The following is a 288,358-nucleotide window of genomic DNA, read 5'->3' as shown; positions in this document are numbered from 1 at the left end:
CTTTAAAATTATTGAATATTACTTAGCACTTGTTCTTGAAATACCATTAAGATCTGGTGGAGCTCAATGATTGATACCCTTGCCTACAAAACCGTTTGAAAAATCTTTTATGATCAACGGAGTAGGTATCTGAGAGCTCCACAAATTGAATTGACACATTTTGCAGTACCAATCTATATCTGTAGTCTGGTTTCAGGAATTTTTAGATTGGAAAGCCATTATATCATTAAGAGAGAATCCGCTCCCAACCACACCTACGTTCTGATAGGTGCCTCGGAGTAGACGTCTGTCTTGAAGTGGTAGACACCTACTGAGTTAGGCATACAACAAAGCGGTTCAAATAATCAATGAAATGTACAAAAACTATCTACATCACAAAAAATAAAAGAAAACAAGTTAAAGAACATAAGAACATAAGCAATGCCTCCACTGGATCAGACCTGAGGTCCATCATGCCCAGCAGTCCGCTCACGTGGCGGCCCAACAGGTCCAGGACCTGTGCAGCAATACTCTATCTGTACCCCTCTATCCCCTTTTCCAGAAGGAAATTATGTTCTTATGTTTGGATTTCAAAGCGGGGATAAATCAAAGACCTGAGGATGTGAACAGAAAAAAAAAGAGGAAAATTTACCCAATGGTCAAACTCTCTCTTTCATAGAGAGCTACTTAGCCCCTCATGCTTAAAACATGTGGCAATGTCGTTACTTGGTGGAATAAGAACATAATAGTCTTACTGTGTCAGACCAATGGTTCATCAAGCTCAGTAGCCCATTGTCACAGTGGCCAATCCAGGTCACTAGTACCTGGCTAAAACCCAAGGAGTAGCCACATTCCATGTTACCGATCCAGGGCAAGCAGTGGCTTCCCCCATGTCTTTCTCAATAACAGACTATGGACTTTTCCTCCAGAAACTTGTCCAAGCATTTCTTAAAACTAGCTACGCTATCCGCTCTTGCCACATCCTCTGGCAACGCATTCCAGAGCTTAACTATTCTCTGAGTGAAAATTATTGATTTTAAAAGTATTTCCCTGTAACTTCATCGAGTGTCCCCTAGTCTTTGTCATTTTTGATGGAGTGAAAAATCGATCCACTTGTACCCGTTCTACTCCACTCAGGGTTTTGTAGATTTCAATCATATCTCCCCCAGCCGTCTCTTTTCCAAGCTGAAGAGCCCTAACCTTTTTAGTCTTTCCTCATACAAGAGGAGTTCCATCCCCTTTACCATCTTGGTTGCTCTTCTTTGAACCTTTTCTAGTACCACTATATCTTTCTTGATCCCATATTAAAAGAATATATAGGGGTCTATACACCAAATCTTAGGTTGCAAGTGAAGTAGGTGTGCATGGAAAAAATGTGTGTGTTGCATTTTTTTTTGTTGTTGTTTGTCATTTCCTGAGTGTTACAAAGTTAAATAATTTGGTCACATAAGACAAAAGGCAAATGAAATAAAACTTTGCTGTTTTCTGTGCCGTTTTGTTTTGGGAAAACAACTTTAAAATGCAGTAACAAATGTTGTTGATATTTCCATGTAGTGTTTGCACAACATTCACCAAACAAATAAATAAATGCTTAAAATGAGTGAGAAGAATTTGGCATCCATAATATGAGGATAAAAAAAATCCAGATTCACAGCACCGATCTATGAGGGTGGTTAAAAAAGCAAGTTAAACAATTAATGCAGGGGTAGGGAACTCCGGTCCTCGAGAGCCGTATTCCAGTTGGGTTTTCAGGATTTCCCCAATGACTATGCATTGAAAGCAGTGCATACAAATAGATCTCATGCATAGTCATTGGGGAAATCCTGAAAACCTGACTGGAATACGGCTCTCGAGGACCGGAGTTCCCTACCCCTGAATTAAGGGGTCCTTTTACGAAGGTGCGTTAGGGCCTTAACACGTGGAATAGCGCGCGCTAAAATGCCGCATACGCTAGCCGCTACCTTCTTCTCTTGAGCAAGCGGTACGTGCGCTAAAAATACTAGTGTACCTTCGTAAAAGGAGCCCTAAGTCTCCCCTGAGGGCTATATGAGGGGATGCTGAAAAGTCCTCAGCCCAACCAACCAACTTCCAAAATTCTGAGCGTTATTTTGTCACCGTAGCTGAAAAGAGTTTTCTTATTTCACCAAGTGCCAATTTGCAAAAACGAAATTCTGTTTTTGACATTGTTTCAGATCATTGATTGAACCATATCCACGTCATTCTCTTCTTGGTTGGGCTGAGAACTTTTCAGCACTCCCTCATCGTGTGAAGACTTTCAGTCTCTGGTAACCAGAGCTGAGATTGTGATGTCATAATGCCTTATTCCACCAATAAGAGCCAATCTTATCAGTGATGTCACAATGGCTTGATTGTCCTATACTTGGCTCACCTTTATTACATACAAGGGGGTGGTGAAATGTTCTCAGTCCAATCAACCAACTTGCTAAATTCTGAGCGTTATTTTGACACTGTAGCTGAAAAGAGTGTTATCTTAGTTCGTTAAATGCCGATTTGCAGAAACAAAATTCTATGTTTTGCCATTGTTTCAGATCATTGGTTGAACCTTGCTTACGTCATTCTCTTCTTGGTTGGGCCGAGAACTTTTCAGAACTTTCAGTCTCTGGTAACCAGAGCTGAGACTGTGATGTCATAATGCCTCATTCCACCAATAAGAGCCAACCTCATCAGTGATGTCACAATGGCTTGATTGTCCTATACTTGGCTCACTTTTATTCCATAAGAGGTGGGTGTCAAAAAGTTCTCGGCCCAACCAACCAACTTCCTAAATTCTGAGCGTTATTTTGCCACCGTAGCTGAAAAGAGTTTTCTTATTTCACCAAGTGCCAATTTGCAAAAACGAAATTCTGTGTTTTGACATTGTTTCAGATCATTTATTGGACCATGTCCATGTCATTCTCTTCTTCTTGACACCTTTTCAGTATCCCTTGGTACACTTAAAATCTAGTGAGTTTCCATTTTTTTCCTAAGCTATTTTTCCTACGATATGAAAAAAACTGGAAACTCACTGGCCTTTTCAGCCCTGTATTGTTTAACTTGCCTTTCCACCAAACTTTTCAAACCATCCTCATATTTTCATGAGTTGCCGAGACCCACATTTTGTGTCAATCCAAAACATTTTGAAAACCTCACGCACAAACTTTCACAAATATTATACCTTCTCACCCACCTACCTCGATTTCAGAAAACTACTCAAAACTCATTTATTCCACGGACAGAATCCCCAATCCCCCCTTCTTCCACTTCTCTCATCCCTCCCACCAACGATCTGAACTCTCCCTTTACTCCTTCTTATTGTTCTCTCCCAACCTGCTAACTCCAATGACTTGTTCAACCTCCTTCATGTTTACCTCAACAACTTTGTTGCTTGTAAATCTGATTAACTGTAATTCTTGTAAATCTGTTTAATTAATGTGAACCGCCTAGAACTCCCTGGGTATGGCGGTATACAAAAATAAAGTTATTATTATTATAAATGTAGCAATTTAAAGGTTTACTATCCTGTATGTTCTTCTTCAGCTATATTGGCTTTGGCTTCAATATAGCCTCACTTTAGCTGAATATCAGATACCAATCAAGGCAGCTTTTGACAAGTTGAAAACCATGACTCCAGCAACCTGACACCAGCTTCAGCCTGCCTTGAGGGTCTTTATTCTAGATATCACACAATCCCTCAGTTGCAGATAATTCACATAGAGTAGTTTGTTTAGGTGAGAATGAAGACCTCCATCACACCCCCCAACCCAAGGCAGAAATATTACCAGTGTCAGGTTGCTGCAGACTACAGAGTCATATGGAGCCTACTGTTTAGTGACGCCAGCTCAGAACCAGGAAAGATTGGCTCTTTCCAGGTAGGCAGAGGAGAGCTTTTCGGAGTTTTTAGCTGGTTGGACTTAGGGATCCCCCACCATCTACCTCAGGGCTGCCCAAGTCCGGTCCTCAAGATCTACTGGCAAGCCAGGTTTTCAGGATATCCACAATGAATATGCATGAGAGAGATTTGCCTGCACTGCCTTCTTGGTATGCAAATCTCTCTCATGCATATTCATTGTGGGTATCCTGAAAACCTGGCCTGCCAGTAGATCTCGAGGACCGGACTTGGGCAGCCCTGATCTACCTCATAGATGCTGCCACTGGGTGGGCTTGGGCCCACCCGTAGCTACACCACTAAGGTGGTTAAGGGTTGGATATTGGTACTTAACCACATAAGTGCCAACTCCACCCCTGTAATGGCCACAAGTTAATCCGTTTTGGCTTAGGCACTAACCATAAATATTCAGCGGCACCAGTTAAGTGCCAATGAGTATTCACAGTTAGCCACGGATAAGCAATTTAAATGGCCAGGAGCTTCTCTAGATTGTTTAAATTGCTTTGAATATCGAGTGGACTGATTTTTTTTTTTTTTTTGCTACCAAATTAAAGTAACCCTCTACTATGATTGCTTTCCTCGCAAAATGATGCATTTCTGGTTGGATGTTTACTTGCGTTCATATGTGGGACTTGTTCTTTCTGTGGCCACATTTTAAAACCCTTTCACTTGCAACAGTGGGCAAGGCGGCACTTTCAAATAACTTGGTTTTGATCCCTGCCCCTTAATAACACATCGAGGTCTCAATCAATCTTTCATGTGTTCTTATAAAAATAATCTTTGGGTAATTGCAGATTTTAGAGCCAATGCGACAGCCTGAATTCTTTATATGCTTCTAAAGCATTAAACGCGCTCACTAAAGTATGTCAATAATTTTGAAGCCAAGAATCTAGGTATTAACATAGCTGCAGGCTGGATCAGATGTGAAAAGACATGCTGCTGACAGCTTCCAAAAATAATCATAGTGAAAAAGACCAATGATTGTCACTGAAGAGCAATTAGCTTGATTGCATTAGTTCATGTCTTTTAATGATGTCCACAGACAGGAAAGAAGCTGAGCAAACCTTTTGGAACATTTGGAAATGCAAGGTGTGTGCTTCACATTTCAGGTTCAGTGCTCGGGATGCAGTTTCAGTTGGGGGTGCGCACACACCGACGGGGACAACAGCTTGTGGAAATCTGCAGTGCTGGTGACAAAACACTCATTAATACTGTGGGGATTGGAGGGGATGGATTCAAAGTGAATGGGGACAGGAGGGGAGGGAAGGAGAGGGGAACGGATTGGAAGTGAATGCGGATGGGATTATGTCCTCAGGTACACCTAAGCTCGGAAATCTGAAACACCAGTGCCTCAGTTAAAAATAAATAACTTGCAAAAAAATGGAGCAAAGCAATGCCCGGAGATGACCAAACAGTGCGAGGAGGCGGTGGCAGTAGCCAGAGGAATGCTAGGCTGTATAGAGAGAGGCATAACCAGTAGAAGAAAGGAGGTGTTGATAGGGTTACCAGATTTTCCTGAAGGAAAATCCGGACCCATGACCACGCCCCCAGGTCCACCCCGTTCCATTCGCATCCCACCCCGCCTCCATCCCCACCCCTTAACCTGTTCGTGCGTCGGGACAGCATCCGCGCATGCCCGGATGCGTCGCGCGCATGCACGATACATCACCGTTCGACAAGGTTCCGCATGAACGTCTTCTTCCAAAAATTGTGAGCCACGGAATCGAGGGTGATATACTCACGTGGATTAAAAAACCGGTTGGCGGATAGGAAACAGAGAGTGGGGGGGGTGAATGGACAATACTCGGACTGGAAAAGCGTCACGAGTGGAGTGCCGCAGGGTTCGGTGCTCGGGCCTGCGCTCTTCAATATATTTATAAACGACCTAGAAATTGGCACGACGAGCGAGGTGATTAAATTTGCGGACGATACAAAGTTATTCAGATTTGTAAGGACACAGAAGGATTGTGAAGACCTACAAAGAGACAAAAATACGCTCAAGGAATGGGCCGTGAAATGACAAATGAGGTTCAACGTGGATAAGTGCAAGGTGATGCATGTCGGTAACAAAAATCATATGCACAAATACAGGATGTCTGGTGCTATACTCGGAGAGAGCCCCCAGGAAAGAGACTTATAGACAAGTCAATGAAACCATCTACGTAATGTGTGGTGGCGGCGAAAAGGGCAAACAGAATGCTTGGAATGATTAAGAAGGGGATCTTAAACAGATCTGAGAAGGTTATCATGCTGCAGTACCAGGCCATGGTATGCCCCCCTCCCCGCCCCTCCCCCCCAAAGTACTGCGTCCAACACTGAGCGCCGTACATGAAAAAGGACATAGTACTACTCGAAAAGGTCCAGAAAAGAGCAACAAAAATGGTTAAGGGGCTGGGGGAGTTGCCGTACAGTGAGAGATTGGAGAAACTGGGCCTCTTCTCATTTGAAAAGAGAAGACTGAGAGGGGACATGATCGAAACATTCAAGATATTGAAGGGAATTGACTTAGTAGAGAAAGAGAGATTGTTCACCCTCTCCAAGGTGAAGAGAACGAGAGGGCAGTCGCTAAAGTTAGAAGGGAAAAGATTCCGTTCAAACGTAAGGAAGTTCTTCTTCACCCAGAGAGTGGTAGAAATCTGGAACGCTCTTCCAGAGGCTGTTATAGGAGAAAGCACCCTTCAGGGATTCAAGACAAGGTTGGATAAATTCCTACTAATCTAATCTAATCCTTAGGTTTGTATACCGCATCATCTCCACGTTCGTAGAGCTCAGCGCGGTTTACAGTGGAAGAAATAGGAAGGAACTACAACAGAGGGTTAGAGGTAGAAGTGTGAAGAAAATTTAGAGGACTTGGGATGCCAAGATATAAGAGTTTCCTTGATTCTGGAACAGAACATATGCAGGTAAGGCTAGACTCAAATAAGCCACTGGTCTTTGACCTAAGGGCCGCCGCGTGAGCGGACTGCTGGGCACGATGGACCACTGGTCTGATCCAGCAGCGGCAAATCTTATGTTCTTATGTTCGCGGATGCTGTTCAGACGTCGGAAGTTTCAAGTTTATTAAAAAATTTGCTATACCGCTTATTCAAATTTCTAGGCGGTGTACAGCAAATAATAAAAGAAGGAGTGTTTAAGAGTAACAAAACATTTGGAATTAAAATATTAAAAACAAGACAGTGTTAATTTAGAAGACGTTGACAAAGAACAAATAAGTTAACTACACACAAATGGGAAAGAGGGAGGAACGACAGTATTGAAATAAAGCACACTTAAAGGTAAAAACAATAGGTAGGGAGAGATACTGGCATTAGTTTAGTCCTGAAAAGGACAGTTCTATCCGAAAGCATCCTCGAATAAAAAAGTTTTGAGGTTTGCTTTAAATGGCTTTATTGATGTTTCCATCCGCAAGTGGTGAGGCAATGAGTTCCATAGGGTAGGCGCGGTGACAGCAAAATTATGAAATCTCAAAGTGTTGATTAGTTTAAGAGATGGTACAACTAAAAGGTTTTGTGGGTGTCAGGTCAAAAGTGCGCCGGGACAAAGGCGCGCCCAGACAATTGAGCGCAGCGCGGAGGCTCACGCCGCTCTAAATTACAGTTTTTAGGGCTCTGATGGGGGGGCGTGGGGGGGAACCCCCCCACTTTACTTAATAGACAATGGCACGAAAGACAAAGGTGCACCCGGACAATTGAGCGCAGCGCGGAGGCGTGCGCCGCTGTAAATTACTTTTTTTAGGGCTCCGACGGGGGGGCGTGGGGGGGAACCCCCCCACTTTACTTAATAGACATTGTGCCGCATTGTGGGGGCGTTGTGGGGGGTTTGGGGGGTTGTAACCCCCCACATTTTACTGAAAACTTAACTTTTTCCCTGTTTTTAGGGAAAAAGTTAAGTTTACAGTAAAATGTGGAGGGTTACAACCCCCCAAGCCCCCCATAATGCCGGCGCGATGACTATTAAGTAAAGTGGGGGGGTTCCCCCCCAATGCCCCTCCGTCGGAGCCCTAAAAAAAGTAATTTACAGCGGCGCGTGCCTCCGCACTGCGCTCAATTGTCCGGGCGCGCCTTTGTCTTTCGCGCCGTTGTCTATGAACCGGTTTTGTGATGTGGAGCGAAGAGATTTAACAGGGAGGAAGGAGTCAGTCAATAAATTCTGGTTGACTGAATAAACGAGTGGTAAAGGTTAATAATAAAATTTTATAGCTAATTCTGTGTTCGACTGGTAACCAATGAGCATTGATTAAAAGGGGGGGGAGACATGATCATATTTCCTAGCACCATAAATGATTTTGATAGCAGTGTTCTGTACTATCTGGACAAAGTGCCAGGTTTTGAAAAGCTGTCCGGACCCCCCAGACATCTCCTCAAAAGAAGGACTTGTGCAGAGAAATCGGGACATTTAGTAACCCTAGGTGTTGATTCCCCTGTGCAAGTTGTTGGTGAGGCCACCCTTGGAGTATTGTATTCCGTTTTGGAGGCCTTATCTGGCTAAAGATGCAAAAAGATTTGAAGCAGTCCTAAGGAAGGTAATAGCATGTGGCTTGCATCAAAAGGTGTACGAGAAGAGACTGGAAAACCCGAATATGTATACTCTAGAGCAGTGTTCTTCAACCACCAGTCCATGGACCGGTGCCGGTCCACAGAAATTTCCTGCCACTCCACAGGGCCGGCATGCGCATCAGGCCCAAAACTGTGTTCTTTAACTGCTGGTCCGCAGTGCGATCGATGCATTGTTAATAAGATTATATTGTGTGTATATATGAATGGAAAAAATAGTGTTACAATTAGGACTATGGGGGCAGGGGCTGGAGTGGAGATTGGGTCGAGATGGGCAGGGCCTATCCCATGACTTAGCCCAGTATTCTTCAATCGCTGGTCTGCGGACCGATGTCGGTCCACAAAATAATTCTTTTATTTCTGCCGGTCCGTAGGTGTAAAAAGGTTGAAGAACACTGCTCTAGAGGAGAGGAGGGACAAGCGAGATACGAAACAGACATTTAAATATTTGAAAGGTATTAATCTAGAAACCAATCTTTTCCAGAGAAGGGAAAATGGTAAAACTAGAGAGCATGAATTAAGGTTGCAGGGTGGTAACTTACAAGAGTAACGCTAGGAAATGCTTTCTCATGGTGGAGAGGAAAATATTTACGGAATTCAAAAAAAGCATTGGATGAGCACAGAGGATCTCTCATTAGAAAAATAAATGCCTTATAGATAAATGGGGTTTATATATCAATCAATAGCTTCAATAACTAACTAGTACACCATACAAAGAAGCTATTCTAATAAATTTATAAAGACATTTATTTTCACATTATTATACAATATTTATTTATTATGCAATCACCTTATTTATTAATATATTTATTATATTAATAAATATATAAATAAATATTTATTATATTATATTCTACTAGTCTTATAGCCCGTTACATTAACGGGTGCTAGAACATATGTGTGTGTGTCTGTCTTTAATTCTTTCTCTCTCTCTGTCTCTCCTTTGCGCTTTCTGTCTTTCTTTTTCCTTGGCTGTCCACCACCACCCCTTGCCTGCTCCCCCTGTCCATTCTCCCTTCCTTTTACCTACCCTGTCCTGCAGTAGGCCTCCCTTCCTTTTCCCCCCTGCTCTGGAGCACTGAATGGTACATCTTTATGTAAATACTTGAAACTTGATTTCTCATTCCCTGCAGCCCTCCCCTGTCTGTCCAGTCTAGTCTTTCTATTTTCTTCCCTTCACCTATTCCCTTCCTCCTTCCTTTGTAGATCCAGCATCTCTCTCTACCTCCTTCTTCCTCTCCCTAGCCCACAGTCGTCAGTTTGGTACTTCTCTGAAATATCCTGCTTGGATGCCGGTGGAACCGCTCCCCACCCGCCACACCCGCGCTCGGTCCTCCTTGTGGGGGGTGCAGCGGGGAACGCGGAAGTCATAAGGGCAGAGTGAGGGGGGGAAGAGAAGGCTCCGAACGGGAGAGCCAGCGTCGGTTTGCGTTTGTTCCTTTAGGCAGCCTCGGTCAGCATTAGGGTTTCGCCGGCTGCCAGCGCTCAGGCACACCGTGAGAGCCGGGTGAGGAAGGCCGCCGCAGCCTCGCGGCTGCCCCCCAGCTGTGTAACTTCATTTTTTAGTTCAAAGCCGCTGCTGCAGCTCCTCTCTCGATCCCCCCCTGGTGCGGTTCGAGAGAGGAGCCGTGGCAGCGGCTTGAGAATAAGCCCGATGCGCGCAGAACCCTGCACAGTATTTCATAGACCTCGGCTGGCTGCAGCGGTGGTAAGCCCGATGCGTGGTAAATGGATCAGGGGACACGGCTTTAGTGTGCGCATGCGCGGCTAGAATTTTATTATTATAGATTATACGCTGTGCATTCAAGACCCTGGTAATAGCACATAAAAGAATTTACGCCACCACTCCTACCTATATAAAATCCAAGCTAACTCTGTACACCCCAACCCGTCCCCTCCGCTCAGAAATAGAGAAACGCCTATGCATCCCCCCCAGGAAGGTCCCTCCTGTCAGAAACCGCCCGCAAACGCTCCTACAGCCACTTCATCCCCTAACTCTGGAACCACAAATCAGATTACAGAACTCATTGATGACCTTCCGAAAAGCGGTAAAGACCCTCCTCTTCAACTAAAATTCAACCACAGTCTACGCAAAAACAAAATTCAAAAAAATCCTTCCAAACAATTCATAGTTCATCAATTCAAAAACAATCCAAAGTTCATCAGTCCAAACGAGTCATACAGTTCATCTTGTTAAAGTCCAGAAACTTCCTCGACACAGTATGTGGTCTCCGGTAATTGTATGACACGATACGTGTTTCCCCCCTTCAGCTTTGTCGAGAGGAAGATATTTGCAGCACTCTGAAAAAAGTAGCAACATTTCAACATCAATCCGGATAATACATTCTATATAAACAAAAAAATTTCAAATCCCGTAAACACATCTTCTTAGCAGCGAACAGCCTCATATTGGATTAAAGTCCCATGCAGGACTTCATGGCGGCACACCCACTAACACTCACACGTCTCTCCTAAATCATGTGATACCTCCTGACGTATTTTAAAATGATTGGGTATAACACCATTAGCAGCCCAAAGGCCACTCCGCAGCTTTATTGAGTCCATTGGGGGATACAGCGTCCCGAGTAAAAATAAATCTTTGTTCGCAATTCACTAATTGCCTTGAAATAGTACCCCCATGGGTGACGTGGAATATGCGATTATATGCCCGTGGAATATGCGATTATATGCCCGTGTGGCTTGATGTACATCAAACCGCAAGGGCATATAATCGCATATATTACTTGCATGGATGTACAATCTGTATAATCATACAGTTCATATTGTGGATCTCATGAGGTTTACTGGTGGTTGCTGGTATGTGTTGACAGTAAACACACGGATGATGTCCCCGATCTGTAGTCAAATAAACTTTTTACTAATTCCCCCAGATTTTAACCTCGTTTATAAGCAAAACAAGGTAAATCCATAAATTCAGAATGATATCTTAAAATATCTCAATGTTTCTGTATCACGGTACGTAACTGCAGGGTTTCAACCGGATAAGGAAGAACACAAGTGAGTGTATTTTGTTTCCCTTGCTGAGATTTACAATTCAACCACTTTCTATGTGCATTAGAAGCACGTTTATATGCTGTCTTTAGACATCCCTCTACAGCAGGGGTAGGGAACTCCGGTCCTCGAGAGCCATATTCCAGTCAGGTTTTCAGGATTTCCCCAATGACTATGCATTGAAAGCAGTGCATGCAAAAAGATCTCATGCATAGTCGTTGGGGAAATCCTGAAAACCTGACTGGAATATGGCTCTCGAGGACCGGAGTTCCCTACCCCTGGTTCAGTAAAAGAGGGAGGGGGAAGTGTGTTGGCTTCTAGAGCAGGGGTAGGGAACTCCGGTCCTCGAGAGCCGTATTCCAGTTGGGTTATCAGGATTTCCCTAAAGACTATGCATGAAATCTATGTGCATGCACTGCTTTCAATGCATAGTCATTGGGGAAATCCTGAAAACCCGACTGGAATACGGCTCTCGAGGACCGGAGTTCCTTACCCCTGCTCTACAGTCTTTAGACATCTATCAGGATAGCCCCTTCTTTGAATCTATTCATCATAATATGAGCTTGATTTCCGGATTCTTGGTCAGATTTGTTTTTGATTTTTTTTGAGATGTGATTGGAGAGCATTAAGCACTTTGGACTGGGATTTGCAGCTGAGCCCAGGACTTAAACAGCTATTTCAGTTGAGCTACGTACTCCTCTACTCTTAAAAAATCTTTTTGCTGCTATTTAAATTATTTAATTTATTGGGAGGGAGGGAGGAGTGCGATGACGACTGAAGCCTGAACTGATAGAGTCCTACGCTCATTATATGGTCTGCATTGGCTTTCACTGGGCACTATTAATTAATGAATGAATTATTTATTAAAGTTTTTATAGAATTTAAATTTATAATTCTCTTTTTTGGATGAAAATTATAGAGACATAGGGGTCCTTTTATCAAGCTGTGGTAGGTGTTTAATGCGCGCAATACCGCGCGTTAAACCGCTTGCCGCGCTAGCCGTTAACGCCTACATTGAGCAGGCGTTAGTTTTTTAGCCTGCCACGGGGGTTAGCGCGTGATGAAATGTCTGACGCGCTGACCCCGCTAGTGCGGCTTGATAAAATGACCCCATAGTAACATGATGGCAGATAAAGGCCAAATGGTTTATCTACAGCATCCACTATCTCCTCCTCTCCCTATTGGCTAAGGCTCTTAACATTTGCATCTCCTCTTCCTATAGGCTAAGGCTCTGTGCACCTGCATTGTGAGATCATAGAGCTGCCCATCTGCAGTAACCATTATCTCTTCCTCTCTCTAAGAGATCCCACGTGCCTATCCCAGGCTGTCTTGAATTCAGACACAGTCTCTGTCTCCACCACCTCTTCCGGGAGACTGTTCCATGCATCTACCACTCTTTCTGTAAAAAAAAAAGGTATTTCCTTAGATTACTCCAGAGCCTATCACCTCTTAACTTCATCCTATGTCCTCTTATTTCTGAGCTTCCTTTCGAATGAATTACATCATGCACATTTATGTTACATACAATTGGTAGTGAAACGTCTCTATCATATGTCCCCTCTCCTGCCTTTCCTCCAAAGTATACATATTGAGATTGTGAAGTCTGTCTCCATACACCTTATGACGAAGACTACCAACCATTTTAGTAGCCTTCCTCTGGACCAACTCCATCCTGTTAATATCTTTTTGAAGGTGCGGCCTCCAGAATTGTGCACAATATTCTAAATCAGTGTTCTTCAACCACCGGTCCATGGACCAGTGCCGGTCCACAGAAATTTCCTGCCGGTCCACAGAGCCAACAGGTGCATCAGGCCCAAAACAGTGTTCTTCAACCGTCGGCCCACGGTACGATCGATGCGGCGTTATCTTTGAGCCAGCTCCCTCTTCCTAACTGATTCAGTGCACAAAGCCACGGGCAGTGGCTCCTACGGGCATCCTGCCCCTGAACTGGAAGCCTTCTCTCTGACGTTGCAACGTCAGAGGGATGGCTTCCAGATGAGGCACGGGACGTGCAAGGTGCAATTAGTACTATTATGGGGGCGGGGTCTGGGGTGGAGATTGGGTAAAGATGGGCGGGGTCTGGCCCATGACTTAGCCTAGTGTTCTTCAACCGCCGGTCCACGGACCGATGCCGGTCCACAGAATAATTTTTTTATTTTTGCCGGTCCATAGGTGTAAAAAGGTTGAAAAACACTGTTCTAAATGAGATCTCACCAGTCTTATACAGAGGCATCAATTACTCCTTTTTCCTACTGCTGGTCCACAGTGCGATCGATGCATTGTTAATAAGATTATATTGTGTGTATATATGAATGGAAAAGATAGTGTTACAATTAGGACTATGGGGGCAGGGGCTGGGGTGGAGATTGGGTCGAGATGGGCAGGGCCTGTCCCACGACTTAGCCCAGTGTTCTTCACAATTAGGACTATGGGGGCAGGGGCTGGGGTGGAGATTGGGTCGAGATGGGCAGGGCCTGTCCCACGACTTAGCCCAGTGTTCTTCAGCCGCTGGTCTGCGGACCAATGTCGGTCCACAAAATAATTCTTTTATTTCTGCCGGTCCATAGGTGTAAACAGTACACCCTAGCATCCTCCCTAAACAGTACACCCTAGCATCCTTCTAGCTTTGCATGGATTCTTAAGTGAGTGTCTGAAGTTAAGTCTTTTTTTTTTTTCATTGTATGGAGAAATTTTGAAAAAAGGAATGCTTGGTGGGATGCATTTGGACTACTTTCGAAGCAAGTAAAATCAGATAACATTTCAAACATATAAGGAGTTATGGTTAGAATATGTAGAGGGTGTGATTTATCAGATGATGGTTTACCGGTACATCTTTTCCATTTCAGGATTTATAAGCATTTGGCTTTCATATAGAAATTTTCAAGCTATTGGGGCTGACATTATCATCGTGAATAACTCTTGATTTAGGGCAGGTAGCATTGTTCTGTGGATCAGTTATGTGTTAAAGGAACAGCTTTTCCCTTTGCATGGCAACTTTTGGTTTCTGAATAAGAACGCTAAATGTGATTGTTCCAGCCGCTGAGCGGATGATTGAAACCCTGTTTAAGCAGTAATGTTACCTCACACTTAAGAAATAATGCACATGAACCATCCTTAATGGTGTGCCCACCTTGCTCCATTTTCTCTCAATGCTCAGAAATAAATTCAAATCACTACTATGTCTTGGAGACAACTTTTAGAGATAAATGCTAAATCAGGATTATAGCAACTGAGAATCACTCGAATGTAATTTGCCAAGGCCTAGTGCTAAACTCGTCAAGATGGTAGTGTTCCTGCATCTATGAACAAAATCAAAAATGCAAAATAAATTTATAAAAAAAAAAACCCCCCAACAACCCACAAGCATTCATTTTTATCTCCAGAGGTCTTTGGGCTAAATTATGCCTAATTTCACTCTGATGAAGCACCTGTGTCTGAATGGAGCTTATGAAAATGAGCTGGCAGGTGGCTCCTGCTTCCTCGGTACATAATAAAATATTACAAGATCCGCAAGGAATTGCTCATCCATTTAGAAGAATCTCATCATTCTGCCTCTGCGCTGACACAAGACAAGGTAATATAAATCAGTTTGGGGGAGGGGGCTTCTTTCCCTCTCTCTTTTTTTTTTTTTTTTTCCTGAGCCTGTCCGCTAACGGCATACTTTTCCCTACAGTTTGGAAAGATCAGAAAATGTGCCTGCAGGATGGCATAAAAAAAAAAAGATCTTATTGGAAAATAAGTGGTCTTTTTACTAAGCCGCGCTAAATGTTAACGGGCCCGGTATATTCTATGGACGCGTTATCATGTAGCTTGCGCTAAATTGGCTAGCACGCCTTAGTAAAAGACCCCCCCCTATGTTCTATGCGGTTCACAAAAGATCACGAGTGCGAAAGATGAGATGAAAGGCAGAGCATTCAGTGAAAAGAAACGTTTTTAAGACACGTCAATTGTAGATAAGAGCCAGTCGACATAATTAAGAAAGTCAAATCCTTATCCCGTGGTGCCGCTTGAAAGGACCGCAGACGTTGTTGAAGTCTTTTTTAAAATTTACATCCCTTGGCAGATGGAAAAGAGAATCGTGCGTGTGATTTCCTGGAATGTTTGGAGTCATTGAATGTAAACGAGTCCAAGAGATATTCCGGAATGAAGCCTGCCAATACCTTAAAACAGAAACATCCAAACTTGAACTTAATCCGCGCTGCAATCGGTGGCCAATGCAATTGACGATAATGAGGTGTGATATGTTCATAACTTCTTCAGGTTATAAATCAAGCGAACCGCTGCATTCTGAATAATGCGCAGTCTCTGCAGATTTGGGGGGGGGGGGGGTCTCCAGCAAAATGCACGATATTACAATAGTCAAGTTGACTCAAAACTATTCTCCGGTTTTTCATAGCACTGCTTTATAGTGCTGCTGAAAATTCTTACCATCAGTGGCACATCGAGGGTGGCGTCCCTCCCCCGCTCTCGTCTCCACCCCCTGCTCCTTCCCCGATCCCCCTTGCCACGCACGCCCCTTCCCTTCCCCCGTACCTCTAGCTGTTTACCACTGCAAGCAACAAGAACCTGAACGCGCTCCTCGCGACTGCGTCGTCTCTCATGCCGACATCACTTTCTATGCACGACACCCAAAAGTAACATCGGCGGGAGAGACGACGTGGTCGTGAGGAGCGTGTTGAAGTTGTTGCTCGCAGCGGTGAACAACTAGAGGTACAGGGGAAAGGATGGGAGGGCGCACGCGTGGCAAGGGGAGGAGTGGGAAGAGGCGGGGGCAGAGAGGAGGAGGGGGGCTGGGAAAAAAAAAAGAGGACACGTGGCCCCACCTTGTTCTACTTCCAGCCCCACCCTGTTCCGCTGCCAGCTCCCCCCCCTCCACTCCACCCTCAGTCCTCCCTCCACCCTCAGTCCTGCTCTACCCTCAGTCCAGCACCGCCGCACACAAACTTCATCTCTTCTTACCCCGAGTCTGGGGCAAGTCTGGAGGGCCTCAAAGTATGCACTGATGTGACGTAGTGATGCCGTGCGCATGTTTCCATGCGTGTGATGGCATCGTGTCATGTCCATGCAGGCTCGGTGGCTCTCCAGACACCACCCCGAGCTTGGGGCCTTCCAAAACCCGTACAAAGGGCCGGGTTTTGGAAATCCATCTGGGCACCTGGATGTATAAGAGAAAGTTCCTACTCATGAAGCTTAGAATTTAGTCAAGACACGAGGCAAGGCAAATGAAAGGTTATTTGACCGAGTTCAAGAACTAGACAGCATTTTTCTCATTCAACTCCTATGGAGAAATCTTAGCCTTCCCTGAATAAGGCCCAGTGGGTGACCCCCTGCTCACCAAAACGGTCAGTACTAGGAAAGGGTCTGGCATAAATTTATTTTAATATTTTTTTCATTTTTATAGCCCGTCCTTCCCAGGAGCCCAGAACGGGTTACAATAGTAATAGTCATTAGAGGGCAAATTCTATAAGAAGCGCCCAAAAGGTAGGCGCTGAATTAGGCACTGATCAGCGTGATTCAAGTAAAACTGAGTGCTGTGTAATGAATCACGCCGAACGGCGTCTAATTTGGAGGCGCCCCAAATAAATAGGCCAGCTCCGGGCACAACTAAAAGTGAGGCACCTATATGAGCGCCTAAGCACGCTTAAGAGCAGCGCTTCTGCAACAAGGCGCCTAGCGCGTAGCCACGCCCGCGCCTAATGTGCATGGCGCCTATTTTTTTGGAAGGCCGCCAAAATTTTTAGAGGCGCCTTACTGCGGAATCGCGCTTTCTTGATAGGTGCCTTAGGGCTCCTTTTACTAAGGTGCGCTAGTGGTTTTAGCGCACGCATAGCGCGCGCTACAATACCGCATGCGCTAAACGCTAATGCCTCCATAGAGCTTGCATTAGTATTTTTCATTTAGCATGTGGTTAGCGCATGCTAATCTTTAGCGCGCGCTAAAAACGCTAGCGCACCTTGGTAAAAGGAGCCCTAAGTCTCAGTTATTGCTGATTAAGAAAGCTTAATTAAGCTTGTTGATCAATTTAGATGGGCGCCTGTCTGGTTGGGCGCCTCCGAAATAGATGCCTAACATTTGGCGCCGGTTACAGAATTTGGACTTCGGTGCCTAAAACTTCCCGATCGGTCCAAAAAGGCTCACAATCTAACTACAGCACCATATTAAACATACAACATATTAAATCCTTACAAAGCCTAATTTGCCTGGCCCAGCAATGGTTCTGTGTTCATACAGCTGACTTTGAACATTCCTTGACTTGACAGGAACTTGACTTCAAATTATTTATAATGGAGAAAGTCGAATCGGGCAATTGGATCCTGGATTTTATGGACTAGTGGTCAATGTTTCACATAAACTATGTGCAAATGGGTTGTAGGACATGCTATAAACTAGTCCCGTGTTTTAAAAGTTTTAGATTCAGGTTGCAGATCAACCCAGTGGCTGCTATATAGGAGTTCTGAAATTCAATCCTGAACCCAGCTCCTAAGGCAGCCAAATAGCAAACACAGTTCCTAAGGGAGAGGGATAGGACATTGCTAAATAGTGACACCTAGTGGCCATATTTGGGTTGCATACATTTGGGGTTTTGAGAGAGCTGTAGCCCTTGGCCCAGGATGAGAGATGTCACTGTGATAACTGGGCTAGGTGGGGGTGGAGAGAGGTTTAAAAATGGGGACCCTGCCCTCTTCAGTAGTTATATGGTGCCATATCTCCAGTAAAGGCTGGTTCCTTCCAAGACGGAAGCCCAAAGGGATAGAGGAAAATTGTCAGATGCGAAAAAAAAAAGGAGGGTCGGGTCACACGTGGCTTGCAAGTTTCCCTATTTAGAGGAAGGCATAAACGCTATTGCGATAACCTTAACTGATCAAACCCTGACGCACACTGTCTGTGCAGCCTGCAGAGTCAATTTAATTAACAAAGAGCAGTGAACAGCAACAAAATCATAACACTGCTTGAGCAAAGTCCTGAGAAAATGCAGTCGGTTCCAACCTCAGAGCCAGGCTGCCCACCAGAAAATGTCATGACTTTAGGGAAGTCTTTCTACATGGCTGACAATCTAGCCCAATATGCTATATGTGATGCGGTGGTTAGAGCTACAGCACCAGGAGGTTGTGGCTTCAAATCCCACACTGCTCCTTGTGACCCAGGTACATTAGACAGAGTGTGAGCCCAACAGGACAGATAGGAGAAAATGCTTGAATACCTGAATGTAAACCACTTAGGGCTAGATTCACTAAGCCCACCGATTAACGTCCGACCACTTAGCGACCCCTATACGACCCGACTTCCCTCCGACCCGATTCACTAACCTCTGTCCCGATCATCCTCCGATCCGTGCATGCAAATGAGGAGGAATGACATTCAAATGTAGGCAGGCAGCGATTCACTAAAAAAAAAATGAGGGACACCGACTGGGCTGACCGATCAAAAATAAGCAACTGTTGAGGACCAGTCGCTCGGGTCCTTTCCAACTGCCCTGCTCTCTGCCCCGATCTCCTGCTCTCGCCCCGAATCTCTCCTGCCGCCCCGACTCTCCTGCCCTTCCCCGCAGTGCAAACCCATGGGTTTTAACCCAAGGGTTAAAACCACAGGCTTGCAAAGGAAAAAAAAAAAGCAAAAAGAAGCAGGTTTCCTCCTATGCCCGGCAGGGAGGGCCAGCCCATGTGCAGACCATCTACAGATGGTCTGCGCATGCGACAGAATCGCTGTAGAGCGATCTGGCGGTAAGTTGGGGGGGGGGAATGATTCCGATCATGCATGGGGGGGGGGGGCATGATTCCGATTGCCCTCATCAGTCCCCCGGACACAGATCGGATCGCTCATGGATCGGATCGGATCCATGCCCTTAGTGAATCTAGCCCATGGGCTATATGTTGTGTATGAATACTAAAAAGAAATAAATATTGTCCTAGGGAACATGGACCTTGAAGTTGATATTAAAACAGCACTGTCTTGTGCTCATTAGGGATATGCATTCAGTTCAGTTGGTCACCTAAAATCCTAAGGTGCATATAAAGGATTGAACTCCATATATATCCTCAAATTCTATATTGTTGCAGATGCAAATTTACATGCACACAGCGGTAACAGCTCCGATGCTCATGAATGTCGGAGTTGTTACCGCCATGCCGGCGCTAAAACTGCTGGTGCGGTTTTGTAAAATGGGGGGAGGAGGGCTCTAGGCACATGCCTAGTTTGCCTATGCTGTAATCTTGCCCTGATGCCTAAAGTTAGGCACCTACGGTAATGGGTGTCTAAGTCTATAAGTTAGTGCCTAAGTGCAAAGCGTTACTGAAAAGGGGCTGTGGAAGTGGGAGGAGCTTAGGCAGGTCACCCCCCCCCCCAGGTGCCAATCATGTAGTGTCTAGGCACCAGCACTTACACCTGCTTTTCACATTGGTGGCTAAGGGCCCTTTATACAAATCATTCTTTTTTTTTCAGTTCCAAAATTTTATTGAAATTTTATATAGTAACATACAATAAAGCAGGAGAAACATATTAAACAAATTGCTCATAACACTAGTAATGCAAAGCTTAAGATATTAAAAGATGAAATCCTTGAAATGAAACTCCCTCCCCACCCATCCCATTTGCAGAGGGTGGAAAACCAACATCCATCCACATCTCCATTCTCTCACTATAATTCAACTATTATCTGCAAACTCTTGTATGGGCACCCATAATGATCTAAATTTGGCCCGTTTACCTCTCTTCTCATTTATGACCGCCTCATATTTCCCAACTAAACACACTGAATTCCACCAAAATTGGAAAGACAACAAGGTTGCACCAAATTGAAAGCAGAATGCAAACAGGTTTTGAAGTGGTAACTGTTTGTTAAAGGAAATAGCATTAGAGTAAATGAAAGGCCAGAAATGGGGCCCTATTTGCTAACAGCAAAGGAAAACTATTTTGAGAACTTGTACTAAGAAGTTTCTGAATGCCATGTCTGTTGTGTGGAAAACTGCAATTGAAAATTCACTGGAGAGGAAAGTTAAGATCAGTTGGGATATTTTGGGAAGGATCTAGTTAAGCTGATCATTTTGGGCGGATGGATCCCATACCCTGGGTTTAACATAAAGGTCAAGCCCAGGGAAATTCTCCAGTGGTGGTACTGCAGGAGCTGTGAAAGTAAAAAAGCAGTGCTGGAAGTTTGGGGAATTGTCTGGTGCAGCTGACTAAGGCCAGACTGAAGCCTGCAGGAAGGCAGGAAAACACCAAGTGATAAAAGAAAACTATCTACTGTGTTTCTGTGTGGTGTTTAGTACTTGAAGAAAAGTTCAGGCTGTGAACAGTAGTGAAGTGAATTAACTTTACTTAACTAAGGGAAAAGTCCCTGTGTTTTGGTTTGTTTTGCTTATTGAATGATTTTCTACTGAACTTTTGAAACACATAAGGGGAAAAACAAAATAAAAGAAAGATTCAAAATTTACCAAGATTGGATATTTTTTTCTTGATCTTTTGCAGTATAGCCCATTCTTCCATAGAAACATAGAAACATGATGGCATATAAAGGCCAAATGGCCCATCCAGTCTGCCCATCCCCAGCACCAATTATCTTCTCCTCTCCCTATTGGCTAAGGCTCTTAACATTTGCATCTCCTCTTCCTATAGGCTAAGGCTCTTTACACCTGCATTGTGAGGTCATCGAGCTTTATGGTTTAGAAACATGACAGCAGATAAAGGCCAAATGGCCCATCCAGTCTGCCCATCCCCAGCACCAATTATCTCCTCCTCTCCCTATTGGCTAAGGCTCTTAACATTTGCATCTTCTCTTCCTATAGGCTAAGGCTCTTTACACCTGCATTGTGAGGTCATCAGCTTTATGGTTATAGAAACATGACAGCAGATAAAGACCAAATGGCCCATCCAGTCTGCCCATCCGCAGTAACCATTATATCTTTCTCTCTCTGAGAGATCCCACGTGTCTATCCCAGGCCCTCTTGAATTCAGACACAACCTTCTTGTCTTCGCTCGGTCAGGGTTTTTGGGCCTGGCACAAGGCCACTGGTCACCATGCGCATGTGGCCTGTAATCCCATGACCACTCCATGAATCCCAATTCTTGGCATCTAGGGTGAATTACCCCCACCGCTCTGTCCTTGGTACTCTAGAGCAATGGTCCCCAACCCTGTCCTGGAGGACCACCAGGCCAATCAGGTTTTCAGGTTAGCCCTAATGAATATGCATGAGAAAGATTTGCATATCATGAAAGTGACAGGCATGCAAATCTGCTCCACGCATATTCATTAGGGCTATCCTGAAAACCAGATTAGCCTGGATGGTCCTCCAGGACAGGGTTGGGGACCACTGCCCTAGAAGGCTAGGGGTAGGGTTACCAGATGTCTGGATTTCCCTGGACAGCTTTTCAAAACCCGGTACTTTGTCCAGGTTTTGAAAAGAAATCACGTTGGTGATGTCATCGCATCGCATCTGCGCAGATACCTTCCTGCCTGACGAACAGGCAGCGGAGGGTGGGGCTGGTGGGCGGAGCTGGGGTATAATGGGGCGGTAGATGAGTGGATCTGGGCAGGCCTAGGGGTCCGGGTTTTACTGATGTGAAGTGTCCCCCAGGACAAATTGGAGAATCATTGGTCTATATCAGTGATTCCCAACCCTGTCCTGGAGGAACACCAGGCCAATCGGGTTTTCAGGCTAGCCCTAATGAATATGCATGAAGCAAATTTGCATGCCTATCACTTCCATCATATGCAAATCTCTCTCATGCATATTCATTAGGGCTAGCCTGAAAACCCGATTGGCCTGGTGTTCCTCCAGGACAGGGTTGGGAATCACTGGTCTATATGACATGAGACAGGGGCCTATAGCAGAAGAATTAGCATTGTGACTTATGTTGCCTATCCTATCACTCACCAGGCCAGATCTGGTAGTGCTATAGAAATAATTCATAGTACCGTATTTTCGCGGATATAACGCGCGCGTTATACGTGATTTTACCTACCGCGCATACCCCTCGCGCGGTATAGAAAAGTTTTTAAACATAGTTCCCACCCCGCCCGACGCCCGATTCACCCCCCCAGCAGGACCGCTCGCACCCCCACCCCGAACGACCGCTCGCACGCGCTCCCACCCGCACCCGCATCCACGATCGGAGCAAGAGGGAGCCCAAGCCCTCTTGCCCGGCCGACTCCCCGACGTCCGATACACCCCCCCCCCCCCCGAAGGACCGCCGACTTCCCGACAATATCGGGCCAGGAGGGAGCCCAAACCCTCCTGGCCACGGCGACCCCCTACCCCCACCCCGCACTACATTACGGGCAGGAGGGATCCCAGGCCCTCCTGCCCTCGACGCAAACCCCCCTCCCTCCAACGACCGCCCCCCCCCAAGAACCTCCGACCGCCCCCCCAGCCGACCCGTGACCCCCCTGGCCGACCCCCACGACCCCCCCACCCCCCTTCCCCGTACCTTTGGAAGTTGGCCGGACAGACGGGAGCCAAACCCGCCTGTCCGGCAGGCAGCCAACGAAGGAATGAGGCCGGATTGGCCCATCCGTCCTAAAGCTCCGCCTACTGGTGGGGCCTAAGGCGCGTGGGCCAATCAGAATAGGCCCTGGAGCCTTAGGTCCCACCTGGGGGCGCGGCCTGAGACACATGGTCGGGTTTGGCCCATGTGCCTCAGGCCGCGCCCCCAGGTGGGACCTAAGGCTCCAGGGCCTATTCTGATTGGCCCACGCGCCTTAGGCCCCACCAGTAGGCGGAGCTTTAGGACGGATGGGCCAATCCGGCCTCATTCCTTCGTTGGCTGCCTGCCGGACAGGCGGGTTTGGCTCCCGTCTGTCCGGCCAACTTCCAAAGGTACGGGGAAGGGGGGTGGGGGGGTCGGGGGGGTCGGCCAGGGGGGTCGCGGGTCGGCTGGGGGACGGGCGGAGGTTCTTGGGGGGGGGCGGTCGTTGGGGGGGGGGGGGGGTTTGCGTCGAGGGCAGGAGGGCCTGGGATCCCTCCTGCCCATAATGTAGTGCGGGGTGGGGTTAGGGGGTCGCCGTGGCCAGGAGGGTTTGGGCTCCCTCCTGGCCCGATATTGTTGGGGAGTCGGCGGTCCTTCGGGGTGAGGGTGCGAGTGGTCCTGCCGGGGGGGGGGGATGTATCGGACGTCGGGGGGGGCATCAGGCTTTCAGGATGGGGACAGACCTTCAAGGGGGGACAGGACTTCAAGGGGGGACAGTGCACGGAAGTCAGGGGGGGTGAACGGAGAGTCGGGACAGCGCACGGAAAGTCAGGGCGGGCGAAAGGAGCGTCGGGCATCATGCGCGTTATATGCCTGAGCACGGTATAGAAAAGTTTTGGTACATATCATCGTGATTTCTGCGCGCTATACCCCTGTGCGCGTTTTACACAGGTGCGCGTTATATCCGCGAAAATACGGTAGTAATTAGTAGTAGTGTGATGAGATTGTGATTCCACCAATAAGAGCCAACCTCATCAATGATGTCACAATGGCTTGACTGTCCTGTACTCCCCTCTGCCCTCCAACCCAGCCAGCTGATTAACCGTTCCCCTTAACTGGATCCATGACATCCTGTTTGTCTGTCTTGCCTGATAAGATTGCAAGCTCTTTGGAGTAGGGACTGTCTTCTTTGTGACTCTGTACAGCACTGCGTATGTATGTCTGGTAGTGCTATAGAAATAATTCATAGAAGTAGTATCATGAAAGTAAGAAATCAATCTCCTTTTAAGATGCATTGCAAAGTTACTTTCTGCTTAGAATAAGAAAACAAATGGAAAGAACATTAAGGTTTCTTATATGGTCAATATTCTGACCCATTTAGATGTGGAAGATAGGTAATAATCAAGCATGTCATGAAATTATTAATTTATTAACCATACCGAAAGAGAAAAATTTTTCCAGTGTGATAATACTAATATACTCCACATTCATAAGGAGAAATGAGATACGCGATCCTCAGAGGGTCAAATTGCCCATAGATTCAAATGGGTGAAAACCCATAGAATCCGATCTTCATGGGATCCAAATGTATCGTGTTTAATATATTTTTTTCTTTTTTCTTTTTCTTTTATCCAATAATGAATCATGAATAAATAATCTTTACTTAGCTTATATTTAGCTTATAACAGGGAGCGCCTCCACCATGAAATTATTAATTGGCAGAGGCTGGCTATTCTTCATTATGTCAACCGTTTATAGAAGCTATATTCCATAAATTTCATACAGTATTCAAGTGCCAAGCACTTCTCACCTTTCCTCCATAGATTCAGCAAAGTATTCAAGCTGAAGGCATTTCTCACTTACAGTACATTAACCAGGAGCACCATTTTCTGTTCTAACCGGGGAAGCTCATTTCCAGGGCACTTTCAAATTTATTTAAAACATGCCGGGGAGCTGAATTGATTCATTTCATTTTCTGTCCTCGTTTGATCGAGAGAAGTGTGACATTTGGCGAAAGTTGCTAATGAGGGACTGCATGATTAATCGCCATGACAACTGTTCTTGGTCAGTGGCTGGGATGAGATTGCCTAAGAGCAGAAAGCAAAGAGGAGCCTCGAGGACTTTGGCGGTGAATTACCGGCCATGCCACTGTTTGTGCTTTGGGTAGAAGCGACCATGTGTTTCTAATGAGAGGTTAACTGTGCACCTAAAGTAATTACAACCGATTGAAGAAGTAGTTAGTAATTAGAGGATTAGATGTAATAAGTCTCACCTGCTATGGTAGCCATGGAGATGGTATTTTAGATCCAGGAGTTAAAGACACTAAGTATTCCGAGTTTGCAAAGAAACACATTCCTCTAAATGAAATTCTTGAGGAAGAATCAGGCTGAAGTGGAAAAAAATAGTTGGACTAGAAAAGCTAAAAGTATGATTCGTAAAACCGAGAGAGGCTGGGATGTGCTGGATAAAACAAGACACCTGGTGCAAATCATTTACTCTCCTGAAGACCTCTCTCAATATGGGTCTCCCTGCTCTTTGCCTAGAATAAGTTGCCCATATGGATTGGCGGTTAGGGGGGGGGTCATGTGTCATGTGTTTGGGGGGCTTGCAGGCAGGAGGGAGTGGGCATCCCAATTGCCTATTATGGTTGGGGAGGTGTTTTGCAGGTTCCAGCAGAAAGGAGTGGATATCCATCCTGTCTGTTGGGGTGGGGGGACCAGGCAGGCAGCCTTGTGTGCCGCTCTGCCGCAAGAGAAGAGAAGAGGACTCGGAGGCAGCTGCATCAGCTGTCGGTTCTCGCGGTAAGCGGTGGAGACCAGGCAGGCAGCCAACCTTGTGCGCCGCCCTCCACAAGAGAAGAAGACTCGGAGGAAGAAGCCTCAAGCGAGGGAGGGCACCAGAATTTTAAAAAGGTATGGGGGCGGGGCCTGCCTGCTCTGCTGAATTAAAAATAGGGAGGGAGGAGGGAGAGGCCGGGGCCTGCCTGCCTGCCTGCCACTAGACCTGCCCTGTGCCATGTACCCTGTCCTGGCCTACCACTAGACCACCAGAGGGGGGGACAGGTCTAGTGGCAGGGTACACCATTTGGTTCAGAATTTTTTTTTTCTTGGATTTTCCTTCTCTACATGTAGGTGCATCTTATGGTCAGGTGTGTCTTATAGAGTGAAAAATAAGGTATATAGATTCTATGGTTTATGGGGAGCTAGTGGGCATTCTTTAAGAGTGGTGTGAAGTGATCAAATTTCTTCTTTTTGGTAATGATTTTTATTGCAGTATTTTGTATAATTTGAAGGCATCTTAGTTCTTTAAATGTAATTCCCTTTTATAGTGAATTGCAGTAGTCAGTTTTCAATATGATCAGAGAGTGGATTTGGGTATTTAAAGAAGATGGGTCCATTGGATAAATATATGTACACATTGGGGGGTGGGAGGGAGTTTTTCTGGAAATGTCACTATATTATGTGTTTATATTATATTTATGATATAATTGATTATAATATTTGAAAGAAGGTGGGTGAGACGGGATATCATTTTTATGTTTGTAGAATTATATGAGAATTACAAGTGTTATTGTTGTTACTAATGATATATTCCTGTACGCTTGCTGTAAGTTTTCAAAATGAATAAAGAATATTAAAAAAAAAAAAGAAGATGGGTCAAGAAAATTAGCCAGTTCAAAGGTTCAAAGAAGAGCGACCAAGATGATAAAGGGGATGGAACTCCTTTCGTATGAGGAAAGACTAAAGAGGTTAGCCCTCTTCAGCTTGGAAAAGAGACGGCTGAGGGGGAAATATGGTTAAAGTGTACAGTGGTATAAAACGGGTACAAGTGGATAAATGTTTTACTGCATCAAGATTTACAAAGACTAGGGGACACTTGATACAGTGATAACGTCACAGAGTAATACTTTTAAAACCAATAGGAGGAAATATTTTTTCACTCAGAAAATAGTTAAACTCCGGAATGTGTTGCCAGAGGATGTGGTAAGAGCAGTTAATGTAGCTGATTTTAAAAAAGGTTTGGACAAGTTCCTGGAGGAAAAGTCCATAGTCTACTGTTGAGACAGACATGGGAAAATCCACTGCTTGCCCTGGATCGGTGGCATGGAATGCTGCTACTATTTGGGCTCTTGCCAGGTATTTGTGACTTGGATTGGCCTCTGTGAAGATGGGATACTGGGCCAGATGGACCACTAGTCTGCTCCAATAAGACTATTTTTATGTTCTTAAGTTTCAGTGACATTTAGCTAGGTAATGTCATGAGTTCAACTTTGCCCTGCAAGATCCTGCTTCTAAGACACTAACACAGTAAATGAGAGCGCAAAAAGACCCCCACATCTATGTAATCGGCCCAACATGGTGGCAAGATCCACATCCGCCACTCTGCGCAGGTTCCAGTCACCCATGTTCAAGTGCTGGTTGTGAAGTCATCAACATGCCAACATAGGCCGTCAAACACGATGGGGACGTTACGAGATTATAACCAAGACTCTAAGTATTGCTGACAATATTCAACTTTCCAGTCAAGATGTCTTCTCTTCCCCACTAAGCTGCACAGTGCCCCCCCACCCCCACCCCCTCCTCTTCACAGTATGTGACAATAAAATGATCTAGCATAGTGTTCTTCAACCACCGGTCCATGGACCAGTGCCGGTCCACAGAAATTTCCTGCCGGTCCACAGGGCCAGCACGTGCATCAGGCCCAAAACAGTGTTCTGAAACCACCGGTCCATGGTGCGATCGATGCGGCGTGATCTTCGAGCCAGCTCCCTCTTCCTCACTGATTCAGCGCACAAAGCCACGGGCAGTGGCTCCTACAGGCGTCCTGCGCCTGAACCGGAAGCCTTCTCTCTGACGTTGCAACGTCAGAGGGAAGGCTTCCAGATGAGGCACGGGACGTGCAAGGTGCAATTAGTACTATTATGGGGGCGGGGTCTGGGGTGGAGATTAGGTAGAGATGGGCGGGGTCTGGCCCACGACTTAGCCCTGTGTTGCTCAACCGCCGGTCCACGGACCGATGCCGGTCCACAGAATAATTATTTTATTTCTGCCGGTCCATAGGTGTAAAAAGGTTGAAAAACACTGATCTAGCACACTGGAGCTGTTGAAACTTCACCTGTCTCTCACCATTTGTGTGACACAGACCGTAGAAAATCTGTCCAGCATCGGCCTCAGTTTCCCCATGCCGGACTTTGAAATGTGTAATTTCCAATAGACTTATACTGGACTCTTTTCGCATGGGGGGGGGGGGGGGGGAATAGGCTCAGCAAAAACAGATTAAAGTTGAACTTTCTGAATCCCACCGATTTCGGTTTGAAATTTACAATGCTATGTAAAGCTGCCAAGTAGAATCATGCCATCTCTACATAAGTACCTCTTTCAGTTCACTTCAAGCTATCTATTAGTAATTCATATAGTTCTTTCTAATGAGGTTGCTAACAAAGCATGTTGAACAATTATTGGAGAAATACTGAACTGTTTCTACAAAAGCTCTACTAGATAAAAAGGTTGAATTCAGCTCTCGAGAAGAGCAAGATTTGATTATCTTATTCATTATTCTTTCATTAGTTCACATTGAGCAAAGATTGAATCGTAAAGAACAAGGCTGGACATTTTACCTGCGGGACTTAATGAAGAGCTAGCGTGGATGACGCTGGTGCGAGATACGTATGGGTGAAATCTGCTGTCGGTGTGAAACTTGGGTCAGCCGATCAGATGTTTAAATGAAAGGTGGGGGGGGGAGAAAAGGCGCCGCAGCCATTTTGCTGATAGTAAACAAGCTGTTGACACGGAACTTCTGGTAAGAACATTCCTTTCATTCTTCAGAGCCGCTATAGATCTCCTCTTGGCTCTAAACATTTTTTTATATGTGTTTAATAAATGTAGTGCTTCTCCGTAAATACAGTCTGCAGTGATAGTGCAAGTCAGGGTCCCCAAAGTCCCTCCTTGAGGGCCAAATCCAGTCGGGTTTTTAGGATTTCCCCAATGAATATGCATTGAAAGCAGTGCATGCACATAGATCTCATGCATATTCATTGGGGAAATCCTGAAAACCCGACTGGATTCGGCCCTCAAGGAGGGACTTTGGGGATCCCCTGGTGCAAGTGGTGTAATTATTTTGATTTTTTTTGTTTTCAGTTGATTTTTAACCCTGACCCGAAGAAGATTTTGAAACATGAATTCACGTCGGGAGGGGTGAAGCATCAATTTCAAATAAAAAGAAAAAATGGCAAAGCAATAATTTTTGAACTATTGTATAAAAGAAGACGTTTTTGATATATAAGAGAAAAACTTGGATTGATGAGGAATAGGGCTGTGTTTGCCGTCTAAGGATCCTGTTAAAAAGTTTTTACATAGATTATATACTGTAAATATTTTCTGTATAAATTTTGTCTTTGGGGGATTGAGTTTATGGCTGGAGTGAGATTGTAGAAGTCTTCATTAGTTCAGAGAATGATAAGACTCTTTTCTCCTTCCCGATTTTCAATTATCCAGTGTCGCAACCCAGGCTCCTGATCACCACAGCGAGCAGGGTTCACAGTGAACGTTACTGCTAACAGCGCATTCCCTCCAACTAGGGAATCCTTCAGGCCACCTAGGCATCGGCCTAGGGTGAAAACCAATAGGTAAAAGGTCCACAGTGAAAGCAGGCAAGGAAATCATACACACTCAAAAAGGTTCAAAAATAAAGATAGACTTTTATTCCTAACCCTGAGTCAGGTTGCTCGGAGGTTCTTAGCAGGCTATAATATTTTCCAATACATTGGTGCAAAAAGCCAAAACATACAATGCTAGGCCAACCTGACCACGCTGGTTTCACCACCATCAGAATGACCCTTATTTCCAAAATCAAAAAAGGGAAAAAAAAACACAAAAACCAAAACTATGGCTGGACTTCAATTTCTACAGCTCAGTCCTCTTCACCAGCCTAAATAGGTAAAGGTAAGTTCAGCAATAAGGAAACATACACACAGTTCTTGTTGCATGACAATAAACTTTTCATAAGCCAAAAGTAAACTGTTAAAGCTGGAGGACTCTGACACTGGCTGATTGCAGTCAAGGAACTTATTCAACTGGAGCTCCTCTGTGGCTGAGGTTCCCTGCAATAGCTTATCAGCAGCAATTAGTCTCCAGCTGTGTGGAGAGGAGAATAAGCAAAAAGCTCCCTAGTGAATTGTTCAAGCAGTTTAAAGTTACAAACAATGTAACAGCATTCTTCACAACCTAGCTCTGAAAAGTGAGACAATTCTGCTGTACACCAAAAATAACTCAGTCTCAGGATTTCACCAAAAGAAACAGGTAAGAAAAAGTATCAAACACTTCCCACCTTTTCAGCTTGTGTCCATGACTTCTAGCCTCTCACTAGGCTCACTGGACAAACCAATATCCATAGGTTCACAGCTTTCAAACTGCTTCTCAACGGTGAGTTCAGACTCTTCAGAAAGGTCCACCATCTCCCACTCTTCCCCCAGCTCATCAGCATTCAGCCGGGCAGAAAAATCATGCTGCCTCTCTGGATCACGTTTCCAGTTCCTCTGCTCCTCCCCCTCTCTGGGTCTCCGCTGCCTCATTTTAACAGGCTCCAAATCACCCCTCCCTGCTCTAAAGAGGGGGAAGGGAAAAAGCTCCCTCTGCAGCTGTGACTGGTCACATGACAGCTTCCTACTAGGTCTCTGCCTTTCTGGGAGATGTAGTTTCCTGTTCCCTGAGGTCTTATGAGCTCTAACAGCTGGCTTTGGAAGAGTAACCTGCAACTGGTCTGTACTCTCCCTGGCAGTCACTGTCTGACTCACCAATCTAGGTGCAAAGGAGGTCAGCGCTATCACACTCAGCAGAGACAACCTGGTCAGCTCTCCTGCATAGGGGCTTACTGCTCTTCCTAGTTACACCTGAGACAAAGCTAGGAGGAGAGCTAGATTTGTCACACCGGGATAGACTGGAACCTAGGCACCTCTGGCTACAGTAGGGAGACCAAGTTCTTGGATGGTATAGGTGATTGCTTCCTGGAACAATTTGTCAAGGAAAATACGAGAGGAAATGCAATTCTGGACTTAATTCTAAATGGACTACGAGGACCAGTGCAAGGTGTATAAGTAGAAGGGATGCTGGGAAGCAGTGATCACAATATGATCCACTTCAACCTGGACACAGGAGCAAAATATTGATCCTGAACTACAGCCACGGCACTGAACTTCCGAAAAGGGAATTACGAAGGGATGAGACTCATGGTGGGGAAGAAGATTAAGAAGAGGATAAGCACTGTAAAATCACTAGAGCAAGCATGGTCCCTTTTTAAGGACATAGTCACCGAGGTGCAAATCTATATATACCGCGTATCAAGTTTCAAGTTTCAAGTTTATTAAGTCTTGATGAATCGCCTATATAATTTGCTAGGCGATGTACAATAAAAATAACATGTGTTAATAAATGAAACAAGTACAATGTTAAAAATGACATAAAAACAAATATGTTGTATAAATAAGAAACATACTTTTACAAACTAATCAAAAACCTAAAATTCACAATAATGTGAGGGTAAAACATACAAGACATGTGAGGCTAAATAGGGAAATAGTTACAATTTTGATAGAAGAGAAGAAGAAACATAAAAGGGAAAAACAAAAGGTGGGTAAGAGGTGGCTGGTTTTTTTTTTAAAAAAGAAAAAAAACCGAAAATGTATAAAGGATTGTCAATTTTTACTACTCATAATAACCATACGCATCTTTGAAAAGAAAAGTTTTTAGCATTTTTTTAAACTGAGTTAGGTCTTTTAGTTCTCTGATGTGTTGGGGAAAAGATTCCATGATTGAGGGGCATTAACTGAGAACATATCCTGTCTTCTGGTTCCTATCATTTTAATAGATGGAACTGTAAGAAGATTAGTTGAGGAAGAACGAAGTGAGCGTGTCGTACTATAAGGAATAAGCCATCTGTTAATGAATTGGGGTTCATTGTAATTTAAAGCTTTGAACACCAAAAGCAACAATTTAAAGGTGAATCGATGGCTTATAGGAAGCCAATGGGATTTAACTAACAGCGGAGTAACGTGGTCGTATTTTTTTGCTTTGTGGATTAGTTTCACGGCGGTGTTTTGTATTAGCTGCAGCCTTCTTTTTTCTTTTAGGGTTATATTAATGAGAAGAGAATTGCAATAGTCTAGTTTAGTCATAATGAGGGAATGAATGAGAATGTTGATTGCTTCTGGCTCTAAGAATTTAGTTAGTGATCGAATCAAACGAAGTTTGTAGAAACAAGATCTAACTATATTGTTTATATGCTCATGGTAAGAAAACTTATCGTCGATCAAAACTCCCAATATTTTTAAAGAAGTAACCTGTTCTAAATTGGAGTTATTGATCGAAATTGGAGAACTCAGAATTATATCTTTTTTCCAAGGGAAAAGCATCGTTTTTGTTTTGTTAATGTTTAAAGATAATTTATTTATAGTTAACCAATTTTTTATTGTTACCAGTTTATTGTTAATTGCTGCTATATCATCGGTGCTTTCTGGATCCAAGGGATGAATGAGCTGAATATCATCTGCATAGACAAAAGCTGTGAAACCTAGAGATTGTGTTATGTTTAGAAGAGGTGACAGAAATATGTTGAATAGAAGAGGAGATAGTTTTGAACCTTGCGGGATACCATATTCTAATGAATAGCTTTTGGATATACTATTGTTAAATCTAATGAAAGAAGAGCGGTTAGACAGAAAAGAATTAAACCATTCAAGAGTTTGGTCAATGATTCCAATAGATTCTAGTCGATTAATTAACAGGTTGTGGTCCAAGGGATCCAAGAGGAAAAAGAACAAGGAACTGGTTTGGCTCACTGTAGCGGTGAAGGAAGCGATCAGAGACAAGAAGACGTCATTTAAAGAATGGAAAAGGTAAAAAATGGACAAAAACTGGAAAAAGCACAAACAACATCAAAGCAGGTGCCATAAGGCGGTAAGAGGGGCCAAAAGAGACTACGAGGAAAAAATAGCCAAGGAGGCAAAAAACTTCAAGCCGTTCTTTCAAAATATTAAGGGAAAATAACCCGCGAAGGAAGCGGTGGGACCATTGGATGGCCATGGAATAAAGGGAGTGCTAAAGGAGGACAAAGCCATCGCTGACAAAAAAAACACGTTTTGCGTCTGTATTTACCGAAGAGGATATATACAACATACCGGAAGCGTATACGCTATACGCAGGACACGAAGACGGGAAACTGACAGGGTTGATGGTCAGTCTAGAAGATGTATGCAGGCAGATTGATAGGCTTATAAACAATAAATCCCCTGGACCAGATGGCATCCATCCGAGGGTAATCAAGGAACTGAAAGGGGCTATAGCTGAACTGCTTCAACTAATAGCCAATCTGTTGATCAAATCAGGAAGGATTCCGGAAGGCTGGAAAGTGGTGAATGTTATGCCGATCTTCAAGAAAGGTTCGAGGGGAGATCCGGGAAACAACAGACTGGTGTGTCTGACCTCGGTACCGGGAAAGAAAGTAGAGGTGCTGATAAAAGACCACATCATTGATCACCTTGACGGACACAATCTGATGAAGACCAGCCAGCACGGTTTCAGCAAAGACAGATCTTGTTTGATGAACTTGTTGCACTTCTTCGAGGTAGTAAACAGGCAGATAGACAAGAGCGACCCGGTCGACATTGTATATCTGGATTTTCAGAAGGCACTTGACAAGGTTCCACATGAACGACTACTTCGAAAAATTGCGAGCCATGGAATCGAGGGTGAAATACTCACATGGATTAAAAACTGGCTGGCGGATAGGAAACAGAGAGTGGGGGTAAATGGACAATACTCGGACTGGAAAAGCTTCATCAGTGGAGTGCCGCTAGGTTTGGTACTTGGACCCGTGCTCTTCAACATATTTATAAACGACCTGGAAATTGGTACGACGAGTGAGGTGATTAAATTTGCAGACGATACAAAGTTATTCAGAGTACTGAAGACGCAGGAGGATTGCTAAAACCTGCAACGTGACATAAACACGCTCGAGAAATGGGTCGCGACATGGCGAATGAGGTTTAACATGGATAAGTGTAAGGTGATGCATGTTGGTAACAAAAATCTTTTACACAAATACAGGATGTCCGGTGCAGTACTTGGAGAGACCCCCCAGGAAAGAGACTTGGGAGTACTGATCGACAAGTCAATGAAGCCGTCTGCGCAATGTGCGGCGGCGGCGAAAAGGGTGAATAGAATGCTAGGAATGATTATGAAGGGGATCACGAACAGATCAGAGAAGGTTATCATGGTATGCCCTCACCTGGAATACTGCGTCCAACACTAATTGCAGTACATGAAGAAGGATACAGTACTACTTGAAAGGGTCCAGAGAAGAGTGACTAAAATGGTTAAGGGGCTGGAGGAGTTGCCATACAGTGAGAGATTAGAGAAATTGGGCTTCTTCTCCCTGAAAAGAGGAGACTGAGAGGGGACATGATCGAAACATTCAAGATAATGAAGGGAATAGACTTAGTAGATAAAGCCAGGTTGTTCACTCTCTCCAAGGTAGGGAGAATGTATGGGCACTAACCCACGCTAAAACTCCTCGGAGTGCTGATAGACAGAGAGTGTACCATTCAATCACAAATCAACAAAATAATAAAAACATCATTTGCGACTATGAGAAACCTAAGACAAGTCCGAAAATTCTTCGACAGAAAACAATTCCTACTCGTTGTTCAATCACTAATCCTAGGCCTAATAGACTACTGCAACATACTATATCTCCCCTGCCCAACAACAAAGATGAAACAACTCCAAACAATACAAAACACAGCCCTAAGACTCATCTATTCGCTGAAAAAATATGACCACATCACAGAGGCATACCACGACTCACACTGGCTCCCAATACAAGCCAGAGTACACTTCAAATTCCACTGCCTACTATTTAAAGCTATAAATGGAGACAGCCCAACCTACTGGAACAATCGACTAATTCAATCTACCTCAACCAGACACAGGAGAACCCACACAATATTCACACGTCCGCCAACCAAAAACGTCAAATGAAGAAAACTATGACAACCTACTGGCCACCAGAGCAGCGGAACTGGACAGACAACTCACCAATCTGCTGATTTCAACCACAGACTACAAAACCTTCCAAAAAAGAAACAAAAACCCTACTCCTCAAAAAAATACATAAAACCAATATAACACAACCAGACATGTCCCAAACTCCTCCTGCAATACTATCTACTTCTTAGCAAATTAGAAAATATTCAAACTATTCTTTACGTACTTCTTATTATCTTAACAATCTGTAATTCTTAATATCATAACAATTCTTATGTAATCCGCCTTGAACCGCAAGGTAAAGGCGGAATAGAAATCACTAATGTAATGTAATGTAATTCCGTACAAGCGTAAGGAAGTTCTTCTTCACCCAGAGAGTGGTAGAAATCTGGAACGCTCTTCCGGAGGCTGCTGTAGGGGAAAGCACCCTCCAGGGATTCAAGACGAAGTTAGACAAGTTCCTGCTGAACCAGAACGTACGCAGGTAAGGCTAGACACAATTAGGGCACTGGTCTTTGAGCTAAGGGCCGCCGCAGGAGCGGACCCCTGGGCACGATGGACCACTGGTCTGTCCCAGCAGCGGCAATTCTTATGTTCTTATCACTGCCTCACGGGCAGTATTCCACTTTGGTCTGAATGTCAGATGCCCAGTATGTTTTCCCAACAAGCTTTGTGCCCTTACGGTCTCTATTACAGGCAGCTTAAGAGTAGCTAAACAGAGTGAACATTGAAAGGTCTGACTTTCTTGCAAAGTAAAATCTTTTCATTATTTTAACAGATACCAAGCCATCACTTTTTTCCCTCTTCTCGGGGTAATAAGTACCCACCTATAGTATATGTAAACCACTTTGATTGTACCCACAGAAAGACAGTGTATTAAATTCATGACCCTTTACCCTTTTCCAACAATCTAGTTTTTAATCTCTCTCTCTCTCTCTCTGACTGTAACAGTGAAAAGACCTCCCAGGATACCTCATCCCTGAAAAAAAAAAAATGTTTTACTCTTGACTGCAGGATTGTTGGACTCACAGGTCTGATCATCACATTGTCAGAAACATAAGAACATAAGAATAGTCTTACTGGGTCAGACCAATGGTCCATCTAACCCAGGGATCTCAAAGTCCCTCCTTGAGGGCCGCAATCCAGTCGGGTTTTCAGGATTTCCCCAATGAATATGCATTGAAAGCAGTGCATGCACATAGATCTCACGCATATTCATTGGGGAAATCCTGAAAACCCGACTGGATTGCGGTCCTCAAGGAGGGACTTTGAGACCTCTGATTCTAGCCCGTATCCCGTCTTTATAGAGGCCAATCCAAGCTGCCCAAATCCTTATGCCGGGCTCCGTCTCTGGCAGTGTTCAAGACCTCGTTAAAAGCCCACCTCTTCGAGAGTGCCTTCGACGTCTAACTCCTCTCACCTTGGATTCAGCATCCCCTATCCTCTACGTCATGTCTTGTCTGTCCAAGTTAGATTGTAAGCTCTTCTGATCAGGGACCATCTATAAATGTCATAATGTATAGCGCTGCGCATGCCTTTCAGCGCTATATACGTGATAAGTAGTAGGTCAAAAGTATCTGGCAATACCCAAATAGTAGTTAACAGAGAAGGGTTTAAATCATTCTTTTGCCTACACTTTGGGCTCCTTTTACTAAGCTGTGTAGCGCGGGCTTAGCTCGCGCTAAAATTCTGGGGACGCTAAAAACGCTATCGCAGCTTAGTAAAAGGAGCCCTTTGTAATATGTAAACATAGTCTTAATAGCAGAGTATAATTATAATTATAATCATAATCAACACTACTTATCTCAATCATCAATTGAAATGAGAATCGACTCAAAAAAGTTCAACCAATTATATATCTAATATAATAAAACGGTAAGCCGCGCATGCGCACTTCCTATGCGTGCGCCGGTTTTCCCTGAGCTGTAGCAACCCATAGGAAGTGCGCATGCGCGGCTTACGGTCTGGCCTCTGGCGAGGCAAGACAAGTGTGCATGCGCGCCCTTCCCTGCTCTCCACCTGCGGAGCGGCGGCTGCCGGCCGCTAGCACTCCCTGCCCTCTCCCTGCTCCAGCGGCGTAGGCAGCACTATAAACACACTGCTTCGCGCCCTTCTCTGCCGATTTCCTCTGCCGCATCTCTGATGACATCATCGGAGACAGACGCGGCAGAGGAAATTGCCAGTAGAAGGCCGCGAAGCAGCGTGTTTATAGTGCTGCCCTACGCGGCTGGAGCCCCGAGGTTTGTCGGCGGTGGGAGGGTCAGGAGCAGGCTGGATCGACAATGGCAGTAAAAGAAGGGGGAGGGGCCGAACGGAGCAGGGAAGAGAAGGTAAGAGAAGGGAAAGGGGGAGTTGGGGAAAATGCTGCTACTGCTTCTACACAGGAAAGGGGGGGATAGGAAGGAAATGCTGTTGCTGCTGCATAGGGAAGTGGGATGGAAATGCTGCTGCACAGGGAAATGGGGAAAAATGACAGGCAGACAGCGGGAGGGAGGGAGACAGAAAGAAAGAAAGACGCAGGGGTAGGGAGAGGGACAGAAAGACAGACAGAGAAAGGGGGTCAGAGAGAGAGTCAGCAGGAGAGGGAAAGGGGGCTGCTTTGGGGGGAGGGGTGTGCTTGGGGCAAACAGCTTTGCTCTGGGGGGGAAGACAGAAGGGGCCATGGAGAGACAGGTAGAGGGAAAGGGGGCTGCTTTGGGGGGAGGGGTGTGCTGGGGGGAGACAGAAGGGGCCATGGAGAGATAGGGAAAGGGGGCTGCTTTGGGGGGAGGTGTGCTGGGGATAGACAGCTTTGCTCTGGGGGGAAGAAAGAAGAGGGCCATGGGGATACATTGGGGGGGAGGTGGGTGCTGGGGGCAGACAGCTTTGCTCGGGGGGGGAGGGGTAGACGAAGGATACAGACAGCGGCCAAGGAGAGAGAGATAAAGAAACACAGACAGACAGACACATCTATTCTAGCACCCGTTAATGTAACGGGCTTAAAGACTAGTATAAATATAAATATAAAAAGGTGGGTAAATCATAGTATATCAGATCATAGGATCTCTTATAAAATACTGTTATTTCAGATCCCCATCCCGGGATCACAGCTCTAATCATGCACAGTATACACAAAAACCAAAACGAACGTGAATCACAAATTTCAGTCACTATTCTTTATTTTCTTCTCAATGTAATAATTTCAAAATCTTCACATTCAAAAAAAAAAATCACGAGTATCTTTAACTCTGGCAGCACTTATCTTAGGTGGTCTAAACCAATTCCAGCCCTGGCAGGACTTCAAAAAAACTCCCGACGCTCACTAGGTGTTTCGATCTAAATCATCTTCTTTGGGGGAAACATCTGCCATCGTTGCCGCACAAAAATATTCGCCGGCGTCCTATACATCGATGGCTTCTGGTGCAGTTTGCTGTTCCGCTTGAGAAGCCCTGTTATAGAGCATAGAACATGCAAGTTAATTCACAGCCTCCAAGACGTAATTTGTCATGCTTTCTGCTGTGCAGAAGCTTGAACCATATATGTACTCAGGGACTGTGCCTTCCTCCAAGACTTACTCATAATTAAAGGGGATTAGCTCAAGCCGACAGTCATTAGCTAAAAGCCAGACATTCTATTATGGAAAAACTAATGGGTATTAGTGAGATTAAGGATGCATTTGTCAAGAAGAAAAGTTGGACTAATGCTGAATATATAAAGAAAACACAGCTGACACTCCAATAACTCCAAGAATTATACATTTTAAGCTGTATTTGTGGTTAATGGAGAAAGTCTTTATGGCTTTTTTTTTTTTTTGCTAAGCCTCAGTCATCACTTTTTTTTAGACAGAACTAAAGGTGAGTGAAATGAACTTGGCTCTTGTGAAATAGTAACATTATCTTCAAAGCCTCACTCCCTTAAATTTAAATATTAATTAACTTGGAAACCTAGGGTAGTTTTCAATGTGCTTTCAATGGTAGCCTCTTGGCTGCCCTGGCCCTTGGGTTGGCATTAGCGATGGTTTTAATTCAATATAGACCATCTAAAGTCCTTGCTGCGCTCTCTTTGAAAACAGATGTGCTGAAGGAAGGGAGCTACGCTATCATCTTCCCTCATTAAGCAGAAAAGATAATGGGGCTTAGGCGTAGCCTAATGGTTTGTGCAGTGGGCTGAAAACATGGGAACTAGACTCGGGCCAGGATTTTTTAAAAACCCATGTTAAAAAGCGACGGTCTGCCACCGCAGATATTTTGATACCGGATCTAAAAACCTGAGACGTTCTTAAAAAATCGCGCATGCAAGTAAGATTGGCGGACAGCAGCGAAGAGTCCCTACCTTTGCACGTGCCCGTCGCTGATGCACAGAAAAATGGCGTTAAAAAATCCCACACCACTCTCCCGCTGCACTATTGGACGAATGGAAGGGAGAGGAGGGGAGAAGCAACGCTGACTTTTCAATCGCGCATAAAACATGTACTTTCTCTACAAACAGCTATTATTATTCAGATAAATCTTGAAATTTGTTTTTAATGTAAATTTTAATCATGACCCACAGCCAGAAACACACAAGACAAGGGTATCATACACGCGCTCAAGAAGAAACGTTTGCTTTTAACAAGCGCGCATGAAACATGCCTGTCTCTCCCAAAAACTCAAAAGAAGCGTGATTTTACTACCCTCCATTAAAAATATATAGATACACTTTTTTTTTTTTCATTAGCCACAGTCAAAACACAAGTGCTGGCACTGTAACGGCACCCCCGGACCAGTCGCTGCTTTTTGTCGCCAAAAGCCGACGCCGCTCTTCGGAAATGCCTCGGCAATTTTTAAGAATCCACCAGAGGGCTCATTTCAATGTTAAAGAGTCCATTTGCATGCCATTGTCGGAGACTGCTAGAGACCTCGCTAAAGACAGAGAGAATCCGTTTTGATAATCCGCCGCTAAAATGCATGCAGACTAAACCGCCAGAATACAGTTTAACGACCGTGTTAAAATTTTGACAACCACGGTGGCTCATTGTAACCCTGGGACAGTCATCCATCCCCCCATTGCCCCCAGGCATCAAAGCTAGATTATGAGCCCGACAGCAACAGAGAAAGCACCTACATATGATGTAAACCACCTTGGTGGTACCATAGAAAGGCAGAGTATCAAATCCATGAACCCCTTACCCCTTAGAATCTTCAAAGACTGGGATAAGTGGACTACAAACAACCTTCAACTCATTGCCCTACTTCACTCTGCCCCCTGCTCACCACTCCAGCCAGGAGTTTAACCATCCCCCCTGTCATCCTGTTTGTCGGTCTTGATTGTTTAGATTGTAAGCTCACTGGAGCAGGGACTGTCTCCTTTGCGACTCTGTACAGTACTGTGTACGTCTGTTGCTCTGTAGAAATAATTAATAGTAGTAATAGTAGTAATTGCCCCCAGGCCTGCATGAAGCTAACGGAGATGCCGCCCTCCAGCGGGCCTTGGGGTCCCCTCCATATTCTGCTCTGGGCTCTGCCATGCCTAAATCTGAGCATCTTCACTATGAACCTCTGAAAACCCTACAATATTTTTCTCAATAGTGTCTGCAGATATCTCTATAACCTGTGTTTATTGCAGAGTTCAGTACTTTTATAATTGGTTACTCTGTCATATTTTTTGTTGATCAAGTACTTTTTTTTTTCTCTCTTTTGGGATATTAGCAGGTACTTCTGTCCTGGATCTGGTCACTGTTGGAAACTGGGCTTGATGGACTTTTGGTCTGCCCCAATATGGCAACTCTTTGCTCTTATGGAGGATAGTCCCATGACACTGAAAAATAATATATTTGCAATCAGTGGCGTATAAGGAGGGGGGGCACGGGGGGGGGGGGCGGTCTCTCTAAGGGCGCAGCACCCCTTCTCCTCTCAACCACTCCCGCTCCTCTCCTTGCCTTTCTCCCATACCTTTTTTTACTTCCCCGGCGCGAGGTTGCTGCCCACATCGACATTGGCACTCTCTCGGATGTCACTTTCAGGACCTGCGTCTAGGAAGGGACATTAAAGGGCGAGCCGACATCGATGTGGGCATGCTCTCATGCCGGAGAAGTTAAAAAGGTATGGGGAAAGGGAAGGGCGTGTGGCATGGGGGCGGGGGAAGGGCGCCACTTCCCCAGGTGCCATTCACCCTTACTACGCCACTGTTTGTAACATGAATCTGCCAAATTACTAGCTGTGCATTTTGAGGTGTAAAAAGGGTGTGTAGGGTACTAGAGAGTGACATGGGGACAAATTTGTTCCCATTCCTGTAGGAACTCAATTTCCCCATCCCGTCCCCAAGAGTTTTGTCGCTGTCCCTGTCCCATTCCTGTAAGCTCTGCCTTAACTGCACAAGCCTCGAACTCTTATGATTTGAAAGCGTTTGAGGCTTGTGCAGATGAGGACGGAGCTTAGGCATTGGTGGAATGAGGCATTATGACATCACAATCTGAGCTCTAGAATGTTGCTACTTATGATTTTAAAGGTTTAAAGGGTTTGAGGCTTGTGAAGATGAGGTCGGAGCTTAGACATTGGTGGAATGAGGCATTATGACATCACATTCTGAGCTCTAGAATGTTGCTACTTAGGATTTTAAAGAGTTTGAAGCTTGTGTAGATGAGGACGGAGCTTAGGCATTGGTGGAATGAGGCATTATGACACCGCAATCTGAGCTCTAGAATGTTAATTATAGTTTTTGGTGGGAATCCTTATCCCAAATTTATAAGTTTGAAAATATGAATTTGTTACAAAAGGGACACCATAGTAAATTCAAGGAGGTTTGGGGCCCATTAACAAAATTTAGCAAGACTTAATTTTTAATTTCTACTCGTAATTTCCTTTTGTTTCATAAAAGAATGTTGTACACATCCAGGGGGGGAGGGACAGGGGGGCGGGGGTTGAAGTACATCTGTATTATTTGATGGTTTAGTGCGCTGTTCACTATATTATTTTCCTGATAATCTTTTGCACTATGGGCTCCTTTTAAAAAGCCGCGCTAGCGAATTTTCATCATGCGTTAACCCCTGCGCTGGCCAAAAACTACCGCCTGCTCAAGAGGAGCGGTAGCGGCTAGCACGGCCGTCGGTTTAGCGCACGTTATTATGCGCGTTAAACCATTAGCGCAGCTTGATAAAAGGAGCCCTATGTATTGGATTTAAAAAAGTGAAAAAAGATGTATTAAAAAAAATAAAAAAGAAACTAACCCCCTCTTTTACTACGGTGCGCTAACCGATTAGCACGCGCTAAACGCTAATGCATTCATAGGCTAACATACACGCGTTAGCGTTCAGTGCGCGCTAAATTGATTAGCACGCGCCAATCAGTTAGCGCACCTTAGTAAAAGAGGGCCTTTATATCACTCGCTAGATTAAAAAGAACTCGACAGGATGGGAAAATGAGTTCCCGTGGGGACGGGGAAAAATCTGTCCCCATGTCATATTGTAACATAGTAACATAGTAGATGACGGCAGATAAAGACCCGAATGGTCCATCCAGTCTGCCCAACCTGATTCAATTTAAAAATTTTTATTTTCTTCTTAGCTATTTTTGGGCAAGAATCCAAAGCTTTACCCTGTACTGTGCTTGGGTTCCAACTGCCAAAATCTCTGTTAAGACTTATTCCAGCCCATCTACACCCTCCCAGCCATTGAAGCCCTCCCCTGCCCATCCTCCACCAAACGGCCATATACAGACACAAACCGTGCAAGTCTGCCCAGTAACTGGCCTAGTTCAATCTTTAATATTATTTTCTGATTCTAAATCTTCTGTGTTCATCCCACGCTTCTTTGAACTCAGTCACAGTTTTACTCTCCACCACCTCTCTCGGGAGCGCATTCCAGGCATCCACCACCCTCTCCGTAAAGTAGAATTTCCTAACATTGCCCCTGAATCTACCACCCCTCAACCTCAAATTATGTCCTCTGGTTTTACCATTTTCCTTTCTCTGGAAAAGATTTTGTTCTACGTTAATACCCTTTAAGTATTTGAACGTCTGAATCATATCTCTCCTGTCCCTCCTTTCCTCTAGGGTATACATATTCAGGGCTTCCAGCCTCTCCTCGTACGTCTTCTGGCGCAAGCCTCCTATCATTTTCGTCGCCCTCCTCTGGACCGCCTCAAGTCTTCTTACGTCTTTCGCCAGATACGGTCTCCAAAACTGAACACAATACTCCAAGTGGGGCCTCACCAACGACCTGTACAGGGGCGTCAACACCTTCTTTCCTTTTCAAAACTTAAAACACATGTTTATCAATTTAAAAAGTGCATGCTCTAACGAAAAAGTGGTTTTTTTTTTAATGTGAGAAAATGGTCAAATGCTCAAACTGAAGAAGGGACTCTAAAAATGCTGCAGGTTAAGCAATATTTCTTAATTTGATTCTCTTCTGAAACTTGCGCTCAGTAAACCACTGGGTAGAACGGAAACACTTTTGGCTTTTTCCACAAGATAATTTCTCCGCTCGCCACTGTCTGAATTGGAGGCACTCATTATTTACTGAATATCTGATAGGTAGAGATGAATATTTATCAGCCTGTTCGTTTGGTACTCTGAAGAAGGGAAGACGTGAGTGCAGCTAGGTCATCTCTAGGGGTGATGCTGGTAAAACAAATTCCTAAATTATGAATTGTTTCTATTTTGACATATTTCTGTATTATCTTGGCCTTAAGGAAGTTTTGTTATTAACATTATTACAGCTAAAGTGTTATTGTGAATGTTTGTTTATGGGAGCCCGAGACCTCTGTGTCAATGGGCGGAATGTAACACGGAGCTGGTTGGCCCTTGTGTCGCCCATCGGCCGGGGTTGTCAGGTTAGTTGGGCATGGGGGGGAGGGGAGAAGTAATCGGGCGGTGATTGGGTGGTGGACCCATCAGTGTAGGCAGTTTTTTTAATTAATTGGTTGGGAGGCAGGGAAGCGCAAGGGGGGCGAGGTTTTAAAGCCAGGACCTTGGAGGACTCAGCTCCTTCCGGGGGTTCTCCAGGGTGGCTTTTTCCCATTGTTTTTGGCAGATGATGGTAGCTCGGGGTGTGGATCTCTCAAGCTATTGGGTCATGGGGCTCATCAGGTGATGAGTTGTGGGCCGGCAGGGAGCCGTGCCTGGTGGGTCAGGTGGCCTGGTTAAAAGGGACATCAGGGACATGCCACCCCTCTGACTCTTGATGAGGCAGCGGGGTCAAGGGCACGGAAACCATGTATTTTGGTAGCTCGGGAGGAGCTCTATTTGGTGATGATGTTAAGAACATAAGAACATAAGTATTGCCGCTGCTGAGTCAGACCAGTGGTCCATCGTGTCCAGCAGTCCGCTCCCGCGGCGGCCCTTAGGTCAAAGACCAGAGCCCTGAGATAAACCCCACCTGCGTATGTTCCGGTTCAGCAGGAGCTTGCCCAACCTTGTCTTGAATCCCTGGAGGGTATTTTCCCCTATAACAACCTCCAGAAGAGCGTTTCAGTTTTCCACCACTCTCTGGGTGAAGAACTTCCTTACGTTTGTATGGAATCTATCCCCTTTTAATTTTAGAGAGTGCCCTCTCGTTTTTCCTACCTGCCCTCACCTGAAGTACTGCGTCCAGCACTGGTCGCCGTACATGAAGAAGGACACGGTACTACTCGAAAGGGTCCAAAGAAGAGTGACTAAGATGGTTAAGAGGTTGGAGGAGCTGCCGTACAGAGAAAGATTAGAGAAACTGGGCCTCTTCTCCCTAGAACAGAGGAGATTGAGAGGGGACATGATCGAAACATTCATAGTTCTGAAGGGGATAGACTTAGTAGATAAGGACAGGTTGTTTACCCTCTCCAAAGTAGGGAGAACGAGAGGGCACTCTCTAAAGTTGAAAGGGGATAGATTCCGTACAAACATAAGGAAGTTCTTCTTCACCCAGAGAGTGGTAGAAAGCTGGAATGCTCTTCCAGAGGCTGTTATAAGGGAAAACACCCTCCAGGGATTCAAGACAAGGTTGGACGAGTTCCTGCTAAACAAGAACGTGCACTGTTAAGGCTAGTCTTGGTTAGGGTGCTGGTCTATGACCAGAGGGCCGCTGCGTGAGCGGACTGCTGGGCATGATGGACCACTGGTCTGACCCAGCAGTGGCAATTCTTATGTTCTTCTTATGTTCTATCTTGAAGAGGGTGAACAACCTGTCTTTATCTACTATGTCTGTTCCCTTCAGTATCTTGAATGTTTCTATCATGTCCCCTCTCAGTCTCATCCTTTCGAGGGAGAAGAGGCCCAGTTTCTCTAATCTCTCGCTTACGGGAACTCCTCCAGCCCCTTAACCATTTTAGCCGATCTTCTCTGGACCCTTTCAAGTCGTACTGTGTCCTTCTTCATGTACGGTGACCAGTGCTGGACGCAGTATTCCAGGTGAGGGCGTACCATGGCCCGGTACAGATGCATGATAACCTTCTCCAATCTAATCTAATCCTTAGGTTTGTATACCGCATCATCTGTTCATGATCCCCTTCTTAATCATTCCTAGCATTCTGTTCACCCTCTTCACCGCCGCCATACATTGCGCATATGACTTCATCAACTTGTCGACCAGTACTCCCAAGTGAGAGAGGAGAAATATGATAGAGGCAATCAAATATCTCCATGGCATAAATGCATAGAAGGTGACTCTTTCAACTGAAAAGACATTCTGGAATGAGGGGGCATAGGAGGAATGTGAAAGGGAATAAACTCAGGAATATTCTACAGAAATAGTTCTTTGCTGAAGGGGTGATGGATGTGTGGAGCAGTCTTCCAGTAGGGGTGGCAGAAATGAAGACCATGAAGCTTATTTTCAAAGCCTACAGATTTCTCAAAAAGCCCACATGGACATCCATGTGCTTGAAAAATCCGATTTTGCAAGGCAGATAAGAGATGTCCAGCACTGCAGTATGTCTAAAGAGCAAGGGGATATGTTGGAGGTGTCGTTTGGCTGGGACTAGGGCGGACTCAAAATCAGGACATCAAACAGCGATTACCGAATGGAAAGAAAAAAAATCCTAGTTTCCTAGTTTATTTCAAATTTTCTTTCCCGCCCCTGGGGGGAGCCTTCAGGGCGGCTTCTATATCTAAAAATCCAAACCTAAAAAGAAGGGTGACCTAACTTAGACTTGTTTCGGTCACGTCCAGGGTACAAAAGGTGCTCTGATTGAGCTGCTGACCATTGGAGGGATTAAGGCATTGATACCTCCTTAATCCCCCAGTAGTTGCTAAAGTGAAACTGAAAGGGAGATAGCAGGCTCCATGATAGGGTTACCAGATTTTACTTTAGTAAAATCCGGACCCCCCTAGACCCACTTCCAGGCCCACCCAGTTCCATCCATTCCTTCCCTGTTATGCCCCAATCCTGCCCTAGCGCCCCCCCCATCCCTCCTCCCCACCCCCCTGCTTCCTGCTTTCATCGGGCAAGAGGGCATGCTCTCATCCAAAAGGAGGACATCTCTGGGGAAATCCAGACATCTGGTAACCCTACCCCATGACAGCTTTAGACATTATAGGCAGTCTTAACAAAACAGGATGCAAGTCTAAGCAATAGTCGCCAAATAAATCATCCCCTGTAGAGGGCATGTTAGAGAGCCAATCTTGAACATTGGAGTCTAAATCCGAGACTCTGAGCCTGGCTTGTTTTCGCATTGTGACTGAGATTGCAGAGGTTCCGGAGATAATATCAAAGGCGTCAAATGTGGAACGCACCATGTATTTCCTGATCTCCAGGAGATTGTTGGTTAAATGTTGATAGGCAGAGGGATGCTCTGATGGGATAAACTGATCATAAAGAGACATCTGTTGGATCAGAGACTTTAGATAGAGAGTCATGTAGAAGTTGTAGGTCAGAATCTTGTTTGCCAGCATGGATCTTTGGACCAAATTGGCCCACAGTTCTGCCCTCTCTACCAGGCGAACCACTGGCAGCTGTTCTGTTGAGGTTTGCCCCTTTCCAGCTCGATTCTACAACCAACGATTGGTGTTGCAACTGAGGCCTGTCAAAGCCAGGGCAAGATTGAAGGTGGTAAAATGTACCCAGTTTGCTTGACGCTACTGGGACATGGAGTGACGTTTCTCAATTTCTAAGTCAGATCTCCTTCATAAGGGCATGGAGAGGGACTTTTCACTCCTTATAATTGAGTGCGGCCAAAACTTCCGCCCGGGGGTGCATTTTAGATTCCATATTTATAGGCAGCACCTGCCCCATCTGTCTGATGAATCTTATGAAGGACAGAGCTTTCGGGGGAGCCCCACTGAGAGGCAGTGGGAGAGATGAATCCAAGGGTATACTAGAAAAGTGTTCTTCAACCTTTTTACACCTATGGACCGGCGGAAATAAAATAATTATTATGTGGACCAGTAAACTACTAAGACTGAAATTTTAAAAACCCTGTTTCCGCTCGGTCCCCATCTCCATCCCACGTACAGGGAATTGGGAAAGAGAGAGAGATCCATGGTGCATCTCTCCCACTCCCTCTACTGCCATATCCAACATTTTCCCCTCTCTCATCCCCCGGATCATGTGTCAGCATTTTTCACTATTGCCCACCAGCCCCATGCCCAACATTTCTCCTTCTATCACCCCTCTCCAGCACCATGCCACACCTCTCCCTCCATCAGTATGTCCAACATACCTCTCCCTTGCATCCCCTTCAGTCTGTCCCTCTGTTCCCTCTCCACCACCATGGCCAACATTTCTCCTTCTCATCCTTCTCTTCTCCATGTATCTCTGCCTCACTCCTCTTGCTCTCTGTGCCCAATAATTTTCCTCTTTCTTCCTTTCCCCATGTGCACCATCTTTCCCTCTCACTTACACACTCATCCCCAACAATTCTCCCATTCTATCCCCTCCTTTGTGTCCCAAGTTCATGCCTCCTCCCTTCCTTCTGTGTCTCGAGTTCATGTCCCAAAGTGCTCCTACCCCCCTCTTTTCTCCCTTTGTCCCACGTTATCCCCTCTCTCCTTTACTGGTTCAGGGCCGTCCAGCTGGGCATGTCCTCCTCTGCTGAAGCCGGATCAGTGTCCCCTGGAAGCGCGTGTCCGTCTTCCTTCCGGCTTGGCTGCTCCTTATCTTCAGGGCCAGCTGCACTTGTTTACTGGGACAGCGCGCAGTGGCTCTTGTACGTGCAAGCTGCTGCCACGTGCAGCGTGCATGAGCCACTGTGCACTGTCCCGGCAAACAAGTGCAGCAGGCGCTGAAGATAGGGAGCAGCCAAGCCGGAAGGAAGACGGACACGCACTTGCAGGGGACACTAATTCTTCACGGACCGTCAGGAAATTTTTGCGGTCCGGCACCAGTCCGCGGACCGGCGGTTGAAGCAGACTATACTAGAAGACTCATTCGCAGACAGATCTGAATAACCACTAGAATAGGGTTGCCAGATTTTCCAATCGGAAAATCCGGACCCCCCTAGACCCGCCCCCAGGCCCGCCCAATCCCCGCCCTAATCCAGCCCCAGTACTGCCCTAGCCCCCCCCCCCCCAACTGCCTGCTCGTGTCAGGCAGGAAGTCCGTGCATGCGTGGGTGCACGGACTTTCTCCCTGCCTGACGCGATTTGAGGAGGCTTTTCAAAAACCGGACAAAGTGTCGGGTTTTGAAAAGCCGTCCGGACCCCTGGACTTGTCCTTATAAGGAGGACATGTCCAGAGAAATCCAGACATCTGGTAACCCTACACACACTAGAAGGATGTAGAGATAGATCAGAGTTATTCCCCTGGGCAGGAGGTTTCCTTGGAGAAACTGGCCAATTAGAGTCTGACGTGAACATCCCCAGCTCTACAGCTCTGCTTTTTTTGTCCACTCTTTGCTTGATGCAGTTTGATTTGTTGAGCAGGTGGTCTTCCTTAGCGACGTATGTCAAGAATGATTTTTTTTTTTTTTACCACTGGTCTTTATATCTGAATGAATAAACTGAAGACTTCAGCGAGGTTAATTTTAGCATTCCGGAGGCCTAAGTTTTGTTTCGTTTGAAAGTCAAAAGAGCTGGCGAGATCCTGAATTTAGTTTCACTATAACATTTCTGTGTAATTAAAAAAAATGAAGCCCTGTCAAATGCAGTTCAGTCAAATCATAAACACGTGCACAGGAAATTATGCGATTCTCACACATTATGTTAATGAGATGTTAGAGCAGGTCCTTGACATTTAGCATACTGATTGAATGTTACAGTTGCGTGCAGCCATGGCTAAACGGAGTAGGAAGTGGAGGAAGAAAACCTAAAAATGCCGCCTCAGGCTCCCATTACATTATCCTAAGTGAACCGCCCTGATTGGCTACTGCGCAGGTAATCACAGAAGCAGGAGGACAGTGTTTCCCCTATCACGTGAACCAGGTGGAATATTAAGGGATAAAAGGAGAATAGGTCAAAAGGCAGTTTGCAAAGTGTTTGTGGTAAAAACTGGACAGAGCTGGCCAAACATTAGACAAAGGGTTTACCAGATGTCCGGATTTCCCTGGACATGTCCAGGGGTTCAGACGGCTTTTCAAAACCTGGCACTTTGTCCGGGTTTTGAAAAGCTTGTAACAAATTACTGTCCGGGCAGGAGCACATCCACGCATGCGCTCCTGCCCAACGGTGATCCCTGCCAAGCTTTTCAAAACCCGGTGACGGGACTAAATCGCGCGAGACAACGGCGCGCCGACAACTGAGTGCAAGGTTGATGGCGCGCCGAAGAAAAGCACTATTTTAAAGGGCTCTGACGGGGGGTGTGGGGGGGGAACCCCCCCCACTTTACTTAACAGACATTGTGCTGCCGTTGTGGGGGGTTTGGGGGGTTGTAACCCCCCACATTATACTTAAAACTGAACTTTTTCCCTAAAAAACAGGCAAAAGTTCGGTTTCAAGTATAATGAGGGGGGTTACAACCCCCCAAACCCCCCCACAACGCCAGCGCGATGTCTGTTAAGTAAAATAGGGGGGGGGTTCCCCACCAACACCCCCCGTCAGAACCCTTTAAAATAGTGCTTTTCTTCAGCACGCTGTCAACCTTGCGCTCAGTTGTCGGCGCGCCATTGTCTCGCGCGATTTTGTCTATGAACCTCAAAACCCAGACAAAGTGCCGGCAGCCGGCAAAGAGAGAGGGGCGGGGCTAAGGCGGGATTGGGGGTGGTGATGGGTGAAACGGGGTGGGTCTGGGGGGCGGGTCTAGGGATCCAGATTTTCCAAACAGAAAATCTGATAACCCTAATTAGACCTGACTAGGTGATCACCTAGGGTGGCACCTTGTAGAGGGGAGAGAACCCCCCCCCCGTCCCCTCCACAGTTAAGGCAAAACAGTCAATCCTGGCAGTCAAACCAATTCAAAGAGCTGTCAGCACATACTTTTACCTATAAAACAAAGTTCAGTATATAAAGCATGATGAACTATTGTGTGTTTTTTTAAAGAATTGTTTTAAGGACTAGAGACTGGACCATTTTTACTCACTGCTTCCAGGATGCATCAGAATCGGATGCAGTTCAATGTGGCAAAGACTGAGGTTTTGTCCCTGGGACATGAAAAGCAGTTGATGGGGTTTCCATCCGAGATAGGAGTGGGCGATGTGGTGTTTCCTATTTGGCAGCAATGCAGATATTTTGCAGTAATTGTGAATTTTTCTAAGGAGGTTTCAGCGCGCAAATAGATTGGAAGTTTTGGAACAAACTTCCAATCTATTTGCGCGCTGAAACCTCCTTAGAAAAATTTTAAAGTAATCTAAAAAGCTTTCTTTCTAAAGATGCTTATGAATCATAGATCAGACAATCCTTTTGATTCTCCTATTTACTTTTAGATCAGGTCTCACCTTAACAATTTACTCTTAGACTAAGTCTTCATAAAAATTGTTCTTCCCTAATTGTTATTCTATTTTAATTGTTTATTTTAAATCAAATGTAATTTAACCTCTAATTTTTTAGGTATCTTTAATATAACTATGGATAAAAATGTATGTATATGGTTTTAAACTGTTTTATTTGTCCCCCCCCCCCAAATTATTATTGTTATACGCACTGAAAATACTTGATATTGCGTTTAAATCAAAATTTCAATAAACATGAAACTTGACTCCGCACTGTCATTCAAGCCTCGAGTGAAGTCGATGGTGTCGCAGGGTTTTCTTCAAACTTCGTCTACTTCGTAGACTGAGAGATTATCTGTCTGTGGACAATTTTAAAACTACCATCAGCGTGTGATACTGACCCCCAGTATTTCTTCTCTTGCAATGCTTTGTACCACAGCACTACCAGTTGCTCAGAATGCTGCTGCACATACAATCGTGCGAGCCGCGGGATTTGATCATATTTCACCCATTTCCACTGGCTGCCCATTAATGCGCGTATTACACGCAAGGCCTCGTGCCTGACTCTCGAGCTTTTGAAGGATGATGGGCCTCTGATTCTTCAATCTTTGCCACAGTATTATCAGCCGTCACGATTGTTACGATCTATGGACAAGCTGTGTCTTTGAGTGTGGCGAGACTCTCGGGGCAATGGAGGGCTACGTTGATGATACAAGGTGCATTTTATTGGGGTGAGCTGCCCATGGAGATGAGAAGTCTGTCAGGAATTCTGCAGTTTAGGAACTAGGCTTTTTGAACAAGTGTTCCTTTCCTAAAATGAGGTTTTAATTCTGGTTTCATGTTTGATACCGTATTTTTACAAACCTGTGTAGTGGGTCGGCTTCCTTATATGGGGTGGCCTATCTAAAGACATCGTAGATAATCCGCCCCATTAGATAAGCCGCGGCGCTACTGGAGTCCCTTGTATCTTTTAAAATAGCTCCCTCGCTGGCCGGCTGCCGGCTCCAATGTCGTGGCCAGAGGTGCAGGGCAGAAGTGATCTTCTTGGCATCCATCTTGGTTTCCTCAATGCCTGTCATCTGTTCTCGCGAGTCCCAGGATACAGGGGACTCCAGTAGCTCCGCGACTTATCTAATGGGGCGGCTTATCTTTGAGTTTTAAAACATGAATCGGTGTTTCCTGCGGCCTATACATGGGGAAATATGGTACATTTTCTGACTGTGTTTGCTTTTGATCGCAGTCATTTTTAATGTCAACTGTATGTATAACGTTTATTGTTATGTAATTGTGTGTGATTTTATTATGCATGTTTTATTGTTACTCGCCTAGAATCGTAGGATATGCAGGCTATAAATATTTAAATAAATAAAAATTAATTAATTAAATTAATTGGAGGGGTGGGGCATAAAGCTTAAGGCTCATCTAGGGTGCCCAAAAGCCTTGCACCAGCTCTGAAACTGCACCAAACTTTCAAAAAGGCAAGGTCAACCGGATGAAACAGTAACATGGTTCTAATACATTCTAAGAGTGGAATAATTGGGAGAACAGATGTATTGTGAACCAAATAATTTTTGTCTGCTGATATCTTATGTATTGCTGCAAAGTTTTGAGTCTCTTTTAACTCAGGCTATAACTTTGTAGGACTTCATATGTGGCTTCATTTAAAGTAGCAGCTTAATAAACATGTCCTGGCTGCCATATTCCAGCATAAACACACATTAAATTATCTCTATTGTCAATACACAATAGAGTTTTCAGTTTCAAGCAGATGTGTCACGTCCAGTCCAAGGTCAGAATCTCCAGGTACTCGGCTCCTTTCCTTCAATACACAAACATCTGCAGACTCCACAGATCACCAGCTGGTTATCCTGCATGGCTCAACGGCCCTCAAATAGTTGGAGACCAGGTGTTACTCCCAGAGATGGACATCACGGTTGGCTGTTTCGCTTCTTTTTTATTTTTAATGTTCACTTAAGCATGCCACACAGTTTGGACCTTAAGACAAGGAAAAGAGGCAGCAGAGAATACAAAAATGAAGACCGAGAGAGAGCAATGACGATATGAGTAGAAAATGGCACAGGGACACTTTAAATCCTAAGTGTTCGAGGCTTGTGCAGATGAGGACAGAGCTTGCATGGATGGGGCAAGGACAGAACTCAGAGGGATGGGTCAAGGATGGAGACAGATCCCACAGGGACCATAAGAATATAAGAAATATTATTGGGACAGACTGAAGGTCCATCAAGCCCAGTATCCTGTTTCCAACAGTGGCCAACCCAGGCCCCAAATATCTAGATAGAACCCAAGTAGTAAACAGATTTTATGCTGCTTATCCTAGGAATAAATAGTTAATTTCCTCAAGCCATCTCAATAATGGCCTATGGACTTCCCTTTTAGGAAATTAGCTAAACCTTTTTTTAAACCCTGCTAAGCTAACTGATTTCACCACATTCTCTGGTAACAAATTCCAGAGTTTAATTACATTACCGGTTTGTTTTAAATCCACTACACTTACCCCTCCCCATTTGCGGTTTCGACACTCGTGGTTTCACATAGTCACAATTTTTTTGGGAGGTGGGGAACCCATAGTTTAGGACGTCCCCGCCTCGCTCCAGCCTTCCTCCCGGCATCCTGGCCTTACCTGATGGTCTAACGGGCTTTCGGGGCAGGAGCAATCTTACTACGCTCCTGCCCCGTGTAGATCGCCAATAGGAAATGGCTGCCGTGAGCTCACGTCGTAGTCTCGAGAGACTATGGGAACTCATGGCAGTCATTTCCTATTAGCGATCTGCACAGGGCTGAAAGCCCCGAAAGCCTGCAAGACCACCAGGTAAGGCCGGGATGCCGGGGGGAAGGCAGGTGGGAGGCGGGGGTGGGTCAGAGCCGGACGAGAAGTTATTCATGGTTTTTCTCAATTCGCGGTCCGGCTCTACCCCTATCCCCCGCGAATACTGAGGGAGAAGTGTACTTAGTAGCGTTATTATTGTATGCCCCCTAGTCCTAGGATTTTTGGAAAGAGTGCTGCCTTTCCACTCTACTCATCATTGTTCAGGAAACAATTAAAGTAGACTCACCTCCTCCCAGCCCTCTTCTTCCCACAGACTGACATCCTCAAAACGACATGGCAATACTGAACTCGCTATCTATAACGCTATATCGCAAATATAACTCAACTTGCTGTAAGCCGCAATGATTCCGTGTTGAAATTTGCGGGATGTAAGAAGTTGTATTGTATTATTATTTTACTAGTATTTTAGCCCGTTACATTAACGGGTGCTAGAATATATGTCTGTGTGTCTTTATTTCTGTCTCTCTCTCTCTCCCGCTGTCTGTCTCTCTCCCTGGCCCCCTTTGTCTGTCTGTCTTTCTGTGTCCCTCTCTGCCCTCCCTGTCTGTCTTTATTCTTTTCTTTCTATCTGTCTCTCTCCCTGCCTCCTATACAGCAGCATTTCTCTCCCACCACTTCCCTGTGCAGTAGCCACAGCAGGATTCCCTCCCCCTCCATTTCCCTCCCCCCATACCACTTCCCTGTGCAGCAGCAGTGTTTCCCCTACCCCCCCCCTTCCCTTCCCGTGATCTGGCTGGCTCCCTTAGTCCCTTACCGCCCCCCCCCCCCATTCCCTTCCCGCGGTCCCGACTAACTTTCCGATTCCAGCAGCGTCTGCAGCACTCTACACACTGCTGCTTCGGGGCCTTCAGTAGAAGGCCCCGAAGCAGCGTGTGTAGAGTGCTGCAGACGCTGCTAGAATCAGAAGGTTTCAGGACCCGCAACCCTCCCGGATCCGAAGCGAGCTCTGGGTTTGTTTGTTTTTTTACGCGGACCCAGCCAGAGCAGGAGGAGAAGCCTGGGAGGCAGCAATTAAAGTCCGTTCCGGCCCCCCGCTGACGTCGCCCTGGCCAGTTCACATCCTTCAGACTGCAAGAGCCGCCGCGTTTGACAGGCTCTGCGCCACCGCGCACATGCGCACTCCTACCTGCAGGTCCCTACAGCTCACGGAAAACGGGAGCACGCAGATGAGAGTGCGCAGGCGCGCTTAGGGCTTTATTATATTAGATAGACAAATTTGCCCCCATGTCATTTTCCAGATATGAGGTCTCAAGATGTGGAAAACCAAAGAACCGTCGAAAGAGTACAAGCTTTCAGTGATTAGCAAAAAGAAGGCTGCCTCTGCCCCATCTATGTGTGGATTCAGTTCAGGCTTTCGACAAGCTAAGAAGCAAATAAATCCATCAGGAGCCATTATTTTCTGGTATTCAATGCACTGATGCAGAGAGCGGTAGCAGGAACACTTTTGTTTGGTAACTAATAATTCACATTCAATTAACTCGAGTACTAGAAAATCAATATCGGTCTTACATAATGCCTCCCTTAATACTGGGGTTTAGTGGAAACCTTTTATTCAAATGCCTCTGAATGGTAGAATCAGGTACTGTGCTTTTAATTGGACAATATCCGCTAAATCGTATTTCAGGGAAGAAGGCCTGATAGCTTTGAACATTGTCTGTATATGCGTTATATCTGGCTCTTACTAGCTGAGTTGCTATGGCAAAAATTAGACAATAATGGAAGATAATGCGATAAAACAAATCAGGAATCACTGGGTGTATGTCAGAGGCCAGAATCAAGTTTCTGCTCTAGAAGAAATTGCATTTTCAAAGGCGTCGACCTTCCACTGCAGGCTTTGGCTCCCTCTTCATGGTGGCGACCTGGTAACCTGCATCGTTTGCGGTCTCTAGCCCCAGTTGGAAAGGCCTCGTTCAAGCAGTGGCCACCGTAAATCCAACAGTACCTCTAGGAAAAGATTTTATAGCAGGATGCCTATGTGACAAATAGAAAAAGGTATTTATTATATAGGGTGAGGCATTAAAAAAAAGTAACCCTCCAACAGTTTTTTGCAATTTTCTCAGCAACCGCTTTGAATATCAATGAGAAATTTTACATCCTTATTTAGTCATCATACTTACATATTACAATAGACTCTCAGCTATCTGGCACCCACGGAGATTGATGGATGCCAGATAACTGTAAGTTTCTGGCTGGTTGAGAATTAGTGTAAAAAGTACTGTAGCAGCAGGCAGCCATTCTTGACGACCCCCTTCCTTCTCTCCCTCCCTCCAATCCCCAAAGCAGCAGAGACAATCCTGACAACCCTCTCTCCCTCTGCCCCACAGCAGTAGTCAATCCTGACAACCCCTACCCCCCTCCCTTGGCCGTGAAGCAGCAGCGGCAGTCGATCATAACAACCCCCTCCCTCCTTCCCTTACTGAAGGAGTAGCGGCAGCCGGTGAACAGAAAAAGCGCCATAAACAGGCTGCTTCTGGACAGCCCTGGCAGGGCCTTTCTTCTGCCGTGGCGGAAGTGACATAGCAGAGGAAAGGCCCTGCCAGGGCTGGCCGAAAGTAGCCTGTTTACGGCACTTCTTCTGTTCACCGGCTGCTGCTATTCCTTCGGTAAGTGAGGAGAGATGTAGGCCAGGACCAGCTGCTGCTTCTGGGCTTAAAGGGGGGGGGGGGGTCACTAGGATCAGCTGCCGCTGCTGCCTTGGGCCCAGAGGGAGGGGGATTGTCAGGACAGCTGCTGCTGCTGCTTTGAGGGCTGGAGGAAGGGAGGGAGATTTGTGGCTGCCTACTGCTTTGGGGGCTGGAGGGAGTGGAGCTGTTTGGAGGTTGTCCGAGGAGCACGGGAGTCTTTTTTATTGGGGGGGGGGGGCTGGCATTTTTTTTGCCAGTTGATTGAGAGTGTCGGTTAATTGAGTGCCAATTCAATTGAACACCCCCCACACCTCCCCAACATGGCAGCGTGAGGCAGCGCGATCCCTATTAAGTAGAGTGGGGGGTTCCTCCCACACACTCCCGTCAGAGCCCTTTAAAATATGGGTTTTCTTCGGCGCAATTAAGCCCAGTGCTCAGTTGTCCATGCTCGATTGTCGGCGCACCTTTGTCCTCGCACGCTTTTGACCCATCACCAATTTACCGGCCGCCGCCTACCAACGCCTAACTCAACCACACTTATTCTATGCCCCTAACCGTGCCTACTTTTCAGGTCGGTATCGGAAGTTACCTCCACTTAGGCATCGCTAGGCGCTACATGGCATTCTGTGCCTAACTTAATTTTAATTTAATTTCAGTAATTCAACGGTGCCTAACTAGGGCGCCGTTTATAGAATCCGGCCCAAAATGTCCACACCCCAGCTTTAACACAGGCCTTCACTTGCTTTGGGAAATTCTTAACAGCTTTGTCGATTGGTTCCTCTGCTGGCCGTCCCAGATCATCTGTAGAGCTTCCTTGAGTTTGGCGACTGTTTGCAGCTTTAGGCTGAGTTTGTGATAGGCCTCCAACATTGCTCCCCAGACAAAAGTCTATGTCACTGTGATATCATTAAGGGGTCCTTTTACTAAGGTGCGCTAGTGCATCTCAGCGCGCACGAAATGTTAACGCATCCAATATATCCTATGGACGCGTTAGCACGCATTAGCATTTAGCGTGCGCTAAGACGCACTAGCGCGCCTTCGTAAAAACACCCCTAACAGTAAGCCGACACCTGTTTTTCAAAATTTCAAATACATCTTTGTTTGTTTGGTTTTTCCAAACAGTTGCTTTACAGCGAAGATTTTATTTCCTTATTTATTTTAGCTATTTTTATGCCGCCTATTAATTGTCTTAAGTGGAACGAAAAAAGTGGAAAATCGCTGGACTAAGGCCCTCTTTTACTAAGGTACGCTAACCGATTAGCGCGGGCGAAACGCTAATGCGTGCATGTTAGTCTGTGGACGCGTTAGCGTGTAGCCCGCGCTAATCGGTTAGCGCGCCTTAGGAAAAGAGGGGGTAAGTGTACAGCCCTCGATGGAGGTTGCCCCAACTTTGAGAACTTTTCAGTGGCCTCTCTCTTAAATAAGCAAAGCCTGTGTTTATCTGATGAACCTTAATCTCCAGATTCAAGAATCAAATCTAGCAAAAGTATAATACAGTAAACCATAAATAACTCCGAAAAATACTACTGATTATTTATAGAGTTATGAGCCTAATGTCAGCGGTGCTTGCTTTAAATAAATCATTATCTCTTAGCATTTGATGCCGAATGAAAAAATCTGGGTTGAATGAGGACAAAAGTGCTAATCACGGAATGCAATGTTCGAGCACTGCCAAGGCAGGGCCAGTAATATCCACCCTAAAAATAAAGCTTCTAGCTGACATCTGTAAGGTAATGAACAGCTATAAGAGGATGAATGCTTCAAATGATTTTCGCTTTCCTTCCCTGCTGAACGGCCTGAATTTTCTATTTCATAAAAAGTGGTAACAAAATGTAAATGATTTTAGAGTTGTTAAAACAGGTCAGCAATGGAACTATTCCATTTTTATTCATCTCAAACTTACAAACTGTAAATTACATACAGGCCCCTGTCTCCAAAACCTTTGCTTTTGAGGGGTAATTTTTATAAAGCTGTTTCCACCAATAAAGCATGCTTGGCAAGCAAAAAAGACTCTTATAAAGTTGCACAGCCAGGGGGCGCTAGTGGGCACTACAGCAGATGGCAACTTAAGGTTTTAGTTCCGGCGGGAAGTGTCTGCAAGAATCTAAATTTGCCCTACAAAGCCCTAGTCTTGGAAGTATATTTCCATTTCTCCTGTTGCACGATCGATATGGCAGTGAATAAGTCGGGGAAAAAGGAGAAATGTACAGCTGATCTCTCCGCAAAAATCAACATCTGGGAAGTCTGAAGAGGAGGCCTAGCGGGCCATCTTAGAGGAATCGCATTCCGTGCATGAGATTCTGGTGGGTATAAAGCAGGATATGGAAGATGTCAAGAACGATCTGCAATCACTAAAGACTGAGTTTGCTGTGTTTCGTTCTAGAATGGATATCGCTGAACAGAAGATCGATGTGAATAGCAATAATGTTAAAACACTGCAGAGGCAGATCAAGAAAATAAATACCTGGCACAAGAATTAGAAGATGCGAACAACAGATCTCACAGGAATAACTTTTGCATATCAGGTGTACTGTAAGGCCGGGACGGCCACGACATTGTATCTTTTATTAATGCGACTCTACCCGAGTTGCTAGATTTAGGGCTCCTTTTACGAAGGTGCGTTAACGGTTTAATGCAGGTAATAGCGCATGCTAAACTGCCAGCCGTGCTAGCCGCTACCGCCTTCTCTTGAGCAGGCGGTAGTATTCCGGCTAGCGCGGGGGGTTGCTGCGTGATGAAAAGTCATACACGTTAAATCTGCAAACGCGCTTTCGTAAAAGGAGCCCTTAGAGTTTAAACATGACTTTGAGATCGATCGTATGTGCAGAGTGCCTTCCCCAAATGAGTTCCAAATTTCAAAGACATTTATGCTGATGACATCACAATACTGATACCAGTCATTTCTTTTACCACTGAAATAAATCAGCTTGAACAATGGACCATTGAATTTAAATTGAAATTAAACACTGAAAAACCCAGATTCTTTTTGGCTAGTCCCAACGATAAAATTACGGATAAAATTCTCTATTTAAGAGGGCAAGAATATCCAATAGCCTCGTCTCTTAAAATTTTAGGAGTCATACTCGACCGCCATTTAACCCTGAGGGAGCATACTGATATGCTTGTAAAGAAATGTTTCTTTGCATTATGGAAGTTGCGTTCCATCAAAAAATATTTTGACCCTACTTCTTTCAGATTACCAGTTCAAGCATTAATAATAATAATAATTTTATTTTTATATACCGTCCTACCACATAGTTCTAGGCGGTTCACATATATAAAAAATTATACAATCAATGTGTAAAATACAATTTGCTAAAAGTACGTTAAGATCCACTAAAAAATACAACTATAAAAACAATATACATTTATCAATCAAAATACTAAAACATCCGTTTACAAATTTATCAAATAGATCAGATTTTAGTAATTTCCTAAAAGACATGTATGAGGGAGCCTAAGAGATAATGGTACTTAACCATAAATTCATTTTACCTGCCTGAAAACTGAGCAATTTATCGAAGAATCTCTTGTAATGACAAGACTTGATAGTTGGAAGAACAAATAAATATTGCCCTCGAGTAATCCTATTGGGTTTGTATCGTTTAAAACAGGGGTGCCCAACACGTCGATCGCAGATCGGCCGGTCGATCGGGAAGGCAACGCCAGTCGATCTCGTGTTGCCGTTCCAATCGGCCGGCCGATCAGCCTTCCTCTCCCCAAGGTTCCCCACCGGAATCTCCCCAAGGTTCCCCACGCACACTCATTCTTGCTGCGCCCTTCCTGCCCGACTGCCAGAACCCGTCGTCCGACTGGGGGATGATGTCACTTCCTTCGGGAGAAGGCGGGAGGGAGGTCTAGGGAAGTCACGACCCTTGAGAGCTGAGCGCCAGCTGCCCCTGGCAGAATTGACAAGCCAGACTGGAGAAAGGCGGTCGGGAGCAGGAGGTGCTCTGCCCAAAAATTCTGGAGCTGCTGCTGCTGCTCTGACGTCTTGAGCCTGAAAATGGGAAGTTGAGTGTCGTGCTAAAAAGAGACTGGAACGGCTCTCATGGAAGACTGGCTTTTTTTCTTTTCTTTTCCTCGGCCCTGGGGATCCAGAGATTTGGGCCTGCAGAAGCCTCACGCTGACCAGCATTCCTCTCCCCGACATCAATTCTTACATCGGAGAGGAATTTCTGGGCCAGCCAATCGCTGCCTGGCTGGCCCGGAACTTCCTCTCCGACATCAGAATTGAAGGGGAGCAGAATGCTGGTCAGTGCAAGGCTTCTGCATGCAGAGCTTGGGGGGCGGTGGCTTGGAGGCCTGTTCCCCGGTGGCGACGGCAAACCTAGTGGCTTGGGGGAGGGCAGGGAGAAAGAAACAAAGGGGGCAAGCAGGGAGACAAAAAGAAAGTGGGCATGGAGAGAGAGAGAGAAAGAAAGAACAGGAGGCAGGGAGAAAGAAAGAAAAAGTTGGGGGAGAGAATGAGGTATGGAAGAGAGAAAGCATAAAGGAGGCTGAAAGAAGGAGTGGGCTGAAATCAGAAGATGTCAGAAGAAGTGCAGCCAGAGTGAAGTCAGAAGAAGTCAGAAGAAGAAAGTGCAACCAGAGACTCATGAAATCACCAAACAAAAGTAGGAAAAATGATTTTATTTTCAATTTAGTGATCAAAATGTGTCTGTTTTGAGAATTTATATCTGCTGTCTATATTTTGCACTATGGCTCCCTTTTACTAAACCACAATAGCGGTTTTTAGCGCAGGGAGCCTATGAGCGTCGAGAGCAGCGTGGGGCATTCAGCGCAACTCCCTGCGCTAAAAACTGCTATGTGGTTTAGTAAAAAGGGAGGGGCTATATTTGTCTATTTTTGTATGGTTGTTATTGAGATGACATTGCATAGAGTCATCTGCCTTGACCTCTTTGAAAAAAAACCCGGAATATGAATGATAATTAACATTTTCTCTGCCTTTCAGTGTGCTTTGTGGGTTTTTAAAAATTTTTTTATTGTTGGTAGATCATTTTGACTTGGTCATTTTAAAAGTAGCTCGCAAGCCCAAAAAGTGTGGGCACCCCTGGTTTAAAACATGAGGTCAAGTAGATAGGCGACATTCCAAACAACACTTTAAAATATATACAACCAAATTGAAACAACACTCTAGCCTCAAAAGGCAGCCAGTGCAATTGTCGATAAGATGGAGTAATATGGTCATATTTTTTCAGACCAAAAATTAGGTGGACTGCTGTGTTCTGTATAAGTCTCAATCTCTTTTGAAGCTTTTTATGAGTTCCCACATATATTATATTACAATAATCCAGAACAAACAAAATGGAAGATTGTACTAATAATCTAAATGATGCACTATCAAAAATATTTTTTTATCATCTGAAGTTTCCACAAAATTGTGTAACATTTTTTCATCAATAAATTTGTATGATCATCCGAAGTTAGGTAGCGGTCAAGTATAACTCCCAAAATTTTAATTGAAGCTGAGATTGAGAAAGTTTGACCATTCAGATGTAATTCCTTTTCTTTTATACTGTCTGAAGGATTAACTAGAAAAAAATTTGACTTTTCTGGATTTTATCTATTCTTGACTATTGCAATATAATCTATTTAGGAGCTTATAAAACCATCTTGGGAAGATTAAGGCTAATCCATAATACAGCGGTCCGTTTAATTTTCAGATTAAAAAAAACAGGAGCATATCAGCCCTTACTACCGTCAGCTGCACTGGTTTTTCATAGGGATATATGACCTTGAAGAAACTTGTTTAGTGAAACATGTCAGCTAAGCTATCCCAGTCTTGAAGACCACGTCTAAGATAAGCTATATTACTAACCTATTTAAACTATTTATAATTGTTGGTAATAAGTTATTTAAAATTATCATATCACATGTGGAGGCCACACATAAAGCCTGGGGCTATGAATCAATAGGAGCCCAAGGTAGTGTATCTGAGGACCATGCTAGTGATAGAAACAATTACAGAAAAGAGCCATAGAGGGATCAACTAAATATTGCTCCTTTGTTGGAATGAGTCATTTTAAAGAGACACTCCTGCTTTAATCCCTAAACCACCAGGGATTGGACAGGTAGGCCCACCTTGAATCTGTGTAAGATCAGTTGGGGGGGGGGGGGGGGCATTGGATGTTCTTATGAGGGTGTGGGAGTGAGGAGGATCTTGGAAGGTCTGAATGTTCTTCTGGGATGTAGGAAAGAGGAAAGGGGAATTCATGGTCTTCTGGATGGTCTTCTGGAAGATGGGGCTTAGAATGGGGCGAGGGGGTCAGGTCCTGTTCAGATATCATGCAGGTCCTAGCTGAAATATCTTATATGGGTCCCAATTGAGAATCGGCTGAGACCTGCATAACCTCTGGCATTTAGTACAGAATGAATTAACACCAGATATTTCATGCCAATGGCCTAGTATTCAACATTCTAGGCTAATTCTGCATGCCCCCAGCTGAATATTGACTGCCATGTTTCTCACACCTAAACCTCTGTTTCTAAAGATATAAATACATAAGTAGATAAGCATTTCTTTACTGAACGAGACCGAAGGTGCATCAAGTCCAGCATCCTATTTCCAACTGTGACCAACCCAGGACTTGGCAGAAACCCAAAAAGTAGTAACATTCTAGAGCTGAGATTGTGATGTCATAATGCCTCATTCCACCAGTACCTAAGAGCCATTTTCATGAGTGATGTCACAATGGCTTGACTGTCCTTGGTTCACATAAAAACATGAGAGTTGCTATACTGAGACAGACCGAAGGTCCATCAAGCCCAGTATCCTGTTTCCAACAGTAGCCAATCCAGGAATCCTAAAAGAGTAAAATCCTAGGAATAAGAAATAGATTTTTTTCCAAGTCCACCTTAATAGTGGTCTACGAGGTTTTCTTCTGGGAATTTGTCCCATCCTTTTTCAAACCTGTAATGCTAAGCGCTTTTACCACATTCTGTGGCACTGAATTCCAAAACTGAATACTGAAATATTTTTTCTGCTTTGTTTTCAGTGTACTATTTAGTCCATTGCATGCTCTGTAGTCCATGTACCTTTGGAAAGAGTGAAGAAGCGATTCACATCCTGTTCCACACCACTCATTACCCCCCGGATAGCTCCTAGAATAGGAACAAAACCCTTCCTAGACACATACTGAAAAGCCGGTTGTGCATTAGAATAAAATTCTACCATCATCACAGTCCTTATCCACTGCCTATGGGGGGTGGAGGAATAATATCTCGGCCCAAAGCTGTGCATTTCTAATTTAATAACCAAACTGCTGATCAATTACTGTACATTAAATTTAATATCAACTTAGATAACTCTTATTTCTGTATCTTTTTCCATTTAAACCTCGTCCCTTGCTTCTTTGAAGTAGCAGATGCAGAAGCCCTCTCTTTTATCCAAGCTAATAGTGCTTTAGTTCTCTCACAGAATAAGCCTTACTGTCTCGAGGTCGTTACTAACCTTGTCTGCTGCATTTTCCTGGCTGTGCCAGAAAGCAATCCAATTACTGACTACACTCTTACATTCTAGGACTGAAGAAATCTGTCTTAAAGTGTGTGTGTGCACGTGCGTGTTTGAATGGTGGAAGACTTGGGAGTTCTGATCGACAAGTCGATGAAGCCGTCCGCACAATGCACGGCGGCAGCGAAAAGGGCGAACAGAATGCTAGGAATGATTAAGAAGGGGATCACAAACAGATCGGAGAAGGTTATCATGAAGCTGTACCGGGCCATGGTGCGCCCTCACCTGGAGTACTGCGTCCAGCACTGGTCGCCATACATGAAGAAGGACACGGTACTGCTCGAAAGGGTCCAGAGAAGAGCGACTAAAATGGTTAAGGGGCTGGAGGAGTTGCTGTACAGTGAGAGATTGGAGAAACTGGGCCTCCTCTCCCTTGAAAAGAGGAGACTGAGAGGGGACATGATCGAAACATTCAAAATACTGAAGGGAACAGACTTAGCAGATAAAGACAGATTGTTCACCCTCCCAAGGTAGGGAGAACGAGAGGGCACTCTCTAAAGTTGAAAGGGGTTAGATTCCGTACAAATGTAGGGAAGTTCTTCTTCAGCCAGAGAGTGGTGGAGAGCTGGAACGCTCTTCCGGATGCTGTTATAAGGGAAAACACCCTCCAGGGATTCAAGATATAGGGGGAAACACCCTCAAGGGACTCAAGACAAAGTAGATAAAGACAGGTTTGTTCACCCTCTCCAAGGTAGGGAGAACGAGAGAGCACTCTCTAAAGATAAAAGGGGATCAATTCCGTACAAACGTAAGGAAGTTCTTCTTCACCCAGAGTGGTAGAAAACTGGAATGCTCTTCTGGAGGCTGTTAAAGGGGAAAACACCCTCCAGGGATTCAAGACAAAGTTGGACAAGTTTCTGCTAAACTGGAACGTGCGCAGGTGAGGCTGGACTCATTTAGAACACTAGTCTTTGACCTGGGGGCCGCTATGTAAGCAGACTGCTGGGCACAAAGGACCACTGGTCTGACCCAGCAGTGGCAATTCTTATCTTAAGGATGAATGAGGCCATAGTCAGGGTATTGGTCACTGCGATCAGCAATGTGTCTCCTAAAGCCGTGTATCGCAAACTGTGTGCTGCGTCACAGTAGTGTGCCGCGAAGGGATTCCGGGTGTGCCGCCAGGGATTCATGAATACACGACACGTATGCCGGCACCTCTCCTCCGCTTCATCCTCACATGAACTTTGTCTCATCTTCCCTGAGCTCGGGGCCCCTTCTAGAAGGCCTTGGAGCATGCGGTGGATGTTGACATGATGACATCGTGCCCACGTGCGCATGCCTATGGCATCATCGCATCGAAGTACGCACATGCTCGGAGACCTCCTACGTGCGGCTCCAAGCTCAGGGAAGACGAGACGAGGTTCGTGTGGGGCGGAGCTGAGGGTGGAGAAGGTCGGGGTTGTGGGAAGGGCCATGGGTGGGCCATGTCTCCTCTTTTTGTGTGCCACAGAAAATCATTTGCTCCATTAGGAGTGCCTGAGCTAAAAACAAGTTTGCAGGACACTGTCATAGAGCAGGGGTAGGCAATTCTGGTCCTTCAGAGCCACAGGTCAGGTTTTCATAGGGTTGCCAGATTTTCCAATTGGAAAATCTAGAACTCTAGTTCTGCCCCCAGGCCCACCCAGTTCCACCCATTCCCGCTCTGTAACATCCTAATCCCGCCCCCAGTCCCGCCCCCCACTGCCTGCTTTTGTCGGGCTTTTCAAATCTCGGACAAAGTGCCAGGTTTTGAAAAGCCATCTAGACCCCTGGACATGTCCTCAAAAGGAGGACATATCCGGGGAAATCTGGATATCAACAATGAATGTGTATGAGATGGATTTGCATGCACTGCCTCCTTGAGATGCAAATCTATCTAAATCTGATCTGCCTATGGCTCTCGAGAAGCAGAATTGCCTACCCCTGTCAGATAGGATACAATACTAGTGCTCCATCTTGCTGTAACTGCTACAGTGGTTGTAGGAAAAGCTTTCTTGGGCTCTTATATGGCCTCTATCTAGTGGCGCCATCATTGCAACAACCAAGTCACCTACCACGGACCCTGCCTCCTTTACTGCCTGGGACATTAATAGGCCCATCGGTGAGCATAGATAGATAAGATAATGTTTAGTTTAAAAAAAAAAAAAATTCTGTCTGATTTAACAAAAAGCTTCACTATGTCAAAGTCCATTCAGCATATTATTCAATTATTTATTTTCATATCTGCAAACAGAATAAAATTCTATTTTACTATTTTCCTTTCATTAGTTTTGCTCACATGAACTTGTTTCAATACCTTCATATATACATTATGTCAGAAGTAAATCTCCGGAGTAAAATAGGAACATCCCAGAGATATACCAGGGAAGTCAGTCTTTCTTCTGGCAAAGAAAATGGCTGCCGGCCAATAACATTTTAATACAATTACAGCACTGGTACAAGCTTTTAACCATTAGAAGATTACTTTTATAGGCCATAAAATCTATTTACTTTGGTTTAGAGATTCAACCAGGAATACACATAATTTTGAAACACAAAAGTATGATCAGTCCTTAATCATAATTATGAACAACAGTGACAATGCAGAACAGATAATTAATTAATTAAATACATAAATACACATAAAATAATAAAAAATGTGATGTTATATAATTGCCCTAGAATATCTAGAGGCTCATTGTCTATGATTCACTAGCTTAGGAGAGCATATACTTAGGTATTATTTGATAAAGGTTTTTAGGGTGCTTATGAGGGGAATTTTCGATTGGATGTCTAAGATTGACTTTGGACATTTTCCACAAGATGTCCAAAGGTCAGGGCAGAGAAATGTCTTTTTACGAAACCACTAGATGTCCAATGTTTGTTTTTTTTTCTTTTCCAAAATGACCTGTTTGGATGTCTTGGCAGTGAGAACATCCAACCTTAGGTCGCCTAACTTTGTTGGCCATGCTCTTTTGAACAACTGTCGGCCTTTCCCCAGTTTCTAGCTTAAAAGCTGCCCTATCTCCTTTTTTAAACGTTGACGCCAGCAGCCTGGTTCCACTCTGGTTAAGGTGGAGCCCATCTTTGCGGAATAGGCTCCCCGTTCCCCAATATGTCACCCAGTTCCTAACAAATCTAAAACCTGCACCATCACCTCATCCAGAAATTCGGCTTTGAAAATGGGCACTTACACGTCTTCATAGTTTATTAAAATTTGATAAAACGCTTCTCCTGGGATACAAAGCATTGTACATTAAAGTTTAAATATGAATAGGGCACAAACAGCAAATAATAAACATAGACCTTCCGAGACCAACATACTTGGTTGGGGTTGCAACATGAATACAATAGGAAAAAAGGGAAGACCTACAATTTGACAAGAAAGAGTACATAAAAGGGAGAAACATTAGGAAGGATATGACAGGGCAAGTGATAATAAAATTATATTTATAAGATAAATCAATTGTAGGCATCTTTAAAAAGGAAGCATTTTAAACTCTAAGGTGCAAGGGGAGAGAGTTCCAAATTAAAGGGTCTTGGTGTGTAAAAGGTCTAAGTGCCACTTTATGCCATTTTCTGGATGTCTTTAGTTTTTGAAAATGAGCCCCTATGGCTCTCTTTTACTAAGGTGTGCTAAGTGATTAGCGTGCGCTAAACGTTAATGCGTGCATGTTAGTCTATGGATGCGTTAGCATTTAACGCCCTTTAGTAAAAGAGAGGGTATGTGTCTTTATGGAATGCTATCATAAGGGAAAGGAGATGGGTTTCAATATGCTGCTTTTCTGTGGTTACAATCAAAGTGGTTTACTTATTATATAAAGCCACTCCTTGCCCTGAGGTGTGATGGGGTGCCACTGCTTGCCCTGTATCGGTAGAATGGAATATTGCTACACCTTGGGTTTTGGCCACGTACTAGAGACCTGGAATGGCCACCGCGAGAACAGGCTACTGGGCTTGATGGACCATTGGTCTGACCCAGTATGGCTATTCTTATGTTCTTATGTGAGCCAAGTATAGGACAATCAAACCATTGTAGCATTACTGATGAGGTTGGCTCTGAGGCACTATGGAATGAGGCATTATGACATCACAATCTCAGCTCTGGAATGTTGCTCTCCTAGGGGTTCCAGAATCTTGCTATTCTTTGAGATGTTGGAATGTTGAAACACTTTGTGTTTTGGCCAGGTACTAGGGATCTGGAATGGCCACCATGAGAACTGGCTACTGGGTTTGATGGACCATTGGTCTGACCCAGTAGGGCTATTCTTATGTTCTTATGTGAGCCAAGTATAGGACAATTAAGCCATTGTAACATCACTAATGAGGTTGGCTCTGAGGCATTATGACATCACAATCTCAGCTCTGGAATGTTGCTCTCATTGGGGTTCCGGAATCTTGCTGGAATGTTGCTACTCTTTGTGTTTTGGCCAGGTACTAGGGATCTGGAATGGCCACCATGAGAACTGGCTACTAGGTTTGATGGACCATTGGTCTGACCCAGTAGGGCTATTCTTATGTTCTTATGTGAGCCAAGTATAGGACAATTAAGCCATTGTAACATCACTAATGAGGTTGGCTCTGAGGCATTATGACATCACAATCTCAGCTCTGGAATGTTGCTCTCATTGGGGTTCCGGAATCTTGCTGGAATGTTGCTACTCTTTGTGTTTTGGCCAGGTACTAGGGATCTGGAATGGCCACCATGAGAACTGGCTACTAGGTTTGATGGACCATTGGTCTGACCCAGTAGGGCTATTCTTATGTTCTTATGTGAGCCAAGTATAGGACAATTAAGCCATTGTAACATCACTAATGAGGTTGGCTCTGAGGCATTATGACATCACAATCTCAGCTCTGGAATGTTGCTCTCATTGGGGTTCCGGAATCTTGCTGGAATGTTGCTACTCTTTGTGTTTTGGCCAGGTACTAGGGATCTGGAATGGCCACCATGAGAACTGGCTACTGGGTTTGATGGACCATTGGTCTGACCCAGTAGGGCTATTCTTATGTTCTTATATGAGCCAAGTATAGGACAATTAAGCCATTGTAACATCACTAATGAGGTTGGCTCTGAGGAATTATGACATCACAATCTCAGCTCTGGAATGTTGCTCTCATTGGGGTTCCGGAATCTTGCTGGAATGTTGCTACTCTTTGTGTTTTGGCCAGGTACTAGGGATCTGGAATGGCCACCATGAGAACTGGCTACTGGGTTTGATGGACCGTTGGTCTGACCCAGTAGGGCTATTCTTATATTCTTATGTGAGCCAAGTATAGGACAATTAAGCCATTGTAACATCACTAATGAGGTTGGCTCTGAGGCATTATGACATCACAATCTCAGCTCTGGAATGTTGCTCTCATTGGGGTTCCGGAATCTTGCTATTCTTTGAGATGCTGGAATGTTGCTACTCCTTGGGTTTTGGCCAGGTACTACTGACCTGGATTGGACACCGTGAGAATGGGCTACCGGGCTAGATGGACCATTGGCCTGACTCAGTATGGCTATATGAAAAACTATATGATGGCCTCCTGGCCACTAAAGCAGCCAAACTAGACAACCAAATTGCCAATCTACTGACGGCATCCTTCGACTACAAGACTTTTAGAAAAGAAATAAAGACCATACTCTTCAAGAAAACTCTGAAAAAAGAAATAATACCGCAAGTCTCAAACTCCACCACTCACTAAAGCCAACTACCCCAAACAAATAACCTTACCCATTTCTTACTCTTTTTGAAAATGACCAATTATTTTTTTTTTTGGTAAGTTCTTGTTGTAATACATCTTGGATAATTCTTTTGTAATCCGCCTTGAACTGCAAGGTAATAGCGGAATAGAAATCCCTAATGTAATGTAATGTAATGTAATGTATTCTTATGTTCTTATATGAGCCAAGTATAGGACAATCAAACCATTGTAGCATTACTGATAAGGTTGGCTCTGAGGCATTGTGGAATGAGGCATTATGACATCACATTCTCAGCTCTGGAATGTTGCTCTCATTGGGGTTCTGGAATCTTGCTATTTTTTTGAGATGCTGGAATGTTGCTACTCTTTGGGTTTTGGTCAGGTACTAGGGACCTGGATTGGCCACCGTGAGAATAGGTTACTGGGCTTGATGGAGAATTGGTCTGACCCAGTAAGGCCATTCTTATGTTATTTTTTGATTTGGATAATGGAGGGTTAAGTGGCTTGCCTAGAATCAGAAAATGCTACACTGGGAATTGAACCCAGTTACCCTCGTTCTCAGGTTATTGCTCTAGCTATTAGGCCACACATCTCCACCGTGTATGCCCTTGGATTGGATTACCAGGCGTCCTGATTTCCCCAAACCTGTCCTCCTTTTAAGGACAAGTCCGGGGGTCCGGACGGCTTTTCAAAACCCGGCACTTTGTCCGGGTTTTGAAAAGCCGTATTGGGGCTGGGAGGAAATCTGCGTATGCGCGGCCATCAAGCGACGACATAATGTGCGCACGCGCGTGTGACGGTCATGCATGCCCGGACTTCCTCCCTGCCCGCCGAGAGCAGGAAATAGGGGGCGTGGCTAGCGCGGGCTTAGGGGCGGGGATGGCGGAACTAGGCAGGCCTGGGGGACGGGGCTAGGGGGTCTGGATTTTCTGAAAGGAAAATCTGGCAACCCTACCCTTGGGTTTACCACTGACCCATGCACAGTGAGGAATCCTCCCTGTGATGTTTCAAGGCAGAGTTTCTACTAAATAGATTATTACGAACTATTTTACCTTCTTACTTATATAAATGAAAAACCTGGGAGTAATGGTAGACACAAAATTGAAGGCATCGGCACAGTGCGCCACAGCCTCAAGGAAAGCAAACAAAATGTTGGGTATCATCAAAAAGGTATCACGACCAGGACGAAGGAAGTCATCCTGCCACTGTATCGCGCAATGGTGCACCCGAATCTGGAGTACTGTGTCCAGTACTGGTCACCGTACCTCAAGAAGGACATGGCGGTACTTGAGGGAGTCCAGAGAAGAGCAACTAAGCTGATAAAGGGTATGGAAAACCTCTCATATACTGACAGACTGAAAAAGCTGGGGCTTTTCTCCCTGGAGAAGCGGAGACTTAGAGGAGGGACATGATAGAAACCTTCAAGATCCTGAAGGGCATAGAAAGAGTAGACAGGGACAGATTTTTCAAATTATGGGGAACCACAAGTACAAGGGGACACTCAGAGAAATTGAAAGGGGACAGGTTTAGAACAAACGCTAGGAAGTTCTTTTTCTCCCAGAGGGTGGTGGATACATGGAACGCGCTCCCGGAGGCTGTGATAGGCAGGAGCACGTTACAGGGCTTCAAAGAAGGTTTGGATAGGTTCCTAGAGGACAAAGGGATTGAGGGGTACAGATAAGAGTAGACGTGGGTTATAGGGATAGGAGTAGAGGTAGCTTATAGAAATAGTCAGGGACCACTGCTCAGGCAATGGGCCTGACGAGCCGCCGCGGGAGCGGACCGCTGGGCGAGATGGATCTCTGGTCTGCCTCAGCGGAGGCAACTTCTTATGTACTTCTTATGTTCTTATATATTATCATAAGTGCTCAGTCTTGTATATCCTACATGGAAACCAAAGTAAGTTATCACAGGACCATCATTGCGCTTATATGTCCTATTTTGGTATACTGTTATTATCTCAAATGAGCGACCCACCACACTTTATCTGTTGTAATTCACTGTAGCCAGTGATAAGCCTTTAAATAGGAAATAGGAAATATAGCACTTATCTTAGTTATAGTCGAAGGTCCTGGTGTTGGTACCACGATCTAATTCTTTTGAAAAGGTTTTCTTCTTGATTGGTGAAATTAAAGTGACTCTGTCATTCAAATCAAAGTGCAATAGTGCCATGCTGCTCCTCTACCCAGTCCTGAGTTTCACCCCATTGGCTTCATCAGGAGGAGTGAAATACTTAAAAGTTGTTAAATCCGTCACCAGCCTTCATGTTGGCGTTCTCTCTACTTGATTATATCTTCTATTAACCGATAGGCAATGGCAGAGTTTGCCGTTGCCTTCTCCCATGCAGTATGTGGCTCCACTATGTTGCTGCTGCCCAACATAGGGCCCTGCAGCCTACAGTACCACAGTGGTCCCCATCTAGGTACTAGCCAAGCCTGCCCCTGCTTAGCTTCCAATGGCAAGAGTGGGTCTACCCAAGGAAGCCAGTCCATAGGCTGCACACTCCACTGTAGGTGGCAGAGATCAGGCATGGAGATGGTGTAAATGCCTGCGCTTACAATAGATTAATTATACATGTAAATTACTTTGTTTTATAAGTTATGCATATATAGGGTTACCAGATTTTCCGTCTGGACCCCCTAGACCCGACAAGTCCCATCCATCCCCGCCCCGTCACACCCCAGTTCCACCCCCAAGCCCGCCCCAGCCCCGCTTCCAATCACCCCCCCCCCCCCCCCACTGCCTGCTCTCGTCAGGCAGGACACCTGCGCGTGCCCGGACACGACGCAATGAGCAAAAAATTGAAGAGAAAAAATGTTCAAAAAACTGAAATCTCCAAAAAAGAGAGAACAAAAAATACAAAACAAGTAAAAAGCAACCAGACTGTCAGTTATCCAAGGCCTCAATTTTAATCCAATAAATATAGCCTCTTCCAGGATAAACAATATATTTATAGTCTTTCAATTGAATAATTGGTGCTGTGCAAAAGGTTATTAAACCAATAAAGTGCTGAACGTGCATACAATGTCCAAAAAAGGAAAGCACATATCATACTCGCCCGACGGTTCTCAACCGTTTCTCACTTTTCGTCAGGGGCAGTGCTTCCATAAATTATTACACATGAATCGGATTGAGCAATCTTTATACACGTCTCTGCACCAATTATTCAATTGAAAGACTATAAATATATTGTTTATCCTGGAAGAGGCTATATTTATTGGATTAAAAGTGAGGCCTTGGATAACTGACAGTCTGGTTGTTTTTTACTTGTTTCGTATTTTTTGTTCTCTCTTTTTTGTGGATACGAAGCAATGACATTGTGATGTCATCACGTCATATCCGCGCATACGTGGATGCCCTCCTGCCCGAAGGAAAGCTTTTCAAAACCCGGACAAAGTGCCAGGTTTTGAAAAGCCGTCCGGACCCCCGGACATGTCCTCAAAAGGAGGAGATATCTGGTAACCCTATGCATTTAGCTGTGAACTCCATCATTTTTCTGGCCTACTTATACTCCTGTATTTCCCTGCCAGCAAAGAATGTGCTGTCATGTCAATGCATGTACTGTTCTGTCTAGGGAAGGACTGAATGGGGATTGCTCCTTCAACCCACTACTCACTAGGGAGCCCCTATAGATGCATGGGGCTTTTGGTGGAGGAATATTGGGACAATTTGCTAAATTGATAAATTGGGATCTGGCTGGTGACTGGCTTGAGACTTTGAGATAAATTTAAATGGCAGGGGCATGGGAGAAGCCACTGCTTGCCCTGGATCAGTGGCATGGAATGCTGCTGCTATTTGGGTTTTTGCCAGGTACTTGTGACTTAGATTGGCCTTTGTGAAGATGGGATACTGGGCTAGATGGACCATTGGTCTGACCCAGTAAGGCTATTATGTTCTTAAGTGAGCCAAGTATAGGACAATCAAGCCATTGTGACATCACTGATGAGGCTGGCTCTTAGGCATTGATGGAATGAGCCATTATGACATCACAGTCTCAGCTCTGGAATGCTGGCCTCCGTGAAGATGGGATACTGGGCTAGATGGAACATTGGCCTGACCCAGTAAGGCTATCTTATGTTCTAACCATGGGCTAGATTCACTAACCCGTTTTTCCTGGGCGATCCGTGGCCAATCCTATCTTGCTCGACGATTTCACAACTTGAAAATATTCAAATGAGGGCGCTCAGAGGAATGCCCTCATCTGGCCTACACGGATCGCTACTGTGCGATCCCGCGCATGTGAAGACCATCTGTAGATGGTCTGTGCATGCGTCAAGACCCCTGTGAGCTATGTGTTATTTTTATTTTTTAACTTTTAAAAAAAACTTTTGTAGCCCAGCGAGCCCTTGATTTTAACCCGCTTTAAACCCGTGGGTTAAAACCATGGGCTCGCAATGCGGGGAAGTGCAGAGTGACATTCGGGGCGAGCGGGCAGGAGACAGATCGGGGCAGTGCCGAATAGGCAGAATTTTTTTTCTGGTACTCAGTATGCTTGGGGGCTGCCAGTGAAACATGGAGAAACTACTCCAGCCCTGTTGGAGAGCCAAAAGCAGCAGCAGCAGTTAATACAGATCGGGATAGAGAGCAGGGCTTCTATGGAGCTGGAGAGTCAGAAAGATGTTTTCGACTGGTCCCCAGCAGTCGCTTCTTGGGTTGATCGGCCGGCAGTAGCGTACTAAGAGGGGGCGGGGGAGGGGGGCAGTCCGCCGTAGGTGCACGCCCTGAGGTGGTGCTCCCGGCCTGGTCATTGGCGTCCGTTCCCCCCCCCCCCCCCGAAGTCCGGATCTTCCCCTCTGGCCCCCCCACCCGCACCATTTAGGGTAGCGAAGCAGCCTACAGTAAGATTGTGATGTCAGCGATCTTGCGCTGCTTCATGCTGTTTCCTCCACCGCGATCCCACCCCCCTCCTCTGACGTCAGAGGAAGGGGGCGTGTCCGAAGCGGAAGACAGCACAAGCAGCACAAGATCGCTGACATCGCAATCTTGCTGCAGGCTGTTTCGCTACTCTAAATGGTGTGGGGAGGCCAGAGGGGAAGAACCGGACGTCGGAGGGGGGGGGGGCAAGCGGTCCTTCGGGGTGGGGCGGGCAGGTGGTTCTTCGGGGTGGGGTGGGCAGGCAGGCAGGCCTTCAGGGGGAGATGCAGGCCTTAAAGGGGGGGACAAGCCTTCATGGGGGGAAACAGGCATTCATGTGGGGGGACAGGCCTTCAAGGGGGGGGACAAGCAGGCAGGCCTTCAAGGGGGGAACAGGCCTACAAGGGGGGGACAGGCTTTCAAGGGGGGGGACAGGCCTACAAGGGGGTGGGACAGGCTTTCAAGGGGGGACAGGCCTACAAGGGGGTTCAGGCCTTTGGGGGGGTGCAGGCCTTCAGGGGGGGACAGGCCTTCAAGGGGGTTCAGGCCTTCGGGGGTGAGATGCAAACCTTTAAGGGGGGGACAGGCCTTTAGGAGGGACACTGGTTTAGAAGTACACAGAGGGAAGGGGGTGTTCAAAGAGACGTGCATATGCCAAACTTTGGGGGCGGGAAGAAATAATGGGTCTGAAAATAGAGGAGAGGGAGAGAGATGATGGACCATGGGATTTAGGGAGGGAAGGAACAGAAAAGGAGAGAAATTGGACACAAGGGATGGTGTGGAGGAGGGATAAAGATACTGGATAGGAGGGTAATTGGGAAAAGAAAGGGAGAGATGGTGGATCCTGGGGTGGTGGGGAAGGAGGGAGAGATGCCGGATGAAAGAGTAGTTAAGAAAAGGTGGATCTGTGGAGGGAGATGAAAAAAAGGAAAGATACCAGACTTCCTGGGGAGGGAAGGGAAATGGAAAGGGAGGACAGAGATGGCAGATGGATGGTTAGCATGCAGAAAGAAGAAAGAAGGAGACTCTGGCAAGCAAGTTATCAGAAGAAAACCAGAGCCTTGGACCAAAAAGATTTGAAAAATAACCAGACAACAAAAGGTAGAAAAATTTATTTTATTTTCTGTTTTGTGATTACAATATGTCAGATTTGAAATGTGTTTCCTGCCAGAGGTGGTGTTAGACCGCAAACGTGAGTTGGATTTAACAGAGAGAGGAAAAGTCCTTTTTGTTTATTTATTTTATTTACATCACAGCGCCAGTGTGGTTAGGAGAAGCCAAAGGGTGAAAAAGCTATAAAACCCACCAGGATTTTTGAAAAAAATTACCCAACTGGGCAGGAAAATCGAATTGAAAAACCAATTCAATAGGCTGAATCGAATCGAAATTTTTTTTCTTGAATCTGGCAGCACTAGTTTGCGCTACTGTCTTAGACTTTAGGACCTGGGATTGGGGAGAGAAGGCATCCTCAGTACTTTATAATGCAAGTGAAATGAGGATTTGGTCAGACTTTTGAAGGGTCTGCAGAAGAAAAATATTGTATAGGCCGGGAACATGAGACAGCAGGAAATGGGAACTTTTCTTTCTTCTATTTTTGTGAATGGAAAGGCTGAGGATGTCAGAGAGTTCAGTTAAAATATGTGCTTTATAAGAAAATATAATAATGTGTTTTATAAAGTTTATAGCATTGCTGGTCTACCCGGTAAGGTGTTCCTAGTAGTGGTGGTGGCAGCGTGTCAATGTGTTGAGAGGAAGAGGTGGTCTGGGAAATTTTGCTGAGCAAACTCCAGGCCCATTTCCACCCCCCAGTTAGTCCACTCCACTCAACTGGTTCACACACTGAGTGGGTCTTTGGGTGTTGTTTTGGGATCTATTCCAGTGGTTTATCAGTATCTCCTTCTGGTCCAAGGAAGGAAACTTTGTTATCCTTAGCATTGACCTACAGAACAAGTTTGTAACAGCGCTGCTTGTGTGGCATTAGGCTATGTAGTGATCGAAAGAAAAAACCAGACCTTTGCACATTTTTGCACTATATGGTGGGTGTATGAGGAGATTTACATTTCCTGCACAGCTAAGTCCGTGTGAAGTTTCCTTGTGCTGTATTTAACATCTAGCAAGGTCTCTGTTTGGAAGGAAAGATCTAAACTTAAAAATGAAGTGGCCAGAAGTTATGGTAAAAGCAGATAATGTAGCTGGTTTTAAGAAAGATTTGGATAAATTCCTGGAGGAAAAGTCCATAATCTGTTATTAAGACATGGGGGATGTGTCTGCTTGCCCTGGATCGGTAGCATGGAATGTTGTTACTCTTTGGGTTTTGACCAGGTTTTAGTGACCTGGATTGGCTACCATGAGAATGGGCTACTGGGCATGATGGACCATTGGTCTGACCCAGTTAGGCTATTCTTATGTTATGTTCTCATCTGTAGGGGCCTTTGTTTTCACTTCTTATTTTAATGTATTTTTTTTCTGGGAACTTATAAGTGTTTTATATAATGAGAATAAAAATGGAAGAGAATTAATGTGTGTGGGATGAGGGGGTAACTAATTTCTTCAGCTAAATAATTCAATCCACCTCAACCAGACATAGGAGAACTCACGCACCATTCAAACACCCTCCAACCAAAAACGTCAAAAGAAAAAAACTGTTCGACAACCTCCTAGCCATTCGAGCTGCAACACTCGACCCCCAACTCTACAGCCTATTGACCTCAACCACAGACTACAAAACCGTCAAAAAGAAATAAAAACCCTTCTATTCAAAAAACACATAAAACCGAACTAACACAATCAGAACTGTCCCAAGCATGACCTGCAACTACTCCATATGTACTTCTGATGTCATGACAATTCAGACATAATTTATGTTATGTTATGTTTGGAATAAAAGAAAATTTTCACTGCCTGTTTCTATTCTGACCATTTATTCCGTTTCATGGTCATTACAAAAAATATTTTTTTACATGGGGGGGGTGTCAAAAAATGATGGGCCCCGGGTGCCACATACCCTAGGTACGCCACTGTCGGCCGGCCCAGTCGGTTTGAAAATTTTGGTTGATGAATCGCGTCCCTGTCCACTTTGCATGCGTTTCTCCTCATTTGCATGCATGGATTCAAAGCGGATCGCAGGAGAGGTTAGTGAATAGTGCAGGAAGGAAATCTGGCTTCAAAGGGGTCGCAAACCTATCGGTACACGATCAGTTTGCTTTGTGAATCTAGCCCTTTGAGCCAAACTGATGGATCAGGGATTAGGAGGATGCTTGGAACTTTTAGCTATATTGATTTAAAAAGAAAAAAAAAAAAAAAAAAGGGATTGATAGCTGGGAGAGGTTGGGACACTCAGATATTTTATAGGATTTAGAAATGGGACGAAAGAGCTGGCTGTACATTTTCTTAAAGGAATAGATGCACAAGGTCAATATTTTAAACCTCATCATCCCTATCTTTAGAAGATAGGGGGCCCAATTCAAGATGCCCATCACTGCTGGAAACCCGTAAAACCCCGTGAAAAAAATTTATGGTGGTGGGAGGCTTAAAAGGAGTGGGGGGGGGGTGAAGAGGAGGTGCTTGCGCCCTCACCAAGATGGCGACCAGGGCAGACTGTCTCACTGCCCTCCCCCCTTCCTTACTACGCCACTGCTCAGAAGCAACATGTGTCTTCTATGGCTCTTACGATCGCCAAATACCTTGGCCCTGTTTCTCTCGTTCAGCATCAAGTTATGTATAGCAGTCGTCTCACCACCTGCTAATTAAAGGGTTAAACATTTAAGGCACCTCAGGGAGCCTAGGGAAGCCCGCAAGCCCGCCTAAGCTCGCCCAAGGCTAGGCGGTAGCCTTAGGCAAACCTAAGCGGCCCTACGCGCCTCTCTAGTAGAGCGGGAGACGCTAACAATGTAGGCCAGCAAAATGCTGGCCTACATGTTAAGTAGACGTGGCCGCTATACTTAATCGCGGCAAGGGATCACCCTGCCGCGATTAGTATAGTGGTTGCAGCTACGGCTGCCAGTCTCCCCTCCCCAACCCCTCCCGAAGATTGCGGCAGGAGGGTGCCCAACCCCTCCTGCTGACAAAACCCACAATCGCTGGCAGGAAGGTTCTCAACCCTTCCTGCTGGTAGGCCAACCCACCCCACCCCCGACTATCACGGCAGGAGGGTGCCCAACCCCAACCGACGACAGAACTTGACCCCCCCAAAGATCTGCGGGAGTGACGTGACTGTTCTAAACGAGCGAGGTCTTGCAATACGAGTACATATAGCATTTTGTATTAAAGTTTTTGGGTTGCGGAATGAATCGTCTGAGTTTCCATTATTTCTTATGGGGAAATTCGCTTTGATATACGAGTGCTTTGGATTATAAGCATGTTTCCAGAACGAATTATGCTCGCAAACCAAGGTTTTACTGTATATATACATATTTTTTATATATATTTATTCATTTAAAAGCCAAAAATAAGTGCAACATATTATACAGACATTTTACACTTTAACAGCACTTAAATTCTATCAAATTATATTTTATGACAACTACAGATATCATCTCCCCCTTTCTACATATCCAACAATTGCACTCAAATTAAAAGTATCTCCCCACCCACCCTGGACATGTATGATCAAAGGGCAAAAATCAACAATCACTCCTTACAGAATTTTGTCAATGGCTCCCAAACATCCATCCATTTTGGCGTTTTTAATAGGTACAACCAATGAACCAAGCAAAACTATAGCATATCACAGAGCTCTAAGATGGTCATTCAAAACTCAAGACTAGCCGTATTAAAACTAGATCATGTCCCTTCCCTAGAAAATTGCTCCATTGCTTCTTTCTTTACCTATGGAAATGCATCTCTCCAAATTCTCATCCTGGAAAAGGAGATAAATGCAGACCCATAAATGTAGGGCAAGTTCTCCAGTAAAGTGTGTCTGACTTTGGATAGTGAAAATATTTACTATGAGGCATCATGGGTGAAATTCACAGCGACAATTTCAAACCTTGTGAAGGGCAAATACCCTGTTTCCCCGATGGTAAAACACTGTCTTATTTTTTTTGGAAGGCCAAAATATGCTCTAGGGCTTATTTTCGGGGGGATGCCTTATTTACCCATGAAGAAGACTACAGTACACAGTTATTGTTGAAAAAAACCCAGAATTTTATTACCTGTATTGGATGTTCTGGCCGTGAACAAACTCCTGCAGTCTCCGAAGCTGCCTGTGTTTCCTTGCGCGGAGTCACGTGCGCGCGCTGCAGTCCTGTCACTTCCTCCTCTTCACTTCATGACGAGGCGCGGCACGCAGCCATGGAGGCAAATACGGTAGACGGAGGGACCACACGGAGTCACCCACGGTACCACCCGATTCGGGTAAGCGCGGGTATCGGTGGGTGGCTTATTTGCGGGGGGGGGGGGTGCCTTATTTTACATTTTTTTCTAAAAAGGGGGGGCTGTCTTATTTGATGGCCCTGCCTTATCATCGGGGAAACACGGTACTTGGCCTGAATATCAAGTTTTCCTAATACAATGTAAACATCCAAACCAGTCAATCCGATTCTGTGACTTAGATAGTTCCAAGAGAGAAAAGCCCAACAAACCAATTACATGCAGGCTTGAACTCAACTTTGTTCCTTTGGAGGCCATCTTAGCTAAGAGAGGGGTGCTGAAAAGTTCTCGGCCCAACCGTCCGACTTCCTAAATTCTGAGCGTTATTTTTGGCCACTCTAGCTGAAAAGAGTGTTTTTCTGATTTCATTAAGGGCTAATTTGCAGAAATGAAATTCTGTGTTTTGACACTGTTTCAGATCATTAATGGAACCATATTCACGTTATTCTCTTTTTGGTTGGGCTGAGAACTTTCCATCAGCCTCTCGTAAAGGGCATTCAACTCTTAGCACAGGTTTAGGCTACCGTGCAACCACATTTAGGGGCTTTGCCGTAGTTTGCCTGTTTCCATGTGTTAATCACGTAATACTGCATATTTCAGATTATTTTTTTCCTCAGGGGCATAGCATGGGTGGCGAGAGGGCATGGAAACATTAGGCAGCTGGCACATTATAGTTACCATGCGCTAACTAGCTAACACAGAGTTAATACGGGATGACTTATCACTTTCTAAATAGGAGGCAGTAAGTGGCCCTGTGTGAACTCTTAGCAGGTATTGCACATAAAAATGTAAAGGCCAAATGGCCCATCCGGTCTGCCCATCTGCATCATCTACTATCTCCTCCTCTCCCTATTGGCTACGGTTCCTAATATTTGCATCTCCTCTTCCTATAGGCTAAGGCTCTTTACACCTGCATTGTGATGTCATAGAGCTTTATGGTTATAGAAACAGAGATATTTAGGACCTTTAAACCACAGAGCCAATAGGATAAGAGCGGGGGTGGAGTATTCGATGGTGCCATCTTGCCGGTGTTTGAAAATTTCTGACAGAACACTAAGAGGCAGTAAGTAAATTTGCTAGAATAAATTAGGTACTGTTTTTTAAAAATTATGTCCTTCTGACAAGTTATTGTATTGATTTAAATTTTTAGATACCAGTGTGCCCTGAAATTGGCCCTGAAGCAGCGGACAAACTAACGGTCCGCGAAACGCCGGCCACGTCGGTTCGGGCTCTAGCTCCGAGAGCGTGGAAAAACTCCGGTTCTGGCCCCGTTAGTCTGAGACGGCACAGAGTATATGAAATTTACGAAAAAAAAACTAAAAAGACTAAAGATAAGTCCATTTCTGTTAGCTTTCTTCAAACTGTGAAGTGGTCTTTATTCAGATGTTCATTGTGGAGTGAATTAGTCACAAGTTATAGTTTAAAATAAAGGGTAAAAAAAAGGACAAAAAGATTATAAGTAAAATATGAATAGTAAAAATGCACTAAGCAGGTTTTTGGCCAATGATTATGTATACTACATGTACGCTGGCAAAGAATACCTGACTGGGCCTCCGCGTGTGCGGATCGCCGGACTCGATGGACCATGGGTCTGATCCGGAGATGGCAGTTCTTATGTTCTTAATGCCATTGAGTCCATAAGCATAGTATTCCCTAACTCTGAGGCCTTTTCCTGCATAAATTAATATGCTCAAAACATGACTAAATAACAGGTCTAATAAGAATGGTTAACAGTTTATTGAATACTGACCTTTTCATGTGAGTGGATTACTGACATCTGTTGTATATTGGTTATAGAAACAGAGAAACATGATGACAGATAAAGGCCAAATGGCCCATCCACAGCATCCACTATCTCCTCCTCTCCCTATTGGCTAAGGCTCTTAACATTTGCATCTCCTCTTCCTATAGGCTAAGGCTCTTTACACCTGCATTCTGAGGTCATAGAGCTTTATGGTTATAGAAACATGGTAACATGATGGCAGATAAAGGCCAAATGGCCCATCCACTGCATCCACTATCTCCTCCTCTCCCTATTAGCTAAGGCTCTTAATATTTGCATCTCCTCTTCCTATAGGCTAATGGCTCTTTACACCTGCATTGTGAGGTCATAGAGCTTTATGGTTATAGAAACATGGTAACATGATGGCAGATAAAGGCCAAATGGCCCATCCACAGCATCCACTATCTCCTCCTCTCCCTATTGGCTAAGGCTCTTAACACCTGCATTCTGAGGTCATAGAGCTTTATGGTTATAGAAACATGGTAACATGATGGCAGATAAAGGCCAAATGGCCCATCCACAGCATCCACTATCTCCTCCTCTCCCTAAGAGATCCTATGTGCCTGTCCCATGTTTTCTTGAATTCAGACGTGGTCTTTGTCTCCACCACCTCTATTGGAAGACTATTCCACGCATCTATCACCCTTTGTGTAAAAAAAAGTATTTCCCTAGATTAATCCTGAGCCTATCGCCTCTCAACTTCATCCTATGCCCTCTCATTTCAGAGCCTCCTTTCAAATGAGACTCGCCTCAAGCGTATTTATGCCATGTAGTTATTTAAACATCTCTATCATATCTTCCCTCTCCCACTTTTCCTCCGAAGTACAATATATACAGTATATTGAAATCTTTAAGTCTGATGGAAGATTTGTTGAAGCACAGATGTTCTGAGAGGCCATTCATAGGACTGGAGGACTCTGCTCAATTTGCCCACTAGAACATTCTGTTTTCCGGCTCTAAGAATTCCCTGAACAGCCGCTCAAATCCATATATGGATTGCTTCTTGAAAGAGGTGGTAAGATCCTACGACCCCTTGTTTGCTCATAATGCTAAGAGGCTAATGTGAAGAGCTGTTTCTTCTGGGGACCAAGAATCCTGTATATGAACATAGTAACATAGTAAATCCCGGCAGATAAAGACCTGAATGGTCCATCCAGTCTGCGTATTAGTTATACCCATTACAAATACATGATTAAATGAACTTGTTTCTTCTTTGGTATTTCTGGGTCATAGACCATAAAGTCCACCTTGTATTGTCCTAGGTTCCAAATGCTCACGTTGCCATCTAATCAAGCCATTGTGACATCACTGATGAGGTTGGCTCTCAGGCATTGCTTGAATGAGGCATTATGACATCACAATCTCAGCTCTGGAATGTTGCTACTCTTTGGTTTTCTGCCAGGTAACATAGTAAATGACGGCAGATAAAGACCTGAACGGTCCATCCAGTCTGCCCATTAGTTATACCCATTAAAAATACATGATTAAATTAACTTGTCTCTTCTTTGATATTTCTGGGTCAAAGACTGTAAAGTCCACCTGGTATTGTCCTAGGTTCCAAATGCTGAAGACGCCATCCAAGCTCATTCCAGCCTATCCAACCATCCTGTTTGCAGGATATCTACCATAGAGTCTGGCCAGTAATATCCTCATGTTCCAAGTTAGTGGAGTTCCCATCGATGCCTTCCCCAGCCCAATCCTACACCAAATCATCACGTATGGGACACAGTCCGTGCAAGTCTGTCCAGGCCATCAAGTGAGCTCCCCAACTAATCATGAAAGTGTCTGTGGTGAAAACCTTCTGATGTGTTGAGAACATTAACAAATGGCCTGTGATAAAAATACACACCCTCCTCCATAGTCACAGGTTTGGCACTCACAAATTCACGGTTTTTTATCCCCTTATGGGACCTCACTACAACTTACTTTTTAAAACCTCCACAACTTACTTAGGGCCAATTCTGACCCAAGCCTGCCTCCCTCCCGCCTCCCGGACCCCTCCACAACATACTTAGGGCTGACTCTGACCCACCCCACATCCCGGAGCCCTCCACAACTTACTTTTTAAAGCTTGGTGGTCTAACGGTGAGGCAGGGCAGGAGCGATCTTCCTACGCTTCTGCCCTGTGCTGAGCCATGAACATGCTTAGCTGCCATGAGTTCCTGCTAGTCTCATGGTCAAGAGTCGGCCCTGAAGTTATTTGCAAATTTCTCTTATTTGCAGGCCGGCTTTGCCCCTAACCCCTGAGAATATGGAGGGAGGCGGGTAGTGGGAATGCTCCCAAAAGATGCCACACAAAATGTGCAGCCACCATGTGTAAAAATCCCACATTAAACCGCGCTAACTGCAAAGTTTAGTAATTGAGTACCCCCAGAAGAGCTGAATGTTTGTAAACAGTCTGGCGAATTCCTGGGGCGAGTGCATCATTTATTTGTAGCAAATATTGAGACATTTGCGATGCCAAAGTCCTTTTTCAGGGCCAGGGAATCTTTCTTTAGAAGAAGCTTTTATGCTAAACAGAAAAATGGAAAACACAAGTGGCCTATTTTGTTACAAATAATAGGATTTTGGTGGAAGCTCTGATATATTATACTGCATTATGTTAATTACATCAGTAAAAACAGCATGGCCTTTATTTCTCCCGTATGATGAATGCTCGAGCTTTCTAGAGCTGATTGTCCTATTTACATTTGGAATCCATTGATCTATTGTATTCATTCTATGTGGCTGCAAAGTCCTTACCTGGGCAATCCAGTAGTTTGTCTTGATAGCAAAAAAAAAAAAAAAAGAGGTATTCTTATGCATTGAATTTCTGACCACTGGTAATTGTGTTTACTGCCTCAATGACTGTGTATAGATGTACGGATGAATGGTGCCAGATTAAAAAAGATAATGCCGAAGACCTCAGAATTTACTGCATGTTTGGTCCTGCTGATTGTTTTCAAACTGCAGCGTTGGCTTTGCTTACATTGAGGTAGTTAGTCTGTTGTATATCATTTTAAAAGATTAGTATGTTTTCCAGATGGTTTTGGTATTAGATAAATAGAGTGCTCTGTGCAGTATAAATGTTGTGACTCAACCCTATTAGCTAATGACATTCTATTGCACATAAAAAACATATTTCTTTAATAGATATTTTTTGAGGAGATGGATGGGAAGGTTGCTGATTCTATTATTAAGGCAAGAACGTTTTGTTCGGTACCTTGAAAATAAGTCATTTAAAAGATCTTTTCTGATCACTGACCAGTTCAACATACATCCATTTTTCGGGCGTGTTATCTTCAAGTTTGGTGTTTTTTACGAAATCCTGACACACCACTCGCTCGTGGAGGGGCCCATCAGAGTGGTTTACAATTGCTAAAAATAAATTGAAAGGAAGTAATTATAAATGAAAATAAAAAAAGATTAGAGCAGCATAGGATACTGATCACTCAAACATAACACAATCTGTTCAGCTCTAGAACTTGTTGCTAGAGGATGTGGTAACGGCGGTTAGCGTAGCTGGGTTTAAAAAAGGTTTGGACAAGTTTCTGGAGGAAAGGTTATAATCTGCTTTTGAGATAAGACATGGGGGAAGCCACTGCTTGCCCTGGAATTGGTAACATAGAATGCTGCTACTATTTGCATCACTGTCAGATATTTGTAACCTGGATTGACCACTATTGGAAATAGGATACTGGGCTACATGGACTATTGGTCTGACCCAGTATGGCTTTTATGGAGGGTTTTTAATGCATTTTTTTAACACCAAAAGGCAGTGATAAGAACATAAGAATAGCCTTACTGGGTCAGATCAAAAGTTCATCAAGCCCAGTAGCCTGTCCTCACGGTGGCCAATCTAGGTCACTAGTACCTGGCCAAAACCCAAAGAGTAGCCACATTCCAGCATCTCAAAGAATAGCAAGATTCTGGAACCCCAATGAGAGCAACATTCCGGAGCTGAGATTGTGATGTCATAATGCTTCATTCCACAGTGCCTCAGAGCCAACCTCATCAGTGATGTTACAATGGTTTAATTGTCCTATACTTGGCTCACATAAGAACATAATAGCCATATGGTCCAATGGTCCATATGGACCAATGGTCCATCGAGCCCAGTAGCCCATTCTCACGGTGGCCAATCCAGGTCACTAGTACCTGGCCAAAACCCAAAGAGTAGCAACATTCCAGTATCTCAAAGAATAGCTAGATTCCGGAACCCCAATGAGAGCAACATTCCAGAGCTGAGATTGTGATGTCATAATGCCTCAGAGCCAACTTCATCAGTGATGTTACAATGGCTTGATTGTCCTATACTTGGCACAAGTAAGAGCATAACAGCCATACTAGGTCAGACCAATAGTCCATCATGCCCAGTAACCCATCCTCACGGTGGCCAATCCAGGTCACTAGTACCTGGCCAAAAACCAAAAAGTAGCAACATTTTATGCTACCGATCCAGGGCAAACGGTGGCTTCCCCCATGTCTTTCTCAATAACAGACTATGGACTTTTCCTCTAGGAAATTGTCCAAACCCTTTTTAAAACCAGCTACGCTATCGGCTCTTACCATAACCTCTGGCAATGCGTTCCAGAGCTCAACTATTCTCTGGTTTTAAAAGTATTTCCCTGTAATGTCATCGAGTGTCCCCTAGTCTTTGTAATTTTTGACGGAGTGAAAAATCAATCCACTTGTACCCCTTCCACTCCTGCTGCCGTACAGCGAAAGATTAGAGAAACTGGGCCTCTTCTCCCTTGAACAGAGGAGATTGAGAGGGGACATGATTGAAACATTCAAGGTACTGAAGGGGATAGACTTAGTAGATAAGGACAGGTTGTTCACCCTCTCCAAGGTAGGGAGAACAAGAGGACACTCTCTAAAGTTAAAAGGGGATAGATTCCATACAAACGTAAGGAAGTTCTTCTTCACCCAGAGAGTGGTAGAGAACTGGAACGCTCTTCCGGAGTCTGTCATAGGGGAAAACACCCTCCAGGGATTCAAGACAAAGTTAGACAAGCTCCTGCTGAATAAGGACGTACGCTGATAGGGCTAGTCTCAGTTAGGGCGCTGGTCTTTGACCAGAGGGCTGCCGCGTGAGCGGACTGCTGGGCACGATGGACCAATGGTCTGACCCAGCAGTGGCAATTCTTATGTTCTTATGTTCTCAGGATTTTGTAGACTTCAATCATATCTCCCCTCGGCCAGTGATGGACAGTTCAAGGGGCAAACTCATCTTGAAAGACAAATGTATTGTGTTCAGATTTAAATCTGGGGTAAGAGCCTTCAAGGTGAATGGACTAGGGCAGAGCATTCCATAGGGCAGGGGCAGCAGAGCCAGGGTTAGACCTGCTGGGGCCGAGGGCAGAAATTAAGGAGGGGATCCCCCCCCCAATTCCTCTTCTCCCTGCCCCCTCCCCTGATTTCCCCACCACCAAATACCTTCTCATCCGGCATCCCTCCCTTGAGATCTTTAAGTCTGTCCCCATATGTCTTATGATAAATACCGACCATTTTAGCAGCCTTCCTCTGAACTGACTCAGGTTTGTTGTCACAGAGGCAGAAACCTGAGCTACAGGGCTATTCGTTCCATTGGGGTGAAGAGTGGTTATATGAGACAAAGCTTGCTGAGCATTTGCCTGATCAGACTCTGATGGGTCAGGTGACTCATTTGGGGGCATGGAGGTCTGTGTCATCCTCAGGCCCTAGCTGTCAGGGCAGGGCTTTGGGAATGAAAACAACACCTGTTAATTATCTTTTCTCTGTTGTAGCTTGGGGAAAGATTTTGTTTTGTGATAAGTTAACATTTTCATTGTTTACAATAAACAAAATGGGGTCTCGTTTTATACCAACAATGTGTCTGCTTGTTTCTCTTGTATTCTTTAAGATGTTAATGTATGAAAAGTTTTAGTGATTGAGGTAAAGATCCTACTAGGGTTGGGTGTGGGGAGAATAGACGCTGGGAGGGCCATGGCATGTCCATGAGTTAGTAAATATAAAGGGTCGGGAACTTTCTGTGGGTACTTTTTTCTGTCTCTAGTGGACTCATAATCTAAATTCTATGCCTTGGGCAATGGAGAGTTAAATGATTTGCCTAAGGTCACAAGAAGCAACCGTGAGAAATGAACTCTGTTCCCCAGGGACTCAGCCCACTGCATTAACCATTAAGCTATTCCTCCAGGACTGCACGTTCTATGTTTCTATAGAGGGCCTGGGATAGGCACGTGGGATCTCTCAGAGAGAGAAAGAGATAATGGTTACTGCGGATGGGCAGACTGGGTGGGCCATTTGGCCTTTATCTTCCATCATGTTACTATGTTTCTATACACTCTATTATCACAGCTCTAAATATGTATATATATAAATAAATAATTATTTTCATAAACTATCTCAACAAAGGCCGGACTATGTTGCCCTCTGGGTTAGAAGTGACCCCTCCTGAGGAAGAGTGCGAAACTCGAGTCGGGGGGCCCAGTTTCTCAAATATGGCTTTCAACTGTTTCTATCTATGAGTACTTTTGAGCGCTAGCACTTATACCAATTCATTCTATGGCTGCCGTTATATCCAACAAGAAGCCTCCTGATCAACACTTCAGATACGTTACCTTCATTTAGGGTTATCCTTAGTTGAACAGTATTATGGTAACAGCAGGTGGCAATGGGACAGTAAAGGCAATGATGGTCCCAACGGCAACCATAGTTTAGTGAGATCACCAAACAGTTTTGGTTAATGGGTCTGAGCACTTTACACAATTATTTCTTTATTTATATATTTAGAGCTGTGATAATAGAGTGTATCAATTTATATCATGACCTTGTACACGATGCAGGCAGGCTTTATTATGACAAGTAAATTTAGGTTAAAAACCTTTTACCAGGTGAGGGACCCAACACGGTCCGTGTTTCGGACTAACCTTCGTCAGGGGTCCAATTTTGGTAAAGCAGAAAATTATCAAAAGAAAAAAGCCTTGGGTGATTAGCCGATAGGTGACATGCTGAAAAAACCGCCACTCGGGCGGTTTTTTCAGCATGTCACCTATCGGCTAATCACCCAAGGCTTTTTTCTTTTGATAATTTTCTGCTTTACCAAAATTGGACCCCTGACGAAGGTTAGTCCGAAACACGGACCGTGTTGGGTCCCTCACCTGGTAAAAGGTTTTTAACCTAAATTTACTTGTCATAATAAAGCCTGCCTGCATCGTGTACAAGGTCTGCAGTTTTTTGCTTTGTTTGTTCTGGATTGTTTTTCACTGCAGATAGTTGAACCTTGTTTTCCTCCTTGGATTTGGTTTTTTTCAATTTATATCATCACAGAATATTTAATATTAACTCCCTAGAAAAATCAGTTTACTATGTTTCTATAACCATAAAGCTCTATGACATCACAATGCCTTAGCCTATAGGAAGAGGAGATGCAAATGTTAAGAGCCTTAGCCAATAGGGAGAGGAAGAGATAGTAGATGCTGCAGATGGGCCATTTGGCCTTTATCTACCATCATACAGCTTTAAAAACTTTAAAGAAAATCCAAGATGGCCGCCAAGGGTGCAGATTTTGACAGAAAAACGGCCATTAAAAATGCAGGAAAATGCTAAAAACGGTGATTTTAGGATTTTACAGGGGAGGGGGTGACCAGGGCATGCAGGGAAACCCCCAAAACCCCCAAATCGGCAAACTCTGTGACTCAAAGACACCACAGAGGCATGTGCTGCAATGCATTTCAATGGCAGCCAGCAATACACAGTGCAAGCATAAGGAGATCATTACCTCAGCAGCTGATTAAACTGGATTTTTCAGATCTTCTGGCTGCCTCATCTTCCCTATCACCTCAGATCACGACCACCAGGACACCTGGTTCCAATCCTGGTGTACCTCCTCGGAACCGCAGCAGCTTGCGCTCTACCCCTTTGCTGACGAACCAGGGGAGAGATGGCTCCCAAACCTGGAGACCCGATCCAATCTGCAGGCTGTCGAGAAGGCTTACTGCAGTTTTAGGCTTACAGAGCACCCTCCAGAAGAAGACAAACTATAAAATATCTGCGATCTCCCACCGAAGGATCACTCGCACAGAGTTCATCTGCAGCACGTGGGCAAACCTGCAAAATAAATATAAAAGACTAGGAATTGAAAACAAATCACAAGCAGAATTAATTTCAACCATGCAGTAAAGCTGCAGGAACAAACTGAGCAGGTCAGGAAGCTCCTGGGCAGGTAGCCCAAATGGGAGGGATCATCTTTTAGTTGCCCTGTAGCTGAAGCTATCAGAGATGCAAGATTCCGCCAGTTCAGCCTCCAGAGAGATTGTACAAGAAAGAGTCTTAGCCTATAGGAAGAGGAAATGCAAATGTTAAAAGCCTTAGCCAATAGAGAGAGGAGGAGATAGTGGATGCTGCGGACGGGCAGACTGGTTGTTTCTATAGAGTGCCTGGGATAGGCACATGGGATCTCTCAGAGAGAGAGAGAGAGAATGGTTACTGCGGAGGGGCAGACTAGATGGGCCATTTGGCCTTTATCTGCCATCATGTTTCTATATTTTGCTGGCATGTCCAGAGGGAGTTCTGATTTAAAAAGCTGAACAAGGGGAAAAGAGTATCCTTCTCTCTCCATCTTATACATGGGCAATAGCATACCAAAGGTAGGGGGGAGGATAGTGAGCCCTGGGTTCAGCCCATAAGAGGGTGCTCTGAGTGAGGGATGGTGTCATTGTCCAACTCTGGGAATTTCTTCTGGAAATGTTCACAATTTTCTGCTTTGCTGGCGGCAGGTCTTCTTCTCTGCTGGAAGTAGGTTAGGACTGGCAGTGAGGAAGGCCCAAAGCCAGCAAGAGCAGCAAGTTGTGAAGGCTGTGCTGCTGACTGGGGGTGGGGTGTGACAAAGAGAGAGGGAGGGAGTGGAGGAAAGCGGGAGAGAAATGCTGACCTGATTGGGGTAAGGGAAGGAGGTAGGGAGAAGGAAGACCATGGAAGGGAGAGGAGAGGAAAGAGAGATGCCAGATCATGGGAAGGGAGGGAAAGAAAGGAAGGAATGGAGTTGCCAAACCACAGAGGGGAGGGATACATGCCACGGCATAGGGGGAGGGAAGTGAAGGAGACAGAAATGCCAGACCAGGAGGGAAGGTAAGGAAGGAGAGGATATGTCAGAGCATGGAGGTGGAGGGAGAGATGGAAGGAGCGGAGATAGATGCTAGGTCAAGGAGGGAGGTAAAGGAAGGAGGCATAGATGACAGACCAGGGGAAAAGGAGGGAGGGTGGGAAAGAAAAGAGAGGAGATGCTAGAGCATGGAGGGGAGAGATGAAAGGGAATAAGACAGATTCCAGACAGTTGGGTGGGATGGGAAGAAAAGAATGAAAGGAGAAGAGAGAGATGCCAGAGCATAGGGGAGAGAGTATAGACAGAGAGAAAAATGAAGAGGGGGTGAAGCTGTAATGAATCATGTACAAAGGAGAGAAGGGACACAGGGTAGATAGTTTATGAAAAGGAGATAAAGGAAAGATGCCATATGGAAGGAGGGGAGGGCAGACACTGGATGGAAAGAGAGAGGGTAGACAGTGGGTGGAAGGTGCAGAGAAAGAGGGTGGACAGTGGATGGAAGGGGCAGAGAGAGAAAGAGAGGGGGGGGGGCAGATGCTGCATGGAAGGGGAAAGAGGACAGACACTGGATGGAAAGAAAAGAGTGAAGAGAAGATGATTAAAGCAGAAACAACAAAAGGTAGAAAAAAATGGATTTTTGCTTTAGAATAAAATAGTATTGTAGCTGTTTTGATAAATGTTTATAAATAGAAAATGGAAATAAGGTAATCTTTTTATTGGACTAATTTTAATACATTTTTTACTAACTTTCGGAAACTAAAACCCCCTTCCTTAGGTCAGGACAAGATACTGTAACAACAGTATACTGTATATTAGGATTGCCATATGACTCCAGAAAAAAGAGGACAGATTGAGACATCCAGGTTGCTTCTATTGAAAGCAGTAGAAGTAAGAACAGATTGAGACATCTAAGTCTCAATCTGTCCTTCTTTTTCTGGACACCAAAAAGGGAGCCCAAGGAGGCCTCAACGACGAGACAATCAAGGCACAACAAAGGACTCATGAGGATGAGATGTCAATAATTGACATCTCATTCTCATGACTCCTTTGTGGTGCCTTCTTTTTCTGGAGCCATATGGTAACCCTAACTGTACTGGCCTGGAGAAAGAGGTTTTGGCCTCTGAAAGCTAATTCAAGTTTCAAGTTTATTCAGTTTTTGATGAATCGCCTATTACAGATTCTAGGCGATGTACATATTACAATTTAAATAGAAGAAACTTACAAAATAATTCAAATTACAAAATTAAAAGAACACACACATGAGATTAAGGAATGGGGATAAAAGTTACAATATTTGGGTATAGTTAAAAAAAGGAAAGAACAATGGGAAGGGTATTATAAAACCAGAGCACCATATAAGAGAAAAAATTTCAAAATATTTAAGAAAAGTCGTAGGCATCTTTAAATAAATAAGTCTTTAAAAGTGTTTTAAATTTTACAATATCTAGTTCAGATCGAATATACTGTGGTAAAGCATTCCACCATTGAGGGCCCATAACTGTAAAAATATCCAGTCTTCTAGTCCCAATAATCTTTAATGAGGGTACGGAAAGTAGATTTTGTTCCGATGATCGCAGTGAGCGTTTTGGCTTATAAGGAATTAATAGTTTGGATATGAATTGAGGTTCATTAGATGCTAATGTTTTAAAAATAAGAAACATTATTTTAAACATGATCCTATGACCAATGGGTAACCAATGCGCGTCTTTCAAGAGAGGGGAAACATGGTCAAACTTTTTTGCATTATAAATTAATTTTACGGCTGTATTCTGGATGATTTGTAGTCTCCTTTTCTCCTTATTAGTAATGTTTAGAAATAAAGCGTTACAATAGTCGATTTTTGATATTATGAAAGAATGGATTAATTTTTTCAAAGATGATGTGGTAAGGAATTTAGAGATTGACCTAATTTGGCGAAGTTTATAGAAACAGTTTTTAACTATGAGGGAAATATGGTCATGGTATGATAGATTCGCGTCAAGCAGTATACCAAGGATTTTAACAGAGGGGACCAAATTAATTTGAATGTTGTTAAGATAAAAAGGTTTAATGAGTGTTATTTCTTTCTTCCAAGTAAACAGAATAGATTTTGTTTTGTTTATATTTAATGCAAGTTTATTTGTATCTAACCAGTTTTGAATTTGTTCCAATTTTTGATTTATAGCTGAAATTTCTGAATAGTTTTCGGGATCCAAGGGGTGTATAAGTTGTATAATTGAAAGGATTAGTCCAATAAAATGGTATTTTCTTATTTTACATTTTTTGTTTTATTTCTATTTGTTAGTTTGTAAAGTGGTGAATGTTATTTGTCAGGTTTTTTTTCCCAAATTTACAACTGCTATATTTATATTTTGCACAGTATAAAGGGACACATGTCACTGTTTCTGTGGTGTTGCATTGTATGCTGAGTCTGGCTTCTTGGTGGTTCAGTTTAACTTTTGTCTACATATTTCTATTTTTAGTTTGTGATTATTTAATCCATACTGGGCAGAGGGTGTATCTATGTTCTTTATGAATGAAAAGGACATGGTTTTCTGTTAGGATTGACTGTGCAGGATTAATCTGGCTTGTTTAGTTTTACAATGGGTGTATCAATGTTTTAGTGCTCACTGCAGTGCTTAAGATGCTGTCTTTTCCTAAGTGCATCCTTGTTGTGCGATTCATAGATTATTACTAAAAGTGTTGTTTTTTTGTTTTTTTTATAGAGGAGGGGGTGTTAAAAAATGATCAGCCTCGAGTGTCAAATATACTAGGTACACCACTATGCATGGGAGAGGTTTTTAAAAATTGCTGCTCTCAACATCAATACATTCCACAAACTTCCCAATCCTTCCTACACCCATATAGCAGCAAACCGCACCTCTCCCCCCCCTTTGACATGTCTACAACCGCCCATGAAGACAAGCTCTGCATCTTTCAATCCATCCTGTAACAGCAGTGCATCTCCTCCAACTATCCACTCCCCAACATGAAGCCCCCATGCAGCATCAACCCATCCTTGACATGAAGCTCTTCCCCCCACACACCCACCCACATGGCAACAATGACCCTTGGCAACAATACCCCCTCCAACAACAAGCACCTCCCACCCCTAGATCTTACCAGATGCCTCTTGTGCTCTAGTGGGAGCAGGAGCAATCCCCAGTCACTCCTGCTCATTGTGGCTCTGGATTCAAAATGGTGTTCTTGGCCCCCTAGAGGTAATTTTGTGGTACTACCACCAAGGATCAAACTGCCAAATAAGGGCATTTTGTACAGCCTGTGTAAGAAAAACAAAACAAAACACCAAAGAAACCAGGGGGTGTAGGATCTTTGAGAAAAGGAGGATTTGGGTATTTTGTACTTATTTGGTAATTTGAGTCCTAAAAGTAGTACCACAGATTACTGCTAGGATGTATAAAACAGGCAATTCATATACAAATCCATTCCAGCTCCGTACAATCTACCCCTGGGAACACCTTTGTACAGATGACCTAAAGGTAAATGCAGTTTTGTAGTTCATATGCTTTGTATACTTACATACTTGCAAGAAATTTTATAAAAGTTGTTTCCTGCATGTACGACAGATTTTACATGAGTTCTTTGAAAAATTACCCATATCGTGAAGATATTAGATAGAACATACATACAAATGCACTGGAATAATGCACCTTTCTTCATGTAAAAGTGTTTTTGTCCACTTCTGGCTTAGAGTAGGGAAATGTATACAGTATTATGATTATGCTTTTCACAAGTAACTCATATTTCCAGAGTTACCGGAAAATATGTTCTTTTGGTCCTAGCCAGTTTACTGTCAGTTCTGCTTTCACTGTGAGAGAAAGACCCAACTCCACTGCAACCAGAATCCTGAGAGGCACACTTCTCCTTGCCATTAGAGGTGCTAAGTGGAATGGGTATCTTTGTGAAAAGAGTGAGCCAGTTGCCTTGGTTACCTGGGATCTCTGCCCTTATTTGTTTGAAGGAAACATCCTTGGTCAACGAGAAAAGAGACTCTGTTCTTCAGAGGATGCAGAATGAGAACTGGAAAACTCTTGGGGTTAAGCACCGCCCACCTCAGCAGTAGATGTTCTAAATCTGCTGTGTCATATTGTTCTAAATCTGCTGTGTCATATTGTCAGAAGACATCGGATTTCTGGTCAGGTCAATGGTATAACTATATTGGACTGCAATTTTGTTTCCTTAGAATAAATATTACAAATCAGATGGTCTGCATAAAACACAAGCTCTAACTTTTCCCCTTGGCAGCTGAAGATAAACCAAAGCGTGTTTAAGCCAGAAGCCCTTTGTTTATATTCATAATGCATTACTGCAGCACGAGAAATCTCCTCTTTATACCTTTGGTATCTCGTTCATCAACATACACATAGGTTGACAGCTGTGAAAACTACTGAGACCGTTCCGATGAGGTTCCCCTGCTTGTTTATGGGGGAAAAAAGAATAAAAAGCACAATGTATACGTTGAAAATGTATATAAAAATTTAATGGACTTTTCTTGTGTGAACGTTGGCCCTCCGTTCTTCCACCAGGAGACTCCCCCTGGAGATATAAGTCTGATTTATTTTTCATCCTCTCCGTCTGTTAGGCAATCTGCCTCTGTTTGTTTTCCTCCCTGAATCAAATAGAATGCCACACAAATCTCCAGAAGTGAAAGGTGAGTTTAACCCCTGATTTGCTGGGAGTGCCGGGGCTATAGATCCCAGGCCTTCTTTGCCCTTGCTTCTAGTACTATTTATTATTTCTATAGCGCTAAAAGGTGTACTCAGCACTGTACATTTTAACATGCAATAGGCAGTCCCTGCTCAGAAGAGCTTACAATCTAATTTAGACAGGACATTTCAGGGTTGGGGAGGTTACAGTAGTTATAGGTATCTGACAGCAGTGAGGGGAAGTTAAGAGTTGAAAGCAGTTTCTAGAACGTGGGCCTTTAGCGTGGATTTGAACAGGCATACGGCGTCGCAAGAAAGAAGGGACAGAGCCTGGAGTTGAAAGTGGAAGAGGAGGGTACAGATAAGAGGGGCTTGCCCGATGAGCGGAGATCACGGGGGAGAGCATGGGGAAGATGAGTGAGGAGCGATATCGGGGGGCTTCAGAGCGAACGCACTTGTAGGTTAGCAAGAGGAATTTAAACTGTATTCAGAAATGGGGAGGGAGCCAATGAAGCGACTTGAGGAGAGGAGTAATGTGAGAATAGCGGCAGCTCTCACGGAATGAGTCGCGCAGCAGCATTTTGAACAGATTGAAGAGGTGAGAGATGGTGCGCGGGAGGCCTGAGAGAAGTACGTTGCAGTAGTCTAAGCAGACACGTGAACTTTCGTTCCAAGAAACTGAGACAGTTGCAATTTAAAAAAAAAATTTAAAGGTGGCGCATGCAAATCTGTTTGGGCATGTGTTCTGTAGGACCAAATTTTATAGTACAGCAGACCGTCAGTATTTGCGGGGCAGAGTCAGCCCGTGAATAGGTAAAATCGCGAATAATTTTTTGGGCCAGCTCTGACCCACCCCACCTCCCTCCTGCATCTCCGACCTTACCTGGTGGTCTAGCGGCAATGCGGGGGGAGTGATCTTCCTACGCTCCTGCCCCGTGCAGAGCCATCATCAAAATGGTTGCCGTGAGTTCCCGTTGTAGTCTCAAGACTACAGCGGGAACTCACGGCAGCCATTTTGATGATGGCTCTGCACGGGGCAGGAGCGTAGGACGATTGCCTCTGCCCTGTGTCGCCACTAGACCACCAAGTAAGGGCTGGGGAATGTCTGGGGCAGTGTTTCTGAATTAAAAATCAAGGAGCAAAAAAATTGCAAATAACCGATTGGGGAAACCGCGAATCGGGATGGGGAGCTGTACAATGAAATTAATAGTTTGCTTAGCAGTAAGGAGAGCCAAGATGCCATTGATAGAGGTGAGACACACTCTTTGAGCTCTCTGTCTGGACAGGATAGTGAGGAACTGGAAGAGTAAAGAGAATAGTTTTCCACTGAATCCTGCCCCCACACCCTGAATTGGCTTCATAGAAAAATTTGTTGTGCCAGGCGGACAAACCTCGATGGCATCAGCATTTATCTAGCTGGACTTGAAAGTCTCCCCTCTCCCCCTCACCTATGCTGGAAATGAGCATTTTGCGGGTGTTACCTGCCGCACCCAAAGGATTGGGAGTCCCGAGTTATGTTCCCAGATGGAGTTACCACACAGGTAGGTCAGTATCTTGGGGTAGACTTACTTCAAATTGGTCAGGTCTCCCCTGAGTTGGAAAGTAAGTAGGAGCTAGAAGTCATGGCAACCTTTACGAACTCTAGTGATAATTCAATGGAAAAACCCTCCGTTGTTGAATAGCAGATATACATAATCGGTTTTCTTTACACAACTTAAGTGTTTCTATCTGATGAGAGGAAAAAGATCTCAGATGCCTGCGCTGATCTATGTCAATAGTTTAATCAGCTGTCAGTAGGACAAGGTATCTTTCCTAGATCAAAAAAAACCTCTTGTGTGAATAAATAATTGTGATGTCATTAACTTATATGACAATCAAATGTGATAATATTAAATATCCGCACTTATCTTTAATACATGGCCCGATGGGACCCGTTTCGCCAATATTCTTGGCTTCTTCAGGGGCCTTTTCAATGTGTGAACAGTGCCAGTTTGAATTGTAGCAACCATTCAGTTGATGACATCACAAGGCATCTGTGCATGCGTGGATTTCCTTCTGCCTGATGAGAGTAGGCAGCAGAGGGGTGGGGAGGGGCTAGGGCGGGACTGGGGGCGGGGATGGGTGGAACTGGGCAAGCCTAGGGGGTTCGGATTTTACTATAGTAAAATCTGGCAACCCTAACTGGGGTAGACCCAGGACTGGATCAACCCTGTTTTGTGAATATGGCTCCAGTTGGCTTTTAAGATCCTACACGGCATCCTCCCTCCCCTAATTCCACTATCTCGGAACTCCTTTAGTCCTGATTCCACCAGATCTACCCAAAAACTTAAACTATCCTTCTCCTCGCTAAAAGGTATCCTCTATGCGTGCAAATTAGGGAAATCTCTCTTCTTCAGAATCACCGAGCTTTGGAATAACCTTACTGCCCCACTACGGAATCTGGGCTCCTTCCAACTATTCTGAAAGCGTCTGAAAACTAGGCTATTCACAAAAATGTAATGCTCTCTTCCCCCTATACTCAATCTCCAACCCATTATGTTGTTCCTTCCTTACATTAAGCTCTTGTAAACCGCGCCGAGCTCCATAATTATGGAGAGGATGAGGAATATAAACTTAAGGTTTAGTTTAGTTTAGTTTAACCTTATGAAATGGAGACCAGGGATGGGCTCCGTCTCTGGCAGTGTTCAAGGCCCAGTTAAAAGTCCAAAATGTAAAACAGGACAAGGTATCTTTCCTAGATCAAAAAAACCTCTCGTGTGAATAAATAATTGTGATGTCATTAACTTATATGATAATCAAATGTGATAATATTAAATATCCGCACTTATCTTTAATACATGGCCCGATGGGACCCGTTTCGCCAATATTCTTGGCAAACTCAAAGATGTAAAACTAGGAGTGGAAATTTCCTAAAAAGATGGTGGATTCAATTTGATTCTAAAATATACTTTTTATTTGTCCCAAAAAAAGGCTCAGAAAAACTCAATGACTCGACATGTACATGTTTCGGCCAAACTGGCCTGTCTCAGGTGTCTTGAGTCTTCAAACACAAATATATTAATTCATGTGCTTGATGCATGGACGCTGATGTACAGCTACTAGTAATCAAATGCAAGCTTGCAGCTAAAACTGCGAAAGACGCTGGAGCCGAGACGATCCCGCAAACATAACTTCCACACCTTATCCTGAATTTCTTCCTCACACTAGGTATCCACATTCCCTGTCTGCTAAAATTCCCTCTTCATAATTGTATGCTGATATTCGCTGGTGTCCGACTATTTTCAATTGTAAGATGTAAAATAGTTAATTTCTTATAATTCAACCTATGTATAATTTTCCTTTCAACCACCTTGCATTCATCTACTGTAATTCGCTGATTGTACAGCTCTTCTTCTTTGTGAACCGCCTAGAAGTCGCAAGATTGTGGAGGTATAGAAAAATAAAGTTGTTTTTTTTAATATTCTTTATTCATTTTCAAAATTACATTAAGTGTTAAATATATTCATTCACATTAACAATAAATACATCACTTACAAACAATCATTGGTACATTACATAGATTCTTATCCCTTCCCCTTTCCCATCCCTCCTACCCATATATTCCATTATCATATAAAACATATAACAATAATATTTCTCCCTCCCTATACCTAGAAAAATAAAGTTATTATTATTATTATTTTAGAATCAAATTGAGTCCACCATCTTTTTAGGACATTTCCATTCCTAGTTTTACACCAGTTAAAAGCTCACCTCCTTCGAAAGTGCATCCAACTCCTAACTCCTTGGGTTCTGCATCCCCAACCCCAATCCCACACTAAAGACCTCGGGCCGCGTGGGAGCCCTGCTCCGCCCCCCGAAACCACAGCGACACTACTGCCTCTTCAAAAGCAGCTCCTCTGCCACCGGGAGCTGCTTCATAGAAACATAGAAACATAGAAATAGACGGCAGATAAGGGCCACGGCCCATCAAGTCTGCCCACTCCAATGACCCTCCCTATCTATCTTTGCGGATAGATCCCACATGTTTGTCCCATTTGGCCTTAAAATCTGGCACGCTTTTGGCCTCAATAACCTGAAGTGGAAGACTATTCCAGCGATTAACCACCCTTTCGGTGAAGAAGAACTTCCTAGTGTCACCGTGCAGTTTCCCGCCCCTGATTTTCCACTGATGCCCCCTTGTTGCCGCGGGACCCTTGAAAAAGAAGATATCCTCTTCCACCTCGATGCGACCTGTGAGGTACTTGAATGTCTCGATCATATCTCCCCTCTCTCTACGTTCCTCTAGTGAGTAGAGCTGCAACTTCCCTAACCGCTCCTCGTATGGGAGCTCCTTGAGTCCCGAGACCATCCTGGTGGCCATTCTCTGGACCGATTCCAGTCTCAGCACATCCTTGCGGTAATGCGGCTTCCAAAATTGCACACAGTACTCCAGGTGTGGTCTCACCATGGATCTATACAGTGGCATAATGACTTCAGGTTTACGGCTGACGAAACTCCTGCGTATGCAACCTATGATTTGCCTTGCTTTGGATGAAGCTTGCTCAACTTGATTTGCAGACTTCATGTCTTCCCTGACAATCACCCCTAAGTCTCTTTCTGCTTCGGGCCGCGTGGGAGCCCTGCTCCGCCCCTCGAAAAACACAGCGACACCACTACCTGCTCAAAAGCAGCTCCTCTGCCACCGGGAGCTGCTTCAGCCACACTAAAGACCTCGGGCCGCGTGGGAGCCCTGCTCCGCCCCCCGAAACCACAGCGACACCACTATCTGCTCAAAAGCAGCTCCTCTGCCACCGGGAGCTACTGAAACTACACAAGCGACCTCGGGCCGCGTGGGAGCCCTGCTCCGCCCCCCGAAACCACAGCGTCGCTGGTCAAATCCACTCACTAGCCACCACTCTGATCCATTCTACGCACTCATCCCCAGACACCAAACATGAAACTAGCCCTGAAAACACACACTCAAGCTCCCCTACTGATAATTCTCCTCATTACCAGATGGAAAGTAAAAGCAAACAACACACCCACCACACCCACACATTCCACTGCAACCAATACCCAGCATCTCAACAGAAGACCCCTCACAACAAGAAATTCAATCCACCATACCAGCTCTCAACATCCTATCACCCTAACCTGGAGAAGAAGACCTACGCATCCCAAAACCAAACCTCAACCTCTCTCCAAAGCACTCATATACCCTAAAACGACTCACTATCATCAAACAGACATCGCCTCGCTGAACTGTGCCTACGTAAACATCAGAGCCTTAGGACCCAAAACAGAACACATAAAAAACTGGATAAAAACAGAAAACCTAGACTGCCTCTTCCTCACAGAAACCTGGTTAACCTCTGAAACAGACCCCAGAATAACAGAGGTATGCCCTCTGGGGTACAAAATAACAGTGACCTGCAGGGAGAAAAAAAGAGAAGGAGGACTAGCAATAATAATAAAGGACTCCCTAACCCTAAACATACTAGAAAAAACTTCCACCCCGCAAATGGACTTCCTCGCCTGTCACCTTACAAGCACCACACTAAAAAACTCACTAAACTGCATGCTCTGTTATATAACACCAGGTAACTGGACAACAGTGAGACTGGAATTCGAAAACTTCATCTACCAAAACTCTCTAACAGCAGAATATAACCTCATCCTTGGAGACTTAAATCTTCACCTAGAAGACCCAGCCTCCACACCAGCAAAAAACTGTCTATCTTTTCTCAATGCCCTATCCTTCCAAATCCTAAACCCACAAACCACACATGAAAAAGGCCATCAACTGGACATTGCAGCATTCATGACCCACCAAACATCCACCCCAGCCATCCTAACTCCCAACGGAACCTGGTCCCCCTCCCTCTGGTCAGACCACTACACATACAACTTCAAACTCAACTGGACCAAGACCAAGACTACACCTCAATCCAATAAAATAACATACACCTCACGCAAACATATCGAGCCAACCACTTTCTGGTCAAAAGTAGATGAAACAATCCAAGACTGCGAACCAACAGACTTCATCTCTCATTGGAAAAATCTATCAACCAACATCCTTGATGAACTAGCCCCACTACAAACCAAAACCAGAACCAGCAGGAGATCAGACCAATGGTTCGACAATGAACTGCTCCAACTCAAAAGACAGTGTAGAAGACTAGAAAGAAAATGGAGAAAAACAAACCAAGATCAAACTAAAATCGCTTGGAAACAAATCAACAAACAATACAAACTTCTACTAAAGGACAAGAGAAAAACTCATTACACAAATCTTATAGGCACAGAAACCCAAGACTCCAAAAAATTATTTCAAATCTTAAAAGAAATCACAGATACCAAACCCTACACAACCACTAATAATACCCCTCCCCCCTCAGCTACCCTCCTGGCAGAACACTTCAAGAACAAAATCACAAACGCCAGAGCCTCCCTCAATGCTACCCCATCCCTCCTAAACATAATCACAACTCACCCCACAGACAAAGATTCAACTGCAGCAGACAGAACTTGGTCACATTTCCCCAATATACAATGGTCCGAACTCAACTATCTCTACAAAAAATACAGCCACGCCTCTTGTGACCTCAACCACTGCCCCTCATATCTCCTTACTACCTCCAGTGTAAAGTTCCATAGTCTACTTCTACAATGGATTCAATCCACGCTCAAAGACGGCATTTTCCCCTCGGTCCTCAGCGAAATCATCATCACCCCAATCCAAAAAGACCCAAAAGGTCCACCAGATCAACCATCCAACTTCAGACCTATTGCCTCATTACCACTATATGTCAAACTCACAGAAGGCCTAGTAGCCAAACTCCTCACCAACTACCTGGATGACCATAACCTACCCCACCCTAAGCAATCCGGCTTCAGAACAAACTACAGCACAGAGACACTACTTTCAAATACAATCAGACAACAACTAAGCACAGGAAAAAAAATACTTCTCATACAACTAGACCTAACTGCAGCATTCAATCTAGTGGACCACAATATTCTTCTGCAAATATTAGATACAATAGGTATCTCAGACAAAGTATACTCTTGGTTTGAAGGTTTCCTAAAATCCAGAACCTACAGTGTAAAATCTAATAAAGAAAAATCAAAACCATGGTCAAACCCCTGCGGAGTACCACAGGGATCCCCACTATCCCCTACCCTCTTCAACCTATACACTGCCTCTCTCGGAACACATCTGGACAATATGGGCATAACCACCTACAGTTACGCGGATGACATTACCATTCTATTACCATATGACCAATCAACGTCCTCCCTGACCAAAACACTACAACTAACACTAGACTCCATTACGACCTGGATGAAAGATCACAAACTTAAACTCAATCCAGATAAAACCAAATTCATTCTCTTCGAAAATGACAAAATCCAAACCATAGCCAACCTAGAACTCAACTCAATCAACTACCCCATCCACACCACCATAAAACTACTAGGAATAACCATAGACAGATGCTGTACCATGCAACCGCAAATAAACAACACAATACAGAAATCCTTCGCTATCATGAGAAACCTCAGACAAATTCGGAAATTCTTTGAAAGAACACAATTCCAGCTTATAGTACAATCCCTAATCCTAGGACTACTAGACTATTGCAACATCCTCTACCTCCCATGCCCAACCTTTATGACCAAACAACTACAAACAATCCAAAATACAGCTTTAAGACTCATCTACTCATTGAGAAAACATGACCATATCACAGAAGCCTACAACTCACATTGGCTACCAATCCAAGAAAGAATACAATTCAAATTCTACTGCATGTTATTTAAAACTCTTAATGGAGACAGCCCGTCTTACCTGAACAACCGCCTCATCCCAGCATCCACAACCAGACATAGAAAAACACACTCCCCATTCATTCCCCCCCCGACCAAAGAAGTAAAACGATCAAAACTACACGACGGCCTCCTGGCCACTCAAGCAGCAAGACTGGACGGCCAGATCTCCAACCTTCTGGTGTCCACCCCAGACTACAGGACATTCAGAAAAAAACTAAAAACCATACTCTTCAAGAAATTCCTGAAACAGCCCTAACCTCACGCTCTCTCAACAACACTAATAATAGACAAAGGATCTACCCTTTACTTTCATAGCAAGAACAATTGTAGTTTATAAATCTTCTGTTAAACCTCCCTGTTCTTAACTACCAAAGAAATGTCAAAAGATCTACTCTCTACCACTCTAGCAATTCTATTGTTATCTCATTGTAACCCTGTTTATAAATCTTTTGTAAGCCTCCTTGAACCGCAAGGTAATGGCGGAATAGAAATCCCTAATGTAATGTAATATAATGTAATGTTGTGTCTGTCTGTCCAAGTTAGATTGTAAGCTCTTCCGAGCAGGGACTGTCTATAAATGTCAAAATGTACAGCGCTGCGTACGCCTTTTGATTCTATATAAGTACATAAGAACATAAGCAATGCCTCCACTGGGTCAGACCTGAGGTCCATCGGGCCCAGGAGTCTGCTCACGCGGCGGCCTAACAGGTCCAGGACCTGTGCAGTAATCCTTTATCTATACCCCTCTATCCCTTTTTCCAGCAGGAAATTGTCTAATCGCAGCAGGCATGGATTCCGCTCATTGAAATCAGTCCTGCAAGTCCAATAATACGTCAGGATAGGGTTGTCAGCAATCCAAGACTGGTCTAAGATCTCCCTTCTGGAACTAGGTAACATGGCAGCTCTTTCACCATAGCGATAGAACTGCATTTCTGTCCAGGACAGGGCAAGCTACCACTGCTATATACTGGCCCACTTTTATTTGCTTTGGATTACAAATTTTATTCCTAATTATTTGCAAGCAAGATAGATTAACTCAGGAAAGCACTGTCAGGCTTCAGCTTACATTTATTCTATAATTAAGTGAATGCACTTGAGAAATCTAATGTTTATTACTTGCACTGTAGCAAGGAAATGTGTTATTTTTTTGTCATATTTTATTGTTAAAACTGAAAGAAATAACAAAAGGCAAAATTAGATTTAAAAAAAATTAAAAGGAAAGCTAATGATCTCTGGGATTTTGGATGCGTTTATATTCCATGTTTAATAAATGAAGTGTAAATGGCTTGAAATATCAGACATGGAAATGGACCAACATTGATTCATGTATTTATTAAGATTTATTAACCACCTGTATGAAGAAGATTCACCAAAAACAGACACAAAGGCATAAAACCTCATTGCCTCTTGTTAGCTAGTTGGAATCAGAGAATGACACGGGGACAAATTTTTCCCCGTCCTCGTGGGAAATTATTTTCCCTTTCTGTCCCAGCGAGTTCTTTTCCTGTCCCTGCCCCATTCCTGCAAGCTCTGTCATCTGCACAAGCCTCAAATCCTTTAAATTCATAAGTAGCAACATTCTAGAGCTCAGATTGTGATGTCATAATGCCTCATTCCATCAATGCCTAAGCTCCGACCTCATCTGCACAAGCCTCAAACACTTTAAATCATAAATAACAACATTCTAGAGCTCAGATTGTGATGTCATAATGCCTCATTCCATCAATGCCTAAGCTCCGACCTCATCTGCACAAGCCTCAAACACTTAAAATCATAAGTAACAACATTCTAGAGCTCAGATTGTGATGTCATAATGCCTCATTCCATCAATGCCTAAGCTCCGACCTCATCTGCACAAGCCTCAAACACTTTAAATCATAAATAACAACATTCTAGAGCTCAGATTGTGATGTCATAATGCCTCATTCCATCAATGCCTAAGCTCCGACCTCATCTGCACAAGCCTCAAACACTTAAAATCATAAGTAACAACATTCTAGAGCTCAGATTGTGATGTCATAATGCCTCATTCCATCAATGCCTAAGCTCCGACCTCATCTGCACAAGCCTCAAACACTTTAAATCATAAATAACAACATTCTAGAGCTCAGATTGTGATGTCATAATGCCTCATTCCATCAATGCCTAAGCTCCGACCTCATCTGCACAAGCCTCAAACACTTAAAATCATAAGTAACAACATTCTAGAGCTCAGATTGTGATGTCATAATGCCTCATTCCATCAATGCCTAAGCTCCGACCTCATCTGCACAAGCCTCAAACACTTTAAATCATAAATAACAACATTCTAGAGCTCAGATTGTGATGTCATAATGCCTCATTCCATCAATGCCTAAGCTCCGACCTCATCTGCACAAGCCTCAAACACTTAAAATCATAAGTAACAACATTCTAGAGCTCAGATTGTGATGTCATAATGCCTCATTCCATCAATGCCTAAGCTCCGACCTCATCTGCACAAGCCTCAAACACTTAAAATCATAAGTAACAACATTCTAGAGCTCAGATTGTGATGTCATAATGCCTCATTCCATCAATGCCTAAGCTCCGACCTCATCTGCACAAGCCTCAAACACTTTAAATCATAAGTAACAACATTCTAGAGCTCAGATTGTGATGTCATAATGCCTCATTCCATCAATGCCTAAGCTCCGACCTCATCTGCACAAGCCTCAAACACTTTAAATCATAAGTAACAACATTCTAGAGCTCAGATTGTGATGTCATAGTGCCTCATTCCACCAATGCCTAAGCTCTGTCCTCATCTGCACAAGCCTCAAACACTTTAAAATCCTAAGTGTTTGAGGCTTGTGCGGTTAAGGCAGAGCTTACAAGAATGGGGCAGGGACAGGGACAGCGACATAACTCACGAGGATGGAACGGGGAAATTGAGTTCCTGCAGGGACGAGGAAAAATTTGTCCCCGTGTCATTCTCTAGTTGGAATGAAGGCCACTTCTCTATTTTCCAAAGTCCATAAGGAACCTACAGCTTTAAAGAGAGAGCCAGTCTAGGATTTTTTTAAAAATTCTCTTGCATCTTTTGGCAACTCCATTAGATAGTGTTTTCAGGGAGCCATTTCTCATATGTTGCAGGTAATGAACCAAATTCTATAAATAGCGCTCAAATTTTGGCATAAAAAAAAATTGGTGCAAACTGTGACTCTTTATAGAATTGCATTTGGCAGTGATTCCTTCACCTAACCGAGGCGCCAGACTTACACCTTCTAAAACGGTGTAAATGCTGGCACTTGAGAGAGGCGCGCTGAAGCCATATTCTGTAACAGTGCGTATAACTGTTCTCTTAGGCTTCTGCAGCTGGTGTCATAACTGTAGCAGGTTTCCGGGTCTTGCCGCGTGTATGTAGAAAGAACTGACGTTTCAGCCATCGTGCTGTGGGTTTTTTCAGGGTATACTGTGAGGTCTGCAGTGTGTCTTTATCTATAGTGGGTCCACGGACCTGATTAAGAACTGGGCAGTCTGTGGGTCGAGAAATATGAATTTTTGGCAGGAAAAGTTTTTTTGGGGGGGGGTCTGACCTGATTGAGAACAGGGAAGGCTGTTGGTCATGAATTTGAATTTTGGCGGGAAAGTTTGTTGGAGGTCCAAGTTTGAATTTTGGCGGGAAAGTTCCTTGAAATCCAAGTTGAATGCTGAGTATTGGCGGGAGCGTTCGGGACCTGATTTTTAATGTCTGGAGAGAGGGTCTGAGGTCCCACTTTTAAATTCTGTCAGAAAAGAGGCATGGGCTTTTGAGATGGAGGAAGAAGGCATTTGTCCTCAGCCCCAGTTTCTTTTGGATGAGAGGTCGCCATGCTTTGTTTATGGACAGCCCTTAACCTGCATTGAAGTTATTGGGGTGTCTTGCAATTTCTATTGCCTCTTTCATTCTTCTTGGCCACCAGCGGTCTTCTTTCTCCAGGACTTTTGTGTTTTGAAATCTAATTGTATGATCAGTTTCCCTGCCATGGAGGGCTACAGCTGATTTTTCTGTGTTGCATAGCTTCTGGTGTCTCTTGTGCTCTTTCAGCCTTTCCTCTATAGTGCGTCCAGTCTCACCAATGTAAGATTGACCACAACTGCATGGGATTTCATATACACCAGGGGTTTGGAGCAGAGGCAGCCGGTCTTTCAAATGTGTAAGTGCAAATGCAAGTTTCTGTGATGCACTATAGGCTATTTTGATGTTACACTTCTCCCTCCGTATTCGCTGTGATAGGGTGATAACAGAACCGCAAATACAGAAAAACCGCAAATAACTTTTTCATATGTTATTCGCTGTTTTCTATTAAAAACCATCATGAATGTGGTGAAACCACAAATAACATGGTGGGAGACCTGGCCTGTTCCTCAAGGAGAGGCAAAACACGGGGAAGAAAGTGCTAGGAATCAGCGATTTCTTTATGCAAGCTGATGTAATTTGGGGAGGGAAAGAGCCAGCAAGCTAAAAACCGTGAATAATTGAAACCGTGAATGCTGAAACCGTGAATATGGAGGGAGAAGTGTATTTTTCCTTAGTAGTTTCTCTATGCCATCGTTACTCCTTGGACATAAGGGAGCACTACCATGTTTTGTTCTAATGCAGTACAGTACTCCCCCGAAATTCACGGGGGGTTCCGTTCCAGGAGCTCCCACGAATTTTGAATGTCAAGAGGCAGGAGAGGTCAGCTGGAGTGCCGGCGGGTAAAGAAAATCACTCGCGGTCTGCTCTGACCGCCTCTTCCTGTAGTAAAGTCGGGCTACACCAATCAGGAGCTGCTTTTGACACGCAGCTCCTGATTGGTGTAGCTCAACTTTACTACAGGAAGAGGTGGTCAGAGCAGACCACGAATGAGTGAGTCCGCGATTCACGAACCGCAAATTCATGGGGGACCACCGTATTGTCCTCGGGCGGTTGCTGGTTTTCTGGGTCGGTTTGCCTATAAATTTTAGGGCTCGGGAGGTAGCCCTTCTGCTGTAGCTATTAGCAAGAAAAGTGTCCTGGAGGGTGTCCTTTTCTTTCTGAAGGTTTCCTGGATCTCAGCGCTCTCTTCACGAGTGTGCGTAAAACTTTTTGGAACACCCCTACATATTCATGCCTCTCCTGTGGCCACAACCCCTTTTGAGCGATTAGAGTGAGGTGTCATGCCTTACGGCTGGATGTTATGCAAATTTTAACGAATGCCAATGAATTTCAAGAATTCATTGTTACCACCTATTTAATTCACGTTGATTGGCTCGTTAGCCAGTTAATTTGTGCACACATCTGGGGAGCGCACCTAAATTTTGGCATGCAAACCTATACGCCATATATGTAATCCGGGGAAAAGTGCCCAGTGATGTGCAGGTAGCTTTTTTTTTTTTTTTTTTTGACAAGTGGTTCTCTTGTGGTTCCATCCCATGAGGTGAGATGCCCTTTCTTCCCATAAAACACTTGGATGAGGAGCTCTCCTGAGCCCCCTCCAGCATTTCTCTGAAACTGATCCAGCGCTAGATTCGAATCAGTACCTTCTGCTCCACATATATTTCACCAAACTTTTCTTCAGACCTTGACAATATAATAACTTTGTGTGATGAATTACCTGGCAGGCTGCACAGCTGCAGGAAGGCAGCCTTTTATCCCTCTCCTAAGAAAACCCCTTTGCAAAGCCTGCTCTAACGCCCATTTGTCATCACATCACGCGCACAAATGCAGTGTTGAAAGTCTGTGTCAGAATTGCCAGAGAAGCTTCTAAATCAGAGGTACACAGCCCCGGTCCTCAAAGGACGCCAACGGGCCTGGTGTTCGGGATAGCTGCTGCCAATATTCATCAAACATTTCTGAATGCATCTGGTCTGAGAGGCAGATTACTCTGTAACCATGATTCTGCATCTTTCTGCTAAATATATTAAACACCACATCTCCCTTCTAATTTGCTCTTTTTCTCTTTACATGTTACTGCTACTTATCACTTATAAAGCACTGAAAGGTGTACGCAGCGCTGTACATTTTGACATTTATAGATGATCCCTGCTCAGAAGAGCTTACAATCTAACTTGGACAGACAGACATGACATATAGGATTGGGGATGCAGAACCCAAGGTGAGAGGAGTTAGGAATCAAAAGCACTCTCAAAGAGGTGGGCTGACATTTATAGATGGTCCCTGCTCGGAAGAGCTTACAATCTAACTTGGACAGACAGACATGACATATAGGATTGGGGATGCAGAACCCAAGGTGAGAGGAGTTAGGAATCAAAAGCACTCTCAAAGAGGTGGGCTGACATTTATAGATGGTCCCTGCTCGGAAGAGCTTACAATCTAACTTGGACAGACAGACATGACATATAGGATTGGGGATGCAGAACCCAAGGTGAAAGTGTTAGGAGTCAAGTGCACTCTCATAGAGGTGGGCTGATATTTATAGATGGTCCCTGCTTGGAAGAGCTTACAATCTAACTTGGACAGACAGACGACATATAGGGTTGGCGATGCAGAACCCAAGGTGAGAGGAGTTAGGAGTTGAAAGCACTCTCCAAGAGATGGGCTGACATTTATAGATGGTCCCTGTTCAGAAGAGCTTACAATCTAACTTGGACAGACAGGCATGACATGGAGGGTTGGGGATGCAGAACCTATGGTGAGGAGTCAAAAGCATGTTTGGTTATTACTGTGTGTTGATGCTCTTTGCTCCTTAATACTATTAAATGTTTGATCCTGTTATTTTATATTATCAGAAATAGTTTGAATATGCATTGTTCCTATTCTATGACGTTGCTCTGTTTTCTGTTGGTTGTTGTTAGGTGCCATTGACTCGTGCTCGAGTCCTAGCGACTTGACGAATTGCGGATCTAAAAAGAAATCGGTCCTCCAGCCTCATCCCCATGGTTGTTTTCAACATGTGCAGCCATCTGATCGCGGGATTCAATGTGTCCAGCCATCTGATCACCCTCTTCGCCTGGATTCAGGGGTAGGGAACTCCGGTCCTTGAGAGACGTATTCCAGTCGGGTTTTCAGGATTTCCCCAATGAATATGCTTGAGATCTATTTGCATGCACTGCTTTCAATGCATATTCATTGGGGAAATTCTGAAAACCCAACTGGAATACGGCTCTCGAGGACCGGAGTTCCCTACCCCTGGCCTGGTTCCTTCGATCTTCCCAAACATGATGTCCTCCTCCAGTGATCTCTCTCTTCTGATGGTGTGACCAAAATAAGTCAGTCGTAACTTCATCATTTGGGCTTCGAGTGACATAGCCGGTTTGATCTCTTCCAGAAGGTACTATGGCTTTTTTTAAAAAAAGATCTGATTAAGCTGCAATTTAAAACATTTTGGCCTAGATTCTGTCAACAGCGTCTAAATTGGCAGCTGCCTACAATACAAAAAAAAAAAAAAGCGCCAGTCGCGGTCAATCGCACTTAAGCGCCGTTTAAAGAAGCGCAACTAAAGGTGCCTATCAGAAAACTTAGGCGCCAGTAACGTAGGCCAGGTTTGAGAATCGCGCCTAAGGTCATCTCTGCCCCTACCACGCCTATTTTGCCTTATGGCCAAATTATCATTGCCAAGTAAGAAAATTCAGTTAGGCGCCTAAGGGCCTGATTCTATATAGGTTGCCTAAAAATTGGTGCCAGCTATTGCGGTGCTAAGCGTAATTATATAAAAAATTAGGTGCCCTTCATAGATCATGCTTAGTACTGCCACTGCTATTTATCATTTCTATAGCGCCAAAAGCATACGCAGCACCGTACATTTAACATGTAATAGATGGTCCCCGCTCAGAAGAGCTTACAATCTAATTTGGACAGACACACAGGACATATGGGGGTTGGGGAGTTTCTTGAAGAGAGAATGAAAGGGGGGACATAGGTATCTTACGGGGAGTTGAACGTAGCCTCAAAAAAGCGGGCTTTCAGCTGGGATTTGAATACTGCAAGAGGCGGAGCTTGACGCAGTGACTCAGGCAGTCTGTTCCAGGCACAGAGCGCAGTACGATAGAGGGGACAGAGTTGACCACCTTCACTGTAACGACACTGACTTTGCCGCTGTCATCACCACGGACCCAGTGCAGCGTGAGGCCTTGTTGCAAGGAGCTGAACAGCCTCGCAGGCTTTATCCTGACTATCTGAAGAAGACATTGAGTGCCTGAGTGTTTGGAACGACATTGGTAGGTGACTACACCAAAGTGTACGAGTTTAGATATTAGCAAAGTATCTTACATTTCTGTTATTTTCCACAATAAAGTGCAGCTATTAAGAACATAAGAAGTGCCTCTGCCGGGTCAGACCACAGGTCCATCCCGCCCAGCAGTCCGCCCCCGCGGCGGCCCAACAGGTCATGACCTGCCTGAATCACCAGAAGGGGCCCCCTTGCCCCCTAATTTTCTCATCGAAGTCCTATCTTCCCATCAAAGTCCTAACCCTCCGGCCTTGCACCTGCACGACCTGGTGAGCTGTCTATACTTATGCAACACCCCAGCACATCCCTCAGTACCCCACGATCCCCTTGTCCCTCAGGAATCCGTCCAATCCCTGTTTGAATCCCTGTACTGTACTCTGCCGGATCACTTCCTCCGGGAGCGCATTCCATGTGTCCACGACCCTTTGGGTGAAGAAAAACTTCCTTGCATTTGATTTGAACCTAGCCCCCTTCAGTTTCTCTGAGTGCCCCCTCGTGAACCTGTCGTCCCTTTTAGTCTGAAGAATTGTCCCTGTCCACCTTCTCTATGCCCCTATTGAAGGTTCATTTAATAAAACACTGCTAGATTTTTTGCATAAGATATCTTTTTATCAATATATCATCGCTGAGTGTGAAAACATAGAAGTTATAGCTATAATACCAAGAAATTTGCTCTTTTAAGCAAAAATAATAGCATATTTTAAGAAAAATGGAGTTTTATGTAATCTGGCTTTGAGCGACACCAGGATGGGCTTTAAAAAAACTTTCTAAAAATTATTTTCTGATCAAGCACAATCAAATTCATGGGAAAAATTTCAATTCAACCAACCAACAAAAGTCCAACAGGACAAAAACCCACGGGTACAAAAGCACACAAGAAACAGTGGGAACGGACAATGAACACTCCACGTAGGATCACTGATGTAAAAAAGTCTTGTTTATTCCAATAAAAGGACATATATAAACTGTGGACCTGACACAGCACTGTGTTTCGGCGAATCAAAACGCCTGCATCAATGGTCATTAACGTAAAATCATAATGAAAAAACATAATAAAAGCATTAAGTCATTAAATATAACAATAAGAATAATATTGGTGAAACAGATAGGAAATACCAAAGAAACAGAAAAATGAATGGATAAAGACAGAACCAGTGATGATAAAACATAGAATCATAAATATAAACAGTCAATGAATAAAACCAAACCTGTAATGTTGTAATCCACAGATAACAAGTCCTTTGTTAGTACAAGGCTATGTAATAAAAACATCAAACAATGCTACAAAGCAGCAGAGCGCATAATATCAAAACCTCAGCGCACACAAGAGAATCTAAATGATATTCCCACATGCAGAAGGAACCAATAAACGGAGCCTGAATAGGACTGACCAATAATAATGCTTAAAAGAAACTGTGGTTCCTAAAAAAATAAATATGCAAGAAAGCCAAATGAGTGTGCATGAAAAAAAAAGAAGAAACAAGAAAAACCAATATGAAACCCCAAAACAGATAAAAAAAAATAAATACAAAAGTAGGGCGAGTAAGTCATACTTGAAACAGCGAAATGGTTAAATCAGTATTTCCAGCTTTTGGTTTTTCTAGACAGCCCTACTGGGCATTTACACTCCTGAAACACAAAGGGCTCCTTTTACAAAGGTGCGTTAGGACCTTAACGTGCGGAATAGTGCATGCTAAAATGCCGCGCGTGCTAGCAGCTACCACCTCCTCTTGAACAGGCAGTAGTTTTTTTGCGTGCGCTAAACCGGTGTGTGCACTAAAAACGCTAGCGCACCTTCATAAAAGGAGCCCATAGTTTCAAGATTAGAAGGGAAGTTCCTCGAATTTACAACCGAACGTACAGCCATTTTTTTTTTTTTTTATTTACAACCGAACGTACAGCCATTTTTTTTTTTTTTTTATTTACAACCGAACGTACAGCCATTTTTTTTTTTTTTTTATTTACAACCGAACGTACAGCCATTTTTTTTTTTTTTATTTACAACCGAACGTACAGCCATTTTTTTTTTTTAATTTACAACCGAACATAGAAACATAGAAGATGACGGCAAATAAGGGTCATAGCCCATCAGGTCTGCCCACTCTACTGACCCACCCCCAAGTCTACTATCCTAGGGATCCCACTCCTGGCGCCAGGTTCCCTTGGCTTAACCCTCTAAGGCAGGGGTGTCAAAGTCCCTCCTCGAGGGCCGGAATCCAGTCGGGTTTTCTGGATTTCCCCAATGAATATGCATTGAAAGCAGTGCATGCAAATAGATCTCATGCAGATTCATTGGGGAAATCCTGAAAACCCGACTGGATTCTGGCCCTCGAGGACCGACTTTGACACCTGTGCTCTAAGGGATCCCACATGGGCATCCCATTTGCTCTTAAATTCTTGCACGCTGGAGCTCGTTCCAAGGATCAACCACTCTCTCGGTGAAGAAATATTTCCTGGTGTCGCCATGAAATTTCCCGCCCCTGAGTTTGAGCGGATGCCCTCTTGTGGCTGAGGGTCCTTTGAGAAAGAGAATCTCTTCTTCCATACTTAAACGTCTCGATCATGTCTCCTCTCTCCCTACGTTCCTCGAGTGAGTACAGCCGCAAATTTTTCAGCCTTTCCTCGTACGATAGATCCTTGAGCCCCGAGACCATCCTGGTGGCCATCTGTTGCACCGACTCTACTCTCAGCACATCTTTTCTGTAGTGCCATTTTTTTTTTTTTTAATTTACAACCGAATGTACTGACAGTTGAATCCAGTGGCTGTTATGCAGAATTTAAGAGCTAACGGCTAACAGTAGGCCTGGTGTTCTGTTGTATTATTCTGACTTGAAGCACATCAGTCTACTTTGAATATTAATTTGAGAATGCAGTCCCAGTTTCTTCCTACAAAGAGTGCTTCTGCTCTCTGCTGGAACAGGCACCCGTAGCTTTCTCTGAATGCTTTGAACATGACAGATTCACTGCAGTGCAACATCTGTTACCTAATTAATAACAGCAGCGGTACAGAATTATGAATGGTCCTGGTCCACAATGTGTTCACTAGTCTTGCATATTTTGGAGGTAGTTATAAAAGATGTTTTTGCACATACATGCATAAAAAAGACCTTCCAAAATATACACGTAGTGCAGTTAGGGGCAAATTAATAAGTAAAAGAGAAGCTGTGTTCTGGAGTAGAGAATGACACGGTGACAAAATTAATCACTGTTCCTCTCCCCACGAGAAACCATCTCCATGTCATCCTTTAAGGAGAGGACAGAATCAGAGTATGAATGGACTCAGCCACTGACCCTCAAGCCTTGCATTGAAGAATGCTGGTGTAGAATGAATGAAGTTGAGATAGACAGTAGAGAATGACAGTCTCTGGTATCCAGAGCTGAGATTGTGATGTCATAATGCCTCATTCCACCAACGCTTAATAGCCAATCACATCAGTGATGTCACAATGGCTTCATTATCCTAGATTTGGCTCACAGAGTATGAATGGGCTCAGCCACTGACCCTCAAGCCTTGCATTGAAGAATGCTGGTGTAGAAGGATTGAGGTTGCGATAGATACTAAAGACTGACCCGGGATTGTTTCCCGTGGTTATCCACGGGGACGGGAACGGTGATGAATTTTGTCACCGTGTCATTCTCTATTCCAGAATGGAACAAGGGTGGAGTCACAATTTATACATGTACTTTACACAGACGTCCAGATTTCCCCAGACATGTATCCAGATGGCTTTTCAAATCCTGGCACTTTGTCCATGTTTTGAAAAACTGGTGAGTTTGGGTCCGGAGCTGGAGTGCATCTGCACATGCGCGGATGCACTCCAGCCTTGGCCCAAAGAGACGAGGTTTGTGTGGGGCGCTGACGTCACTTCCTAGGTGTGGTTCCCTTGGTGGTTGGACTATTGGTGACTTGGCTGACCTAAGCCAATGTTATTAAACTCAAAATAGTGAACAATAAAGCTTAAGTTATACTTTCTATTGGTGTGCTGAGTGCTGATCTCTCTAGGTCAGGGGTAGGCAATTCTGATCCTCGAGAGCCAGAGCCAGGTCAGGTTTTCAGGATATCCACAATAAATATGCATGAGATAGATTTGCATCTCAAGGAGGCAGTGCATGCAAATCCATCTCATACATATTCATTGTGAATAGCCTGAAAACCTGACCTGGCTCCGGCTCTCGGGGACTGGAATTGCCTACCCCTGCTCTAGGCAATCTAGGCCTGCCTGTGAAAGCTGGTCAGCTTGTCACAGATGTCAAAAATTAAACACTGGAAAAAAAATCAACAAAAAGCATTATTCTATGAAGATCAGTGTTTTTCAACTCGGTCCTGGAGTTCCCCCTTGCCAGTCAGGTTTTCAGGATAGCCACATTGAATTTGCATCAGCTTGATTTGCATACACTGCCTCCATTATATGCAAATGTATTTCACGCATATTCATTGTGGATATCTTGAAAACCTGACTGGCAAGGGGGTAGTCCAGGACCGAGCTGAGAAACACTGCTTTATAGACTAGTGTTTAGAGTGGATTCCTACACCCAACTCTGGGTACTGAACCTATGCCTGACACACAAGTTGAGGGTGGATCCCCCACATTCTATAACACTGCGCCCAATTTTTTTTTGGAATGCCCCTGACCTACCTATGCCGTGCACATTAAGGGATTTGGGAGCCCAGCATTATAGAACAGAGCACAGCCAGATGCAAGCGCAAATCATAATTGGTGCCAATTAACGTGAATAATTGGTTGTTAGTATCCAATTATTGCTCGTTAATGGCTCATTCTCCAATTACGTTGTGTGGGCATCTTCGCTCAGCCACCAGATTTGGACACCCTAATTTGGATGTCTTGTATAGAATTTGAAGGATGGTGAACACTCAATGACTTTGCCCTCATGATCAAAATATGGCCACATGATAATGAATAAAACAAACATCTCTACTCCTCTCCTGCACTCAAAGCCTCTTAGACCTCAGGATCTAGGTGCTTCTTTGACTGATGATTTCAAGGCTCTTACTCTGACTCCAGACTAGTGCTGCCTGATTTGCAGATTCGAATCAATTCACTGATACACATTGGTGAATCGATTCGCTTTCTAAAAAAATTGGACTCACCGATTTAGTGAGTCCTGACACCTCCAGGTCTCCTAAAACAGAAGTAGCAATGGCGGTGGCTAGTGGGAAGAGGCAGTACTCAAAACAGGCTGCTCCTGGCCTGCCCCACTGGGGCCTTCCCTCTGCTGTGTCACTGATGACATCACTAATGATGTGGCAGAGGGAAATCCTGGAGGGGCAGGCCAGAAGCAGCCTGTTCAGAGCGCTGCCTTGTCCTGCCGGCCACTGCCACCGCTGCTGCTGCTTTGGGAGGCCTTTATGTCAGATCTCATGGTGGAGGGAGTCAGTTGGGAGGTGCTGCACAGGGGATAGGACAGAGGGAAAGCAGATGCACATGGGGATGGGAGGGAGGGATGGAAAGCTGCTGCACAGGAGGATAGGAGGGATAGAAAGCTGCTGTGCATGAGGGGAGAGGAGAGAGAAAGAATTGATGGACATGGGGTGGAGGAGAAGAAGGGAGAGCTGCAACAAAGAGGTAGAAAGGAGTGAGAGGGAGAAATCCTGAATATGGTGGAAGGGAGGGAGACATGCATGGAGAAGAGAGAGTGTGAAATGTTAGATATAGGGTGGAGGGCAGGGAGAAATGGTGTATGAGGAGAGAAAGAAATGTTACACATGATAATGGAGGGAAGGAAGAGAGAGATGCTGCTTGAAGGGGAATAGAGAGGTTTGACCCAGAGCACAAGGCAGGGAGCAAGACAGAGATGGTAGACAGTGGGAAAGAAACAGAAATGTTGGATATGGCAGTGGAAGGGAAGGTACAGAGATGGAAGAAGGATGGTGAGCATGGAGAAAGAAGAAAACGTCAAATGGGCAGGAGACCCTGGCGAGTGAGTTAACAGAAGACAGACAGAAACCAGAGCCTGGAACCAACATGATAAAATGATCAGACAACAAAAGGTAGAAAAAATAATTTTATTGTTTATTTTGTGATTACAACATGTCAGATTTGAAATGTGTATCCTGCCAGAGCTGGTGTTAGACAGTGAGTGTGAGCTAGGATCTAACTGAGAGAGGACAAGTCTTTTTTGATTATTTTGTTACACCACAGCACCAGTGTGAGGTTGGAGAGGTCAAAGGGGGGGTAGAGTGGGTAAAGAGGCTACAAAATAAGCCTGCCTGGATGTTTAAGGAAAAAAATGCACGATGTGGCAGGAAAGGTGAATCGAATCAAAAAATCAGTTCAATGGGCCAAATCGAATCAAATCAAAAAAATGCTTCCCTGAATCAGGCAGAACTACTACTGACAAGCCCAAGGAAGGAGAGAAATAAAGGATCCAATGCCCACTTTAAGGGCTAGATTCATCAAGATGCCCGATCTGGGCAGGTCCGACAAATTCTTCAAAGTAGAATATGCAGATGGAGGAACGCCCGCATCTGCCTGCCCGGATCACTCTACAGCGATCTCAGACCACCTGTAGATGGTCTGCGCATGCGCTAGACCGTCAGGCTTGGCAGAGTGGGGTTTTTTTTTTCTTTTTTAAACAGGCTGCTGAGCAGGGAGAGCAGCCAACAATCTTCCACATTCCAAATTTGTCACAACTGCAGGAAGGAAAAGCAAGCAGGGGGAAAAAAAAGAAGCTGAACTCCCAAAGATCCAGGGGTGCCGTGGGGAGAGCCTCGCTGCAGCCTAGAAGCAGAGGGGGGGGGGGGACTGCCAGACTACGGAACTAGGAAACTCGCCCCGACTCTCGTGCTCTCTGCTGCCCTTCCCCGCAGTGCGAGCCCGTGGTTTTAAAGCGGGGCTGAACTGCGGAGAAGGGCGGCAGAGAGCAGGAGAGTCAGGGGCCGCATTTTTCCCTCACAGTGGAATTTCTCGTATCAATGGCTGCAAGCAGGGAGTTTCAGAGCTTTAGGGCTGGTATTTCAGCGCCGAGAGAGAGCAGGAAAGGGGACTGGTCCTCACCAGTCGCTTGGTTTCTGATCGGCCAGCCCAGTCGGTGTGCCTGAAACATGTTGGTGCATTGCTGCCTTGCTAGATTTGCATGCCATTTCCCTAATTTGCATGCGTGGATCGGATCGGGTGCGACCAGGTTAGTGAATCGGGTTGGGGTCATAAAGGGGTCGCAAACTGATCGGTAGACAATCGGTTTGCTTAGTGAATCTAGGCCAAAGTGGGTTTTAACATCACTCTAGAAACCTCCCTTTGGGGTAATGTCATTAACATATCCACCAATCACTGCTGACAGAGGCCTTTAAACCCATAAAGCACCACTAGTAAGGAGAAACTGTTTAGCCCCTTACACATGTAGATTAGAAAGGTCATAGGTGCCAACGACTTGTGTTCCGGTCCTGGCAACTTGATGAATTGCAGATCTGAAAAGAGATTGGTTTTGTGCTAGTCCGGTAAGGTCCTCCAGCGTCATCCCCATGGTTGTTTTCAAAATATCCAGCCATCTGATTGCGGGTCGCCCATCCGGATGGTCTCGGGACTCAAGGATCTCCCGTACGAGGAACGGCTAGATAAATTCCAGCTATACTCACTCGAGGAACGCAGAGAGAGGGGGGGACATGATCGAGACGTTCAAGTATCTCATGGGCCGCATCGAGGCGGAAGAAGATATCTTCTTTTTCAAGGGTCCCAAGGCAACAAGAGGGCATCCGTGGAAAATCAGGAGCGGGAAATTGCAAGGTGACACCAGGAAATTCTTTTTCACTGAAAGGGTGGTTGATCGCTGGAATAGTCTTCCACTTCAGGCGATTGAGGCCAGCAGCGTGCCTGATTTTAAGGCCAAATGGGATCGACACGTGGGATCTATTCACAGAGAAAGGGAGGGGAGGGTCATTGGGGTGGGCAGACTGGATGGGCCGTGGCCCTTATCTGCTGTCTATTTCTATGTTTCTATGTTTCGCCTGGTTCCTTCGATCTTCCTAAACACAATGTCCTTCTCCAATGATCTTTCTCTTCTGAGAGTGTGACCAAAATAAGACAGTCATAACTTCATCATTTGGGATTCACCTTGTTAAAAAATAAAATTTAGCAGAGTACAGTGGTGCCTCGCATAACGGACGCCTCGCACAGCGAACGCTGCGCATAACGAACTTTTTGTCTTGCTCCCTATAACGAACTTCGTTTCACACAACGAAGTCGCCCGAGGGGCCCGGGGGGGGGGGGGCGGAACTACTCTCGCCGCTTCCTAATGTGAGCCGGGAACAGCAGCACCCTCCTGTCTGAATGCAGTGTTCCATCATCTCCCTCCACCTTACCTTAGATGCCGAGTTTTCCGGCTTTCTTTTTCGGCCAGCCACACACTTTCAAAGAGCAGCACATGCGCGCATGCTCTGTTGTTCAATCTTCTCCTCTGACGCAACCGGAAACCGGAAGTTGCAGGAGAGAGAACATTGATCAACTTCAGCAGCTGCGCGTGCACAGCTTTTTGAAAGCGTGCGGCTGGGTGAAAAAGAAAGCTGGCAAACTCTGCATATAAGGTGAGGTGGAGGGAGGGAAATGTAGGGCTGCAGAACGAATTATTTTGTTTTACATGTATTCTTATGGGAAAACAGGGCTGCAGAACGAATTATTTTGTTTTACATGTATTCTTATGGGAAAACGCGTTTCACACAACGAACGTTTCACATAACAAACTTGCTCCTGGAACGGATTAAGTTCGTTGTGTGAGGCACCACTGTATTAAGTTTGTGAGTAAAAAGATTATGCAACCCCCCCCCCCCCCCCCCAAGCTTTCACAGAACTGCCAATCACTGGAATTACATAGATGCTACTTAAATCATCTTTTTTTCTAAGATAATATAGCCTAAGAGGTTTTTCTCTATGCAAGTTCTGAGTGAATAGAGACAGCCCAACCGAAGCACATTTAATAACTGCAAATTACAGCGCTGCCGTAACATTTGTTTCACAAGGAAAAAGAAATCTGACAATTTTTAATCAAAATTGCTAAAGTTTAATTTCTCATGTACTCTAGCCCGCAATTATTATTACTTTTTTTTTTTTAATGCTGTGAAATGTTAAAGAGAAAAATTAAGAATGTGATTGACAACTTGGGCTCAGTTTATGGGTTTTCAGGGAACAGTTTTTAACCACAATTGAACGTAGCAAATTTTGTCAAGTGGCATTTATGTGCTTGTAAACCCTACTATGAATTCTGACTTATTGATGCCGAGGTCCCTTCAAAAGCCTAGCATATACCTTTCGGAGGCATCGTTATCAGCGTGGGTTACTATTAAAATGTGTTATTTTACTGTTAACACTAGTTATTAGTAACTGGCATTCATTGCATAAAATGGGACTTGTGCTAAAACTTCCCAAAAAAACAGAAGCAGAGTGAGCCAGGTCTCCAAACCAACCACACTTTAATAGCAACCAATATTACAAATGTAAAATGTCTTATACAATCAAACATTCTTTCCAGACTGGACTATTGTAATTCCATCTATCTAAGTCTAACCAAGAAAAGCCTTCAAAGACTTCAGCAGATCCAGAACGCTGCGGCTAGGTTGATCTTCGCAAAAAGCAAATTTGATCATGTTTCCCCGCTTCTGTCAAAACTTCACTGGCTTCCGGTGATTTCTAGGATTCACTTTAAATGTACCTGCCTAATTTTCAAGATCCTATATGGCATTCTTCCTCCCTTAATCCCACTATCCTGGAATTCTTCGAAACCTGACACTACCAGATCCACCCACAAACTCAAATTATCTTTCCCCTCGTTAAAAGGCGTCATGTATGCAGGTAAATTAGGGAAATCCCTTTTCTTCAAATTCACTGAGCTTTGGAATAATCTCCCTGCCCCGTTGTGGAACCTAGGCTCATTCCAATTATTCCGAAAGCATCTGAAAACCTGGCTTTTCTCCAAAACATAAAGCTATTTATTTAAAATGTAAAGCTAGCTATCCTCTTCATAACCTCTAATTTCTTATTATGTCCTTCCCTCATTTATTGAATTACCTGTAAACAGTGCCAAACTCTATCTTTATGGAGATGATGCGGTATATAAACTTAAGGTTTAGTTTCTCTTCCTCTCTGTTTTTCTCTCTCTTTTTTCTCTCTCTCATTTTTCTCCCTCTCTCTCTCTTCCTCTCTCTCTTTGTGTCTCTTTTCTCTCTCTCTCTCGTCCTCTTTCTCTTTTTTCTCTCTCTTCCTCTCTTTTTTCTCTTTCTCTTCCTCTCTTTTTTTCTCTCTCTTCTTTTTTTCTGTCTCTTCTTTTTTTCTGTCTCTTCCTTTTCTCTCTGTCTCTCATTTTTCTCCCTCTCTCTCTTTGTGTCTCTTTTCTCTCTCTCTCTCTCTTCCTCTCTCTCTCTTTTCTTTTTTTCTCTCTTTCTCATTCTCATTAAAAGGCGTCATGTATGCAGGGAAATTAGGGAAATCCCTTTTCTTCCAATTCACTGAGCTTTGGAATAACCTCCCTGCCCCGCTGCGGAACCTAGGCTCATTCCAATTATTCCGAAAACATCTGAAAACCTGGCTTTTCTCCAAAACGTAAAGCTATCTATTTAAAATGTAAAGCTAGCTATCCTCTTCATAACCTCTAATTTCTTATTATGTCCTTCCCTCATTTATTGAATTACCTGTAAACAGTGCTGAACTCTTTATGGAGATGATGCGGTATACAAACTTAAGGTTTAGTTTAGTTTAGTTTAGATTTAAATTAGGGTTACCAGACGTCCGTATTTCCCCGGACATGCCCTCCTTTAGAGACCATATCCAGGGGTCCGGACGGCTTCTCAAAACCCAGCACTTTGGGCTTTGAAAAGAAATTATGTCGGGTGGGGGCATCCGCCGGGAGTGGGGGGGAGGTCTCTTCCACATTTTGGCCCTCTTTTACAAAGGTGCGCTAACCGATTAGCACATGCTAATCAATTTAGCGCACGCTAAACGCTGACGCATGCATGTTAGTCTATGGGCGCGTTAGCGTTTAACGCGCGCCAATTCAATTAGCGCGTGCTAATCGGTTCGCACACCTTAGTAAAAGAGGGGGCTTGTCTTGTTTAGTTGTTGAATAGTAGGGCTGGGGGCAGGAGTGGAAAGCTTTAGGGCCCCTTTTATAAAGCTGGGGTAGCGATTCTCCCGCAACAAATGCACTGAAGCCCATAGAAATTGAATGGGGGAGTTTCTTCCACATTTCGTCTTGTTGTTGGAGAGCAGGGTTGGAGGGGATGGAAAGTTTTTAAGGCCCCTTTTAGAAAGCCGAGGTAGCAATTCTTCAGTGGCAAATGTAGCGAAACCCATAGGAACCGAATGGGCTTTGCTGCACTTGCCGCGAGGGAATCCCTACCGCGGCTTTGTAAAAGGGGTCCTGTGATTGTGGACTGGTAGTGCCGAGGTAGTCTTCGGCAGAAGAAATTCCAGGCCTGGGATCGGCCTTCGGCAGAAAATTTAACCATGATCTGTCCGCTTGGCAAGAACTCACAATGCCTTCGGACAGAAGTTCCAAGTGTGTGTGTGGTGAAATTTAAAAAAAAACCAAAACAAAAGGTGCCTATCGTTAAGCGCCTAACTTAATGTTTTAATTGGTTAATTGGCACTGAAAATTGAAAGCACCATTAAAAAAGATCAAAAAAATTTTTTTTTTTTAAATATTTTTATTATTTTATTAAATTACAATAGTGTAATTCATTAAATTGACAACATGAAAATATTACAAGAAAACACTATTACAAGCAGAAAGTATAGAATCATAACTATAACCACCCTCCCTTCCATCAATTATTGATATTAACAATATTAAACATCTTAATAAGAAGATTCAATATCTATTTTAATCAGTATCTATCCCTACCCAACCCTCCCTCCCATCCCAATCCAGATGTGTAATGAAAAAAAGATCAAAAATTATAAAAAATATGAATTAGCTGGTAGGCGCCTACCACCTTGCAATGGGCGTCTACACCGAGGTGCCTACATAAAAAGTAGGTGTGGCTAGGGGTGGAGCTTGGGAATGGATTGACTTAGGCACTAGTAGGCGTCTATATTAGGCTTAATATACTGGCGTCTAACATTGTGATGCTATGTCGAGTTAGGCACCTCTAAGTGCGATTCTACAAATGGTGCGTAACTTTGATTGACATGCGGTAGGTGTTGCTTTGCTAGGTGCTTACTGAGTTAGGCGCCATTTATAGAATCTGGCCCTTAGGCCAGGATTCTCTATAGCAGGGGTCTCCAAAGTCCTTCCTCGAGGGCCGAATCCAGTCAGGTTTTCGGGATTTCCCCAATGAATATGCATGAGATCTATGTGCATGCACTGCTTTCAATGCATATTCATTGGGGAAATCCCGAAAATCTGACTGGATTCGGCCCTCGAGGAGGGGCTTTGGAGACCCCTGCTCTATAGAGCGCCGATATCGGCGGCCGCCTAAAAATCAGTCACCAGTCACGTGTCAATCATACGAAGACGCCCTACAGAGAATTGCGCCTCGTCGAACGATAGCTGCCGGAAATGTAGGCCAGGGCTTTACGAGACTATCTTTGTCGTTAATCACGCCTATGTAGGTGCTTTAGGCCAACTAACGCCACTTCTGGCGTCAGCCATGCCCATAGTGGCATTTGGCAGCCTAAAGCACTTACATAGGTGTGATTCTTTTTTTTAATTTTATTTTTATTAATTATAACTTTTTCACAAGTATAACAACTTGTTTAAGGAAATTACAGAGCCATAATCCAACATGAAAATAAATGTAAGTACAAACTAAGAAGTAATAACAATCTTATGGAAATAGCTCTTCCTTAGATCACAAACAGAAGGAAAGGAGGAATCAAAATTACCGAGAGATAAGTTACAGGACACTATTTAGGAAAAGGCTTAATATGTCAACCCCCCCTCCCCCCCAGTTACTAATTATTTGAACTGCGAGGGGACATGATCGAGACGTTCAAAATACTGAAAGGCATATATAAAATAGAGAAGGAAAATAAATTATTTACATTGTCCAACGTGTCACGGACAAGAGGACATGGTTTGAAGCTAAGGGGGGACAAGTCCAGGACAAATGTCAGGAAGTTCTGCTTCACACAGCGAGTGGTGGACGCCTGGAATGCTCTCCCAAAGGAGGCTATTAATGAATCCACTGTGTTAGGATTCAAAGGCAAATTAGATGCGCATCTCCTTACGAGAGGCATAGAGGGTTATGGGTGACTAAAACTACATCAGGTATATACCGGATAGGGCCTCCGCGTGTGCGGATCGCCGGACTAGATGGACCATGGGTCTGATCCGGAGATGGCAGTTCTTATGTTCTTATGAACCGGACACTCCATCTCTGATAAACCCCTTGAGGTCTTAGCTGATCGGGCGCATAAAAAATATATTTCAAATCCATATATTTAATAATACACTTGCAGGGGTAGGTTAACATAAAGGTAGCACCCAATTTCTCTCTCTTGTCTCTCATTGCAAGAAATAACTTGCGCCTTTCTTGGGTTAATTTTGTTACATCATGATATAACCACGTTTTTTGGCCACAACATTGTGAAACTGAGCTTTTGAAAAATAATCTCCTTATAGAATTAAGATCTTGCTCAAATATAAAACTAACAATCAGTGTAGCTCTCTCTTTAGTATCAGAATACGAGCTTTCCAAAATTGCCGTTAAGTTCTGTAAATCAGCGTCAACAGGTAAACTATCGGACACAGGTAATCCAATTGCAGGTAATTCATAGTTGCGATTCGGGCATGTATTATTTAGGCGCTGGTAGGGCATTTAATGGTGACATTTTTTGCCATTTTAAATGATATTTGTTAATTAACTTAGGCACCAGCAGGATGCCAGCTGGCACCTAAATTTAAGCCAATATATTATTAACTAGTAATCAAACAACAGGATTGAGTGTCAAACTTAATGTCATGGGTTCTAGAGCCAACAGATCAATCAATATTTGTTAAATGGACCTCAAAATCCACAGGATATTGCTCCCTAAAGAACTAAGACTTACGACAGGGAGCCTTACTGATCATCACTGGTCCACTCCGATTAGACGATTAATTAGGGAGAAAACCCAACGAGGGCAGGGCAGGATTAATTCTTCGAGGGCCCCTAGGCACACAAGTACAGTGGGCCCCCTATACTGAAAAGACAAGTCATATCTAAAAATCCAAATGTAAATCAGCACCTGTATCAAGGTGGTCAAGTGCTGGTCTCTGTATAAAAGAGAAACCCCCGTTCCAGCCTCACCTCCCACCCCACCTTACCTTATCTAACAAATGGGATGCCAAAAGCCTTAATAAGGCAGCGCAAGTCAAGATAGGAGATGTACAGGGCTCCGGTGAAAAAAAGTGGCTGCTCCCAGGAAATCTCTACAGTAACTGGACATGGCTTGACCCAAACGAGACCCGCCCATCTCCAATCCGGGCTGCTGGCACATCCAGGATCCAGGAAGGTCCCGCGATGACTGCATCTGCTGGCTCTGCTCCGGAAGAAGTAAGTGATATCGGAGGAGGATGTACCAGCAGACGCATCACTGGACCTTCCTGGAGCAGAGCTAGTCGTGTTAATGTTGATGCCGGGGGGGGGGGGGGGGTGAGGGGGCATGCTGTGTTGCCATTGATTTCGGAGGGAGAGAGACCACCGGTGGGGGGGCCCGTTGTCGTTTGCAAAAAAAAAAAATTGGCAAGGTGAGTCAGCTGTTTTCCCTCTTCAGCGGGCCCCCCTGACAATTTCGGGCCCTAGGCACGTGCCTACTGGGCCTACCCATTAATCTGGCCCTGAACGAGGGAAAAAACTCCCTAGGCTTCTAACACCTGGGCTCCATTTAAATCAACAAAAGGCTGAAGAACTCCTGCCATTAAGGGGAGTAGTTTCAGGAGGTGAGTTGGAAACACCCCTGGGGAAACAGCTCAAAAGCAGCGCTCTAAACATACAAAGTAAGGCAGCTAGTGGACACAGAAATGTACATTTAAATTAACTTAGCTGCAATCTTCACGTTGCTGTCCTTATGTAGCAAATAACATGGCTCTCCAACAAAAGTCCCCCAAAGTGCCATGGGCTTCTTAGCAGGAAGTCAAAGGTCAAAGAACGCTGTCAGCTGCTAGTAACCCGGGATCTCGCATCTTCGACAAGAGAGACCTTGTTTCGCTGTATGTTGCTGCGTCAGGAATAACTGACCTCTCCTGCTAACAACTAAGAACATAAGAATTGCCGCTGCTGGGTCAGACCGGTGGTCCATCGTGCTCAGCAGTCCGCTTATGCGGCGGCCCCCAGGTCAAAGACCAGTGCTCTGAATGAGTCCAGCCTCACCTGCGCACGTCCCAGTTTAGCAGGAACTTGTCCAACTTTGTCTTGAATCCCTGAAGGCAGAGGGTGAGGCTAGAAAAAGGCTTAAAAGACCCGAAGAAAAACACTAAAACCAGAAAAAACCCAAAAGCTACTTCAAAAGACTACCATCAATGCTAACTTTTTGGTTTTTCATTCCTTTTAATATTTATATTTATTATAATAATAATAATAATAATAATTTTATTTTTTATACCGCCATACCCAGCGAGTTCTAGGCGGTTTACATCAATTCAAAAGGATCTACGTTATCCAGCAGATTTACAAACAAATAAAATAAAGCAGTTCAGTAACAAGTAAAAACTGAAATTGACCGAGGATGGGGGAGGTTGTTGAAGACGTGGAAGAGAGGAGCTGAAAAAGGGGGGGTGAATGCGGGGGGGGGAGAGGAAAATGTGAGCAGGTGGGTCCGTTAGAGGTCTTGTTTGCTGAAAAGGTAAGTTTTGAGAGATTTTCTGAAGTCGAAGTAGGAGGGGGCCTCGAGGATCATTTGGGCCAGCCATGTGTTGAGCTTGGCTGCTTGGTAGGCGAAGGTTTTGTCTATGAATCTTTTATAGTGGCAGCGTTTTAGTGAGGGGAAGGCGAATAGTTGAGTTCTACGGGATTTCTTGTTTATGTGATAGAGGTTAAAGTGGGGGTTGATGTAGCTTGGAGTAGCACCATTAACCGATTTGTAGCAGAAGCATGCAAACTTGAAAAGGACTCTTGAATTGAATGGCAGCCAGTGTAGTTGGTGGTAGAAGGGGGTGACATGTTCCCATTTCTTTATATCTTAACTAAAGCCTAGGGAGCTTTTTTCCCCCCTCGTTGGGTTTTCTCCCTAGTTAATCGTCTACCCGGAGCGGACCAGTGATAATCGGTAAGTCTTCCTGTCTTAAGTCTTAGTTCTTTAGGGAGTAACATCCTGTGGATTTTGAGGTCCATTTAACAAACATTGATTGATCTGTTGGCTCTAGACCTAAATTTAAGCACCATTTCTACAATTGCCTCTTAGGGCTCCTTTTACGAAGCCGTGTTAGCGGCTTTAGCGCACGCAACTTTTAATCGCATGCTAACCTCTGCGCTAGCCGAAAAACTACCGCCTGCTCATGAGGAGGCAGTAGCGGCTAGCGCGGCCGGAGGTTTAGCGCGTGCTATTACGCACGTTAAACCGCTAACATGCCTTCGTAAAAGGAGCCCTTAGAGTTTACTATTGTTAAGTAATGCCCCGAAAAAGAAAACATCTCAACCGAGTAAAGTGGAGGAAATACCAAAAATTCAATTTAATCCGAAACTCCCCACAGTTTGACTGAGGCCAGGATTTTCAAAAACCCGCGTTAAAAAGCCACTGCAGCCATTTTGATACCGAATCTATAAACTCGAGACATTCTTAAAAAACTGTGCTTGCAAATAAGATCGGCGGACTGCAGCGAAGATTTCCTACGTTTGCATGTAGGATGGGCACATGCGCAAAAAAATGCCGTAAAAAACCCCAAACAAACCCTTCCCCCCCACACACACACACTATTGGACGAATGTAAGGGAGCAGAGGGAAGAAGCAACGCCGACTTTTTTCAGTCTCGCATAAAACATGTCTTTTCAAAGAAACTACTATAATTCAAGTACATCTTATAATTTGTTTTTAATGTAAAATTTAAACAAGACTCACAGCCAGAAACTCACGCGCTCAAGAAGAAACGTTGGCTTTTAACAAGCTCGCATAAAACATGCCTGTCTCTCCTATAAACTCAAAAGAAGCGTGCTTTTACTACCCTCCACTAAAAATATATAGATACACTTTTTTTTCATTAGCCACAATCAAAACACCCCTCCCCCTCTTCCCCCCAGACCAGTTGCTGCTTTTTGTCACCAAAAGCTGACGCCACTCTTCAAAAATGCCTCGGCAATTTTTAAGAATTCACCAGAGGGCTCATTTCAATATTAAAGAGCACATTTGCATGCCATTGTCGAAGACTGCTAGAGACCTCGCTAAAGACAGAGATAATCCCTTTTGATAATCCGCCGCTAAAATGCGTACAGGCTAAACCGCCGGGAAACAGTGTAGCGATGGCGTTAAAGTTTTGAGAATCTTGCCCTAAGTGTCACTATAAGATTAAAGGGTCTCTGGTGAGCCTTTACTTCAGCTCAATCACTTCCACTCACCTCATTAGCAGAAAAAGCTTTCGTCAAAAGTGACTAATCGCCACATTAATTGTTATATGGAACCCAGATCCTCTGCAACTTGAGCTTGCTACATCAAATCTTTCAGCTATGTTTTAATCCCTTTTTTTAGCCAACGTTTCACGGCCGTACGGCCGCTTCTTCAGGTCAAATGGAATTTCAAAGTCGGTGACCCGTCGTAACCAAGCGGGACAAACGTGCGCCAACAATCCCCTGCAGGCCTTATGCGCGCCGGATTAAAGCAGTTACTATAAATGCTCCGAGGGGGTGTGTGGGGAACCCTCCCCCCACTAAATTTATAAGTGTTTGCGCTCCCGTTGGGGTGTGTGTGAAGGGGGACCCCCTATTACAGAAGAAACTGCCGATTACCTCCCAAAATTAGGTAAAATGGCAGTTTCCTCTGTAATGGGGGGGTTACCCCCTCCTCCCCCCCCCAAAGGGAGCGTGAATACTTCTAAGTTTAATTGAAGGGTTCACCCCCACACCCCCCCTCTTGGAGCACTTACTGTAACTGTTTTAATCCAGCGTGCTTAAGTCCTGCACGCCATTGTCTGTGCACCATTGTTGGCGCGCATTTGTCCCGCATGTTTTAGTTAGTGTACCTTCAAAGCCAGACAGGCAAAATACTCTTCAGTCCCTTAAATTTAGTACAGATTGAGATGGCATTTAAGCCCTTACAGCCATGGAAACTTCCAGGCTTAGAAAAAGTAGCAAATTTAAAACGTATAATTCCAGTATTCAATAGTGCCGCATGAGTGCATAAAACATTTACAAAATATATATACTTCTGGAAAAGAAATTAGCCCAGCTAGGTCTCATTAGCATGACACAGCACCCTGGTTCGTCTTCAGCTAAGCAGATGTAAAGCTATATTACACGCAGAGAGAAAGAATTATTATGTCTTGTAGGTGAGATCAGGCGCCACTGTGGAATAAGAATGACTGTGAATGCTGTGACCCATATTCTGCACTTTCACAAGCCAGATTTTAAGTGATGGTCAAATTAATCCATTTTAAGGAGAGCTCCCCCAAACCTCTTTGAACCATGATTCCTGAATCACTGAATAGGATCGCAAGACCCCCCAAGAAAATTGTTGCTCATTAATTGGGAGGCTGCAAATGTTAGCTTGACTTATTGGTAATTAATTACGCTTCTGTATTCGTGGAAGTAGACTAAAATATTTTTACTGTTAACATGGTATTTGCCCCTGGTGTGCTGTGAGGTTAGATGAAATGTTCTGTCTCTTGATAATAGAGTATTCTCTACAGCATGGTGCAATCTGAATAGGAAACCAGCAGATCTATCAGGTTCTTACATAGAAACATGATGGCAGATAAAGACTAAATGGCCCATCAGAAGCATCCACTATCTCCTCCTCTCCCTATTGGCTAAGGCTCTTAACATTTGCATCTCCTCTTCCTATAGGCTAAGGCTCTTTACGCCTGCATTGTGAGGTCATAGAGCTTTATGTTTATAGAAACACAGTAACATGATGGCAGATAAAGGCCAAATGGCCCATCCACAGCATCCACTATCTCCTTCTCTCTCTATTGGCTAAGGCTCTTAACATTTGCATCTCCTCTTCCTATAGGCTAACGGCTCTTTACACCTGCATTGTGATGTCATAGAGCTTTATGGTTATAGAAACATGGTTAATAAATATATGAAAAATACGTTTTGTAAAATCTAGTTATTAGTAGGGGAACATCCAGGTCATGTATACCAAAACCAAAGCTGACAACACATAAACCAAAAATAGAAACGGAGAAAAAATAAACCTCAATTGAGGGAGGTTGGGACTACACAAGTGCCCAACCATCCGCACATCATCACGGGTTTATAAAAAAACTCCGTAAACATATATATAAGTAATTGCTTCACTCGTTTCCATTCATACAAAATCTTATTTTGGTCACTTTTTTTCTTCTTTTTTCTTCAAAGTCTTTTTGTGTATAAACGTCAGTGTATAGTAATACAGGCCAGAATCCCAAACTTAACTGAATTAATTAGCAAGGGCTACAGCTTAATTACATTAGTGTAAGAGTTCTTAAAGGTATGGAGCACTCAGTCAAAAACAATACGGAAAAAATACACTCATCTGAAAAAGGCTTTTGACCATACTCCCGACAGAAAAGACTTTCTGTTTCGCCCGACAAGGGCTACTTCAGGGGAAAAAAGCCATCTTCTGCTGTCTCCATGCTTCTTACAATTTGTTGGTAGTGAAGCCGACTCCTCTCAAGAAGGTACTGGGATTAAGTTTGGGATTCTGACCTGTATTACTATACACTGACGTTTATACACACAAAAAGACTTTGAAGAAAAAAGAAGAAAAAAAGTGACCAAAATAAGATTTTGTATGAATGGAAACGAGTGAAGCAATTACTTATATATATGTTTACGGAGTTTTTTTATAAACCCGTGATGATGTGCGGATGGTTGGGCACTTGTATAGTCCCAACCTCCCTCAATTGAGGTTTATTTTTTCTCCGTTTCTATTTTTGGTTTATGTGTTGTCAGCTTTGGTTTTGGTATACATGACCTGGATGTTTCCCTACTAATAACTAGATTTTACAAAACGTATTTTTCATATATTTATTAATTATTTTGTTTTGACCTTAATAAATCGCTAGTTGTATAGAAACATGGTAACATGATGGCAGATAAAGGCCAAATGGCCCATCCACAGCATCCACTATCTCCTCCTCTCTCTATTGGCTAAGACTCTTAACATTTGCATCTCCCTGGATCCTGTGGTACGACCTTTCCCCAGTTCCTGACTCACCCATCATGGCCATGGCCTCCTCAAAAATTGGCAATTGGAAGTATGACTCTCCCGACGCCCCCTCCTACCATCTCCCCACTGCAGTAATTAAAAATGTTAGGGCAGCCGGTATTGCAATGAAGCCAGCCTCCTGCCATCAGCCTGCGCTGGAAGTATTCTTTCCGCAGCACTTCCTCTTCCCATGTAGGCAGAAAGACCACTTTTAGGCTCAGCATAGGTCATAGCTCTGACAGACCTCCATGACACTTTAGCTCTGACAGATCTTAATGCTTCTTCCTCCCTAAGCTGAGCCTAAAAGTGGCAAAATTTTGCTATTTCACAAGCTACAAAAGTAGCCTGGAGGTTAGGGTAGTTGTCCAGGGTCCTGCTGATCAGGGTTCAAGACCAGCTTAAACCAAACAAAAATACATTTTCCTGCTGCAGCTCTGGGGTAAAACGCAGACCTTCCTTAGCTGAAATGTTTCCTCAAATTAATTATTATTAGTAAAAGACTGTTGGCACAGATCCGTGGGGTCAAAAACGGCAACAGATCCAGCGGTAGAATGAGGGGCTAAAACGCGGACCTGCAGACATGAAATCTGAAACCTCAGCTGTCAATAAATGAAGATTTTTAAGTACCTGCGGTTGAGATCCGCGAGGCCCACGTTTTATCCCTTCCCTCCTATTGTGGACATTTGTAGAGCAGCCTCTATTCATAACTTCATATCCCATTACTATTTAAAGAATTATTCTAGATGGTATAGTTGGTACAGCCAAGCAATTCTACAAATTCTCTTAAATGCCAGCTTTACCCTCTAACCCTTTCAGTTTCACGAGATTCTCAGAGGCATTATTCCAGCAGCTTGAGAGTCCCAGATATAAGAATTTAATGCCTTCTTGTCCTCAGAGAAAGCAAAGTCACTCACCTTTAGCAGGTATTTTTCGAGGAGAGAAGGCATATATTCTTATAGTCCTCCCACTTTCCCTAGTTGGCTTCTTAGCTATCTTACAGAATTGCAGGTCCCAAGAGCCATCATTGAGAGGGAAGGCACCAGTAGGCATGCAGTATGAGTGGTCTTAAAGTTTTAAAGTGACAGTACACTTTTAAATTATTTAATCGCGATGTCTAGTACCCATCAACTAGGGTTACCAGATTTCTGTAAATGTGTGATGAGATGTCACTGCGCTGCATCCGCACAAGCCGTCCCGACATCGCTTGTTGCTAGAGGCTTTTCAAAATCCGGACAAAGTGCTGGGTTTTGAAAAGCAGTCCAGACCTCCCCCCCCCCCCCCCCCGACATGTCCTCAAAAAGGAAGCGATGTATGGGAAAATCTGGACGTCTGGTAACCCTACTATCAGTTATTTAGGAGACATTTAAAAACATATCTGTTCACAAGCTCCTTAGGTAACTGATCACACTTCATCTACTGTAATGACTTTATTTTGTAAACTGCATAGAACGTAATGGTATTGCGACATAGAAGTAAGCTTTTATGTTATGTTAAATCTCATTTCAATCTTTTTCTTCGTTATTTATTTAGATTTTTATCCCGTCCTCCCAGTAGCTCAGGATGGCCTACAAGCAAACATTCACAGTGGAGTACATTTGGACAATACAAAGACTATACGGTAGTTTAAGTACAGGTTAAGAATGGACTATATAGCAATTTAAGTAGGGGATCAGAATGGAGAGGGGAGGGTAGAAGGGAGGGGGAGATTGCGGTTGTAATTTTAGTTGAAGAGGAGGGTCTTTGCCGCTTTCCGGAAGGTCATCAATGAGTTCTGTAGTCTGATTTGTGGGGGGAATTGGTTCCAGAGTTGGGGGATGAAGTGGCTGTAGGAGCGTTACTGTTTGGATATGTTGTTTGAAGATCAGTTTATTACAGGCAATGCAGCTGTTTCCACAAAAGAATAAACCCCTTATTACCGAACCATAGTAGGAGGAAGGAAGAGAAGAAATGGTGTGTTATGTAAGAGGAAATGTGTAATAGTTGTTTTTTTTAAAGGTCTGGCTGATATGTTCCCAAAGGAAAAGTAATCTTAGCAGTATGAAAATTTGTTGTTAACACATCCGGAGAAGTGATGAAAGGGAAATGATTTTAGAAATCTGTGTATGAGAGAAAAGAAAAGAAAAAAAAATCCAGCAAGAAAAGCCACTGCTAATTAAAGGATTACAGACCTTTTCCTTCCACAAGCATAAAATTTGTCACATGTACAAATTGAACTACATCACCTGAAAATTAGTGCTCAGTTTAATAAATGCTAAAATGCTTGGGGGGTGTGAACTGATGCTAACACTGAAGACCTTGTCTAATTTGTATTAAAAATACATATGTACTATTTCTCCGTCCTGTGTTTTTCTAACAAGTCTGATGCCTTGAAATGAATATTTGTATACTGAGTGAAACAGGTTAATTGCTTGCTAAAGCCTATTTTTGTTTTCTGGATCAATGGTTACATAGAATACTGGAGAGGTTTTCTGGTGCATCTCAAAATTGTGATTTCTGGATTTTGTTAAATCAGTGTACGCATTTCTACGCTCTCCTTTTGAGAGTTCCATTTCTCCGCAGTACTTCTGTAGAGCTCTGTCATTCCAAGAATTATCTAGGACCCATGGCCCCACCCCCAGGCCCGCCCAAGTCATGGCCCGTTCTTCCCCAGGCCCGCCTCCTTTAAAAAGAGGACATGTCGGGGTAAATCTGGACCTCTGGTAACCCTATCTAGCTTTCATTCCAGCTTCTCTTCATCTTGATGTGCCTAGGAATACTACAGGCTTATTTTAGATGTGCTAATAGGGAAACGGATTGGGACTTATATACCACCTTTTTGTAGTTATACAAAGACAGTCAAAATGGTTTATATACAGGTACTTCATGCATTTTCCCTGTCTGTCCCGGTGGGCTCACAATCTAATGTAGCTGGGGCAGTGGAGGATTGTGCGACTTGCACAGGGAGCAGTCTGGGTTTGAACCCACAACCTCAGGGCGCTGAGGCTGTAGCTTTAACCACTCTAGAAATCCAAATGTAGTGGAAGTGAGCCAAGTATAGGACAATCAAGCCATTGTGACATCAGGAATGAGATTGGCTCTTATTGGTGGAATGAGGCATTGTGACATCAGGGAAAGGGACTGGGACTTGTATGTCACTCAAAGTGGTTTATATTCAGGTACTTCAAGCATTTTCCCTATCTGTCTTAGTGGGCTCACAATCTATCTAATGTACCTGGGGAAGTGGAAGATTAAGTGACTTGCCCAGGGTCACAGTAAGCAATGCAGGGTTTGAACCCACAACCTCAGGCGCTAACCACTCCGCCACACTTTCCACTCACAGTAACACAGTAAATGATAGCAGATAAAGATCCTCATGGTCCATCCAATCTGCCCAGCAAGGCGGCCAGAGCTGCACCTGCCATAAACTGGCATGGATGGTCAAATCCCAATTTTACAAAGCTGGGCTACGAACATCTAAAACTGAAGAACTTCTACTGTATATAGCAGTGGTCTCTAACTGAAACCCTTTGCAGGGCCACATTTTGGATTTGTCGGTACTTGGAGAGCCTCAGAAAAAATAGTTCATGTCTTATTAAAGAAATGACAATTTTGCAAACTCTTTATAGTTTCTAAATCTTTTCTTTTGGCTAAGTCTTAATAATAATATTCTAATTTATAGCTAAAGAGGCATATGATCAAGAAACTGTTTTATTTTACTTTTGTGATTATGATAAACATACCGAGGGCCTCAAAATAGTACCTGGCGGGCCGCATGTGGCACCCGGGACGCGAGTTTGAGACCACTGGTTTATAGCAAAGGGGGGTGTGGTCTGGTCTTGTGGGCGGGAATAGGGAGGACCTACAAAATGGACGTTCATAATCCATTACCAAAGGGGAATGAATAATTTTGGTCTCAAATAATAGCTGCTTTGATCGAGACCTGCTACCCAGAATATCTGTAATTAATCAAAGAAAAGGGGGTATAAAAGATAATTTATACAATGCTTGCTTTACAAAGTTTTGTACACATCAGTGTCCAACTTCCATTTTATAGTTAAATATAACAATTCTGTATGTGTTATATTTAACTATAAAACGGAAGTTGGACACTGATGTGTACGAAACTTTGTAAAGCAAGCATTGTATAAATTATCCTTTATACCCACTTTTCTTTGACTAATGACATTTGATTGTGGGTTGGATAACTTATAAGGTGATCCGTCTGTGTTGTCTGAAACCCAGAATATCTTTGCCAGCAAGTGCTCCTTTTAAACAGTCCTCCATTAGAGGGATGAGTGAAGCTTGCTTCCTTAACCCCCCGTGGTTGATATCACCCCCAATATGAATCTGGCAATGTTGAGCAAGTAATATATTACTAACTAACATCTAAAGGTTTATTGTTTATTATAATGTAACATACTGTCTTTCCTGTGGAGATTAAAAAAGAGGTGAGCAATAGACAAATCTAAATCTGAGAGGAAAGATTGCCAGTTGTCAAATGAAAGGAAATAAATTGCACGAAAGGGTAAGAAAAATAATAGTATCAGTAATATATTGCATTGGTAATATATTACTTTTAAAAATAATGAGTAACCACTGTTGAGTAAGTTACTTTCCAAAAGTAATATAAAACAGTCATGAGTTTCATTAGGAAAGAGAAATATGCAGGTTACTGTGAAAAATAATATGTATTGCAAAAGTAATATAATACCTACTTTTGGGCAGTTTAGCAACAATTCCTTTTTGCTCTTTAATTTGGCAGTTCGTCTTTATTAGGCCTCTTTGCACACCCTTTTAATGACTTGTTGACCACAGGACCCCTGAGGAAGGCTCTGCGTAGCTGAAACACAGCCTGTCAGGTCACGACAATAAAGGGTCGTATCAATAAAGTTTGTTTTACAAGAACAAAGACTTTGAAACGGAGACTCTTCCTATGCATTTAGCACTCTTGACTACTATGGTTGAAATGGTATTGAGATTTCACTTTTAGTGTTTCTACAATACAGTATAATCTCATTATAACGGTCTTCAAGGGACCTGGAAAAACAGTCCGTTATATCCAGAGTTGCATTTTTTTAAAAACTTTATTTAGGTCAACTTGAAACAACATTCAATCAATAAACAAGTCACTGCACAAGCATATCAGCAACATCAAGAACAAAACTCAGAAAAACATTGGTATGGCACGAAATGATTGCAAAACCAGAACCCTAAAAGATGTTCTAAAGCATTATGTCGTACTGTACTGGAAAGAAAAATACTCTGTCATTTTCTTCTGGGCTGCATTTTGATACTATATCACCGGCATGCCACGCGCCTTGTAGGCGGAGCCTGCATGTCTGTTATAGCCGAACAAAACTACTGATAAAAGTGGCTCTGGGGACCAAATTGGTTGTCTGTTATATCCGAAAGTCCGTTATATGCGAGTCCGCTAAATGCGATGATTTTCTGTATGTTTATAAAGGTGCACGGCCGGGACCAGCGGACCTCATCTGCTATAAGTGAGGTTCCCGTTATAAGCGAGTCCGTTATAACGAGATTATACTGTATATTACACCCAACTCTGGCAACTGCCAAGAGATATCGATAGAGAATGACACGGTGACAAAATTCATCACCGTTCCCGTCCCCGCGGATAACTGCGGGAAATAATCCCATGTCATTTTCTAGTGTCTATTTCAGCCTCGGTCCTTCTACACCAGCATTCTTCAAAGCAAAGCTTGCGGGTCAGTGGTTGTGGCCATTCATACTCTGATTCTTATGTGAGCCAAGGATAATGAAGCCATTGTGACATCACTGATGTGATTGGCTCTTAGGCACTGGTGGAATGAGGCATTATGACATCACAATATCTATTCTGGATACCAGAGACTGTCATTCTGTAGTGTCTGTTTCAACCTCAATCCTTCTACACAGGCATTCTTCAAAGCAAAGCTTGTGGGTCAGTGGTTGTGGCCATTCATACTCTGATTCTTCCCTCTCTCTTTAAAGAATGACATGAAGATGGTTTCCCGCGGTTATCCGCGGGGACGGGAACGGTGATGAATTTTGTCATCATGTCATTCTCTAATATCGAACTCAAACAGCTTAGGAAAAAAGCATTTATGCTTCTAAAATGTCTAGCATAAAACAAGTATGCAGTGGCATAGTAAGGGGGAAACGGATCGCCCTGGGGGCTGTCTTGGTGGGGGCACCGGCATCTCTCCTCCTCTCCTCCCCCGCTCCTTCCCACTCCTCCCCGCTGCGCGCATTGCCTTTGATTCACCACCACCATACCTCTAGCTCTTTGCCGGTGAGCGGCAGCTCTGACCTGCTGCTCGCGCCGGCCTCAACGCTCCTCTCTGCATGCTACTTCTGAGTCCCGCGACTAGGAAGTGACATCAGAGGTAGAGCCGATGCTGGCGCAGGCAGCAAGTTAGAGATGCTGCTTGCGCTGGGGAAACCAAACAGGTACGGGGGAAGGGGAGTGTGCGTGGCAGAGGAGTGGGGGAAGGGGTAGAAAAGTGGGCGAAGGGGTGCAGTCACCCCAGGTGCCTCCCACCCTCGCTACACCACAGCCTGGAAAGACACCGTACGACTCGAAAGGGTCCAGAGAAGAGTGACTAAAATGGTTAAGGGGCTGGAGGAGTTGCCGTACAGCGAGAAATTAGAGAAACTGGGCCTCTTCTCCCTTGAAAAGAGGAGACTGAGAGGGGACATAATCGAAATATTCAAGATACTGAAGGGAATAGACTTAGTAGATAAAGACAGTTGTTCATCCTCTCTAAGGTAAGGCGAACGAGAGGGCACTCTCTAAAGTTAAAAGGGGATACAAACGTAAGGAAGTTTTTCTTCACCTAGAGTGGTAGAAATCTGGAACACTCTTCTGGAGGCTGTTATAGGGGAAAACACCCTCCAGGGATTCAAGACAAAGTTAGACAAGTTCCTGCTGAACCAGAACATATGCAGGTAAGGCTAGACTCAGTTAGGGCACTGGTCTTTGACCTAAGGGCCGCTGTGGGAGTGGACTGCTGGGTACGATGGACCACTGGTCTGACCCAGTAGCGGCAATTCTTAAGTTCTTTTGTGGTATGCCACAAGGCTCACCATTATCTCATTCCTTTATAATATATACCTCAGAGCATTAGAAAGAAAATTCTCACCTCCACAAATCCACATATTCTCCTATGCAGATGATATTTTTATGTTGTGTCCAATGAAGGACGAACGTGTCCAATGAAGGACACCTTTGAGGCCACCACCCAATATATAGGAAGGGTTGTTGAAGACCTCAATGTCTGGACAAAGAAAAACTTTCTCAAACTCAACAAACTGAAAACTGAGGTCCTCTGGCTTGGAAACTATAACTCCTTGCCTAGTACAGAATTGATATGGGCAACTGGAAAAATATATCAAAGGAATTGGGTGTAATTACAGACTCATACCTTACCTTTGCTGACCAAATTAATTCCTTGGTTAGAAAAATTGTTCTTCAGACTAAGACAATTAAGAGCATTTAGATCTGCTCTGAGTCAGTCTAGCTTCAGGACAGTATTGCAAGCGGTCCTGCTCCCTTACAGAGACTACTGCAATTCCTTGTATTGCAGTAATACTAGAAAAGAATGTGGGAGATTATAGCTACTCCAGAACACAACTGTCAGACTAATCTTCCCCACGAAGCCAATTTGATAGAGTTACCCTGCTCTTAAGGGATTTTTTTTTCTTTACTTGCTGGCTTTTTGTTGCTCGGAAATGGACATCATCTGTGTTGTTTGGTTTGCCTTCACACTGAGAAAAGCACTAAGCCATGTGCTATTGGTTTGCTTTCACAGTGGATAAAAAGCACTAAGTTATGTGTGTGTGATATTCTGAAGGCTGATCTTGATATGTTTTGAACATGAATAATTATAACTAAAATTATTGTCTAGACTAAAATATCACTGGTATTCAAGCTGATGTTTGGCTTTCTTTGAACAATGCAGAGCCCAGCATGCCTCACAAGTTGTACTTTAAAAAAAATTAAAATAACTCCCCCCCCACCCCATTATAGGCTTAAAATGTTTGCAATGCCTTAGGCCCATAAAATTGCATAAAATCATCTTTCTGCTTTGAGCGGGGAGATGTGCGGATGGGGATGAAAAATGTGCTTCGCTGCAGGGACAGCAAGAGGACGGGAATGAATTTGCGGGGATGGTGAAGAGATAGGGATGAATCATTGTCCGTGCATCATTCTTTATTTGACTGACATTATGAATAGAAATCAGCTGGTTCTGGAGAGATGTATTAAATTTATTTTTGAAGGAAGGAGCTTGTAAGAAGAGTCCTGTCAGCAGTTGGCACTGCTGGAAGAACTCCACGCTTTTGCTCTTTGTTTATTTGCTAATTTCTTCTGCAACAGGAATATAAGAACCTCTGGATCAATAGATGGCTCTCTCTTAAATGAAGTCACTGAATTATCTATGGAACTTAACGTCTTGGAAGTGTTCATGTCATGCTGTACAAGAATCAAAATCCATTTATTTCTCACATGACAATTCACTAATGAGCAGCTAATTTTCAAGTCATTCTGGGGGATGCACAAAACTTACCGATCATGTCCCGATCGTCGCTAAACCGGATTGGCCAGTTTAGCGATAGATCGGATCGGATTCCCCGATGCACAAAACTGCTTACCACGTGTTTTTCCCCTCAGTCACCCATTTTCCGATCCGGTCCAACCCATGCAAATTAGTAAAACCTCATGCAAAATAGCCACATGATTAATGCACTAACATCGCTTGGCTATTTAGCATGGGGTTTTACCGATCGAAAAACCCAATTGCTCTAGACCTGTCGGTAACAGTGTTACCGACTGGTCTGTCTGGTTGTTTGTTTTTCTTTTTTTTTTTTTCCAATGGCACAGATATTTTGTATGTATTACACATGCAAAATATCTATCCCATAAAAAAAAATGAAAAAATCCCAGACGGCCTTCCCCAATGACCCTGACAAACATGGCACCACGACCCCCGACCAATGTGGCACACTCCCCCCCCAAACCTAAAACAAATGGCAGGAGGGATGCCCACTTCCTCCTGCTACGAAGGAACTCCCTCCCCCACATCCAAGAAAAAGGCAGGAGGGATGCCCACTCCTTCCTACCACAAAAGCATTCCCTTCTTCTCCAGGCCCCCCGACCCATTCCTCTTAAAAATTGGGAGCAGGAGGTACTGAGAACACCTCCTGCTCCTTCTCTCCGACTATGACACAGATTCTTAGGCCCCTCCCTGGTGCATCATGTGATGTGTGGGGAGGGGTCTAAGGTCCTGATTGGCTTAGACGCCACAGGCCCCTGTATTGTAGTTGGAAGGAGGAGCAGGAGGTGTTCTTAGTACCTCCTTCTCCCAACTTTTAAGAGGCATGGGGCAGAGGGGCCTTCATGGCAGGAGGGAGAAGGAATCCCTCCTGCCTTTTTTTTTCGGGCAAGGGAGGGAGTTTATTCATGGCAGGAGGGAGCAGGCATCCCTTCTGCCTTTTTGGGAGGGTAGGGGAAGGGAGGGAATTCCTCTGTGGCAGGAGGGAGTGGGCAGGTCAGGGGGTGGATGGCGGCTTGGGGTGCTGACACAGGGTGGGAGAGCTTGGTGCAGGAGCTTTTTTTTTAATGGGACAGGTTGTGTTTAACACGTTCACAATATCTGTGCCGTTAAAAAAACAAAACAAAACCAGAAGCCCTAACAGCAGTGACAGGAGGCTGCTTTCCCTGTCACTTCTGTCAGGGCTTTGCGCATGTGTCAATCACTCACCGAGCTATAGAATCGGTTGCGTTTGCATACTTGTTAGTGCATAGATTGCTGTTGGGAAATCGGACAGCGAATCGGCCAACAGCGATCCAGTCGGTAATACCGACTGACTTTTATGCATCTAGGCCAGACATGGGCAACTCTGGTCCTCGAGGGCCGGAATTCAATCAGGTTTTCAAGATTTTCCCAAAATTCTAAAACAACAAAGACAAAGACAAAATAGAATAAAATCCAACAAATTTGTAGTGAAAATGCGATAATCCAAGGACAAAGCAAGGAACACAGGTGCACAAGTTTATTTAACACAAACAAGCAGAATGTTGGGTCCCATATTTTGTAGAAAGTGGTCTATCTGTTTGTTTTAAATAAACTTTGCCTGCATCTTGTACACCTGTCTGCTGTTCTTTGCTTTGTCCTTTAAAACAAAAAAGACAACCACAATTTAATTTGCAGCGTTTTACAGATTTTTTTTCCTTTGCTCAGTAATCCTTTTTGGCCCTTCCAAAGACTGAAAAAAAATAGAAGCATGATAACAGATAAAGGCCAAATGGGCCATCCAGTCTGCCCATCAGCAGCATCCACTATCTCCTCTCCCTATTGGCTAAGGCTCTTAACATTTGCATCTCCTCTTCCTATAGGCTAAGGCTCTTTACACCTGCATTGTGAGGTCATTGAGCTTTATGGTTATAGAAACATGACAGCAGATAATGGCTAAATGGCCCATCAGCAGCATCCACTATCTCCTCTCCCTATTGGCTAAGGCTCTTAACATCTGCATCTTCTCTTCCTATAGGCTAAGGCTCTTTACACCTGCATTGTGAGGTCATTGAGCTTTATGGTTATAGAAACATGACAGCAGATAATGGCTAAATGGCCCATCAGCAGCATCCACTATCTCCTCTTCCTATAGGCTAAGGCTCTTTACACCTGCATTGTGAGATCATCGAGTTTTATGGTTATAGAAACATGACAGCAGATATAGGCCAAATGGCCCATCCAGTCTGCCCATCCGCGGCATCCACTATCTCCTCTTCTTCTTGGATCCTGGTGTGCCTTAACACTCACTGGGAAACAAGAAAAGGGAGACAGATTTTATTGTACCCAAGAACAACAAAGAAGTATATAACGGAAATAAATGGCCTCTGGGACAGGGAACAGTGAGAAGGAAGCATATTTTTTGAAGCCTGAAGCCTGATTGGTATTGCTTCTAGAGAAGTCACCAGCTCTTCTCTTGAGGGCAATATGTTTAGATTGTGAGATCAGATTGGTGGTCTTTATTTGTTTTTTGTGATGCGAGTCTAAAATATATAAGAGTAAATATTTTTGCCAGCGGTGGTGAGCATTATTTGGCTGCTGTCCTTGTCCGGGCACTGGCTTTAAATATCCAGGTCTGTGTGGACGGTCGGCCCTTAAATGGTTAAGGATCAATACTGAGTCCTTAACCCGATAAGTGAAATCAGACAAAGATAGGACTGTGTTTTATGCAGTCCAATTTGTCTAGTTACCTGACCTAGTTAAGTGCAAGAAATCATATTACTCCATTACTGAAAGTCCAACAAAAGGCAAGGGAGACGTCTTTGGCCCTGATTCACAACACTTTGCCAACTGGATCATTCTTGGCCAAGTTTTGCTGAGCGACCGATTCACAACAGATTTTACATGCACATGATCTGATCGGACGCACACCCTATAGCGATCCCACGGATCGCTGTAAGAGTGATCAAAATGCATGCGCAGAGTATCCTTGTTGGTTATTGATGCAATTTACGCTTGCGCTAGCTCTTCGCCCCCATGCAATATCTTTCCATCTTTCCCTTCCATCCCCCACAATAAACCCGCCAACCCATCCCCCTGCGCAGCACTTTTCCATCTCTCCCTCCCATCCCCCACATGGAGCAGAACCCCGATGATCCCGCCAACCCATCCCCCTGTGCAACACCTTTCTATTTCTCCCTCCTATCCCCCACGTGCAACAGAACCCGATGACCCCGCCATCCCATCCCCCCTGTGAAGCACCTTTCCATCTCTCCCTCCCATCCTATCCCGCACAGCAGAACCCCGCCGACCCTCCCATTGCGAGGCCAGCATGCCTCCGTTCGAAACAGCAGCGGCAGCAGCACTGAACAGGCTGCTTCGCTGCCTTCCCCGCCGGGGCCTTCCCTCTGCCGCCGCATCATTGATGATGTCATTTGATTGCTCGTTCATCATGCAGCATAAAATCATTATTGATCAAGTTGTTTTAGGGGATTCCCTGCTATAATTCCCCGATGGGAACTGATCTGTGCCATCTGAGTGTGTATGGCATCATGTGTGATGTCATAGTTGATATAGGCCAATGAGATTCCAGAAGCATGAATTAATTTCTGACTTTCTTTACCGGCCTTAATTAGACGGAAAACTGTAGAAGGTAAAAAGAAATATTACTGACATAGCAAACGGGGGCCCTCATCTCCTCCACTGCTTTCTATCCCCCGAGACTCAATTTTCAGAGGGGGGGGGGGAATTCTCCCTTCCATCCCTTTGTCTCTGGATACAGTAATTATAAATCCAGCCTTTTTTTCCCCTGAAATTTTATTGATTTAAAAGAAAGAAATTTAGAAACCTAAAATAAATAAGCAAGGAACAAACCAGTTCAGGTACTACATATATAAACTTAGAATTTAAAATAAGGCTAACTATATAACGAATATCATTCAAGATTTATACTTATGAGACAAATCCAGCCCTGCTGATAACCAATATCTTTCAGGGGATAATTAATGGAGGGGGAGGTTAAGGAGAGGTTTCCCCTCTAATTAAAATGGCAAGAGAAATAAGATGGGTCTGTGGCTCAAAGATCGCCCTCGTTTTCTAGCCGCCGCTTTGAAAAGAAGAAACAAGGAGAAAAATCAAATCAAATTTTGTAGGGAAGCGAGAAAAAGAGAGACAATGAAGAAGAACTCCAATTCAATAAAAGGTCCTGGAACAGTGGCCCCCTGAGTCCTGCAGCTTCAATTCTCCTTATTGATTTTGTGTCAAGTCTTTCAATATTTCTGATGCTTCAGCTTCAATAGATTATGGCAAACATGCCCGCTGGAGATATGAGAACTCGGAATTAAAGGTGATAGAAAGCAGCTGAAGTGCTACACTCTCTATGACCTAGCTGTTTTTAACTACCGCCAGTCAATTTGGAAGAAAAACACTTTTCTAAGGCCTGCTGGTGAGCCGAGGGAGAAAGGAGCTTCAGAATTGATGAGGAACACTTTATTGTTTTTTTTTAAAACTCTGTTTCTATTTTGTAAGAAACCGAGGCCTCAAATTGAACGAAGAATAGGGAAATGTCTTGGTGCTGGGGGCACGATTGGTTGGTAGTGTTAGTAGCTAATAATTTTATTAGTCGGGTCCTGAACTGTTTGAAAGTCCTTGCCTGCAGTTGTTACAAGATAATAATCACTTTAATAAGACTATCAAAACAATAAACGTAAAAATAAAACAGAGACATATTGGTTTAAACTACAAACCCTGTGAAACTAAAATCAACATATCAGAGGTTAATTCTTATTTTCATGGTATCTGGAGTTGTGAGGGGATTCAGGCCTTTTGGAAGGCGCTGGCCTCCTTTTTACAGGACCTGGTGCGGACACCTGTACAGGTCTCAGTGCTTTCAATGTTGTTTGCCCAGTTTTCTTTCCTGTCCATGTACACTTCTGAAAAATTATTTCTTAGTAAATGTTTTATTTTAGGGAAGAAATGTATTTTATGTTGCTGGATCTCTCCGGAACCCCCTTCCTTTTGGCATTGGAGGAATCGACTTCACGAACTTATGGGCTGGGAGGCCCGTTTGGCCTGTTCTTCTCGTCGACGGAGCAGAGACTTTGTTAACACTTGGACTCCATACTTGAACATTTTGTCCCCTGAGAGTCGTAGCCGAATCCTGAACAGACTCCGCCTTTGATTTAGTGCATCTATTTGTCATGGTTGTTCCCTGCTTGTGAGCTGTATGTTTCTTTGGGTGGGTGGGGAGGGTGGGGAGGGAGGGGGTTTCTGTGAGGGGGGGTGTTGCTTTGATCGTGGAGGACATCAGAGTCCAGTCCTCTGCGGTTCTTGGGTGAAATCGTATACACTGTTTTTTATTGCTGTTCTACTTGCTTAATAAAATAGATTTGAACATAAAATCAACATATTAGTCGTTAATGATCCCTTGGTTCTTAATTTGTTCTAGAGTCAGAACTGAGGTTTTATCAACCATCTGCTGTGCTAAAGCCTTAGACTGAAACATTCTCCTGCCTTTATGTTTACAATTCTCCTGAAGAAGAAGTTCATCTTCCAGATGAACAGAGGCAGCAACAATATGAGATTCATGTAAAAAAAAAAAAAAGGAGAAACATTTTTGTGTTTTCTGCTCGGCTCTGGAAATATTTATCGGCCAGCGACAAGTTTACTTTCAGGCGGCCACAGATATCTGGCTGTTCAAAGTCAGAAGCCAGACATACCCCAGTATGGAATATCTGGGGTTATTTCAGCCTGCAGCTCTGAGGTTTTTTAAATAAGCTGTTTATCAGGAACGACTCTTGAACAGTTAAATAAGAGGGGGGTGCTGAAAAAGTTCTCAGCCCAATCAACTTTTCCACACCCCTTCATATGTAATAAAAGTGAGCCAAGTATAAGACAATCAAGCCGTTGTGACATCACTGATGAGGTTGGCTCTTATTGGTGGAATGAGGCATTATGATGACATAGAAACATAGAAAGAAAGATGACGGCCATAGCCCATCAAGTCTGCCCACTCCACTGACCCACCCTACTAAGTCTAAATGCTAGTGACCCAGTTCCTTAACTCGACCTTCGTAGGGATCCCACGTAAATGTCCCATTTACTCTTGAAGTCAAGCACGCTGGTGGCTTCGACCACCTGCACCGGAAGCTTGTTCCAGTGATCTGCCACCCTTTCCGTGAAAAAATACTTCCTGGTGTCAATACTACTACATCACAATCTCAGCTCTGGTTACCAGAGTGAAAGTCTTCACACTACGAGGGGGGTGCTGAAAAGTGATCAGAATGTCAAAAAAAACATAGAATTTCATTTCTGCAAATTGGTACTTAACGAAATAAGATAATACTCTATTCAGCCACAGTGGTATAACGCTCAAAATTTATGTCACTATGGCTGAAATAACGCTCAAAATTTAGGAAGTTGGTTGGGCTGAGAACTTTTCAACACCCTGTCATAGCACTTAGCCAGCTGAGCGCAAATATTCAGCGGGAGATAGTCACCAAATATTACTGCTTAGTGGCTGGCCAGCTATACACAGATTTCAAAGTGACGGCTGGCTAAGTTTTGTGGCCAAATCAGGCCATATAAATAGCTGGTCTATCTTTGGCCGCTATAAACTTAGGTGGCCAGTACTGAATATCGACATACCCGGCTATGTTTATAGCAGGGGTCTCAAAGTCCCTCCTTGAGGACCGCAATCCAGTCGGGTTTTCAGGATTTCCCCAATGAATATGTATGAGATCTATGTGCATGCACTGCTTTCAATGCATATTCATTGGGGAAATCCTGAAAACCCGACTGGATTGCGGCCCTCAAGGAGGGACTTTGAGATCCCTGGCCTAAACCACACATGGGCAACTCCGGTCCTTGAGGTCTGCAATCCAGTCGGGTTTTCAGGATTTCCGCAATGAATATGCATGAGATCTAGGTACATGCACTGCTTTCAATGCATATTCATTGGGGAAATCCTGAAAACCCGACTGGATTGCGGCCCTCAAGGATGGACTATGAGATCCCTGGCCTAAACCACACATGGGCAGCTCCGGTCCTTGAGGGCTGCAATCCACTTGGGCTTTCAGGATTTCCGCAATGAATATGCATGAGATCTATGTGCATGCACTGCTTTCAATGCATATTCATTGGGGAAATCCTGAAAAAATCCTGAGCAAAAATAAACCAGATATTCAATGCCAATCACCAGATATGGCCCATTATTGAATATCCAGGCTTGCTGCCGACCCTAGAAGTTAGCCGGCCTCCCTCCCGTGATCTGATTATCAGCTCTTAAATGCGCATTGTCATGTTCCACCTCTATACGCATCTACCAGCAAAGTACATACCATCATGTTGTGGTGCATACTTTTATACAGGTTGGTATTTTATAAGAAATCACATAGATGTGAAAATGAATTTATAAAATTACATCCCAGAGAGATAACTCTAAAAGACGGTGTCAGGACAAAGGCGCGCGCAGACAACTGAGCACAATGCGGAGCCGCACGCCGAAGAAAATGACTGTTTTAAAGGGTTCCGACGGGGGGTTTGTTGGGGAACCCCCCCCCCCCACTTTACTTTATACAGATCGCGCCGTGTTGTGGAGGCATTTGGGGGGGGTTGGGGGGTTGTAACCTCCCACATTTTACTGAAAATTTCACTTTTTCCCTAAAAACAGGGAAACAGTTAAGCTTCCAGTATAATGAGGGGGGTTGCAACCCCACAACGCCGCTGCGATCTGTATTATGTAAAGTGGGGGGGGGGGGGGTTCCCCAACAAAAACCTCCGTCGGAGCCCCTAAAAACACTCTTTTTCTTTGGCGCGCACTTCCATCTTGCGCTCAGTTGTCGGCGCGTGCCTTTGTCTTCGGCGGTTTTGTCTATGAACCCTAAAATACAGCCCCTAAGATGCCTATTTCAAGACTTTCTATAAAGAAAAGTAGGTGCCTAGGTCCTGATTCTATAAACATAGGGTCACCAGATTTTCCAAACAGAAAATCCAGACCCCTAGACCCATCTCTAGGCCCACACAGTTCCACCCATTCCTGCCCCGTTATTCCACAGTCCTGCCCCTAGTCTCGCCATAGCCCCGCGCTGCCTGCTCTAGGGTACGAGGGCATCCACCCATACGTGGATGCGACATGATGATGTCACACGCACACTCACGTGCGCGTGACATTATTGTGTGGCGACTGCAGATGCATGGATGCCCTCCTGCCCGATGGCGATTTGTTGGCTTTTCAAAACACAAACAAAGTGCCGGGTTGTGAAAAGCCCTCTGGAACCCCGGACATGTCCGGGGAAATCCGGATGTCTGGTAACTCTATATAAACGGCACCTAACATAGAGTCGCTGAGGAGAGCAAGTGTCAATCACAAGGTAGGCGCCGTTAATAGAATCAAGTTTAGGCGCCAGTAGGCGTTGAAACGTTAGACGCATTCTATGCCAGGGTTTTCTTGGCCTAAACTAGAGCATCCAAGTCAAAACCCACCCAAGGGCTGCCCACAATCAGCCCCTAACCACGCCTACTTTCTGGTAGGTGCCTTGGAGTAGACGTCTACCTCAAAGTGATAGGCGCCTACCAAGTTAGGCGCCTACCAACTAATTAATTCCCAATGTAACTGGTTTTTAATTGTAATTTTCAATTAACGGTGCCAATTAAGGCTTCCTAAGAAATTAAGTTAGGTGTTCAGATCAGCTAGGTGTCAAGATCTAGGAGCCTCACTTTAGGTGTCTTATAGTATTGGTTCCCAACCCTGTCCTGGAGGACCACCAGGCCAGTCGGGTTTTCAGGATAGCCCTAATGAATATGCATGAGAGAGATTTGCATATAATGGAAGTGACAGGTATGCAAATCTATCTCATGCATATTCATTAGGGATCTGTTGAAAACCCGACTGAATCAAGGCTCTGCTACTTTTCTTATGCAACTATTTTATAAAGTGGTGGAAACTGTGCTTAAACTTAAGGGCCAATCACATACCAGCCCTATAGCTGGTATAATGCCCATGCCTAGGTGTTTGCAGGTAGAACATGTATGAATAGTATTCTATAAATGATGTGCTCACTCCGACTGTTCCCTTGGGCATGCTCACCAGCAAAGTGCAGGCTCTCAGATATGCCACATACTTTTCTGCTAATCAGTATTATAGAAGAGGGCATAAAACCTGTTGCTTCTGCCTAATGATTACCAAAATCCAACTTCGCTCCGCGCACACTACCAAAACCCTTATCCACACTCTCATCACCTCTCGCTTAGATTACTGCAACATACTTCTCTCAGGTCTCCCGCTCATCGGTCTCTCACCCCTTCAATCCATTCAAAATGCTGCTACACGACTCATATTCCGCGAGAGCCGCCACGCTCACATTATGGGACTGGAGCATAATGGGGCAGGGATGGCTGGAACTGGGTTGGCCTGGGGACAGGTCAAGGGGTCGAACGGAAAATCTGGTAACCGTAATCTGGGTGCCCGGACGGACTTTCCAAAACCTGGTAGTTTGTCAGGGTTTTGGAGAGCCCCAACCTCCCAGCCGCGTCTGGTGGGCCTCTGAGCACGTACAGATGATGTCACATGCATCTGCACATGCTTGGAGATCCTCCAGACGCGGCTGGAGGTCAGAAAACAAAGACGAGGCTTTGTGGGGGCGGAGCTAGAAGCGGAATGGTGCAGGGCTAGAGGCAGAACCATGTGTCCGGGTTTCTCCAGGCAAAAATCCGGTAACCACTAAGGAACCTATTGGCGCCTACCCGAAAAGTAGGAGTGATTAGGGGCAGAATTTGGGCATGGACTGAGTTAGGCGCTGGTATTTTAGGACCAGAAAAACCCTGGCCTAATATAGCAGCACCTAAGTCTTTGATGCCTATCTGTGCTTAACGCGTTAGGTGCCGCTAAGTGCGTTTCTATATATGGTGCCTATCTCTGAAAGATACAGTCGGTGCCATTTCCTTAGGTGCCTACCGATTTAGGCGAAATTTATAGAATCAGGCCCTGAGTGTGCAAAATCCATAGCATGCATCTGCTGGGAAGGTGGGTCAGGGCATGTCTGTCATTTAAGCGCCCAAGTTATTGACAACTAGCAGTTATGCGCGTAACTGATAACAGTTAGGCACAAGCATTCACACCAGCCGTTAAAAACATAAGAATTGCCATACTAGGACAGACCAAAGGCCCATCAAGCCCAGTATCCTGTTACCAACAGTGGCCAACATAGGTCCCAGAAATCCAAAGAGTAGCAACATTTCAGAGCTGAGATTGTGATGTCATAATGTCTCATTCCACCAGTGCCATCAGTGATTATCCTATTCTTGACTCACATAAGAACATAACAATTGTCATACTGGAAAAACTGAAGGTCCATCAAGCCCAGTATCCTGTTTCCAACAGTGGCCAACCCAGGTCCCAAGTACCTGGCAGAAACCCAAAGAGTAGCAACATTTCAGATCTGAGACTGTGATGTCATAATGCCTCATTCCACCAATGCCTAAGAGCAAGCCTCATCAGTGATGTCACAATGGCTTGATTGTCTTATACTTGGCTCACATAAGAATTGCCGTACTAGGACAGACCAAAGGTCCATCAAGCCCAGTATCCTGTTACCAACAGTGGCCAACATAGGTCCCAGAAATCCAAAGAGTAGCAACATTTCAGAGCTGAGATTGTGATGTCATAATGTCTCATTCCACCAGTGCCATCAGTGATTACCCTATTCTTGACTCACATAAGAACATAACAATTGTCATACTGGAAAAACTGAAGGTCCATCAAGCCCAGTATCCTGTTTCCAACAGTGGCCAACCAAAGTCCCAAGTACCTAGCTAGATCCTAAGTAGTAAAACAGATTTTATGCTGCATATCTTAGGAATAAGCAGTGGATTTCCCCAAGACATCTCGATAATGGCTTATGGACTTCTCTTTCGGGAAATTATCCATAGTAGATGATGGCAGATAAAGACTCGAATGGTCCATCTAGTCTGCCCAACCTGATTCAATCTAAAAATTCGTTGGTGGATTTTTTTTTCTTCTTAGATATTTCTGGGCAAGAATCCAAAGCTCTGCCCGGTACTGTTCTTAGGTTCCAACTAGAGAATGACATGGTGACAAAATTCATCACCGTTCCCGTCCCCGTGGATAACCGCGGGAAACCATCTTCATGTCATTCTTTAAGGAGAGAGGGAAGAATCAGAGTATGACTAGCCACAACCACTGACCCGCAAGCTTTGCTTTGAAGAATGCTGGTGTAGAGGTTGAAATAGACACTAGAAAATGACATGGGATTATTTCCCGCGGTTTTCCGCGGGGACGGGAACAGTGATGAATTTTGTCACCGTGTCATTCTCTAGTTCCAACTACCGAAGTCTCCTTCAAAGCTCACTCCAGTCCATCTACAGTCCTCCCAGCCACCGAAGCCCTCCCCAGCCCATCCTCCCCCAAACGGCCATATACAGACACAGACCGTGCAAGTCTGCCCAGTACTGGCCTTAGTTCTCCCACGCTTTTTTGAACTCCGTCACCGTTTCTAACTCCACCTGACCTAGTGTAAGTGCATAATTGTGAACTTGTTGTTGTTAGGTGCCATTGACCTGTGCGACTTGATGAATTGCGGATCTAAAAAGAAATCAGTTTTATGCTAGCCCGGAGATGTCCTCCAGCGTCATCCCCATGGTTGTTGTCAACGTGTCCAGCCATCTGATTGCAGGTCGCTCTCTTCACCTGGTTCCTTCGATCTTCCCAAACATGACGTCCTTCTCCAGTGATCTCTCTCTTCTGATAGTGTGACCAACTTCATCCTTTGAGCTTCGAGTGACATCGCCGATTTGATCTCTTCCAGAATCGATTTGTTAGTTCTTCTGAATTCTGCGTTACGACTGAATTGTGAACTTACTCTAGTGTTTTATAACAGGAATCACATGCATAATTGCCAATATAGATTTTGGACTTAGGACAAAGCATTCCAGTGCCTAATTTGGGGCAACCTATAGAGAATTACCCTCCAATGTTTGAATTCTAATAAACAACACGTTGAGTTGTGTGTGCAAATGTAGGTGCACGTCCAATTTGCATATGCAACTTAATTGAAAAATGAGTCAATTAGCCCTGGTAATTTGTTTATCAACAAGCAATTATCACATTCATTGGATTTAATTTAAATATATGCATGCAAATTTAGGCGCTGGATCCACACCTAAAATTTACAGGCCAGCACTGAAATGGGAGGGTCACGGGCAGAGTGGGGCATTCCTCAAAATTACATATGCAAATACAGAAAAAGGGGCATCCCCGCACCCAATTTTTGGCATGTGGATTAACATGTTTCCATTGGTGCAAATGGCCGTGTCTAAAGTTAGGTGCAACTCCCAGGTATTAAGCGCTATTCTATAAACCGTGCCTAAAGTTAGGCGCCATTTAAAAATAGTGCTTAGGGTGTTTATTTTCAAAATGTTGAATACACTAAATCAATAATTAATTATATTGCTTATCAAACACCAGGCCTATGCAGTGACTCAATTCATCTGAAGTACACTTCCCCCTCTGTATTTGTGGTTTTGCGGTCCGCGGTGTCGGTTATTCACGGTTTTTCGATTGAAAGCCCCCCCCCCCCAATTTACGTCACAGGAAATCGCCACTCCCAGCTGCACTTTCTTCACTGGAACAGATCAAGTTATTCACGGTTGTGTGTCTTTTTTTGTTTTGTTTTTTTTACAGAAAAACCGCGAACATACAAAAAGTTATTCGCGGTTTTTCTCTATTCGCTGCCTTGCCGTTCCCCTATCACCGCGAATGCGGAGGGGGAAGTATATATTTCTCCATGATTCACTGATCTCATCATCATTCTTTTTCAATTCATCACTCTTTGCTCTTTTTTATACTTGTTTTTTTTAATAAAAATTCATAACTTAGTCAATTAGTTGTAAGCAGATTCATTTAACTATAGAATGCGAGATCAATATTGTCCACCATGTTTCGCGTACATCTGACGCTGCATCAGCTGAAGCTTTTAATGTACTATAATCATACAAAGTTAACCCTAATTACAATATTCAAAACATAACTTCACTCAGTAGCATAGTAAGAGTAGGGGAGGGGGCAAGCCATCCCAGGTGCTTTCTTGGTGGGGGCACCGGCACATCTCCTCTTCACCCTCCCCGCTCCTTCCCACTCCTCCCCTGCCGTGATGCACCTTCATTCCCCCTACCACCGTACCTCTAGCTCTAGCCTCGGCGCTCCCCTCTGGCGTTACTTCTGGGTCCCATGGCTAGGAAATTACATCAGAGGGAGGGCTGACAGCAGCACGGGCAGCAAGTTGGGGACGCTGCTTGTACCAGGGAAGCTTTATAAGTTACGGGGAAGGGAAGGGGCGCGTATGCAGTGGAGGGGGGCGGGGGAGGGTGGAGAAGAGGGCTAGGAGGCACTGCCAACCCGGGCACCTCCAACCCTCCCTACACCAGTGACTTCACCCCAACCTAATATCACTCACTAACCAGAGTTCGCCTTGTTCTCAGTGCATGAAGTATATTTAAAAATGGCACCGACCTCAAAAGAATGCCCTCCTTTCAAACTATCGCTTAATAATAATAATAATAATAGTTTATTTTTATATACCGCCATACCCGGGAGTTCTAGGTGGTTCACATCAATCAATCATTATACATATAGTACAAATAGATATTTAAAAATTGAAATCATCTAAAATTTCGGCAAAGTTAAAAGCTTACAGTGGGAAGATACAAACAATTTAAAATGAGATAAAAATTATAAGTAATTAATAAGATGCATTAGGTTGCCAGTCTATTGAATAATTGAGTTTTTATCTGTTTTCTAAAATCAAGATAAGAGGAAGCTTCTAACGTAATTTTGGCAAGCCATGTTATTCAGTGTGGCCGCCTGAAAAGAAAAGGTTCTGTCGAGGAACCTTTTGTGATGACAGGATTTTATTGAGGGCTATGCAAACAAGTGTCCTCTTCGAGAGCTCTTATTAATGTAACTCAGGGTAAAATGAGGGGTGGGATAGCCTGGTAGCATGCCAAATACTGATTTTTGGGTGCGCTATATAGAATTCAGTCCCAAATGTTCAGCAACACAACCATCCCCAGCTCAGCTGCATGGGCTTGCGATCATTTCAGTTCAATTTTCACCTGTGTGCACGCTGGATGCAGCTCCCTCCTCCCCTCTATTTTCCTGGTGTTCTGGGAGTTGCAGGAGTTGACTCAGCACTGAGCCAAAGAAGGGAAAAAAAAAAACAAAAACCCAAAGTAAATTATATTGTAGGTGCTCGGAAAACAGAGCCCTTTGTCTTTTTCGAACAGAGGAAATTGCTTTTCCTATAGTAATTTTGCTAAAACATGACTTACAAGGAATTGCACAGGGACATGTAATAATGTCCCCGCCGTCAGAGCCACTTCCCAGACTTACTCGAAGTGAAACCATAAGGCGTGACAGGGGGCTGTGATTATCATAAAATAATCAGAAATACATTGCGTATCGTACCCTAGAGCTGAGATTATCTCATGATAGTCACAGCTCCCTCGGTTTGGTTTAATTACCAACAACATTTAGAGCGTGGCCCGAGAATCTGCATTTTTGAGGGTAGTTTTGTGACGCTTTTTCTGCGCATAAAGCAGGTGTTAGACACTGAAAATGGCCGTTCAAAACCTAATTGGGGATACAAAGCGCAACCGCAAAACTGAGCTTATTTTTAAGTGATGTATTCACATTTTACTGTCAGATTCACAATCAAAAAACATAGACATTCAAAAAGCATCCTAAATTGGCACGCGGACGTCCTAATCACCAGGACGTCCAAGTGCCGATAATCGAAACCATATTTCTGTATGTCTAGTGAGGTGATCCAGCCTCTGTATGTCCAGAGCACGAGATGGGCATGGTGGAGGTGTGTTATGGGCAGGCTTTGGGCAGTGTCAAGGGCAGGTTAGACATGGATGCCTTGCAGCGATCATCATCAAACTTTTTGCAAGACATCCTGGACAGAACTTATACGTTTGGAACTAGCTCTGTTTTAGACGGGTCTAAGGGTCATAAAGGTGCTCAAACTGTCAAGATGACCACTGCATGCATCAAGGTTAAGACACCCCCACACTCCCCCCAGTGCTCACTGACCACCCCTTCCACCGAACAAAAAGATCTCTAAAACAGCAGCATCTGATATGGGGAAGCCTAGTAGAGCTGCACTCAGGTGTTTTAAGTAGCCTGGTGGGTGGGGCTAATGAACCATAGAGTAGAGAACTCAGGCCCATAAGCCACTCTAACCACTACATTTATGAAAGAACGTGTGAGACCGCTCAAACCCTATTATACTGCCATATAGGTGCCACCTGCAGCCATAAGTGCTATTGGGGTGCTACACAATATAGAAGGTTTTGGGGGTGCTCACTCTAAATTATAAGGGGGTTATGTGAGATATACAGCTGTCACCATTTATGTGAAGTTCACAGCAATGCTCTCTAAGGCAGTGGTCTCAAACTTGCGGCCCGCCAGGTACTATTTTGAGGCCCTCGGTATGTTTATCATAATCACAAAAGTAAAATAAAACAGTTTCTTGATCATGTCTCTTTAGCTATAAATTATAATATTATTATTAAGGCTTAGCCAAACGGAAAGATTTATGAACTATAAAGAGTTTTCTCATGCAAAACTGTCATTTCTTTAATAAGACATTAACTATTTTTTTCTGAGGCCCTCCAAGTACCTACAAATCCAAAACGTGGCCCTGCAAAGGGTTTGAGTTTGAGACCACTGCTCTAAGGTGTCCCACTGCTCTGTCGGGATGTCTCTATCGCCAGTCCATTACTAGGCTGGCCCCACCCACACCCAAATGGTCAGGATTATGGCGTTTTCAACCTGGATGTTTTTCTGATCGAAAATGGAATATAAAGTTAGACGCTCTGGCAGCCTAGATGTCCCAGTGGCCAAGACATCTAAGTAGATGATTTAAAAAATATATATATATATTTGGACGTCCAGCAGTTTGCCATTTGAAAATGTCCATTTTTGTACCTTCAACTTTGGACATTCAGCTGGAAACTCAATTTGAACAGAAATATGTATACAGTACATTTCTCTTTCCGTTGAAATCCAGCTAGACCACAAGGTAAGGCTTAAGGGGGGGGGGGGGGGGTCTAAGAGAGCTTAAAAATAGCCTGAAAAATGAAAATGGATCTTTAAAAAAAAAAAAATTGCGAATAACCGAATCCACGAATGCTGAAACCGCAGATTCGGAGGGAGAAGTGTATTCTAGTAAATTCATTAGTAACATCTTGTCATGGAAAAGATTTATAGATAAGCTTATAATGATATGGCAGGGACCCTTGACTGAATTACAAGAGGTTTTTTTTTAATAGATTAACGGGGTTGATCCCAATGTAACCTTCAAATGGGATCAAACACAAATACAGTTCTTAGATATCTTAGTGATGTTTTCTTCTGCTGATGGATTTAGCACAGATTTATTTAGAAAGAAGACTGATTGCAATTCATTACTACATTACAGAAGTTTTCAGTCTGAGAAATTAAGAGATGATATACCCCAGGGACAATTCCTTAGAGTTAGAAGAATTTGTTCTAAATTGGATAGATTTAAATTTCATGCTCAGGGATTGTCTCACAGGTTCTTACAAGGGGGGTAATAACCAGGACATATTGTTAAAAAGGCATATAAAAGAACACGATACACACATAACCAGTGGTATGTTACACATAATGTGAACACAAATAATATGGATCAGGCTTCCATAGTGTGTGTGCTTCCCTATTCATTTAGTTCAACAAGCCAGGAGGTATGATAGAGAGACTTAAATTGATCAAAAATCAAGCAATAATGTTATTAGCCAAGTGATGGGGCTGCCTAGTGAAACACACATATGGTAAATGCTAAAGCGTCCATAGAATATAGTAAAAGGCCCCCTTCCTAAGTGGAGAAAAGGCCTCAATTGCACTCAAACAAAGGCGGCGATCCAATTGGATTTCTAGCCGTTTTAATTACTGTATATTTCACAGGCAAAAAACTCCACAGCAAAAAAAGGTAGCGAGAACGAGAGGGCATTTTCTAAAGTTAAAAGGGGATCGATTCTGCACAAACGTAAGGAAGTTCTTCTTCACCCAGAGAGTGGTGGCAAACTGGAACGCTCTTCCGGAGGCTGTTAAAGGGGAAAACACCCTCCAGGGAATCAAGACAAAGTTAGACAAGTTCCTGCTGAACAAGAACGTGCGCAGGTAAGGCTAGTCTCAGTTAGGGCGCTGGTCTTTGACCTAAGGGCCGCCGCGGGAGCGGACTGCTGGGCACGATGGACCACTGGACCAGCCGCAATCCTTATGTTCTTTCAATATGGGCTACACACCCAACACTGTGCACAAGGAAAAAAAAAGCAATGAGCGGAGGTGTAACAGCGATCTGAATAACAGCGGTTTGGTGGATTACAGCGTTTCTGGAAACAACACCAGCATTTGAAGATACGTTTTTGTAACTTTTGTCTTGTTTTTTTTGCCTTGTGCACAGTGGTGGGTGTGTAGCCCTTCTTGAAAGTGTACATTTTTTTGCTGTGGAGTTTTTTTTGCCTGTGATATATAATTAAAACGGCTAGAAATCCAATTGGATTGCTGTCTTCCTTTGAATGAAGTTGAGGCTTTTTCTCCACTGATTATTAAATGTGTGTTTCACGGGGCAGCCCCACCACTTGGCTAATAACCTTAATTGATTTTTGATAAATTTATTACTGTTATTATTTCTTTTTTCTTCAGAGACAATGAAATACCTACATGGCATAAATGTGAACGAGTAGAATCTTTCATTTGAAAGGAAGCTCCAAAATGAGAGGGTATAGCAGGGGTGTCAAACTCAATCACATTAAGGAGCCGAAATCCAAAACACAGGCTATGTCGCGGGCCAGACCCCGCCCAATCTCCGCCCTAGACCCCGCCCCCATAATAATACTAATTATAACACAATTTTTTCCATTCATTTTTCATATATACACACAATATAATCTTATTAACATGTAATGGTAATGGTTAACCACAAAATTAAACCACACAAAACACACTGTATGCTTCTCAACATTAATTCCTACCAGAACACAGATAACCCCTATGCAAATACGGGCCCAAAAACTAAAAGTACTAATATATTTTTTTTTAAAACACCCTAAGATTCAAGATTCTGCATGCAGTACAACCCCCAGGGAAAATGAAACAAATGTATTTCTTCCTGAGCAATGCAAAAGATAGCAGATTAAAATGCTCAAAATTGACACAATTCAAACACTAACTTGAAAATAAAACCATTCCCCCCCTATCTTTGTTGTCTCCTTCCCTCCATGCTGTGCCTCCCTCTGGCGGGTGTCTAATCTTTTGGCCGGCTCCAACCTGGCCGTTTTATGCGGCCCACAGTCCGATGCCCCCGGTGTCATCTCATGTCCGTCTCCCTCCTCCTCACAGCCGTAGTGTGCACGGAGCCGCATGCAGCGGCTCCTCGTGCGTCCTGCACCTGAACCGGAAGCCTTCTTTCTGACGTCGCAACGTCAGAGGGAATGCTTCTGGATGAGATGTGGGACGCGTGAGGAACCTCTGCAAGCGGCTCCGTGCACATTATGGCTGTGAGGAGAAGGAAGCCGGCACACAAGGTAAAACTGGGGGCATTGGACTGCAGGCCGCAGAAAATGACCAGGCGGGCTGGATTTGGCCCGCGGGCCTTGAGTTTGACACCTGTGGGGTATAGGATGAAGTTAAAACAAAGCGTGGTACAGGCAAGTGGGATCTCTTAGGAAGAGAAGGAGATAGTGGATGCTGGGGACAGGCAGACTGGATAGGCCATTTGGCCTTTATCTGCCATCATATTTCTATGTTTCTGTGGTTCTATGTTTCTTACCACATCTCTGTCAACGATTTCCAGGTAGACGTTTAGTCCAAGGTGCCTACCAGAAAGTAAATGTACATAGGGGTGTATTGTGGGCAGATTTTGGGCATGTTTTGTGTGTCAGCACCTAAATTAGACGTAGGTACTTAGGTGCCAATATTTAGACCGAGAAAACCCTGGCATAAATAGCGGGGGCTTAAGGTTTTGATGCCTACTGGCACCTAAATCCGATTTAGGCATCGCTAGGTGTGATTCTATAAACGGCGTCTGTAACAATTTAATAACAGTGCTGGATTCTATAAATCTGGCCTGGATTCTATAACTGACGCCACTGTTGGCGGCTGCCTCTAAAGTGGCTGCCGATCTCAGGTCAATCATGCCACGGCGTCGGTTAGAGAACTGCACTTCCGGCAAAGGTAGGCGCGGACAATGGAGGCCAACGTTTTCCAGGCCTGCGTTCCAGTGACTACCTCCATAGGTGCTTTATAGCACCCAATGCCACTTCTGGCATTAGCCACGCCTACAGTGGTGTTAGGCACTGGAAAGCGCCTACAGAGACGTAATTCCGCTGCTGATTTTATAGGCACTAGTATGCGCCTTGAAAATCAGTGAAAAATATCATTTAAACAGCATTTTTCACTGAGTTTGGATGCCTACTGGCGTCTAAAAAAAACAGCGCCATTTAGGAAATCTGAACCTTAGTGCCTAACTTGAGGCATCATTTATAGAATTTTCCCCTGTATGTACATTAGTAATAAAATCTTATTTGTTATGTTGCATATTACACTAAGGCCTCCTTTTACGAAACTGCGATAGCAGTTTCTAATGCGTGGAGCCGCGCTGAATGGCCTGCGCTGCTCCCGACGCTCATTGAGTTCCTATGAGCGTTGGGAGCAACACGGCTCCCTGCACTAGAAACTGCTATTGCATTTTCGTAAAAGAGGGGTGTAAGCCCTTTATGAAGCCTGTTATAATACATCAGGGGTCTTCAAACTTTTCGCCATGAGGGCCACATTGGGTACTGTGACAGGGATCCTGCCAGCCCTGAGTTTGAACCTCAGGAATATGAGCCTTGTCCTACCAGCTGCTCAGGAAGGAAAGGTTTAGAACCCCTGAGAAAGACAGAACCTAATTAGAAGTCCCAGTTGTAAAACTGCCACTTTAAAGTCTGCAAAAGCTGAGTCCCAGTTTAAGAGTGCAGGTCCCTTTAAATCTTCTCCTGTCCCAGCCAGAGGGAAGGGGTGGGGCCCTGGAGCACAGAACTTGAGAGCAGTTTTCCTCCTTAGAGAGAGTCCCAGCACCTGGCCAAGGAGGAAAGAAACAGCCCAGAAAGGCAAACATAGAGCTGCTAAGAAAGCTGCTGGAGAGAAAACATGAGCAGGTAGAAGTACCTGATATTGAAATGCAGGAATTGGATTTAGAAGAGGCTGTTTGTGACCCACAAGGGGAGGAAATGGATTGGCAGCCTGCTTTTGAAATGCTGGGAAATGCTGAAGAAAGCATGGACTTTTGAACAGTGTCCTGAGAACATGGAGGAACTGCACAAGTGTTTGGACGTTTTTTTTTTCTGTTGAAAAGACTGAAGCTGATATGTTTTGGGTTTTTTTCTGCTTTATTATCTTGAAGAAGTCCTTAAAGCTAATTGATTGCTAATGATAAGGCCCAGGGAGGGAAAACTTGTGCTCCCTGTGAACTTTTTGCCAACCGTTTTTTCTTCTCTGAAGAAAACTGTGCTCTGTTTGAAAGCTACCAGCAAGGACTTTGGAGAGGCTGGAAGCTGCATACTTTTGGGGAGGGTGGAAAGACCAGCGGGTATTAGCTCTACCACCCTGAGAGGGCTTGTGTTCTTTGACCTGGCACAAAGCCCTGCCTTGCTAAGGTCAGAGCTAGAAAAGAAAGAAAAACATTTTTGTGAAACTTTTTTTTACTGTGAGTGCTAGCAGCTGGGCATCTCCCGAGAAGGGGAGAGCCTTGTGTTCCATTTGAAACTACAAAAAGTAACAGCACCAAAATGAACTTACTGATTTTAAACTCTAAAGGGTGTTCAAAACCAGGAAACCAGAAGAATCCTAAATAGGACCCTTTTCTTTTGTCTAACCCTGACTGCCATAACAGGGGGCATTGAACTGAGAAGTTCGAGCTCTGCTTAGATTGCTGAGAACTGTGGTTTTGCTAAAGCAAAGTGGGACTATTTGAATTTCCTTTGCAAAGTTTTTTGCTGGGGGGGGTTTCTGTTTGATTAGGTGTTTGAAAATCTTGACAACCTGACATCCTGATGAAGAGAAATTGTTGGTGGGGTTTTTTTTTTCTTAATGCTAATAAACCAGTCTTGTTTTCCTTTCCAAGAGTCCTGGTGTACCTGGGAAGATGCCGTGGGAAGGGAAAAGTTGAGAGTAAGACCAAGTAGCCATCCTGACTTTGTGATTGTGGGACCCAGCAGAGGCCTCCGCTCGCTCAGCCGCAAGTCCCTGCCACATATTGACTGGTGGACCATAGTGAAAAAAAAGGAGATATAAGTCTGGATATATGAGTTATTGAAAGCAGAAAATTTTATAAACTAATGACAAGAGTATGTAAGGTTAAATTATCGTATATTAATGACAACAAACACTACCAGCAAATTCTCATATTTTCATCACAAATTATAATAACACCATTTATGGGAATTATGGAACTGTTTTTAAAATCTTAATTAATGCATTTGAAATCTATCAACACCCTGCGGAGAGGGGAGGTTCTGTTATTGCAGTCTTGAAGATTTTTTACTGCTATTTTGTATTATTGGGTAGGCAAGTATAATGAAAACACCTCTGTTAAATTTTTCTGTTGTGGCTCTGAGACCCTCTAAGACACATTTGCATGTTTTAATCTGCAAGAAATGTGGTTGGTTGTTGTTTTTTTTTTCAATGGCTGTTGAATGCTGGATTTTCTTTTTATGACATGTGTCCCTAGTTGGAGACTGCTAGGTGTAGCTGTGCTTGTCAAACCCTGTAGGCAGCACAGAGCACCAAGAGTGGATACACCTAGGTGCTTCTGCCTTAAAGTATAATTTCATCTTTCAGGGTTCATTTCGCAAAAATTAGTGGTTGTCAGATGCTCCAAAGGAGAAACTCATTGGCCAGTGTGAAATGCTGTCCAAAGAGGCAGGTTTTCCTTTCATCTTTTTGGGCCACACCACCACAATTTCACATCTTTTCCGTGCCACTGATCTGCGTTGCCTACAAAGAGAAAGCTGCCAAGGGCTGATTGACTGTCAGTATGTGCAATGTCTCCCACCAGTGCAATTTATAAGCCATCTATAATTTATAAAATTCAGATCAGGCTGTGGACTCTTGTCTTTTCCTCCTGCTATTTTTAATGCATTCAGCTGGTGTTCCAAGGATAGAGCAGATTCAGATTCAGTAGGCTGCCTGCATAATTCAGTGCCTAATTGACACACCCGTTATATAAACGTCCTTTTCCTTATTTTGAACCTCATGAAAACTATCATCGATGTGGATGCACTCCCCTGGACTCTATATATGATACCCAGATATCGGCACACTGCCAAGATGCATGTGCAACTTAATTGGCACGTGCATCTGGCTACACACTATTCTATAATGCTGGGCACCTAACTCCCATAAGGTTCAAACCAAAAGGGGGAATGGCCATGGGAGGGGCATGGGTGGGCCAGGGGTGTTCCAAAACGTGCACTTAGTGTTATAGAATAATTTGTCTCCATGCCCAACTTGGGCACCAGAATTTGCACCAGGATTCAGCAGGCATAAGCAGTGGCATAATAAGGGGGTGAACAGACCTCCCTGAGTGCCGTCTTCGAAGGGGAGGGTGTGCCAGTGCCTCTCCTCCTCTCTGCCCCCCTGTATACCTCTTTAAATGTTTATCAGCTCAAGCAGCATCTTCTACTTGCTGTTCATGCTAGCATCAGCTCCCTTCTGTTGTCACTTCCTGGTCGCAGGACCAGGATGTAATGTCGGAAGAGATCCGACGCTGGCACAAGCTGCAAGTAGAAGATGCTGCTCGAGCTGGCAAATATTTCTAGAAGTATGCAGGGGTAGGGGGTGCCGAAGGAGTGGGAAAAAGTGGGAGCAGGAAAGAGTGGTAGCACCAACCTCGCTACATAACTAGGTCTGGCGCCCAAAGTGGGGCATGGAAACCATAGCTAAGCACTATTCTCTAAAGAGTGTGCATCATTTATAGAACGCTTAGTGATTAATTTTTCCAGTGCCAGTTTCTGAGCACTATTCCTAAAATTCCCTACTCTTATATTGCACTTGTGAAAATGAGTTTGGTTCGGCTAACGTGACCATTTATTTTTTCCTCAAAACGGGACAAGACCCCTCCCCCCTGGAACCTGTTAAATCTAGTGCAAAATATAGACAGCAGAAATAAATTCTCAAAACCGACACATTTTGATCACTAAATTGAAAATAAAATCATTTTTCCTACCTTTGTTGTCTGGTGATTTCATGAGTCTCTGGTTGCACTTCCTTTTGACTGTGCAGCCAATCTTTCTTTCTCTCCCCCCCCTCCAAAAGCCACTGCTGCACTAACAGATTATCTTTGTGCAGCAACTGCAGAAGCCTCCCCCCCAGCCAAGGAATCCCCGAGGAAGTTCCGGGCCAGCCTCTCCAACGTCAGAATTGACGTCCGGGGGGGGGGGGGGGAGTTGAGGCTTGAGCAGTTGCTGCACGAAGATGATCTGTTAGTTTAGCAGCAGCCTGTTTTTAGCTCGCCTGTCCCACTTCTTCTGAAAATGGGACATTTCGGCGTCCCAAAGCTGTGTTTGGGGACAATGGGACAGGTGAGCTAAACATTAAGCATATGCTAAAGCTGTTCGTTCATCAGATCACATATTGCAGAGCATTCTGTAAATGTCTTTGATAAATACAAGGTCACGACCCTTTTATGGATCTTGTTAAACTGAAAAGTAAACCCCCAAATAGATTGCTTTCTAAATGGCTCTGGCTAAGGTCAGAAATTGAAGCTACAGAATGAACATGAGGTTTTCAGACTCACGGGGGAACGGAGCTAGGGATTCCCTTCAGGGAAAATAAGAGAAGAAAAGATGGAAAAAATTAGGACATTCTCTGTCCAAAAAAGCAGGTTGCAGTAGCAAGGAAGATACTTAAAGATCAGTAAGTTAGAAGAATATAGATAAGATAGAAAAAAAAAAAAAAAAAGGATTGAAGGAATAGAGGGGTACATATAGAAGACTACTACGCGGGTCCTAGACCTGATGGGCCGCCACGCGAGCGGACTGCTGGGCACGATGGACCTCTGGTCTGACCCAGCAGAGGCACTTCTTATGTTCTTATGTACTACCAAAGACCCTACTACAGAAAAGATACTTTCGGAGGACCGGTGTGTGCTGGAAACAAGATTAGGATGAAAATTCTTAATGACGTTTACAAGTGACCTGAATATGCCTAAAAATGGATCACTCCCATCATTTTGTATATCTGCATGCTGCTGTGACGCTCCCCAAGGCCAACCCTTTCCTCAACATCAAAAACCATCAGTTCATAGTCAGGATGAATCAGTCACAGGAGAAAACATCTTTAGCTAAGAGCCAGTTCTGTCTTTGATAGCATTAGCGTGACTATTGACTGAAGATGCAAGTGAAAGCCAGTAGAAATTTAATTAGGATGAATGATTCTTGACTGCCTGACATTTTAACAGTTACAGAAAGAAAACAGAGTGATTTACTGATGACAACTACGCTCAAGCATAGACTTTGAGCCTATGGCTCGGGTTTAGGGGGGGGAGGTGCTGAAATGTTCTCAGCCCAACCAAGAGAGTGGATAAGGTTCATTCAACGATCAGAAACAATGTGAAAACATAAAATTTCGTTCCTGCAAATTGGCACTTAACGAAATAAGATAACTCTCTTTAGCCAGAAAAATAATGCCCAGAATTTAGGACATTGGTTGGTTGGGCTGAGAGATTTTCAGCACCCCCTCATATATTTGAAGCAACACTATAAGAAAAACACTTGTACAGTTGCCTTTTAAAACAAACATACATACAGTCAAACCTCGGTTTGCGAGTGTTTTGCAAGACGAGCAAAACACTCAAGCAAACATTAACTCGCAAAATGAGCGTTGACTCGATAAATGAGCGTGGCCCACCCCAAACACTCACCTCCAGTGGACACCAGCAACACACGCCGGCACCACTGCCTTCTCCATGCAGCATCCAGCTCTGCCGGAAACAGGAAGTGCAGTCAAAAGGGAGTGGAGCTTGGCCGAGTGCATGGACGAAATGGCGGACTGGGAAACAGAGAGCGACGAGGTCGGGCGCTGGGGGTCCTCCGCAGGAGACAGACCTTCGTTGTCCACCTGGAGAGGCAGCGAACAGCAGCAGTCCTCCCCGAGAGAACTGGAGGAGCCGCGCGGATAGGTCCGTGGCCGAGGCAGCAATTTTACTTTTTGTAGATCGCTTAGAATTTTGAATAAGCGATTAATCAAATTTTTTAATAAACTTGAAACTTGTTAAGCATCCTATCAAGGTCATGGTATGGGGGATAGCATAAGAACATAAGAATTGCCGCTGCTGGGTCAGACCAGTGGTCCATCGTGCAAAGCAGTCCACTCGCGCGACGGCTCTTAGGTCAAAAACCAGTGCCCTAACTGAGACTAACCCTACCTGTGTACGTTCCGGTTCAGCAGGAACTTATCTAACCTTGTCTTGAATCCCTGGAGGGTATTTTCCCTATAACAGCCTCCGGAAGAGCATTCCAGTTTTCTACCACTCTCTGGGTGAAGAAGAACTTCCTTAAGTTTGTCCGAAATCTATCCCCTTTTAACTTTAGAGAGTGTCCTCTCATTCTCTCTACCTTGGAGAGGTGAACAACCTGTCTTTATCTACTAAGTCTATTCCTTTCATTATCTTGAATGATTCGATCATGTCCCCTCTCAGTCTCCTCTTTTCTAGGGAGAAGAGGCCTATTTTCCCCAATTTCTCACTGTATGGCAACTCCTCCAGCCCCTTACCCATTTTATAACAATAATAATAATAATAACAACTTTATTTTTCTATACCGCCATAGTCAAATGACTTCTAGGCGGTTCACATTGAAAGAAGGCTGGACAATCAGCGAATTACAGACTGCAAGAAGAGAAATGTTACATAAGAAATAGGGGTTACATGAGACTTAACCATTTTAGTCACTCTCCTCTGGACCCTTTCGAGTAGTACTGTGTCCTTCTTCATGTACGGCAACCAGTGCTGGCGGTAAGTGATGTTGGTCGGCTTCACATTGTAGAGGGCATGGTGAATGCAGTGGAGTGCATTGAAAGCCCGCAGAAACGCCTGTTGCCTTCAGCAGAGAACTTGTTTCCTGGTGATTACTTCTATCGGGATGTTAATGCACCATTTCATCGAGTAAAAAGTGTGTGGTGCGGTGGTTGAAGCTACAGCCTCAGCACCCTGGGGTTGTGGGTTCAAACCCCGCCGCTGCTCCTTGTGACCCTGGGCAAGTCACTTAATCCTCCATAGCCCCAGGTACGTTAGATAGATTGTGAGCCCGCCGGGACAGATAGGGAAAATGCCTGATTGTAAAACCGCTTAGAAAAAAACCTTGATAGGCGGTATATAAAATCCTAATAAACTTAAACTTAAAACTTACTCGAATGGATGAGAAAGAAAGGAGTGAAGACAATTGATTGGCCTGCTCAGTCACCAGATCTCGATCCAACTGAGAACCTGTGGCACAAGCCGTCACTGGAAATATATATTAAAAAAAAAAAAAAAACAGCCATCAACGAAGCAAGAGCTGATTGCATCATTGATTGACACTTGGAATAGGATTATCACTCACGAGCATCCGATGAAGCTGGTCCACTCTATGCCCGCAAGGTGTCGGCTTGTACGCAAGAGCAAAGGCTGGCCAACCAAATATTGAAAGCAATAGACAAGACAAAACAGCCCTCTTCAGGGTTAACTATAGAAATAAAAGTAAAGCGAATAAGTAATATAACGGAATCCGTTACTACAATTTAATATCTTACAGCCCTATGAGCACAGATTGCCAATGTTCAATAAATAATTCTCTGGACTGAAAATGTATTAAAAGGCACACCTTTATCAAACATACACGTACAATAATGGAACATATGATAGTAGAATGGAAAATTAAATAAGATAATACAAAACAAATGTTTACATAGCTTAAAACGCATCAAGCAAGTCAAGTGAGGCAGGACTTTTGCACACCACTGTATGTTGAAGCAGCATTGGCCTGTTTATTTTAGGATCCAATTTAAAATTCTTGCCCTTGTTTACTGTCTGTCTATTGTCTTTGGCCATATCATGATCATTATTGGCATTTCTAATTCTAGCATTTGCTTGTCTGAAGTCCAACTAGGCACAGTGATTTTTTATTTATGATTTTTTTTCCTTTTTTGCTCTATCATTTGTCCTTTGAAGCAATCTTGTCCATGCTAAACTGTCTCATAAGAAATTTAGACTTGCCCTGAAGGCTCACTTTTTCCAGTGGCTTTCGAGGTTACATTAGAACATAATAGCCTTACTGGGTCAGACCAAGCCCAGTAGCCCGTCCTCACGGTGGCCAATCCAGGTCACTAGTACCTGGCCAAAACCCAAGGTGTAGCAACATTCCATGCTACCGATATAGGGCAAGCAGTGGCTTCCTCTGTGCCTTTCTCAATAACAGACTATGGACTTTTCCTCCAGGAACTTGTCCAAACCTTTCTTAAAACCAGCTACGCTATCCGCTCTTACCACATCCTCTGGCAACATGTTCCAGAGAATGCTAAGAATAATCAAGAAGGGTATTATAAGCAGAACGAAAGAAGTTATCCTGCCGTTGTATTGGGCGATGGTGATGTGTCCAATAATGGTCGCCGTACCTAAATAAGGATATGGCGATACTCGAGAGGGTTCAGAGAGCGACACGTTTGATAAAAGGTATGGAAAACCTTTCATACGCTGAAAGATTAGAGAGACTGGGGCTTTTTTTCGCTGGAGAAGCGGAGACTTAAAGGGGATATGAAAGAGGCTTATAAGATCACGAAGGGCATAGAGAAAGTGGAGAGGGACAGATTCTTCAAACTTTCGACAACTACAAGAACGAGAGGGCATTCCGAAAAATTAAAAGGGGACAGATTCAGAACCAATGCTAGGAAGTTCTTCTTCACCCAACGGGTGGTGGATTGGACAATTTTCTGAAGGAAAAGGGTTTAGAAGGGTATAGATAGAGGGCTAGTATACAGGTCCTGGACCCGATGGGCCTCCACGTGAGCGGACTGCTGGGCATGATGGACCTCTGGTCTGACCCAGCAGAGGCACGGCTTATGTTCTTAACGATTCTCTGAGTGAAAAAAAAAAATTTCCTCCAATTAGGTTTAAAAGAATTTCCCTGCATCTTCATCGAGTGTCCACTAATCTTTGTCTTTTTTGACGAAGTGAAAAATCGATCCACTTGTACCCGTTCCACTCCACTCAGGATTTTGTAGGCTTCAATCGTACCTCCCCTCAGCCATCTCTTTTCCAAGCTGAAGAGCCCGAACCGTTTTGGGGCTCCTTTTACCAAGCCGCGCTAGGGCCTTAACGCGCGGAATAGCGAGTGCTAAATTGCTGCACGCACTAGCCGCTACCACCTCCTTTTGAGCAGGCGGTAGATTTTCGGCTAGCGTGCGCTATAGCGCATGCTAATCCGGTACGTGCGCTAAAACGCTTAGCGCACCTTTTTTAAAAGGAGCCCTTAGTCTTTCCAGCCACAGTACTCCTCATCTCTTTCTTTTCTTGATCTCCTGGAACCTCTTTTTTTTTTAAGGGGTTTTCTAATGTAGAAAAAAAATAAACTTTCTGAGCGCAGAACATACAATATTAATATATTTACTAAAATTACCACAAATAATGATTCACAATTATGTTAAATACAAAGTTTGTTCCAGGACTGATTTTATAAAAATGTATTAAACAATCTTACAACTTATTTCATTGGGTCCCCTTCCCTATGTGTACACTTTTCCCAACATTATTTCCACTTCTAGAAACAGTCCTTAAACGTATCTTCTGGAATTGCCAAAAGTTGCTGCGTTGAATTTTGTTTTATGTCTTCAATGGTGTTGAATCACTATCCTTCGTGTGGAATTAAGTTTAGGTAACAAGAAGAAGTCAGCAAGGAGAGTAAGGTGGCTTGGGTAGAACTGTCCCCGCCTCATCCCCGCAACCACTGTCCCCACCCCATCCCCGTCTCCACGACTACTATCCCCGCAGCATCCATACAAGCATCAGTACTGTAATATTTAGTTTATTCCTTCCTTATAAATCAAAGTTCTGGCTGCTGAACTAGAGAAAGAGATGTTCAGCTGGCAGGGCATTGTTTATAAATTTTTATCAACCCAACTAATATACTACTTTATCCTAAATCAAAAAAATAAAATAAAATAAAATAAATAGAAATATATTTTTTTTAACCTTTGTTGTCTGGTTTCTGCTTTCTTCATCTTCTCATTCAATTCCTTCCATCCACTGTTTGTCTTCTTTCTGCATCTTCCATTTGCTCTGTTACTGTGCCTCTTCCTTCACCACCCCGTGCCAATTGGATTGGCACCCATCTTCTTCCCTCCGCTCCCCTCATAGTCTGGCATCTCTGTCTTCTTCCCTTCCAGCGTCTTCTCCCCACTCTCTGTTCCCCATTTCCCTTCTGCGTCTTCTCCCCACTCTCTCATCCCCATTTCCTTTCGGCATCTTCTCCCCACTCTCTCTTCCCCATTTCCCTTCAGCATCTTCTCCTCTCTCTCTTGCCCATTTCCCTTCAGTGTCTTCTCCCCACTCTCTCTTGCCCATTTCCTTTCAGTGTCTTCTCCCCACTCTCCACTTCTCTTCCCAATTTCCCATCCGCATCTTCAGCCCACTCTCTTCCCCATTTCCCTACAGTGTCTGTTCCTTCCCGCCTCTTTCCATTTCCCTTCAGCGCGTGCAGTCCAGCAGCCCCCCTCCCCCGATCACTAGAGGTCCTCCCTCCCGATCACCAGAGATCCTCTCTCCCTCCTGATTGTCGAATTCATCTCCGAGTTATCCGAGGGCATTTCCCTCTCTTCCTTCCCCTCACCTTACCATGGCGATTTTCTGTGCTTTTTTAATTTCCCAGCTGCCCGAGCCAGCTTTCATCAAGCCGCTTGTGGCTGCTGAAACTTATCCTCTGACGCAACTTCCTGTTTCCAGTTGTATCACAGGAGAAGTTTCGGCAGCCACATGTGACTTGATAAAAGCTTGCTCGGGCAGCTGAGAGATGAACCCCCCCCCCCCACAAAAACACCACGGTAAGGGAAGGGAGGGAGGGAGGGAGATGCCCAATCGGTGACCAAGCGTGTTCCTGACCTTAACTGCAGAGACAAGGCCATTCACCGCTCCACAGGGCAATGAATGGCCTTGTTCCTGTACTCGCGGTGATGACAACTTTTTCTCCCACCCTTTCAGTGCGGGTAACGGTCACCGCGTCATTCTCTAGTCACACATGATGAAAAAATAGCTGATCACAAAAACAAACTTTCACAAAAACTGCTGTAGCTCGGAGATGAAAACAGATAAACAAACAGAAAAAAGGAGATTACTCATGAGGTTTCAAGCTACTCTACGCCGCCTAGTGAGTCTCAAAAGAACTTCCAATTGGCATGCAATTCAAACTATCCTGGAACTTTTTGAACAGACCTCATATATAAACACTTACTGAAGCTACGACAGCATGCTGGTTGGACGTATGTAAAGTACTTGAGTGGGGCTAAGAAGAGATTGCTGTGGTGATGATCCTGTCCCTGTAGGGGTTTTCACCCTTTCAGAGAATCAGAAAAAGATACCTGGCTCTATCTCACTACAAGCTGTCACCGTTGCTAAGCAGCTCCCAGGGATGTTCTGTTTTGATAAGGCAGACAAACTGCTAAACCTTATACTATGAGTTTTCAAACCAGTTACCGGGAAACACCAAGCGAGTCAGGTTCAGGTTACCCAAAATTAATTTATGAGTTAAATTTTCATGCAGTACCTCCATTATATGCAAAATCTATCTCATGCATACAGTATCTATTGTGGGCGTTCTGAAAACCTGACTGGCTAGGTAATGGATCCATAGAACCACCTCCCAGTGGAGGCAGCTAAAACCAGACCTCCCAGTGGAGGTGGTAAAGAAGAAGATGGTATCTGAATTGCTAGGATTTATTAGAAAAGGGATGATAAAAATAAGATCAAGAATACCTCTGTATTGCTCCAAGGTGCACCCTCATCTTGAGTATTGTGTTCAACATGAGTATTCTGGTCACTATATCTCAAAAAAGATATAGCTGATCTAGTAGATAAGATATAGCAGATATAGTAGATAAGATTGAAAGAGGCAACCATATGATAAAGGGGATGGAACTCCTCTCATATGAGGAAAAGAGACGACCGAAGGGGGATATGATTGAGATCTACAAAATCCTGAGTGGTGTAGAACATGTAAAAAGTGAATCGGGATTTTTTTTTTCCCCACTCTTTTAAAAAGTACAAAGACTCAATGAAGTTACATGCACATACTTTTAAAACAAATATGAGGAAATATTTTTCACTCAATAAATCGGTAAGCTCTGAAACTTGTTGCCAGAAGATATGGTTACAGTGGTTAGCATTTCTGGGTTCAAAAAAGGTTTGAACAAGTTCCTGGAGGAAAAGTCCATAGTTGATTTTGAGACAGACGTGGAGGAAGTCAAGACACTGCTTGCCTTGGATTGGTAGCATGGAATGTTGCTACTATTTGGGATTCCGGAATCTTTCTGTTCTTTGAGATTCTACATGGAATCTTGACCATCTTTGCGGGTTCCGGAATGTTGTTACTATTTGGATTTCTGCCAGGTACTTGTGACCTGGATTGGCCCCTGTGGAAACAGGATACTGGGCTAGATGGACAATTGTTCTGACCCAGTATGACTGTTCTTATGTTCTCATGAAGGGAATGAATTATAGAGCTTAATAGCTGGTGTGAATGTGCAGACTGAATAGGGTGGCTGGTTTTTGTTTGCTATCATTTCCTATGCTTTTATGTTTCTAATCTTTAAATTCAACTAAGTTCAGCAGAATTGTAACTTTACTAATACAGTCAGATCTAATTCATCTGGTGCATGCAAATGTCTAGATATAAATAATAACCAATGAATCATCTCATATATATGGTAAGATTGGTTAATCTGAGTCCAAATGGAAGCTAAATTTATAAATGCATATATTGATTGCATTTGACTTGCATACTTAGTCAATTAGCACATTTGCTCCATTTTTGGCTGTCTTTCTGCTCTGGACCTGTTCAGTAGTGCAATCAGTAATGTCTTTTCATTAAAGAATTTATGGTGTCATTGCTTAATCACAAGATTAGTGATCTACAGTGGTTGAAAACAAGAGTTCAATTACAGAATCAGTTAATATTTACCTAGAAATAAAAACTAGTGCAGAAAAATAAATAAACTTGGGTTATGCCTATGGAAGCAGAAAAAAAATGAAATAATAATTCTTGGCACTTAGAAAACTTTGCATTCAATGTGCATGCAAAGTTACACATAACTAACCAGACTGATTAGATGTATTCCTGAGGACAAGACTGGGGGCATAGAAACATGATGGTAGATAAAGGCCAAATGGCCCATCCACAGCATCAACTATCTCTTCCGCTCCCTATTGGCTAAGGCTCTTAACATTTGCATCTCCTCTTCCTATAGGCTAACGGCTCTTTACACCTGCATTGTGAGGCTGTCCATATAAAACTTCACAACAGCATTCAAAAACAGTTCACTTCAAAACAGTGGCTTGCTTGGAAAACTTCACAAAAAGAAACGTATTTCAGTTACTAGCCTTGCAGGCAATACCAATTTCCATTGCTTCATGTTCTGGAATTATCTGCTCACAAACCTCCATTTGTTCCACTTGAGGTATGGCCTCGGCTTCCTGGCAAGGAGTTACATTCTCCACTTCCATGGGATCCAGGCTATTCAGTTGCTCTGATCTGGCTGGCTGCTGAGCCCAGGAGAGAGGACTCTTTACCTTCCTTGTCCTCTCTAATTCTGAAGAGTAAGCTGCTGGCTTTTTAGAGTGAGAGCCATCCCCTGCTCTCAGTGTGCCTGCACTGAGTCTGAGACTCTCTTGGGCTCCCCCTGTGGATGTTTTGGTAACTGCAGGGTTTTCTCACAGGAGTATTCTGTCTAAACCAGGGGTCTCAAAGTCCCTCCTTGAGGGCCGCAATCCAGTCAGGCTTTCAGGATTTTTCCAATGAATATGCATGAGATCTATGTGCATGCACTGCTTTCAATGCATATTCATTGGGGAAATCCTGAAAACCCGACTGGATTGCGGCCCTCAGGGAGGGACTTTGAGATCCCTGGTCTAAACCTAATATTCACAGGTTTTGGAGCAAACCTAACAGAGTTGGGCTGAGTTTCCATGTTCTCAGCTTCTGAATAGTCAGATAGGACCTCATCTTCAGCGGAGTCCTCCCTAGTGTACTCATGGAACCTAGGCTGCTGGACTCTGCGGGGCTTGGGAACAACTTCCCTAGCTCTTTTCTGCTTCTCCTGGGGTTTCTAGCTGTGAACATGTCAGGCACAGAGTCTGACTGGTCACACACAGATTGTGGAACTTTTAAATTTTCAATAAAGTCCATCTTAGGAACATCATCACTCCACAGTATTTTTTTGGTTTCTCTTGAATGCTTCTGTGGCCACATGCGAATGCTAACATTAGCACATGGGCAAAAAAGATATAATAGAACATTTCCTCTTTTCTGACTATGCTAGAAATCGTTTAGTGCAGGAAAGACCTGCTTGAGGGCATGCTAAGAGCTTTAATAAACGACAATTAGCAAAATGGACCCTAAATTTGAATCAGAGCTTTCAATTATGTCTTTTCTTATCTATTGAATTAAAAGGCTGTCAAAAATTCACTTTAAATTATTCTTTCATTTAAAAAAAATAATTTTTTCATTCTGGTGTTGAAGCAATGGTTTTGTCCAGTAAAGGAAACGATAGAGAGAGAGAGAGAGAAAAAAAAAATCCCTGTAACTTATTTTAATGCTTTATTTTGATAGAATAAGGACTAGAGGGGGAAAAATAATCAAACAAGTCTGCAGTAAAAATGCGATAAACCCAAAATGAAGAAAGGCACTGCAGACAAATGTACAAGACACAGGCAAATTTTATTTTGAACTAACAAACAGATTGTTGCGTACAAATGAACCATTTTTTTACAGAATATGGGACCCAACACGGTCCGTGTTTCAATCAACATATCTTCCTCAGGGGTCCCACAGGATGGTGGTTCTTGGCAGCATATTTTCACTGTTCAAGCACACAGTATACAGATCAGGCATTTTTGTCGCTGACACGCATGTATGCACCATGCGCAGCATATTACAAGTCCACGATTGTCCCCTGAGGAAGGCGACGGAGTCGCCGAAACTTGGTTCCTTGTCGGGACTGTTTTATCATTTAATGGACTAATTTGAACTTTGGTAGAAACTGTCAATAAAGCATTTGTCACTACAGGTTGGGGGGGGGAAAGAAGAATTTATTCATACAGCCAGTCAGCAGTAAGATCCCTCAAGTATGGTCCAATAGTTTGGTTCTGTTGGAACTTACCTGCAAAGTGTTGATGGAGAAAAAAACCTAACGCACACCATCTTTTCAAAGAATTTCCCCTCCCCCAATTCAGTTTCTCAAATGGATGTCACTTTGGCCTCTATCACCAAGATAATTGCCTTTTGCCTCTTCATTAACTGCTCTACGTTTTCTCTGCCACAGATAATATCTCTTAAGTAATCTCGGGTAGCCCTCCATTACAGCAAACACTTTCCCTGCAGAAACCTGAAAACTGTTTGCCTTTTTTTTTTTTTTTTTTTTTAAATTCCTAGCAAGACATTTTGCTGGGAAGCGGGTGGGCATAAATGGATAAAGTAATCTTTCGCTGCAGGGGTTCTTTTTCAATTTCTCCATCAGTTTCTAAAGGATCTGAGCTAGGTTTTTTTGTGTTTGTGCTCTTACCATTAAATGGCAAAAAATCAGTACCTCAGCAGCATTCAGGCAGAGGACGCAATGATGGGAAGTGATTCTGCTCAGCAGAGAGCCAGGGACTGATTGTGGAAAAGTGAAAGTGACTTGAGAACAAGATTGAGAGCATTGACAGTGAAACTTCATGCATATACGAGGGGGAGTGCAATCATTTATCTACCTGAGTATAAAAAGAAAGTAGCAAGCATGTTGAAACAAGTCTGTGCATGTTGTGACATGTCTCAAGGTTAATCATGCACAGTTGCGGCTCAGTGCAAGTCTAACATTCCAAGAGACAGGAGGTCCGGAGAGTCCTCATGTGAATCAAGTAAGAAACTGCTAGATTTGAAGCACTGTTCAGTGATAAAATTTCTCACAAAAGAAGGGAAAAAGCCAAAGACGATCCATGAACGCATGACTGCAGTTTATGGCGAGTCTTCCCCATGACCTACAAAGTAAAATTTTGAAGCAATCAGTTTAGGTGGGTAGAGAGTCCATTGAAGATGACCTTCACACTGGACGGCCTTTGGAAGCAACTTCCACAGAAATGTGCAAGAAAGTCGAGGATTTAATTTTGTCAGACAGACGAATTAAGGTTTCCCGAATAGCTACAGAAATGGGCACCTCGGCAGGTATAGTTTGGAAAATAATTCATGAAAAGTTGGGCATGTCCAAAGTTAGTGCAAGATGGGTTCCAAGAATGCTGTCACCACGATCAAAGGCCATGAGGCTCCAGTGCTGTCAGGAGAACTTGGAGATACTCTATGAAGACCAAGTGAATTTCTTATCTCATTCGGTGACTGGAGATGAGACTTGGGCCTATCACAGAGATCCTGAGTCCAAAATGCAGTCAATGCAATGGAAGCACAAGTCATTCCCCACCCCAAAAAAGTTCAAGACAGAAAAATCTGCAGGCAAAGTCAAGGCATCTGTCTTCTGGGATGAAAACTGGAAAAAGCACAAACAACATCAAAGCAGGTACCATAAGGCGGTATGAGGGGCCAAAAGAGACTACGAGGAAAAATAGCCAAGGAGGCAAAAAACTTCAAGCCGTTCTTTCAAAATATTAAGGGAAAACAACCCGCGAAGGAAGCGGTGGGACCATTGGATGACCATGGAATAAAAGGAGTGCTAAAGGAGGACAAAGCCATCGCTGACAAAAAGAACACATGTTTTGCGTCTGTATTTACCGAAGAGGATATATACAACATACTGGAAGCTGACAGGCTATACGCAGGAAACGAAGACGGGAAACTGACAGGGTTGACGGTCAGTCTAGAAGAGGTATGCAGGCAGATTGATAGGCTTAAAAACAATAAATCCCCTGGACCAGATGGCATCCATCTGAGGGTAATCAAGGAACTGAAAGGGGCTATAGCTGAACTACTCCAACTAATAGCCAATCTGTCGATCAAATCAGGAAGGATTCTGGAAGACTGGAAAGTGGCAAATGTTACGCCGATCTTCAAGAAAGGTTTGAGGTGAGATCCGGGAAACTACAAACCTTGGTACCAGGAAAGATGGTAGAGGTGCTGATAAAGGACCGCATCATTGATCACCTTGATAGACACAATCTGATTAGGACCAGCCAGCACGGCTTCAGCAAAAGAAGATCTTGCTTGATGAACTTACTGCACTTCTTCGAGGGAGTAAACAGACAGATAGACAAGGGTGACCCAGTCGACATTGTATATCTGGATTTTCAGAAAGCGTTCAATAAGGTCCTGTATGAACGACTACTTCAAAAAATTGCGAGCCATGGAATCGAGGGTGAAATACTCACATGGATTAAAAACTGGTTGGCGCATAGGAAACAGAGAGTGGAGGTAAATGCACAATACTCGGACTGGAAAAGCATCATGAGTGGAGTGTCACAGGGTTCGGTGCTCGGGCCCATGCTCTTCAACATATTTATAAATGACCTAGAAATCTGTACGATGAGCGTGGTGATTAAATTTGCAGATGATACAAAGCTATTCAGAGTAGTGAGGACACCTAAGGATTGTGAAGACCTACAACGAGACATAAACACGCTCGAGGAATGGGCCGTGAAATGGCAAATGAGGTTCAACGTGGATAAGTGCAAGGTGATGCATGTCGGTCACAATAATCATATGCACGAATACAGGATGTCTGGTGCAGTACTCGGAGAAACCCCCCAGAAAAGAGACTTGGGAGTACTTGTAGGCAAGTCAACGAAGCCGTCCACGCAATGTACGGCGGCAGCGAAAAGGGCAAACAGAATGTTAGGAATGATTAAGAAGAGGATCACAAACAGATCAGAGAAGGTTATCATGCCGCTGTACTGGGCCATGGTACACCCCCACCTGGAATACTGCGTCCAGCACTGGTCACCATACATGAAGAAGGACATAGTACTACTCGAAAGGGTCCAGAGAAGAGTGACTAAAATGGTTAAGGGGCTGGAGGAGTTGTCGTACAGTGAGAGATTAGAGAAACTGGGCCTCTTCTCCCTTGAAAAGAGGAGACTGAGAGGGGACACGATTGAAACATTCAAGATAATGAAGGGAATAGACTTTGTAAATAAAGACAGGTTGTTTACCCTCTCCAAGGTGGAGAGAACGAGAGGGCACATGCTAAAGTTAAAAGGGCTCGATTCCGTACAAACGTAAGGAAGTTCTTCTTCACCCAGAGAGTGATAGAAAACTGGAACGCTCTTCTGGAGGCTGTTATAGGGAAAAACACCCTCCAGGGATTCAAGACAAAGTTGGACCAGAACATACGCAGGTAGGGCTGGTCTCAATTAGGGCACTGGTCTTTGACCTAAGGGCCGCCGCGGAAGCGGACTACTGGGCACGATGGACCACTGGTCTGACCCAGCAGCGGCAATTCTTATGTTCTTATGTTTTTGCTTCTGGAGTTCATGCCACACATGAAAACCATAACTGGGGAGAGTTACACCTACACAATGATCACTTTGCAGAAGTCAATCAAGGAGATAAGATGAGGAAAACTCACAGCAGGTATGCTGCTTCTTCACGTCACGGTGCAAGTCACGACAATCACAGGCTGCCATTCGAGAATGTGGGTTTCAGCAGCTGAACCATCTACCCTATAGTCCTGACTTGGCTCCCTCAGATTATTTTCTGTTCTGAATTTTGAAGAAATATCTCCATGGACAGTGGTTTTCAAGTGATGAAGACATCAAGGAAGCTGTGACGTCCTGGTTTGAAGGTCCAACAGAAGAATTCTTTTAAAAGGGGTTAAAGTCATTTCAGGAAAAGTGAATTAACTATATGGAGCTATCAGGGGACTATATTGAAAAATAAAACAAAATATTTTTTGAAAACTCTTTTATGTCCTACTGAGGTAGATAAATTATTGAATGCCCCTCGTACGACACACAGGCAATCAAAATACTTCAAAGTATGTTTCAAGCTTGGTGATAAAACCTTTTTCACCAGTACTATATTGCGCTGAGGGAAGTAAGGGTTCAAATCCCACTCCTGCTTCTTGTGACCTTAGGCAAGTCATGTATTCCCTCATTCTACAATCCTGTGTGCACATTGTCATGCTTAGCGTGCAAAATTACGCACACAGATTATAGAATATTACTAGTTAATGTACACAAGTTAATTGCACTAACAACCGATAATCACCAATAATGGAAATTAATTGATGCTAATTGGAGCTAATTTCCAGTTATGCAGTACATGTAGCTGCACTTGGGGCCTCTTCTATTAAAATGCGCTAGCAGTTTATAGCGCAGTGAGCCGCGCTGCTCCCAACGCTCATAGAGAATGACAAACTTAAATTGCAAAATACTTACCTGTAAATTTTAGCAAATAAGTGAGTTTTCAGCGTCCTTCTACAGGTTAGGTATGAGCAAAGCGGAGTCATCAAATTGCCAAAATTCTTGCCCCAGAGAGCGGCTTGATAGGCTAACGTTCTATTAAAAAACGCTTATACATGCAGCTTTTTACTATTGGAAAAGACAATGGATGGAGTTTGTGCAAAGTTGGTTTTCTATCAGGCCCTCAGGGAGAAACTGTGGAGCCACAGCTCCACCAGAGCCTCCACCTCCCAAGGAGAGTAATTTAGCTCCCTCTTTTCCCCATCACACACTTTTTCACTCAGACTCTCTCACTCTCTCTCTCTCTCTCTCTCTCCTCGCTCACACACTCTGTCTCTTTCACACCCTCTCTCACTCTGTCTCTCAATCTCCCTCACACTAGCACTTTCTCAGGCTCTCTCAGACACTTTTTTCATTAACTCTCCTCTCTCCACCACCAAATTTCTCACTACACCCACAAAGAATCGTCAGTCCACTTGCAGGCCTATATATAGATATGCAGGTCATTGGGAACATCCTGTTACTGTGACATTTTGACATCATTGGGGACGTTTTGTAGCATAACTAATGAGATGGCTGAAAGGAGATATGATTGAAGTTTACAGAATCCTGAGTGGTACAAGTGAATTGATTTTATAAGCCATAACTATAAAGACTAGGAGACACTCAATGAAATTACAGGGAAATACTTTTAAAACAAATAGGAGGAAATATTTTTTCACTCAGAGAATAGTTAAGCTCTGGAACGTGTTGCCAGAGGATGTGGTAACAGCAGTTAACGTAGATGGGTTTATATAAGGTTTGGACATATTCCTGGAGGAAAAGTCCATAGCCTGCTATTGAGACATGGAGGAAGCCACTGCTTGCCCTGGGATCTGTAGCATGGAATGTTGCTGCTATTTGGGTTTTTGCCAAGAACTTGTGACCTGGATTGGTTACTGGGCTGTTTAGATCATTGGTCTGACCCAGTATGGCTATTCTTATATCTACTGTAGATGTCTTGTGGGTCCCATAATCGAAATGCTTGGACACGTTTTGGACGGCGATTTCTCAGACATTTAGCTAGTCCATTTTTAAAACGACCTGTTCTTCCTGGTCTAACAACCTCAATTCATTACTTTATGTTTAAATGTGTTTATTCAGTTTCAAGAATAACCAGATTATCAACAAAAATACAAACTTGACCAATACACAGTGCTATAAATTCTCCCCACCCACCCCAACTCAGAAGAGAAAGATATCTCAATTCATTACTTTAAAGACCTTCGTAAATCCTCCATTCTGATTTCATCTGCCTTTGACACAATTGATCATTCCCTACTCCTTAAAAGACTAGAATCTATTAGCATCTCTGGTACAGTTCTGCAATGGTTCTCTTCTTACTTTCAGGATCGAAACTATAAAGTTAACTTCAATAACTCTATTTCCTCCACTATCTACCAAAGCTATGGAGTCCCCCAAGGCTCAATTCTCTCTCCCCTTCTCTTTGATATCTTCTTGACACCGCTACTTACTCTGGCCCAATTGATAGGTTTCACTGTATTTACATATGCCGATGACATCCAACTGCTCCACCCCCTAAATCCTACATCAACCTGAAGTAAGAACTGAAATCAATCAAAAACTTGATCCCCCCTCTATCAATATCCTGATTCACTCTCTTGTAATTTCAACCATAGACTACTGCAATGCTATTTATCAAGGTATAACCCAGAAAGAAATCTGCTGTTTACGACTATTGCAAAACACTGCTGTCAAATTAATCTATCATGCAAAAAATTTGACCACATTATTCCTCTCCGCCATAAAGCACATTGGTTACCTATTACTCATCGACTCACCTATAAAATACTTCTCCTCATCGACTCACCTATAAAATACTTCTCCTCACCTTTAAACCTTTTAACCAACCGGCGTTCATAGATAAACTATTGATCCCATACTCATCATCCAGGGCCTTCCGATCTAACAATCAAAACCTATTTTCCATACCATCAATATGTGAACTGTTTTACGATACCACTCGCAAATCTATTTTTTTCAGTCACCGCCCTCTCCTTGTGGAATGCCCTTCCATTAGATCTTCGATTAGAGAACTCTCTTGAAAAATTTAAAGCTAAACTTAAAACTTTTCTCTTTAGAGACGCCTATACTCTTATGCCTATACACTTGTGACCCTGGGCAAGTCACTTAATCCTCATAGCCCCAGGTACGTTAGATAGATTGTGAGCCCACCGGGACAGATAGGGAAAATGCTTGAGTACCTGATTGTAAAAACCGTTTAGATAACCTTGATAGGCGGTATATAAAAAATCCTAATAAACTAAAACTAGCTTTCGCATCTCAAACCTTCAACTTTCGTGAAGCCTTGAAACACCAAACGCTTCTTCTGAAGCAATCCCCACCCTTTCTCACCACTCCCCTTTTACCTCCCCTTTTTTACTAATTTTACTTTGATGAATTTTTAAAAATCTTTCCCTCCCCAACTTCCCTTTTGTTCCCTGTATGTCAATGTGTATCCGTCTAGTATTTTTAATATTTGATAAGATATTGTTTTTATATACCTTTTTATTGCTTTTTTAAAAATCTCATTATATTGTACACCATTTAGACACTTGTTTTGATAGACGGTATATTAAAAATAAAGAAACTTGAAACGTCTTTTCAATTATGGACTCTGTATTTTGGACATCCAGTTCCTGACGTCCTGGATCAGACTTAGATGTCCTATTGAAAATAGCCCTCCACCCCTCTGATGGCCCATACAGTATTCCAGATGCGGACGTACCATCGCTCGATACAATGGCATGATGACTTCCCGTGTTCTGGTTGTTATGCCCTTCTTTATGATGCCCAGCATCCTGTTGGCTTTTTTCGAGGCTGCTGCGCACTGTGCAGATGGCTTCAGTGATGCATCCACCAGCACACCCAAGTCTCTCTCGAGTCTGCTGTCTCCCAACAATACCCCCCCCCAATTTGTAGTTGAACAACGGGTTCTTTTTCCCTATATGCATGACCTTGCATTTGTCTACGTTGAAGCGCATTTGCCATTTGTTTGCCCAGTCTTCCAGCTTGTCCAGGTCCCTTTGTAGGTCCTCACACTCCTCCCTGGTCCTAACTCTGCCGCACATTTTGGTATCGTCTGCGAATTTTATAACCTCACACTTTGCCTCCTTTTCCAGGTCATTGATGAATATGTTAAAGAGTAAAGGCCCCAGCACCGATCCTTGTGGCACACCGCTCGTGACTCCCCGCCAGTCAGAATATTGGCCCTTTACTCCAACCCTCTGCAGTCTACCCGACAGCCAGTGCTTGATCCATCTGTGCACATCCCCTCCCACCCCGTGGCTCCACAGCTTCTTAAGTAGCCTTTCATGTGGCACCTTGTCGAAAGCCTTTTGAAAGTCGAGGTAAATGATGTCTATGGGTTCCCCATTGTCCATCCGGCTGCTTATTCCCTCAAAGAAGTACAGAAGGTTCGTTAGGCACGACCTTCCCTTACAGAATCCGTGCTGGCTTGTTCTCAGTAGGCCATTCCTCTCGATGTGCTCACAAATGCCGTCCTTGATCATAGCTTCCACCATCTTCCCTATTATTGAAGTCAGGCTCACCGGCCTGTAGTTCCCGGGGTCACCCCTCGATCCCTTCTTGAAGATCGGTGTGACATTTGCCAATTTCCAGTCCTCTGGCACCTCACCAGTTTTCAAGGATAGGTTGCAAACATGTTGGATTGTGCCCGCTATTTCCTGTCTTAGTTCTTTCAGCACCCTTGGGTGGATCCCGTCCGGGCCCGGTGATTTGCCGCATTTTAACCTGTCTATCTGTTTGAGGACATCCTCCCTACTTACCTCTATGTGCTCTAATTTTTCAGCCTGTTCCCCACTCATGAGCTCCTCTGAGTCCGGTATATTAGATGTGTCTTCGCTCGTGAAAACCGACGAGAAGAACGTGTTCAACCTCTCAGCTACCTCTTTATCCTCCTTAATCACTCCCTTCCTGTCCCCATCGTCCAACGGCCCTACCTCCTCTCTCGCTGGTCGCTTCCCTTTAACGTAACTGAAGAATGCCTTGAAGTTTTTCGCCTCCTTGGCCAGCCCCTCTTCGTATTTCTCTTTTGCTTTTCTAACCTCCCGAGAGGCTGGATAGGCTGGGGCTCTTCTCTCTGGAGAAAAGGAGACTCAGGGGAGATATGATAGAGACCTTCAAGATCATGAGGGGCATAGAGAGGGTGGATAGGGACAGATTCTTCAGACTGAAGGGGACAGCAAATACGAGGGGGCATTCTGAGAAACTGAAGGGAGACAGGTTCAAAACAAATGCAAGGAAGTTCTTTTTCACCCAAAGGGTAGTGGACACTTGGAATGCGCTTCCGGAAGAAGTGATCAGGCAGAGTACGGTACAGGGATTCAAGCAGGGATTGGATGGATTCCTGAGGGATAGAGGGATCGTGGGGTACTGAGTAAACCAACCTGGTCGTGCATGTGCAAGACCGGAGGGCTAGGACTTCGATAGGAGGGCAGAACTTAAATGGGAAACCAAGGTGACAGGGGAGCCCTTCTGATGATTCAGACAGGCCTTGACCTGTTTTTGGCCACCGCGGGAGCGGACTGCTGGGCAGGATGGACCTGTGGTCTGACCCGGCAGAGGCACTGCTTATGTTCTTATGTTCTTATATAAATCAGAAAACCTGAAGTCATAATGCCGCTGTACAGATCCATGGTAAGACCTCATCTGGAGTATTGTGTTCAATTCTGGAGACCACACTATCGGAAAGATGTGTTGAGAATTGAGTTGGTTCAGCGAATGGCTACCAGGATGGTCTTGGGGCTCAGGGATCTCACGTATGAAGAAAGGCTAAAAAAACTGCGGATGTACTCACTGGAGGAACGAAGAGAGAGGGGAGACATGATTGAGACATTTAAGTATTTCACGGGACGTATAGAGGTGAAAGATGATATCTTCTGTCTTTCAGGGCCCTCGGTTATCAGAGGGCACTCGCTGAAAGTCAGGGGAGGGAAATTTCATGGTGATGCCAGGAAGTACTTCTTCACTGAAAGGGTAGTCGATCACACTGCACAACAATTTTTTGGTTAAGTCTTGATTCCTGAAAAGTTTTTGGTGATTATGACAGGTACCAACTTGGTATGCTCAAATATGGTTTTGGTTTTACTGCATCACGTAAGAACTATGAGAAATAGACATTTTTATGTTTACTGACAATAAAATATATAGTCAAGTTTATGTTTCGCACAGGCGACTAAATGAAACAGAATTAAAAGTGTTTTGCTCCCGAGTTTCTTTTATATTCAGTGTCTGGTGCATCACGTTGTAGCATCCAACAATAGTCGGCAAGCATTGACGGATTCCAATTGCCCTGGTATCGTTTCTCCATCGTAGCTATGTCTTGATGAAACCTTTCACCGTGCTCGTCACTCACAGCACCGAGATTTGCGGGGAAGAAGTCCAAGTGTGAATGGAGGAAATGAATCTTGAGTGACATATTGCACTTCATTCTCTTGTATGCTTTGAGAAGTTTGTCTACCAGCTGAATGTAGTTTGGGGCTCTGTAATTGCCCAGAAAATTGTCAACAACGTCTTTCAAGGCTTTCCAGCCAATTTTTTCCGGCCCAACTAACAGATCTTCAAATCGCTTGTCACTCATAACATGTCTGATCTGGGGGCCAACAAAAATACCCTCTTTGATCTTGGCATCAGTTATTCTTGGGAACATCTGTCTTAAATAACGAAAACCTTCCCCTTCCTTGTTCATTGCTTTCACAAAATTCTTCATGAGTCCCAGTTTAATGTGAAGAGGAGGCAAAAATATCTTTGTCGGGTCAACAAGCGATTCATGTGCTACATTTTTCTGTCCTGGAACTAACTTTTTACGGAGTGGCCAGTTCTTTCTAGAATAGTGCGACTCTCTGTCTCGGCTGTCCCATTCGCAGATGAAACAGCAGTACTTTGTATAGCCAAGCTGCAGTCCTAGTAACAGAGCAACGACTTTGAGGTCTCCACAGATATTCCAGTTATACCTGGTATACTGGACATACTTTAGTAACATTTCCATATTCTCATATGTTTCTTTCATATGTGCTGCATAGCCAACAGGTACTGAAGGATAAACGTTGCCATTGTGCAACAGAACAGCTTTCAGGCTTAACATTGACGAATCAATGAAAAGACGCCACTCTTCCGGGTTGTGATCACAACCAAAGACCGAGAACAATCCTTCAATGTCACAACAGAAACAGAGACTGTCGACTTGTGCAAAAAATTTGGTTATATCATGATGCCGGTCTCGAAACACAGAAATTTTCGTACCTGGTGATAGCAAACACCATTCCTGCAGTCTCGAACCTAGCAGCTCAGCTTTTGCTTTTGACAGACCCAAATCTCTGACCAAATCGTTCAATTCGGACTGTGTTATCAGATGTGGATCGCCTGATGAGGATGGTTCAAAATCCGGGTCAATGTCACTGTTAGAACCCTGCACTGCAGTTTCTTCATCTGGTTCGTCTAAGGTCCAATCCTCTGGTGGTTTCGGAACTGGAAGACTGTCATCATGTGGCATGGGTCTCATTGCTGAAGGCAGATTAGGATATTCAATTGACTTCTTGTTTTTGGCAGAGAAACCAGACACATTAGTCAAACAGAAATAACAGTCCGTCACATGGTCTTTCTGTTCTCGCCATATCATCGGAACAGCAAATGGCATCGTCTTTCGAGTACCTCTGAGCCAGGCTCTCAGACTAACAGCACATGTCGCACAGCAAATGTGAGGCGCCCATTGCTTGTCTTGATCACCTATTTTGCAGCCAAAATACAGATGATAGGCTTTCTTTACAAGGGCAGTCATCGAACGTCTCTGAGGCGTAAGTGTATATTCCCCACAGATATAGCAGAATGTGTCGCGGCTGTTACGACACCGACGAGACATATTGCCCGACACCAAAACGTCTATAGCATCAAGCTTACTTACTGTTATATTGCTACAGCTACTATACTACTATACTTTACTATACTGATACTATATACACACACGGACTATCTATATTAACCAAATGAGCAGGATCGGTGTATGGAAGCCACCATTATAGCATGGTGAGACAGCGCAAGCTCGTTCAGACCTGCCCAGACATGCCCAGGATGTCATCTTCCATAAAACAGCTTCCAACCTGGCTAGATTTTATGCATGGACATACCCAGGCGGCACAAACCGTTGTTGATAAGACACTTATGGGAGAAAAAATTGTTTGCATCCAAATATAAGAAAAAATCACGACAAAATTGAAGATTTCTCTGAAATGGTACGTGATGGGTAATTTTTGATGTAATATTCATGATCAGCACCCAAAATTCTATAAGAAACACCCAGCAGTGTTCAGGAAGCAAAAACTTTGTTGTGCAGTGTCATTGGAAGGAGCTACCTCAGCAGGTGATTGAGGCCAACAACGTGTCAGATTTTAAGAGAAAATGGGATATTCACGTGGGATCTCTAGGGGAGTAAAAGTCAGGGAGTGGGTCATTGGTATGGGCAGACTTGATGGACTGAGGCCCTTTTCTGCCGTCAATTTCTATGTTTCTATTTAGGGGTTATAAGTATTTATGTAGTTTATGTCCTCTAAGCTACCTTTAAAATATAAGGAGGAAAAGATGATAGCTTTATTTATTTAAAAAGATATTCAAATAACATAGTTTTAAGAGGTATTAAAATTTAAAATCCCATGCAAGAAGGACTTTTTTCATTGCACCAACTTGCATCCTAATCGCACAGGCACAGATACTAAATGGTCTCCTTTCTGCTTCTCTGCCCTGCTGGGAAACAAACCAGAACTTTCATTTTAATGTGCAGTGAGCATGGAAAAGGGGGAAAAAATCAATTTAATAACCTGAATTCACAAACAGTGCCTGAAGGCTGCTTCGGAAACACAGTCTGGGGAGACCCTAAGATAATAAGCGTCAAGGTTGACCTGGGGGCAAGCAGAATCCTGTAGCACCTTGCCAATACTTTTGTCTACTGAACAATTTAGGCTCTGGAAAGGATACATTGGCAGCAATCATAAATTTGGAGAAAAGAGCAATGTCATAACAGTTTGCGTTGTTCTTTCTTGTCTGATTTTTACCTTCATTCTGGTTGTTAGGCCGTGCTCATATCCATGATCATGTAACTGTTATATTTGGTTCCCAATGGAATTTAGAATCAAATTTAAGATTTTGATGTTTGCACATAGAACATTGTTTGAGTTACAACCATCATATCTTTCTAACCTGGTGTTTTATGCGCCTAGGCATTTATTGAGATCATTGAATGATAATAGAGAAGCTGTTCCCTATATTTCGAAGGCTCATCTTGCCTCGACTAGAAATAGTACATTTTTTAAATTTAGTTCCAATATTATGGAACAGTTTGCCGGTAGAATTAAGAAAGGAAGAATCATTCCAAAATTTTAAAAGACATCCAAAGGCACTTTTTTTTTTTTCAAATGGCCTTTTTAAATTGATTAGTTGAATTTGGGACTGTAGTCTGCATCAATTTGTATTTATAATTTTATATTTTTTAAAAAAATGTTAATAATTAATTAATTTTAGTTGTAACAGGGCAGGGGCAGGCAATTCCGGTCCTCGAGAGCCGGAGCCAGGTCAGGTTTTCAGGATCTCCACCATGAATATGTATGAGATGGATTTGCATGTACTGCCTCCTTGAGATGCAAATCTATCTCATGCATATTGATTGTGGATATTGTGACCAGCCAGGTATTCTCCCTGCCAAGGTCCCAGTTAAGGCAAGGGAAAAAGTGAAAAGGAAAACCAGGAAGGGAGATTCCAAGGTCCCTCAGGTTCCTGAGTCTGATCACATCTCCTTTGACCACCAGAGGGCGCCTGATTTATGTAATGAAGAATTGGGTGATTCATCCCTGAGCTACCACCGGGGGAGCTCAAGAGGCCCCTGGAACACTGCTGAGTCACCCAGAGTAGGGCGTTGCCCCAGAGTATTTAAGCCAGCAGTGGAGAACAGACAAGAAGGCCAGCTAGGGAGAAGGTTTAACCTTTTCTCCCTAGGGAGTCCCCTGGGCCAAGCAGGAGCAACCAACCTACACCCATGGAGCTGTTAGAGGCTGGACAAGCTGAGGAGCTTCATGGGTGTAGGTTGGTTGCTCCTGCTTGGCCCAGGGAACTCCCTAGGGAGAAAAGGTTTAAACCTTCTCCCTAGCTGGCCTTCTTGTCTGTTCTCCACTGCTGGCTTAAATACTCTGGGGCAACGCCCTACTCTGGGTGACTCAGCAGTGTTCCAGGGGCCTCTTGACCTCCCCCGGTGGTAGCTCGGGGATGAATCACCCAATTCTTCATTACATAAATCAGGCTCCCTCTGGTGGTCAAAGGAGATGTGATCAGACTCAGGAACCTGAGGGACCTTGGAATCTCCCTTCCTGGTTTTCCTTTTCACTTTTTCCCTTGCCTTAACTGGGACCTTGGCAGGGAGAATACCTGGCTGGTCACAATATCCTGAAAACCTGACTTGGCTCCGGCTCTCGAGGACCAGAATTGCCTACCCCTGTAATAGGGTATTATGTATTAGAAATGCTAATTTTCTTTTTCCTTCTCTTTTTTCTTTCCAGTGTTAATGGAGTTCTTTTCACAAATTTGATTGAGTTATGTTGTAAACCGCTTTGATCCTTTTGAGCTGTGCATGCGGTATATAAAGATTTTAATAAACATTGGGCTCCTTTTACGAAGCCGCGTTGGCGGTTTAACGTGCATAATAGCGTGCGCTAATTTGCCAGCCGCGCTAGCCACTACCGCCTCCTCTTGAGCAGGCGGTAGTTTTTCTGCTAGCGCGGGGGATTAGCGCACGCTAAAAAGTTGCTAACGCAGCTTCATAAAAAGAGCCCGTAATCACTGTTAAAACCAGGCTGTGATGGGTTTAGCACCCTACCAAAAGACGGCCATGTGATTAGCTCAACGGGAACAAAGGATTCAAGAATCATGAGCCTACCACATTTGTAGAGAATATACTGTAGAAAATACATGTGAGATATAAGAGGGGAGGGGGGATTGGAGCCCTTGGTAAATCCTTACTGTGAAATTTTTTTTTTTCTTCTAGCAATTTTGTGGAACATTTTTTAGTGAGTTGCCTTGATCCATCTGTTTGTCCAGTTCTTCTCATCCACAGCACTAAGAGGGGGTGCTGAAAAGTTCTCAACCTATAGCAGCCAACTTCCTACATTCTGAGCATTATTTTGCCCCTGTAGCTGAAAAGAGTTCTATTTTATTTTGCAGAAACAAAATTCTCTGTTTTGATGTTGTTTCATATCATCAATTGAACCATATCCACGGCATTCTCTTCTTGGTTTGGGCTGAGAACTTTTCAGCACCCCCTCATAGTGTGAAGAATTTTAGTCTCTGGTAACCAGAGCTGAGATTATGATGTCATAATGCCTCATTCCACCAATGCCTAAGCTCCGTCCTCATCTGCACAAGCCTCAAACACTTTAAAATCATAAGTAGCAACATTCTACAGTTCAGAGTGTGATGTCATAATGCCTCATTCCACCAATGCCTAAGCTCCGTCCTCATCTGCACAAGCCTCAAACACTTTAAAATCATAAGTAGCAACATTCTACAGTTCAGAGTGTGATGTCATAATGCCTCATTCCACCAATGCCTAAGCTCCGTCCTCATCTGCACAAGCCTCAAACACTTTAAAATCACAAGTAGCAACATTCTACAGTTCAGAGTGTGATGTCATAATGCCTCATTCCACCAATGCCTAAGCTCCGTCCTCATCTGCACAAGCCTTGAACATTTTAAGAACATAAGAAGTTGCCTCCGCTGGGTCAGACCAGAGGTCCATCGCGCCCAGCAGTCCGCACCCGCGACGGCCCATCAGGTCCATGACCTGTCAGTGGTCCCTGAACTCATCCTATAACCTATCACTACTTCTATCTGTACCCCTTAATCATAGCTTGTGCGGTTAAGGCAGAGCTTGCAGGAATGGGGCAGGATGGGGTTATTGAGATCTACATCCTTCACATTAATTCGAAGAGGCATTATAGATAGCATAAACGTTACACAGAACTTAGATATATATAAAAGGATATGGCAGCATCAGATTACATCCTTAACAGTTCTGATAGAAGGTTTATATACCGAAAAAAGCACTAGAAGATGACACATCTCATCACTGCATCAGAAAAGCATTAGGATGACAACCACAAAAAAATTATGGAGAACAAAGAAATTATGACCACCTGGAACATTCTAGACATGTCAAACTCTGGCCCGTGATATAATAAAATTTGGCCCACCAGACAATTATAAAATTTTACTTAAGCTGGCCCGCCGGCAGACAGGTACAAGCACCACATCAGTTGTAGGTTCAGGCGGCTTCCCGGTCTCACATTAAAGCAGCCTGCAGAGGATCGCTGGTCAGCTGTAGCGTCAGAGGAGGGGTGGGACCGCGGCCGAGGGAACGTGCTGCAGAGGCTGACGGCAGCCTGCTAGGATCGCTAAAGCAGATCGGCGATCCTCTGCAGGCTGCAGGCGGGAAGCCGGGATGGAGGGAGGGAAGGAACAGAGAGTCAAATCTCGGGCCAAAAGGAAAGATGCCAGACCTCCGAGGGAGGGAAGGGAAACGTAAAGCAAGAAAGAAGGAGACCCTGGCAAGCGAGTTATCAGAAGACAACCAGGGTCTGGGACCAACATGATTTGAATAATGACCAGACAACAAAAGGTAGAATAAATAATTTTATTTTCTGTTTTGTGATTACAATATGTCCGATTTGAAATGTGTATCCTGCCAGAGCTGGTGTTAGGCAGCGAGCATGAACTAGGGCCTAAACGAGAGAGGAAAAGTCTTTTTTATTTATTTTGCTTACATCCCAGAGCCGGCATGGGGGTTGGAGAGGTTGTGACCCTATACTTCTACTACTATGACTAAGGGGTCCTTTTATTAAGGTGCGCATTTAGTGTGCATTAAATCGGTTTGCGTACCTTAATAAAAGAACCCCCTATGTATCTTAATACAAAATTTGGCCTGCGACTTAGCCTATGTTTTATATATCAGCCCTTTATGTGATTGAGTCTGACAGCCCTGGCGTAGCGCGTGTGAGAGGCACCCGGGGAGGTGGCGCCCCTCTCCCGCCCTCGTCTTTGCCCCCTGCTCCTTCCTCGATTCAGCCTACCGCATGTGCCCCCCTTCCCTTCCTCCATTCCTCTAGTTGAAGTTGTTTCTCACAGCGGTCAACGTGCTCCTAGCGCCCCCATCGGCTCTCCCTCTGATGGCATTTCCTATGCACGGCACACGGATGTGACATCAGCGGGAGAGCTGGCAGGGTCGCAAAGAGCACGTTGTTGACCACCGCGAACAACTTCTTCAACTAGAGGAACAGGGGAAGGGGAGTGAGAAGAGGTGGAAGTCGGAGAGGAGGAGGGGTGTCAGCACCCCCACCAACATGGTGCCCGGGGCGGACCACCTCCTTCGCCCCCCCCCTACTACGCCACCGATTCTACTTCCAACTCATAAAAGATACCAGAAAGCTGGTGGGGGTTTTTTTTCCACTACTGCGAGGAGTGGCCTAGTGGTTAGAACAGCTGTCTAAAATAAGTAAACCACTTTGATTGTAACCACATAGAAAAGCAGTATATCAAGTTTTTTACCTTTTACAATCAAGCAATTGTGACATCATTGATGAGGTTGACTCTTATTGGTGGAATGAAACATTATGACATCACAATCTCCCTTCTGGTCACCAGAGATTGAAACTCTAAGGGGGGAAGTTAGCAACATAGGGCACTGGGAGTGAAGGAGTGGCCCAGTGCTTAGAGCAGCTGCCCCAGCACCCAGAGGTTGTGAGTTCAATTCCCACCCCAGTTCTTTGTGACTCTGGGCAAGCCACTTAACATGCCATTATTCCAGGTACAAAATACATATGTACCTGTCTAAAATTGTAACCACACACAGGAAAAACAGTATACAAGTCCTAACCCCTTTCCTGGTTTATGGCGGTATCAATTCCAAATAATTACTCTGTGTGCCAAGGAATGCATTCAGAAACAAAGATAGAGAAACATTCCCCATTGTACTGAGTGCCACAGGCTTGATTGAAAGGAACTTTCAAGCACACGCTGATAGATGTTGACTCCTTTGGCTTGATGCAAGTGTTAGCAGTAAATTTGGGAGCCTGAGATCATGCTCATATTTTATTTATTTGGTTTTAGATCCCATTCTCCCAGGAGAGCTCAGAACGGATTACAAAGTTACATACATAATAAAGTGTATTTATACAAAGTGATGGAAAACATGGCATGGCAGGATGTTGTCTGACAAAGATGGTAAAATATAGTTAAAGCATGGTAAAACATAGCATGACAAAACATGGTACAGTGACACATAGCATGACGAGCATAGCATGGCAAACATACCCCTCCCTCCTTTTACAAAAGCATAGCGCAGTTTTTAGTGCCGGCCGTGGCAGTTAACAGCTTCTACGTTCATAAGAATTCTATGAGCATCGGAACTATTACCACCGTGGCCAGAGCTAAAAACTGTGCTAACTTTTGTAAAAGGGGCATAGTATTACAAGTGTGGCTAACATGGGATGGATATTGTAATATAACAAAACAGTTTACATACTGGAACAGGAGGTCCATCAAGACCAGTATTCTGTTTCCTAAAGCATCCAACCCAGGTCACAAGTACCTGGCAAGATCACCAGGAGTAAAACTGATTCTATGCTGCTTATCCTAGAAATAAGGAGTCGATTTTTCCAAGTTCATCTTAATAATGGCTTATGAGCTTTTCTTTTAGGAAATGTTTGCAACCTTTTTTAAACCCTGCTAAGCTAACTGCTTTTCAGCACATTCTACAGCAATGAATTCCAGAGTTTAATTAGACATTGAGTGAAGAAGAGTTCCATCAAGCCCAGTGTCCTTTTTCCAAAAGTAGCCAACCCAGGTCACAACTACCTGGGAAGATCCCAAAAGAGTAAACTCCTCATACCCTGGTTTAAGAATGAGGTTCATTACTGTCATGGTATGTGCAAAGCTAACCCATTTCAAGACATGGTCTGGTTTTTTTTTTAATGTCCTTTGAAAATGAACGTTGAAGAACATCTTCCCCATTCTTCTTTTTGTCATTGTGACAAAAAACCATAATAAAGTGTCTATTTTCCTACTGATGCAAATTGCTGGGGGATGCAAATATGAAAGGCTTGTTAATATTTTATTCCCATTTATGTCTACTCATTGATTATTTAAGAGGTCCTCACTGCTATTGGTGATATAAGGTCAGGATTTTTTTCTAGCCCTGCAGAATGTAAATACAGTGTTTGTTTCCCAGTTTTATATATTGGGAAGTCAGATGCACTAGCTGACAAGCCCATTGACCCATTCAAAACTGGTCAGCATAATTCTCTGTCAGTTACCAAACACCTTCCAGGAGTCAATATCTTGCATCGCTAAAGAGACTGGGCAGTGAATGGTTGCTTAACAGCTGTGCTGGCAAATTTTGGAAGCACTTCAATATTTCATGTCTGGGGCCTTGGTTTTTAGCTTTCTTTCTAGGGGTTTGAAGCCTTCCAGCTGCGGTGGCCTGGCAGCAGTTCTCTGTTCTTTTAGATGTGTGCGGGCCAGGCCAGCTGCAACTGGTGGTGTTGGATTTCCGATGAATTAAATTGGTAAAATGAATGTTGTATTTTCCGATGGGCTGCTTGGGATCTGTAATTAATTTCTGATCTGTAGGTACTGTGGACTTGAAGGGAGGGATTTTCAAAAGGTCGTTAGGCGTCGAGACGATGCGTGCTAAGCACAAAATTCTATAATGGCAGTTGTGCATGCAACTATCACTGGGGAATACTAGTTTCTATGGTTCACAGTCATTCGCACACGGGACAAAGCCACGCCGACATTTGAGCCCAGACAATTGGGCGCAAGACTCCAGCGCGCCACCGGAAAAGTTAATTTTAAAGAGCTCCGATGGGGGGTGTTAGGGGGGAACCCACCCAGTTTACTTAATAGTGTTTGTGCTGCCGTTGGGAGGGGGTTGGAACCCCCCATTATAGAGGAAACAACTTTTTCCCGATTTTTTTAGGAAAAAGTTAAGTTTTCTGTATAATGTGGGGGGTTGCACCCCCCCCCCCACCAGCAGCGCGAACAGTATTAAGTAAAGTGGGGGGGGAGGTTCCTCCCCCTCATCCCCCATCGGAGCTCTTTAAAATTAACTTTTATAGTGGCGTGCTGGAGTCTTGCGCGCAATTGTCTGGGCTTAAATGTCGGCGTGGTTTTGATCGGCGCGCTTTTGTCCCATCACCAATTTCTATAACATATGTGCATGTGAAAGGAAAGGGAAAGGGGGAAGGGACTCGAGAGCTGGTTTAAAAAAAAAGTTTGGGCAAGTTCCCAGAAGAAAAGTCCATAGTCTGCTATTGAGACAGACAGACATGGAGGAAGCCACTGCTTACCCTGGATGAGTAGCATGGAATCTTGCTAGTACTTGAGACTCCGGAATCTTGTTATTCTTTGAAATTCTTCCATCACCTTAAGGATAATAGCAAAGCTCCATGAAGGAAAATGCCAGAGGAAATACTAAGAAAACAAACTCAACTTTAAATGCCGTGGCCCAGGGGTAGGCAATTCCGGTCCTCGAGAGCAGGAGCCAGGTCAGGTTTTCAGGACATCCACAATAAATATGCATGAGATAGATTTGCATCTCAAGGAGGCAGTGCATGCAAATCCATCTCATACATATTCATTGTGGATATCCTGAAATCCCGACCTGCCTGTGTCTCTCGAGGACCGGAATTGCCTACCCCTGCTTTGGCCTAACATTCTTCAGTGTCAGTGTATGAGAAATTACTGTCCAGGGATCTCAAAGTCCCTCCTTGAGGGCCGCAATCCAGTCGGGTTTTCAGGATTTCCCCAATGAATATGCATTGAAAGCAGTGCATGCACATAGATCTCATGCATATTCATTGGGGAAATCCTGAAAACCCGACTGGATTGCGGCCCTCGAGGAGGGGCTTTGAGACCCCTATGTTAAACTGAAACAGACAGAATCAGTCCCTGAGTAATCAAGATAAGCATTTGAGTTGCAGTTATGTTATGTTATGTGCAATCTTACAGTATATCCGACCAAATCCTAATCCTAATTTGAAATTCTTTGAAATGGAATCTTGATACTCTTTGGGGTTCTGGAATGTTGCTACTATTGCTACTTGAGACCTAGATTGTCCACTGCTGGAAACAGGATACTGGGTTAGATGAACCACTGGTCTGACCCAGAATGACTATTCTTATGTTCTTATAGTGCCTTTTTGTGATTTATTTATTAAGTTATTTATATACTGCCTATTAACAGCGGGATCTGGATAGTCCCGGTTGCCGCCCTTAATCACCCCCACCCCTAGCCCAATGCTCCTCCCCAGATGTGGAAAAATAACCGCAACTCTATTTATTGATCAATAATAATAAACCACATAACTTAACATAATATTGCATATATTAGCATCAATTAACACATTAATCATAAATTAACAACATCACCAAGCTCCTCCCGAACTACCAGGTGTACATTGCAAGATATTGCCCTTGACCCCGCCACATACAGCAAGAGTCTGAGGGGCGGCATGACCATATGCCCCTTTAACTGGGTCACCTGACCCCAAGGCACAGTTCCAAGCCGGCCCACCGCTCATCGCCGGATGAGCCCCAGCACCCAGTAGCTCAGGAGACCCGCCCTCCCGAGCTACCATCCACCACACAGCAAGGGCAGGTGGGTGGGAAAAGCTGCCCTGGAGGACCCTAGAAGGAGCCGAGTCCTCCAAGGTCCCGGCTTTAACATCTCGCCCCTGTGCCATCACTCACCGCTCTCCTCCAATCCGCTAGCCTCCCTGCCGCGGGAAAACCCTCTACCCAATCCCCTTACCTTAACACTCCACCCCCCACCCCCCCACACACTACCTGCTTGTCTCCACGGGCAACACACGGGCCTCCCAGCCCCGTGTTACCCTACGCCCGAGACAAGCTCTCGGGCTACATTTAATTGTCTACGTGGTTTACATTCAGGTACTCAGTCATTTGTCCCCATCTGTCCCGGTGGTTGCAATCAAAGTGGTCGCAAGGAGTCACAGTGACCTGACACATCTCTGACACACCCATGACCCTCCCCTTTTATAGTTGCATGCACTGGAATCTAAGCGCATGCAACTTATAGACCAGGTGTAGGGAACTCTGGTCCTCGAGAGCCGTATTCCAGTCGGGTTTTCAGGATTTCCCCAGTGAATATGCTTGAGATCTATTTGCATGCACTGCTTTCAATGCATATTCATGAGGGAAATCCTGAAAACCCAACTGGAATACGGCTCTCGAGGACCGGAGTTCCCTACCCCTGTTATAGACTATCGACTGAGGGCAGTTATGTACATAATCACTGATTAGCACCAATTAATACCAATTATAGCTAATAATTAGTAGTTAAAGGCAATTGCCATCTAATTATTAAATTAAATTATGCACATAGCTGACCCTGTTCTATATACAATTGTGCAAACAAATTTGGGCTTTATAGAATTAGGGGGGTAAATGTCTTATGGCCATGCAAATGTTTTGGCCATGTGACAGGAAGTGACATTGCCCAGCTGCTTTTGGAGAACAATTTTATCCCTGACCCAGACTAAACCTGGCAGACACAAAGAGCTGCTGAGTGACCCTGTCCAAGAAGGTAAATCAGTTCTGGGTTCTCCAGCTCTCATCCCATTGTATTGTGGTATTTGCAGTCCCTGCATCTACCATCTGAAATCAGTGCTGCAGGGATAATAATGTGCTGTGACGGGAGGGTTGTCAAACATCCAGGACTGGCCTGTCATCTCCCTCCCTAAACTCAGCCGCTTGTCATCTTTGCAAACATCGGGTTTCTTTTAAGGCAGGCCCCGAGTGAAAGCAGACCCCAGTGGCTGACAGAGGATTCTGTGGTGTATTTAGATTTTAGCAAAGCCTCTGACAATGTTCCACACAGAGTCTAATAAATAAATTGAGTGCCCTCGGGATGGGTCCCAAAGTGACAAACTGGGTCAGGAACTGGTTGAGTGGAAGGCAACAGAAAGTAATGGTCAATGGAAATCATGCTGTGGAAAGGGATATCACCATTGGTGTTCCTCAAGGTTCGGTTCTTGGGCCTGTTCTATTTAACATTGTTGTAAGTGATATTGCTGAAGAGCAATTTGGTAAGATTTACCTCTTTGGGGATGATACCAAAATCTGCAATAGGTAGGCACTTCTGATGGTTTGGAGAACACGAGGAAAGACCTAGTGAAGCTTCAGGAATAGTCTGAAATTTGGCAGCTAAGATTTGGGCTGCAAAAACTTGAGGGAACGGTACAGATTAGAGGGAACGGTACAGTTTAGAGCAGGGATCTCAAAGTCCCTCCTGGAGGGCCGCAATCCAGTCGGGTTTTCAGGATTTCCCCAATGAATATGCATTGAAAGCAGCGCATGCACATAGATCTCCTGCATATTCATTGGGGAAATCCTGAAAACCCGACTGGATTGTGGCCCTCAAGGAGGGACTTTGAGACCCCTGGTTTAGAGGGTAAAGAACTTTTGTGCATGAAAGAGGAGAGGGACTTGGGTGTGATTGTACGTGATGATCTTAAGATGGCCAAACAGGGTGAAAAGGCGATGGTGAAAATTAGAAGGATGCTAGGGTGCATAGGAAGAGGTATGGCCAGTAGGGAAAAAGGAGGCATTGATGCCCCTGTGTAAGACTCTGGTGAAACCGCATTCAGAATATTGTGTACCATTCTGGAGACCGTATCGTCAAAAAGATAAATAAAGGATGGAGTCGGTCCAGAGGAAGGCTACTAAAATGGTCAGTGGTCTTCGTGATAAGGCGTATGGGGGCAGCCTTAAAAGATCTCAATATGTATACTTTGGAGGAAAGGCGGGAGAGGGGAGATATGATAGAGATGTTTAAATACCTACGTGGCGTAAATGCACGTGAGGCAAGTCTCTTTCATTTGAAAGGAAGCTCTGGAATGAGAGGGCGTAGGATGAAGTTAAGAGGTGAAAGGCTCAGGAGTAATCTAAGGAAATACTTTTTTTTACAGAAAGGGTGATAGATGCAGGGAATAGTCTCCCGGTGGAGGTGGTGGAGACGAAGACTGTGTCTGAATTCAAGAAAGTGCGGGACAGGCGAGGGGGAGAGTGGATGAAACATAGAAACATAGAAACATAGAAATAGACGGCAGATAAGGGCCACAGCCCATCTAGTCTGCCCACCCTAATGACCCTCCCCTACCTTTCTCTGTGAATAGATCCCACGTGTCTATCCCATTTGGCCTTAAAATCAGGCACGCTGCTGGCCTCAATCACCTGTAGTGGAAGACTGTTCCAGCGATCAACCACTCTTTCAGTGAAAAAGAATTTCCTGGTGTCACCTCGTAGTTTCCCGCCCCTGATTTTCAACGGATGCCCTCTTGTTGTCGTGGGACCCTTGAAAAAGAAGATATCTTCCTCCGCCTCGATGCGGCCCGTAAGATACTTGAACGTCTCGATCATGTCTCCCCTCTCTCTGCGCTCCTCGAGCGAGTATAGCTGTAATTTGTCAAGCCGTTCTTCATATGGAAGATCCTTGAGTCCCGAGACCATCCGGGTGGCCATTCTCTGCACCGACTCCAGTCTCAGCACATCCTTGCGATAATGCGGCCTCCAAAATTGCACACAGTATTCCAGGTGGGGCCTCACCATGGATCTATACAATGGCATAATGACTTCCCTCTTACGGCTGACGAAACCCCTTCGTATGCAACCCATTATTTGTCTTGCCTTGGATGAAGCCTGCTCCACTTGATTGGCAGACTTCATGTCCTCACTGACGATCACCCCCAAGTCTCGTTCTGCTACCGTTTTTGCTAGGATCTCGCCATTAAGGGTATAAGACTTGCATGGATTTTGGCTGCCCAGGTGCATAATTTTGCATTTTTTGGCATTGAAGTTGAGTTGCCATGTCCTAGACCAGCGCTCCAGCAGGAGTAGGTCGTGCATCATGTTGTCGGGCACTGAATCTTTGTCTGTTGTGCATTTGCCCACTACATTACTTAGTTTGGCGTCATCGGCGAATAATGTTATTTTACCTCGAAGCCCTTCTGCCAAGTCCCTTATAAAGATGTTGAATAGGATTGGGCCCAAGACTGAGCCCTGTGGCACTCCACTGATCACCTCCGTCATTTCGGAGGGGGTGCCATTCACCACCACCCTTTGAAGCCTACCTCCAAGCCAGTTCCCAACCCATTGCGTCAATGTGTCACCTAATCCTATAGAACTCATCTTGCCCAGCAACCTGCGGTGTGGTACGCTATCGAATGCTTTGCTAAAGTCCAGGTACACGATGTCCAGGGACTCCCCAATATCCAGCTTCTCCGTCACCCAATCAAAGAAGCTGATCAGGTTGGATTGGCATGATCTCCCCTTAGTAAATCCATGTTGTCGGGGATCCCGTAGATTCTTTTCATCCAGGATTTTATCCAATTGGTGTTTGATTAGAGTTTCCATTAGTTTGCTCACTATCGATGTTAGACTCACTGGTCTGTAGTTTTCTGTCTCCATCTTTGAGCCTTTCTTGTGGAGTGGAATGACGTTAGCCGTCCTCCAGTCCAACGGGACGCTGCCTGTACTAAGGGAGAGGTTGAAGAGCGCGGACAGTGGCTCCGCCAAGACATCACTCAGTTCCCTAAGCACCCTGGGGTGCAGGTTGTCCGGCCCCATTGCTTTGTTAACCTTGAGCTTTGACAGCTCACCGTAGACACTGCTGGGCGTAAACTCAAAGTCACTAAAAGGGTCAACTGAGCCAACCCTTGTCTGTAGCTGAGGGCCAAGCCCCGGCGCTTCTCGGGTGAAGACTGAGCAGAAGTATTCATTTAATAGTTGGGCTTTTTCCGAATCCTTATCCACATAGTCTCCGTCTGGATTCCTAAGACTTACAATCCCGCCTGAGTTTTTTCTTCTGTCACTGATATACCTGAAGAAGGATTTATCTCCCTTCTGGATGTTCTTTGCCAGAGACTCTTCCATGTGGAATTTAGCCTCTCTGACTGCTGTTTTGACAGCTTTTGATTTGGTCAGGTAGTCTGCTCTAGAGTCCTGCTTCCCTGATTTTTTGTAAGAGATGAAAGCTTCTTTCTTCTCCTTGATGAGGTTTGAGATCTCTGCAGTAAACCACTGTGGCTTATTGTTCCTTCGCCGTTTACTTACTGATTTAACATAGCGGTTTGTTGCTTCTTGTATGGTGGCTTTCAAAGTCGACCACATTTCTTCCACATTATCAGTTTCAGCTTGGCTTTGTAGCGCCTGGTGAACGAAGTCTCCCATTTCTTTGAAATTTGTGTCCTTGAATTTGAGGACCTTGGTCAGTGTGGTAGATTTAGTGAAACCTTTCCTGAGATTGAACCATACCATGTTGTGGTCACTGGAGGCCAATGTGTCGCCCACCGAGACCTCTGTGACACTTTCTCCATTGGTAAGTATCAGGTCCAGTATTGCCTGATCCCTTGTTGGTTCCAACACCAGTTGCCTGAGTCTTGCTCCCTTCATAGTGTTTAATAGCCTCCTGCTGCTTCCGGAAGCAGAGGTAAGTGTAACCCAATCCACATCAGGCATGTTGAAGTCACCTAGCAATACTGTGTCCCCACGCAAGGTGATATTTTCTATATCTCCGATTATTTCCATATCCAGGTCATCCTGTTGTCTTGGGGGTCTGTAAATTATGCCAAGATACAAGCATTTGTCTTTCCCTCTGGCCAAATTAACCCAAAGGGATTCCCCAGTGTACTGGACATCTGTGATTCTCGTGACCTTAATGTCATCTTTAGTATATAATGCTACACCTCCTCCCATTCTGCCCTCCCTGTCCCGGCGAAGCAAGTTGTAACCCGGTATGACCATATCCCACCCGTGGGAGTCTGTGAGCCAGGTCTCGGATATCGCCACCACATCCAGGTCGGCATTCCTTATTTCTGTTTCCAATTCCAGGATCTTGTTTCCTAAACTGTGTGCGTTGACGTACATAGCCCTCCATGTTGTATTTCTGTTATGTCTCAATGGGGATATTTCTGCTTGAGCTATTTGAACACCTTTAGCATTGTTTGCGTTATTTGTGCTTTCCTTAGGCCCAGAACTACAATGTGTATTCCCCATATACCCAGAACTACAGTGTGTACTCCCCTTAGACCCAGAATTACAATGTGACCCATAAATATGATATGACCCTACTCCCGACTTGAAAGTGTGTGCACTCACCCCCGACCCAGAATTTTGGTGACTACTTACCTCAGCCTCAAAAAAGTATTGGCAGTTTAGCTCGCCAGGTATGTTGTTTATGCCTGTACCCTCCCCCGACTTACCTAGTTTAAAGCCCTGTGGAGAAGGCGGGCTAGACGGTGTCCAAGGACATTCTTCCCTCTTTTGGTCAGGTGTAGCCCATCCTGTCCCTGTAGCCCTTGCAGTGCTTCTCCATGGTGCAGAAACCCGAAGCTCATCTCCTTGCACCATCCTCGCAGCCAGTCGTTCGCCCTCCGTATTCGATCCTCTCTGGCTCTGCCCTTGCCCTTCACTGGGAGAATCGAGGAGAAGACTACCTGCGCATCCATCCTCCTCAGCTTCTCCCCCAGGGCCCTGAAGTCTTCAGGTATGTTGTCCGGGGTGCTCCTGGCGGTGTCGTTGGTTCCGACGTGGATTAGAATCATGGGGAAGTGGTCTCGGGGCTTGATGAGTCTGTCAAGGCAAGCAGTGACATCCCGGATCCTGGCCCCTGGCAAACAGCAGACCTCTCTTGATTGTAGGTCTGGTCTGCAGATTGGTCCCTCGGTGCCCCTCAGCAGTGAATCTCCGATGACCACCACTCTGCGCTTCCTAGGGGTAAGCCGCACAGTTGATTCCGGAGCTGGAATCGTCTGCTGAACATCTTCTTGTACCTCTGTCTCTGGACCCTCCTGTAGCAGTTGATATCTGTTCCTCAGGGCGATTTGTGGTGTCGATGTAGAGCTGTCCTGTGTGAGAGAAAAAGAGACAGAGTTAGGTCCTCGACGTTTTCCTGTGGAGGAAGTCACCAGCTGCCAGGAGTCAGCGTCCCCAACCACTTCCTGCATTCCAGCGGTTTGTCTCAAGGTGGCCGTTTTGGACGCTTTGGGTGTTCCCAGGGTGGTCTTGTCAGGTTCCTGTTCAGCGATCTGAGACAGCTCCTGGATGACTCCATCGATGAAGGTCTCGTCGTCTCGGATGCTCCTTAGACGCTGAACCTCCTCCCTCAGGCTCTTCAGCTCCATCAAAAGGCTTTCGTCCAGTTGATCCATTACTTCTGTCTGCGTTGAGACTGTAGACCTCTTTGAGGGGATGGCCTCGGTCTGTACAGAGACCTCTGCCCTCCGTCCTGGTTCTCCTTCCATCTGTACTCGGACCATAGCCATCCCCTGGGTGCTCTCGGTGACTGTACTGCCTGTTTTGATTGAAGTCTTGCTGCTTCTAGTCCTACCTGCCATTACAAATGTTTATTGTTATTATTTTTATTTATAATTTTTTTTTTTTTTTTTTTTAAGTATTTGTTAGGGTGGGGGGGTGTTAGGTGTTGGTCAGTAAGTGTTCTTGGTCTGAGGGATGGAGTAGTTAGTTAACAGTTAGTTAATTGTCAGTTAAGGATGTATGTTTGTTAGTGTGCTGGGGAGGTCTGTCTGTTAAAGTGGTTTGGGAATAGAGTGATTGGTGAGGTCTGCCTGTTTAGTGAGAAAGATTTTAGTAGCTTGTTGGTGAGATAGAAAGTTGTAAGACTGAGAGTTAAAGACTTGGTAGAATGCTAAAGAAAGACTGAAGACAATTGATTAGTTAGTTAGCTAGGGCTATAGTTGATAGCCCTATCTGGATGCCCTTCTTGAGGCCCTTCGCGAAGGCGCTCTCGCTAAGGCGAGCGCCTTTGCCGCTCGCCTTCGCCGTGCGCCGAACGGCTGTGCGCCGTTGGCTCCCTTCCTGGTTAAGGGGGAGTCCGGGCGCTGACGCTGGTGGTGACGTGGAGCGGGTGGGATGCTGCGAATGAGCAGACTGGATGGGTCATTTGACCTTTATCTGCCATCTTGTTTCTCTGTTTCTGTGTTTGCTTAAGGGAGGGGGAGGGGCAAACGAAGCTGAGAGGTATAGACGAGTAGATACTATAGATAGATACACTTTAGCCTTTAAGTTTATTGTTTTGATCTTGGCAGTCTTCAGTTAATCCTTCTGAAACCACAGGAAAGTCCACTGTCCATCATTTTGAAAGCATAACTGTGGGGATTGCAATCTGCTGTCAAGAAAAAGGGCGAAGTGAAACAAGAAGTTAATACCATTTGGTCCTCTTCAGAGATGTGCTGCCGTCCATGCTGTGCCGTTTAAACCTTTCATCTCTAGACACTGCAAAATGTTGTATAATTCATATCGATATTAGCCCATAGCGAAAAGCCACCTCAGGCAGGATGGACTGGTGCAACTGATATGAACATAAGAACAGCCATAAAGAAGGCTGCAAGAGGTGTGACCGCGTCACACCCTTCCCGCACAAACTACACTGGCTACCAGTACCTTACAGCGGTGTTTCTCAACTTCTTCAAGCCAAGTACCCCCTAAGCCTAACAAATACCAACCGAGTACCCCCACCCAAGCTCCGCTCCCTGACCCCATTGTAATGCAAATTTCTTCCATCCACTTTTCATATACAGTACACACAATATAATCTTACATAATGGTAACCACAAAATTTAAAAAAAAACACAGCACACTGTATGCAGAGAAAATGTTAATTATCATTTATATTTGGGGGGGTTTCAAAGAGGTCAAGGCAGATGACTTTAAAATATGCAATCCGTAACAAGTATAGAAAACTAGACAAATATAGAGCAAATATAGACAGCGGATATAAATTAATAAAACTGACACATTTTGATCACTAAATTGAAAATAAAATTATTTTTCCCTACCTTTGTTGTCTGGTGATTTCATGAGTCTCTGGTTGCATTTCCTTTTGACTGTGCATCCAATATTTTATTTTTCTGCCTCCTACATGCTTCCTCTCCACCGGACCCCATTCCCTTCCCCAACCAGCATCTCTCTCTCTCTCTCTGTCCCTCCATGAGTACAACTTTTCTTCCTCTCTCCTCCACCCCTATTGGCAACATGTCTCCCTTTCTCTCACTGACCATCTGTCTTGAGAGATCCAGGCATCTCTCTCAACCCCTCTACTGCCACATCCGACATTTCTCCCTCTCTTATCGCTCGGATCATGTGCAGCATTTTCACCACTGCCCACCAGCCCTTTGCCCACTTCTTCTTCTATCATCCCTCTCCAGCACGCCACATTTCTCCCTCCATCACTATATCCAACATTTCTCCCCCTTGTATCCCCTTCAAACTGCCCTCTCTACCACCATACCTAACATTTCTTCCTCTCATCCTTCCATTCCCCATGCATCTCTACCTCACTTCCTCTCTCTTTGCCCAATTTTCCTTTCTTCCTTTCTCCATGTGCAGCATCTTTCACTCACACACTCATGCCCATCAATTCTCCCTTTCTATTCCCTCCCTTCTATGTCCCATGTTCATGCCCCTTCCCTTCCTTCTGTGTCGAGTTCGTGCCCCCTCTCTGCCTTTGTCCCAAAATAATAATAATAATAATAACTTTATTCTTTTATACTGCCATAACCAAAAGTTCTAGGCGGTTTACACTAAAAAGAGCTGGACAATCAGCAAAATACAATACAGTAAAAAATACAAATATTTGTAAAATAGAATTTCAATAATAAAACTCTCTAAGTAATAAACTTATTGAACAAAGTGGTCTTAATTAATTTCCAAAAACTGCAATAGGATAACATAGCTTGCTGAATACATTTACCTAACCAAGATTGTTGCCTACCAGCTTGAAATGCTCGGGTCCTATCTAAAGAAGGTCTTATATTTACATCCATTAATTTTTGGATAAGTAAATAAGTAGAAGTTTCTAGTTTCTCTTGATGGTCTATATAACACAAAATGAGGAAAAAGGTAAGCTGGAGACAATCCCGATATCAGCTTAAAGCAGACACAGGAAAATTTGAATAATACTCTTGCCTCCAAAGGCAGCCAATGAAGTAAACGATAATATGGACTATATGGTCGTTCTTTTTTAAACCAAAAATCAATTGAACAGTTGTATTCTGAATTATCCTTAATTTCCTTAGAATGAAGTTGCATACTGGGGATCCCAGCCTGCCCCGGCCGTCCAAACACCCCTTCCCCAAAACTGACCCTTGGCTGTCTTCTGACATCACCGGGACCAGGATTTGACGTCAGAAGGGAGCTGTGGCCGGCACAAACAGCTGGTGGAAGATGCTGTTCATGACGGCAAACCTTTCAAGAGGTATGCAGAGGCAGGGGCACTCAAGCGGCAGAAAGAGTGGGGGCGCTCAAACAGGAGGGAAGAGTGTGGGGGGGGGCATAGGGCGTGGCGATGCAGGGTGCCACCGCTCCGAGAATTAACCATTGTTCATGGTTACCCATTGTTCTGCACACATGTTTTTGTGGACCTCTATTATGTCTCCCCTCAGGGTACATAGATGAAAGCACGCGGGACAATGGCGTGAGGACAAAGGAGCTCAGACAAATGCGCGCAGGGCGTCACCACGCCGGATTAAAGGTTAAATTTAAAGTGCTCCAAGGGGGGGAACCCCCCTGTTTACATTGATGGGTTCAGGGGGAACCACCCCCATTACAGAGGAAAGTGTAATTTTTCCCTGTTTTATGGAAAAATTGCAGCTCTCTAAGTGTGTGTGTGTGGGGGGGGTCCCCCCCTAACAGCAGCACCAACACTTCTAAGTGGGGGTTTCCCCCCCCCCACACACATCCTGAGACTGCTTTAAATTTAACTTTTAATCCAGCGTGTTGACGTCTTGCAAGCATTTGTCTGAGCTCCTTTGTCCGCGTGCGATTGTCTGGCGCACTTTAGTCCCGTCACCCCCCCCCTCAGTTGTCTCTTTTCCAAGCTGAAGAGTAACTGCTAGGAGTGTGGATGTGGGAGGGATGGTGGGTCAGGGGTGGGCCTAGAACTTATGTGTTACGCCGATAGAAAATTAAGAGTAATGCATACAACTATAATATTTACGTGTAGATAAGAATACAAGAGTTGCCATATTGGGACGGAGTGAAGGTCTCTCAAACCCAATAACCTGTCTCAAATACCTGGCAAGATACCAAAAGAGTACAACAAATTTTATGCTGCTTATCCTAGACATAAAAAGTAGATTACCCAAGTCCATCTTAATAATGGCTAATGCACTTTTCTTTTAGGAAATTATCCAAACCTTTTTTAAACCCTGCTAAGCAAACTGCTTTCACCACAGTGCCTAACTTTAGGTGACATATATTAAATTGCCCTTTGAATTATTACATCAAGGCACAAAAAAACAGACTGACTGGACCTTGTGGTATTTAACTATTCTAAATTCTCTGTTTGTATGCAGTGCATTGACACTTTTTCTGTTCTGCCCTGTAAGCAGGTTGAGGGGAAATTAGATGCAGGCTGTGCCAGAGAGTAGTCACTTATATACAATGCAATTGTGTGGAGAATGTTTATAGGTGTATGAATTTATCAGGAACATTTACAGGGAAATTTCACATGTAAACTGCTGCTACAAATATTAGAGTCACAGCAAAGTCATCATTTGAAAAGGAGCAGGAGACTCGAACGGAAATGCAGCTGTCTGAAAGGAGTTTTCAGGGCTTTAGTCATTCCGGTAACAAATCGCTATAGGAAATGGCATTTCATTTGATACTTTGTGAGGACACAGTGATCCAAAACATGCCTGCTCCACCTTGAGATGGAAGCTGAAAGGAGAAGGACTTGCGAGCAGCTTAAGCTCATGAGTGTGTCACTTGCGATTTGACCAAGCCATGGGTGCAATGAAATTGTAAGGTCTCTCTTTTTCATACCACTGTTATAGTTTTGGTAATTATTCCAAGGGGTGTGTATAAGAACATAAGAATAGCCTTACTGGGTCAAACCAATAGTCCAAGCCCAGTAGCCTGTTCTCACGGTGGTCAATCCAGGTCTCTAGTACTTGGCCAAAACCCAAAGAGTAGCAACATTCCAGCATCTCAAAGAATAGCAAGATTCCAGAAACCCAATGAGAGCAACATTCCAGAGCTGAGATTGTGATGTCATAATGCCTCAGAGCCAGCCTCATCAGTGATGTCACAATGGCTTAATTGTCCTATACTTGGCTCACATAAGAACATAAGAATAGCCTTATTGGGTCAGACCAATGGTCCATCAAACTCAGTAGCCAATTTTCATGGTGGCCAATCCAGGTTACTAGTACCTGGCCAAAACCCAAGGTGTAGCAACATTCCAGCATCTCAAAGAATAGCAAGATTCCGGAACCCCAATGAAAGCAACATTCCAGAACTGAGATTGTGATGTCATAATGCCTCATTCCACAGTGCCTCAGAGCCTCATCAGTGATGTTACAATGGCTTGATTTTCATGTACTTGGATAACATAAGAACATAAGAATAGCCATACTGGATCAGACCAATGGTCCATCAAGTCCAGTAGCCCGTTCTCACTAGTACCTGGCCAAAACCCAAAGAGTAGCAACATTCCATGCTACCGATCCAGGGCAAGCAGTGGCTTCCCCCATTTGTTTCTCAATAACAGACTATGGACTTTGCCTCCAAGGAATTGTCCAAACCCTTCTTAAAACCAGCTACGCTATCCGCTCTTACCACAACCTCTGGCAACGCGTTCCAGAGCTTAACTAGTCTCTGAGTGAAAAAATATTTCCTCCTAATGGTTTTAAAAGTATTTCCCTGTAACATTTTTGTATCGATTAGTTTCCAGTGCCATTTACAGGCTTTTTCATTTTGTTCAGATTTTTCAAAGCACTTTTTTATTTTTTTAATTTCAGGAGCAATGTCAATAATATACATTATTGTGCAATAGTTTGTACTATTGAAGACACTGGGTGGGAAACATATTTGGGGGGTTTTCTGCCATTTCAGGTTATAAATGACATGAAGCAATATTCAAAAATCCCAGAGTCACAAAAAAGTCTTAAAGAGGACCTATAGGGGTATCGGACAATCTGGCAAACAAACTATGTTCGCAGGGAAAAATTCCTCATTTACCCCACGGTGCCTCCACCTCCTATTTTTATAGGATCATTGGATCAGTTGTGGCCACACGTTAAAAGATCTCAAATGGCAGGTTTTGGACCGCATCACAGTAGGGTGGGAGGGAGGGAATACTGTCCGGAGGCTTAACCGGTGTGAACTCCGGTGGATGTTTACATTGGAATCGATGGTCCCTAATGGGTTAAATGAAACATCAGATTGGTTAGCTCAAGCGGACCTTTAGGCTGGCTTGGTTAGGGATTTCTTTCATGTTTATTTTCAGGTAGTGGTCCCTTTAATAAATTCTAAGGGTTAGTAGGGTTGTCCTCTGGAAGTGTCGTCTTTTGGGTGGGGTATTTAAATTTCGGAGTCAGCCCGCCAAGGCGTTTTTAGCCGGTGGTTGGTACGCTGTGTTTGTTCAACTTAAATGTAAGTAATGACAAAACGTACACTTTGTATTTAGCAGATGTACATTGAGTTTTGTCTCTAATGTCCTTTATGTTTGTGTTTGGCATTTCAGCTCCCCCATGTCGCCTTGATAAAGACAATCGAAACGCGTTGGCGTTCTGGGGATTGATGGCTATGCTAAATGCTAAAAGCTAAGTAAAGTTTTTCCAGATTGGACATTATAGATATGCATGAATCAAAAAAACTATTTAATGAAATTAATTGAAAAAATTATTTAAAAATAGGAGGTGGAGGCACCGTGGGGTAAATGAGGAATTTTTCCCTGCGAACATAGTTTGTTTGTCGGGTTGTCTGATACCCCTATAGGTCCTCTTTAAGACTTTTTTGTGACTCTGGGATTTTTGGTATTGACAGTTGCATTGCTATTTACAAGTGATTTTTGAGTGGATATGGCTATGAAGCAATATTGACATGTCCCATTTCAATTTAAATCTATTTATGCCCTTTTATGAAGCTTGTTAAGCTTTTTTATTGTCGGCTGTTGGCGGTATTAGCTCCGACACTCATAGGAATTCTAAGACAGCTCTAAGTCTAATAGATGCTGGCACTGTCATCTTGAAGCTGGGACATTAGATCATTTACTATTCTATTGTCCATTAATACATAGTTTTTGGAAATCCATTTGGGGTCAAATGAATAATTTACTGGAAAATCCGGTGGCTTTATCGTATGATACTGTGTTATTTGATACATCAATGAGAGCCAAGAGTCAAATCTCTTCTAATAATAATAAACTTTTACTCATTATGACAGGGGTTGCCATTCAGCATATTATGAAACACTGGAAAAATTGGGACCGGCTGAGCTATACTTTTTGGTGGAATTCTTTATGCCACATCTTTAAAATGGAGCATGTGATAGCCATGCAGCAGGGGCATTTTAAAAAATTTAGGGATGTTTGGGAGCCATTAACAAAATATTGTAATGATTGAATGTGACTTTTTCCCTTTGCATATACACGTCCAAGTTGGGGGGGGGGGGTTACTTAATGTCATCATATGCTTAAGAACAATTATTGGGTAGGGAGGGAGGGATATTTGATGTAAAGTAGACTTTGATAGAATATTAAGTGATGTTTAAAGTGTAAATTGATTTTATCTTATATTGCACTTATTGAAAGTTTTTAAAATGAATAAAGAATTTAAAAAAAAAATCACATCCACAATCACCAACAGAAAGTATTTCTTTTCTTTATTTGTGGGTTCAAGAAAAAAACAGGACCGCCGGAATTTATCAACAGATTTTTGATTCCTTACTCTTCATCACGCACCCTTCGATCCCATTGTTAAGACATTGCGTTCAGCTCTGGTCTCCTTGTCTCAAAAAAGATATAGCGGCACTAGAAAAAGTTCAAAGAAGAGCGACCAAGGTGATAAAGGAGATGGAACGCCTCTCGTATGAGGAAAGACTAGAAAGGTTAGGGCTCTTCAGCTTGGAAACGAGACGGCTGAGGGGAGAAATGACTGAAGTCTAGAAAATCCTGAATGGAGTAGAACGGGTACAAGTGGATCGATCTTTTTACTGCATCAAGATTTACAAAGACTATGGGACACTCGATGAAGTTACAGAGTAATACTTTTAAAACCAATAGGAGGAAGTATTTTTCACTCAGAGAATAGTTAAGCTCTGGAATGTGTTGCCAGAGGATGTGTGGGAAGAGCAGTTAATATACCTGGTTTTAAAAAATGTTTGGACAAATTCCTGGAAGAAAAGTTCATGGTCTATTGTTGAGACAGACATGGGACGGTAGCATGGAGTAATGCTACTATTTGGGTTTTTACCAGGTACTTGTGACTTGGATTGACCTCCGCGAAGATGGGATACTGGGCTAGATGGACCATTGGTCTGACCCAGGAAGGCTATTCTTATCTTTTCCAGTTGTCGCCGCTTCCATTTGTGAAAAGGTTCTGGTCCCAATACTGCCTCACACGCTCTGACGTTTGTAAGTCAGATGCATTTGGGGACAGTCTCTTTAGGAAGAAATGACGCTCAAGCTCAGGTTTGTCCCAAAGAAATTGTCCATTTATTATGAGTTTTTAATTCATTTTTATAGCATTATACATGGGTCAGTTTTTTCAGCATATGACTGTAGGAAAGACCATATTTGGTAACAGGATACATTAGAAAGAGGTAGCAAACATAAGGGGGGGTTTTAGTGGGAAGTTTCCATCTAAGGTCTAGCAATGTTTCTTATCTCTCTAAAGCACAAGATGTAAGACACAGAGCTCAGAACACAAAGAGAAAATGGCCTTGTGATTTCTTGGCACATACAACCTGTTTTCAGCAGTTCAAGCAGGAATAGAAAACTTACAAGGAATATATGTGCCCCTTCAATCTGGAACTAAATTCCAAATTCATTAAGAACATAAGCAGTGCCTCCGCCGGGTCAGACCATAGGTCCATCCTGCCCAGCAGTCCGCTCCCGCGGCGGCCCAAACAGTTCACGACCTGTCTAAATCACCAGAAGGGGCCCCCATGCCTCCTTGGTTTCCTAATTGAGTCCTATCTTCCTATCAAAGTCCTAGCCCTCCGGTCTTGCACCTGCACGACCTGGTTGGGTTTCTACATTTATTTTCTGGTTAGCTTTCTCAGTATCCCACGATCCCTTTATCCCTCAGGAATCCATCCAGTCTCTGTTTGAATCCCTGTACCGTACTCTGCCTGATCACTTCCTCCGAAGTGAGACAACAACCTTGGATAAATTTTAATCTACCCTTAAAACGTTCCTTTTTAAAGATGCTTTTCAAGTTTGATTGTCCTTTTAAGGATATTTTAAACTTCACTTAGGGCTCCTTTTACTAAGCTGTGATAGCGGTTTTAGCGTGCGCTTAGCACGCGCAGAATTGCCGCACACGCTAGACGCTATCGCCACCATTGAGCTGGCGATAGTTGTTGCCGCGTAGCGTGGTTTTAGCGCGCGCTAATTTTCTGCGTGCACTAAAAACGCTATTGAGCTTAGTAAAAGGAGCCCTTAGTCCACTTCTTTTGGACCTACATTTTGTCACCCCGTCCTTTTGTATTTTCCTGTTCTCCGTTCTTTTCTTCCTCCTGCACTCGCAGGAGGAAGAGGCAGGAACCTACCAGCACCTAGAGAGAGAAAAAAATGAGATCCACCAAGGACACTGATCTGCGACCACAGCGGAGACTGAAAGAAGGGAAATCTGCAATCCTGGTGGGAGACTCGATCTTGAGACAGGTGGACAGTCACATAGCAGGAGGGAGAGAGGATCGGCTGGTGACCTGTCTCCCAGGAGCAAGAACCAAGGACATTATCGACAGAATTGACAAGATCCTGGAAGGAGCAGAGACGGAAGAGACGGCAGTGATTGTCCACGTCGGGACAAATGATGTCGCCAGGAGAGACTACAGCAGGAAGGCACTCACCGAACAGTTCAAGATCTTGGGAGGGAAGCTGAAGATGAGGACTCGGAGGATAGCGTTCTCGGAGATCCTACCAGTACCAAGGGCAGATGTGAAGAGGCAGACGGAACTACAATCAATCAATGCGTGGCTGAGGAGATGGTGTGAGGAAGAGGGATTTCACTTCGTGAGGAACTGGACGACGTTCTGGGGAAAGAACAAGCTCTACAGGAAAGATGGACTACACCTCAGCACGACGGGAACTAGACTACTAGCAGGCAATGTCAAGAGAGGAATAGAGCAAGCTTTAAACTGAGAGGAAGGGGAAAGCCGACAGTCGACCAGGTGTTGATGATTCGGAAGACAGTATCCCGAAAAGATACTGAATGGGAAAAGTGCTGGGAAGATACCATGTATGTCAAGCAAGCAACGAAATACCGAAGGAGCCAGACAAATCAGGAAAGGGACAGGAGGAATCTACTACATGGGGAAGACAATAAGGGCCAAGAAGAAGGGAATGAACATAAAGAGGAAACATACCACGCACCACAGGGGGAGGACAAGAGAGACAAATAAGCAAAAGTCTGTAGAACGAGAAGAGGACGGATCAAATGATGAATTGCAAGGGAAAATAACAAGAAAACAAAACTATCGAGACTTAAACTGTATGTACACTAATGCAAGAAGCCTGAGGAACAAAATGGGAGAACTAGAAACCAGGACCAAAGATGAAAATCTAGACATCATAGCAATCACGGAAATTTGGTGGAACGAGGACAACAAATGGGACACAGCATTACCAGGGTACAAGCTATACCGAAGAGACAGGATACAACAGAAAGGAGAAGGAATAGCACTTTACGTAAGAGATACCATTCAATCGACCGGAGTGGACACAGCAACAACAAATGGCCATTTGGAATCAATATGGGTTAAAATACCAGGAAGAAAGGGAACCGAACTAAAGATGGGACTGTACTACCGACCACCCGGGCAATCAGAAGCAATGGATGAAGAACTGAGAGACGAGTTGAGGCGAGAATGTAAAAACGCAAACACCATAGTTATGGGAGATTTCAACTACCCGGGGATTGACTGGAGACATGGAGCTTCAAAATGTTCAAAGGAATCGGAGTTCCTAGAGGCTGTGCGGGACTGCTACTTGGAACAGCTTGTCAAGGAACCAACGCGAGGGACAGCTATTCTGGATTTAATCCTCAATGGACTGGGAGGACCTGCCCAAGAAGTAGAAGTAGTAGGACCTCTAGGGAACAGTGACCACCACACTATCCAATTCAAAGTGGAACTAAGTATGCCAAAGGGGAGGAGAACCATTGTAACAACGTTCAACTTCAGGAAAGGGAACTATGATGCCATGAGACAAATGGTAAAGAGAAAACTCAGGAACAGCTCCAGAAAGGCACAGACAGTGGACCAAGCCTGGACCTTATTCAAGGACACGGTGAACGAGGCACAAAACCGGTATATACCCAGATTTAGAAAAGGGTACAGAAAGAATCAAGCAAAAGACCCAGCATGGTTAACCAAGGAAGTTAAGAAGGTGGTAAGAGATAAGAAAATATCCTTCAGGACGTGGAAAAAGGACAAAACGAGGAAAATTGGAAAGAGCACAGGAAGCACCAAAGAGAATGTCACCGCGCAGTCAGAAAAGCAAAGAGAGAGTATGAAGAGAGACTTGCAAAGGAGGCACGGAACTTTAAACCTTTCTTCCGATATGTGAAAGGGAAACAGCCGGCAAGGGAGGAAGTGGGACCCCTGGACGAGGGGGACAGGAAAGGAATGGTAAAGGAGGAAAAAGAAGTAGCGGACAGATTAAACATGTTCTTCTCGTCGGTCTTCACAAAGGAGGACACATCCAATGTACCAGAACCGGAAAAATTCTTTAAGGGGGACCAAGAGGACAAATTATCGTGCATGGAGGTAAGCCTCGAAGACGTACTCAAACAGATAGACAAGCTAAAAACTGACAAATCTCCGGGCCCAGACGGAATCCACCCAAGAATACTAAAAGAACTTAGAGATGAAATAGCGGAGTTACTGCAGCAGATTTGCAACCTATCCTTAAAAACGGGGGTAATACCGGAGGACTGGAGGATAGCAAATGTTACACCTATCTTCAAGAAGGGATCCAGAGGTGACCTGGGGAATTATAGACCGGTCAGCTTAACCTCAATTCCGGGGAAGATGGCCGAAGCGATAATCAAGGACAGTATCAGTGAGCATATAGAAAGAAATAAGCTGATGAGAACAAGCCAGCATGGTTTCTGTACTGGAAGATCTTGCCAAACGAACCTGCTGCACTTCTTCGAAGGGATAAGCGGACATTTGGACAAAGGTGACTCCATAGACATAGTATACCTGGACTTCCAGAAATCCTTTGACAAAGTACCTCACAAGCGCCTACTAAGGAAACTGTGGAACCACGGGGTGGAAGGAGACATACACAGATGGATTGGTAACTGGCTGGCGAAAAGGAAGCAGAGGGTAGGAGTAAAGGGACACTATTCTGACTGGAAAGGGGTCACGAGCGGAGTCCCACAGGGGTCGTTGCTGGGACCACTGCTATTCAATATATTTATAAATGACTTGGAAACAGGGACAAAGTGCGAAGTTGTTAAATTTGCAGATGACACGAAACTCTCCAGTAAGTTTAGATCTGTAGAGGAATGTAAAGAACTTCAAATGGACCTGAACAGACTGAGTGAGTGGACAAATAAATGGCAGATGAGCTTCAATGTAGAAAAATGTAAAGTTATGCACATAGGGAAAGGGAACCCGATGTACAACTACACAATGGGGGGGATGGTGGGGGAAGGCAACCTAAAAAAGGACTTGGGGGTTTTGGTAGATAGAACAATGAAGCCGGCGGCACAGTGCGCAGCGGCCTCAAAAAAGGCAAACAGAATGTTGTGCATTATCAAAAAAGGTATCACTACCAGAACCAAGGAAGTTATCCTCCCGCTGTATAGGGCGATGGTGCGACCGCATCTGGAGTACTGCGTTCAGTACTGGTCGCCGTACTTTAAGAAGGATATGGCGATTCTCGAGAGGGTCCAGAGGAGAGCGACAAAAATGATAAAGGGCATGGAAAACCTCTCATATGCTGAGAGGCTGGAGAAGCTGGGGCTCTTTTCCCTGGAAAAGCAGAGACTTAGAGGGGATATGATAGGAACTCATAAGATCATAAAGGGTATAGTGAAGGTAGAGAGGGACAGATTCTTCAGACTAGCAGGGGCAGCAAAAACTAGAGGGCACTCAAAAAAATTGAAGGGAGATAGGTTCAGAACAAATGCTAGGAAGTTCTTCTTCATGCAGAGGGTGGTGAACACCTGGAATATGTTTCCAGAGGAGGTGGTAGAGCAGAGTACGACTTTGGGGTTCAAAAGGGGATTGGACGAGTTCATGAAGGAAAAGGGGATCCATGGGTACAATTAGAGGGTTACTATACAGTACAAAAGGCTGTAAAGTAATAGAATAGTAGAGTAATAGATCACTACAGGTCATTGACCTGGGGGGCCACTGTGGGAGCGGACTCCTGGGCGTGATGGACCTATGGTCTGACTCAGCAGAGGCAATGCTTATGTGCTTATGTGCTTAATATTGTAGTTCTCTCCGCAACCTTATCGTTCCACAACCCAAAAACTTTAATACAAAATACTGTATACTGTGAGCACTTGAGCTATGGGTAAATTGGATGCGACACTTCTATTACGTTCAGCCGCGCTCGGCATAAGATGCGCGTATGTCGTGCATGCTTGAACTGTGGGTAAATTTTGCATGATACTTTTATTATGCTTGGCTTTTATTACGCTCAGCCGCGCTCGGCATAAGATATGCTCACTTTGACTGTGGGTTCTGACGGCGTGACGCGCGATATGTGCGAGTTAAAAATTTAATAAAAGTATTTATTGTATACTTTAAAATATCAATAAAAATGATTGAACTAAAAAAAAAATTAATAAAATGTTTTGCTCGTCTTGCAAACCACGCGCAATCCACGTTACTCGCTATCCAAGATTTGACTGTACTATTTTCAAGCTGGGTGGCATTTACTATAGAGTCGTTGCCAGTTACTTGATGGATTTTTCGTTTCTACACCAAAAGCATTCCAGAAGCTCTCATGCTCTTTTGGTTTTTCCTCCAGTGAGGGGCTGCAAATTTATGATACCACAATCGCACTCTTTCGTACCAAGCGGCAATGTGGGACAAGGATTTCAGTTTTTTGTTATCCACTTCTGTCTCCTATTTACATTTCAGGAGACAACGGAAACCCTGTGTGTTCTCAAGGTTCCTGGGCCCTTGATTCTTCTGCTGTTTCTGTCTTCATCGATGTATTGTTTAGCTTAACCTTTCGTTAAACGCATAGAACTCAATGGTTATGCGGTCTAGAAATTGGTTTTTATGTTATGTTATACTGAAGGCAGCAAGTGCAAGGGGGGGGAGGGGAGGATGAACCTGGTGGAGTCCTCAAGGTTCTCATCTGCAAGGCTGCCCAATTCCGGTCCTCGAGATCTACTGGCGGGCCAGGTTTTCAGGATATCCACAATGAATACGCATGAGAGAGATTTGCCTGCACTGCCTTCTTGGTATGCAAATCTCTCTCAAGCATGTTCATTGTGGATATCCTGAAAACCTGGACAGATTTTCCGTTTGGAAAATCCAGACCCCTAGACCTGCCCCCAGGCCCGCCCAGTGTCACCCATCCCCGCCCCCACTGCCTGCTCTTGTCAGGCAGGAGGGCATCTGCGGAAGCCCTCCCACCCGACGGCGATTTCTTAGAAGCTTTTCAAAACCCGGACAAAGTGCCGGGTTTTGAAAAGCCGTCCGGAACCTCAGACATGTCTTCATAAGGAGGACATGTCTGGCGAAATCCGGATGTATGGTAACCCTATTATTCCTAAGTGCTGGCCATGGTCTGGCTCCCTTTCCCCTACAGAGGAGGTGTTTGATACCCCATATACTAGAAAGTTCCGGTAGCCTAGGCTGCAGCTCTAAAGCCACCTATCTTTCCCTAATTCTCTCACCGAGAATAAATTGCAAACATAAAGCAAAATAAAATTATTTCCTTGTCGAATAGAATGAGAAAACATCTGCAAATGATGGTTTCCAGGGCTCGCATTTAGTTTCGTTTAAACGGGAAGGCATTCTTTTGAATAGTGTGAATGAATAATAGGAGTTGGTTTTTAATAACTGAACTATGCGGTCCGTGCCTCCCACTGCCCTATCAAAGGAGCTCTAATGTTGCTTGCAGCAGGAGCCGTTCATAATCTCATCAAAGTTAACATTAACCTCTGTAATAACTTAATCATGTTTGAAATATCCGTCTCACCCCCGCACTTCCTGCAACGAACGAGAGCTGGTAAATCACAATAGACAATAAACATGTTTGACTGGCCGAGGTATCTATTCTGCATTCAAGAGATTAATATACCATCTCCCTCTTTGCTTCAGACTACGGATTCCATTAAATTCTGCAGTGGTTGGACCACTGAAGCTGGTTTTAGTGCAGCAGGATGTGATTATATGCAAAGGTTTATTAACTCCCTCTCAGGGCCGCTGTAAGGCAAACCTTCAATCAATGTTTAGGCCCTTTGTCACTCCCCCCAAACGATCATGATCACTCCAAAACCATCCCTCCCAAAATAATCTGGATGAATGCAGAATTCGAAAACTGCCTATTCTTGCTGTAGGTAAAAGTTCCCGCTGGTTGCTCTTTGAATTTCTGTGGCTGTCGAGATCTTATGTTTGGCTTTGACGACACCTGTTCTTTGCTGCTGCCCTAGGCGACTGCCTCATCCCACCTAATGATTGAGCTTTCTCTGCTCTTTCTGCCCCAATCATTTAAATAAAATAATTTCAGCCCCTTAATTTCTGAGGTGTGCTTCCTTTTGCCCCCACCTTTGCAATGGTCCTGTCCTTGGGATTCACATTAACCAGTTGGGTCTTTAGGATATCCAGAATGAATATGCATGAAATAGATCTACTTACACTGGCCTCTATTGTAGCTAAATTCATTCTAGAAATCCTGAAACCTGACTGGCTGAGTGTTCCAAGGAGGGAACATCACTCCAAACACGCCATTCATTCACTCCTCCTATAGTCATGCCAGGCCTTGCATTTCATCCTATCCCATTCCTTTGGGAAAGCCTCTACATCATGAATTAAGTTACCGTATTTTTCGCTCTATAAGATGCACCTGACCATAAGACTTACATAGGTGTAGAGGAGGTAAAACAAACAAAAAAAAATTCTGAACCAAATTGTGTACCCTGTCCCACCTCCCTGCTCTGTACCCTGTTCCCCCCCTCTGGTGGTCTAGTGGTATTCCGGGATGGGGGGGAAGATGTGCCACCGTATGCCTTGGTATAAGAACATAAGAATAGCCTTCTGGGTCAGACCAAAGGTCTATCACGCCCAGTAACCCATTCTCATGGTAGCCAATCCAGGCCACTAGTACCTGGCCCAAATCCAAGGTGTAGCAATTTTCCATGCTATCAATACAGGGCAAACTTGTGTAAAAAGGCCGATTACTTCCTTAGAAATCTGACCAATTAAACTAGAACCTTTTTAAATTCAGGTGGTCCAGTGGTGTTTCGGCAGAAGCGAGCTTCCACGCTCCTGCCTGGTCCTGCGTCGCTCCCTGAATAGCTGCCGCCAGTACTTGCGAGTCCTGTGAGAATTGACAGCAGCCATTCAGGAAGTGGTGCGGGCCCAGACAGGAGCGCAGAAAGCTCGCTCCTGCTGATACACCGCTGGACCACCAGGATTTTAAAAGGCGGAAAAAAGGTAATATTCACTCTATAAGATGTACAGACATTTCCACACACTTTTTTTTTTTTTGGGGGGGGGAGTGTGTTTTATGGAGTGAAAAATACGGCACATTATAGATCTGCTGTTGATCTATTTTTAAAAAAAAAATCTTTATTCATTTTTACATCGTACAAGTGTATCAATAAATTAACAATTTAAATTAGATACCTCACTTGAATTTCTATCACATTTAACAATAATATATAAAATTTAACCCCTTCCCTCCCAACCCTACCATAACATATGTAACATTCTTTATTCATTCTTAAAACAATATATAATAAGTTAAATACAAAGTAAATTATTCATTATACAATATAGACACTGCCTAAAATTCTCAAGAATTTCATACTTAATACCCTTCCCCCACCTACCAAAATTTTCCAACCATTTTCCCAACCTTATTTACCTCCCATCCCTCCCCCCCTCCCTGGATGTGCATATTATCTAATGACAAACCATAACTATAAAGATTCTACAAAGGATGTCAATGGGCCCCAAATTAATTTAAAATTTTCATTATTTCCTAATATAGCAGCATCCATTTTCTCATATTTATATATTAGGCATAAACTTGCCCACCAAAATGTAAAATTGAGGCGATCCCAGTTTTTCCAATTTTGTGTAATCATTTGTATAGCAGTACTTGTCATAATTAAAAAGAGACGTCTTTTATGTTTATCTAGGGGATCTTTAATATGCAAAATAGTACCGCAAATTATAATTTCATAAGTTAATGGAATCTCAGAATTTAAAATATTATTAATTTTTCCTCAAATTGATTTTCAAAAAAATCAGAATTCTAGGGCAGTAAAACAATAGATGGTCTAATGTTGCTATGTCAAGGTGACAGTGCCAGCATCTATTAGATCTAGAATTATCTAATTTATTCAACCTAACTGGGGTCCAAAAAGAACGATGTAATAAAAAGAACCAAGAATGTTTCATAGATGCTGACGCTGTACACCTCATCCTCCAAGACCAAATACGTGGCCATCGAGATGCAGAAATATACTGCTTAATCTCAATGCTCCAAATATCTCTAAGAGCGTTTTTGGGTTTCTTATTCGAAAGTTCAGATATTAATTTATATCACTTGGCGACTTGATGCCCTAGTATTTCCACTTGAAAACAGAGGAATTGCAGGCTATAAAAAATTTTTAAATTATGCCATTCAGGGAACCTTTTCTGAATGGCCTGTTTCAGTTGCAACCATTTATAAAATTGAAATTTTGAGATCCCAAAACATTGTTGCAACCGTGAAAAATCAATCAGCTTTCCATTTGAAATTACATCCTCTAATGCTCTTATGCCTGCTTGTTGATCTTTATTTATTTGGTTTTATATCCAGTCCTCCCAGGAGAGCTCAGAACTAGGTTTGCCAGACGTCCGGATTTTCCTGGACATATCTGGGGGTCTGGATGGCTTTTCAAAACCCTAGGCACCATTTGTAGACTCATGCCTAGCAGCCCCTAAGCATTCTTAAGCACTGGTAGACGTAAAATCCTTAGGCCAGGGTTTTCTTGAAGTCTAACTCAATCCATGCCCAAACTCTGCTCCAAATCCACTCATAAGAACATAAGTACTAAACTAAACTAAACCTTAAGTTTATATACCGCATCATCTCCACGGATGTGGAGCTCGGCACGGTTTACAAGATCTTAAAATATAGGAAGAGAAGGAAAAAAAAGGTTTACATGAACTTATATATAGAAGAGAAGAGTAAGGGGTGATAGAATTACATTTTAGTGAAAAGCCTTTGGGCAGGTCTGGTAGAGTCAGGACTCGAGGAGTTATAAGATAGTGGGATTAAGGGAGGAAGGATGCCATGAATGATCTTAAAAGCCAAGCAGGAGCATTTGAAATGGATTCTGGAAATCACTGGGAGCCAGTGAAGTTTGGCTAGGAGTGGGGAGACATGGTCAGACTTGCGTTTTGCAAAGATCAACTTGGCTGCAGTATTCTGGATTAGCTGGAGTCTTTGAAGACATTTTTTTGATAGGCTTAAGTAGATGGCATTGCAGTAGTCTAGTTTGGAGAGGATGATGGATTGGACAAGGACGGCGAAATGTTGTTGGCGAAAATAGGATCTTACTTTCCTCAGCATGTGAAGGCTGAAAAAGCATGATTTAGCCAAGGAGTTGAGGTGGTCATTGAGGGAGAGAGAAGAAGTACTGCCATCTCCGGATCAGACCTTCGGTCCATCAAGTCCAGCGATCCGCACACGCGGAGGCCCAGCCAGGTGTACATCTGGCGTAATTTTAGTCACCCATATCCCTCTATGCCTCTTGTAAGGAGATGTGCATCTAGTTTGCTTTTAAATCCTAGAACAGTGGATTCCGCAACAACCTCCTCTGGGAGAGCATTCCAGGTATCCACCACTCGTTGCGTGAAGCAGAACCTCCTGATATTTGTCCTAGACTTGTCCCCCCTTAGCTTCAGTCCATGTCCTCTTATCCGTGTCACATTGGATATTGTAAATAATTTTTTTTCCTGCTCTATTTTATCGATTCCTTTCAGTATTTTGAAAGTCTCGATCATATCCCCTCGCAGTCTCCTTTTCTCAAGGGAGAACAATCCCAGTCTCTTAAGTCGTTCCTCGTATTCCAAGTTCTCCATACCTCGTACTCCTACTTGCCGGTAGGCACCTTGGTGTAGAAGTCTACCTCAATGTGGCAGGCACCTTCCGAGTTAGGCACCTACCAGAAAATTAATTTTTTAATTAGTTTTTAATGGTGCGTTCAATTATCAGCACCAATTAAACCAATTCAAAAATTAACCCTCCCTTTCACAAAACCATGCAAGAGGTTTTTAGCGCCGGCCGGCGCCGAATGCTCTGCATGGCTCCAACATTCATAGGAACCCTACCACCGTCAGAGCAGCACAGAGCATCCAGAGAGCCGGCCAGCATTAAAAACCTCTTGTGCGGTTTTGTAAAAGGGGGGGGGGGGGGTTGTTGGCGCCTACGTCAGCTATGCGCACTGATCTAGGCTGTAGGTGTCTTTTATAGAAGCAGGGTCATAATGCACACACATACCCACGCATGCATGCACCCCCACCCTCACCGTAGCCACTCTCTTTAATTTCCACGAATTTCAGTTCCAACAATGCAGTTTGTCAGCGCCATGAAATATAATAGCTGTCATACAGAAGCCAAATAAGTAATGATTTACTAATCAAACCTGTCAGTTTTCATCTCAGTATCTTTTTCTTCATTCACATTCTCAACAAAAATCCAATTTCCACCCTCCCCCCCCCCAATACCATGGGGTTTGGCTGATTCACTTTCTAGTGTTTTTAGTTGGTTTCTTGAACAATGGCCCGTTTTGCATTTGTGTCCCTGAGATGCGCTTTTCTTTCGACAGAAGCAGCTGTTGAGCTTAAAAGCAAACGTGCTTTTCAAAGTGTTTTGACCGTCTATTTTTTGGAGGGGGCAAAAACTCTAGGTATTTTGGGATAGCGGAGTTGTTCAGTTTCAATTAGACTACATCTTTCTATTTGCCTAAAACAAACTATTGTTTAAAATTGCCAACAAGAGAAATATTTAAAGCCAGAGCTAAAGGTTAAAGAGTCTGTTATAGGGGGGAAACACCCTCCAAGGATTCAAGACAAAGTTGGACAAGTTCCTGCTAAACCGGAACGTACGCAGGTGAGGCTGGACTCATTTAGAGCACTGGTGTTTGGCAAAGGGCTGCCACGTGAGCGGACTTCTGGGCACGATGGACCACTGGCCTGACCCAGCAATGGCAATTCTTATGTTCTTATGTTATGTCTAACAAATTATACATAAGAACATAAGAATAGCCATACTGGGTCAGATCAATGGTCCATCAATCAAGCCCAGTAGCCTGTTCTCACGGTGGCCAATCCAGGTCCCTAGTACCTGGCCAAAACCCAAGGAGTAGCAACATTCCATTATCTCAGAGTAAGCAAGATTCCGGAACCCCATGCAGAATCGCCAAAGAGTAGCAAGAAGATTCTAGAATCCCAAAGAGTAGCAACAGTCCATGCTACCGATCCAGAGCAAGCAGTGGCTTCCCCCATGTCTTTCTCAGTAACAGACTATGGACTTTTCCTCCAGGAAATTGTCCAAACCTTTCTTAAAATCAGCTATGCTATCCACTCTTACCGCAACCTCTGGCGATGCGTTCCAGAGCTGAACTATTCTCTGAGAGAGAAAAAAAATGCCCTCCTATTGGTTTTAAAAGTATTTCCCTGTAACTTCATCAAGTGTCCCCTAGTTTTTGTCATTTTTGACTTGGACATGATTTTCCCCTTGGATGCTTTTTCCCAGTACATTATCACCGTTGGATGTCTTGGGCCTACCTTAGTTCTGCTGAAAACATATCTCCAAAAATATATATATAATCCTTCTGTTTCTAAATTAGAGGAACAGCAGAAGAACAATCACTAGTGCAATCAAGCACACCACAATAACAATATAATTAATTTGTGAATACGGGAGGGTCCTCAGTTGTCACAACTCTAGAGAGGAACTCCAAGGTATCCCTCTAATCCAGGGGTAGGGAACTCCGGTCCTCGAGAGCCATATTCCAGTCGGGTTTTCATGATTTCCCCAATGAATACGCATGAGTTCTATTTGCATGCACTGCTTTCAATGCATATTCATTGGGGAAATCCTGAAAACCCGACTGGAATACGGCTCTCGAGGACCGGAGTTCCCTACCCCTGCAGTCTAATCGAAAGAGTTGTCAATAATTCAAACCAACAGGGTAATAGTTATGAAACATACGATGTCACAATCCACATTTCACAGTCCTCCAAATGCCAACACAGAACAAAAAAAAAATCAAAGCAGTACTTACCTTGCTAAAATGAAAGCATGAACTGTTAACCACAACGGCTCCACGTGCTGTTTCCAAGTTCAGCTGAACTCCGTTTCTAAGGTAATTCCCTTCTTCTTCAGGAACTGAAGCACTGTGTCGTTTGCTGGTCTATGTCCGGCAATCTGTGATAAGAGGCAGGTAGGTTTGAAAAATGGCGCTGCCAGAGCAAACAACGCCCCTGGCTTTCAACTGCAGAGCGTCAACAGACGCAATGACGTAATGAAGCAAGATTCGACAATGCAAAGTTTAAATTGTAAATGTAAAGAAACAGACAATCAAATAGCACGTGGAGCCGCTTCATTTCAGCAAGATAAGTACTGCTTTGATTTTTTTTAAATCTGTGTTGGCATTTGGAGGACTGTGAAATGTGGATTGTGACATCGTTGGTATGTTTCATAACTATTACCCTGTTGGGTTTGAATTATTGGCAACTCTTTCGATTAGACTGCAGGGGTAAGGAACTCCGGTCCTCGAGAGCCGTATTCCAGTCGGGTTTTCAGGATTTCCCCAATGAATATGCATTGAAAGCAGTGCATGCAAATAGATCTCATGCATATTCATTGGGGGAAATCCTGAAAACCCGACTGGAATACGGTTCTCGAGGACCGTAGTTCCCTATCCCTGGATTAGAGGGATACCTTGGAGTTCCTCTATCTCAGTGGTTCCCAAACCTGTCCTGAGGGACCCCCAGCCAGTCAGGTTTTCAAGATATCCCTAATGAATATGCATGAGAGAGATTTGCATTCCTGTCACTTCCATTATATGCAAATCTCTCTCATGCATATTCATTAGGGATATCTTGGAAAACCTGACTAGCTGGGGGTCCCCCAGGACAGGTTTGAGAACCACTGCTCTATCTAGAGTTATGACAACTGAGGACCCTCCCGTATTCACAAATTAATTATATTGTTATTGTGGTGTGCTTGATTGCACTAGTAATTGTTCTTCTTCTTCCTCTAATTTAGAAATGTTAGGATTATATATTTTTGGGGGGAATTTTGCATTTTTTTTCATTTTCCCTCTTTTGGGGTTTTTTTTTTGAGTAGAAAGCATATCTCCGGCATGCCCCCTTTTGAGACATCCATCTACTTTGAAAATAAGCACCATAGCTTCTATTCACAACAGCCTTTTGTTTTGGGTTTGTTTTTTTGTTTTTTTTTTTACTAGTGAGTCATTTAAATCATGTATAAATATGTATCAGGGCCTGGGTGTGCACCTACTTTGATTAAAGAAGCGTGGGAAATATGCACCCTATAATTTGCAAGTGAGGTATGCATTTATTATATACTGCATTTGAAATGAGCAAGGAAGTGGCTAGGTTACGGCAGGCACTCGGAAGCTAGCAGAGTTGTGTTTCTGTAGGATTTATTAGCAATAGTTAAGGTATTGTTCAAGGGGTTCAGTATTAGGGCCCTGTTTCTAAAGAGTGCTAAAAAGTGTGTGGGAGTGTGTGGTGCAGTGGTTCGAGATTCCTGGGGCTGTGGGTTCAAATCCCGCACTGCTCCTGGGAAAGTCACTTAATCCCTTTTACACCAGGTACATTAGATAAGAGTGGGAGCCCACTAGGACAGTTAGGGAAAAAATGCTTGAGTACCTGAATAATTTGTAATCCACATAGAATTGTGGGATATGTAGAATATAAATTAGAAAGAAACCAGCAGTTAACACTTTTTAACATGAGATTTTAAATTTATTATAATACCCTTTTTGAATAGCAATTATGCTTTCCATTTTATAAATGTGACAACTTACTGTAATGAGTAGACACCATTTTCTATTGAAAGTATATTTGCAAATGGGGGAAGGAGGGTGAATTAAAGTTTTACTATAGGTTTAATCAATAGTAAAGAATATTTATATTTGTATATTTTTGATTGAATGCTAAAGGAAAGGGTGGGTGGGAAGGGAATAAATTTATTTATTTGATGTTATACTAGAAAGAAATTCAAGCGATGTATTTAATTTTAAATGTGTTATTATTTGTACACTTGTTGTAAGATTAAAAAATGAATAAAGAATTTAAAAAAAAACCCAAAACATGAGATTTTATTGTGCAAAGTACTGTAAATTTTAAACGGCACTTTTTTGAGGGCTTCCCCACTTTTTTCAGGTTGTGCGCTAATGCCTCCATTAGCGACTGGTACCTGCATAGAGTTCAAGCGGAAGCACTTACCACCTTATAGGAGGGTCTAAAGGCCAGATTCTAGAAACAGCGCCTAAGTGCGCCTTACCTTGCAGGCACCGCTAGGCAACTGCTAGGCACAACTTAGTGGATGTAGGCTGTAGACGTAGGGGCCAGTACATCAGGCCAGGTTTTATCTAGTCGAATTTACCAGCACCTATCTCGCACACCTAGCCATGCCTATGTTCCCCATGTCTATTCTCCGCCCTAACCACGCCTACTTTTCAGGTAGGCATTGCTAAGCATCTCGACTTAGGCATCCTATGAGTTTCACGCAGAACTCTTAATTGGTAATTTAATATTTTATTTTGATTGACTGAAAACTGACGTGGTCAATTACCACGCCAATTAAGGTAATTTTAAAAAAAAGTTGCACACAGATTCCTTTATAGAATCTGGCCCCAAATGTATAGAATATTTGAAAGGGTGAAAACCAAAGGGTAAATTTTACAGCAAGATTGTGATATGAAGCAAAGGTCTATACATCTTCTGGAAGTTTCTACAGCACCGATTCTCAGACTCATCCTTAAAGGTATTGAGGCTGGTCTGGTTTTCAGGATCTCTACAATGAATATTGTTATGAGCTTCCTTGTATGCTAATGTATCTCATGTGCATTCATTGTGTTTGCCCTTATTTCAGTTCACCTGCTCTTCATGACCTCATTCACTCATTAGTTTTAAGTAGACGATGTCTTAAGTAGCTTCCTAATGGCAAAGTAATAACTTTATTCTTCTATACCGCCATAGTCGAGAGACTTCTAGGCGGTTTACATTCGAAGAAGGCTGGACAATCAGCGAATTACAGGAGGCAAGAATGAGGGTTACATAAGAAATAGAAAGAGGATATTAAATTACATCGTGAAAGATAGGGAATATATCCTTGAGAGTGGAGAGGCTTCTCTTTAGGAGATGAATTTGTCAAACAGAGCGGTTTTAATTGATTTTCGGAATGCGCCGTAAGTCAGATTGGTTTTATTTATGTAGTTATTCAGCCAGGATTGCTGTCTGCCTGCTTGGAACTTGAAGGTTTTGTCCAAAAAGGATTTGTATTTGCAGCCTGAGATCTTTGGGTATGAAAAGATGTTTTAGTTTCTGGTTGGTCTTGTGGGGTTGTGTAAAATGAAGTGAGGTTGTAGGTAGGAAGGTGTAAGACCCCAGGCCTGCTTGAAACAAATACAGGCAAATTTGAACAGAATTCGCACCTCCATTGGTAACCAGTGCAACTTTTTGTAGTAAGGGCTAATGTGGTCGTTTTTTCTCAGTCCAAAGATTAGACGGACTGCCGTGTTTTGCACTATTCTTAATTTTTGTACTGTTATTTTTGGGATACCTAGATAAATGATGTTGCAGTAGTCCAGTGTTGATAGGATCAGAGACTGTACCAGTAGTCTAAAGGACGTAGCTTCAAAGTATTTTTTGATGGTCCTTAGTTTCCAGAGTCAACAAAAACATTTCTTCATCACTAAGTTCGTGTGGTCTGCCATGTGTGTGTCCAGTGTGATACCTAGTATTTTATGGTTTTGGAGATTTGGTAATTGTGGCCGTTTAATTGTATTGTTGTACTGGAGATTTTGTCTTTGGGGCTTGCCAAGAAGACTTTTGTCTTTTCTGTGTTTAGTTTCAGTTTGAAGTCGGTTGTCCATTTTTCGATTTCGGTCATTATGTGAGAAAGGTTATCAATTGTTTTGCTTGTTATGTCATTTAAGGGGATTAGGATGGATATGTCATCTGCATAAATATAATGATTTAGGCTTAACTTTTTTCATAGGTGGCCTAGAGACGAGATGTAGATGTTGAATAGTGTGGGCGATAGTGGGGAGCCTTGTGGAACTCCTGAGGGGTTTTTCCATGGTTTAGAGTAGTTCCCTTCGCTGGCTACTCGGTATGATCTATTGGTTAGGAATTCCTGGAACCATTTCTTTACCTTTCCCGAGAGTCCCATTGCATCTAAGCATAGAAGCATAATTTCGTGGTCTACTAGATCGAACGCACTACTGAGGTCAAGTTGTAAAATCGGTGCACTATTTCCCTTGCTGAAAAGATCGTATAGGTGGTTTAGGATAGAGGCTTTAACTGTTTCCGTGCTGTATCCTTTTCTGAATCCTGATTGATGCTCACTAAGGATGTCAAATTTGTCTAGGTAGTTCACTAGTTCCAAGTTGACCAGTCCTTCTTGAAGCTTAGTGAATAGGGGGATGTTTGCTATGGGCCTGTAATTGGATGTCTGGGATATTGCGTTTTTCTGATCTTTGGGGATAGGTGTGATCAGTATGTGGCTCATGTCCTCATTTAGTAGACTAAACCATTGTAAAAAGAATCAAACAATGAGTTTCAGAGCTCTGGTGCAGAATACGAAAATGCCCTTTTTCTTGCTGATGTACATTTGACTTGACCAAGGCCTAATAATTGAACTCGATCCTTTTGAAAAGAGCGTAAAGCTCATTGAGGAAACTAACTCACTCAATAAGTACAGTGGTGATTTTAAACACCACGCTTTAAACATCAAATATAACTTGAAGGATAATGGGCTCATAATCGAGAGAGAAAAACGTCCAAAAACTGGCCTAAGTCGGCACTTGGACGAACATTTCCCAAATATGTCCAAGTGCCGATACTAAAAACGGGCTTTGGACGTATTTCTAAAGGACCTAGGTCTTCATAGTGCCGCTGAACGACCAATGCTAAACGGGACATTTTGGGAGGAGTGTCGAGGGCGGGAGTTGGGCGGGACATGGGCCGGCTTAGACTTAGTCGTACAGCATGTTTAACCGAAAGTTATACAGCCCAGGATCGATGAATCTTGGATGTTGTGACTTAGACCATGTAAAACATGGTCTAAGTCACAAAAACCCACCTAAAGTCACCAGATAAGCACTGCAAACATGTAAAACAGACCCCCCACACACTACCCCACACACTACCCCCCCATAAAAATATTAATCACATCTTTAAAATTCAGCCTCCAGACCATCATCACCTGGCCGCCTGGCATAGGAAAGCCTAGTCGTCCAGCACAGAGGCAGCTTAAGTCATCTTGGGGATGGGTTAGGGACCCATAGAGAGGAGGACCCATGCCCATAAGCCCCTGTAATCACTGCATTAATACTTAAACATGTGCACTCCCCTATACCCCCAAAACCCTTTTTTACTGGCATATAAGTGTCTCCTGCAGCCATAATGGCTATTGGGGTGGTAGATAAGTGGGTCTAGGGGATTCTGGAGGTAGTTTTGGGGGGCTCACCGTAACCTATAAGGGAGCTGTAGGGAGGAGAAGACATGGCACCCTTTTTGTGAAGTTCACAGCAGTGCCCTGTAAGGTACCCCACTATTTAGGTGGCATGTCTGGGTGTTCAGTCCATCACTTTGCAGACCCCTCCCACGTCCAACAGGGCTTGTTCTAGGCGTTTTGGACTTGGACAAAAAGTTGGACGGAAATATGGTATAAAAATGGACGATTTAGCGGCTTGGACGATCAGATCGGCAGGACTTATAATTAGACAATTTTCGAAACAAAAAAAATTATGGACGTATTTTTTGAAAATGTGTCTTAGGTTGTTTATTACTTTGGACGACTTGCGAGTTGGACGCAAATGGACTTAGATGTCCCTTTCGATTATGCCCCTCCAGGTGTTTAGAAGCAGGAAACTAGTTCCAATTATACAGTACAGGAGTGATATGATCCATTTTCTTCGCACCAGTCAAAAGTCTGGCTGCTGTATTTTGAATAAGTTGTAAACGATACATATTAGCTTTGCTTATATCCCCAAAAAGTGTATTACAGTAATCTAAATGACATGAAATAAATGCATGAACTAATTTAGTCAAGTTTTCAGTTGTCCAAAATAGGCTTCAACTGTCATAACATTGATAAAAGCAAGATCTTACAAAGTGACTGATCTGAGGGTTGAGGGACTTGCCTAGAATCACATGGCGCTGAAGTGGAAATTGAACCCAAATCCCCTCAGTTTCAGGCCACTGTACTAACCATTAGGCTACTTCTCCACTCAAATGTCATTTTAGAAATGCCTTAAAGCCTATCAGAGGCATAATCAAAAAAACTAAAATGTCCAATACTTGGATGTCCCAATCACTGGGACATACAAGTGTCAATGATTATAATCAAATCCATTTTCCTGGATGTCTAGCAAGATGTTTCAGCCACTGTACATCCAGAGTTCAATGGGGCATATTAAGAGGCATTTTATGGGCAGGCTTTGGGCATGCCAGACTTGGTCGTCTTGTGGAAATAAACCTTTTCCAAGATGCCCTGGACGGAACTTAAACATTTTGAGCTAGACTTCTTTTGGAAGCATCTAGGTGCCAAAAGGGTACCCACATTGATCAGATGACCACTGTAGGGATTAAGTGATGACCCCCCACACACTCCCTTAGTAGTCACTGACCCCTAGTAGTCACTGACCTCTAAATGAAACAGTAGATACCTATCTCTGGAACAGCAGCATCTTGTATTGGAAGTCCTAGTAAAGCATCACACAGGCGTCTTAAGTAGCCAGGTGGGTGAACTAGTGAACCATAGAGAGGAGGAGACAGACCCATAAGACACTCTAACCACCTCTATGGTATTATGTGTGAGCCCATCAAAACCCTGCTATAAGGGCTATTGGGATGGTAGAAAGGTGGGTATAGTAGGTTTTAGGGGAGTTTTGGAGGGCTCACCATAAATTATAGGAAGTATATGATGGGATGTATATCTTGCATCCTTTATGTAAAGTTCTAAGGTGCCCCACTGCTCTGTTGGCATGTATAAGTGGCCAGTCCATTAAAATGCTAGCCCCTCCTGCATCTAAATGGTGATGATTTGGACGCTTCTAACTTGGATATTTTTGTGATCAAAAAAGACAAATACAGTTGGACATCCTGATAGTCTAGACATTTTGGTGGCCAAGATGTCCAAGCAGGTGATTTTTTTTTAAATTTTTTTAATTATTTGAACGTCCTGTTCAAAAATGGATGTTTCTGTGCTTCTGAATGGGGATGTTTAGCAGGAAACACCCACGTCGGACTTAGACATCCTTTTTGAAAATGCCTCCCCCCCACCTCCTCTTTTTTGATCAGGCCTTTGAGGTGGTTATTTGATGGGCTGCCTTCTTCATGCATTCTCCTTCCGGCATACAGCTTCCACCCCCACCCCCCAATCCACTTCCCCTTTCCTGTCACAAACCTTTGTAGAGAGGTAGCGTAACAACAACAACAAAAAGGAATTATGATGGCAACCACCCTAGAGCTTTCCAAGGGACACCATTGCCGCCCCCCCCCCCAGCTTTGCATTGAAGAACATGGCTCTTATGATTAAAACATTGTCCCTCTGAAAATTTATTTATTTAAAAAATTTATAGCCCACACTATCTTTCCATTCTAGGAGGGGAACAAGCAATAAAGCATGCACAATATGAAAACCAGACATAATCATAAAAAACAAAATAATAAATCTAAAAATCTACTGTGCCATATGCAGAATCAATCAAACTGAGCCAATAAATTAAACAAGAAACGTCGGAGCAAATTTTTTTTAAAAAGCCTTCAGTTGCTTTTTGAACTCTATTATAGAGCATATGTTCCTTAACTCAAAAAGTAAAGTGGTCTACGGTCTACTGCCAAAATAAATTTATCCACGTAAAATCACAAGGAGGACAGTTACAGCTGATAAGGAAAGACTCGGCCGGAGATCATCTCACGGGCAAGTTTCATGTTTTTCAAGTTCACCAGTCCGAATGGGTTTTCAGTACCAACTACTAAGGGGGGTCCTTTTATTAAGGTGCGCTAACCGATTTAGCGCAAGCTCAATGCTAAGGCATCCATTATATTTTATGGGCGCCTCAGTATTTAGACCCCTAAATTTGTTTCCCTTAGCTTATTATGGAACACTTTTACTAGGCTGCGCTAAAACTTTGCCAGTGCTATCCCGAGCGTGGGTCTTTCCTGCGCACTGAGTCCAATTTTAGCACAAATGGTAATAGGGCCTCATGTTCCATTAGTCCCATTAATGGCCATGTGCTAATTTCCCCATTAGTGCATGGCCATTAGCACATGAGCACTTGTCGACACCTATTTTCTAGGGCTCGTGCGCTAACCACACGCTAATCGGTTAGCTTGCGGTGATATGTCTTCTCTAACCAATTAGCACAGAACACGCCTACATTCCACTCCTAGATACGTGGAAAACATAACCACATATTAGTGCTTACTGCAGCTTAGTAAAAGAGCCTCTGTATTTGCTATACCACCTTTGGTAATATTACAGGCACACAACCAAATTGGGTATACAATTTATTTATTTATTAAAAAATTTATATACCGCACACAACTATGCGGTTTCCATATCACAGACATAGAATCTTGATTCCCTCCGACTATCACATATAACATTGACATGTCAAGACAACATCGTTAATCATCCCTGTTGTAATAGGGATAGAGCACAAACTTGATCAAATTCAGAAGTACAAACAAGCTTTAAATCATACATTGATGTCAGAGAAATTCTAGAAGGCGATTATCAACTGAAATACATCTTAGCATAAGAAGGCAGTGTATCTCAAACTGTTGGCCAGTGGTATGCCCTGAAGAGATTCCGAGTATGCCATGAGAGTTTCCAGAATTTTGCTTTATTTTAAAAAAAAATTCCCTCCATAAGTATACACTAGAAAGGATGGTATGTACATTGCGTACGCAAGAGTCTGTCAATGTTATAAACGTCTGTGTACATAAGGATACAACCAACTAGACAAGCATCTTTAGTTTTATTTTGTAAAACAATCTAACGCCACAAGAACCACCTCACCTCTTTGAACCAATCTCACTATTCTCAAATTTCTCTGGAAATAGCCAGATATATCTTTATGTAATCCGCCTTGAACCGCAAGGTAACGGCGGAATAGAAACCACTAATGTAATGTAATTGTTACCGTTTGGATCTTCTTATCTTTGCAAACTTGGATTTTCAGCTCTGACAGAAATTAAATCAGAGAAAAGAGAACGACTGGAGATTGTGGATGATGAAATGCGTGTTTGCTTGTCGACTATTGAGCCATGTTTTGAGTTCATTTGCAGTCAAAAACAAGCTCATCCATCACATTGATTATTAGCAATTCTATTCTATCTACTTTAGTTTCACCGTTGTTACAATTACCCATACATAATATATAAATATGAGAAAATTAATGCTGCTATATTAGGGAATAATGAAAACTTTAAATTAATTTGGTGCCCATTGATGTCCTTTGTAGAATCTCTATAGTTATGGTTTGTTATTAGATAATATGCACATCCAGGGAGGGGGGGGGGTGGGAGGTAAATAAGGTTGGAAAAATTGTTGGAAAAGTTTTGGTGGGGGAGGGTATTAATAAGTATGAATTTTTGAGAATTTTAAGTAATGTCTATATTGTAAAATGATTATTTTACTCTGTATTTCACTTATTGCATATGTTTTAAAAATGAATAAAGAATAAAAAAAAAAAAACCCAACCCAAAAAACAATTACCCATACATAGCAGTAAATAACTCTCAAATTTAATTTTTTGTTGGTTTTGCAATTTTACAATTTCAATTTTAATGTGCCACGAAAAACATTTGTTCCTTTTAGTGTGCCGGAGCCAAAAAAGACTGTGACACACTGACGTTACGAGCTAGTTAGCAGTGATTGGAATTTACGTGCACATCTTTATAATTGCTGGTCATAATTATCAGTGTGTAAATTTTTTCACGTGGATCCAAAAAAGGGGGCGTGGTCAAGGGAGGGGCATGGGCGGGTCAGGGTGGTTCTAGGAATCACCCACAGTGTTAGAGAATTGGGGGGGATCCATGCCTAAATTAGGCACGGAGGTCTACACCAGGGCTCAGTTGATATAAATCCTCACATTTAAAATTGGGTGCATATCCTGGCGCTAAGGGGTCCTTTTACAAAGGCGCGGTAGCGGTTTAAGGCGCGGAATACTGCGCGTTAAATCGCCTGCCGCGCTAGTACCTAACTCCTCCATTGACGAGGCGTTAGGATTTTAGGCTGCCGCGTGGATTAGCGCGTGATGAAATGTCCGACGCGCTAACCCCCGTAGCACGCCTTGATAAAAGGAGCCCTAAGTGCTACGCACCCAACCTGGAGCCCCCTTTATAGAATGGTGCTTAGCATGAATTTTGGGGGTGACCAATTTTGAGCTCCATTTACAGAATCGAGTCCTACGTACTTAACTCTGTGTTACATGTGCCTGGTAGCGCTATAAAATAATAAATTGCCATAAAATTCCTAAAAAACAAAATGCCTAGAAAATAATTGTTGTTATTGTTAACTGGGTATTTGCCGAGTAATGCTTAGGTGCCCTGCTGGCACTTTTGTCGGTCTATGTACACATACATGCATAAATGATTTTATTCCATACATTTACTGACACCTAGATGACAGAATTGCCCTTCAGCCGTATACTCTGTCCTGAGTGCTTCCAGATATTCGCTATAATGTCTCTTCTCCTTTTTGGAACTTTGTATGTAATTCTAATGCCAGGAATCTACTGCTGGGCTATTCATCTTAGAGCTGGCTGGCAGAGCTGGTGCCTAGGTAAACCTTCAGCCTTACTGGATGGAGTAGAACAGATATGAATCGCTTGTTTATTCTTTCCAAAAATACTAAGGGCCTGCGCTGCGGTAATGGCCCCGAAGCCCATAGAGATTTAAAGGGCTTCAGGGCCGTTGCTGTGCGGCTTCGTAAAACAGGGGGTAAGACTAGAAAGCATGCAATAAAGCTACTATTAGATTTAAAACAAACTGGGAAAATATTTATTCACTCAAAAGTCTAAACTCTGGAATTCGTTGCCAAAGCATGTGGTGAAAGCAGTTAGTTTAGCAGGGGTTTAAAAAAAAAAAAGATTTGGATCATTTCCTAAACGAAAAGTTCATAAGCGAATGTTAAGATGGACTTGGGAAAATCCACTTTTTATTTCTAGGATATGCATCATAAAATCAATTTTACTCTTGTGAGAGGGGGTCTAGTGCACACACAAAAATGGGGACAATTTTTAAATATCCCATCTAACTAAGCAAATGACTTTTGATACACATTAATGGCTCTTTCACTAGATGTGGCTTTCAGAATCTATTGTTTTGCTTTAACTGCAGCTGGTTTTTGTCATCCTCTAGATGCTGCCCTAGGCAACTTCCTGGTCTTGCCTAACAGTTGGGCTGGCTGATTGTAGGCTACCACAGTTTCATCCTTACTTAATTTTCTTCTAATGAATTTTTGAAATACATTTCATTTGTGGTTCAGGGTCCAAGATAGAGGTGCATTTATTGCATCCACACTGAATGCATTTCAAACTCTATTCTGTTACCAGTGGGCTGTGCTGCTCTTTGAGTGATAGCTATGACATCTAGGACTTATTTGTGAAGATTACTCATTCATTTTACTTAATTTGCCCTGCTGTGCCAAACATATGAGTATGAGGGGCCGCTGAAAAATTCTCACCCAGTTTATTTATTTAATTCCTTTCCTATCCCATTTTTCCCAAAGAGCTCAGAACGGATTACAGGTTAAACATACTTAAAATTCAGTTATCAGGTTACAATATGACATCAAGAAGAGAGTGATGTGGAGCCATGAAACCTACGAGTTATTCCACACTTTTCTTGACACTTTTCATTTCACTTTACATCAGCAACGAAAAGTGTCAAGAAGTGTGTGGAATAACTTGTAAGTTTCATCATTCTCTTCTTGGTTGAGCTGAGAACTGTTCAGCGGCCCCTCCTATTGTGATGTCATAATGTCTCATTCCACTAATGCCTAAGAGCCAACCTCATTGGTGATGTCACAATGGCTTGGTTTCCCTATACTTGTGCCCATTTGCTAGATGCATTTGCCTCATTGCAATGAAGAGTGTGTAATAACTTGTAAGTTTCATGGCTCCACATCATTCTCTTCTTGGTTGAGCTGAGAACTAACTGTTCAGCGGCCCCTCCTATTGTGATGTCACAATGCCTCATTCCACCAATGCCTAAGAGCCAACCTCATTGGTGATGTCACAATGGCTTCATTTCCCTATACTTGTGCCCCTTTACTAGATGCATTTGCCTCACTGAGATGAAAAGTGTGGAATAACTTGAAAGTTTCATGGCTCCACATCATTCTCTTCTTGGTTGGGCTGAGGACTTTTCAGCAGCCCCTCATAATGTGGCTTAATAGAGTCTTTGCAGATGCATGAGTAGGCACATTAGCATAATTCAAGTAGTATAGCAATGTTTGATTTTAGATGAATGTGTGTTAATTATATAGGTGTACATTGTTTGCACATTGCACCTCTTCACCCTGTCTGTCTCGTGCATGTGCTCTGATGGATGGAAAGCTTCGGCTCTTCTAAGTTTCCAAGTTTATTAATACTTGACATACAAGTCATCAATTAATTTTCTAACTGTTGAGTCAAGAGGAACACCTTTTTGTAAATCTACGAGATTGTTCAGCTTCCTGAAGCAACTGAACTGTGAAAAAATGTCCCCGTCAGGGCCAGATTTTCAATCCCATTCACAAGATAAGTGGAAAAATCTTCTATATATTTTTGGCATATGTAGCGGAATTATGCACTTTAGATTGAAAAACTGTGTGCTATGATTAGAACAGAAAGTGGACCATTAGTTGTGTAACTTCGTGGTCATTCTTGTATTGATCTATGACAGGGGTGGGCAACGAGGGCCGCAATCCAGTCGGGCTTTTAAGATTTCCCCAATGAATATGCATGAAATCTATTTGCAGGCACTGCCTCCATTGTATGCAAATAGATCTCATGCATATTCATTGGGGGAAATCCTGAAAACCCAACTGGATTTCACCCCTCATTGCCCACCCCTGATCTATGAGCACACTTTATTTTTTTGCATATTACTGGTATTTTTTGCTGAATTTATATCATTTAAATTTGTGATGATCTGCGGGATCTTTTGTTGAAAGAAATTTTCTGGGTGGCAGCTGTAGTGGTCAGCCCACGTGGCCAGGATTAGTTGAGCTTCTCTTTTCTTTAGTACTGGTGGTGTAGGGTCATGAAATGGTTAACTGTTGTTTAAAATATTGCTCTGGTCTACATAGCTGAAGAAAGTGTACAATCTATTGACTTCATCTGCCTAAAATGTATGTCCCTACCTTACCACATTGTAAGCTGAATAGATAAGAGTTTGAGCCATGATGTACTCTGCCCTTCTGTACATTTAACATTTAGAACTGTAAGATTTAGATAAGTGACCTGCTAGTGTGAGCTTAGGACCAATAATAATTGTAGAAAAGTTATAGAAGTAACAAATGAAAATTGTAGTTTTTGCATATATTAGTTTGCGGAAAGGGCATAAAAGTCCGTGTATTTCCTGTTTCTGACACTCTAGTAGGCAGGCTATTAACTGCACTAGAGTCCGGTATACAATAATAAATTTCTTGTACTTTCTTCACGCCTCTGACTTTGTGTGTCCAAGTGAACTTTCAGTGGCAGAGGTAGGGGTGGAGGAAGGGACAAAAATGGACCTACTGTAATTTATGCCTGGTGAATGCATTTTCCTAGCTTATTATAATGTTGTTTTCAGAGTCAATAACCCCTTCTTAAATTTTCATGTCTCCTGGGAATGTGCAAGAAGCATTCAGCCTTGCACAGGAGAAAAATGACCAGTTACATGTAAAGTGCTATATTAGGAAATATTCCACCTCTTTCTACATTCATAATTTAGCATTCATGTAGGAAGGAGAATTCACTTTTCCATGGGTGTAGTATAGGCTTTGTATATTAATGACTGAAAATGCATAATGACGAATGCTTTTTAGATAGGATTAAAGTGTTTATTAGTGAAGGGGGTGGGGTGCGCTATAGGCATGTTATTGTTTTGCTTTAAAATCAGACTGCAAAGCTGTTTTTCTTTCCAGTAAAGATTTGCACTTATGAAGGAAGAAAACAAATTGGCATTTAAATAATTATGCGCTCTCTAAGCATGAGCTCTGCTGAGTCTGAAGAAAACGTTGCCTCTTACTTATGAATAGAATTTTCTTTAGACACTGAAAGGTGTCTCTCTCCTGCTTTGTAAATACTTTTGCAAGGCACACCTCACATAGCGCATTGCTCACAGATGTGGTCGCACAAGGTATATATTAAGAACTTTTTGCTTTCGCCTTTGATTGTACGGCTTCTAATCTTTACCATTCAGGCCGGCTGCGAGTCCTACTGTTATGCAAATAGCACCGATTTGGGGAGCTTTCAAAGCAAAGTCAATAGCTTCACAAAGCTGCAAGGTAAAGACTGAAGTTTCACCATCATATGAGATCCATTTGAGTTCCAATAACCTATACTTTGTCTTCTGTAAGACCAAGGAATTGGTTCAGAAACCTTTTTTACTGTCTTTCTGGTCACTTTTCATAGTACTATTTAAATCTGCATTTTTATTTTTTTTTCTTTCAAAAAATAACCTGCAAATACTTTATTTTTCTAGAAAATTCTCTTCAGACACAGAAGCAGGCTGGAGCTAAGAATCCTGTGGAGACTCGGGGGAGGACTAGGAGACATGCAATGCACTGAACTGATTATGTTTTCAAATCAAGCAAAGCAAATCTATTACATTTCACTGAGCACAAGTGCATGTCATCAATCTACTTTATATTTATTCTAAGGTCATTAACACAGGTTATTAGTAAATAGGGCCACAGTAAGATTGACTTAAGCTTCGATTTACAAAAGGGAAATAACACATCTAAAATTCAAACTGCGTAAAATTGGATCCACAGTAAATAATGCGTGTTAATGCATGTTAGTGCATGGTAAGATGGCGGTGCCTTTTAGTATATCTAACCCTCAGTTATAACATTTAGGGACCAGTGCACTGTGTCAATGGCCTCAAGATGGGAATATTAATATCAGTATGGTAATTATTTAGCTCTGTATCCCACTTTCAGGGTCCAATGTAGATCACCAAAATAAAACAAAGCAAAATCCGTAACACCGACTACAGAAATATAACAATCAATGTTTATCATATACTACTACTAATAATAATCATTTCTATAATGCTACTAGACATGCACTGCGCTGTTTTGACAACCCCCTGCTCAAAGGAGCTTATAATCTAGTCAAGACAGACAAACTGGACAAGAAGGTGCATCTATACACAGTGCTCAGGTGGGGGAACCATATACAGCTGCATTATGATGTCATCAAGAATTCTGGGTATGACCCAGATGCATTGTGATGTCACTGAGCATTCAGACAGCTTCTACTACTATTAATCATTTCCATAGCCACCAGGATGGTCTCGGGACTCAAAGGCCTCCCGTATGAGGAAAGGCTGAATAAATTGCAGCTATACTCACTCGAAGAACGTAGAGAGAGAGGAGACATGATAGAGACGTTTAAATATATCACCGGCCGTATTGAGGTGGAGGATGATATCTTCTTTTTTAAAGGTCCCTTGGCCACAAGAGGACATCCGCTGAAAATCAGGGGTGGGAAATTTCATGGCGACATCAGGAAGTTCTTCTTCACCGAAAGGGTGGTCGATCGTTGGAATGAACTTCCACGTCAGGTGATTCAGGCCAGCAGCGTGCCGGATTTTAAAAGGAAATGGGATACGCATGTGGGATCTCTAGGGGGGTAAAAAATGTAAATGGGATACACATGTGGTATCTCTAGGGGGGTAAATTCAAGGGGGTAGGGTTGTTGGAGTGGGCAGACTTGATATGCTGTGGCCCTTTTCTGCCGTCATCTTCTATGTTTCTATGTTTCTATAGTGCTACTAGACATACGCAGCACTGTACATCAAAACATAAAAGAGACAGTCCCTGCTCAAAAGAGCTTACAATCTAACTGGACAAAAATGTGCATCAAAACACTGTACTCAGATGGGGGGAGTTACAGAGGGAATGATAAGATAGATATTGGTGCTTAGAACATAAGAATAACTTTACTGGGTCAGACCAATGGTCCATCTAGGCCGGTAGCCTGTCCTCATGGTGGCCAATCCAGGTCACTAATACCTGGCAAACCCCCCCAAAAGTAGCAACATTCCATGCTACTGACTCCAGTAGCCCATCCCCATAGTGGCCAATCTAGGTCACTAGTAGCTGGCAAAAACCCCAAATGGTAGTAACATTCCATGCTACCGATCCAGTTAGCACGGAAGGTGGTTTGGAGTTTGAAATGGAAAGCATCTTCAAAGAAGTGGCTTTGAGTTAGGATATATCAAGTCAGGGCAGTTTATTCCAGGCATATAGTGCAGCAAAGTAGAATGGACAGAGTCTGGAGCTGGCTGTAGAGGAGAAGGGTAGAGATAAGAGAGACTTATCCAATGCCTGGAGTGCCGGGGGGAGGGGGGAATGTGGGGAGAGATGAAAGAAGAGAGATACTGAGGAGCTGCGGAGCAAATACACTTGTAAGAAGAGTTTGAACTGTTTGCGGAAACGGATAAGGATCCAATGAAGTGACTTCAGGAGAGGGGTAATGTGGGCATAGCGACATTGACAGCTTCCAATCCAGGAAAGAATACAATTTAAATTCTACTGTATATTATTTAAAACTATAAATAGAGACAGCCCAACCTACCTAAACGACCGCCTCATCCAAACCACCTCTACCTGGCATAGAAAAACACACACCCCAATCACTTACCCCCCAATCAAAGAAGTAAAACGGAAAAAACTATACAACGGACTACTGACCACTCAGGCAGCGAAGATAGACACCCAAGTCTCCAACCTATTGACAACAACCCCAGACTACAAGATGTTCAGAAAGGAAATAAAAACTATACTCTTCAAGAAATCCCTTAATAAAGCTTAATACCATGATAAAGCTTAACCCCCCTCTTACCATCCCCTCCCTAACCCCAGATCCTACTTTTCCCTCTCTTGGAAACCTTCTCTGATCTAACGTTGTAACCCTTCTTCCATAACTCTTTTTGTAATCCGCTTTGAACCGAAAGGTAATGGCGGAATAGAAATCTGTAATGTAATGTAATGTAATATATATATATAATATATATATATATATATATATTACATATATAATGTAATATAATATATATATATAATGTAATGTAATATATATATATATATAAAATTCTTTAGTTTCTTATGAAATACCAAATAATTTGACTCTAACCTAGCAAATGAAAGTAAAGAATGTCAAAAGGAAATCACAAAGACAGAAAATATTGTGTTAACAATCTTCACATAATGAACCCCACTAAAAGAAGGGGGCCAGAGTAACAGTTGACTTTGCAAATGAAAAGAATGTCTGAACTGGGGCCCCCTCACTAAATTCAGCACCAATTCAGAAGTAAGCTTATGTACGAGGGGATGCTGAATGGTTTTCAGCCCAACCAACCAACTTCCTAAATTCTGAGCGTTATTTTGTCACGATAGTTGATAAGAGTGTTATCTTATTTCGTTAAGTGCCAATTTGCAGACCCACAATTCTATGTTTTGACATTGTTTCAGACCATTGATTGAACCATGTCCACGTCATTCTCGTCTTGGTTGGGCTGAGAACTTTTCAGCAACCCCCTCACAACAGACAGGCTGATTTAAAAAGAAACCGCTTGTGTTTTGGAAGCCAGTGCAACTAAATTGAATGGCAAGTGAATAATAAAGGCAGACTTGATAACGAATCAGGAACATAAGATAAGTGAGGGTTGGAATAATTAAACACGTTCCCCCAAATTCTACATATGGTGCCCAAAGCTGTGCACACTTCTGAGATGTATGGCTAATGAGCTCCGCCCCATCAATAATTGGGCACTTAGCATCCAATTATTGATCATTGGCACCCACTGAAATTTGAACAGGCATCTGGTTGTGCTCTATTCTATATATCCACACCTGAATGATATTCATCCACACTCCTAATATCAGAAACTGTATGCCACGTTTCCTATACAGTGGTGCCTCACACAACGAACTTAATTGGTTCCAGGAGCAAGTTTGTTATGCGAAAAGTTCGTTATGTGAAACGCGTTTTCCCATAACAATACATGTTAAAAAAAATAATTTGTTCTGTAGCATAAAATATGCTAAGATGACATAAAAAAAGATAAATTTTTTGTTATTATTTTTATTTAGATACATCTAAAAACATAATTGTTTTTTAAAACAACACACATTTTTTAAATTTAAAGACAGACTAAGTAGAGTCTAATTTTACAGTGAGAGAGGGCAGAGTCTCAGCGGCAAAAACTGGGACTTAACTGTTCATTTTTTTTTTTTTTTCTAGCATCGGGGAAGCGGCGAGAGTAGCTCCGCCCCCCCCAACGCATCAGCAGTAGGCGCCGGGCCCCTGCGAGCCGACGGTCCGCCACTGCACAGGGAGCCAGGCGGAGAGAGGGCAGTTAAGCGCAGTGCCTGCGCGGAAGGATGCAGCTCGGGCGACTTCGTTGTGTGAAACGAAGTTCGTTGTAGGAAGCAAGACATGAAGTTCGTTGTGCGCAGCGTTCGCTGTGCGAGGCGTTCGTTATGCGAGGCACCACTGTAATAGTTAACCGGAGAAAAAAGACCTCAGTGTTTCTCAGGTCCAAGCCTGGGAAACTTTCTATGGCAAATACTTCATTGCCATAGAGAAATACATCCTTGGTCTTAGAAAAAACTTCGTAATCTCTTATAGCATTCACTATTATGTTTCTTTAAAATGATCACTATTCCATCATTTATCATAAGTATTCAATGTGTTTCAAAAAAGAAACGGGCACTTATCTCTTTGTCTTATATCTTCTGATATTACAAAATCACCGCAGGCTGCAGTTGAAACCAAGTGCCGATTTACTGCACTCAGGAAACTAGTTTAAATTTCATTTATAGACTTCATTTAGATATCCCGACAGGCCCTGTTTCGCGCATCCGCTGCATCAGGGGAATATCTGGCTTGGACCTGAGAAACACTGAGGTCTTTTTCTCCGGTTAAATATTATAAGAAACGTGGCATACAGTTTCTGATATTAGAAGTGTGGATGATATATCATTTAGGTGTGGATATATTGATTTAAGATATTCAGCTTGTACGGAAATATTTTTGTGCTCTATTCTAGGTGCAAGGTGGCATTCTATCCAAGGTGGCAAGGGGGGCCCCTTCTGGTGACTCAGACAGGCCGTGACCTGTTCGGGCCGCCGCGGGAGCGGACTGCTGGGCGGGATGGACCTATGGTCTGACCCGGCGGAGGCACTGCTTATGTTCTTATGTTATGTTCTTATGTTCTAGCCATTTTAGCGCGCACTAAACGCGAATGCGTCCATAGAATATAATTGGCACGCAACACAATAAGATAGCACACTCTTTCCAGCTACAGTGGCAAAATAACGCTCCGAATGCAGGAAGTCGGTTGGTTGGGCTGAGAACTTTTCAGCACCTCTCGTATGCCCATAAATGCCACATATCTGCCTAAGGGCCAAATTTTATAAGAGACGCCTACTGTTAGGTGCCTATCTTAATTAGTAAATTGGCTTCATGAGCTTTAACAAGCTCATAATAAAAAATTAATTAAGCGAGAGGTGCCTAACTTCTTAGGCACAATTCTACAAAAGATAGACGCCTAACGGCAAAGTAGGCGTGTTTAGGGGGTACAGAGTGACATAGGCGCCGCTAGGTGCGATTCTCTAAAGCAGCGGTTCCCAACCCGTCCTGGAGGACCACCAGGCCGATCGGGTTTTCAGGCTAGCCCTAATGAATATGCATGAGAGAGATTTGCATATAGTGGAAGTGACCGGCATGCAAATCTGCTCCACGCATGTTCATTAAAGTTGTCCTGAAAACCCGATTGGCCTGGTGGTCCTCCAGGACAGAGTTGAGAACCACTGCTCTAAAGGACTTGGGCACCTTTAATGTAGGCTTTTAAAACCCTGGCCTATATTACAGACTAGAGAATGACACGGTGACAGAATTCATCACCGTTCCCGTCCCCGCGGATAACCGCGGGAAACCATCATCATGTCATTCTTTAAGGAGAGAGGGAAGAATCAGAGTATGAATGGCCACAACCACTGACCCTCAAGCTTTGCTTTGAAGAATGCCTGTGTAGAAGGACTGAGGTTGAAACAGACACTACAGAATGACAGTCTCTGGTATGCAGAGCAGATATTGTGATGTCATAATGCCTCATTCTACCAGTGCCTAAGAGCCAATCACATCAGTGATGTCACAATGGCTTCATTATCCTTGGCTCACATAAGAATCAGAGTATGAATGAGCTCAGCCACTGACCCGCAAGCTTTGCTTTGAAAAATGCTGGTGTAGAAGGACCGAGGTTGAAATAGACACTAGAAAATGGCATGGGATTATTTCCCGCGGTTATCCACGGGGATGGTGATGAATTTTGCCACCGTGTCATTCTCTATTACAGACGCCTAAGCTTTAAGTTAGGCGCTGCTAGGCGTGATTCTGGAATGGGCGCCTAGACTGATTGGCATACAGTAGCCCCCCTCCCCCAACTTTAGGCACCTATCTGAACCTAAGTGCTAATCTATAATTATGCATATAACTTACTTGCTGACCAATATTCAGCTGGCGGAAATCAACGGCTTTCTAAACGCTGAATGTCACCAGCTAGATTAGACCCAGATATTCAGTGGCAGGACATTTCTGAGTGTCATGCAGTATGAACTTGTCATTTTTGAAAGCTAATAAAAAGAAAAAAAAGGAAATATGATAAATGTCCGTGCAATACAAACGAGATACCGAAATAGAATGGTTCATAGACAAAACCGCCGAAGACAAAGGCGTGCGCCGACAACTGAGCGCAAGACGGAAGCGCGCGCCGAAGAAAAAGAGTGTTTTTAGGGGCTCCGACGGGGGGTTTTGTTGGGGAACACCACCCCCCACTTTACTTAATACAGATCGCGGCGGTGTTGTGGGGGGTTTGGGGGGTTGTAACCGCCCTCATTATACTGGAAACTTAACTGTTTCCCTGTTTTTTAGGGAAAAAGTGGTTTTCAGTAAAATGTGGGGGGTTACAACCCCCCCAAACCCCTCACAATGCCCCCACAACGTGGCACGATCTGTATAAAGTAAAGTAGGGGGGTTCCCCCCCCATAACCCCCGTCGGAGCCCTTTAAAACAGTCATTTTCTTCAGCGCGCGTCTCCACATTGCGCTCAGTTGTCTGTGCGTGCCTTTGTCCCAGTGCGCTTTTGACCTGACACCTAATAGAATGGAAGAACATTCAGATAACATACATTTGATACAATATCTCATCAGTAATACCAATGAATAGCTAATAGACACAAATTAGAACACTCAAATAAGATATACGAGGGTCATTTCATAAACAATGCACAAATTGGCAACATTGGTGAGTGGATGATGTCATTGCAGTAAATCTTGTTTCACTTTCACTTCAGTGCTTGAAGCGGCAGGACGTGTGCTTAGGAGCTCTGTAGTGTACACAGGGCTAGATTCACTAACCCTCCGATCCGTGGGCGATTGGAGGCAGGCCGACCGATTTGCCAACCATCTGCATGCAAATGGAGGCGATCGGAGACATGCCCCCAACCAACTGCATGGATCGGATTGAGCCCTGACAGTAGTGAAGCAGCCTCCTGTCACTGCTGTCAGGGCTCCGATGGCTTTTTTTTTTTCTTCTTTTTTTTTAAATAAGCCGCAAAATATCAGGCAGAGCCGGGGCCTTTTTTTTTTTTTTTTTAAACTTTAACTTTTTTATTGTTTTTAGCCCTGCGAGCCCATGGTTTTAACCTGTTTTAAACCCGCGGGTTAAAACCATGGGCTCGCAGGCCGGGGAAGGGCAGGAGAGATTCGGGGAAGATTGGGGCAGAGCAGGGCGGCACTCGGGGGAAAGATCAGGGCAGAGCAGGGTGGTATTCAGGGGGAAGATCGAAGCAGAGCAGGGCGGCATTCAGGGGGAAGCAGGCAGGAAAGATTGCAGGGCTTCCAGTTGGAAAGACATTTACGACTGGTCCCCAGCAGTCGCTTCTTCGGTTGATCGGCCAGCCCAGTCAGATTGTGTTGTGTATCGCTGCCTTCCCTACTTCTGAATTTCCCTCCTCTCATTTGAATGCGCGGATCGGAGGATGGTCGGCAGAGAAGTAAGTGAATCGGGCCGGAGGGGAATTTGTTCGCTAAGGGGGGTCACAAAACGATCAGTACACGATCGGTTTGCTTTGTGAATCTAGCCCTAAAGAAGTGAGGTAGATAGGCCGCTGTCTAGGCCTACCTCGAATGAGACCTCGAACACTATATACTGGCTTCAATAAGTATATATTTATTTAATCATTCAATAACAGCTTACAAGAATAGATCATATAGTATATAGTGTAACAGAAGGTGTTACAGAAGGTGACCTCTAGGCCTAGAGGTCCTCTGATGTCTGTTCTGACCTCTGGCTCCTAAAGGCCTGGTTTTTATACATTTCTTAGTGGCCAACACCACGTTGGTTTACATCACATGATACATCCTTATTGGCTATTCTTACCTACGTCATGTTACATGTCTGCTCTGTTTTCCGTAAAGTCTACCTTTTCCCCGAAATGCCTGTTTCCCCACCATATTAGTATTTCCGAGCACAAGCCCCCCTCCCAACTTTGAACATCTCCGATACTTTCTATTAGATTATATTTCTTGTGAATTCTCTCTTCTGAGAATTCTGTCTTCTGACCACGGTCTGTTTATCTCTTCATGGTATCTGGTTGGGTGGGCCTTGGTGTAAAACCACAGCTAACCCACAGCCTCAGGACCTGTTGCTTTTTCTCTAGTTTTATTCCTACAGTAGCTAATTGAACTCATAAAACAGCGTATTTCTCCATCTTTGCATGCTCTTCAGTTAATGGTGAAATATCTTTCCATAGTTAATCTACTGTTTCTATCATCTGCAGAGATAGATAAGGTAGATGTCAGTTGCAGGGGGTGAGGGCAGCTTTTTCTGTAAAGAGAAAAGTGATCTTTGTCTTCTTTCCATCCCCCTCACCTGTCCAATGCCAGGACTTATCTTGGGATGTATCTCACTTCACCTGGCCAATGCCAGGACTTTATCGGGATCAGAGCTTCCATGCTCTATCCTTCTCCCTCTCTCATCCCCTCTTCAAAGCCCCTCCAGGTGGCTTTGACCCCTGTTCATTCGGTGAGGAGTTAGTTTGTATCAGAAACTGTTCATTAAGGGCCGGGGCTATGTGCTAGGAACTACCCATGGAAAAGGAAAGAGACAAGTACCCACCCTTGCTATGCTATCGAGGACAGAGCAGTATAACATGTCGCAGTGTACTTATTGCTTATAATACTAGGCTAAGCAGTCAATGATTCAGATTTTTGTGTAAAGCAGAAATCATGTAAGCATTTGAATGCTGCATTAAAATTTATACCTGCCGGGCTGTGATAGAAACATCAGCATAACTTACTGATGTAGTGGGGATAGGTGGTGACTCGTGGGAGGGGAAATCAGCTGCTGGTGTTTCATAGGGAGGTACATTAAAAATTAGCCAAGTCAAGATTATCAAAAATGTTGTGTATGGGTCTGTGTAGGGGTCTCTATTTCAACATTTGTGATAGTTCGGGCAACCAGGTATCTGCAGGGGTTCATAATTTAACCTGATACATTTTAATATATTCTCTCTTTATGGCTTCATCCTGTTATGAGCATATTACATCCAAAAGGGATGGCGGGATAAATTAACAAGTTAGATTATTTCCATGCTCTTCCAAAACAGCTGGGATCAGTGCAGACTCGGCTGGGTCCAGACGCCAGGGGTGAAAGTCCAGGTAACCACATCAAATCTTAGGTCATCATCCTTCAGCTGGGCTCATCATTTCTTCTTCACTGCAGTTCTCCTCAGCTTAGCAGCAAGAAAGAGAATGGAAAGAATCCAACTGGAGGGGAAAATAACTAGGGAGCTATTGTGGGAGTCAAAACAGGATGAAAATGCATAAAGTCACAATCAAGAAAAGCACATGAACTTGCAATAGGGCTGTTAGAAATAACTATGAACACATGAAAATATATATATGTACTAATACTGCATGAGTCCATAAAAGAGTTAAAGTGCAAATTAATAAGTCCATAATTAAAGCTGTAAAAGTTCAAGGTCATAAAGGTCATCCCGTCTTTGGTAGCAACAGTCAGGAAGTCTTCGCTGGTAAGTCTCGGCATTTATCCAGTTTCTTCTCCGGTAGCAAGATCCTTCCGTTGGGGCTCATCCGTCATCGGGGTTTCCTACGGCCGAACATCTTTCTTCCAACGATGATATTTCAAATAGCATTAGTCCATAATTATGCAAATAAGTCCTTAATAGACATTAAAAGGATGTAAACACGGATTCTCATGTAGCATACAGCTTCCTCTGATAGGCAATTGTCTTTGTGTAGTGATCCATAATTAATAAGGCAAAAATATCTGTACTGTATATATCATTTAACTTGTTTCCAACAATACCTGAGCAATATTACTAACAGGATAAGTACAGCGTTAAAAAAATGACATACAAAAGAAAACAAAAACTTATCTGCTTTAATTCAGATAGGCTAAGGTCTAATATATGTATTGGCTGAATTATATTTGTCAGCCTAAGGGAGTTATAGTTACAATGGCATATGATGTTCAAAGGACAGGAGTAATATGCTAAACATAAATATGAATTAGCAAAGAGTCAAACCCAAGCAAAAGGATGGCTAAGATATAGCCTTAAACATATTAACACCTAGGTTATATTGAAACATACTAAAATAAAGAGGATAAACCCTAAAAATTAAAATAAAATAGGATTTATGGGAAAAATGTCCTTCCCATGGGATTCTATTAAATCATGGGTTCAATTTTGTTTCTTTCACTAATATTCTGAATGTCAGTCAGCAAAAAGACCTAAACTACAGTATTTTGAATTCCAATCAATAGGACTGGATATTTCCTTCACCAACTTATTAGAAAAGTTCTTAAACAACAGTTAGAACCATTTTTTTTTTTTTTTATAATAAAGCCAAACGCTAATTGCATTGTGTTAAACCAAAAAGTATTTCTGCGTGTATCAGAGAATATGTAAGAAAAAGAAGAAGTAACATTTCTTTTACAAGTTCCAAGAAAAGGCAGAGAGAGAAAAACTGCTAGAAGTTTGTTTTTTTTTTTCCCTAAACTGTTATGATAAGTAAAGGAACAATAATTTCCCTTTTATATTGCTGTTAACCGTGCAATGGGTTAACAGTACAGTACATGAAGAAAGCAGAAGTTACTTTCGCTTCGGTGTGTTAGCATGACATTAATTAATATTACCATTTGGGATAGAAGCGGATCATAAGAACCCTATGCAATATGTTCCAGCTATTGTAGAGACATGAGTAATGAAAAAACAAAAAGAAAATAGCAACTAATAATTTCAAGTTAAAGAAATAGAGCACTACATTTCCCAGTGTCCTTAAACATAGACACATCAACCAGGAAGTAGCTCGATATGTTTGTGTAACGGGAAAAAAAGAAGAAGAAGCATAACTCCTTTCTTAAACTTTGATCACAGACAAAGAATAAGGTTTGAAATGGTTGTGGTGAGTAGTAAAAAATTAAATCTTCTTTCATTATATTGGTAATTATAGTGAGCGCTCATAAATGGAAATTCACTCGTATTTCCATAAACACTGAAGTTGACACAGGGCACAATACAACAGATAATGACTCATAGTAACATAAAAGACTGTAACACTGAAAAATAGACAGACATTAATTGCTAGCAAGTATTAAAGGAGACCCCCTCTTGTATAATTTATTTCATTTTATTTCTATTTAGAGTATTAGCTTTAGGTGTTCTCTTCGAGTGCACTGTAGTTTTTCCTAACTCTAGAAAACAAATGATCATTAGTAATGGGAAAAAGTGAGGTGATGGGAAACGCCCATAATAAAAATCCCAGACCTAGAAAGACAAAGGGTGCGTTTATTTTTATATTGTCAGTTATACTTAATGCCTGTCAGTTATTTGGGTAGACATAAACACTTGTCACGAATCCTTCCTATTTACGTACACTATCCTTATATATTCCCTTCATTTCCACTCCCACATAACACTTTCTATTGAAAACGATAGTGATCCAAATCATTTCTGTAATTGCGTTCTTCTCTTTCTCAAAAACAATCCTTTATAATCCAGCAAACTTATATGAAATAAATAATTGTTTAATGAAAGCTTATGGTAACATTGAAACGCAGTTAAAAATATATACTTCCTCTTTCAGTCTCATTCACTCTCATCCCCCTCACCCCCCCAATTTTTTTTTTTTTTTCGGTCGTGACCACAAAAGAACAGGAAACAAAAAACCCACGAGAGCAATGCTTTCGCTGTCTCACAAAGCGCCATATGTTACACAGGTCAGTACACAAGCGACAGCTAGCATAAACGGAAGAATAAAGGAAGCCTGTAGACAGCATGACAAGCTGAAAATATTACAGTAAAACACAGACTCAGAGCTATGCCAAGGCGAGAAGACCCCTCTTGTTAGTAGCAAAGAAATAAACCCATAAAAACAGAACTAAGAAGCCAAAACCCATACAGAATAGTGGCCATACATGATAAAACTAGACGCAATAGGAATTTCAGGTAAAGTTCATAACTGGTTCCAAGGCTTCCTTAAAACTAGAACATACAGAGTCAAATCTAAAGACATTCTATCAGAACCATGGTCCAATCCATGTGGAGTACCACAAGGCTCTCCCCTCTCTCCCACACTTTTCAACCTATTCATATCCTCCCTAGGCACCACCCTAGACACCCAAAATATTACTTCTTTCAGCTACGCAGACGACATAACCATCCTCCTTCCATTCGACATACACAACCCAATCTCCACAGAACGCCTGAAAACTACATTAGAAACAGTGGATAAATGGATGACAGATCACAAGTTGAAGTTGAACTCTGACAAAACCAAATTCTTATTACTAGAGAAGGACAAAAAACCATCCCTAACAGAACTGGAAGTAAACTCAATCAAGTACCCTATACAGAACTCCCTTAAAATCCTAGGAATACATTTAGACAGATGCTGCACAATGCAAACACAAATCCTAAAAGTCACCCAAAAAGCATTCTTCACAATGCGAAATTTAAGAAAAATCAGGAAATTCTTTAACAAAGACCAATTCAGAATCATTGTCCAATCCCTTGTGCTAAGTATTGTCGACTATTGCAACAGCCTCTACCTACCTTGCCCGACCAACACAATAAAAAACTACAGACCATCCAGAACACAGCCCTCAGACTCATATACTCACTCAGCAAATACGACCACATTACCAATGCATACCTAGAATCTCACTGGCTACCAATAAAAGCAAGAACACAATTCAAACTCTACTGTCTCATTTTCAAAGTAACCCATGGCACGGCACCCAATTACCTAATTAATCGTTTCCATCACTATCAACCACCAAGAAGAAGGAGAACACAGAACCTTTTCACCTATCCACCACTCAACGGAACTTGTCGTAAGAAACTATACGACAACCTCCTGGGGACACAGGCAGCAAAAATAGACTCTGACATCTCAAAATTACTGACCAAAACAACAGACATAAAAGAGTTCCGCAAAGAAATAAAAAACACTACTGTTCAAAAAAATATCTCCCATCACTCTAACCACCACCCAATGAGTTCCCAACCAACGACTTCGGAAACACCCATCTATACTATCTCTTTGTCTGTGACCTAAAATGTAATGTAACTCTTCTACTGTACACCCGATTTAAACGATCGAGTTGCCATGTATCACCTCTGCAAAATACACTATCTTCTGTTATATGTAATAACTTATATGACAAGTATTATCTTCTGAGAACTTGAAGTATCATAACTCTTTACTGTTACTGTAATATACTCCTATCCTGAAATGTAATTCTACTGGAAATGTCCAGATATCTTCTATAATGTAATCCGCCTAGAACCGCAAGGCACAGGCGGAATAGAAATCCCTAATGTAATGTAATGTAATAATACTACATCATAAGGGGCTAGGTAACACAAAGCACAATACAGAGAAGAGGTGTATACTTTCGGCTCAACAATGGTAGGAAATATGGGGGCAAAAGGAGGAACAGGATTGTCTAAGCAACCGCTTAACAGAAGATCCAACGGGAACAGACAAGAGAAAGAGAAGCTAGGGCCAGGGGCACAAGACAAATAACTCTGGCTAGCACTGGCAGCCAGAGAAGTATAAGACAAGGGGATTCCTAAGGTCAGCAAGAGCAGGGGGCGAAATCAGACATAGCGGGCTCCGAGACAAAAACACTACTTAAGCACAGTTTCCTGGAAAGTGGGGGAAGGTGGGGAACGGGGTGCATTGCTGTTGAATAGTTTCACAGATATCATCTAATGCCTGAGAGAAAGTGGCCCACGGGACAGGGGAGTAACGACCAGTATGTGTTGTAAGAGTGCGATCTGCTTGCCATTGCACTTGGTGTGCAACGGAAGGTGGAAAGATAGGACTAGGGTTAAGAGTATATGCTGCGGAGAGCAAAGGGGCAGTGAACAGTGGCAGAGAGCAATACAAACAGGAGGACTGAGACGCTAGCATAAAAAGCGGCAACATGGGAGAAATAAACAATATATCCAACTACAAAGTGTACAAACTAATGAGTTTAAAAATAAAACTAATAAGAATACTTACAAAATGATTCAATGTGATCACAGAAGAGCAGGTACCTTCGTAGCAATAACTCAGGTGTGGCCAGAGACCACAGAAACAGCATAACCACCAGTCAAAGCTGGGTCAACAGTCACACCATAACAGTGATAGTTTGATATAGCAGAGGAAATGTCAGGCGTGGCCCAAGACCACAAGAAATAAAGAAAAGAATTTAACCAGCAATTGAATCCGTGTCTGTACCCCAAAAAAAAATTATTGTTCAAAGGAGAGTATAAGAGAGGGTACATAAGTGGAAGTGTTAGTAAGTGACAATACAGCTGCGCTGGACTATACCTAAATACCGGCTACACGACCCACCGGTAATTGATTAACTGCTAATTACCTACGTATATATACATCAACTACGCCCTAAACTAGAGGCTGACTACACAACCCGCTAACCATTCTGACTCCTATCCTATTCTGACTCCTATCCTAACCTATGGACTGACTACCACCCACCAGTCATAAACATATATACATCCTAATTCCTAAACTATTCCTAAGCTATGGACTGGCTACCACCACCAATCAATTCTTAAACAATTCCTAAACTATGGACTGGCTACCACCCACCAGTTAAAACCATATATACACATATCTGTATATTCGGACTCATAAACTATCAATTATAAACCATAAATTTTGGACCATAGACTGACTATCCAACCTGCCAGTCTATACAGGACCCGTAGGACAGCTAGGGATGGTAGCCCGGTCCCAGGCGAATAGACATGAAATCCTGCACCAGGGTCCGGGATAGTCCAAAGCTGACGCCACAGGGCCTGTGTAACGACAAACAAACAGGATTAGTAAGAACAGAGAAAGCAGTGTTTAAGACAGACCACATTCCATTGCTGGCTTTAAACTAGAAAAAGAAAGAAAAAACCGCATAAAAGGGGAAGTAAAATAACACAGCAAATCTGCAAGAAAATAAGGAAGTTTAGGTAGAGACACTGCATAAGTACAAGCAGGCAACCCAGAAACACACTTTTGGCCAAAAGTAATGGAGAGGCAATCTGACAAGCAGAGTATAGGCCTTCAATCCAGAGAGGTCTCTAAAGGGGCATGTTCCCTTTATTTCAACGTCGGGGTTCACCACTGAGGTAGATAGGCCGCTGTCTAGGCCTACCTCGAATGAGACCTCGAACACTATATACTGGCTTCAATAAGTATATATTTATTTAATCATTCAATAACAGCTTACAAGAATAGATCATATAGTATATAGTGTAACAGAAGGTGTTACAGAAGGTGACCTCTAGGCCTAGAGGTCCTCTGATGTCTGTTCTGACCTCTGGCTCCTAAAGGCCTGGTTTTTATACATTTCTTAGTGGCCAACACCACGTTGGTTTACATCACATGATACATCCTTATTGGCTATTCTTACCTACGTCATGTTACATGTCTGCTCTGTTTTCCCTAAAGTCTACCTTTTCCCCGAAATGCCTGTTTCCCCACCATATTAGTATTTCCGAGCACAAGCCCCCCTCCCAACTTTGAACATCTCCGATACTTTCTATTAGATTATATTTCTTGTGAATTCTCTCTTCTGAGAATTCTGTCTTCTGACCACGGTCTGTTTATCTCTTCATGGTATCTGGTTGGGTGGGCCTTGGTGTAAAACCACAGCTAACCCACAGCCTCAGGACCTGTTGCTTTTTCTCTAGTTTTATTCCTACAGTAGCTAATTGAACTCATAAAACAGCGTATTTCTCCATCTTTGCATGCTCTTCAGTTAATGGTGAAATATCTTTCCTTAGTTAATCTACTGTTTCTATCATCTGCAGAGATAGATAAGGTAGATGTCAGTTGCAGGGGGTGAGGGCAGCTTTTTCTGTAAAGAGAAAAGTGATCTTTGTCTTCTTTCCATCCCCCTCACCTGTCCAATGCCAGGACTTATCTTGGGATGTATCTCACTTCACCTGGCCAATGCCAGGACTTTATCGGGATCAGAGCTTCCATGCTCTATCCTTCTCCCTCTCTCAGAAGGGAAAGACATGGATACGGTTCAATCAGTTCAATTTGAAACAATGTGAAAACAAAGAATTTTGTGCCTGCAAATTGGCATTTAATGAAATAAGAGGTTCATAGACAACCCCGCGAAAGACAAAGGCGCGTGCCGACAACTGAGCGCAAGACGGAGGTGCGCGCCGAAGAAAATTACAGTTTTTAGGGGCTCCGACGGGGGGTTTTGTTGGGGAGCCCCCCCAGTTTACTTAATAGAGATCGCGCCGGCGTTGTGGGGGGTTTGCGGGGTTGTAACCCTCCACATTTTACTGTAAACTTAACTTTTTCCCTAAAAACAGGGAAAAAGTGAAGTTTTCAGTAAAATGTGGGGGGTTACAACCCCCCAAACCCCCCACAATGCCCCCACAACGCAGCGCGATCTCTATTAAGTAAAGTGGGGGGGGGTTCCCCCACACACACCCCTTGTCGGAGCCCTAAAAACAGTAATTTTCTGTGGTGCGCGCCTCCGCGCTGCGCTCAATTGTCTGTGCGCGCCTTTGTCCCGGCGCGCTTTTGACCTGACACCGAAATAAGATAACACTCTTTTCAGCTACAGTGGCAAGTTAACAGCTCAGAATTCAGGAAGTTGTTTGGTTGGACTGAGAACTTTTCAGCACCCTCTGGTATGTAGCCAAGAGGATGGATGCAATTGCTATATACGGAGGTGTCAATATGAGTAAGAACAGTCAATTAGGATAAAACAGATCGGTGGCTTAATTGAAGGAAAAAGGAAATGGTCTAAGTTACAGGCCACACTTATTGCATTCTACCTAGAAAACTATCACACGTTAGTAAAAGCGCCTCTCAATTTTACTTCAAAAGAACCTGATTTATCACTGTTAATTCATTTGTCATGGATGCACAAAAAAATCCCACCGCAGGAGCACTAAAGCCTGATCTAAGACCGTCACGTTGATCATGCAGTTGCCAGCAGAGAACTAACTCCATACATTACACCAGTAACCAATGGGAAAGGTGCTTATGCTTCCATTATTATTTAGTGCTATAATTATAGCTTCATTGCTCACTGGGATGAAGGTCTTTGATCAGATCTTTTTTTTTTTTTTTCTTATTGCTGACTTGTTCTACGATGTGCTCTTTTCTGTGGAGATTTAGGCTGCGGCTTCCTCAGATTCTGTGCATGACATCCAAATAAGCCAACGTCAAGATAAGTCTGCCTAGTTCCGTGGGGAAGCGTAATAAAGTTTCCTTTATACTGTCTCTCTTTTTAAGCAAAGCTCGTGCAGGGCACAGCCAGAGTCATCCTGCCCCCTGACTTTGATCCAGATTGGGGGGCAGTTTGGGAAATGGAACGTGGAACGCATCACTGGTGCCAACAAATCAGGGCCACGCCACTAGGTGTGTAACGCATCCAGTTATCACCGGGCAAAATCGCCTGGGTAAAACGCGGACCTCGCGGATCTTAACTGCACGTCCTTAAAATTCTGAGGTTCGTGCCATTTGTAGTCTCAGCATAGGTTATACACTTTAGCTCTGACGGATCCTAATGCTTTTCCCTCCCTACGCTGAGACTAAAAGTGGCACAGACCTCAGGGCAAAAGTTTTGCCACTTTTAGTCTCAGCGTAGGGAGGGAAAAGCATTAGGATCCGTCAGAGCTACAGTGTCTGTCAGAGCCATAACCTATGCTGAGACTAAAAGTGGCACGGACCTCAGATTTTTAAGATCCGTGAGATCCGTGTTTTACCCCTTCCCCGCCTTGTCTAAATTCCTCCTCCTCTCTGCTCCTCTCCCCCAGCCACCCCCACGAGTTTCGCCTTCCGTCTTTTCCAAGTGCTTCCATTTTCTCCTCACTAGTTTACATCCAATGACATTCAAATAAATAGGCCCTGTCAACAGACCCCAGTCCTGGAAAAAGATGGTGTCAGTGTGATTTATGGCACTATCTACAGGGGAGCCCTCTTTGCGCTTTGTTTGCATCAGCTGAAATACCACCACCCCGGCCCGCAGCGCGCATGAGGCTACAACAAACAACTGCGTGACCCCGAGAAGCTTCTTGCCCTTGACAGAACCCCACGTTGCATTAAAGATCATTCTCTTGGCTTTCCTTTTAACATCCGTGTAGTATAGCATTAAAGGGGGAACAGGCTTAGTAACTTATTGCTGACAGAAAAGACATTGATATTCATCTTTGAAATCTCAGTTTGAAAGAAGGCGAGAGAGAAAAACTGCCCTGCGTGAATGAAATGTGCATGCACAGCAATTATGGTTTTGTTTCCCGTCTTCGCGGAAGAGTGATGAACTATCAGAGGCTGCAAAAAAAAAAGCCGGCGGTCTCAACTTCTTTTGCATGCACACAAATCAGAGATCCTCATTATTGGAAACCTGGGCTCTGGCTTCAGTAAAGCTCACGCGCACACGAGCCTGCAAAAGCTTTCTGCCAATTTATCGTGCAGAGAAATTGGTGGCTTTCTACTCAAATAAATATTCCAGAGCCTGCTGAGTGTGACACATAATAGAGATGTACGGAGCAATTTTACTTAACATCTGCTAATGTGACATTCGGCAGCTAGTAGGATTTAATGAGGTTGAATCAACATTGTCATCCAGACAACTTACTTAAAACGCAGAAGAGCGAGAGCAGAGTGCGTGTGCCCGGATCTGAGGACTGTTCATTGTGTTAAAAAGCATCGCTTCTCATTTTTAGGCTAGCGGTTTTGTATTTACGGTCATGATTTTCATTTAACTGCCATCATCCAACACGTTCAGAGCCAGTTTCAAGGTCGGTTTAGGCTGCAACCTAAGCTGGGTCAACCTTTTAACCATGCTGAAAACCAGTTTGCAAAGCGGCACGTGACAAAACAAAAAAAGATAGCTGTATTCTGTGCAGATGGTGCGTTTTACCCGGACCAAGATGTCAAGCTGTTTGACAGTTGTCACACATTATGATGAAATGTGGAGAGTGTGGCACAGTGGTCACCGTCTCAGCACCCTGAGGTTGTGGGTTCAACCCCCCACTGCTCCTTGTCGCTTAATCCCCCCATTGCGCCAGATACATTAGATAAGATTGTGAGCCCACCAGGACAGACAGGGGAAAATGCTTGAGTACCTGAATAAATTCATGTAAACCATTCTGAGCTCCCTTGGGAGCACAGTATAGAAAATTGAATAAATAAATAGTGTAAAAAATTTCAGGCTCTGATAACCAGAGCTGGTATTGTGACATCATAATTCCTCATTCCACCAATGCCTATGAGCCAACCTCATCAGTGATGTCATAATGGCTTGATTGTCCCATACTTTTACTGCATTTTGATTTCTAGAGTGGCGCAGTGGTTAAAGCTACAGCCTCAGCACCCTGAGGTTGTGGGTTCAAACCCACGCTGCTCCTTGTGACCCTGGGAAAGTCACTTAATCCCCCCCAGGTACATTAAATAAATGCTTCCGTACCTGAATAAATTCATGTAAAACCATTCTGAGCTCTCTTGAGAGAACAGTATAGAAAATTGAATGAATAAATAAATATGCTAGGTTGGGGGGGGGCAGCCCCTCCAACAAAGCATTGTTCATGTTAACTGGATTTTCAGGTGCTTTTTTTTTCATCTTATTTGACATATTAATTCTTTTGTGTAAACATTGTCTCTCAGATTTCATATATGATGCCCAAAGTTTGGCATGCTCCAGAGATGCGCTAATGAGCTGTTAACCAACAATAACTGGACGCTAACAACCAATTATTGACAATTGGCACCAATTAGGATTTGCACATGTATCTTGCTGCATGCTTTTCTACAACACTGGCGGGCTGATTCTATAAAGGGCACTTAACTTACCCCCCTCCTTTATAAAGCCAAGCTAGCATGTTTAGTGTCAGCCGTGGTGGTAACAGCTCAGACGCTTATAGGAATTCTATGAGCACTGGAGATGTTACCGTGGCAGCTGGCGCTAAAAGCGCTAGCACGGCTTTGTAAAGGAGGGGGGTTGATTGGCAAAATAATAGCCCCAATAATTGGTTTTAAAAAATCGAATTGGACGATAGGTGCCTATCCGATTCTATAAAAGCCAGGCACCTATTGCAATGTGCTTAGTGATGGAGTGTGAGTTAGGCACCGCTAAGCGCGATTCGCCAAAAACGTAGATGCCTAAAATGTAGGCCTTTGAAACCATCGCCTACAGTTCAGGTACCTACGCTTTTACATAGGCACCGCTAGCCGTGATTCCTAGAGCTAAAGATGAATCATCCCCGGCTTCAAAATCTACTGCACAAAATCTAGCAAATTTCTTTGTAAAAAAAAAAGAAAAAAGTCAAAAAAATTAGACAGAATATTAAAACGAATACAACTTCTTACAAGGCTGGTGAGGAATAAATCACTCTCCCTGTCTCAAAATGTACCAACTTCAATTTTCCGTCCTTGGAAGATCTTAAAAGACTGCTCTTGACTCTTAAACCCAAAGGGACAAATTCAGACTCAATCCCCCCTTTTTCTCTTAAAGCATCACTTCTCTTTCTTTGGTCCATATATTCAAACTCTGTTCAAAAACAGTTTAATCTCAGGATCCATTCCTCAAGAATGGAAAGAATCATTAATTCGCCCCATCATTAAGAATCATGGCGACTCGGCTGCAGATGAAGTAAACTGCCGTCCAATAGCTAACATTCCCTTCCTTGCTAAATTAACAGAAAAGGTAGTTTTTAAGCAAATAACTGATATTATTGGGAAAAAAATCTCATGTTTTACACCCCAGCCAGACTGGCTTTCGAACCAATCACTCGACAGAACATTCCATGCTAGGCTTAACCACCAGCATTCGATACTTCTTGGAACATCACAAGTCTGTTCTTCTGATCTTTCTAGATCAGGGTGTCAAAGTCCCTCCTCAAGGGCCGCAATCCAGTTGGGTTTTCAGGACTCCCCCAATGAATATGCATGAGATCTATTTGCATGCACTGCTTTCAATGCATATTCATTGGGGAAATCCTGAAAACCTGACTGGATTGCGGCCATCGAGGAGGGACTTTGACACCCCTGCTCTAGATTTATCCTCGGCCTTTGATACCATTGACCATCATCTACTTATTAACAGATTAGCTTCTATCGGTATCTCCGATCAGGTATTATGTTAGTTCCAGTCTTACTTTTCTGAATCGTTTTGCAAAGGTCACATTTAACAACTCCACCTCAAGCAGCTTTCCTAATTCTTATGGAGTTCCGCAAGGTTCTATTCTCATACAACTCCTGCATCCTCTGAATTCAAAAGACCCTACTGACAACAGTAATATAAACATTACATTACATTAGTGATTTCTATTCTGCCATTACCTTGAGGTTCAAGGCGGATTACAAAAGGAGTTATCTGGCCATTTCCAGAAGAATTGAAGAGTAGAGCGAGTTGCTTCAGAGAATTGGGATGAGTCTTGCGGTGTTAGTTTGTCTTCAAGGATTTCTTGAATAGGATGGTTTTTATTTCCTTTCTGAACGATTTTTAGTCTGGGGTCGTTATCAGTAAATCGGATATCGTACAGTTTTTTTTTCGTTTGACGCCTCTGATTGGGGGATGCGTGAGCGGATTGTGGGTTCTCCTATGTCTGGTTGAGGTAGTTTGGATTACACCAAATTGGAACAATTTATTCAATGGCTCAGAGACAACATACTGGCACTAAATAAACCAAAATCAACGACAATGTTGTTCCCGTGGAAAGATGACCTTACACTGCCACCTCAAATCACTTTAGATAAAATCCCACTACAAACTGTTAAGTCCACAAAGATCTTAGGAGTAACCCTAAATCACAAACTCTCCTATCACGATCAAATTAGCTCTGTAGTGAAATCATGTTTTTACAAACTGCGACTAATCAGATTACTATCAAAAATATTAGATCCAGCAGCTTTAAGCATTTTGATCCACTCCCTTATAATATCAAGACTGGACTATTGCAACTCATTATTTAAAGGTATTTCCCAGAAAGAACTTAAAAGGCTACAAATAATTCAAAATACAGCTAAATCATCACAAACTCAAAAAGATTTGACCACGTGACCCCCCTCCCCTCCTGAAAAACGCTCATTGGCTTCCAATATCTTACAAAATTACCTACAAAATAGCACTACTGATTTTCAAAGTCCGACTCACAAACTCTCCGATATTCCTTGACCACCTTCTCATACCTTATACTTTATCGAGAACACTAAGGGCTCCTTTTACGAAGGTGCGCTAGGGCCTTAACGCGCAAAATAGCGCGTGCTGAATTGCCGCACGCGCTAGTCGCTACCCGCCTCCTTTTGAGCAGGCGGTAGATTTTCGGCTAGCGCGCACTATAGCGTGCGCTAATCCGGTGCGTGCGATAAAAACGCTAGCGCACCTTCGTAAAAGGAGCCCTAAGATCAACAGAACAGAATCTGCTTACCGCCCCCTCTCTGAAAAATTATTGGCACAAGGCGGGCACCAATTTTTTCTGCGACAAGCCCCCAGCTTTGGAACGCCCTACTGGGACACCTACGTAATGAAACAGCATTGAATCGATTCAAAGGCTCCCTAAAAAGCTTTTTATATAGGGATGCCTCTGAGACTTAACTTTGCTGAATACGAGCACTTTTACGCTCATAAGTAAGCCAAACTAAGTAATGTAGTGGGCAAATGCACAACAGACGAAGATTCAATGCCCGACAACATGATGCACGACCTACTCCTGCTGGAGCGCTGGTCTAGGACATGGCAACTCAACTTCAAAGCCAAAAAATGCAAAATTATGCACCTGGGCAGCCAAAATCCATGCAAGTCTTATACCCTTAATGGCGAGATCCTAGCAAAAACGGTAGCAGAACGAGACTTGGGGGTAATCGTCAGTGAGGACATGAAGTCTGCCAATCAAGTGGAGCAGGCTTCATCCAAGGCAAGACAAATCATGGGTTGCATACGAAGGGGTTTCGTCAGCCGTAAGGAGGAAGTCATTATGCCATTGTATAGATCCATGGTGAGGCCCCACCTGGAATACTGTGTGCAATTTTGGAGGCCACATTATCGCAAGGATGTGCTGAGACTGGAGTCGGTGCAGAGAATGGCCACCCGGATGGTCTCGGGACTCAAGGATCTTCCGTACGAAGAACGACTTGACAAATTACAGCTATACTCACTCGAGGAGCGCAGAGAGAGGGGAGACATGATCGAGACATTCAAGTATCTTACGGGCCGCATCGAGGCGGAGGAAGATATCTTCTTTTTCAAGGGTCCCACGACAACAAGAGGGCATCCGTGGAAAATCAGGGGCGGGAAACTGCGAGGTGACACCAGGAAATTCTTTTTCACTGAAAGAGTGGTTGATCGCTGGAATAGTCTTCCACTACAGGTGATTGAGGCCAGCAGCGTGCCTGATTTTAAGGCCAAATGGGATCGGCACCTGGGATCTCTTCACAGGGCAAAGGTAGGGGAGGGACATTAGGGTGGGCAGACTAGATGGGCCGTGGCCCTTATCTGCCGTCTATTTCTATGTTTCTATGTTTCTATATCATTCTTCAGCCTTAATGATCAAACCCCTTTCTCTTAAACCTGCCCTGTTGGGCTGCTCTTATTGTTTGTTCTTTCTTTGCTATAACATTTGTAGTTCCTCCCTCTTCTCCTTTTGTATCAGTTACGTTATTTTATAAGTTTGTCCAAATTTTGTACATGTACATTACTGCTCCCCTGTTTTTAGATTTGTAATATGCTTTGAAATTATGACAATATGTGTATATCAAATTTTAAATAAAACTTGAAGCTTAAGAACTGCCATATTGGGACAAAGGTCCATCAAGCCCAGGTGCTGGTATATAAGCCCAACTTCCGGTATATAAGCCCAGACCAAAGGTCCATCAAGCCCAGTATTCTGTTTCCAACAGTGATTAACCCAGGTCACAAGCACCTGGCAAGTTCCCAAGGAGTAAAACAGATTCTATGCTGCTTAACCTAGAAAAAAGGAGTAGATTTTCCCAAGTCCATCTTAATAATGGCTTATGGACTTTTCTTTTGGAAATTAATGAAACCTTTTTTAAACCCTGCTAAGCAAACTGCTTTCACCACATTCTAGAGCAATGAATTCCAGAGTTTAATTAGACATCGAGTGAGGAAATATTTTCCCTGGTTTGTTTTAAACCTACTACTTATTAGTATCACTGCATGCCCCCTAGTCCTAGTATTTTTGGAAAGAGTAAACAAGCAATTCACATCCACTCCATTCTGTATTTTATAGACCTCTATCTCCCCTGGACTATCTTCTCTGCAGGCTGAAGAACCCTAGCTACTTTAGCTTTTCCTCATATGGAAGTCATCCCATCCCTTTTATCATTTTCATCACCTTTCTCTGTATCTTTTCTAATTCCAATATGTCTAGTTTTTTCAGATGTGGCAACCACAATTGCATACAGTATTCGAGTGCTGCAGGGATCTGCATTGCCACAGGTTGTGGTCAGGGCCGGGTTAAAGGGTAGGCACATGCCTCGGGCCCAAAAATATAAGGGGGGCCCCAGGGCTGGTGTTAGGGGGGGAGCAAACAGGGTAATGGGCTTATGACTGCCTGGTGAGGTGAACTCAGGTCAGCTTCCCTCTCTTCCACTCCCTTGCTGCACTTTGCCCTCAAGTGAACTGAACCCAGGCCATGGGACTCTAACACTGCATGCGCTGGCTTCCCTTCTCCTCCCAAACAGGAAGTTACATCATGAGGGAGAGGGAGGAGAAGGGAAGCCAGCACGCGTAGTGTTAGAGTAAAATGAACCCAGGCCGCGGGACTCTAACACTGCGCGTGCCAGCTTCCCTTCTCCTCCCTCCCCTCATGATGTAACTTCCTGTTTCAGAGAAGAAGGGAAGCCAGTGTGCGCAATGTTAGAGCCTCATGGCCTGGGTTCAGTTCGCTTACGGGCTGTGGGCAAGAGGGCAGAGGGGGAGTTTAAGGGAGGGAAGCTGACCTCACTTCACCAGGCAGTCAGGGGGGAGGGGAAATGCTGGACCATGGGAGGGAGGAAAAGGAAAGGAGACATGCCAGACCAGGGGCAAGGAAGGAGGGAGGGAGAGAAAATGTCAGATAATGGAGGGGTATGGAGAGATAGAAGAGAAGGATAGCAGAAAGATGCCAGGGCATGGGGGGAGGGAAGGTAAACTAAGGAGACAGATGCCAGACCAGAGGGGAAGAAAGGAGAGGAGATGCCAGAGTATGGAGGGGGAGGGGGAGATAGGAGAGAGATGCTAGGCCATGGGTTTGAGTGGGAAGGAAGGAAGGAAAGGAGAAGAGAGAGATGCCAGAGCATAGGGGAAGGGGTGGGGACAGAAAAATGGAGAGGGATGAAGTTGAAATGAATCATGTACTAAGGAGAGAAGGGGCACAGGACAGACAGTTTATTGAAGGGACATAGAGAGGGAAGATATCATATGGATGAGAGAGAGAGAGAGGGCAGACACTGGATGGAAAGGGCAGATAGGGTGGACAGTAGATGGAAGGGGTAGAGAGAGGGGGACATGTTGAATGGAAGTGTGGGGGGGCAGATATTGAATGGAAGGGGGATGAGAGAGGGGAGCAGACACTGGAAATAAGTGGAGAGGATAAAGGAAAAAGGGCACATGCTGGATTGGGGGAAGAGGATAGAGTTAGATACTGGAAGGGGTGAGGGAAAGAGGTGACAAGCTATAGGTAGACACAATGTAAGAGGGAAATTGAGGACTGAATAGTAAGAGAGAATTTAGACAGAGGCAGAAAATACATTGAGAAGGAAGACCAGGGAAGAACAGGAGGAAGGGAGCGGAGAGAGACAGATACCAGACCTGGGATGAGGTAAGGAGGAAGGAGACAGATACCAGATCTGAGGGGAGGAAAGGAGGAAAGAGAGAGATGCTAAAATCTGCTGGGAGGGAGGGAGAGATAGAAGGAAAGAAGACAGATGCCACACCATTGGGGAAGCAGAGAGAAGTAGATGGGGGAGGGGAGGGAGAGATGGGAGGGAGAAGCACACAGTTTCTGGAAGAAGCATAGAAAGAAAACAGATGCCATATGGAAGAGGCAGAGAGAGGGCAGACAGTGGATGGAAGGAAGAGAATGACGAGAAGATGAGGAAAGCAGAAACCAGACAACAAAGGTAGAAAAAAATTTTCTATTTGTTTTATTTATTTATTTTTGCTTTAGGATAAAGTATTACTGTATCTGTGTTGATAATCACTTATTAACAGAAAATGAAAATAAGCTGATCCTGTTTATTGGACTAATTTTAATACAGTAGACTTGTGTGCCTAGGGGCCCTCGACAAATGGTTGTGGTAAGAGCAGATAGCGTAGCTGGTTTTAAGAAAGGTTTGGACAATTTCCTGGAGGTTATTGAGAAAGACATGGGGGAAGCCACTGATTGCCCTGGATGGATAGCACAGAATGTTGCTACTATTTGGGTTTTTGCTAGGTACTGGTGACCTGTATTGGCCACCGTGAAGATGGGATACTGGGCTTGATGGACCATTATAGACCCAGTATGGCTATTATGTTCTTACATGAGCCAAGTATAGGACAATCAAGCCATTGTAACATCACTAATGAGGTTGGCTCTGAAGCACTGTGGAATGAGGCATTATGACATCACAATCTCAGCTCTGGAATGTTGCTCTCGTAGAAGTTCCGGAATCTTGCTATTCTTTGAGATGCTGGAATGTTGCTACTCTTTGGGTTTTGGCCAGGTACTAGGGACCTGGATTGGCCACCGTGAGAACGGACTACTGGGCTTGATGGACCATCTGTCTGACCCAGTAAGGCTATTCTTATCTTCTTATGTTCTTTATCTTACTGGCTCTTCTGTCCTTACATAACTTATTTCTTTTCAGTATCTTCTTGTGATACAATTAATGACTGTATTTGTTTGCTTGCTTACACATTTCCAATTTCCTTCACTTATTCACTCTTCAGGTACTCAAGCATTTTTCCCTGTCTGTCCCATTGGGCTCACAATCTATCTAATGTACTGGGGCAATGGGGGGATTAAGTGACTTGCCCAGGGTCACAAGGAGCAGCTTGGGTTGAACCCACAACCCCAGGGTGCTGAGGCTGCAGCCTTAACCACACCCACACACCCCTGCATTAGGCTTTTTTTTTTTTATCACCGCTAATACCGCCACAGCCAGCAATTAAAAATAGCCTAACGTGGCTTTGCAAAAAAAAAAAAAAAAATAAAATAAGGTGGGGGAGGGGGTTCATTCTACAAGTAATCAGCAGCCAATGCAATTTGAAAAGACAAGGTGAAATATACCCAAACCATTAGATCACGAACAAAAAAGAGAAACGGCAGAGTTCTGAACTATTTGCAGAGAACGCATACAGGACTCAGACAGACCCAAAACAAAGTTGCATTTAATACTGTGGGCTTTAACGCTGTCTTAAAATTATTCACAGATAAGAGAGGCAACATTCTAAGTTTAAAGAATTCTTAACTACTGACTGTGGAGTCCTTTTATTAAGGCATGCTAACCAATTTACCGCATGCTAAAGATTAGCGCACACTAAATGCTAAGGTGCCCACAGAACAGTGGTCTCAAACTCAAACCCTTTGCAGGGCCACATTTTTGGATTTGTCGGTACTTGGAGGGCCTCAGACAAAAATAGTTAATGTCTTATTAAAGAAATGACAATTTTGCATGAGGTAAAACTCTTTATAGTTTATAAATCTTTCCTTTTGGCCAAGTCTTAATAATAGTAAACTGCCTAGAACTGAAAAGTATTGGCGGGATAGAAAACACTAATGTAATGTAATATTGTCATTTATAGCTAAAGAGACATATGATCAAGAAACTGCTTTATTTTACTTTTGTGATTATGAAAAACATACCAAGGGCCTCAAAATAGTACCTGGTGGGCCGTGAGTTTGAGGCCACTGCTCTAAACTGAGTAGGAGTCCTCCAGCTATAGACCCAACAGTGGAGGGCGCTGTTTCACTTTCATATTTCTAATAGTGAAGGACAGACAAGCTCTTGTGACAGGGAAGCTCCTGTCCCAGCCAAAAGAACCACGAAACCCAGCATGCACTCTGCCCGGGTCCCAGGAAAACCCGGCATGGAGCCGGGACAGCCGGCACAGCCCGGAAGGGTAGAGAAAAGACAGGTGATAGCTCAGCCTAAGGATCCGAGGGGGAGGACACTAGAACCTAATTATTCCCCCTATTACTCCTTTCCTCCCTCTCTGAAACCAAAAACCAAGCCAGGAGGGGGTGGGGTTAGTCCCCAGGGTGTGCCGGGGAAAAAGCCTCAAATACAAACTAGAGGGAGACAGCGAGGAGGCTCAGCTGTGGCTAATCCCAATCAACCTTCAGCCAGGAAGGATTGCAGCTACCACGGCGTGCCTGAGCCCCAGCCTAGAACCTTGTCCCAGAGGCAGCCCAGCAGGAGGGAAATTGGAAACCCTGGGAAGTATCTCGCCGGGCTGGACAAACCCTGGGAGGGTGATCCAAGAGATGTGTAAGGAAGAAGTCAGGTTAGCCAGGAGCTAACCCACAGGCAAGGAGGGGGCTGGGAGGAACAGCCTGAGGTTACCGGGTGGAGAGACAGCCGGGGCTACGGGGCTAATGACGGTGAAATGAACAGTCTTACTGGAGAGAGTGAACCGGGGGAGGATATGGATGTAGGAGAGAGTGGGATATAGTAGGGCCTGCTGACTCTCCCAGAAATTCAGACCAGGTTAATTAAAACCTTGAACACAAGCAGGCCTTGAAGTAGGGCAGAGGCAGTCCTGTCCAATTCTGAGAGGTCACTATAAGAAACTTTAAGTTACCTTACCTCCAGAGGACTTGTAAAAGGAAGGTAATTGATTTTGGTTTTCTCTGGGGATGACTTCCAGTGACTGAAGCATATGACGGGGAGCTTGGCATTCCCAAACCTTTTTGTTTTCCTCTTTTTGGTTTTGTGTGAGCTTGCTTTGTTTATTGGACCTGGAAGCTCCAGGCAGGACAAGGACTTGAGCATATACTTGGCTCTGGAGAGTGTGCAAAAGTAACTACATTTTCTCAGTTGTTTTTTTTTCTTTTGAAAACTTTAATAAAGCTGAATCCAGTTCCTAGACAATCTGTCTTCCAGGTTTGTCATTTCTCCAGCCACATAAAAGGCGCTACAATAAATCTGCCTGTGGTCCGAGCTGGGCCTCCCATCTACTCGGGGACTGGCCCGGCCACACTCTGCAGGACTCCAAGGAATCTGCCTGTCCCTAGTGACTGAAAATACAATATTGAAGCAACACCCCCCCCCCCCCCCCCTCTAGTACAATGTAGCTGGAGGACTCCGCTCAGCTTAGATCAGTGGTCTCAAACTCAAACCCTTTGCAGGGCCACATTTTGGATTTGTAGGCTTGGAGGGCCTCAGAAAAAAATAGTTAATGTCTTATTAAAGAAATGACAATTTTGCATGAGGTAAAACTTTATAGTTTATAAATCTTTCCTTTTGGCTAAGTCTTAATAATAATATTGTCATTTATAGCTAAAGAGACATATGATCAAGAAACTGTTTTATTTTACTTTTGTGATTATGATAAACACACCGAGGGCCTCAAAATAGTACCTGGCGGGCCACATGTGGCCCCCGGGCCACAAGTTTGAGACCACTGCCATAGAATATAATGGATACCTTAGCATTTAGCACACGCTAAATCAGTTAGCATGCCTTAATAAAAGGACCCCTGTATTTGGGACTTTAATTTCAAAGCTGAGTCTAACATCCCTTGTCCCTTCCATACATGGAGGTGATTTTCTTAGCTTGCTGTGTGTCTCTGTGGCATTTCTAGGTCTATGAGAATTCTGGAAATCCCTTTCAGAGTCTGTGATTATCACAAAGAGGCTATTTCTTGGCTCACATTAAATTACAACTAGAAGCTGCTGAAGTATTCAGCTTGAAATTCTACAAAACAATAATTGCCGGAAACCTGGAAACACTATTCTGGAAAACTGGATGAAAAGCCTTCATTTGTCATAATATTATTATGAAGAAGATAGGAAAACCTGTTTTCAAGAGGGTTTCTCTTCATCTCTGTATATGGTAAAAATGCTTTGAAATAAGGCCCAGAATGCCTTTTAATGACTAAGTAGGCAGACCAGACAATGGAAGAACATATTTATCTGCACACTGTCTTCCATTCTAATGGATTTGTGATAGCCCAAGCATTTATTTCTCACTTCTTCCCATAAAAGCTTGGTGAAGCTATATTTTATTGCACATAATTTTTCTATATAGTTAAGTATTTATATTTCTTTCTCTACTGTATATAGTTTAGTGTTTATATCTCTTTCTATCAATATATCTAGTGAATATTAGCATCAATAATGATATAGATTAGCAGATCTTAAAGATATAGATTTGAATATATAGGAGTTACGCAGAGCCTCACAGGTAGCACTAGAGGGAAAATTCTAGAAACGGCACCTAAGTTAATTGACAAACGCTGTTTAAAATGGCAAAAATCAGCAGTTATAGGGGCTGGAATTAAGCCTATATAGGCAATTTATGGATCTTAATGCCACTGTGAGTGGCATGAGGCCTCGTAAAGCGCCTAAGTGAGCATGATTCACGACAAAGATAGGCACCAGAAATGTAGGCCTGGAAAACCCTGGCCTACATTTCTGGTGCCTAATCTTTCCCGGAGGCGCGATTCGCTATACAGGACTGTCGCACGATTGCCACGCGATTGATGGACGTTTTTTGGGAAACCGCCAATATCGGCGCCATAGAGAGAATCCGGGCCTCCATGCAATGCCCAGCAGCGTTCTGTGTAATCATTACTACACTTGCTATCATCAACGTTTGATTTTTAGTGCACTCAACTCCTGGTGCAGCCAACTTTGCCAAAACACGGCTGTGTCAAATTGTGCTGCTCCAGCTGCAAATACTGACCTTGTCATTGTTTATAACCTTAATAAACAGAAATGTTTTAGGATTCCCTTGAGACTAGAGATAGGGATCTAGAGATGGGAATTAACTAGTGAGATAATTAAATTTGCTGATGACACAAAGTTGTTCAAAGTTGTTAAAACGCAAGAGAACTGTGAAAAATTGCTAGAGGACCTTGTGAGTGGTAGATTGGGCATCAAAATGGCAAATGACGTTTAATGTGAGCAAGTGCAAAGTGATGCATGTGGGAAAGAGGAACCCAAACTATAGCTACGTAATGTTGGGTTCTATATTAGAAGTCAGTGCCCAGGAAAAGGATCTAGGTGTCACTTACCGTATTTTCACGCATATAACGCGCGCGTTATATGCGTTTTAACCTACCGCGCATACCCCTCGCGCGTTATACGCGTGAGCGCGGTATACAAAAGTTTTTTTACATAGTTCCCACCCCGCCCGACGCCCGATTCACCCCCCCCAGCAGGACCGCTCGCACCCCCACCCCGAACGACCGCTCGCACGCGCTCCCACCCGCACCCGCATCCACGATCGGAGCAAGAGGGAGCCCGAGCCCTCTTGCCCGGCCGACTCCCCAACTCCCCGACAATATCGGGCCAGGAGGGAGCCCAAACCCTCCTGGCCACGGCGACCCCCTACCCCCACTACATTACGGGCAGGAGGGATCCCAGGCCCTCCTGCCCTCGACGCAAACCCCCCTCCCTCCAACGACCGCCCCCCCCCCCCCCCAAGAACCTCCGACCGCCCCCCCAGCCGACCCGCGACCCCCCTGGCCGACCCCCACGACACCCCCACCCCCTTCCCCGTACCTTTGGTAGTTGGCCGGACAGACGGGAGCCAAACGGAGAGTCGGGACAGCGCACGGAGAGTCGGGGAGGGCGAAAGGAGAGTCGGGCAGCATGCGCGGTATACCCGTGAGCGCGGTATACAAAAGTTTTTGTACATAAAATCGTGGTTTCTGCGCGCTATACCCGTGTGCGCGTTTTACACGGGTGCGCGTTATCTGCGTGAAAATACGGTATTTATTTATTCATTCATTCAGCTTTCTATACCGTTCTTCCAGGGGAGCTCAGAATGGATTACATGAATTTATTCAGGTGCTCAGGCATTTTCCCCTCTCTGTCCCAGCAGACTCACAATCTATCTAATGTACCTGGGAAAATGAGGGGATTAAGTGACTTGCCCAGGGTCACAAGGTGCAGTGTGGATTTGAAGTAAACCTACAACCTCAGGGTGCAGAGGCTGGAGCTTTAATCACTGCCCTCAGTTCAATGTGTGGCAGCAGCTTAAAAAAGCAAATAGAATGCTAGGAATTATCAGGAAAGGAATGGAAAACAAAGATGAAAATATTATAATGTCCGTGTATCACTCTATGGTAAGGCCGCACCTCGACTACTGTGTGCAGTTCTGGTCGCCGTATCTCCGAAAAGATATAACGGAATTAGAAAAGGTACAGAGAAGGGTGACGAAAATGACAAAAAGGATGGGACGACTTCCCTATGAGGAAAGGCTAAAGTGGCTAGGGCTCTTCAGCTTGGAGAAGAGATGACTCAGAGGTGATATGATAGAGGTATATAAAATACTGAATGACGCGTCTCGGGGGTGGAAGACACGTGCTCGGCCTCTGCTGCAGAGCTGGTTTCTCTAAAGGCACAACTTCAACGGCAGACTGAAAAGTTGGAGGACCTTGAGAATCGCTCAAGGCGTGACAACCTGCGCCTGGTGGGTCTCCCTGAGATGGTTCCCGATGCCAGACTCCTTTCCACCTTGGAGTCTTGGCTCCAGGCGGCGTTGCCGCTTCCGTCTGGTGTGGGACCAGTGAGACTTGACCGTGCGCACCGCCTGGGCCGGCGCTCCAATGACCGGGAGCGGGCTCGTGTTACCATCTTTAAGATTCACAACTCAGCGGTTAAGGCTGAGTTGATGCGCCAATACCGGCAGAAGAGGAACAATCTGGCTTTTGAAGACACCCCTGTGCGCCTGTTCCAGGACTACTCCCCTGCATTGCAGGAGCGCCGGAGACAATTCTCACATGTGTGCTCGGCTCTCTATGATCGCAAGCTGCGATTCCACCTCCTTTACCCAGCACAGCTCAAGATTTGGACCTCCGCGGGATGGCGATTGTTTACCTCGGCTGAGGCAGCACAAGCTTATTTGGACGCGTTGCCGGGAGAAGCGGGGCCTTCTTCGGCCCCTTGAGTCCTCTGCCATGGCTGCTGCGCTGCCCTAGCGCTATCTAGTGGATGCAGGACCCTGCTTCGGGACTCTGGTTTGCCTCTTTGGTTTCTCTTGGACCTGTTTGCGATCCGGTCACTTTTGGACTGTTGACTCTATCCCTGCTTTGACTTGGCTGTGTCCCAGTATTTAAACTATCTGCAAGGTGCCATTGAGCCTTTACCTTTTGTTCCTGCAGCACCCTTACCCCCCCTGCTTTGTTCTTTTAGCAGACTAGTCATGTTTCTTTGGTTGGTTGCCTTATTTCTTTATTCCTTTGGGGTTTGCGTGCCTGCTGCCGGGGTATGGTGCTTTGCAGGAGCCCTTGTTGGACCTTTGGCACGGTCTCCTATTGGTGAGTGAGTGTGTCCTTGCCAGGGTGTGTTTCCTCTGAGTGCCTTTTGTGGGTCCATTTTGCTTGTTTGCCTCATTCTGCTTGCCTGGACTGTTTGAAAGGTCTTTGCTTGGCTTGGGGTTCTGCTGTGCTTGGAGATGGCTGCTTTGTCAGGTGGGGAAGGGGTCTATCTGTTTCATTGGTTTGCTAGGGATTTTGAATGGTTTTGGGGTTTACTTTTCTTTTCGGTTTTGCCTTTGTATGACTGGTGAGTTGCGGTTTGCCTGGGGATTTGGTTTGGTTCAGTGAAGTGCGTTGTTGTGCCTGGGGTATGAGTGCTGGGAGTGGGGTTGGGGGATTTGGGGCCCCGATTCCATCTTGGTGTGACTTCTCTCTGTTCCACATTTGTGGGGCAGTTTTCCTTCCTCAGGGGTGGGTGCTGGGATGGGTTGGGTAGTTGGGGGGTATTGGGTTGGGGTGGTATGGGCTGGATTTGGGGGGTGGGGGGTCCTCCCTCCATTTGTTTTCTTTATTTTGTACTATGCAACATTTTTATTGGTTCTGCCTTTGATTGACGCTACTGTGTGTTCCTGCTCTGGGGGGTGGCTGGGCCCTCGGGGTAGTTTTTCCGCTTTTTTCTATTCTTCTCTGTGTCTTCTACTAACTTTTGGACTTGGGTACCCCTTTTAGACTTACCTCTTGGAATGTTGGGGGCATCACGTCCTCCGTGAAGCGGTCTAAAATCCTGGCCGCCTTGCAGCGCGGTCGCTCGGATATAGCTTGTTTGCAGGAGACTCGTCTGACTGACGCGGAACATCTTAAGTTGCGTCGTTCCTGGGTTGGGGAGGTTTATTTTGCTTCTTCTCAGGGCCGCCATGGAGGCATCACAGTGTTGGTTCGGAAATCTTCTCCAATTGGGGTGCAAATTCTTGATACTGCGACTGATGGTAGATCTCTGCTTTTGCGCCTTACCTTGGGAGCCCGTTCCTATCTTCTTTTGGTGGTTTATGGCCCCAATTCGGGGGAGTCGGCCTTCGTACAACACCTGCTTACACTTTGTTCTAAGGGTTTCCTGGGGATCCTTTCCTTCTCATGGGTGATTTTAATCTGGTTCTGAATCCTGATTTGGATAAATCTAGTTCCCCTGTTTCTTCTTTTGGTGCAAAGGGTCGTCTTCTTTCTGACTTTTGTGATACTCTTTCTGTAGTAGACCCTTGGCGTCTACTTCACCCTGTAGTTCGTGACTATACTCATCTTTCACATGCCCATGGTACCTGGTCTCGTTTAGATTATATTTTCTTGTCTTCTTCCTTGTTTCCTTCTGTTCGGTCGGCCGAGATTGGCTCTCTATTCATTTCCGACCATGCTCCGATCTGGGTGGATGTCATCCTGGATACTGGCTTTCGTCCTGGAGGTTTCCCTTTTATCTTGCCCGAGATGAGGAATTTCGGACCTTTTTACAGACTCAGTGGGATGACTATTCTACCATTAACGCTTCTCACATGGATGACCCGATTTTGTTTTGGGAGGCTGGGAAAACGGTTATCCGAGGGCATATCATCTCTTTCTTGTGTGCTCGCAACAAACGTATTAACCAGGGGATCGTGACTCTGGAACAGGCCTTGCGTTCGGCTAAGCGGGCCTTCTCTCTCCATCCTTCCCGGGAGACTCGAGAATGTTACCTATCTACTCAGGCAGCTTTGAACTCTCTTCTTCATTCTCGCTCTCAAAAATGTAAAGCCTTTTATCAACACCGATTTCTTCGCTATGGGAATAAGCCTGGACGCCTTATGGCCCGCTTAGTTACAGCTACGACTGGGAGAAAGCTGATTCTCTCTTTACGGACCCGGAATGGTGGGGTGGTGTCCCAGACTTCTGAGATCTCTGGGGTCCTTTTTGACTTTTTTCGCCGGTTGTATGACGTTCCAGATGATGCTTCGTTGGAGCTGTTGACGGACTATCTTCACTCTTCTGGTCTCCCTCGTTTGCCGGCGGATGTGATTTCTTCTCTTAACAGCCCGTTTCGGGCGATTGAACTGGAGTCTGCCATCAAATCGCTTCGCTCTGATCGGGCTCCGGGCCCGGATGGGTTCTCGGGTGACTTTTACCAGCTTCTTTCTCCTACTCTTTATGGACCTTTGTTGGCATATTTTAATACAGCCACTGTCCGTGGTTCCTTTCCGCGCTTTGCGAACGAGGCTCTTATTACATTGCTCTTGAAGCCAGGTAAGGAAGCTGAATTGCCGGGGTCCTATCGCCCCATTTCTTTAATAAATGTTGACCTCAAACTCTTTGCTCGCATGCTGGCTGATCGTTTGGCTCCTCATTTACCACAGCTTATTCACGAATATCAGGTTGGATTTGTTCTGGGCCGTCAATCTGTCCACAATGTCCGCAAAGTACTTCTTGCTCTTGCTCAGTGTCAATCCCAACAAATTCCAACTCTATTTGTTAGTCTTGATGCTTCTAAGGCGTTTGATAGCATTCACTGGTCCTTTTTATTTCGCACCTTGGAGTATGTGGGGCTCGGTGGGTTCTTTCTGGATGATGTGCGTTCACTCTACTCCAATCCTTTGGCTTCTCTGCTTGTTAATGGGACTCGCTCAGACTCTTTTCCTATTCTTCGCGGTACCTGGCAGGGTTGCCCTCTTTCCCCTCTTCTGTTTCTTCTTTCTTTGGAACCCTTGTTATGCACTCTTCGGGGGTTTGCAGAGGTCCGGGGTCTTTCGGTTGGCGACTGCGAACTTAAGACTCTGGCGTACGCGGATAACATGTTCTTAATTCTTACCCGGCCCGAGGACTCTCTCCCGGCGGCTCTGGATCTTATTTCTGAATTTGGTTTCTACTCAGGGCTGTCTCTCAATTTAGATAAATCCCTGGCCTTACCCTTTCCACCGGATTTACGAACTTCGTGGAGGGGTGCTTTTCCTCTTCGTTGGGCTGATTCCGCTTTGCGGTACCTGGGGGTTACCATTCCGCTGGATTTATCTAATCTGTACCGGTTAAATGTGACGCCATTGTTTCAAGCTCTACAAAATAAATTACACCTTTGGGAAACTCTTCCTTTCTCACTTCTGGGTCGAGTACATTTGTAAAACATGCTTTTGGTTCCCTGTTGGCTTTATGTTTTTCAGGTTCTTCCCCTTTATTTGACTTTTCGGGACGAGCGCAGACTGGAGCGCCTGGTCCATAAATTTCTTTGGGCTGATAAAAGACCTCGTTTGTCTTATAAGCGGGCGGCGACTCCCTGGTATAGAGGTGGTTTGGGTTTATTGAATCTTAGATACTTGACAGTTGGTTGTGGCATGAGGCATATTAACGACCTCTTTAGGGGTACTTCAGCGTTCACTAACACTTTTCTGGAACTTTCTTGTTTTCGTTCTGCTCACTTTAGTGCCTATCTGCATTCTATCCCTTCTCTTGAACCTGAGTCTCTTTCTGTGAAATACTGCACAGACCCTTGCGGAAGGTTTGGCGCTGGGTTTGTAAATTTCACGCTCTTTCTCCCTCTGTCTCTCCCTTTCTGCCTCTTCGCTTTAATGGTTCTTTCCTGCCTGGGATTGATGGGCCGAGTTTTGCTCAGTGGGAATCAAGGGGCATTCATTATATATTTCACTTGGTTGATGATGATGGAACTCCTAAGTCCTTTGCTCAATTGCAAATAGACTTTGATCTTCCCTCTACTGACTATTTTGCTTACATGCAAATCCATCATTACCTTTCTTCCTTATCTCCTAGTTCCTTGCAGGCCTCCTGTCACAAGTCGTTGTCCACGGCTTTTACCATTGGTTCCCAACAACCGGTCCCTCTCAAGTTCCATCATCGCCACTTGAAGGATCAATGCCCTTTGTTTGACCATTCTCGACTACGGGATGCTTGGTCTGGTGATCTTGATGTTGATTTGCCTTCTGATATACTCCTTCAGGCGGTTCGCCGTCTGTCTACTTTACGCAAATATACCACATTTTGGGAACAACATTTTAAATTGATTCTTCGTTTATATATCTCTCCTAGAAGGGCTTACTTATCCCACTTCCGCCCTGATACAACCTACCTTCGTTGTCAGGCTCCGGAAGCAAGCTTGGGACACATGTTCTGGACTTGCCCTAAAGTGCAGCTTTTTTGGACAGCTATCTTTGCCTTTGTGGAGAATCTTTGGCATGTCCACATTCGCAGCTCCCCTTTGCTTTTGTTTGGGACTGTTCCTCATTATTTCCCACGTTCTAAAGGACTTGCAGGGAAGTTTCATGGCGACTCCAGGAAGTACTTCTTCACCGAAAGAGTAGTGGATCATTGGAACAGACTCCCACTCCAGGTGATAAAGGCCAGCAGTGTGACGGATTTTAAGAGAAAATGGGATACTCACGTGGGATCTTTAAGGGAGTAAATTCAGGGGAGGGGATACTTGGAATGGGCAGACTTGGTGGGCTATAGCCCTTTTCTGCTGCTTTTTTCTATGTTTCTATGTTTCCTTAAGTGGTCTATACTGATTGCACTGAAATGCATCTTGCTGAAATGGCTTGAAGCCGACGCTCCGGACTATTCCCTTTGGAGATGCCGAATGATTTCCCTTCTGATGTGGGAGCGGAAGGATGTGACTGATATGTCTTCTCGCCAGGGCCGCCTTTTCCAGACCACTTGGGAACCTTTTTGGTCTACTCTGACCCCTTTGGCTCGTAGCCGAATACTCAATTGATGCTTTTGTTTGTATTTACCCTTTTGGTTCGCTTGGTGTTTTCATTTCTTTTTTCTCCTGTTCTTTGCTCCATTGCATTTGAGGGAGGACCCGGGGGTGGGATTGGGGGGGGGGGGATTTTGGTTTTGGGTGGTTCTGGGGGGGGGGAATTCTTTTGGGGTTTCTGTATACTCTATTGAGCTGGATTTCTATTTTGTTATGTTGCCTGTTGCTTTCTTGATTGCTCAATAAAAATATATTTGGCCATAAAATACTGAATGAAGTGGAGCAGGTACATGTGAGTTGTTTGTTTACGCTTTCCAAAATTACTAGGATAGGGGGCATGCACTGAAGCTACTAAGTAGAAGATTTAAAACAAATAGGAGAAAAAAATTGTTTTCACTCAACGTGTGGAATTTGTTGATGGAGAATGGCGTGCAAGCAGTTAGCTAAGCAAGTTTTAAAAACAGCATGGATAATACCATACCATAGTAATATAGTAGATGACGGCAGATAAAGACTCAAATGGTCCATCTAGTCTGCCCAATCTGATTCATTCAATCTATTATGTTTTAACAACTTTGCACAATTTAACTTCCTAAAAGAGAAGTCCATAGGCCATTATTAAGATGGATATGGGCAAATCCACTGCTTATTCTTACGATAAGCAGTATAAAATATGGTTTACTCTTTGGGATCTTGCCAGGTTATTGTGACCTGGGTTAGCCACTGATGGAAACAGGATACTGGGCTTGATGGACCTGCAGTCTTTCCCAATATGGCAGCTCCATCTGTTATGTTTTTATGCTATCTAGACTTTGTTGTTTGGACCTCACTTTTCATTTTGTCATATATTTAAATATACTTATATGATAAAATAAATATTGTCAATTAAAAATGTAATTGCAACATTCTTCATTTAAACTAACACTTCTATAAGTGATATGAACAATTAAATAACTTGGTTTCTCTGGTTAGGAACTTCAATTCTACTTAGTGAGCATCAATTCTGTAACAGATTGTGATATAAAATAGTGGACAAGTCTGCTCCAATGCATCTACATTTAAGCATGACCAATTACACCGGGGTCTATGGCTAGTGTAAGTTACATAATAGAGAATTCTGTCCCCGTCACCACCCCGTCCCCGGACCACCATCCTCGTCCCCGCTGTCCCCTTCACCGCCCCATCACCATCCCCACTGTCCCTTTCACCGCCCCGTCCCCGTTCCTGTCTTCAGCGTCTTCTCCTCTCCATCCCCCCATCCCCAGCACCCTTCACACGGTCCAGCAGCTCCCTCCCGCCGGCCAGCCGTGCATTTCCCTCTCTCCCTTCTTTCCCCTTACCTTTTCTTGTTGAAACTGGCGATTTCCATAAGGCATGAGCTGTATTACAGCCGGAGCCTTGAAGTCGCGTCGGGTTGCCTGCTAGAAAAGTCTCCTCTGATGCAACCGGAAACAGGAAGTTGCATCAGAGGAGACTTTTCCAGCAGGCAACGTGACGCAACTTCAAGGCTCCGGCCGTAATACAGCTCATAGCCTTATGGAAATCGCCAGTTTCAACAAGAAAAGGTAAGGGAAAAGGAGTGAGGGAGATGCATGGCCAGCCGGCGGGAGAGAGTGGGCTGCCGGATCGAACGCTCGTTCACCGCACGTTCAGGTTTGTTCACCGCCCCGTCTAACCATTCACCGCTCCACGGGGCGGTGAATGGCCTTGTCCCTGATCTCACGGTGACCTTTTTTTTTGGTCACCGTTTTGGCAGGTTACCCACGGGTAGCCGTGGGTAACAACCACCGTGTCATTTTCTATTACATAATGCTAACACTACTGCAAAGGAGACACAAACGCTAAACTGTAATCCGGTCAATTTATTAGTTCATACAACAAGACTCAACACGATTCGAGTTTCAGCCCAAGGCTTGCATTAGGAGTCTTTTATTTTTGAGCCATGAGATTTCTTGCACTTGGATATATTCAAACTTGTACATCAAACTAGTTGAGTTGTCCATTAATTTCAAGCTCTAGACTCCTGATGCAGTTCTTTGGCTGAAACACGAATCGTGTTGAGTCTTGTTGTATGAACTAATAAAATTGATCGGATTACAGTTCAGTGGGCTGTTTCCCTTTTGCAGCAGTGTAACCAGTGTGGGTTTTTTTTTTTTTTTTGCAGAGGACGTGTGTTCTTCTGTTTTCTTCTGCAAGTTACATAGCAACATAGTAGATGACGGCAGATAAAAATCTGTACAATCCATCCAGTCTGCCCAACAAGATCTCATAGTATAAGGTATCATGCAATACTACATATGCATACTTGATCTTGATTTGACCTTGTCATTTTCAGGGCACAGACTATAGAAGGCTGCCCAACACTGGCTTTGTTCCCCAGCAGCTAGAGTTGCCATCAAATCCCCAGTGCAGCCTATCCAGATCAGTGTTCTCCCCAGCGCTTTTCAGCCGGGCGCTCCGCCCAGCAAATTTAGATTACCGCCCGGCTGTCATCTGCCGAATCCTGCAGCCACCACTGCTTAACGCGCAGCCTGAAGAGCCGCCGAAAGACTCCCGACGGACTTTAAAATAAACAAAACCCAGCAAGCAACTCGAACCCGGCTTCCCTCCGAAACCGGAAGTTACGTCGGAGGGGGGGGGGCGGGGTAGAGAAGAGAAGTCGGCACGGACCATTAGAGCACCGGAGCATGCGGGAGATAGGCCTGCCACGGAGGGAAGCTTACTTGCTCTTGCTTACTTCGGGTCTTTCTCGCTGCCGGGTCCTGCCTACTTTCTGTTTCCGCGAAGGCAGGACCCGGCAACGAGAAAGGCCCGAAGTAAGCAAGAGCAGCAAGTTGTAAGCTTCCCTCTGTCGCTGACCTTTGGGAGATAGGTCAGCCACGAAGGGAAACTTGCAACTTGCCTTTGTCTGTAGCGAATCTGCCGGGTGTGTGAGACGGGGGGTGGGTGGGGGGGGTGAATGGGAGGAGAAATGCTGCTGTACCCAATTAGAGAGGAAGGGGGAAGAGAAATGCTGGTGCTCCTGCTGTACCCAATTGTGTGTGTGTGGGGGGGGGGGGTTTAAGAGAAATGCTGATGATGATGCTGTTGTACCCAATAGGGGGAGGGGGAAGAGTCATGCTGCTACACACAATTAGGGGGGAGGGTGAAAAGAAATGCTGCTTCTGCTGTACCAAATTGGGGGGAGGAAAGAGAAATGCTGATGATACTGCTGTACCTAATGGGGGGAGGGGAAGAGAAATGCTGCTGCACCCAATTGGGGAGAGAGAGGGAAGGAGGGAGAAGGAAGATCAGGAAAAGGAGGAAAGAGATGCAAAGACCATGGGAGGGAGGGAAAGGAGATACCATACCATGGAATGGAAGAGAGAGATGTCAGGGCATATGGGGGGGAGGGGAAGCAGGGCCGGATTAAAGGATAGGCCCAGTAGGCACAGGCCTAGGGCCTGAAATGGTCAGGGGGGTCCCGCCAGTGCTGTGCTTTGGGGCCTCACCCTTGCTGGATTCGCTGGCAGCAGCAACAGCAGCCTCATCATCATCCTGGGCACCCCCCAACCCGATCTGACCCTCCTATCTCTCCCTCCTTCCCTCATCAGTGACATGCCAGAGGGAATCACGGCAGGAGAAAGCCCTGAAGCAGCCTGCTTAGAGTAGAGCAGTGCTGTTTAGAGTCTCGTGATGGGAGGGAGGAAGAGATAGGAAGGTCGTGGGGGGGAGAGTAGCAGTCTGCCCCGGATATTCAGCCTGGCATCATGAACTTCTTCGGCTAGCAACAGCATTTACAATTCACTGCTGTTGCCAGCTTCAGGCCTTCCTCTCTGCTGGGTCCTGCCTACTTCTGTTTCTATGAAGGCAGGACCCGACAGAGAAGAAGGCCCGAAGCTGGCAACAGCAGCGAATTGTGAATGCTGCTGCCTGAAGAAGTTCATGACGCCAGGCCTTGGGTGACAGAAGGAGGAAAGGGAGCAGAGGGGGAGAGATTTGCTGCACCCAACTGGAGGGAGAAAGAAGATGAGGGAGGGAATGAAACGAGATGCCAGGGATTGGAGGGAAGGAGGAAAGTATGCCAAACCAAGGGAAAAGGAAGGGGGAAAGGAAGAAGATGTCAGAGCATGGAGGGAGAGGGAGAAATGGAAGAAAAGGAAAGAAGTGAGATGCCAGAGAATCAGGGAAGGGAAGATACCAGACTGTGGGGTGCGAAGGAAAGAAAGGAGAAGAGAGAGTTCCCAGAGCATAGGGGACGGGGTGTTGACAGAGAGAGAAAAATGGAGAGGTGGCAGAGCTGAAATCAATCATGTACAAAGGAGAAGAGAAGGGGCACAGGATAGACAGTTTATTGAAGGAGTATAAAAAGAGGGAAGATGCCATATGGAACGGGGAGAGGGCAGACAGTGGATGGAAGGGGCTGATGCTGCATGGAAGACAGAGCGGACAGATGCTGGCTAGAAAGAAGAGTGAAGACAAGATGATTAAAGCAGAAACGACAAAAGGTAGAAAAAAAATTTTTTGTTGCTTTACGTAGAATCAAGTAGTATTGTATCTATTGATTAAAGTTTATAAATAGGAAATGGAAATAAGGCAGTTTTTTGGGGACTAAACCCCTTTCCTCAGGTCAGGACAGGATACCATACCATAACAGCAGGGGTACCCAAATGGTCGAGCGCGATCGACCAGTAGATCACAAAGGCAATGTGAGTCGATCGCATTGCCTTGGCAATCTTTTTCTTCCTGCCTCCCTGAACCAGGCCAGGCGCGTACAAGCGCCGGACTCATAAGACTTCACCTCTGACGTCAATTCTGACGTCAGAGAGGAAGTTCTGGGCCAGCCAATCGCTGCCTGGCTCTTCCTCTCCGACGTAAGAATTGACATCAGAGGTGAAGTCTTGTGAGTCCAGCGCTGGTACATTCCTGGTCTGGCTCGTGGAAGCAGGGAGAAATCGGCATGGTGGCTTAGGGGGTAGGGAAAGAATCGGGGAAGTGGAGAAATTGGCGCGATGGCTTGGGGGGGGCAGGGGGTGCGAGAAAGAAAGAGAGACAGAAAGAAAAGGGGAGGGGCAGATAGAAAAAAATATTGGATTTATAGTCAGAAGAAGGAAGTGCAAACAGAGACTCATGAAATCACCAGACAAAAAGGTAGGAAAAATGATTTTATTTTCAGTTTAGTGATCAAAATATGTCTGTTTTAAGAATTTATATCTGCTGTCTATATTTTGCACTATGGCCCGCAGGGAGCCTATGAGCATCGAGAGCAGCGCAGGGCATTCAGTGCATCTCCCTGCTCTAAAAACCAGTATTACAATTTAGTAAAAAGGGAGGGGGTATATTTGTCTATTTTTGTATAGTTGTTCCTGAGGTGACATTGCATAGAATCGTTCTGCCTTGACCTCTTTGAAAACCCGCGGAATATAAATGATAATTAACATTTTCTCTGCGTACAGTGTGCTTTGTGGGGGTTTTTAAAATTTTATTGTTGGTAGATCATTTTGACTTGGTCATTTTAAAAGTAGCTCGCAAGCCCAAAAAGTGTGGGCACCTCTGCTGTACAGTCATTTCTTGTATGACTGGATGAGCTATATTTATCTTTTTTTTTTAGTTGTTTAAATTCATGCAGAAATAAATGGCTAGATTGAACCTAATGACTTCATTAATGCCTTTCCCTTTTTTAGACCTCTATACCATTTGAAAGAGGGCAAATACTTCTTAAATTTAGTAAAAATATTCTGGCACAAGTGTCAAACCTTAAAAAAGGAAGTCATATTGAGCATTGGAAAATAATAATAATAATAATAATTAACTAATAAAAATAATATACATTTAGGGCTCCTTTTACTAAGTTCCGATAGTGGTTTTAGTGTGCGCTTAGCGCGCGGAGGAATTGCCATGCGCGCTAGATGCTAACGCCAGCATTGAGTTGGCGCTAGTTTTCCCACATAGCGCAGGGGTTTGCGCGCGCTAAAAATGCTAGCGCACCTTAGTAAAAGAGGGGGTTAATTTTCCCCACCACCAAATTTCCCCATCCCGCCCCACCCGGCTACTTTTTCATGCCACCCGGCTGGAAAAAATTTCTGGGGAGAACACTGCAGATGTCATGACCAGGGCACAAACCACAGAAGTCTGCTTGGAATTAATCTTTACTTCCCAGTTACAGAGTTTTGGAATTAGCTTCACTTCCCAGTTACAGAGTTATTTATTTATTCAATTTTTTTTAGCCTGTCCTCCCGGAGGAAAACAGAACGGATTACAGATCAGGTGCTCAAGCATTTTCCCTATCTATCCTGGTGGGCTCACAGCCTATCTAATGTACCTGGGGCCGTGGAGGATTAAGTGATTTGCCCAGTGTGGGGTTTGAACCCACAACCTCTGTAGCTCTAACCACTGCACCGCACTCTCCTCCAATATAATATCAGAAGTGAGCCAAGTATAGAACAATGAAGTTATTGTGACATCACTGATGAGGTTGGCTCTTATTGGTGGAATGAGGCAATATGACATCAGGGAACGGGATTGGGACTTGTATACTGCCTTTTTGTAGTTATGCAACCACACTCAAAGGTGTTTACATTCAGGTACTTCAAGCATTTTCCCTATCTGTCCTGGTGGGCTCACAGTCTATCTAATGTACCTGGGGCAGTGGAGGATTAAGTGACTTGCCCAGGGTCTCAAGGAGCAGCACAGGGTTCGAACCCACAACCTCAGGGTGCTGAGGCTGTACCTCCAACCACTATGCCACACTCTCCTCCAGTTTCTATCTATGCGCTGCTAAGTTTGCTCAGTTAAGCTTGTTTGGTTCCGTTCTCTTTCTATATGGGATTCTTTTGGTTTATCCCACCCACCTTGGTATTTGAAACAAGTTCTTAACTCTTTATCTTTAGAGCTCTCCCTCCCTTCCCCGAAACCTCTCCGATGTCTCCCTCCCCTCTTACTATCTTTCCCAATTACCCCTCAAAGCCTCTAGTATGCATCCACCCATTTTGTAATCTCCTGGAAATGTCCAGCCATCTTCTTATGTAATCCGCTTTGAACTGCAAGGTACAGGCGGATAGAAGTCACTAATGTAATGTAATGTATATTCCTAGAAGAGATTTAAGATCTGAATCATTAATGCAGTTAGTGGTTGAAGAGGCCAAATGTGTGGCAACAGAACGATTGGCTTTTTCAACTGCAGCGGCAAAAATGTGGAATAAGCCGCCAGGTAATATGCGAATGTGTACGAGCTATGTCCATTTTCGTAAGGCACTAAAAGCATATTTATTTGTGCAGGCGTTTATGTGTTGGCGTTGAGGAAGATAATAAGAGAAGAAACGATGTGTAGTAAATAAAGGCCCCCTTTTATCAAGCTGCGTTAGGGTTTTGTTTAAAAAAATTGCAGGGCGCTGTGGCAAAAGCTCCGACGCTCGTAGAATTTCTTTGAGCATCGGAGCTTTTACTACAGCGGCCCGCGATAAAAACACCCTAACGCAGCTTGATAAAATGGGGTCTAACTGTCTTTCTCCTTTTTAGCATTGATGTCTTACGTTTTAGGGCTCCTTTTACTAAGCTGAGGTAGCGTTTTTAGAGCGCGCTACGCGGAAAATCTAACGCCAGCTCAATGAAGGCTTTAGTGTCTAGCGCGTGTGGCATTGTAAAAGGAGCCCTTAATGCTTGATTTTATGTATGTTTTTAGGTAACTCACTTGGGTTTTAAGCGGGTATTAGTTTTTAAAATAAATATTTATTACATATTAAACCTTCTTTGGATCGACATAAAAGCCGGCTTTTCTTGATAATGATGGGAATAGCCATCCAGACGGTTACACGTAACTGGGAGAGTTATGATCGACTGAATTACACTTTCTGGTGGGCAAACCTATGTTCCAGTTACAAGTATGAAAGAATGAACGTGGAATGTTTGTGATATAGTAACACATTCAAAATGGTGTGGAGCAGCCCATTGACTGCATTTATTGAGTCACAATAACTGTCATGTACCTTTCCTTTTATTTGACTTCCTTACACATCCAGGGTAGGTGGGTGGGGGGAGGGGAATGTATTATAGAAACATAGAAACATAGAAGATGACGGCAGAAAAGGGCTACAGCCCATCAAGTCTGCCCACTCTGCTTACCCACCCCCTGTCTAAGCCCTAATGATCCAGTTTCCTTATCTTGACCCTCGTAGGGATCCCACATGGGTATCCCATTTATTCTTAAAGTCTGGCACGCTGTCTGCCTCGATCACCTGCACTAGAAGCTTGTCCAATGATCAACCACTCTCTCTGTGAAGAAATAATTTATGGTGTCGCCATGAAATTTTCCGCCCCTGAGTTTGAGCGGGTGCCCTCTTGTGGCCGAGGGTCCCTTGAGAAAGAAAATATCATCTTCCACTTCGACACGTCCCGTGAGGTACTTAAATGTTTCAATCATGTCTCCCCTCTCCCTACGTTCCTCGAGAGGGTAGAGCTGCAATTTGTTCAGTCTCTCTTCGTACGAGAGACCCTTGAGCCCCGAGATCATCCTGGTGGCCGTCCACTGAACCGATTCAATTCTGCGCACATCTTTACTGTAATGTGGCCTCCAGAATTGCACACAGTATTCCAGATGAGGTCTCACCATGGCCCTGTACAACGGCATTATGACTTCAGGCTTTCGACTATACTTAATTATCTATATTATTGAAATTAAATATGTACTTCTATTAATTATGGGGAGAAGGGGGGAGGAAATGATTGTTTTTTGAATTATTTATGTATTTAAAGTGCGTTCTGTGTAGTGTTTATGTTTAAATTCATTGTACGGCACTGTTAACATTTGAAAATTAATTAAAAAAAAAAAAGATTTTTAAAATAAATACATTTTTGAATTCCTTTACCATTTTCATCTCCCCCGCCTCGCGCAGGGTCTCTCTCTCTCTTTCTCTTTTTCTCTCTCTCTGTGAAAAAAGTGCTTCATGGTGTTATTTCTGAGTCAGCCCTCCCCCCCCCCTCTGCAACCTCAAGTCATGTCCTCTAGTTCTACCGCCTTCCAATCTGTAGAAAAGGTTTGTTTGTATGCAAGTACAGGAGGGACCGACAGTGCTGCTGCCTCCTATGGGAGAACAGAATGATGAGAAAAGTGAATGTGTGCAATGGAATTTTGTGTAACACTTTGAATTTATTATTTATTTATGTTCCCCCGTGACTGGAGCTGAATTCTTTGCTCCTGAACAATACTGACAAGCAATGAAGCAGGCCATTTATTATAAAAAATAAAGTTAATTTATTTAAAAGCAAGTTATGTTATATTATATTATAATGTTATATACAGACTTATATCCTGGTAAATCCTAGCAGTCGGAGTTCTTGGTGGGTTACAAATGGTATTAGTGATGGGCCGGAGAGGGTATCAATGGGAACTCCACCAACTTGGAACTTGAGGACGTTACTGGTCAGACTTCACGGTAGGTATCCTACAAACAACGGGATGGCTGGATTGGCTGGTGTGAGCTTGGACAGCAACTCTAAGGGCCTCTTTTACAAAGCCACGCTAGCGGCCCCGAAGCCCATAAAGATTTAAAGGGCTTCAGGGCTGCTGCCAAGCGGCTTTGTAAAAGATGCAGTAACAGTTGGAACCTAGGACAGTCCCCGGTGCACTTTATAGCCTATGGCCCAGAAATCTCAAAGAAAAGAGACAAATTTAATCATGTATTTTTAATTATAACTAATGGGAAGACAGGATGGACCGTCATTTACTATGGGGTCTTTTCACTAAGGTGTGCTAGCCTTTTTAGCGCCTAACGTGCCAAGAGGCTATAATGGACGTGGTAGCATTTACCGCAAGCTAAAATGGCTAGCGTACCTTAGTAAAAGGACCCCTATGTTACTATAAAACCTTTCTCAATAATATATAACGAACCTCTTTCAACCAATATCAACACAATATAGCAATTTTTCCAATTTCTGTTGATATGTTAAATGACAACTCCTGTCATTATTAATAAAAGTTTATTATTGCTTGATGAAATTTGACTTCTGGTGGAATTCGTTGTGCCATATATACAAAATGGAAAGAACAATTGCCATACAAAAAGGGAATTATAATAATTTTAAAAAGATTTGGGGGCCATTGATAACATATTGTAATGATTAGACACCTTTTTACACTAAAAGTATAATTATAATAATGGGAACGGGGAGATATATAGTTACAATATTGGTTTAATCAATATTTTTGAATATATCACATGTATGATATGTTTGATTTACAATATTTGTGGAAAGTGAGGGTGGGGGAGGGGCTTAATTTATGTATTGAAGATGATAATAGAAAGGAATTTCAAGTGATGTATATGATTCAATTGATGTAATACTGTACACTTGATGTAAGATGAAAAAATGAATAAAGAATTGGAAAAAAAACCCCACAATATAGCAGAAAAGGAAACTACCGTGTTTCCCCGAAAATAAGCCCTAGCATGATTTTCGGGATAGGTCTTAATATAAGCCCTACCACCGAAAATAAGCCCTAGTTGCCGGCAGCAGCAACACGGAAGAGGAACGCCCGGGACATAGAAGGCCGCGAAGCAGCCTGTGTAGATTGCTGCCGACGCTGTTATAAGGTATTCCTGTCTCGCAGTTTGGATGGGAGGGAGAGATGGGTCAGCGGGGGTGGGGGATAGAAAGATGCTACACGGGGGGAAGGGAGGGATAGAAGCTGCAAGGGTTCTGCTGCACAGGGGGATGGGAGGGAGGGAGATACTGACACAAGGGGATGGGTGAGAGGGGAGGAAAGATGCTGCACATATGGGGAAGCAGCATGCTGGACTTTAAGAAAAGATGGGATTGGCATGTGGGATCACTTCATGGGCGTAGTTAGGGGGTGGGTCATTAGTGTGGGCAGACTGGATGGGCCGTGGCCCTTTTCTGCCGTCATTTTTCTATGTTTCTATGAGAAAGTAAATAGGAATAATTGGGATGGAGGAGAGGAAGGGGGAGATTATCATTGTACATGAAAAAAAATAAGACCTCCCCGAAAATAAGACCTAGTGCCTTTTTTGGGCCTAAAAATATAAGACAGTGTCTTATTTTCGGGGAACCACAGTATGAACAAAACACCACTGTATCACTGTCAGGCTTGGTTGAAGCTGTATTGTTTTTTTCTCTTTTTCCTCAAGTTTGGTCAGACTTTGAGTGGAGTTTTTTTGAGAGACCAATGACTTTGCTATGCTCTACTGCAGAACTTGTATGCACTGAAATATAGAGAAAATTGATTGTCTGAGGTTTTTTTTCTCCACTATTTTTTAAATATTTTTGGGATATTGAACTCTTTGAACGATATTTATTGATACAGTGGTCTTTTGATCATAGCTGTCCGTTACTACTATATTGTGTTGATATCACTAGAAAACCTTACCAGAATAAAACCTTGCATATGGTATAAGATGCAAGTCAGAAATTGACCTTAACAGTTCACCCTAAAAGCATTATTAGCACCTGACACACCATTCCCTTCCTTGGAGGGGATGGCCAACATTACAGCTTTATTATTCAATAATAAAAATGATTCTTGCTTTCACATACAAGTTATTTATTAAACAATTATTTTTTTAAAACACTTTCAAATACTCCTAAGGGCCTTAACTGCATGTTCCAGTACTTAGGGGGAAAAAATTTGATTTCTGCAGCTTCATTCCTAAAATTTCTAGCACTGAAACTGATCTCTGTGGCTGGAGCAGAGGGAATAGGCTTGTCTGGGCAATATTTGCTGATAACTCCAGAGAGGGGAGTACCCAAAATAGCATGGTGAGAGGAGAGCTATGACAGCCACAAGTGGTCAAGACTGTGTAGTTAGGGTTTGAGATTTATGCAGTGAACAAACTAGAATGCTCAGGAAAAATACAATAAACCTTTTTGCACTATTACATGAACTGTATAAAATCTGTTTTACTACTTGAGATCTAGATAGATACTAGGGACCTGGGTTTGCCACTATTGGAAACAGGATACTGGGATTGATGGACCTTGGGTCTGTCCTAGTACAGAAATTCTTATGTTCTTATGTGAGCCAAGTATAAGACAGACAAGCCATTGTGACATCACTGATGAGGTTGGCTCTTAGGCATTGGTGGAATGAGGCATAATGACATCACAATGTCAGCTCTGGAATGTTGCTACTCTTTGGGGTTTCTACCAGGTATTTGGGACCTGAGTTGGCCAATGTTGGAAACAGGATACTGGGCTTGATGGACCTTCAGTCTGTCCTAGTACAGCAATTCTTATGTTCTTATGTGAGCCAAGTATAAGACAGACAAGCCATTGTGACATCACTGATGAGATTGGCTCTTAGGCATTGGTGGAATGAGGCATTATGATATCACAATGTCAGCTCTGGAACGTTGCTACTCGGGGTTCTGCCAGGTACTTGGGACCTAGGTTGGCCACTGTTGTAAACAGGATTGAGCTTGATGGACCTTCAGTCTGTCCCGATATGGCAA

General features: G+C 43.9%; 1 long non-coding RNA gene across 3 annotated transcripts; it reads right to left on the bottom strand.

The window, feature by feature from the left end:
• Positions 1–54,399: 54,399 nt before the first annotated feature.
• Positions 54,400–243,851, bottom strand: LOC117364501. 3 transcript variants are annotated; one of them, XR_004540261.1, is made up of 4 exons: positions 243,719–243,851; positions 88,982–89,310; positions 84,485–84,597; positions 54,400–55,415 (listed from the first exon to the last, which is right to left on the bottom strand). It is a non-coding gene; the product is annotated as an uncharacterized LOC117364501 (long non-coding RNA). The 3 variants fall into 3 exon arrangements; XR_004540263.1 differs by lacking the exon at positions 243,719–243,851 and adding an exon at positions 140,929–141,071; XR_004540262.1 differs by lacking the exon at positions 84,485–84,597.
• Positions 243,852–288,358: the final 44,507 nt, after the last annotated feature.

This window comes from Geotrypetes seraphini, chromosome 8 (genome assembly GCF_902459505.1).
Source record: "Geotrypetes seraphini chromosome 8, aGeoSer1.1, whole genome shotgun sequence".
Classification (NCBI taxonomy): domain Eukaryota; kingdom Metazoa; phylum Chordata; class Amphibia; order Gymnophiona; family Dermophiidae; genus Geotrypetes; species Geotrypetes seraphini.
This window is presented reverse-complemented; position numbering and strand designations above follow the sequence as displayed.